Genomic DNA, 271,555 nt, shown 5'->3' on the forward strand with positions numbered 1-271,555 from the left:
AGTGTCGGAACTCGTTGCAATCACCGCTGATGTTCTCGACAACACCGTTGAGGCCTCGACTATATTCAATGGTTGCATAATGAACCCAAAAACCAAAAGCCGTGATCGATCCCAGAACCATCGACACCCATCAGATGGAAAGAAAGGCTCAGCTTACAGCTCAAGACAGGGCTCTATACGTTCTAAAAAAGGATTGACAGCCCTGTCACATTGAATAAAGAAAAGAAAACCAAATTGCTTTTCTTTTGTGGCAAGTTTTGTTTCGTTTCAATTTTGTCTTGGAATTACTTCTCTCAATTGTGACACCCACAACCACCATCCCAATAGCAACGCCCCGACCACTCAGCCTCATCTGTCATAACAACGCCAAATGCAGAAAAATCACTTACCTCACCGCCAAGAAAAGCTGCCTAGAACACGGCTCTTTGAGCGACACCTTTTGCTGCAACTACTTCTTTCCTCCGTCATAACCTTGCAAAAAGGAAATGCCACCATATCTTGAAAGTTTCGTTCCATTGTTGGCCCAGGCAAGTAGTCCCGTGCTTACAACTCATCCGAGGTAGACTCGGTTCCGTTGTAGGTGGCGCTCAGGGGGCCTCGCTTGACCATGATGCTCATGATCTCATACAGAGCGTCGGCGGCGGCCATGGTGGTGTGCTCGGCATTCGTGTCGTAGGCAGGCTGTTTTCCACTTTGTTAGCCGATGTACCCATAGCATGGAAACCTGTAAGGTTGTGGACTCACAGCAACCTCGACAATGTCGGCAGCAATAAGGTTAAGGCTCTCGAGACCACGAAGGATAGTGCGGAGCTCACGCGTGGACCAGCCACCAGTCTCAGGGGTACCGGTAGCGGGGGCGACTACGGTACCGTTAGTTGACCTACGCCACAAAACATAAACTTCACCCAAACTTACAAGCAGGGTCGAGGGTGTCAATGTCCAGAGACAGGTACACGGGGTTCTTGGTGCCGACACGCTTGATAATTCTCTCGATAATGCCGTCGGTGCCAATCTTGTCAATCTCGCGCGCCTCGACAATTTCAAAGCCGCAGTAGCCGTCGTTTTCGTAGTCGCTGGGTCCGCTGAGTGTGGTGCGGATACCGGCGTGGATGTTGGAGTCGTTACGCAGCAGACCCTCCTGGGCGGCGTGGTAGAAGTATGTGCCGTGGTTTATGCTGGCGACCTCAGAAGGCGAGCCGCCGAAGACCTTGGGCCGCCCTAGTGCCTGTCAGTAATGAGGTTCGATTACCTTGGTTGAAGCAACTCACAGGTATCGAGATGGCTGTCGAAATGGATGACAGAAACGGGGCCGTATGCGCGGTTGATGGATCTCAGCAGGGGAAGGGTGATGGTGTGGTCGCCACCCAAAGTGATGACACGGGGGAGGGTCCGTTCGTTCTTCGCAGGGCCCTTCTTGTGTGCGTCCGTCTGCGGCTTGCGGGACAGGATGTTGAAGTGGCCCTCCTCAATTTGGTGGAGAGCCCAGGTGTTGTCGTAGCTATTGGAGTTTAGCGATAGTAGTAAGAGATCCGATAAAGAAGTCTTACGAAGTCACCGGGATGTCACCGCAGTCAAGGACGGTAGCCCAGCTGTTGAAAGGGTTCGTGGCCAAGGGCACGTTGTAACCTCCGCTAAATATCCGTTAGTGAATTCCAATTGAGAGATAGAAATCAAATCAAGACTCACTAGAGATTCAAACGGCGCGAACCCTGGCGGATACCCGAGGGTCCGAAACGGGCACCAGGGCGGTACGACGTGCCGGTGTCGAAGGGGGCACCTTATACCAGGTCAGCTGTAGTCCGAGCCAGATTATTTTTTCATTTCTTTTTGAAGATGCTCACCAATGAAGGCAATATCGTATTGAACATTCTGTTGTGCCAGGCACGGCTGGTACGGTAGACGACCGAATGTAGAGATGCCAGAGAACACGGAGTCGGCCTGGAGCCTATTAGAGACATATCCAGACAAGCCTCACGCCATACGAACCTGAGTGCCTCCATCACCCGGAAGGGTGTTGTACCAGAGAGACTGGTGAGGCCCAGACATGGACTTTTGGTGGTCGTCGTGGTCACCATGACCATAAACGGTTGCCGCAAGGCAGAGGGCGAGGATACTCCGAGATACCATTGTGCCGACACTTTGATGAAGAAAGAGTCTGTATGAAGTTGGCTGTTGAGGATTTAATGTCTCTCTATCTCTCTTCTCTGGAGGGAGGAAGACGTTGCTTTTAAAATAAGAATCCCTGGTCTTGAAAGACCTCATAGACTTTACGAAGGATTGGCCGACTTTCCAACTCCGCATGGGAATTGATTACAGCGTTGGACATGGACCAGGACGTTACTCGACGCTTATCAGCCACGAATTAGCGACATCGGGAAGATTGCCGGGACGGTACTGGTCAATGGAAACTTCAAACGCATCTACATGCACGAGTATTGACGTGTTCATGTTAGGTAAAGGCCAGACCCTTCATAGAGTTGCCAGTGAAATGCGGGGCAGAGATAAAGGTCTCAACCTCTAAAGCATTATGATGCTGGCAAGATCAGCACAGATTCTTGGTTCAAGGTTCCGATTGGGCTTTCTGAGCCAGTTCTGCAGTCCGGACGGAGATCCAAGGTTTGACATTCAATTGAGCTTATGCTAGGGTTGCGTCCACAAGACGAGCCGTCGGCGAGGTTCATGCTGCGAAGAACAGGCTCCCCTGGACGATCTAGACGGCATGAGTAAGGCGGGGTTATTTTGGAGTCCTGTCGATGTTATGATGCAAACTATGATAGAGATAAGCCGGAATGGGGTGCAGAGATGCATGTTCTGCAGGGTCGGCAGCTCCGTTTTGGAGAGCCATGGAGAGCTGTTACAGCACAATCTTAGCTTCGCGGGGGAGCGCCCGTTCGACCGGTAGAGACATGCATGGGGTAGCCAATGAAGGTGGTTTCAAGTTGTCAATGAGTCGTTGAATGTGCAAACAATCGATTGTTTAGTGTGTCTATTGAGGGAGATGCATTGTCGAAGCTCCTCAAACAACGTCCTCCTCGATGACGTGGGGTGAAGCCCGCGTGGGGCTGATAAGATAAAGGACGTCTCGTCGCGCTAGCACATGCAAGCTGTGTTGAACGCTTACCCAAATAGGGAAACGGGGAGCAACCGTCACTTCGGAGCAGCCTAAGCTGTCTGGTTTGCAAAGCAGCTAGCCATGATAAAGGAGGCGAATGTTTTGGTGTTAGAATTTTTTGATACTGGAGCATAGATAAGACGGCAGCTCCCTAGGTTATGATCAGTAACCTAACGCCTCATACGCAGCTCTTCTTTTTACGAATGTTTCGCACTTTCAACAACCACGGACCAGCATTCCATGCTATGTCCAAAATCACGCTCTTTTCGTTCAGCAGTCCATCGTAACTTGGCACGTGAGAGTAGCCTTGGCGTAAACGACTCACTGGAAATATTTGCCTGTGAAACCGTACGGACATACGGACAGGTTGCTCAACAGAAAAGGAAACTTTCCCAATGCTACGGACCGAGGTGGCCGAGTTTGTCGGGGAACTGGGCGCCCGGGCCGGCGAGTGCTCCGCTCCGCTGGTGTGGATAGCAACGGAGTCTATCACGGCTGAAACCAGAGGTATTGGGCTGCTGAGCTAATACAAAGAAAAAGTGCAAAAGCAAACTGTTGGCATGGGCTGATGAGAGAGAGCGACTCAAGAAAACTCACATCCTGCAAGGGAACGAAACCTTGAACACAAACCTTGGAGCAGTCTTGATCATTGACTGAGTCGGCGCTTGGTCAAGGAATAGAACTCGCCTTTTGCTGGTTACCGGAACGGATTCCGGATGCCGACGCGGTCTGGCCGTGTTGACCAGCAGATCCCGCCTTGCCTCCATTGTCACTGTGCATCGACTGGCACTGCAGTGGCTCGGTTTCTGAATCTGTAGGTCGTTTCATGCAGCAAGCCAGAGGAGGACTCTGATTGCTCCAGGCCTGTAGAGGATGCAGGTCTGAGAATGGGCGCCGACTGCTATGAGCTGTTCAGCAATTGTGATTTGTCTCGGATGGAAGCGACCTCATGGAGCCCTGCGGGCATGAAGCCGTCAGGCGCATTTACGGGATGGATATCACAGACAGGCGACAGATACGTGGACACCGTCAGCTGGATTTACCAATCTTCTGCCGCCAGGGGGATTGAGAGTAAATGTCAGAAACTCCACAACGGTGCCAGGTCTCGAACAGAGGAGCCGCGCTGAACTTGAAAGGGCAGCAAACAAGCCAAAGCAATGCTATGCAAGAGCATTTAGACCCTTCATTCCCTGGTACATATTTCGGCATCGACAGGATCTATGTACTTGCCCATTCCTCCACCTCCATCAGCGGCAGGCAACACCCAAGGCAAAATGTCTACCGATAGCTCAGGGCAGGCGCGTGTGGCTGGGCCGGTCGGAGAAGGGCAGGCATGGTGAGTGGGGATGAGAAACACAGCGGTCAGGTGACCGTCCGGCCTCCGAACCAGTCGGAGGCAGGTAAGGTGAGCAAGCAAAGCACCGAGAAAGAAGGGGTGAACAGTAAAAAGACGTGGGAGAGAAAAGAAGCCGGGCCTTCTATTTCTTAGAAGCGGAAAAGTTGGCACCACTTTGCAGATGAAGGAAACTACGGCTGCAGCGCGATGCAACCACTAACAGGTCCAGCCTATGAGAACCTGTCGTGACTCGGAGCTGCTGGTGGATGAAAAGCGATTGCCCCGCTTTGCCCGGCCTCCTTCAGCGAACGCAGTGCGCCACGCCGTAGTCGAGGTGGTGTTGGAGTTCCTCATTTGGTCTCCCCTGGCGGAGCTACTGCTGCTGGCAACACGTATCTTCCCTGCAAGAATTGCGTACCACAGGACGAATTTTACCTTCACAGTAGAAGGAGCAGGAAATCAGGGGGGTAACTGAAAATTTTGAAGGAAAAAAAAATCTGTGCAAGTAGGTGTACATACACTATCTATAGTCGTAGGATAATGGAACGTCTGGGAGGGGGACCTGACCTGAAAGGCAATGGGAAGTGTGGAGAGGCCCTATGATGCCCTTCCCTGCCACCTGCTTTTTTCGTTTTTTCGTTTTTTGGCTTGCTTCCTTTTACGTTCCTTTTTTCCCCTTCGGATTTATTTTGATTTGTATTATCTTCCCCTTTGCTCTTGGCCTTCGAGTCCATAACTGTCTAGGTAGTCTCACATCTTGACCCAGACTAGGGGATTCTCAGACTAAAGATGCTCAGCAGGTCATGGTCATTCACTATTCGTCAGTGGTGTCAGGCCTTTTGGCGTGCGACGCCAAGCTGGGAAGCAGCCCCACGTTCCCACGCAGAGATCGAGGTAGGAAGGTAGGGAAGAGAGATATAAGGATAGGTAGGCATGTATACCTTACGTAGCTGTGCCTGACCTCACCTTGTCGTATTTTCCCACTGGCTTGGATGTGCTCTGTACCTACTACCGGAGCGCCCCTCATCCCTCCCACCTATCATCAGCTTGGTTCCCTACCTCTGCCACGTTCTTGCCTTTTGCCTTCCCTTGTCCCTTTTACCCAGGCGCATCTTCTGCCAGTTCTTTTTTTGCGCCAGACCCTTTCCCGCCCTGCCAATCATCCTTCCCGTCCTTCCCTCTCAACCGTCATCCGTCTCCATCGTCTCAACCTTTTGAAGCCGTCTACTGCACCAAAACTAGCCACAGCGTCCGTTCGCAACGCAGGAGTTCTGGTTTGCTATTGTTTTTCCTCCTTTCTTAATGCCGTCGCTAGACCTGCTGGTCTTCAGCTTTAATCTCACCTTTCGTCCCGTCTCGTCTCCCTACGTCGGTCTGTGCGAGCTCAACCCCATCGAATCGCATCGCTCATCTTCATCCTCCCCCGACCAGGTCCTTGCCCTCTCACAGCCCAGACCTACATCGTGACCGGCATACTGAGACCACCTTTCATTCTCCTCAAACGCTCGCCCTTTCTGCATCTTCATCCACCACAGCTGTGCCTACTGCAATCCGCCCTATTCTTGGGGGGCTTGTATACCGTCTCATCCTTTCGCTTGTCGTCAGTCACCGCTGCGACTTGTACCCGGGTTGCGGTACTGAACCCTGACGCCATTCGCCAACAGTGTCGTTCCGTTTCAATGTCTCATACGTACCCTTGAGACTCTTTCGCCTCACTTCGGTATTTCTCTCCACTACACCTTGCGTACTTTACTCGGTGGTTGTCGCTGTTTATTGAGCTGCTCGCCTCCCGCCACTTCTCTTACGCACCCCAAACTCGACCTCATCCATGACCCTCACTCTACCCAGTATGCAAACGGTCTTTGTCTACTCACAGCCTCGCACTACATTATAACCTGGGATAGGTTTATATGTATGCATTTGGCATGCATCGCCAGCCCCTAGGCCATCTTTCGAAAGGATCTCCATAAAATGACTGCAGCTGCGAGCCTGGAGCTCTCGCGCACTATGCCGGCGCGAACAGCGACCTACGCATTCAACCCGCCCGAGGGCAGCCCAGCAGGCCAGCGCTTATTCAAAAAGCACAAAGTGCTCCCACACCCCAATAGGCAAAGGGTCGAAAATGCGCAAACTCACAACATCCGGCCAGCTCCTAGAAATTATGACCTGGCCACCGGCAGCCCTGCAACGCAGCGAGAAGCACCGCAGCGCTCCGGTTCCCAAACCTTGAGACACCAGCCAAGATCGATAGCCAGCGGTCCGGATCTTCCTCCAACACCGCCTTCCCACTCACGAACCTCCTCCAGCAGTCACTCAATATCGCCTCTGACCCCGACTCCCGATGAGGCTGTGTCGCAAACTCCCTCGACACCGGCGCGTACCCCCGCCACTCCTACGAACCAGAAAAGCCCACCAACTCCGGACGTAACACCTCCACAGCCTGTAACACGACCCAAGCCGGTGCGGCCGATCCAAATTGATCGTACAGTTTCGAAAGCCACCACTGTCGAGTCGCGAACCGAGTCGTTCAGGACTGCCAGAGAGGACCCATATTCCTCAGAGGACGATGTGCAATCAACTGTTGGACCGAGAGCGTTGTCTACGCGAACTTCTCAAAATACCGTCCGTCGTGTTTCCCAACCTCAGGCTCAGGCGAAAACATCAACCGCAGTTGGCCTTGGCTTGGGTCTAGAATCGCCTCAACAGGAGGAGGTTCCGACACCGAAAGCGAAGGGCGACTTTGGCACTTTTGATGGAGAATGGGCTTCTAATAGTGATGTGGAACAAGAATGGGACGATAATCTGGGTAGGAACGTTACAGTAAGGAAAAGGCGCCACCAGCCGATGAAGGAACCCATGCGCGAGCCACGTCGCGGGCCACCCCGCGAAAGGCGCAAAGTTGAAATTCTCGAGGATCGTGTCGTAACCCCGACAAACGCCGCAAAGGCGGTGCGAGCTATGTCTCACCGTGACAGAGCTGCGTTTTATGCCCCGAGTGAAATTGCTTGGTCGAAACCCTCAGCCTCAGGATCTTCTGTCAACGTGGACGCTCGCAGGCTCTCGGGCATGTCTACAAAGTCAACAAAATCGAATGCATCGACAGTGGTGGAAGCTATTTTGGTAGACGCCCCTTCCATCCCTCAGAGGCGGCAAACATTGAGGCACGTCCGAAAGCAAGTGGGCTTAAGAGATTCGGGATCCGACCAGTCTCCCTCCAGCTCTGCCGCAAACTCGGCATTGCATTTTGAGGAGTCTCCGAGGCGTTCCAGACCGTTGACTCGCCCCACGGAGAACCGCAACAACAGCTACGCATCAAACACGACTTTCAACTCGATCTCAAGCGGCAAAGCAAGGAGAGAAATTTGGAAGAATGGCGGTATCCCTGTGATCGTCGTCCCGGATCGCCGATCATCTGTCAAGTCCAAGTCGAGCAGGGAGCCTTCACTCAGATCCACAAGCAGTCGCCGATCCAAACGAAGTGCCAGCTTGGGCTCAGCAACTCGTGCAAATGGGACAAGAACGACACATGATTTACCAACGCCCATCTTTGACCGGCCGGGCCGGAGGAGTCGCACCATGTCAGAATCTGATGGTTCGGACCAACGCACGATAGACTATCCTCCAGTCATTCCTAAGCGTTCTTCTTCCCTGTCGGCGCCAACCAGTCGCAATACATCCCGCGCAGGCTCCCTTACTGCGGAGAGTTTAAAGGCTCAGAGCGCTTTGTTCAATCAAGCATCTAGACATGAAACAACAGCACCCGCCCTGACCCTTCAAAGGGCTACGTCCTCAGAGACAGACAACGGCCATCATCATCGGGACCACAAACTCAATGTTGACAATCATGGTGACCCGTTTTTCGGGAAGCGACTGGACGCACACAATACGCCTTTTTCTGCAGCTTCCGTGGAGACTAATGGGACCGCCCCTGAGGTATCGGAAGCGAAGGCCGTCAGCCTTTATCCTCACCAGAATTCATCTGTGCTTGTTGTAAACCACTCAAATAAGCCCTCAGAAAGCTCTGAAGCGTCTCAGACGGAGGGAGACTTTTCGAAAACGCCCCAGCGACCGACGATTACTACCACCGGGCCAGACGGGGAAGGGCCTATGACGCCCCCTCAGGGACAGCATTCTATGGACGACGTTGATTCCCCGTTGCGCAACCCCCGGGCCGCACCACCGGTACCTCCCGTCATCCCTCCCGCTATTCAGTTTATTCCTGCAACACCATCCGGATTGACGCCTCACCATGAGAGACAGCGCAATATGGGCAATTACTTCGAGGCTATGGCAGATGAACAACCTCAACGAAGTGGCTCCATTTTGCGGCGGGCATTGTTACGGCGACGGAATTCGGAGGCTTATCCACCAAAGAGCACTCGGCCAGGGCTGATTAAGAGAACCTTGTCCTTGACACGGAGAGGTTCACTTTCCAGATCATCAAGCAAAGACCGGTCTTTCATGGAAGCACCATGCTTGTGCCCTGAGTGTCAAGAATGTCCTCCCGAGGGTGACCGTCTTCACCCTCACTGGCGCCCAGCCTTCTCAGACCCGGAAGAGGACGTGTGGGGGAGAGAGATGGAAGACGAACCTATCAGTCAGGTTTATCGCTACCCGCCCGTGGACAACCGCCCGTCGCTTCCACGAAGAAGAATCAGCGAACGTGTGAAGAAGACTTTTGCAATTCTTCCCAGTCGTGGCGATGGAGACTTTGATTCTTCACCAGCATCGAATGAACCGGAGCGACGCACTATTAGACGAACCGACAGTGGCAACTTACGTGTTATGAGACGCAGAGGCAGCCTAGACTCACTTCGTGACCAGTCATATTCCTCACGGCCATACATGGGTGGGGATGGTGAGGAACGGAGCTGGCTCAAGGATGAAGCAGGACCGAAGAGGAGAAGGCGTTTCTCGATCTCAGGCACGTTGGAAGGGTTGCAAAACATCCCACGGCAACTTAATGAGCGCAAGCGAGAGAAGAGGACTCAAGAGCTGCGACAAAAGATCAGTGGCCCACGCGAAGTCAGAGACGGTGTGGGGGACGTCATTCGACGCAACACCTATCGTGAAGCCCAAAGACATTCGCCCGCGACCAACTTTTGATTGACCGAATAAACAATCTTAGCCGCTAAGAGTTTTACACTCAGCAGCTACACACGTAATAATACTATGAGAGCGTCAGACAGGCGCTGGGGGGGCACAGAAGGAGTTTATGACCGCTATGAACGATTATATTATGACGACAGGAATTTTATGACCAAAGACCATCCTCTTCACGGACCTCGGATCACGGTTTTGGAATGGAGTTGTCTGCGGGACCTCGCAATGACCATGATGATCACCTGGCTGGGAATTCGTTTTTGGGGGCCCCAAGGCACGCATGATTTGTTACGAGAACGCTGGAACTACTTTTTCGTTGTATCACATAGAGATTGGCCAAGAAGATACCATTTTGCGAGGGCGACGTACCCTTTTGGGCGCTCATGTACAATTTTTTACAAGCGTACTGCAGTGAGAATCTGATGTGATTTGGTATGAATCTTTCATCTACCGTGCCATGCCCTGAATTTTGCCCCCTTGAAATTTGACGCCTGAACACCAGCCTCTACCATTACAAGAACACCCAAACCCATCCGCGAGGAGATGGTACCCATCCAATTACCGCTGCTCTTGCCCCGGAGGTGCGCTACCAGGTGGGAACGCACCGGGAGGCGGCGCTCCAGGGGGGAAGCCGCCAGGGCCCGGCGGTGGCATGCCGGGGAACTGGAAGTTGGGCGGGGGAAGGGAGCCTGGCGCTCCGGGAGGTGGGAAGGGGAGACCTCCTGGAGGGGGGAAAGGCAGGCCACCGGGCGGCATGGGCGAGCCGTTGGGACCGGGAGGAAAGGGGGGCATGGATGGCATTCCGCGACCACCTGGACCAGGAGCTGTTGCGGTCATGTTAGTTGTGCGGGCGACGACGAGCATGAGATCGACGGGACTTACGAGGAATCATGCCTTGAGGGAAAGGGGGCGCGCCTGCGGGCATGCCGGGAAAGGGAGGTGGTACACCTGTTTGGGTTTGCGTCAGCATTACAGCTCTACATAACGTGTATGGGGGGGGGGGGGGGGGGGGGGGGGCGGCACGGGCACTCGATGTGATATCGGAGTCGAGACCCGACGAGACGAACGTACCTCCAGGGAAGGGGAACGGCGGCGGGAAGGCCTGGCCCGGTTGGTTCTGGGGCAGCATGGGGTTGTTGTGCGCTTGGCCTTCGGCGGCATAGGAGGAGGTGATGGAATCGATGACAGACTGGGCCTTTTCGTGACCGATTTCTGCGAAGGGGGAGCTTATGTTAGTCGGTGCCTTCGCCAAGCGAAAACCAGGGACGTACGTTGATAGTAGTCGACAACGTTGCGCAAATGGTTACGACCGCTGTTGTGGGCCTTCCGCACGCTCATGGAATCGTGCGTCAGGTAGACATCGCAATAGTCGCCTAGGTATCATTAGTCGACGAAGCTTCGGTAATCGCGAGAATGGTTGGGGGAGGGACCTACAAAAGACTTGAGAACCTGTTAGCTTCTATCTCGGGCAATTGAAGGGGAGGAGAGACTTACACTTGGGCATCTTCGCGGTTATTTCTTGAAATGAGTGACGTGACTCGACAACGGTGATGCTGAAAGAACAAAACTATTGTCTCTCGAACGAGCGCGTGTGTCGTCGCAATCGCTGGTTAGCTAGAGAAAGGATGCCCAGGCAAATGCGGCGGCGGCGCGCCGCCCACCCGCGCTAGCGCCACACTTTGCTGTGAAAAAAAGGGTGCGAGGCTGGCCAATAGCACGTGAGAACTAAGGTAGCAAGGCTGCCCCTCCTTCCTCACTCTCATTGGTCACAATAATAACCTATCCCATGGACAGGGTCATTGAGTGGCCCAGGCTTTCGAACGCGACAGATTGCCAAAAAATCCCCAAAGGTGGTTCCTTGGGGTGTGTGTGGCCTAGCTTCTCCTATCGCCAGCGCTGTCCACTAGGGAGCTCTCACCATCTTAACAATTCAACGCTCGTCCGTTCCCCTCCACCAATTTCACCACCCCCGGCCGACCGAAAGCGAGCGACCGATCGAGCAAAGCACGGGATTCTCATAGGTTTTTCGAAAAGATGGCGCCCACGAGATCATTGCTGCACTATGTATGCGGCCTCGTCCTCCTCGCCTGCTGCGCCCAGGCGCTGAGGTTCGATCTCCACGCTACTAGCACCCACGAGGGCAAGAAGGAGCGCTGCATCCGCAACTTTGTTGCCAAGGATACGCTGGTTGTTGTCACGGCCACCGTGGACGGTCACAAGGGTGACGGCATGGTCGTCAACATGCACGTACGTGGTTTTCGAAACCCCCTGGACGACCTTGAAGAGCTCGGAGGAGGAGGCAGTACTGGAACTGGAGGAAGCTGACATGAATTGTTTGTCCAGATCAGAGATGCCGTTGGCAACGACTACGGAAAGCCCAGGGATATTGCTGGTGGTGAGAAGCGTGTCGTCTTCACCTCTCACGCCGACGCTGCCTTTGATGTCTGCTTTGAGAACATCCTGTCCGGTTGTACGTGGCCCCTCCTTGTTACGAGATACCCTTTTTCTTGAGCGAAGCTAGCGTCTTGTCGCTGTAGCGACATTCCGCAATACCTTAACAAGACAGCTGAAGCTAACACGTTTCTCGCCTCATTAGCCAGCCGTAGTGGCTCCACGAGCCGCCACATTGAGCTCGATATCGACATCGGCGCGGACGCCAAGGACTGGAACGCCATTCAGGCAACGGAGAAGCTGAAGCCTGTCGAGGCTGAGCTTAGACGCATCGAGGAGCTTGTTTCTGAGATCAACACCGAGATGGACTACCTGCGCGCGCGTGAGCACAAGCTGCGCGACACCAACGAGAGCACCAACACCCGTGTCAAGTGGTTCGGTATCGGCACCACCATGATCCTCGTCGGTCTTTGGGGCTGGCAAATCATGTACCTGCGGGCTTACTTCAGGTTCGTCACCGTTCTTGCAAATGATGGCGGTATCGGTACGCTGACGAGTGAAACTACAGATCCAAGCATCTTATCTAGATTTAACGGTATTGGAGTCGCATGCAAGCCATTGAGTTGCAACAAATCACGAGTTTACAGAACAAAAATCTGTTTTTTTTTTTTTGGCGCGGATGGTGATTATGAAGTCTCTGCGATGCCACGGAAAGGCATCTACCACCTCGGGGTTTTCGAGCGTGTTGTAGTGTATACATACATACCACGGTCACCGTTTCAAAAGTCATGAATGATTACGGACATCACATACCTAGATCAGCGTTCAAGCTTGCACACCGTATGATATGACTTTACTGCAGTGTATGTTGTGATATCTCAGGCTGTGCCAATTGGCCAACAAATAGTTATTTATTGGAAAAAGTCCGTGCAAGTCGCTCAGGGTCCGGTCCTGGAGCACATGTGTCAATCCGGACCGGCTGCCGGCCCCCGATTCCCCGTCCGGCCCAACCCGACACGGTCTCCACCTCGGGGGGCATGAACTTAGGTCCAGACGAGTCGTCTGCTTTGACGTCGGACCTCGGTAGTGTAATTGTTAGTTTTGACGGTTCGTCTACGTCAATGATTATTCATAAATATCACGCGAGACCAGATTTCGCACGGCCTTGCGTATAGTGCAACTTGCTGTAGCATCTTGTAATTACTGCTTTCATTCCAGAAAAGAAGCACGATGAAACGGCATACGGTCAAATAAATCTAGTGACTCTATTCAAATTGTCAAATACTTTAGTAACTGTTCAGGTCGTCGCTGCTGTGTTGGCCAGTGCACAGTGCTGAGGGCTACGTACAGTGTCATTTACACAGTATCAAGAATTCGCCTTTCCGACCACGAAGGGAAGATATTCTAGCTCCCCGCAAGGGTCCAATCCTGTCGAGACCATTACACACCCAAGACGCCTCTCTTCTACAGCGATACCACTCGAACCCCAGTCTATTCTCTATCGAGAAAGGACCGTCCAATTTGATATTTCACACACGTTGTGAGAATCATAACACCAGATCGAAGAGAACAAGGAAGAGAAGAAGAAGAAAAAAAAAAAAGAGTAAAGAGAGCAGAATGTCGCATCTAACCCGCATCGTCCGTCCGGCAGCACGCCGTTTGGGTTCCTCGCCCGTCGCCAGAGCTCCCCTCGCCACCCGCAGAACCTTCGCCGACAAGAAGACGACGCCCGTATACAGCGAGAAGGCCGTCAACAAGGAGCTGGGCGTCGGCGAGCTCGAGGGAATCAAGTTCCGCGTCGAGCCTCTCAGGCGTACAGGCGAGGACGAGCGAACCATGCGCGCCCGTCTGCTCTGTAAGACTTCTCCCCCGGTCCCTCCCTTGCCAGAGCAGCAAAACTAACGTGAGATTCGGGAAACAGACCAGTCTCGCAAGCGCGGCACTCTCGAATCCGACCTCCTCCTCTCGACCTTTGCCAACGAGAACCTCCCCGTCATGACCAAGGCCCAGATGCAGCAGTACGACCTCTTCCTCGACGAGAACGACTGGGACATTTACTACTGGGCAACACAGGAGGAGGCGCCCTCCAACTCGGCCACCACCGCCGGCCACTCTGAGAGTCTTTCTTCCTCAACAGCCGAGGCCGCGGAGTCCTACCGGGGCATTGACCCCGGCGCGACGGCGACCGTCGATGCCGGCAAGAAGCGCGAGGACCTCCGCACGCAGCCCCCGCGCGCCGGCGAGTGGTCCAACACCATCGGCACCTTCAAGGCCGCATACAGACCCGTCCCCGTGCGCTGGCAGAACACGGAGATCCTGGACATGCTGAGGAAGCACGTGCGTAGCCGCCGCGCCGACGGAACCGTGGGCGTCCATCGCGATGTTCAAGAGCGTAAGGAGGGCGGCCTGGGTTTCATGCCGCCTCTGTTTGACGTCGACAGGGCCGGCAAGAAATGAGTTTGGACAAGATCCTCAAGTTCCACGTATTAGAAAAGGAAGCTGAAGTAGGGGGTGAGAGATGTGTTATAGATGTACAAGTTGTATCATATTTTGTCGGGGGAAAAAAAAGAACTGAAGAGCATCTTATGAGAGAGACAGATAGCATGGGGACTTCTATTCTAGCTCCCATCAGTACGCTTCCACTCCATGCGGGAGCAGGGGAAGTAACTGGCATAGGTAGCCCGGCTTCATCGGAGGCTATCCCTGCGCGGCCCCGAACGCAAGGACGCGATTGTACAATATCCTGTAATATGACAGCGAAAGAACAGCTGCAAAGTAGGTCGACGAAGGTGGGGGGGGTTTTGGACGAAATGTGAATCCAATCCTGATGGGCAATGTCATGTGAAAAGACTCGGAGTACTGGGTAATACATTTATGATGTCCAACTCACTTCACATTATTCTGTTCTTCTCCCTTCTCATGGGCCGGCCATATAAATCATGTTGAAAGCATCCCGGCTGAGGTACTCAACAGTCACATATGGGTGAGTAAGGCAAAGTAAGTATGCTGAGCTCAGAAGCCAACAGCAGAGAAAAATAGGGTATTGTTTAACTGCAAACTCCTTGTCCAGATGCAATATCTCTCTTCTCCTCTCCTCCCTTTGTTAATATCCTTCCGTTGCCAAGAGGCCTTTCCATCCAGCGCCCATCCATGCATCAATAAGCGGGACACATCGGAAGTAATCCATCTGCCAAATCTAGCCGCCCTGAGAAGTTTCGTGAATAAATAAAACAACAAAAAAGAGGGACAGGACGGTCCCTTTACTCCGGCCACACAGCCCTTCGTACTAATCATTATCTCGTAAAAAGAGAAAGAGGTCGAGGACACGCCAAAAAAAAATAATAACTTGGTCGATCGTGTTTACATTATATTTCTTTTCAGCCGCCGTCTTCCGGTAGTATTCTTCCCAGACTGCGGAGTACCTCCATGACAGGCATTTCCTTGGTACCGGCACTGGCCTTCTCTCGCATTTCTCGTTCTTTCAGCCGGGCGGCACTCAGAGAGAGCACCTTGTCCGCCTCTCGACCCGCAATGTCGACCCGCTGCAACAGCTTATGTATGCCGTCCGCGAGTTGGTCCACTCTAAACTCCAGCGTCGACTGGGTATTCTGGAGGCGCGAGAGGGCCTTGGCGCGCATGGAGTCGAATGATGAGGCCGGGTCCGTAAGCCAACTGAGCATCTGCGCTTCGTTGGGTTCGAGCACGGATGCATCAGCCATTGCTGTTTGCGCTGATTCTGCTTCTGGAAATATTGGCGGGGCTTCCGTGCGGGACTTCTTCAGCGCCAACCACTTTTTCTTTTCTTCTTTCAATCTACGCCAAGTCAGTAAATGCTTACAAAAACTCTTTGAAGAATGCAAGTATACCTTTTGACTTTTTCCTCTAGCTGTTCAATCTTCTGCTGATGCTCAATATTGCGTGGGTTGGGCTTGTACACCACTGGTACCTTTGGCCCCTCTTCTCGACTGAACCAGTCTGAAAACTCTGACTTGGTCGAGAAGTCCTTTAAAAGCTGTTCTTGTATATACCGCGCTATTGAATCTTAGTGATACACATTCACATCAGGCCATTGCTCAAACTTACCACCTAAGACCGTGTTGGAATCTGTTTTGCCGTGAGGGGGCTTCTCGGATAACGCTCGCTCGCCGCACCACGTCAACAGCTGCTTCATCCGCCGTGGCTCCATGAGACCCTCAGATTCGATGTGTTTGTAAAACTCAGATGTCTCAACCTCCCGGTGAGGAATCGCATTGTGACCGCTCTCAATCAGTGAACTTGCTCTCCGGCCTCGCATGCCCGTACTACTCCTTCGGTTGCCTCCTCCTTTTTTCCGCATCTCCTTGTTGCGATTAATCACCGGTGTGTCGCTGACGGGAAGCGCGATTTTCGCAGATTCAACTGAATCATTTGCGACGCGCGGGGTTGATTGCCTTTCGACGTCCATGGGCTCTGAGCTTTCTGCTTCCTCACGTATCTCTTCCGGGACCGGTGCTGGTCTGGACGCTCGCCTGGGCACTGGTTTCTCGTTCACAGTTTTTTCTGTCGAGTTTATCGAATTGCGCGTACTTCGGCGCGTCGTCCGCTTGGGCGCGGGGGCAACCAATTGCGGCTCATCATCATTCGTGGCCTCTAAGCTCGCTGTTCGTCGCGTTCTTGGCTTTGGTTTTGATGAGTTTGCTGCTTTCTTGGCCGCTGGCTCTGGCGCTGGTGCGGATGCCGGTGCTGCCGCAGAAGTACGATCTTTTGGCGGTCTGCCTCTCCCAGACTTTTTCGGGGGCAGTGGCACGGGCTCGGGTTCCGGGTCGCTCTCCACGTTCTTAACTCGTTTTGTTTTCGACCCGCGCGTGAAGTGGAAGTCGCCATCATGCTCGTCAAAAGTCGCTGCGCGAGTTTTTAGCACATTTACCTGTCTTGCTTCTGTGCCCTCTTCCAACTCACCCGCAAGGCGCTTGCTTTTCCTTCTTTCGGGATGCTCGTTGCTCATGCTAATTACTTGTAGCGGTTGACGGGTTCGGATGACGGTCGTCATGGATGGCGCGTCTGAAAGAGCATATGGTCGAGACGTATTTGCTGGCGCTCAGGAGTCAATCAAGGTCGCGTTATCGAGACGACAAAAATCGCGTCAATCGGCGCCAAAGACGCGATGTCTGATGGAGGTATTTTAAATCTCGTGGATGACCGATGTGTAGACGGATCGATTGGTGGGGTTGTTGTCGTCTGTGTCGCGTGGGTTGGGCTGGTGTTTGCGGCGCGAATGTAATGGGGTGCAGCTTCCTCTACGGATGTTGTTTACATGAGGGACGATTTACCCGAGTATCCGCGCTAAGCCGCTTTCGGAAGTTCCCATCAACCACCGACCACGACCGCCTCACTGACATCACTTAACCCCTAATTGAACGACCGACGTCCACTGCCTTGCATGCTCTCAAGTTCGTATTTTCAACTGTTCTCATGCTACCATGTGGTCACATTGTATCTAGAGTCATTTGATGGTGGAAGCTTATGAAATCGTACAGAATAGTCATAACAAATCCACACGATTAGGGTGAAATTTTACTTGATTTGAAGGCATTGCCGTTCATGCAGCTCTTGTTACCATTGCTACGTCAGAAGAAGAAAAAAACCAATTCAAAATCAACCAGTCCGACAGAAAACGGCGTGTGCCCGTCATCTGCCCCTCGACGCCTACCGCCATTCAATGAACTCGCCAAACCGGAACTCCTTTTGATGTTATATGTCTCGCATCCTATACCTTTCAGTGAAGGAAATATGCGACTTCGACAAGCCAATGACGCCTGCTAGCCTCCCACCTTCAGCCCAAGGAGGGCTGCCCCTATTATTGTACAGCCCATTCCTCAGCAAACCCCCCATGATCGAATGGTAGAAGCGAAGTGGTGATGTTGGAGCAGGATTGTCGGAAAAAATGATGATACAGTCGAACCACAAATCAAGGCTGGGCAGAATAGAAGAAGTTGCGCATATACTTTAGTTTCGACGCTAGCTGCAAGCAGGTCGATACAATCAGCGCTGTAAATATTCGTTGAGCAGCCGATTTTGCTCCTATTCCCATCAAAGACGGATCCTGTGTAGACTTGGATCCTATGAGAAGCGTCGTTGCACGCCCTGTCCAGCTGCAAGAACCTGCTGGTTAGGGATAGGCGCCGCCATGCCGTAGGGGTTCATTTGGGGGTTGAACGGCTCCATGGCTTGCTGCATAAAAGCGCCGTGCAGTCCTTGCTGCTGTGTGACGGGGCAGTCCTTGTGTGCAAGAAGGAGCGTCTTGAGGTTGACAACCTCCTCTCTCAACTGAGTGATCTGAGCGGTGAGAGCATCGTTCTCGCTACTGAACAACTCAACCTTGGATTGCAGATTAGCCAGCCACTGCTTCTTGCGTTGGCGACACTTCAATGCGGCAACTCTGCAACGTTTGTTAGCTCCGTTCGTACCAGAAACTATTTAATGGGGTTTACCTGTTGCGTTCCAAAAAGTTCTTTCGCTTCTCCTCGTCAGTCATCTTTGACTTGGAGTTACCGTCCTTGTCCTCATGCTTGAACTTCATGTCGTCGTCGTCATCCGAATGGCTATCATCGCCGTTCATCTCAGGCGCAGGTGACGTGCTTGTCTTAACCTTCTTATTAGGGGGGGCCTTGGCCGGAGCGTCCTCAGCCTTTCTCCGGCCGTTTGTAGTGGCACCTCCAGTAGAGTTGCGCTTGCCCTTACCCCTTGTGTTGGGTCGAGCCTGTTCACTTTCATCTGACGCTGCGCTACCACCCTCACTAACACCTCTGACAGAAGACCCAGCACCGACAGAGCCAGCACCGTTGACACTTGCCATCTGTGGAGAGGTGTCGATCCCCTGCGTGGGGGCAGGTGCAGGCTGTGCGCGAGACTGAGGTTGCGTTGTCGCCGGGTATCCCTGGGGTTGGGCGCCGTTTCGACCCTGGGCGAGCATAAACAAACCGTTGGCCGCGTCGTTGTCGTGCGGATCAAAAGGACCTGGCTGCTTAGCTTCTGTCTTCACAGCCGCGACGCCGTTAGGCATGTCCTGAGGCTGGGAAGTGACTGAAGGTTGCTGCTGGGGGTTCTGGGATTGAGATTGATTCTGGTTCTCACGCTTTGCCGCAGCGCTCAACGCCGTACGATGAAAATCAATAGTGCTGGGTGTAGCACCTCCACTAGCAAGCTGTGCAAACAACTGTTGAGAATTGGGGCTAGGGGCAGGGAACATGGAACCACTGCCACCCGGAGTCAAGCCTGTCCTTAGCGAAGACTCGTTAGGGGTCGGGAATCCGCCTCGAAGGTGATGCGTATCACTAAAGTAATCGCTTGTAGGACCGGACAACATCGCTGGACTCAATGGGCCGGTCCGCAAGGAACCTCCTCCCCAGTTGAAAGGTGTAGCGCCGCTGCCGGGAAGGAGAGAAGATGGGGAAGTCAGAGCCGCAACAGATGGCAATTTCGTACCACCGGGCGTCTCTGGCGCGCCGCCGCCGAAGGACTGTTCAAAAGGATTGGGCTCCAGACTGAGAGATGCAGCGGCAGCGCCACCGAAGTAATCGGGAGTATTTCCTGTAGCTTGTCCGGGTCGAGGGGGAGGTCCAAGAGGTTTCGCGCCGTCGGCATCAGGCTTCAGACTCGGATCGGGTTGCTTCACTTCGGGCAGAGAATCTGGATATTGGTGAGCGAATGCAAGGCAACGACAACAATGTTTTGGTGGACAAGTATCACATCACAAATGATGTTGCGGAGATGTTCATCATACCTTGACGAGGCGGAGTGGCATTGTTTGATTGTTTGGGTGATTTGGTGTCACCCCTGGTCGAGGCGTTGGTCGGTGAAGCCCCCATGATGACGACGATGATGTATTATATTGGGGAAAAGAGGGTTGTTGACGTTTGTGGGGTGGGCGCCGATGGCAAAAAAAGTGACGGCGGCAGGGGGAAGAATGATGTGTGGTGGTGGTTGAAAAAGCCAGATGAGGTCAGAGGACGGTTGCACGCAGGAAGGATAGGCTTAGAAGAGAGTTAGGGTGGAAGCGAAGTAGGGAGACAGAAATCCCAAGGCGTGCGGTGCTGGAGAGAGACGATGCGTGCGAAAGAGGACAGCAACAGCAGAACGGGAGAGAAAGGTTAATCGTCAGAGGCAGCTGCTACGCTATTGCAGCGCTCCTCTGAATTGGAAGCGGCACAGGCAGGAATGGAGAAGCTTTCGACGATCGACGACGACGTGTATGGGAATGGGGGAAAGTTCGACAGTTCTGTGGCCGGCAACAGTTGAAAGATTGCGTAGTTTGGGCCTCAGTGTCAGTAGTACTGCGTATGCGATGCGTACCCGCGGGAGCGTGCTAGGTTGGGGGTGCAGAACGAGTCGTTTGCGAGAATAGGTTGTTGGGAAAAAAACGGCAGACGTCACAGGTCAAGTATGACGTTGCGGAGGACGATTTTAAAAAAAGGCGAAGGCGCACGAGAGAAAAGAAAATGGGTGGGCGGCGGCGCACACTCTGACACCAGGACGCCCACGTCCACAGGTCCATGTCCTTGCCCACGCCCACCCTTCCTTTTCCAACAACGCCCCCCCATCCACCCCCATCCTGGGTCGTACCTTCCTGCTCACTTTTTTTGTGCGCGCCTGCTGGTCTTGTCTTGTTGTTCCTTCCTGCTAAGTAGCTCCTGCTTCCCCGTCCTGCGAGAAACGCTGGGTCAAAAGCGGGTCTTTGTTTCTCGCACTGTGTGCTGGATGACCTGGGACACCCGTGGACGGCCTACGAATGAGGAAAGGTTCCACCACACCTGCCTAACCAGTTGCCAATTAGAAACGTACAATCCTTTCGATAGTGGTGCTTTCTGGCACTCCGTCCACTTTTGGCGTGTCCTCAGTTTTTTGGTCCGTCATCGAAATCAGGTCAACATGTCTTGTCTGTCCATCTTGCCCCGTGACTCGATCGGTTTGTCTCGCTGTCTCCATGCCCTCTACTACTGCCCTTTTCCCTTCATATCTCTTTCCATCTTATCTATGCCGATGTTGACACTAGAGTCAAGATGTCCTCACTCGGTACAATCCATCCACTAAACCTCCGTCCCATCCCGTCTTTCCTGTATCAAGCGACGACGGCTTGGACGGTAGACCGTCTGCCGAAGCCGCGCACCACTCCTTCCCCTACTAGATCATCCCTCCACATCTCGCAGATGCTTTTTTTGCCTTTTGCCTTTTGCCTCTGTGCCCTATCTTTTGATTTATCAGCTAAAGAAAATTTAGCACCGTTGCATTGCCTCGGCCAGAAGCTAGCCTAAGCGAGGGTTCCCTCTTTTCCAATCTCTGCCGAATGCTTCAATGTATACTTGGAGGTACGCAAATCGCAAGGCAGTGATTCACCTTGCGTCTCGGGCTTCTGGACCATCTTCCACCGTGCCATCGTTCTTGCTGTCAAATCGCGTTCCGACACACTGTATGATGTGAACTTGACCGTTGACTTGCAGGAGCATGTTGACCGGGAAGTGGTGTCGCACTGTATATTTACGGGGCCATTTGCCGGTTCGCGCCCTGCTTCGACGTATAGGCATGGCTAGGAATGCAAGTTCAAGGGGGTCTGTACACCCCGTAATGCAACATCCAACACCCAACCAGTGTGTGCATCCAACGTTTTATACTGTGGGTATATATCTCCACTAGTGGCTCCACTCCAAAGTCCAACACCCCTGCATTGATTGCATCACTTTCCTCCCAGTCGCAATCATCGCAATCCGCTCGCTTCTCTCTCAATTAGCCTTTTTTTTGGTTTTTTTTTCCCTTGTCCCTTGCGCTGTCCGAATGTGGAGGCGGCTGCCAAAGCTCTCGTGATAATCCACTGTCCGGCCCTTCATATTGCCTGCCGAGCCGCCCTCCTCCTCTCATACATTTACCCAGTCTCGCCCACGACGGCGATAGACAGCCCAGTGTATCGTCTTCTTCATACAGCAATCCGCACCGCCCTGCCTTGTCTCATGAGTCTAGACCAGTCAACGCCATCGAACCACTCGCACCGTATATGCCCTGTCAGGTGTCTAAGGATGCGGCCGCCAGTCGCCTGGAGGAATCTGGCCATCGAAAAAGCGTTACGGTGAACTGATCGGCATGGGCAATTGCTCTTTCCGAGCAAAGAACACCCCCCCTCCCCATCACGATCTGGACTCTTCGACTTGGACAGTGTGCAGCTACCGCAGCTACCGACTACACGGAATACTCTATCGTCTCGACTGCATTCGACAAGACGGATACGCAAAACCTGGCCGTGTCAGACTGCGTTGCTCCATCTGGACGGTAAGCGGATCATTGCAGCCGCATTCACGCCGATTTATAATCTGTATGTATCTGACCTAGTCGGCTGTCAGGAGCGAGGGATGGCTGGTAAACATCTAGAACTCAGAGCGGCTGCCAGTGAGAGTGGCAAATTGCTGACCTCGGCCTCCAATGGGGAGGCGCGATGACAAGGATCTGGTCAGGGAGGCCCGGTATCGAGTCCCCGCCCTCTAAATGGGCGACTGCTAATTCCAACAAATTGCGTCACAGCACTAGCACCGGTCGGGCCACGTTCATCAAGTCCTCGGAAAGAGCCCAGACACAGAGGCTCATCCACGCGATGCTCTCTCACACCGTTTCCCACCCTTTTCCGCCCTGATTTTTTTTCAACAGACCCGCTGCAACTCGAAATTACTCTGCGGTAGGGAAGGCAAAAGGTATTACGGTAGCCAGAATCAGTACAATTGACTCCGAAGCGACCGTACCTTTTGCTGTCAATAACGCGCGACAGTCGATATAGATATTCTTTCAGACACACATTACGTCATGGTTTTACCAACTTGGTCTGTTTTTCGTTTGGGACGAATAATTGATAGAGTTCTCGAAAACGGCACCAGTGCATGCTCGAGGGCAACTGTTTTGCTCGTGTCAGTACACATAGGGGCGCACTGTCCTGTTACTTTTCGTCCCTTTTCATCGCATTGGTGGCGTCACTGAACATGACGTAATTGTGTCTCGTTAAGTTGCCGACGAATGGGATACCTGTGTGGATAGGCAGCCAAGCACGACGATACCAAAGGTGCCAGCGACTAGTCGCCCGGCACGGTCGGGGATGCATCTCAAGGTTTGTATGGCAAAGAATGGCATAGCCAGGCAGTAGACAAACCCAAATGCTCAATGGTCCTCCTCAGTCTCCAGTCACCGGACGGGCTTGTCTTGGTCTTGATCCATCGACGATGGTTTGCGAATTTGACAAAACCCGTCTAGCGACAGTGTCCAAATTTTCTGCAGGAAGTCTCTGCACCGTTAACGACCCACCGGTTCGCTCAAACATGACGGCTGTTTCCCGTTCAAGGCCTCTTGGTTTGGTGCTGATTCTGCTCTGTGCTTCGCGTCCGGGTTTCTCGAGGTAAACATGAACGCAGCGGAGACACTTCAAGAAAAGGTACGTAACTCCGGAGCAGAGCGACCTGGTAAGTTACCATCTTATGACGCACTAGGCTCGGAGAACTACCCCTGCAATCTGTAGCGCCTCCCCTCTAGTCCCGCGCCAGGGCGGCACACTGTGCTCAAAGTTTGCATTTCGCGACCGCGTCGCAACACACTGTATGGGCAGCCTATCTGCCTCATCCCTGATTGGATGCACTCAAAACCCCCAAGACCCCCCAGAACACGCCCCCGACGGCACGATACGGTGATATAGCCTGTACGGACTCGTGTTCTGAGCAACCAATCTTTTCGAACAACATACTGACGGAATAATGACGGATCGACCTTTTTTCATATGTTGGGTGCGACGGCACGTTTGCTGTGCGTTCACGCATATGGATTCACTTCATGTCATTTGTCATCTATCGCTCAGTATGCGGCTCTAATGCCGTCTGTGTTGGCCTAGAACGCAGAGTCGAGACTCAGATTCCAGAGACGCCCACGTCACGCGTTGGACGAGCCCACGCCTAGTCATAGCGGGAAAACTCTAGGATCTCGTTTTGGCATACGGATATTGTTCCACCCTTTTACATACTACTGTGTTGTCCATTCCCTTGGGTCAGCGCCACAAGTGCCTGCTTAAGCCTCATCTCCCCGTGGCCCAACAGACAATCTCGTCTGATCATTCAGGAGCCTCGACGGCCTGCTCATTCAAAATTGGATTTTTTCTACTATCGGATTGAATCCCATTGCGCCTTCGCCCAGTTTTCACCTGGCCAATATCATTCTACTACACCACACAGGACATCCTGATCCCGCACTTCTGGTATATCCGATGACAAACATGTGGCAATCTCACCCCCAGCCCGTCTCTGCGCTCCTAACCATCTCATTCACGGCAGTTGGTGACCCGCGCTGGCAAGTAGGCGACATCCTTGCCATCCCATTACGTCGTTTCCGGATCTTACATCGGTCTCCATGCCGGACTGGCGTCAAAGACCAGAAACTTCACCGCGTGGCATTACCGCTGTGTATAATACCCCAGCAAGGCATTTGTTTCCCCATTAGTCCCAGTTGTGATGTTTCAGTCGACGCCTTGGGTAAAGCACGCCGGGACTTAGGTTACAGCCAGCCACTGAATCTGCTACGTGCAGGAAGTTCTCAGTGACATACAAGTTTCCAGCTGGGCTGTTTATATGGACGACGCTATTACTAGGCCGCAAACGGTTCAACGTCGGGTGCCAAGACAATTGTAGTTGGCATGAGACCCTAAAAAAAAGTCAGCGTCTCACAGGCCGTTGCCATATCTTTCCACAAGCTCTCTCGTGGATACGGCTGGTTTCGCGTCTAATGCAATCAAGACATGGATGATCACATTCCTAAGCCGTCCGCCAATTTGAGATGGGCTTCGAATTCTTCGATGGAGAATGATCAAGGATCTACCATGATATTATTACAAGTGTTGACCGAGTTCTATCGGTATGCTCTCAATCTGACGTCCACACATCACAGCATCACTGAAGAATTTCGCTGGTCTCGCTCAATCCCAAACTTCGGAATGAGGCGTTGGGCGCTATCGCATGTTACGCAACTTACGTACCGTAGAGACGGCCCGGGGGGCTCACAGCTTGGTGGACCTTCTGCGTTCCTTGAACCTCTCTAGCTTCTCCACCCGAAAGCCATGTCTCGGCGCATGAACTCTGACAGATCCCTTCTCTCCATTGACTTCAATCACCACTTCGTCTCCGTTGATGCTCACAAGCTTCCCTGAATCCTTGTGCGATGCACCCGTGTCGGTAGGCCAGACGACAACCACATCATCTGACTTCAAGCCCTCAGCAGCCACAAGCGCATCTTGGGGGTCAACATGTTCCTGGGGTTCGTTATACGGCGACGAAATGATGATTTCCGCGGCCTCGTCCCCGGATACTGTTTTCACTTTTGGCGCCGCCTTCTTCGCAGTCGACAGGGCTTTCTGAAATCGCACGATCCATGCAAAGACCTTGGGGAACTTTTCAGCCGAAATATGCTCCTTGGGCAACGCGCCAGGAATGCCCGAAAGCCAGTGGACCAACCAAACGGCTTCAATGTCCGCGAGGCCGGGGCCGTCTGTCTTAAGAACCCAGTCACGCCCATCGGCCAGCAGCGTCGTCTCGAGGAACTCCATGTGGCGTCGCACCTCGTTGACAGCCTGCGGCTTGTTGCGCTCCATAACCTCAGCTGAGAGCTTGACGCCAGCGTAGCCGCTGCGGTCTTTGAACCAAGCCGGGTCGCGCAGCATGGGCAAGCTGGTGGGAAGTAGGTTGATTGCGTTGCTAAAGACGCCGCCGTCGATGGTGAGGGCTTCGAGCAGGCGCTCGAGGGCGGCTTGATCCGGCTTGGATGCGCCGAGACGCGGGCGCGACGGGTAAATAGATTCTAGTTTGCGGAGCATCAGACGTGTGTCAAGGTAGACATCACGGCCGATAGATAGGATCGGAATGCGCCGATGGGCAACGCCGAGTTTTGCAACATCTGGCCGGGGCATCACCGGTGGTTGCATCTGATATTGTATTAGTGCTGTGTTCCTAGTGATAAGATGAAAGAGTATGAATATACTTACACATTGGGCGTAAGGGATGCCTCTGAGTGCCAGATACCACGCGATCCGCCTCGCATATGGCGAGGTGGAATAGTGGTACAGCACAATAGCTTTTTCCTCGTCGGGTGAAGCCATTGTCGATACACTGCGACCAACGCCGTCCCGTAAGTTGCAGTGGTTTGGGAGATGAGTAAGCAGATTTGTGAGTGAAATGACAAGCGAGATGTTACATTTGTGACCTTCCGGACCTTTATATATGAATTTCCCAGTCCGGTAGTTGATTTACGACGAGGGTGCAATAAATTTATGTGCCGCTTCTGGTCAGGTTGCCAACATGGGAGGAAAGAGAAAGGAGACCAGGATCAGTTGCCGAGGCACCTTGAGACGGCACCGAGCTTAGTGGCAGGCTTGACGCGGGGTTCAGGCCTAGACCCCAACCAATGAGACCAACTTAGAGCAACCTTCACCTCGGTGGGGTGGCCAATCAGGTGTTATACTTTTGTACTTGCGGTCCTTGCTCACACCTTCACCAAACCACATCCAACCAACACCAAAGACGCAGCCGCAATTGTTCACTAAATGTGATACCCATTATGAGCTAAAGAATATGCAGATGTCCATTTCGGTTCGAGGCTGACAGGTGAAGTAGGAACCTACATGTCAGCCTTTCTGCCTGGGCTTCCAAACCAATCAGCTTGGGACACGTCATTCGAGCTTTTTCACGGCTGAACATGCCCAATTCGACAAGTTGAAGCTCACGAGACTGACGTTATCAGACGACATACCAAGATTCGCAAAAGGCTGTCCCGGCCCACCGGTGCAGTTTATTTTCAACCTCCTTACCCCATTCGCATCGCCAAACCCAATCATGTCACACGAAAAGGCCAAGCAGGCCCCATCAACAGAATGGAGCGACCTCTTCTCTATAAACCGGTCATATGAACCGACTTCGTACAAGGCTCTCGACAACCTTGACCGCAAACCCACTCTCGCGTTCCTGCATCGGCTGTTTTGGGATGAGATCCGAGCATGGACGCAGAACGACGCGACGGAGATGTCCCGGATCACCCACCCTGACCTGAACAGCCCAGGGAAGATTTACATTGGGGGTATGAACCATGCGCTGAACGAGGAGATTCTTATCGAGCACGACATACGAGCCGTCATCACAATACACCCCAAGGACTCACTGGCGTGGGACAAGACGGATCCGCGAGGCGGCTTACGTAGGTTTTTCGCAAAAGGCGCGAGCGTGGTTGAGTGGCCGCTCATTATCCCGCTTGAGGATAATGCCAACTCAAACTTGATCGACCACTTTGATGAGACGAACGAATTCATCAAACGGCACTCTGCGGAGGGCAGAAACATTCTAATCCATTGCAAGTCGGGCAGGTCGCGTTCCGTCGCGGTGTTGATCGCGTACCTGCAACGCAAATTCTACGACGAGACGCTCAAGTCCGTCGGCAGCATTGACGAGGCGAGGAGCAGAATGCGGAAGTACCGCGAGGCTGCCACGGAGTCTATCCGCAGCCAGAGGTTGCCTGTCGTCGTCATCATGGAGCGTTTCCAGGACCTGCTGGCGCTCTACGACCTCCAGCTCATCGGGCATCCAGACTACGAGATGGAGAAGAAAGCACTGTTCCCGGCTCCCATGTCCGCCGTGCGGATGATGCCGTCGCGGGTGGACTCCATTCTCAAGGACCCCACGGAGGGCAAGTCGCCCCTCACAACAACAATCACGAATCCCAAGGTCGTGCAGACCAAGGGCGGCGCCGCGGTGCTCAAGATCTGCGTCGCGTGGGTGTTCTTCACGAACAACCAGAAGCCGACGGAGGCGGTAATCCACCAGTTCTTCGAGATCAACGAGGCGTACTTTTACGAGCTCGAGGGGCTGGAGTACAAGGGGCGGTCGTACGTGGGTTCCAAGCACGCTTGTCCCGGGCTGGTGAAGTTCTGTTTGGAATATGCTAGGGGTGAACACAAGCTTACGCTACCGAGGCACACGGAAGAACATGCCGATTTGGTGGTTTCAAAGGCGCAGTGAAGACGGTGAGGTTGTTTGCAATTCGGGCCAAGGGTAGACAGCACTAGATGGCATTGATAAGACAAAATATAACAAAGTTTTCGATTGCGACGTTGCGGATAGATGAGTTTTAACCCTAACGCATCATGAGCTTCGTTGGAATTGAAAAGAGTACCGTGGAGTGTTCAAAGCGGCGATTTCCTTAGTCAACTTGACTTTAGCTGGCGAACGTTACAAACCGTTATCGGGGAACGCTATAGAGACGGAATCCCAAGGGCAAGGGGTTTGCCCTGGAGAACAGGGGGGCCTAGAACGCGCAGCTCTGTGGGTGTCATGTTCCCCGCGACTCTACTAAGATGCCACTTACCCCTTACATCAATATTGGGGGCCGGGGATCTGAGACCCGTTCCTGGTGACATTGACGTAAGCGTTGTGAAGCTGTCTTGTTCTGGAGACGTTCCGTCTCATTTTTCGCACAGTACGTTCTGGAGGGTGTCCGTCTTGGAGCTCATGGTTATCCATGTGCATTTGGGATTCACAGCTGACAGCCCCTTGTCAACCAGTAGAGGGGTTTGAGTAAGCCCAACATTCCAAGGGAGGAATCAATGACGGGAGACTCTTCCGAGTCCTATGGGAAAGTGTGCTTTGGTCGTCATGTTGCATCCCCAAATGCCATCGATTCAAGGGAGAAAGCACTAGGCGATACCTGGTTTGTGTTCCAGCGACCGAATCGCGCTGCCAGGCATGATCATATTTGTGCTGGACGCTGTGTAATGCTCGGCAACAACACCGCGTCGTGTTCTGGGATGTCCAGCTCCAACGTCGAAGGACTTCATGTCTCATCTGGGCCTTGTCAAAATGAACGTCTACAGTTTCCACAGACGTCTTGGTTCGTGTACCAAAATTCCGCCTTCTCATCATGTTCATGAAACGGGCAGCTTCCAAATCAACAAAAATTTCCTCTCGATTTTCCTTGATAGCCTGCCGAGTTGAGGACACCTGGATGTTATGTCGTAAAGACTATTGGAAATCTAGAAGATAAGTTCAACGTAATGCCTGAGACATAACGGGATTTCAAACTTGTTTTGCTCTCAACCATCTTTATTTTGTGTTCGGCGCGTGCGGAGTGGCCCGGCCCGAAACTCATCCCTTCCAACGACCGAAGCATGGCAGTGCCTTAACCAACATACGTTCAAAACCAGTACATGGTGTTAACGACTATGATGTCAAAACGCTGTGAAGCTTAGTCACTTCAGACATGGTATATGTCTCCTATTCCCTTCGATAACCCCTGACCCAGAACTCCGACTGCGCATGAATACCGCAGTTGAAAGTATACCATGGCTTAGTGGGATAGCAAACGGTCATATCGAACCGTCGTAACAGCTGCAAGCACTTCACATCAGCTCTCTCGTTCTGCCGCACTCTAAGAAATGCTGTCGACGATGAACGTACCTCGAAAAATATCTTACTCAACTCCATCCACGCCACCGGCTTTCCAAGGCATTGATATCGCCCGTAGCTGAATATGATCTCAATAACAGACTCCATTTCGTGCAGCTTTTCTGCAGAAACACAGCTGCCCCCGTCTTCCGTCAAGATCCAGCGTTCAGGGAGGAACTCTCCCGAGTCCTTGCCCCACGTGTCTTCCCTCCGGAACATGGCCAGAGCAGACCATCCAATGCGCGTGCCGCCGGGGATGAACCTCCCCTTCCAAACATCTCCCTCGGGTGGCGTTTCCTTGGCCATCAGGCCTGAGACGGGCGGGAATATGCGCAAACCTTCTTTGATCACAGCTTGGAGGTAAGGTAGGTTGCGGGCCTCGACTTCGGAGATGACAGGGCGGGTCGCGGTAGCCGCCGCGGCGGTGATTTCGGTCAGGAGACGGGTGAGAACGCGAGGGTTGGTTATGATGTGGAGGATCGTAGCTCGGATTGCCGTTGCCGTTGTATCGGACCCAGCGATACTGGCGGACTGTAAGTGAATGACTTTCTCCTATGCCGTGTTATGTCGTGTTGAAGGGCGGGAATCTTACATTTGGAGCAGAATCTCGGACTCTGCTTCTTCCTGGGTTAGACCGTGGGCCACAAATGAGCCGAGCATGTCCCTCTGGACTTTCTTATGCGGTCCAAAACGCTCGGCAGAGAATTTCTTGGCGATTCTTGCCACTGGTTAGGTTACTCTGTCACATTCTATTTCCTCTGAAAAGGGACACTCACCCCATGACTTTCCCAAATCCCACCTTGTCTTTCTCCGAGGGCAACACAGACCGAAAGAGGGGAGATGCGAAGAGCTTAACCAGCCATGGAATGACGGTCGTCACCATAAAGAACGGCAGAGTTTCCTCGGTCGTCTTAATGTAATCATACATGTCAGAGTCTGTCGCCATGAAACCCAAAGGTTCTCCGAAGGCGAGGTCTGATATCACGTCCAGGGTGAAGAACTGCGCCTTCCGCGCGAAGTCGAAAGGCCTGCCGGCGTCAACATAGCCTTCCAGCAGGCGTACAAGTTGCAGGATGTTGTCGTCAATCTTCTTTTCTAGGCCCTGGACCTCTCTGCCGGAATACTGGAAATTGTGAGCAGACCCTCTTGTTTGGGCTGAAATGTTAGGACTCATCCACGGGGGCTTACACCTGCTGCCATCTTGGATCGAAGCTTAAAATGCTCATTCTCGTCTCTCCACGACAATACATTGTTCTTTGACGGGTGGAAGCGCATGCCATCGTACCAATCGGAGCGACGATAGTCGCTTCGCACGCCGAGGATGCGCTTCATCAACTCCGGGTCGTCATTGAGGAGATCATTTGGCCCGATTCGAGCAAGAGGGCCTACGTTACATACAATGTACGTCCATGTGAGAAAAGGTTCATTGTAGTTCGCCTGCCGTCAATGGCCATGGACTTTAACACCGTACCAGCTCGGCCTCAAGATTGAGCGATCTCGGCAGGGGCGAAGACAGTAGGAAGAAGAACAACTAGATCGATTGGCTCACCGTATTTTCGAGTCACCTCATGAAAATCAAAACACGCCGTCTTCCCACCGACGGTCTTGAGCAGCCACAGTTTGGAGACAGCTGCCAGCGACGGACCCTCGAAGTGCCGAAGGCGTCGGTACTGTCTCACCGTGGCCAAAAGCCACGACACGGCCAGGAGCCCTAACACGAAGCATGCCGCGGCGAGTGGGGGGTTCTGATTCAAACGGTGGCTTGAGAGGACACTTCGGGTGGCTTGAGAGGACACTTCGGGTGGCTTGAGAGGACACTTCGGGTGGCCTGTTTGAGATCTGAGAGCGAAGCCATATGTGCTTCTTTCGGGGTTTCCCTCGAACGGATGCGGAAGCACACGATCAGATGTGCCTTCGAAACGACCTCAACCAATCAACTGTTCAATCAGGTTGAGGCTATCAGTTGCGTGGCGTGTATCAAAGGTCTTCAATCACAGGAACTAAGACAGGTGTATAAATGTCTGAAGAAAAGCCAATTATCTTGTGTCTTTGCTTGGGTGGGATGCGCGGGGTAATATCCATGTCATAATTCTGGATACGGCCTCGATTACGAAACCACACCGCTTGCTTTTTTCTCTGTCGGATTTTGAATCCCCAATGCTTTTGTGGTCTATGGGGCACCGGGCGATGCTGCAACAAGGTGGAGAGTTGCGTCTTGTTGCAGTGTTTGAATCCTTCGCTTTTGGAGGCGCAGTATTAGCGTCAATCTCATTGAGTATGGATACTGCTTATCATGCTACTACACTCCAACCACAGAAAGACTAGGGAGTCAACGATGCCTCGTTGCGACAAGACGCTTGCCCTATCCGAAGTTTCCCTGAACTTGAGTTTAAGACCAATTACAAGAGGTTGAGTGGAAATCACTGCCGATTCTGAGGCATTGGTTCAAGGCTTCGAGTTAGGGGTTCCGGGCCAAGAACACCCCCGGATAAACCCCAGGACAGCGGTTTGGAAGCGATCGTTGTTTCCAATATTCCAAGGTGTCATCAGAGAGACGACGGGATCGTGTAATGACTCAATTGGCTCTCATGTTGGAAGGAATAACCGTCGTTTCGAGGCTAATCAGACCGTCATTCTCTTGCCGCCTGACAAGCAGATGGACCTAAACAACTCCCGGGCCTACAGTTGCTCGCTGACAAGGATAATACCAAAATGGCAGCTCGATTCGATAGTTAAAGCCAAGTTGAACTTGTTTGGGATAATCGCCCAATGAAATGACTGTAATCCTGCAAGAAAATCTTCGACACAGCTTTTAATTCGGGTAGCCAAGATCGGCAGCATCCGCTGAGAGTCTTACCATGTTCAAGAGTTAAAAATTTCTTCGTCGAGCCCAATCGGCCCGGGTTCTGGCACACGTCCGGAGTAGGTCTTGGGGCCGCGTGGACTCATCTCAAGAGTGAGCTATACCGGAAGTATGCAACACAAACCATCCAATGTACCAGCCTCTCTAGATGCTTCATCCGGTAAGGTTAATAAGTGTAGACTATTTTAGACAGTCAAGCCTAAAGACAGCCTGGAGCGAGTCTCAAAAGTTGGAGTTATTGTACATGGCGGCAGTTCTCGATAATAGATAGACTTCTTTTGTCAAAAGTAGTAGCATGTGTTGAACAACTTCAAAGCCAAAAACTTCGCCCGAGGCTGATTGGTCGGATTGTGTTGCAGACGAGAATATCTCGCAGCTTATCGCCAAAGCCGTCTGATCTGGATCATCAAAGACATCGATAGTACTTTCTTACCAGCACTCCCCTATCAAGTCCCCCCACCTACCTGAGACACTTAGAGCCACGATTAACACTATTTGAAGGAGTTGATGATTTTATCTCCAGGTTATGGGTATTCAAGGACCACTAAAGCAACTTCAGACCAGACTGCCAACTCGTATGATTTCAAATCCCACTGCTGATAGTCTTACAACTGGTCTCTCTCCTCGAAAAACCCTTTGAGACAGATTTAGACCACCAAATTGAAACACTCGGGAGAGAATATGAGCCCTATGTCTTTGGCTTTTTGATGTTGGGCCATAAAATGACAGGGCAGGGCTCATGTCACTGCTTCAATTTATGATTCTGCAAAATGCGTGAATGCTCTGTCGTTTAATATCATAACCTAGACAACTGACCAAGAGCCTGTACCCGTCTGACATAAGGGTTGAAACCTGGACGTGGAAAAAGCGGTACCTCAACGACTCCAGCCAACCTGGTGGAGCTAGTCACAGTGACATCCGCAGGGAGCGACTGACGGCGCTCTTCTTGTCAAAATTGAAGGGCTTCGATAAGAGTGCCTGTGCGTCTGATTGGTAGTCTCAACCAGGCGTATGGTAGGGCTGGCACGGCCGAGGACTGATGTAGATGTGTCCAATTTCGGCCGAACTCCCTGCCAGCTTTGATCGCGAGCAGCTACGAGCCAGGCTTGGAATGTATGTCATGAGATTCCCGTATCTGCGCCCGGGCTTCGTCGATTCAAGATAGTTGCGGGACGGCGAAGTCAGCCGAGACCCAAGATAGGGAGATGCTCTGTGACGCAGCGATAGCGTGACAGAACGAGCTGAGAGAAACAGATGCAAAGCGCACGCAGCCGTCAAGCGAGTTGGAATGGGGGACCGGGGCGGCACGCCATGTGCAAAGTGGGAACGCGGGGAAAAGGACGAGGCAAGGTGTCAGCTCACATCGACCAAGCCAATATCGGTTCGATGATGGGCAGCCGAAATCCGGAAGTGTGTGCCTATCACAGGGTGCTACAAGCTACGCACTCCAGTCTGGGTGCCAGCACTTCTCCAAAAGGTGGCATTGAGGCGCTGGATGGCTGCCGAGCCGCAACCATAATGGAAATGGGGCGGCCAGTCAGTTCTAAAAGACTAGGGAGGAGACGCACACCGCAACTCCGGCTCTGTGGACAGTCGTCTCCGAGAGGTCATGAAGCCTGCAACAAGTACGACAGGCTGCAATAAAAGTGTAATGACGAAGTATGAGCTGGTTTAATGGGAAGACCAACGTACCGGAACTAGTCGACCAAGACCGGTAGGCTAAAGCAGTCTGTTATATGAGCGCGAATCCCTTCCAGTGGCATAGTTTAGCTGAGAAAATGGCGACTGTCAAGCTAATACCCCTGCTGCATCGGCTTGGGCTTCCCAATAAAAGTCAGGATATGTGGTGCAGCCGTAACTGTGGCATGGTGATGAAATGAGGTCTCCGTGTTTTGTTAGGCCTTGTTCAAGTATGGACTGCGTCGTGACGCTAACGGGCAGGGTCATCCGTTACGGAAAGGAGACGGATACTAGTAAGTGGTTGTATCCCCTTGTCTTGGACACAATGGAAACGCCCCGACAATTTTGGAACCACCGGACGGTTAAGGAAACGTGGCGGAATGAAAATGAAGTGGGTGGGCCACTGTATCCGAAAAGCATCAGTGCAAGAGATGTAATTTCAGCCGAAGTCGCGAGCAAGGCCTGAAGAAAGCTCACAATGACTTGCCGAATTCTCTGTGCCACAGAAGCGCGGCCATCAGTCGTAGAGTGTCTAGTATTGCTTGTAAAGGCTGGAGGGAGGAGGTAGGATGCCACGTCTTGCTTTGTTTTGATCTGTCTGATGACGCTGCCTATCATGGCCAGCCTTCCAACTGAAAGGAAGAATGCACCGTAATCACGTCCTGTCTTAAAGAGACCGACTTCATTGTTGAGAGGATTGCCAGTTTACCTCGTGGCCGGTATGTGTTTCCGGCTTGGAAAGCAGTAGAGAGGACAACAGTGTCTCCATCCCCGGAATCTTGGGAATGTATGACATTGGGGGTTCCTTACAACTGGCGGCCTTCTCCGCAAACTGTAAATGTGAGGTGCCACCCACCTCGAAGTCGAACCCCACATTCCCCTTGCGTAACTGTCAGTGGAGCTCAGAGAGGGAAGTTCCTTCCAAAAATTTTGTGTGCTGGTGTACTAGTAGGTACCTATCCTTCCCGTTTTTTTCCAGGGAGGGTGGAAGTGGCAGTTCTACGTACCAAGCGGAAACCATCTGATGTACGTACCGGAAAGTCACAGTTAGGGCAGGGATCAAATGTGTGAAGGTGTTACCATTCACAAAGGAGCACACCAGGTGGAGGATGTGAGTTTGATACTTAAGTCGCGGAGTCAATGTGTATGACGAACAGGGCTTGACAATTGGGGCTTCTTTCCCCCTATTTTGTGGTTTCTGCCGGTTCCTGAATATACTGGCTGTGTGGCCCTGTTGCTTTTCATTCTGCTTCTGCAATCAGACAGGGATGGCTGAAACTAGCCGGTTCTGGATCTGCTGTGCCTTTTCGGCGGTAGCTTCCCTGTTACATAGTACTGGTCTGGGGATAAGGTCGATGATCCCCAGATGCATTCTCAACAATGAAAGGGGCGAGAAGGTTTAGATAGGCATCCGACAAGTGCCATGTCAGATGAGATGGATTGCATTCTGTACCAAGGCAGTGAGCTGTAGCTTTTTAGGCACTCTCGATCTCGATACCTGCTGCCTTGTTGCCTGCCTACCTTACAGCATAGTAAAGTAAGGCGATTGAACCTGGCATTAGGAACGTGTTCCGACTTCCGGCGGATGGGACGACCTTGTGCGAATGGGGTCTTTCCTCTTACGCCTTACTTTTCGTCCTCTCAATCCGTTTGGTTCGAAACTCACCCTAGAACAAGACCCAGGCTGACGTGGAGTTATTTTTTTATTTTAATTTTTCCCGCGTCGGCATAAGCAAACATGACTGCCGTGGCTGCCTCGGTCGTAAGGTAGCAGACGAGAGGAAGGACGGGCCCACGGGGAACAATTCAAGGTGAATGGCGGTAAAGAAAAAGCGTGCGGTGCTTAGAACCAGGGAATCCCTCTCTGCGTCTTCAGTTTGCTCGTACCCTACGTAGTATGTCATGCTGGGTTCCGTCCCATCGTCATATTCAACCGCCGATTGCATTCGCAATGGACAACCGATGCAGCTACAAAGTTGAGCTGAAGCAGAATACTCCGAATATACGCAGTCTACTTCCTCTACCCTTTCTATCCACTTCTATTGTTCGTGTCGTATCGCCAGGATAATTTACCCCCATTTTCCCGACGCTCCTTCTCTTATACACCGAACACCCGAACGGTCAGCCCATCCGGTCCCCGACCTGCCCTGATCCTAGTCAAGGTACATATCCACCCTTGACCCCCAGCTGTCATGGAACATTCCTCCCTTCTACCTTCCCCCCATCAAAGCCGGGGGATCATCTTGGAGCTTGTTTGGGGCTAGCCAACACAGCAAGCAGCACAACACAACCAAAATAAATAAAAATAAAACAAGACGCGGCACAACATGAAGCCTGGGCCCTTTCCGTCTGCTGGCCGAGAACCCCGACGAAGGTATCACTCTGCCCTGCTGCACGTAAGGTACTTGGTGAAAGTCTAGGTATCGAGGTAGTCCGGGTACGTTGGACAAGACGGTGGCTCAAAATCATAAATAAGTCCGGCCATCTACTGAGACATTGCTTGCGCATTCGTCCCAGTGCCAGTCCACAGTCATCCATCCAGTCAGCTCCTCACTCATTACGGATAGCTCTTATTAGATTGCGACATTGCACATTGCCAAAGTTTCTGCGTGCCAGCTCCGCACTCCTCGCCCTCTTTTTGTTTGACTTGTCTCTGACCCTCTTCTTTCCTCCCCCAGTCTTGCTCATCTCCCATTTCAACCCCTGATTCTCTTCCCCACGCTTCTGTTGGACTTCTCTCCCGGCTACTGCAACCTTACCCGCCTCGCGTCGATTCGCTCTGCTCATAGCCCGCCTTTCGACCATTCGGTTGGGTCTCTCAGCCCAAGCATTCCACCCCCCTTGCCGTGTTTGCGCACCGACTTGCTTAGCCCTGAGGATAACGATACAAGGAAGGAATTGTGAAATCTCTGTTACGGATCGCGCACAAACACCCTGTCGCACCCTTTTTTTCTTCTGTTTTGCTCTTTGCCCCATCAGCCGTTTCTCTCCAGACCATCCAGCTTAAATATTCTGCCATCTGCACTTCCCTCCACACCTGGCACGCTCCGTTTACAACACCACACGCTTCCCACCAAGGTCAACGCTCCACACTCCATCTGACTGTTTCGGCATCAACCCAGTCTTTTCAAGGCCTATCGGACAATAATATCCACACAAATCTTCATAAAGACCCATCTGTTCCCCGGACTTGGCCACCTTGACCCATCCTCTTCGGTACGTGGATTCTAGATCGAAGCGTCAACTAGTTGTGTCTCTCTTTTAACACTGCTTGATAGGTGTTCAAACCTCCTCTACCAAGATGCCCGCCAGCCAGATTGCTTCACCTCTCCCCATTCCTCCTCAGCGGAGGAACCTTCGTCTGATGACAGGCCAGGACCTTTTTACCAGCTTGAACGCTACTCTGACTTCAACCACACACCGCCCAGCGACGCCCGTTCACATGATTCAGGAACAGGACTACAGCGTGCCTGCGCCGCCACCACCAAGTCCCGTCTCGTTTGCTGCGGAGCACTGGCAGTCATCGATTCGTCACTAGACAACCCAAGATTGGACCAAAATCAAGCGGTTCGAGCAACACCTGGTTCCTGTTCGATACAGGGTTACCATCAACATGTACAATCAGCATATGGATGATCACGGGAGTCTTAGGCGAACAAGGCATGGAAAAGTGATTTGATTTACATTGAGGGTTTATACAAAAGAAAGGCTGGCACAACAATAGGAATGTATTAGTCTGCATTGTATGGTAATGGCAACAAAAAGGGCGTTAGCTGAAGTAGAAGGCTACCCTAGGACTGCTAATAATTGCGTGGTTGTACTCACGTATATCAAAATTTTGTCTTATGATGGAAATCGACGCTTACAACTTAGATGACTAAGATAACTTTGTGCGTTTCTGGGGTTCGACCCTTTTGGAAGGTGTGACTCCGCCCGACCGCAGGTTTCTCGAGTAAGATATCTGCTGAGTCTGTGCCTACAAGGCCAAACGAAATAAAAGCTCGAGTTTGGAAGGTTGATTTATAAGTTGCGGCGCGTGGAGAAAAGCACTCGATGCAAGCATCCCTCGATTAGTGGTTGCCAAAAATGGCGATTATGACATCCTTCATGTGAAAGGACAGTTGCCAAGATACAAACTTATTAATCTTTTTTTTTTTTTTTTCCTAAATCAATCTATGCGTTCACCAGGCCCTTGGGAAGGATGTCGCCCACGTTGCCCAGTCACGGGAGCACGGACCAGGACAGCAGCGCGCCCCACCACTTAACGCGCCTTGCATCGTGAAAAAAGCTCCTAAAACGCGTCAGTCGCGTCCGTAGCCCCTGACCTGGCGCGTACCTGCGATCCATGCTCCATCGTTTTTACCTCCCCACTCTCCTTCCAATATACAAAACCTCTTCACATTCGTCGGTACTTCCTGGGCAGCTTAACGTTCCAACTTCTTCCTAATTAAGAACTTCTATCATACCTTCCAGTCCCCAGACTTAGCCCACGCTCTCCACATACTATCGACGGCACGGTCGACTGAATTAAACCTTCCTCAATACCTCTCAACAAGACGGCAGCTGCACGTCTCGTCGCCATGGCTCGCGCCGCTCCACGCAGACAGGTCAAGCCTGCCGCGCCGCCAGCTTCCAACTGCATGAGCAAGTACACCCGTGTCTCCAAGGTTGAGGCCCTTCCAGTAGACGACACCGTGAAGAAGGCCTTTGTCATTGAGCTGCCCAGCTCTCGTACAATTTCGACCGCGGAAGTCTCAATCAAGACTGAGGACTCTCCCAGCAAACCCCTCCCCACGCCATCCACGCCATCTTCTAGGAAGCGTAAGGCAGGACCTGTCGAAGACACAAGCTTGCCTGTTAGAAATTCCAGACGCATTGCACCATTGCCTGAGTCGTTAAAGCGTCAGCGGATCTCTAAAGATGGCTGGAAGGACGAGCCCGTCTCCGTCAAGAAGGAACTCGAGTCTACTCCGACCACCTCTTCTACCCCCAAGAACACCAAGTCCACGATTGCCGACGCCCACCAAAAGACTCGCAAGTCAACCATCATTTCTCAAGCAAAGACCGAAGGACGTAAGGCCAACACAAAAGTTGCACGGTCGAAGAGGCGCAACGCCCCTACCGAATCAGGTGTAAAAGAAGAACCGGCAACCAAACAACTACCAGCCGAGCTAGTAGAGCTTTTGGACCTGCAGCGCGCCATTCTAAAGACTGTTTCGCTTCAGATTACACACCAGAACAGCAATGCTCCCCTCGACATCAGTGCCATCACCCCTCATGTTTCTCGGACGTGGGGAAAGAGAAAGGTTACCACGGACGATATCCGGAGGTGTATTGCCATCCAAGACATGAAGCCTGCTGGACGGGAACTGGAGATGCTTGGCTCTCCTTTCATTGTCACTGACTACGGTCGTGGCAAGCTCTGCCTTGAGATTGACTTCACCAAGGGCTCTGGGCGTATCGACGCGCAAAAGCTGTGCCAGCAGTTTGAGGAGAAGCTGCACATTCTCTGTGATGAGCGGGCCACAGATGAGATGTCAGACCTGGATGTCTGCTTTGAAAACCTAAGCTTCAACGATCTGCCCATGTCAGAGATCACTCGTCGCCACAACATTATCAGCCAAAATCCAGCGCTGGCCAAGGGACAGCGCGCCCTGACCGAGCTTAAGAACGGGATCGTCATTAAGCAGCAAGAAAAGGAGGCCAAAGCCCAGGTTGCCAAAACTGCGACGATCAACCCAAAGATGAGTCTGCTCGACAGGCTGCGAGCAAAGGAGATAGCCAACTCCAAGATCGAGCTTCCCACTGGTCCTGAAATGGCAAGAAAGCGAGCACTGCATCGTGTTGGCGACATCGCAGCCATTATCTCCATGCTTGTTGCTTCGTCAAATTCGGCCGGTCAGCCTGTCATGTCCTTCACCATGCAGGTTCTACAGCAGAAGCTGAAGGATTCTGTGAGAGTACCTATGCCCATGGAAGAGGGCATCGACACGGTTCGTATACTAGCCAACGAAATTGCACCGGAGTGGCTCAAGCTTGCCAGCGTGGGTGGCAAGGAGCATGTTGTGATCCAGACGCGACGCAAGCCATACGATGCTGAGCTCGCTGCCAGAGTCAAGAGGGTTTCTGTGTAGATGAGATACCCAGTTGCGTGAAGTTGTTAGCCACAAGGGGATGATTCTGATTCAGACCAAGATGCATGGCAGAGCGTGTTTGGTTGTTGTTTTTTCTGAATTCGGAGTTTGGATGATACCACGGAGGGAGAAGGTTGTTAAGAAACCATTTTGCAAGCATTGCGAGTCACGACATTTAGAGAGTTGCGAATAATAGAATAAAGTGTAATCGTCGGCTTTGAGCGCCAACTCATCTATTGTGCTGTAAAAACGTCTAGGAACCGTAACCTTCATAAAGAGCCAGCCTCAAGACATTTAGTTTCAGTCTTGTGTTCATGCTATGCAACCAGCCGGGTCGTGAAAAAAGACCAAATTTCTTTTCGCCTTCCAAAGACCAGACTCCCGAGCGGAAGCGGAAGCGAGGGCCGCATGCATCCCCCGCTCTATTTCGCCTCCGCGCATAATCCGCCGCTCCATCCCAATTCATGCGTTCCACCCAAAGAAACCCATCGAGAGAGCGAGCGAGCTCTACACACCTATCGTGGATGAGTAGCTTATTTCTTCTTAGCAAAGCGAGGGGCGCCAATGTCGCTACCCCTCAGCTTGACGTTGAGGACACGCTCCATGGCGGAGAGAACCTTCTGGTCAGGGGCGGCGGCGCCACGCTCGAACTCGGCAACGACGGACTGGGTGGTGTTGCACTTGGTAGCGAGGTCCTTCTGGGTCATCTTGGGCTCCATCTTCTGGCGCGCCTGGGAGATGGCATCGCCGACCTCCTTACCGACGGTGTTGGGCTTGATGATGTCGTCGGAGCGGTCAACCTTTGTCAGGCGCTGGCCCTCGACACCAGGTCTAGAGGACTATTTGAAAACTATGTTAGCATTCAATTCTCTAGATGCGCGTGGGCTGAAGCTGTTTCCGATGCGATCATAAAGAGTGGGGAATGGAGGGGCGGGTTCATGATGTCAAGCGCGTGAATTTCAGGAATAGGCAGAAGAGAGTGAGGGGAGAGCACATACAGCATTGCCTGCGGCGTACTTCTTCTCGGTGCCAATAACGGAACCGCTGCGCTGGGCAGCGTTGAGAGCACTCTTTCCCTTGATGACGGTCTCTCTCTGCGACGCTCCGCTACGGGCCTTGGAGCCGATCTTAGTGACGTTGTCCCAGTCATCCATTTTGGCGGTGTCGTGTGTGTGGTTGTGTGAAGATGTGTTGATTCTGCTTGTGCGGGCGAATAAAAAAAAAGAACAAGTGATTTTGTTCTTTTGCTTTGGTCGGTGTTTTGTGGTGGAGTTACGGTTTTGAGGTTTGTTTGAGTCGAAGTTCAGGACCCTTGGGTTTTTTGTTGCGTCAGTTTTTGGAAGGTCCTGGTTCGGCGGGCTGAAGTGGACAATGGGACGGAATAAATATGGTGGTGGAAGACGATGGACGGGGATGGATGGCAAAATCGGTGGACCTGAGTCAACCGGCGGAGGGAAGAGGGGCGGCAATCCCTGCATACGCAAGTGCACCTAGGCGAAGGGGGGCAGGAGGGAATTTGGCGGGGTGAGGCGCACCCATGCCTGTCATCAGTCTGTCGTCGGCAAGGCTGCTTTGCTTCAGCTTACCTGTCTTTTTTTTCTTCTTGTCTCTAATTTTGCTATTTGCCCTGCTACGCCACGCGGCGATAGCGATGTGGCTGGGGTTAGGTTCTAGACGCTCGGCCATAAAGGTTGCTGGTTGGATAACCCCCCCTAAAATCCGAAAGCGGCCTCCTGGAAGGAAGCGCTGACGGCCAAGTGATTCTCACTGCTGACATGCTTTCGGTGTTGCATCGCCGTTGTGTTGCCACAGTTGGTTTTCCTTCCATTCTTAGTCATCTGTAATTATTGTCAACTTTTTGGCTTCCGTTACACCCACATAGTCTCTCAGTATCAATTCAAGTTCATGTCAAACCTGCCCAGTACAAAGATACATGACTTTTGAGATGACTAGCCAAGGGATAAAGACTTCCACGATGCGCTAATTGTTACAGGCGCGTCCGGCGGGCTAGCTGGAGTCATCTCATGGATTACTAAAAGGCGGTCGGACTCTTACTCTCTAACACGTCCAAAGTGTCTTGATCCCGTCGAACGAACATGTGCATCGGCCCACATAACCCGACCTCCTCCACAGAACCAGAGCCAGATCTGGTAAAAAGGAACCCGATCAAGCTTCATCGCACTCCACTATCCACGATAGCGAATCCCTTTGATGCAACTTGTTTATGTACCGTGCACTTTCCCCCCAATGTGAGACTATGACTCTTTTCTTATCTTAAACTCTCAGGCCCCATTGAGGGCAACATTCAAGTCCTGCGCGTATTTGTCGGCCCGGCCCACCATCGCATCCAGCCCGTCCCGCCCGGATCTTCCGCAAATATCCATAGAAGATGCGGACAACTGACACGGCGTCGTTCCGGCCGTTCGTCCTCTTGGCGGGCCTCAGCTACTATGCGCTCTTCGGAGGCTGGCTTGACACCGTCCTCCTACTCGCCTTCTCGGCATGGCGAAACAAGCATGCCGTTGCGGACCTGGTCGCGGATTATATAAACCCAAGAACCCTCCAGCAGCAAATCTTCCTCATTCCTGGCTTCGCCCTTGGGTTGATAGCTCTGCAGATTATACGCTTCATCATAAGCCTGACGGAGGATGGTGCAACTCAGTGGACAACGTCAATGAGGCCGCTATTGATACCAGCCAGAACGACTCATAGGAGGACTTTCCCAGAGAAACACGAGTTCGCGTACTCGTACCTTGTCGTCGGCATCCCGGTCGGCTGGAAAGGGAATTACGCGGGCATGGTCTCGAGCGGGACAGGGAAGCGCAGCTGGCTGTCGTGGATCTCGTTGGCGTCAGAGACTGAGCGAGGCTGGTTCGACGTCAACCCTGCTGACTATCTCGAGAGAGGGAATGGCCATCTCGGCCTGAGGGGAAAGTTGGACGCATATCTTAGGTCTCAGGTATATTGAAGTTATTACTCTGAAAGGCCACACTACTAACACAACGCAGGGCGCGGATCCAGCCGAGTATCCTTGCGCATATCTCGTCACGGCTGCCAAGTTCCTGGGCTACAGCTTCAATCCCGTCTCGTTCTGGTACCTCTATTCCAAAGACAAGGAACTGAGGGCCATGATTCTCGAAGTGAACAACACTTTTGATGAGCGAAGGATGTACTTCCTCCCCGCAGACACTATACCGCCCGAGCAACGCGTCAGCGGAGGTGCTGCGGAATCAAGTGAAGCCTTAAGTAATGGCGAGCAACCCGTCAACAAGTCGACCGCAAGAATGACCAAACAGTGGCCAAAAGACTTCCATGTCTCCCCCTTCAACTCTCGAAAAGGCTCTTACTCCCTCTCAGCCGTCGACTTCTTCAGCAATGGCCCCCACGGCCTCCCCAACCTCGACACTACAATCACTTTAAAGTCCTCCAAAGACCACACGAAACTGATCGCGCGCCTCTTCTCATCCGCCCCTGCGATCGACCCGGGTTCCATGTCTCCCTTTAAGAAACTTTTCTTCCTGTGTAGCTGGTGGTGGGTCGGCTTCGTGACTTTCCCCCGCATTGTCAAGGAGGCTGCCATACTCTTCTTCCGCCGCAGCCTGCACGTATGGTACCGCCCGGAGCCGCTGAAGCAAAGCATCGGTCGGCATGCAGACGCGGCGGAGCGGGGTCTCGAGCCCTTCTTCCGGGAATACCTTCGCCATCTTGTCGAGCAGTCCTCCGCTCCTATTGCCGTGAAGTACATACCCTCCGGCATTGAAGCTGATTTGGCCCCAGCCGAGGTGATGCTTTCGCCTGTGGCTCAAAGGCGGCCAAAGCAAGCTGAAGAGCTTGAGTTCAAGATCCTTACGCCCGCCTTTTACACCCGCTTTGTGCATTATGCTCATGATCTGGAGGCTGTTTGCTGCGAGTTCCAGGACAACTGCACAATCCACATCTCTCGTCCCGACCTCCTCCCCAAGCTCATTCTCAAAAAGCCGACGCCGCCCCTGCGTACGACAAGCTTGCTGGACTTTGTCTACTTCAGGGCCATTCGGTCCCTGCGGCAGAGACCGGAGCGGATTGAGCGGCCACTTACCTCGAGCGTCACCGCAGCCAGCTCCAAGACCCAACAGGGCGTGGAAAAAGTCGACATTCGCGACTTTCGCATATCCTCGATGGACGGCTTCGTCCTCGCCAGCAAGGACCCCGGGAAGAGGAGCGCATACAGGTCCATCGTTCTGCAAGCGTTCCTAGCCGACCGCTTCGCATTGGGAAGCGTCGAGCTGCTGGGCCTGCAGCACTTTATCCTACGCGCGGGGTTGGCCTGGGTCTTGTCTTCTGCTGTTGCCCCGCTGCTCATGGCCTTTTGAAACCGCGCAAAAAGCCAAAAATAATTATATCCACTCAGTAAGCGCCACGCATGATCACATCTTTTCACAGGTTTAGATGAACTCTTCCCCCTGGACAAGACGGGGAAGACCATGTACACGTAGATCAGAACAAGAGAAGAGGAGAGGTTGAGTTGAGAGAGACAGGGAGAGAGGGCGGCGGGAAAAATAAAGGGGCTACCAAAATAAAATAAAATAAAATAAGAAAAGATTTCAGACCGTTTCGAAACAGCTGCTTGGAGAAACATGCAGCATCTCCAGTCAATCTTAGACTTCACGTACGTCGACGGTGATCAAACATGCGACTGACGTGCCGGGATTTGCATCTCCCAGCGTTTACTAATCTCGAAGATGCCTCCGTGGCTCGTCACCATTGGGGGAAGCTTCTGCCAGAAAAGATAAGACAGGGCGAGCCCAAAAAAAAAAAAAAAAAATCAAAAAAAAAATCAACTTGACAGGTCGCCCGCAGATTCCTATATTGGTGTTTTCCCTGTGACAGATTGCGCACCTCCCGGTCACGGTACAGTCCAGCTGCGCTTGCTTTAGTGCGCCAACCAGAAACAGTTCAATTACAAGTGTGGAGCGCTCTACAGTTGCATTTCGTTAGTTACAGGCAGTATTTGAGATATTTGATATTCGCGTTGGTCCTCCGGCGGGAGCAATTCCGGTGGGATTCTCGTTGGATCGCCGAGTGGGAGGGGGGAGCGGTGACGCCGAATCACAGAGTGGTTGGCCAAGATGCCTGCCCTCACCTGAATGGGGGTCCCCTTACCTTACCTTCCCTGGTCTGACAAGCTGTCTTTTTTTTTTTTTTTTTTTTGGCAAGAAAGGAAAAGAGGCAGCTCAGATTAGTGTAGTCTTACACCCTGCCATGTCCGTGTCCTGACTCATCGTGCTTTCGATCTGAACTCTTCGTCTCTCAAAAGAATTTGTCAATTCGGAGAGTTTGTCTGACCAGTCGGTTAAACAGCAGTCATCCAATGACCTCGCGTGTCCGCCCGCGGATATCAAATTGAATTGCAGTTTTTCCTGAGAATGAAGCTTGCCCAGCTTGCCCAGCGTGCCCGCTTCCCCGCCCGTGCTTGGTTCCCCGACTCCCGGGAGGCCGGGGGGATGTTCACTGGAGAAGGGAGAAGCTGCTAGATGGGGATCTAGAGAGCTTGGGCAACGTCACACGCCCCTCAAACGCAGCTTGGCAGCTTGCCAACAGCGCCTCGTACCGCATCGAGTAGCTCCAGTTCCTCCATTGCGAGCAGTTTGCGAAACTCTCGCGAATGCACTTGGGTCAGCGAGCAGCTCCCAATCAGCCTGGCTTGACCTCGACTCGAGGTGCCGTACGCTAGCGCCTTACTGCACTGGAGTGGTGGGTGCTTACTATACTAAGGTACCGGGGAAGCTGCTGCAGCGCTAAGGCGGGCCCCGCATCGAATTCCAAATCGTCCCGTCATCAGGGCGGGGCTGTTGCTCGTGGGAATGCCTACAGCCTTTTTCGAAGCTGGATTCCTGTCTTCTCAGCAAAACAGACGTGAAAGTAAACGAGCCATGCCACAAATCCTCCACTTTCATGGGACAAGAAATACTAAACAGATGACAAATAAATAAATGAAAAAAGGGCTGAGTGGGAGAGCTTGGCAGAGAGATTTGTCCGCCGATATTCCAAAACCCAACAGTTTGATCTCCTTCTGATCCGAGCTCCGTGTCCTTGCGCGGGGTTGTCTGTACAAGTTCGAGACATAAGCGTACTATGCTTGACTGACTGAATAGGAATAGCAGCGCCATGAGGGCTTCCCAACGTGCTGCAGCTGCCCTTGGAATGTCCCCTCAAAGGGGCCGGTTGAGCAAGCTTGCCTCCCGCCCTGTCTGGCTGCCGTGAACAAGGATGTGTTATCCTATGGCCGAATAGGATAGGACAGGATTCCAAGATCGCCGCAGCCTGCAGCGCTGACAGAAACGTTTCCTGTATCTGGTGGACCCTTCTCCTCATCGCTCCCCGAAGCTGTTCAAGCCAATTTCTTCTTTCCACGTCGAGAGTTGTGGCTGAGACCTAGGTACAGGCACGTAGACAAGACGTGCTTATCCTTGAAGCTTCTCAGAGGATCAGACGCGTGTATATAAGGGTGCTTGATAGCCCGTTGGTTGCATCGCTTCGTTTGCTACTTCTTTCAACAAACGAAACGCCATCGCAAGAAGTCCTTGATCGATATCGGTAGCTCAAGTTGTGTGTTTGTAGTCAACTCGCCATCGGTAACTTCCAGCTCACGGTTCCGGCCACTCCATCCGCTCATCCGATTTGACTCCAGGGTATCTCTCGATACGGTAAGTGACGTCGTCATAAAGAGGTCAACGCGCAAGGTAGCGTCGGGGAGCCACCTGCTAAAACCTGCAACGGCATCAGATCAGTTACCCCGCCCCCTCCATTGAAAGACAAAAAGGGCTCGTCCCCGTCTGTAATCAACTTGCAGCATTGCCCGTGTCGAAGCTCGCTGCGTTGCGTTACCTGCCAACATCTTAGGATCGCTCTTCTCGAAGCCAAAAACAAAGTTTTCTCAAGCTCAAAACTCACCATTCAAAATGCCTCTGTCTGGACACTGCCTCTGCAAGGCCGTCACCTACAAGGTCGACGTTGACGCTCCTCTCATCACTGGTTATGACCACTGCGATGACTGCCAGCGCCAAAGCGGCTCCACCTACTGTGAGTGATACCTGGAAACCCCACGAACGCTTCGTGACCCAGATCTGGTTGCGAATGAACCAATTGATCCGCCCGAAATGTTTTGCGGTAAATTGTCGCTGACTCTCGGCAGCCCTTGTCGTTGTTGTTCCCAAGGACAAGCTGACCATCAACGGCCCCACCAAGAGCTGGGCTGGAAAGGGCTCCTCAGGCAAGGCCGTCCACCGCATCTTCTGCTCTGAGTGCGGCTCTCCTATTGCCCATGATCCCGATGCCGCTCCTGAAATCATTGCTCTGAAGGGTGGTACTCTCGACTCTGAGATCAAGAAGAACTTGAAGCCCGTAAGTCGCACCCGGCCCCTCGCCTTCGACTCTTGTGTGCTCGCGCGTTCTCCAGAGAGATATAATCTCGACTCATCCGAGCGGAGACATTATGCTTGAAGGACGTGGCTAATCTCGAGTTCGTAGGACACTGAAATCTGGACGGTCGGCAAGCTGCCCTTCTGCCAGGAGCACCTGGAGAAGCCCTTCGAACACATGCCCCAGTAAAAACCCATGTACGGAAATCGACGTAAAAAAGGCATTCGTAGGTAGAAAAGAGGGACTGCCTGAGTAGCAAGGAGGACTGGAGTTTAACTTATATGCGATGATTCGGCTCGACTAGGATGAGCGTTGGCGGGGGTGTCCCAGGTCTGGTGCTGGTATCAAGTGGGTTGGCGTGAGAACCTGGAGGGCTAAGATGGAAACGATCCGAGCCAACCAATGGACCTACATAGCTCCGTCATGACTCTCGAAATAGCAAGAGAGCTCCCTTAAGAACAAAATGTTTCCAGTAATCCAAGCAGTTCTCTTCTATTGGCTGCTTCTCCCCCGAGTGCATCCTAATGATACTACATTGGAAGAGTGTCTATTCCAAGAAAAGGTGGGGGACAACATTGGCGTGCTATTGGGCACAGTATCCAAAGCACGAAGAACAGGACTAGCAGTCTCGACACAAAGCTCAATCAGAGTGAACCACTGCAATTCTCATTACTACTTGAATCATTAATAAGCCTCGATGGTAATCATTAATCCCACCCATCAGAACCGCATGCCAACAGCAACCCCTTTTCAACATCATCGCTCATCCGTTATAGACCCGCCATGACGACCAAGCCAGCTGCACCGGCGACAAGTCCACCAGCAACAAAGGTCGGCATAGCACCACTACCAGAGGTAGAAGTTGTTGCAGCCTGGCCAGAAGCAGTGCCGGTTGATCTGGAAGTAGTCGTGGAACCGCTTCCATTGCTGGTAACTGCGCGGGTAGTTGTGGGTGCCGAAGTACTGCCGCCGGTATTGGTTGCACTCGCAGCAGCTCCTGAGATACTACCGGGGCCCTGGGGACCGCTTGCAGTGTAGTACAGGGAGATGGCCGTGTTGCTGACGGCTTGGTCACTAGTAACAGTGTTGCCCGTCGTCACGGGTGTGGCGGCCACTTCAATGCTCGAGTAGATAGCGGCGTAGGCGGCAGTGGGCGTGCCGGTGCAAAGGGCATTGGAAGCCGATGACAGAACACCACTGTAAAAGGCCAGGTCTCTTTCACTGCGTAAGCCGTGAACAAACAGGCAGCGTTCGCAGGCAAGTTTCTCGGCGAAGAACGAGCCACCACACATGCACTGAGCGTGTGCCTCGTAGTAGATGGAGCTAGTGCCGTTCGGCTTGCAAGCAACCTCAATGTTCTCAATCTGAACACAAGGTGGCAGTTGGCCGCTGGTCTCGGGCTTGCACACTACATCCTGGTAAGGGGGCTTGTTGTTCTGGCGAGCGTCCAGTATGTTCGGGGTGGAATAGGCAACGGCTGCCGAGGGAAGAAGGACGGCAAGGCCAGAAAGAATAGTTGTGTGTCTCATTTTCGTAGTCTGGTGTAGGGCGTGTAGGTAAAAAGTCCTTGGACAAGAAAGCAGTCCGAATTGTTTTATGTTTCTAAGATGGGTATCAAAAGTGGGCGGTCCGTAAGACGTTGTTGATGTAAGTCGTGATGATGTGGTGTGTAGAGAAGTGAAGAGTTGAGAGGAAAACAGTCGGACGGCAGAAAAGTGGGAAGACGAAGAAGACGAGCCATGATGGCCTCGACGCCAAGGAAAGCAGTTACTGCATGGTCTCTGTTCCTGCCTTGTGCCTACATATCCGAAGTGTGCACCTTACCTACTTTGTGTAATATCAAATGGGTGGGCGCATGGGTATGGTCAAACGGGAAGGAGTCGCGGGTTAACTTTTGGATCTTTTGTACTGAGCTATGCCCTTTTTGCGTATTTCTGATCGGCTAGGGTTATCTCTTGCCGTCATGACTGGGAAAAATCGCTATCGTGGGGAAGATATGTTGGTTGAAAACACAGGCTAGTCCACCGGCTTTTGTGACGGAAATGAGTTTTGCGGCACAGCAAATCTAATGGCTCGATTTGCTGCGAGCCGGCTCGTCGCCGGAGGAGGACCTTATACCACCTAGTTGATCCGCCAAGAATATCCTTCCCAATACAGATTAGATTGACAAGGATCATAACATCTCTCATCAACTGACTGATAGAGCTATAAAGCTCGGGCGACAAGCGGGGAGCTTGGGCCCATGTCCAGCAGACAGACGTGACTAGTGACTTCCTATTGCAGGACAGCAAAGGCATGTTTCTTCCCATCCCTTCCTTCTCCGATCCCACTATTCAACGCGTCTTTGTTGCAGGCGCGAAAGCCTTCGTGCAGATTGGGTACATCAACCCAGTGATGGGGCCACTCAGGCTCTTGGAACTCTTGGTGTTTGCTACATCGGCTACTTCTTGCTGTTGGTACTTCACCCAACGCAAACGGCCAAGGTGTCCAGTGAGACGGGCATTTCCCCTTGCAGGCCCATTGATGTGATGTTGGCTCCAAGGCAGTTGCTGCGACAATGAGTTTGTTGAACTCAAATTCTTTGCGCGCCGGTCTTTCCCTACTATTTGGATGGGATGCTGCTACCTTCTACCTGTATTCAAGACATGTATTCATTCGTACAAACTCCAGCATTCCGCCAATAGCATCATTTCCATTCTTCTTTCATCTACCCGACGAACACTTGACCATGGCCCACCTCACTTACCGACTCAAATTCGTGTCACAGGCTTTCGATGTTTGTTCCAGACACCAATGTATCCAAGCCAACAGGTTGGATTGTTGTTACTTGCCAACTCCAGGATTTTTGAACGGCGACTCCTATTTCAACTGAAAGTCTGTCTCGGCTGCTGAACTATCTGCATAAACTGTCTCTCTCGGAGTTGAGCCGGCCAACGCTGGGATAAGGTTACTTCGTGAGGCATGGTCTGGTTTCCTAGTCGATGTGGATATTCCCAAAATGGTAGATGCTGCGCCGATCTGACCAACGACACAGCTTTAATCCTTTGTGTATGAAAGTTTGCTATAATTTAACATGCAAAAGTAGATGAGGCTGAATGTGCCTACTTAAAGCCACTTGGGCAAGCAAGTCTACTGCAGGGCTCTATGGCGTTCTCGCTCGCTATTTCAGGCAGCAAATCTGGCACAACCCTCTGGAGTGCAGCCAAACAAAGAAGAGCTAGCGAATGTACCCCATGAGGTGTCGAGTCCAGACTGATGGTAGACTTTACGGGATTCGACGCCACTAGTAAGCCAGCTAACCAAGTCCAATATTGCCCTTTGGTTTCCCCGCAGCCAACCTGACATACTCACCCTATCATCGTGGTTCTTGTCTGCATGCCTCCAGCTGAAGGAATACCCGAAGGAAGTTACCTACATATAGAGATGCCGTTCTCTCAGCCGTAAGCACGTCTCACCCTCCTACTGAGACTCCGTTTCTTCCTTGAAAGCCACAAGCCAAGTGGCTTCATGTCCGACATGGTAGTTGGCTGGCCTTCCCAGGTAACACCACACAAGCTCGCCTTGGCCTCATGGTCTCTAACCTGCTCTGGTTTGGCGTGGTACGTGTTATAGACAATGTGCAAACAACGTACTTGAAGTAAGCTTTTGGGTCGCGGAGAAACCATCAGCTAGATAGCAGTAGCTCAGCCATGAATATTTGTAGAGCCTTGCGGCTGATAAACTTCTTCGATGGCAGCTTTCACAGCTTATAAGTTATGCTTCCCCATCCTGTCCGTTCTCCCACGACCGTCGTCTCACAGGGCTGTCTCCAACCACCCACTCATACCAAACTCACAATCAATCTTGACAGCCATGCATTTCCTTCAAGTCTGGTTGTTGGCCGTGGCCAGCTCTATAGTTCCCACCGTATCGGGGGCAATTGGGCAATCAAAGCCAGTAGAGCGCCAGATCTCCAGCCAAAGCCTTGTAGACGCGCTCTCAAAATATCCCGCCCTCTCGAGCTTTCAGCAGCTCTTAAAGGACTCGCCAGGAATCATCAACGTTAATGCCAAGAATGTTGCTACTGTCCTGGTTCCGGACAATGAAGCTCTCTCCGCGTTCGTGAAGTTGAACAACGCCACCAGCATCTCTCAGCTGTCCACCGAGCGACTACGAAGCATCTTTCAGTACCATACTTTAGCTGCAGCCCTGAATACAACGGATTTCAGCGCCTCGAGGGGTCTCACTGTTCCGACGAAGCTCGTGGACACCCTCTATAACCTGCGAAGCCCAGGCCCCGCCCTTATTAAGCAATTTGGCGAGGAAGCTAACGGTCAAGTGCTATACATATCAAAAGACACTTTGAACTCACCCAAGTTCCGTGTGAGGCAGACAGGTTCTACCGGCGACAAGGCGAGCCTGCGCGCTGGATTGGGTCAGACGGCAGAGCTTACCGGCGTTGACGGCGTGTGGGATGGTGGCTATTTTCAGGTCATCAACACGTGAGTCTCATGATCCGTATCAGGGGGAAGATCCCGAGTCTGACGAGAATGAAAGTGTCCTCGAGCCGCCAAGAATATGCTCCACCACGATCAGGAAGCTTTCGAGCTCTCTGTCTTCCCTCGACGATGCGTTAAAGAAGGTCAAGTTGTGGCAGGAGCTTGACAAGAAGCCCAACATCACCTGCCTGGGCCCCAGCACCGAGGCCTTCGCCGCCGCCGGCAATCCGGAGAGGAACCTCAACAGCGACCAGCTGAAGAACGCTCTGCTGTGAGTTTCTAATCTATCCACCAGCCGCTGGCTGTAGTGCTCACACGTGAAAAAAGGCTCCACACCCTGCCTCAGGTGACATACAGCAACTACCTGACCGATGGCCAGGAGTTCGTGTCTTTAAGCAATATCACGGTCAAGGTCACGGTTCAGGGTGACCAGATCTGGTTCAACGATGCCAAGGTCATCAATCCCAACGTCTTGTAAGTTGTGATCATCCCTCAAAGACAAGGCACCTCGAAATTCTGACTGCTGCTTGATCCCAATCAGGACCAACAACGGCCTCATTCACATCTTGGACCGTGTCATGTCCGCCAACGGGAAGCCTGACCTCTCCGTGTCGCCTTCGTCGTCGCCCACGACGCCGTCAGGCACTGCGAGCCCCAGCTCGACAGGCACACCGCCCAACTCTGCAGGCACATTCTCTGAAGATCTTCGTGTGGCTGGTGCCATTGCGTTTGCTGCCGTCATGCTGTTGATTTAATCTCGGTCCTCTGTCACCAAAAAATCATGTCTGGCTTCCGTGACGAATATGCTTCTGCAAAGCCCCAGTAGAATAGCTTTTAAAATGAGTGTAATGAGAAACACGATTCTCGCCATGATTTTCACGTTCCACAGTGTATTGTGTTTTTGATGGTGGGATGAAGCAGGCAGAGCAGCCACGTCCAGATCGCTTAAATCACCCAAGTCGCCTGTCAGATGATGAGGTGATGGACTTGCTGGAAAAGATAGGCATAAAGCGTAGCCTCCAAGTGAACAGCTTTCATTACTAGGGTATCTCTCTTCCAAGGAGGACTGTCATTCGTGAATCATGAACTGATGCAATTCGTTTACAAGCCAAACGACGCGTGTAAATCTCGATTGTGAGAATTCTTTCGACTCACGCATGCTTCGTCATTCAATACATTTCTTTAACGCCGCCCAATGCATCCTATTCATGCTCAAACCAATGCAAAAATAGCCGAGATGGCTACGAGTGCAAGGGATGCTGTCATCTTCGGCCCAGAATTGGGGAAGTGCTTCTGTATCTCGCCCGTCCTAGTCGCTGAGACGGTGGTGCAACTCGCGGTACCACACGCATATCCACTCGGACAGCACCCGGGAACAGGTCCCCCCTCCTCCCCACACAAGAACCATCCGTTCGCACATGTATCCGTAGTCCGCGGTTCCGGCACATCGCTGACGGGAACCACCACAGTCGCGCCATTAGAGATGATAGTGGTAGAAGGCGTGGGAGGACATGAGGTAGTGGCGCAGTCGCGACCTGTCTGGCAGCAGCCACCGCCCGCGCGAGCTACACAGGCGTAGAAACCTGTCGGGCAGAAAGAAGGTGTGTATGTCGGGTTACCGTTGCCATCGCCTGAGGCGGTGGACGTGGGCCGGAAAGGAGGCACTGCGCCTGTGTTGCCTGAGGTCGTTGTCGGGGTGGTCGTGGTGGTTGTAGTCCTGGCCGTGGTAACAGTACCTGGGTTCTCTGTTACAGTGACTGTAATGATTACAGTCCTGGTATTTCCATCTGCAAGTGTTGTCGTTGACGTTGTGACGATGGTCTGTACAGGTGAAGTGACTCCACCTCCACCAGCACCGCCTCCACCATTTGCGGTCGTCCTTGTTGATGTAGTAGAGGGAGCAGGAGGAGGACTGGGAACGCCTGAAGAAATCAGCTTTTGCCATGTTCTAAAACTCACGAATGACTTACAGCCAACACCCTGACAGATGTATCCCGGGATGCAACAGCCACCGCCAAGGTCGGCAGCGCAGCTCTCCGAACCGCTTGGGCAAGTCCCAACCGGCGCGTTACAAGAAGCGCCGTCTGGACAGCAAGCAACGTTTCCGACTTTCTCATCCTCTACCTTAACGCACACCTCGTTGCTCATACAACATTTATTGGGGGAACCAATGTTCTCACAGCTTTTCATGTTTGTAGGGCAGGCTTGCCTGCTTTCTAGGATATGAAGTGCTTCGGCTGCACGACGGAAGTGCTCCCAGCTTGAACTGGCACTGGAACCGTGTTGTGCGAAAGGCGGGCGAAAGGGGTAGGAAGCGTTGTAAAATAACGGATCATCAGCCATTCGGGCGGCTAAGAGTTGCTCGCGGGGTGTAAGAGAAGGTGCGAAAACATCGTTGGCGAAGGCTAGGTCCTCAGGGAGCAACTTCTCGCCGGGGCTGGGTGGCATTTTGCGGATAGCCATTAGGTCGTTTGCGTTGACATGGGCTGCTATGAGAAGCAAGAGAGAGGACGGAAGTCGGAGAAGTGAAAGTGAATGCATTGTGACAACCTCCAGAAAGAGCCTTGGCCCCAATCACCCGTCGTGGATTTCCTAGAAGACTCAAAGGTTCAATGCTAGAGGTATGTGGGAGGCCGGCCTGAGCTCCGAGTACCAGGTGCAAGTGATTGTTCGTGGTCACGTCAGTCGATGTTCACTGACAATATGAGGACTGAGGTAGGTTGAAAATTTGGTGGGAGCGTCAGTCTGCAACTGAAAGAGCCTACCGTCACTCAAACTGAAATAGTTTGGATCCGTGGTCGAGAAGTTGCAGAGGTGTCGGCGCCTGTGAGGTTTCGTGGGATTAGTTGGTGCGGGAAATCGGTGGCTGGGTGACTGGGCAACGTGCAACATGATGGAGCTTGCTCGGGCGCTTGACATCTCACCGCCCTCTGTGTACCTGATATGGGCCCCATGTCTGTGACCCTGCAGTGAGAAACATAAAGCATGCTATCTGATCGCGACAAAGCAATTGTCGCCGTTTAACAAAAACTCCATTCTTCTAATACTTACTTGACTAAACTTATTTCCATTCAGCTTGTAGGGACTTCATTCCAGCACGGTACTTTGTATTTTTATTTCTTTGAGGAAGCTGGGGCCTTGGTGACAGGTTGAAGATACGTCATGTTCTAGGGGCCCCAAAATGTCAAGCTTCAGTGGAATGGGCGGCAGTGTCAGGGGTCCATGTAAGGTTTGCAGGGGTGGCCGGGCTGACGTGCCAGCGAGGCAGCCCAGGTCGTAAAGGACTGGAAAAATTCGGATCGTGCCGTGCGGCCGACAAGCATGTGCAGCTATTGAATGTACAATAAGTTACAGCCGTGGAAAGAGAACGTCGCTTTTGCGCTGGGATAGTTGTGTTCTAACTAGTTTTACATGTGATGTACATATGATACATGATGGTACATTTTTGTCTTCGCATTGGCATTTATATCAGTCCTCAAAACAGGCCCTCGCCGCCGTCTGCTTTGCGGGCGTCTACCTGCAACTTCTCTGTAAGAGTCAAAGGATGCCTTTGCCTAACACCTCTAAAGAAAGAGTTGCAGAGTAGCGCCGCAGCCACGCTCACATTCAAGCTGTCTACCGAGCTTGTCGTAAGCATTCGTGGGATCGTCACTTCGTGGGTAGCTTTTCTTCTAATCTCGTGGGGAAGACCGCTGCCTTCATTTCCGAGCACAAGGATGCAAGGTTCCTTGTTGAGAGGCTTAGAGTCTTCAATCGCATCCGGTGTCCACTGACGAGTTTCACCACGGGATCCAAAAGTTGGCGCAACGGCAGCAAAGGAGGCCCATCCAGCTTTTTGAGAAGCGTCCAAGAACGACACAGGGTCCTCAACAGTAAAGAGCCGGAGCTCCTCCGCAGCGCCCGCGGCCGCCTTGAGCACTGTAGATGTTATTGTGGATGACGTTCGCTGAGTAATGGCAACGGCTGAGACGCCGAGGAAACGAGCTGTACGGAGAATGGCACCCAAGTTACCAGGATCCAAGATCTCGTTCAAAAGAAGTACGAGCGGGCGGGCCAAACCTGGCTTACAGGGTATAAAGCCCTCTGCACCGTTGATATCGGCTGCCTCCTTCGACTGGTGTGCCACGGAGACAGTATAGCCGTTGGACTCGCTCGATTCTGCACCGAGACTTGTGAGTGGCAGCTGGGGCAAAGGCGATGCTTCAAGGACAATGCCGTTGTGCGGCCGACCTTTGCTCATTTTGTCCAACAATCTCTGATCCGCTTCGTATATGCGGTTGATCTTGACTTTTTTCTTTTGGGCCAGAGATACAATCCACTCGTCATCCTTGGTATCTTTCTTGTTACTACCTTGGTAGATATACAAGTTGTAGAGCTTGCGTCGAGAGTTTCTCAACGCTGCTTTTACGACTGACCGACCAAACAGAAACTGTGACGCCGCCGTTGTGTATTGTATGGAGATGGGAAATTCTGTCGACTTCTTTGTGGATGAATCATCTTCTGACCGATAGGAGGACCGTTTCCGAGGTCCCGCGCCTCCTCCTTCGAGCTCCTTCCGAGCTCCATCTCTCATGGATCTCATAGAATCTTGTCCTTCTTCTCTTCTAGGCCTCATTGAGTCCCGTCCAAAGTTTTGCCTCCAGGCAGAGCCAGGTCGTGGCGAGGCAGGGTGTTTTTCACCAGTTCCATCCTTGTCTAGTAGCCTTGACACCTTGTCTTTCAACTCCCCTCGATTGAGCTGGTAAACCAGACTCTTCTTTCCAAAAGTGAACTCGGGATCGTTAAAGCGCTTGCTCCGTGATTTCCTTCCACCTTCTTCTTCTTGCTCTTGCATTTTCTGAAGTGCCTTCTTTGGCTTGAAATGACGCTCACGACCGCGAGGTCCACCAATTGCGCCCTTAAATCGATCGGCAAATGCATCTGGCTTGGATTCGAAATCATTTCGGGTTCGATTCCTTCCGCGCGATTCGGTCATGCGAGATTTAGAGTCCGGCCTCTTTGCGCGGTCGGTCCGAGAGTTGACTCTCTCTGAGCGTCGAAGGCCACGGTGTATAGCAGAAAGCGACGCATAGCGTAGCTGCCCAGGGTTTCGATAGAGCTGCAAGGCTCTATTAGGCGTTTTGTATGGGCGAATAGCGCTCCACTTCAAAAGGAGACTCATTGAAATTTTTATATGGGATTGGCCCAGCTGTTGATGGTGATATGTACTACAACATGGCGAAGAGCTCGAGGGGCGAGGAAGACAATTGTTCCTACGACCCAGGGGACTTTTTTTCTGCCGCGATCTCGACAGGGTTTAGGGCGGTGAGAAGCATGACAGGGACCCTAGAACAGTCCAGCCATTAAGCGACCTGCTAGCTAATCCACATTGAGCCGCTAGTTACGTGGGGCACGTACCTTCCATTCACGAAGTCCCATGGTAGTTTAATTGCAACGCGGTTCTGCAGGCGCGTCGAATATTCGACAAGTCCACTTTGAAGCAAGCTTCTCCTTCTTGTGCCTACCCGCAATCGAACGTCTGCTTTGGTAGGAAACTTTCCTGCTTCTTCTTGATTCCGGTTTTCCCCCTTCTTTTTTGGTTCAATACCCCTTTTTCTTTTCTTTTTTGCTTCGCGCCTCCTTCTGGCTGTTGGATTCGACGTGCAGCCGAACACATCTACCTTCATATGCCTCCCAAATCGCCACGAGTTGAAGCATGGAGGGGCTATCCGACGCCGGATCGCCAAGCGATGCGCTGATCGGACTTGATCAAGTAGACAATTTCTTCAACGATGCACCGACCGAACCCCCCCTGCTCGACAACGAGCCTGCCGATAGAGCCATGACGCACCTTGGTGACGATACATTCCTTGCCGACATCTCAGAGAGCAGCTATCCCCCAGAACACCAGACAGTTCATGGCTACGGCGTACTTGAGCCAGATGAGCAAACGACTTCGGCTGAGGTACATGCTATTGCTGCGCTCGCAGCCACTTTGTCGGACTCAAAGATTGATAAACCGGAAGTTGACTTGGAAGAAGTTATGATGAATGACCGTCCGAATCAAGACCTAGAGGAAGAAAGGGTACCAGAACAAATGCGCCCAGCCAAGTTTGAAGTCGTTCTACACTCCATGCCACTTGTGGAAAGTGAAAAGTACATGTCGATTCGAAGTGACGTTGTGGATGAAGTCCTTAACGAAGTGAATCTGGATGGAGAACGCGGGTACAATGTTGAATTTACCGACGGTCGACGGGAAATTGTAAGTCAGCAACTCTGTCCGTTTCGTTTTGAGCACCTCTCCTCCCTCTAATTAACGTTCTTTCCTTAATTATTCTCATACCTTGTGAGCCGCTCTTTCCTCCGACTTCCTTCTACTTCCCAGTCTTGTTGATATTATATCTATCAAACCTATCTTCACTATGCTCATACTTCTCCTACCCACAACACCTTTCCTTATAACCTACCACGAAACTTCGATACCCAAAACACTCGCACACCAGCTTGCCCCTGAAACCACTGTCGATACTGGAAGGTACCGGCGGCGAGCAGTAGAGCTGTTCAGGAAATCCGGAAATCCAGCTTCTCGGCACCTCCCTTTCCAGCTAACAGTACTCTTGCCGAAATTCACAAACATTCCAGGCCTATTTCAAATAGCAACTGACATTTCTAAGATACTACTTGAAGACCTTCTGGATTGTGAAGGTGGTGAAGCTGCACTCCGGAAACTACAACGCACCATGGATATAGATAACAGTGGCGACGTTTTCAAGAAGCGTGAGAGGAAGAGGTCCTGGTTGGAGAGCTACGGAAACTCCGATGCTGGGTCTAACGTGGACCTCATGGAGCTTGACGAAGAAGAGACTCCAGCTCGCTCCAGCCGTAAGAGAAGCATGCGTCGCCGTCAAACCCGTCTCACTTCTACCCTTGATTCCGACGACGATGACGATGGCGACACGGAAACTGATTCTCGTTCCTTGCGGCAGCAACACGGTACCTCCAGGCAAAACGCACGTCAGGAGTATCCTGGCGTTTTTGATGACAATAACGAAAACAGCCTTCGTTCAACAAGGCGCAAGTTCTTCGCGCCTCATCGACAACTTAGGGAGCGTACACAGAAACAGCTTACACTCACTAGTATGGCCTTTAGTAACACCAGCCTAACCCGCGATGAAGATTTGGATGAGCTATCCCAGGAACCTTATTTGCAGCAATCTGATGAAGACGATGATAACTTCATGTTAGTAACGTCAGATCTTATCTCCAAACCTTCGCAGTCGAGGCGGAAGAAATCGACACGGTCCAAGGCTAGGGCTAGGCCTGCAGTGCGATCCAGATCACGTGGCTCATCGATTGAGTTTGAGGATCGACGTCGTTCTGGAAGATCAACCAGAAATAAGGCCAGTATGATTGACGTCGCCCTGATGGACGAGGACTCCTTCTACGTCGAAGACACAGCACCTGTAGGCACACCCAAAGTCATCAACATCAAGGAAGTCTTCAAGCAACTTCCACACGATTCAACATTTACTTTATTCCACTCTGAGATTTGCGGCACTTGCAATACTGGACCAATCGCTGGCAAAGGTTCACTGATCGGCTGTCAAGGCTGTTCCCTGTCTTTCCACAGAAGTTGTTTAGGATACAGATCAGCCAGAGAACACATAGTCACTAAAGTCGGGGTAGATGACTTCGTTCTTCAGTGCAAGTACTGCATCGGCTTCTATAACAAAAAGGACAAACGTGCCCCAAGACATCACCGGTGTCAAAAATGTGAAGAATCAGGACGCTCATGCGAGGCATTTTCGCCCAGAAGGACCCCAAGACAGGAAGAGAAGATCAGAGTCGAGAACGGTGGTGAAGATCCAATCACTCCTGTTGATTCCTCTCTCATCAACAATGCTGACAACGTTCTGTTCCGTTGTGTTACTTGTAAACGTGGCTGGCATTACGAGCATCTTCCTTCATCTCAGATGGACTCGGACGTATCAGACATTCGTGATCAACGGCTTTCGGAATATTCCGTGGATTGGAAGTGCCACGACTGTGGCACGATATCACACAAAATTCATACCTTGGTTGCATGGCGGCCTGCAAACAGGGAATCCTACACGGAGGGAATGACCTACACCGACTTTTTTGAAGATGAGAAAGAATACCTTATAAAATGGCAGGAATGCTCTTACTTCCATTGCAGCTGGATGCCTGGCGCCTGGGTTTATCACATCGCAGCAGGAATCATGCGCAGCTCATTCGCCAAGAAGGATGCGGATCAAAATCTAGCCCTGAAAATGACAAAAGATGACGCTATTCCTGAGGAGTACCTTCTCCCAGATGTTATCTTCTCTGCCAAGGTGAAATCTGGACGAGGCCGGACTCTGGAGGAGGACATGGAACGCATCGAGAGCGTCGACAAAATTTACGTCAAATTCCAAGGTCTTGGCTATGACGAGGCCGTGTGGGATAAACCACCGAAACCAGATGCTGGTGAAATCTACAACGCATTCAAGGCCGCGTACTACGAATACCTAACGGGCAAATACTTCGGCAGCTCGTCAAACGTCAAAATGAGGGAGCGGGTGAGCCGATGGAAAGAAGAAAAATTTACCGCGTTAAAGGAGCAGCCGCAAGGGATTCGCCGGGGCAACTTAATGGCTTACCAACTTGAAGGCGTCAACTGGTTATTATATAACTATCACGAGGACAAGAATGTTATTCTTGCAGACGAGATGGGACTAGGAAAGACAGTCCAAGTAGTTAGCTTGATCTCGGCTCTGGTTCACGGTGAGCCAAAGGTATGTATTCCCTTACTATATTATGGGACTATAAGCAGCTAACTTGTTAAGTGCTGGCCCTTTCTGGTCGTCGTTCCGAACTCCACTTGTCCGAACTGGCGTCGTGAAATAAAGCAGTGGGCACCAGATCTTCGGGTCGTAACTTACCATGGCGGAAAGCAACCTCAGGAGCTAGCCTACAACTACGAGCTTTTCCCGAATGGCTCGTCAGATATTAAAGCCCACGTTGTGGTCATGTCTTACGACTCTGCCCAGGATGACCGGACAAGGAGTCTCTTCCGCTCGGTTCAGTGGGCTGGGTTGGTAGTTGACGAGGGTCAGCGGTTAAAGAACGACAAGAGCCTGTTGTATTTGGCTTTGCGGGCAATGAAATTCCCCTTTCGACTCCTTCTTACTGGAACACCGTTGCAAAACAACAAACGAGAGCTGTTCAACCTTCTGCAGTTTATTGATCCAACTCAAAACGCTGAGAAGTTAGATGAAGAGTATCAAGAACTGAATGCGCAGAATCTGCCTGAGCTTCACGGTCGGATCAAGCAGTATTTCCTCCGAAGAACCAAAGCCCAGGTTCTTAAGTTTTTACCCCCAATGGCTCAGATTATTGTACCGGTCTCCATGTCGATTCTGCAGGAGAAGCTATGCAAATCGATTATGTCGAAAAATCCTGACCTTATCAAAGCAATCTTTGCTGACGATAAAATAAACAAGAAGGAGCGTGGGAGTCTGAACAATATTCTGATGCAGCTCAGAAAGTGTCTTTGCCATCCGTTCATGTATAGCGAGGCGATCGAAGAGAGGACGGCGGATCAAATCAAGATGCAAGAGAACCTAGTATCCGCATCCGGAAAACTGATGTTGCTTAACATCATGCTACCCAAGCTCAAGGAGCGTGGCCATCGCGTCTTAATCTTCAGTCAGTTCCTGAACCAATTGGACATCATTGAGGATTTCCTTAATGGCCTTGGCTTCCAACACAGACGTCTTGATGGCAAGATCAATAGCCATGAAAAACAAAAGCATATTGATGCTTTCAATGCCCCGGACTCGCCAATTTTTGCCTTTCTTCTGTCGACGAGAGCTGGAGGAGTAGGTATCAATCTCGCTACAGCAGATACTGTTATAATCCTAGATCCAGACTTCAACCCCCATCAGGATATTCAAGCCATATCCCGCGCACATCGAATCGGTCAAAAACACAAAGTTCTCTGCTTCCAGCTCATGACGAAGAATTCAGCTGAAGAGAAGATTATGCAGATTGGCCGGAAGAAGATGGCTCTTGATCATGTCCTGATTGAGGCTATGGACGAAGAGGGTGAGCCAGACGATCTAGAGTCAATCCTCAAGTTTGGAGCTTCTGCATTGTTCAGCGAAGATCAAGACAAGAAAGATATCATACGCTATGATGAAGCCAGCATCGAAAAGCTCCTTGATCGATCTCAGATAGAACAGGCAGAGATGGGACAAGACGAATCAGCCGAATCGACGTTCTCGTTTGCCCGCGTGTGGGCTAACGATAAGGGCGGGTTTGAAGATAACCTAGCCGAGGAAAACGAGCCGATTGTGAACCCGAACGTCTGGGAGGAAATTCTTGCAGAACGCGAAGCTGAAGCAAAGCGAATTGCAGAGCTAAACAAAGAAGTCCTCGGTCGTGGCGGTCGTCGACGTCAGGTAAGCCCAGGCCAGTCAGGTTCATTACAGTCGTCACATACTAACAAGTGGTACCCAGGCTGTAAACTACAAAACAAACGCTCCTATGGACCTCGCGGCCGGTCTCCCTGGTGATCATAGCGCTAGTTCCGATAATGACGAGGACTTTGTTGGTGAGGATGAGGAGCAAGATACTGACGCGGAGAACAGCGCTATAGTGAAGAGAACTAAAGGTAAAGCTAGAAATTTTGCTTCTCCTTATTCGACTCCCAAAAAAGCATCTAGCAACAAGAAACAGCAGGTTAACTCGTCGACCCCACAGAAGAAGACGCTCTCACGCAAGTCACCCAAGATCAGCACCGCGACAACCTCCAGAGTTACCAAGGCAAGTCCAAACAAACCAGCCAAGTCAACTCCTCGAAAGCAAAACCCCAAAAGGACGCCCAAGTCTTCGCAAGCCAAGGGGTTCAGCTTAAGTGGCAACTTCATACCGCAGCAAACTCTAGACCTAACCAGTTCGGAAGAGAAGCCGGACCAGAAATCTCCTCTGTTCACCCCACCTCTCACTTCTCCTCGACAGGGCTCAATAAGCGACTCTACTCCTCTGCCAACGCCGGACAAGATTTCCAAGTAAAGAGAGCTGATCCTCCAGTAAACTACGATATGGCTTGGAATAATAATGAAAGGAAGGACTTGATGATGCAACAAGAAAAAAATACACAAGGGGGTAATAGTCGCAAACACCATCAGCCAACCGCAAGTTCAGAACCATACCAACTACTATCGACTATCAATATGCCCGATAGAGCTCGCAGATCCTCATCTGGTTTATCCCTGATAAATGCTAATGCAGCTACCTGTGCTAAATGCAGCTTTCGACATCTCTCAACCCATTGCCCAAAGTTTACCTCTGAGATTCAGTTGCGACTTGCTCTTGACAGCATCAAGAACTGGCCATCTAATGCAAGAAACACCGGGACAGAACGTGCCTTGAGAGAGAAGCTACACGTTGTAGCCACAAATAAAATTCGCCGACAGCCTTGATGATGAGCACAAATTTGCTTTGCAGAAAATCCTCTTTTGGTTTGGAGGGCCAGGGCAGGAATTTTCTGTAGAGGATAATAGGAAACATCCTTACCGCAACATCCTCCATACACTGAAACGCTTGCTTAGAATAGACTTGCACATAGGCAAATAAAGAAAACATAAGCTTTAAGGCCATCTGCCTCCACTGCAGCCCACTCCTGGACTTGTTAAACAGTGAAGGCGCGATTGTTTGTCACGTGGCAAGGTACAAACCGAGAATGCAGCTAACCGGTTGAATACAGCGGACCTTATCTTAGTCGAGCAAACGGCGATGGCAACACATCTTCTTTGCTGTCCAAATGACTGTTTCGATGAAAGATTTCGCGATCAAGGCATCAGGCTTCCGTGTCTCAGCCTTTGGCAGCTTAATCCAAACTTGCTTCCGTTCTGCATACTGCAAAGAACATCAAAGTCGTCTTTGAGGGTGTGCCTGGGTACTCCAGAATTGCTACGGTCGACGGCATAATGAAAAAGTTGTGTTGGCTTCTTCCCCGTTTGTACGTTACCAGATTAGACACCTCCTTCCGTGCCCTATTCTGAATTATCTTCGTCTCGTTTTTCCCTCCTCATTACTTCTGCCTACTTCTTTACTCACACCCAAAATGGACTCGATCTTGAACAACTCGTCCTCCGATAAGTCGTGTTCGCCCCCGGGATCGAAGGCCTCCACGCGCGGTACCACGCCCGATTTTGACCTATTAACATCGGCTACGAGTGGAAACAGTGGAATACCGATTTGTAGCATGGAGACCCCAAACCTGCTCCAAGCAAAGGGCTACCGGTACCCCGGCGAGTTGCCTACCACAGCCTTTAGTCGATTCAATCAGTATCAGCATCACCAACAGCAACAACTCCCAATGAGACATATGCTCCTTAATGCCGGAGCACAACGCAACCAAAACACGCCGAACTGGCGGATGAGTATGAACATTGACACGGGTCAGAGCCAGAGCCATGGTCACTACCATACACTCAGCTCGACGAGCGGCAATGAAAGCATGGTTTTGGTATCTTCGGCAGCGCAATCTCGTCCTACAGATCCAGGTCGAGACAGAATGGGCATCGACACGACTGGATTCTTTGCCTACTGCCTTGATCGTGGAAATGGAAACTATACTAGGCTCGTTCCTGCCGATTCACTGCCACCCTTGGTGGGTATTCCGGCTGTGCAGCATGGGGCTGAGGGCATGCTTGTCCTGCCTGCACCCTGTGGACTAGAACACCAGAATCTAACTCGCGGCATCGTACAGCCAGTTGCTTTCAAGGTATGGTGATCCATTTCTTTCGTCACCAATCAAGCACCAGACCTTTGGCGCTGAACGTCTCAGACCCCCTCTTCATCACCGTCACCGGTATCTGATGCTCTTCAGGTAATGATACTCCGCCTTCCCCCTAGTTTATGTCTTCCACCCTACTATAACAACCATCGATGGCGATTCGAAAGCTAAGACCAAGTATCACAGAAGAGAATCGATCAAATCATAGCCGATTCCCCCGCTCCGCACAAGAAGCCCAAGATATACTGCGACAAGTGGGTTCATGAAGGCGTTTGCGCCTTCACGCAGCAAGGATGCAAATACAAGCACGAGATGCCTCTGGACAAGGCCACCCAACACTCTTTAGGACTGTTTCATGGGTTACCAACTTGGTGGAAGAAGCAGCAAGCTGAGCTGCAACGACAGCCACAACAACAGCAGCAAGAAGGAAGCAGTCTTGATACATTCCACGACAATAGGCTGCCACAGCGAGGAGTCTTGGCGTCACCGGTGAGCCCGGCGAGGGCATCTCAGTCTTGGAGACGGCTTGAGGACGTGAAGAAGCAAGGCAGGATGAACGCCACATCACCTGAAAGACATAATGGAGGTGGATATGGGACCTCTGCTGGTGAGTTTTTCGGCACATTGGTTCCGCAAGAGCCTTGACTGATGGATGTGATAGAGCAGATGACGTCTTATCAGCAGATCATAGACCCCCCCATCTCGCCGTGCGTCTGGGGCCCTATCGGTCCCCCGTCAAAGCAGACATCTGAACATGCACAGATGTACCACCGTGATCTGGATACCTTCAGCGCTGAGAGTCATTTTGTTTTGCAGAGCTCTACAGAGGACAGCACAAATGGAAGAGGTGCTGGCCCGCGATTCGACTCTGCCTGATGAAAAGATTGTTGAAGACGGTTAGATAGAAACGGGAGACGGTCAACAGGCAATGAGATATGAAGTATGATGGTAGAATGCGATGTTTGGCAAAGACACTGCTTTTTGTTGATTTGAGATACTGTATGCATTATAAGACACATGCACTAGCAATAAAGATTGCAATATCCTGGACGACATGTCCCCCTATATCTCCCGCTACCTCCGAGCTATCATCTTAATTCATCTACAACCAAGTGAGGCTCCAGGTGTCCTTGCCAGCACGGAAGGGAACAACCTGGATGCCCTCACCCTCAAATACCTGGTTGACGATGGCGCCGCCACGGGTAAGGCGGATGCGCTCCTTCTTTTGGTCCTCGAAGCCGCCGTAGAACTTGCGACCGTAGTGAGCAACGAAGCCCTCAAGGGCCTCTTGGGTGACCTCCTCATCCTTGATCTCGCCGCGGGCAACAGCCTCATCGAGGGCAGCGAGGAGGTACTGAACGGCATAGGGCTGGGTGAAGACACCGGCCGCGGCCTTGGAGGGACCCGACTTGGAAGTGATGGGATGGGGGGCAGAGTCCGTGCCAAGGAAGAACTTGCCCTTGCTGTTGACGACGGCGTTGAGAAGGGCCCGACGGTCATGGGGGAGCTGAGTGAGTGTCAAACGGTGTTATCTACGAGGCGGGAGGAACAAACGAACCTTGGCCACAGGTTTGCAGAAGTTCATCTATGCACGGTACTGTCAGTTTGGCCCGAATTGACAAGAGGCTTTGGAAAAAAACATACCGCGTCACCAACGACGTCATCGATAGTAATGAAGAGGTGGTGGCTATCGTCGTTAGTCTTCTTGATTCTTCAGAGGGGACTTGTAGTAGGTTTACCAGGTGATGGTGCCGGAAACATTAGGGCCACTCGAATGTTGTTAGTACAGTGATGAAGCTTTGATATACCCAAACTCACCAAGCCTTGACAGCCTCAACAGCCTCAGCGGTCGTGCAATGCTCGAGGACTAGAACGTTAGCGAATATTCTCCCTGCGCCATATCTAGCCTCACTTACTGATCCTCAGCTTAGGGTACTTGGCGTGGAGAGCCTTGAGGGTAGGGAGGAACTGAAAGAGTGTCATCATGTTTGATCCATGTCGGCACCGATCTAGGTCTTGTTTATACCTTTGACTCAGCGTTGAGGGTGGTGATGTCGCTTCCTGCGTGGGAGGGGCACTCCCCGTGAAGGCAAAGAATCAAGTCGACCTCTTCCATCGCCTTGAAGACCTCGTGGAAGGCATCGTAGTCCACAACACCAGCCGAGCTGTTGGTTGTGACACCGGCAGGGTAGCTTAACAAGTCTAATGTTAGTCGATGGCATCGTAGCATGCACTATAGGATTATTCACCTTTTCACTGCTGCAACTCCCGCCTTCTTGGCTTCCCTGATGACATCAGGAGTGATATCAGGATGGAGATACAGAGTCATCAGCAGCTTCACCTCATCGGGCCCCAAAGCTTCCTTGATGCGCGCAGAGTAGTCTTGTACCATTTGTACAGACGTCTGAGGAGGTACAGTGTTCGGCATGACCAGGGTGGAGTTTACACCACCGGACCGAATTGTAGGAGCGACAATCTGAACAATCAATCTCGTTGGCGCGTATGATCAAATGTCAAGGTTATTACGCTCACACACCTTCAACATGGCGCCATCACGCACATGGACGTGAGCGTCAAACGCCGCAGGAAGCTCAACGGTATCGGGGAGAACCATTTTACAATATTGATGTTTGCGTAGTCTGGTATATTGTTAGGGAATTGCAGGATAATATAGAGGAGAGGAGAGCCACGAGAAGAGTCTCGTGGTTCACACGAAGTCTCTAACTCTGTGGAGGTTGTTAGCTGAGTAGGATGAACTTCAATTGGCAATAAGTATATACTTAGTAAAGTTGGCGGCTGGTATTGGTATGATGCGGTTCCGCAATTCCTCTCGGTGTGTTTCTGCTCTGTGGGATACAGACAGATGAAAACAGAATTAGGCCTTGCAGCTCTCAAAATGTTTTTTGTTGGAGCATGGTGGGGGCGGGGTAACAGACCAGGTTCCCCAAGATTGGGATTCTACAATGAACGATGCTACAAGTCAACAGTGAAAATCTTAGTAATTTTTTACTCACTTTGAAGAGTTTTTCTGTAGCCTTGTAAAATCAAATAGAATGACTACATCAACTAGCCTATAGCAGACTTATAGAAGTCAACCTGCTAGATTTCCAACACACTAAGCTCGGTGTAGGAGGGGGAAGCGTCCCATAATTGCCCGGTAAGTGGGGCCTCACCTTGAGCAACCCACCTTTTCTCCCTTTACTGTGTTCACCGAATAGTGTAGGCAAATAACAAGGGAACTGGAGACACGATTCACCAGCTTATCCTTCAGTTTCGAGCAAAGGTGCTTGGCAATATTACAGTCAAATATGCAAAAAAGGATGCGAAAAGAGAAACGCTGGGAAGGTGATGACATACAGTAGATTAGCTAACTCTACCCCCCCAAAGCGGACGAGTGAACCCGATAACGCTGAGGGCCACCAATTATCCGATAACAAGGCGATTTGGAAAGCGCCGCCGCCGGATACGCCTCGCACGGACCACCATACCCCACTACAAGTGGCTCACCCAGCTACCTCATTGCTGTTGTGGGTGCCTTCAAGCTTCAGCGCAAGGCTGCCTACAGGTACGACGCTCTACATTGTAGTCACCTCGAACTGACAACCTCTTTGAAGCCACACGACACACGCCTTGCGACTTCCTGCCTCTCGTTCTCGAGAGAACAACCGTCTCAATAGCCGGTTTCTCTCGGCTGCTGCTCTCCGATTCGTGACAGCACGATCTCATTGCTTTCTCGTAGCATCTCGGATCTCGGTTTCGACAGGCGCTCAACACGAAGGCAAAATGGACGCCACTTTCCTCTCGTTTGAACACGAGCAATATGCGACGGACGAGATTTACGACAAGGCTGTCAAGAATCACATCGCAAAGATCTCAAGACTCTTTAAAGATCAAGGTTCTGCTGTCGTGGCCAATGCGCCGCAGCTTCTAGAGGTGCGATGGCACGTTCCCCGCCGTTGGTTGCTTGTTGTTGCTGAATGATGCCACAGATTGTCCACCCAACCAACCACTCGATCTCGCACCTGGCGATTCTTAACACATTGAAGCACTACGACGAAACTGCGCGTCCCATATCTCCCGATGCCTTCCGAGAGTACATACTCCGATTTCTATTGTCATTCGACCAAAGGCAAATACGCTACATCGGTGATGTCTTTTACGACTTGGTGAAGGATGTCGTGGAGTGCAAGTACTTTCCGGTATGGCCAAATCTTGTATTTTCTCTGGTTATAATGCTAATATTCGTTCTTCAGGCCCGTCAGGCAATTGAGATTGTTGCCATCGTACTGAGACGACTTGACCCCGATTCTGCCGTGCTCACTAGCATCCACACTGCTGTGATCAAACTGGCCTACGAGACCGATAATATTGACCAGGCGCTGCCCATTATCGAGAAGCCCTGGGTTTTTCTTCCCGGAATGAAGAACCAAAGCCAGCCAGCATACCTATGCGATAGGTCAGCTTCTCCCGCTGCCTACATTAATTCATCCACACACCTCACCCACCAACTCAACCGGGAGGATGTGATGCAGCACGAATATCTCACCGCTCAAATTTTCACTGCCAAGCTGAGATGGCTCGACGCATTCAAAGCATATCAAAGGATTATCACATGGCCAGCACGAGACGGGGCAACGAGCAAGATCATGACCGAGGCTCACAAGCGGTGGATTCTCACCGGACTTTTGAGCCTCGGCCAAACGCCAACACTGCCGAACCACATCAGCCCGGCTGCCACGAAGTCCTTTACGTCCCTTTCCAAGCCGTACGCGGACGTCGCCGCGCTGTTTTCGACCACCAACGCAGAACAGTTCAAAGCTGAGATTGACAAGGGCATCGAGACGTGGAACGCTGACCAAACTACGACCCTGCTCAAAGAGGTCGTGAAAGCGTACCAGCAGTGGCAAATTCTTGGTCTCGCTGATGTCTATCACAAGATCAGCGTTTCAGAAATACGTCAGAACACGCTCAGCGCCGAGACGGCTAGCAATCTCGAGACGGACCAGCAGGTTGAGGAACTCCTCCTAGAGATGATAAACAGCGGTATGCTCCAGGGAGTGCTAGAGACGAGTCTCGAAGGCGCCAAATGCCTCACATTCCTTCCCCGCGACCAAGAGATTGAGTACAATGAGTACCAGAGAAAGATTAAGGACGACGCTCGCATCCATACGCTCAACAAGTGGACGCAGACGAGCGACGCTCGCCTCGCCGCCTCAAAAGATTATGCCAAGCACATCATACGGGAACAGAAGCGACAGGACAAGGACGGCCAGTCTCAGAACGCGGAGCTCGGCTTCGACGCGTCGATTGAAGATGAGGATCTCATGACTGGGATCCAGCACCCTTAGATTAATGTTGGCCAGACTAAGCAGAAGATGGCCAAGACTATGGGCCTTTGAGATGTTTCGAGGCCATCAAGCGATGCATCCGCGCGCCTTTTTAACGAAGTAATGAAGGCATGGGAGTGAAATAAAGTTCTACATGAGTCGAGAGACCAGAGAGGGGTCGAGGGAGACAAAGCTAGCATGATGTTTGTTCTCGCTAGGGATTCAAGGGGCCATCACTTGAGAATAGTAGGCATTAGGCCGGCGTTACGAGAACAGGTTCACTTGGGGATTACATTGCTGCCGACAAGAGGCACCGCTCTACCACTTGCATCATACCAGGGCGGGCTCGGGTTTTCACAACTCGGAGGTTACAGAAAAGATAGTACAAATGGTATTCTCGTCCGCCATTAACTCTTCTTTTTCTTCTTGCTGTGCAAAACAATATTGTACTAACAAATGGGACCGCCGGGTCTCTTGCCTCGTAGCTCATCAAATTTCTATTCCCACGTTCTTTAAATCCCCATTTTCCCAGGCATTTTGGACTATTGACTACCACGCAATAACTCCTTCCATAACTTACACCAACAAAACTCTGCTCAGGAGCTGATGCTGAACTGCTTAATGAGCTCGGCAAGCTTGGCGCCCTCGGCCTTGAAGTCGATAGGGCTGGCGCTCATGACCTGGTAGCGTACTCTGCAAGAAGGTTAGCGTCGTGACATGTCGCAGTTGGTGAACAATCACATACCTCTGAGACTCGCCAAAGGTGTCCATTTTTGCGCGGCAGCGGAAATTCAGCTTACGGCAATTCGCCTCCTCGAACGCTTGAGCCGCTTTGGTCTCATCTTCTTCACGCAGAGCCATGAGTTCGTCGGCAGTCATTCCCATAACGATCCGACCAACATCGTCAAAACAGCTGAGCCACAGTTGGTTGGTGTGGTCGCAGACGTTGACAGACATGATGTAGCGGTATTCAGGCTTGGGGTGCGACACGTCACACTTCTCGCAGCGCCATGTGCCGTCGTTCATGTCGGTAACCTTCTTGTTGCAGCCTTCGTTCATACAAGCAGGGTAGGCAAAGTTGTCCTGCTTGATATAGACAATAGTAGCCTTCAAGTTGAAGTAGTCCTGTTGCTCCATGCCTAGGTTCTCCTCCTTTACTTGCAGGATAGATTTATCCTGGTCCTTACGGCCAGTGGCGTTGCCCATGCTGGCCATGTTGTTGTGAGTGTTGAAGGAGTCGTTGCGACCAGAAGAGTCGTACCATCCCTTCAGGCGGTGGGCCTCAGGAATATCGGGATCAACAGACATTGTGCCGGACGAGAGCAAGCTCAAGCTACGGCCACCAAAATCAGACACCTTGACACCCTTAAAGGCCACAACAGACTCTGGCCTGGCATCAAAGCTCGTCGCACTCTTACCCCAGATGGTGACACGAACGGAATAGTTAGTGTCGTCAACTAGGGTAAGCTCCCGCTTCTCATAAGGCTTGCCGGTTGACTTGGAAACGATTTGCGACACCTCTGCAACGTCCTTCAGAACGCCAATGACATCCACAGTTGCATCCTTCTCAACTTCTTGCAGCTCTTGGATGTTACAGAAGTTAAAACGCACCTGCGGCACGTTACTCTGGTCTTCGGCCTTCTCGATGAGGGTATCACGCTCAAAGGTGAGCTCATAGTCGTTCGGCAGGTTTGTGAACTGCTTCTTGGCAAGTTGGACCTTGCAGGGGCTGGAAATATAGTAAACGCTTCCCTGCTGAAGCAAGTCGTAGTATTGGTCAACCTGCTCGTTGAAGCCTGTGGCCTTGATCTCGCCACTCTCATCGAGAAGGTTCACACTAAAAAGCTTTCCCTCTCCACTAGGCTTATGCCATGTCCGAATATCCGACTTCTGGGTCACGCGAGCCTTTATAGTCCACTTGTGAGCGTAGGGAGAGATGGCTTCGATGGGGTAAATGTTGTTGCTTCCGTGCTGGCCGCTGGCTCCTCCAGCAGAGCGGGAGGGAATAGATTGCTGAGGCTTAGGCTTCGTCTCCTCTTGCTTGACGCCGTAGAAGTTCTGGCCACCAATTGTGGTATTGGCTGCTGGTGCTGCCTTGGCCTCAAAGGCTTGGGGCTCGCCAATCTTTTCGGGTGTGCCAAGGTTCTCGATGACCTCAAGGCCCAGGATAAGAAGGATACTGAGGACGGTCAGTCAAAATAATGACAAAACAGAGGAGATTAGAAGGGCAATGCGTACTTCTTTCCCTTGACAGAACTTGCCTGGTATTGTGTGATCCTCACAATACAGTTCCTGACTAGCTTGTTGTCGTGAACGACATGATTCACTTGGGTAGCCAGCATGCACTGGACATAGTTATGGACGTCGCTCAAGACGATGCGATATCTCTCAGCGCCGCCGCCTGCTTGCGCAGCTAAGGGCTTTATCTGCAGACACTGAAGGACAGGAACGGGGTATTTTGTACTGGCATTGTCGGGATCGTTGAAGATGACACTGCAAACACTCCGTTAGTATAGCGTCGACAGTCAGAAACAACAAACGCGAAGAAACGGGAAAAGAAGGGTAATTACTCCAAGGCGCCTTTCGTAATCTTAGATTCAGCATCCATTGTGAAGTTCAGTCGAAGTCGAGTGGTCTTGGACAGGTCTGTCGGCTGAAGTTGGGTTTGATTCTGAAGGTTGCTGCAAGTTTCTTCGCGAGATGCGGGAGGCAAAGACGCGTCGACGCGTTCACTTTAATGACCTTTCCACGCCCTGGGTTGATGGCGGGGTTCGTGCCTTAGGTAAGCTGGTCCCTGCACTTTTACACATGCCTGCGGGCGGCCCGTGTTGAGCTATGGGGAAGCAAATCCTAGGTACGTACTGCACCAGGCAGCTCTTCGCGGGGCAGCTCAGTGTACTCCGTACCAGCATCAAACTGAGACGTCATCCCTGGTGGGATACCAGCTACCTGTACACGTACGCTCCAGCGTTTCTTACCGCCCCAAAACGCTGTCCAAAGGGAGACAATTCGCTAGGTCGCCAATGTTTATCGCATCCTTTAGCTAGCCCTACTCTCCTGAACCGTCGTTCGCTCAACTTTCAATCTTTCCTCATTTTCTTGCAGCTCCACACCCTCTACCGTGCGAAGCACAGTTACCCCGAAGCCCCGCGCAACAAAATGACCCAGGTAGACGTCGCAACCAAAGCTCCCGAGAGCGATGCCGCTGAGACAGCTGGCGAGACTATCACCGAGCCCGTGACGGAGTCCACCTCCGCGGCCGACACCCCAGCTCAGTCCACCACCAGCCCGACTACTGCCACAGCAGGAGCAGGAGAGCACAGCGAGCACTGCGTGACTGACAGACCGACTCGTGAGTGCGCACAAGGTTTACTTGCGGTTCCATGTGCAATACTAACTTCTACCATTAGCTGCTGGCCAGTCCTCGAGCGGCGAGATCATTAAGATCAACGATGTTGACGTGAGTGGTTTCCTATCACTGTTACTGATATAGAGCGTTCTGGATCACAGGCTGACCTTGCGTAGGTCTACATCTCCAAGCCCGCCGATTACCCCCATGCGCCCGCTAGACTTCTTCTCCTTTTGACCGGCGGTACAGGCCTGAAGTCAACGAACAATCAAATTCAAGCCGACAAGTTCGCCAGTGAAGGCTTTTTGGTGGTCATGCCGGATCTTTTCAACGGCGACACGGCACCTAACTCGTCAACCATCGACAACAGCGAGGACACTGGCTCATTCCTGGACACTTTCAAACTCAAGATAGTCGAGACGGCTAAGAGCTTTCAGATTGACATGTGGCTGGCGCGACAGACGGAGGAAAAGGTCCTGCCTATTCTATACAGGGTCATTGACGGCTGCAAGGAGAAATTTAATGATGCCGTGAAGAACGGTGATGGCATCTACGCTGTTGGCTACTGTATCGGAGGACGATACATCTTGCACCTCGGATCTGAGAGGAGTGTGCCAGCAAGCGGTCAAGGATCTGCAGCTGATGCTGAAGCTGGTGAGATTAAGAAGGGCCCCTTAATCAAGGTCGGCGCGATAGCGCACGGCGCCTCGGTCATTCCAGACGATTTTCAGGGTATCAAGGTGCCAATATCGCTGGTCTGCGTTGAGAATGATCCCCTCTTCCCCGAGGAGGTTCGTACTCACGGCGAAGATGTCATGTCCAAGGCGAACTTGGAGCATGAGGTGCAAGTTTATCCCGGCGTGCCTCACGGTAAGACATTCCTTCTAATAACATATTGATGGTTTTAAAAACTGACAGGAACAGGCTTTGCTGTTGTTGGTGATTATCAGGACGCATCAATCAAGGATGCTCAGGCTACGGCATACGAACAAATGCTCAAGTGGATCAAGGAGCATTAAAGAGTTGATCCGGATAATTGTATTTTGAGTACTTTAGCCCATGCCTTTGTTATGACAGTTCAACTCGCTGCCTATGATGAACACAGTTTTCGGATGGACCTTTGCCAGTTTAATGGGGTATTTAACGCCAATACTACGTAGATTTCTAGCCCTACTCGGACCCTGAAATGTCAATCAAAATATACAAATCGCAAGCACCTTGGCTCGACCACCATCTACTAATCATACAGGTGTGCCCGCATCACTCGCAAAACTTGAATGTCCACGACTTGTGCAGGCTGTCGTAGAGCTGCCGCAACTCTTGTCGGCGAGAGCTGTTGTAGCGCCGGGGGAGTTGACGGCTACCCTCATTTCGAGGGAACGGTCGTCAAATATCCGCTGGGAAGCCGAGCCTCCACTGCCACTGCCGGCTCTCCTCGACATATTAGCTGTAACGCCCCTGATCTGGCGCGAACCCTGTCGCATGAGAGCCCACACGTTGGGCATACATGCCACCACGATACCAGTGCAGATTTCAATACACGACCAGATGATTGTTCCGCGCGCGTCAGCTATACAGAATTGTCAGCAGGCGTCATCTTGGCAATACCAGTTGTCGAATACGCACCGGTGGCATTTGAGGATGTCGCGAAGTACACTAAGCTGCGGACTCGTATAATGCTCACTGCCGTGAGGCTAGGGTTTTGGTTAGCATCTCAGTCACTGGAAAATAGAAATCTAATTTCAACCGGGATACTCACAAAATACCAACACCGAACATTGCCATAATGCCAATCTTTTTCCTGAATTCCAGTTTCAAACTGTACAATTGTGTCAAGGGAAGCAGAAGCATCGCGACGTCTAGAGCGATGTTCATTCCACCGTGCGTCAAACCCATCTTGTTGAGATCAAGGACGACACCGCGAGGTTCTTTATCACGCCAACCCTCCCAAATGAGCCATGTTGGATTTCTTTGGACGAAACTAAGGATAATGAAGATGAAACCAACGATGAGGTTGTAGGCTAGTGTCAGCCAGACCGTGATCCTAAAGGTGTGATCTGGGAATATCTTGAGGAAGAAAAAGAGGATAGAGGCCTTGACGATCGCGAGGACGAAGATATAGTCGGTCTGGACGATCAAGAGGTACTGTCCGAGGTCAGAATCAAATCCCCCACAACTACTCAAAGAGAGGGGAAGTGTGGTGCTTACCCTAAGAAAATGTGTGATTTGGGATTCGTTCAAGGCCCATATATCCAGTCCCAGTCCCTGCGGGATCACTAGAGCTACTCGTTAGACCCAACTCGCAGTTAGATAATATGTCGTTGTAAGGCTCACTGTATTGGACGAGAACCACAAACGGGATCAAAAAGGCCTAGTCTAAAGTTAGTAGCGCCTTATCGCCGTTGCAAATTCTTGTCCACGAACGTACATAGGCAATAACAAGTAAGGTATCATCAGTCCCCCATGGAGCGATTCTAAGGGTCTTGACGACGATTCGTAGCACGAAGAAGACAGTCGCTAATACAAACAAAGCAAGACTGGTCGCCCGCGCCTCATTGCGGTGGTCTGCCATGGGCATGCCGCATACTGTTCTTGTAATGTTAAGGAAATCTGGAAACCAAATAGTCAGTCGTTTGCAACGGACTTTTTGAACCTGAAGGGAAGCGAAGGTTAGAATGACAAAAGACCTACTCAAGGATTCTATTACAGTGCATGCTTGCTTGGCACACCCGCCAACCACATTGTTGAAGCCCTCATCGACACAAAGCTGTGCCTGTGTCTTGGCGGCATATTCAGGTTGCTGTAATGCTTGAGCAAAACAGATCATCTGCAAAGCTCACTGTTAGCCTTGCCCATTATCAAGGAGAGCAGTTCATTCTGCTTCTGACAACCACTAACACCGCATTGTGGAGCGTCTGCTAGGGATTGACCTGCCACAGGCCCTAACAGACACGATGCGCCAACGAAAACCAGCAGTCGGAAAGCCAACATTGCGTAGCTTCTCTGACGGCGGAAAAGAGCAACGCCAACAAAGAGGAGTGTGACCCCTTGGGAGGGCAGCGACGACGGGTCAGCTTGGTTTTATTTCCTCTCGAATGTATGACGGAATAGACCGCTCAGGAGAAGAAAGGGAGAACAATTCCCCTCCTTTCTCTTGCCCCCTTCTCTTGGACTTGAATTGACGACGGCAGTTGGTCTTCAGAAAACCACAAAGACAACGATAGGCTTAATCAGTCCTCCCAGGTCGCGGTCTAAGCTAGGCTGAACATTAGCGGGGTCGACCGTGCTCCCCATTCGTCACTTGTCACGCTCTGAAGCGCATAGCATCGTCTTCCACAGACTGACCAATCGTGCTTTGATAGTAATGACCAAACATAGTGCATTAATTCCCAGCTGTATAGGTGATGGCGAATGCAATAGAATACCTCGCCACGTCTTGGAATGTCTCACATCGTGCCAAATCTCGCCCGCAACCAGAACAATAGCCAGGCGAGACAGAGCATTCCAGGAGCTTTACAGATCGGGGGATTGGATCTGCCTTGAACAGTCACACACGCGAGAAACAAAAGCCCGCGAGCGGACAGCCCCAAAACTCTAAAAAGCCTTCAGCCAAACTAAACCTCCACAGTCGGCCATAGACTCTCTGGTGACAGGCTAGAGGAGGAAATTGCCCAAACCAAGTCAGGTTACCTTTGCGGGAACTTTGTGTCCAATCACGGAAAAATTCAATTCCAATATGGGGATCGGTCAAACTTGCCTTTGTCCATGGTGATAAGAACTCAGGAGGCCAGGAGAAGTAGGGGCCGATGAGGAAGCCAGCTCGGAAAGCAACATTTTGTTCGGTGGCAATGAAGGCCGCTTAGCAACAAAACTTTGGCTCATAGGTGAGCGGGAGACGGTCAGCCTCTCAAGATATTGCTGGGAGGATACAACTATACGAAGCATCAACACTTAGATATGAGGATTCTTGGCGTGTCTCTTCAACAGCTGAACTAAGTCATCAGCCTCATCGGTTATTTAAGCGACTGTACAGATAATCTTGCCCGAGTTCTTGTTCGCTTCCAACAGCCCGTGTGCCTTCTGAATCTCCTCCCAAGGAAGTACCGTATCAATGACGACCTTCAGCTTGCCCGTCTTGAAGTGCGGTACGTATTCTTCCAGGCGGTCCCTCAGCTTGCCCTGATACTCCACGTCTCTGCTCCGTAGAGTGCTGCCCTCAAGCCTGATGCGCTTGTACAGCAACGGCCCAATGTTGGCGTTCTCAATCTGCGGTCCACCGAGTAGGCCAAGCAACACGATTCTGGCATCCCGTGCGGCAACGTCGAGGTTCTTCTGGAAGTATCCACCACCCACAAAGTCCACAATCAGGTCTACTCCCTTGCCGCCCGTCGCCTCCTTGATCTTCTCGGCCCAGTCCTCCTCCTTGTAGTTGAAGGCAGCCGTGGCGCCAATTTCATTAACAACTAGGTCGCACTTCTCCTTGGACCCCGCTGTTGCGTAAACGGCAGAAGCGCCCGCATCTTTAGAGAGTTGAATGCCTGCAATAGAAACACCAGAGGCGCCAGCGTGCCAGAGAACAGACTTGCCCTTTGAGAACTCGCCCACGAGGAAAAGAGCTTGCGTCGCCGTTATCCAGGTCTGAATTATGCATTAGTTCACCATACACATGCGCCGTGGCAGATGTTGCAGAGGGGGAGAACAAGAAAGGCACGGCGGTAGTCCACTCACCTCTGGGATGCCAGCAGCCTGCTCCCACGACAAGAAATCAGGCTTGTGCAGCAGCATCTTGCTGTTGACGGCAATATACTCGGCATATGCACCTCCATATGCAAGACCAAAGACCTCGTCGCCTTCCTTGAAGTTACCATGGTCGCTGCCGCCAAAGGACTCAATTGTCCCGCTGAACTCTACACCAAGCGTCTTAGGTGCCTGAGGTGGGAGCGGGTAATTGCCCAGACGTTGAATCTGGTCCATACGATTGATGCCAAAAGCCTTGATCTTGACGAGAGCCTCACCATTTCCAGGTGCCGGCTTCGGCGTATCAGCGTTGATGAAGAGGTTCTCCTTCGGGCCCTTGCCGTCTTTGATATCTGTTGGATTTGTAAGCTGATGAGCCATGAATTTGTGCTGAAATAGCCTACCAACTGCTCTCATTTTGTACGTATTTTTATTGCGTGCGAATAAAAGATTGTATGAGAACCCTGAAGGAGACAATCGGATGATTGTATGTTTCTGAGATTTTGAAAGCGAGTCTTCGTCATGTAGTCGCTATGACGCCGAAGTTACCGTTCCCCTCAATGACGTTCAGTTCCACTGACTAATCCACTCGGGCGCACCGCCAGGTGTGGTTCCGTATCGCACGGCGTCTGCCCCGATATTCCCGCGCCGTGCCCGCTCGCAAGCGGAAGACCCTCTGATCTAAAATGACCATGGACGATCGCCATTCAGCCCTATCCGAAATGCTCAACCAGGGGTTGATATGACAAAACACCCACAATTTATACACAGTTTAGAACGAACTTGGCAAGCTACGGTGCCGAAACGGATAGGATAGGCGTGCTGGCTCTGTGACGCTTTTGTTGATGTGTCCTTGTCGGTTGGCCCACAGCTGCCACTTTCCGGTCATCCAATCAATTTTTTTGACAGACTACAGAGACTATCAGGGCTAGCTTTGGCGAGTACCGATGCTTCGGTCGGTAAGCCATTGTGTTGGTGGATGTGGCCGGATAGACACTTTCCTGGCCAGACTGCCCAGTCTCATAAAATCTTAAATGGTATCCTCACACAGATGTTGGTTTTGCGTCTTCTCGGGTACGTCTCGAAGTTGTCTTCATTGGTGCGTTCCACTCTTTAATAGCAATAAATAGACTGAGCCCACAACGGATCGATCGCAGCACTTACTACGAAACTGCCCCGGCAGTGAACTTTCACAGAGCTTCGGGTCAGCCAAGCAGACTCCGGACAAGAGCAAACAGTTACCAAGATGCAGAATGTGACGCCAAGCTCGCTGCTTCTGTATGATTCTTGGAAACTGGACATAGCTCATCCTTGACATCGGTGTTCCGCATTATCACGTTGTTATCATCGCGACGGAATTCGAAATGTGGAAAGACTGCGGACATCAGTATGGCAGCTCACTATTCGGAAGCGGTTCTACGAATGAAGCAAGCAGTATCTGCGATTGCAGGTTTGACTCAAACTGTAACCTGGCATATGGCGTCTTCGCTCCCCGCTGCCTAATGAGTCGCCTCAAAAAACCATCACATTTATCAGCTCACTGTTGGACAGGGACGTGAACTCCGAAGGGGCGGGGTAACGATTGCCAGATCTTTCCATCTGCAGCAGAGTCTAGACCACGCGCGCTACGTGGCCGGCCCTGTAAACCGAGATATTGTCGGTTCTACCCCAGAGGTGGCTTGTTGCCAAGAGAGGCACCCGCAAACTGGGCTATCAGATAACAACCCGTCCGAATGGGGCAGATAATATTGACTGGAGATGTGGCCTATGGGGAAGGTCGTCATTATCAATTTCGGCATGCCGGAAAAGTGCAGAATCATTTCGGAGACTGGGCAACCAGTGGGGCCAAAAAAACGAGGCAAAAAGAATAACGAAAAAAAAAAAACGAGGATAACATCAATTTGGGGCGTCAATACTCGTAACAACAAAATATCAATGACGCGATACCTATGGATGACGGCGCGTCTTTATGCCTGGTCAACGAGATTACTCCAGGCTGTTGTCCTCATGGACATCCTAAAGCGGAAGGAACTAGCCAAGCATCTGCAGCTGCAGGTACAATCCCATCTCACATTTCGGCCCATATGCGAGGCGGCAAAGTCGAAGGAAGAGTGGAGGAGGGGTGGAAAGATGACAATCGGTCAATAGTTTCCCTGACTTGTCAAAGATCTGGGTACTGTGGAAATGAGATGATGACAAGGAGATGGTGCGACCCCTCCCCCTTCCGAGGGGGCTAAGTCGTCTTGCTGCACAGACCATCATCGCCATCATCAATACATGTCGCTAGGAGGCGACCCGTAACGGCCTTCTAGGCCGTCGGTGATGATGACTTGGTCAATAGCGCTTCTTTGGCTCGCTGTTCGGGAAAACCGGCCCTGTTTGTCTGTGTTGAAAGCTTTAAGCCGCGGCGCAGTACTAGCAACAGACATGTGGCTTTCTAAGCTTCCCTAAGATAGAGATGGACAACTGGGTAACGCTTCCATCTAACAGCTCATTCAGGCCATCGCCAATGGTCAACGCCTTGTTCTTCTCTAATCAGTTAACCGGACCCTATGTGTGCCGTCGTCAGGCATGTTCGTATGGGCTTTCAGAAGCGTTTTATTTAGCGTCCAGTGTTCCCTGGCATTTGTTTTGCAGGAGGGGGTTATGGCATTTCAGAAGAAGGTGACCAAGTTCACACAAGAGCAATCATTTGGCGCTGAGGTGGCCCGATATGGAAGCCCCGATGATGTCGTTGACCTACCTCATTTAGGGTCCGTGGACAGGTGCGTGCATGTTACCACTCGACAACGTGGCACTGGATCTCGATGCCGATGTTAGCAAGTTCGGTTGATCAACATGATTACCCCCGAGCGATAACCGTATACTGGTCTCCGCCTTTTGTATCCGCTGAATGCAAGGACGTTAATTCAAACTGTTGGCTACCAAAACTCTGGAATGGAATTAGGGCCCAGCAGGCAGCCCTCGACTCATGTTGAGTAGTAGGGAACTTGAAGCTGCGACAACGGTTGGCGTCAGGGCACCCGGTGCTGTTCGGCTGCTCCCCTGCGCTGACGAGACTCTGACATGTTCGCTCGTGGTAACAACCTGGAGTGACCCTGGTACAACAGCCCCTGGTTCATTGGAGTGGTGAGTGGCTGAATGCTTCATGGCACATGCAACGCCAGTCGCCCAATGTTCTGGCTCCGAGTCTGTCGTTCGTCCGATAGTTGGGCCTATCGTTCTCGAGTAAAAGGGTCTAGACACGGAAGGTTCATCCGAATACTGACGCATCCGGTATTCAATCCGACGCTTGGCCCTTTCCATTGGGACTTCTGGGGCCGCCGAGTATGAGTTAGGTTGGCGTTCGGTAGGGGGCATTTGTTAGGTTCAGAGAGAGCTGCCAAAGTCATCTAGAACAACAATCCGAACAGTGAGACGCGAAGAACGGCATTTTCCTTAAGAGAGGAGGGCGTCTCACTAACGACAGGCTTTAGGTTGAACGGACATAAATACTTGATAGGGAATGCTGAAGCCATTGTGGGATGTCGGGAAATTGACATAAGAGAAAGAACAGGCTTTAGGCAGACTTAGGTACGGATACGTATCGCTACAGATCCAGTTGGCGCATAATACTGCGTCGAGAGCAGGTGAAAGATGGGGTTCGAGCCCCCCTGACCTTGACTCGGCTGCGGCATATTTTTCCGGCCCAGGGGCCTGAGGCCAACCGTTCCTGGCCCAGCCTGCCACCTCGGATTAATAGCGGCTAGTTTTTTCTCCAAATCAGGCAAGAATCCATTCTGGGTCAGGACGTACACCCAATCAGAAGGTTTGATCGTATTTTCCCCTGAGTGATTACCCTGTCGCCGCCTTACTCTCCTATTGTCTCCATTGACTCCAGTTTCTTCTCCCCTCATTACCCTGAGCCCAGACTCGCCAATGGTAGCATTCGTAACTTGGAGTTACAATTGCAATTGCAACTATGCTGTGTCGTCAGCTAACCCCTCGTCTCTCTTCCGTGCACTTTAAGGCTTGTGAAGAGCGGAGCTGAGGTACAACACGAATAACAGCCCTACTTACTTACTTGGGAGCTGCATGGTTCAGGGACGATAGTCTCATCAACGGGTTTCACGCCATGCGAACGGACAAAGGTCGTGGCGCTTGTGGCTTGCCACTGTCCAGCCAATCTATGAGCATGTCTACCGGCCTTGTACCGTCTGGCGGCAGCCTCAAGTCTAATCTCGAATAGGTTCAGCATACAAGCCGCGGCTTTCGATAAGGTAGTTTCTAGCCGCCACGAGGTGTCTCTGCTTTGGGACTTGTTGCTGGCTAGGTTTTGTCTCGGCCTCTTTATTTTTGGCCTATTCAACCAGAACCATGCCATGGCATAGTGCACAGCTTGTTCAGTCGATGCCTGCACCCAGCGCTGGAATTTTGTTGACGGCTGCGCTGCGGTACCTGCATTAGTGTAATACCTGGTACCTGATTGACATGACGCAGTCCAGTCAGCAGCCAGTGGCGGTCGCAGCAAGTCAGAAATACAGCTGCAATCACTGGCTGGATGGGGATAGAAACCATGATAGGTGTGTCTGAGGCATCGTAGGCTACGAATAGCAAGACAGGGGATGCGGCAGCGCATCCTGCAGTCAAATCAAAGATACGAACGGCAAAGCTGACAGACAGAGAGCGGTCTGGATTCTCACATTATGGCTGCACGTCAAGCAAGCAACCCCCCCACAGCTGGATTGACAACGGAACCAGCATGTCAGGACGAGCATTGGCGTTGCGTACGTACGTCCATTGGCAGTCTGGATGTTTATTGACGACCGACCCCACCAAAATCATCCAAGCTTACCTCTGTTTCCTTGGGTGGACTCATATCAACTCATCTCGCTCGACCGACCTCCTTGCAGATTTGGGTTGGCTTCCATGGCCCGCGGGAACAGGTTGGATTAGAGACAGGAACCAGTTTCCAAATGGGAAATTTCTGGTTCTTTTGGTTACCGAAAGCTGACCGAAAGCAAAGGCGAATACGGTCAGCGAACTGAGGAACTACGATTCATGAGGCACAACAAGCATTTGAGAGAGCAGTTACTTCGCCTCTTACTCTGCTGAGTCTACTGTATGTCTCTGCTTCTGTTTGTCATACTAAGATTCCAAGTGGTCAATGGGGCCCAAGTGGAGAGGATGGGCAAATGATTCTTAGTCCATCTCTCCATGGTCTCTCCCCTTTCCAAGCATGTGTTCTACACCTGGTCGCGCACCCCCCTTGATCTTATCCTGAACCCCCCACAAGAGGAAATGGTACGTACCCCGCTCCTTTAAGCTAGCCTACCATGCTTAGCCGACTTCTCTTCTCTCTGCACAACCACGCACCAAAAAAGTCAACCACACCACCCACTCGCTCTATCACTCCCGGTTTCCGCACCCTTGGCTAAGGGGGCGCCAATCGCTCTAGTTTCGTCGGCCCAGTCCAGTCAAGCCAATTCCCCGTTGCCAAAGCCACAACCAAAGAAAAAAAAAATAGCAGCCAGGACGACGACAGAGAAGCCCGACCCACCCCCTTTCCCGTCCGTCCACCTAACATCCACCACCGCAGTCCTCCTTTCGTGTTCACTCCCCTGGCCGCCAAAGTTCGCTCGGATGGCTTGAATCTGATTTGCTCAAAGTAAAATAAGCTGGTCTGTGAAAAACAACAGAGAACAGGAAAACTGGGTCCCCTGTAAGTCTATGGGTAGCGCCTCTCTTAGCAGGGGACCAGGGGCCAGGCGGCGTGTGCCCTTCTCGCCCTCCCAGTCCAGCTCCTCTTCTCATCTCCAGAAGCAGGAGATCCAAAGTGAGATGCTCCACTCCCATCATGGCCGGGCAAAGGTACCACTGTACAGCGAAACGTTGCCGCGAGGAAAGGTAGCACACATGCTGGTGCCCATCCACAGTCCACACTAAGATAGCCTGCCACCCCAGTCCAGTCCCCATGTCGTGTTGCGTCCATCTCTGTATATAAGTCCATTTCCTCCAGGCCTTCCTGAGTCTTGTTCTCTTTCTCTCCTCACCCACACACTCACTCAACCATACCGACCCAGACTTTTTAGTCGCTTTCATTCGTTAACCAACTACCTAATCATCAACAACCCGCAACTACAACTCTTCGAGTTTTAATACCAAAAACCCCCAAACCGTCAAAATGAAGTTCTCCGCTGCTGCCCTTGTCCTCGCCGCCGGCGCCATGGCCTCCAAGAACGTCACCTACGTCACTGAGGTCGTCTCTTCCTACACCACCTACTGCCCTGGTCCCACTGTCATCACCCACGCTGACAAGACCTACACCATCACCAAGGTACGTCGAGAACCTCTAGAGGGACAGAGGGAGCTTGATCGGGATCCTCCGCCGGGAGAAGGGCCAGAACGCCCGCTTTCGGCTCCGGCAACCTCCTCTGCCCGAGAAAACAACCGGCTATAAGCAGCATCCAGCTAACAGACTTCGCAGGCTACCACCCTGACCATCACTGACTGCCCCTGCACTGTCACCAAGCCCGTCATCACCTCCTCCGTGGTCAAGTGCGATTCCTGGTTCGCTTTGTCTAAAACTATCACACGAGAATCTCATGGCTAACCACGTTGGCAGCGTCCCTACCAAGAACGCCACCATCCCCGTCGTTACTCCCTCCATCAGCAAGACCGCCACCGGTGGCCTCACCCCCACCAAGCCCATCTCGGTCCCCACCGCTGGTGCCGGCAAGGCGGCTGCCCTCTCCGGCGCCGGTCTGGCTGGTGTCCTCGGTCTTGCCGCTTTCGTCCTCTAAATCAACAACTGTCACGTCTCGCCATCCACGTCTCCCCCTACGCATGTACGATGATATCTTGATATCCGTGGGGAGCCTACGCCACTTAATGACTGGAGAGCGGTTGTGAAATCCATCAGTTGGATGGTTTTTTGTTTCTTTGGACGAAAGGAGTTTGGGAAATAGAGCTTGGGAGTCAAAAAGAGAGGAGCGAAAGACACACTCCACGCGACCACGGAAAAATACCCGGTACATTATTACAGCTGCAACTGCGCGCTTGGGGACTCTTTTGGCCAGGCTTTTTGCAGCAGTTTGTCAATACTGCCAGCTTCTTGTACTTGCTTTACCACCAACAAACGGTTTTGTCTCGGGTGTTTGAAGAGGCCCCGTTTTTCCACACTCATTGAGGATTTGTAACCAAATCTTTGTGTGTGCGGTCTATACCAGAAAAAGAGGCTTTTTCTTGGGGGGCTTAATGGGAATATAATACGATCACGATAGGTTTTCTGCTGTCCTCTCCTTCTCCCTCGCGGCGGAAATCTGTTGACACGTCTTTCTCAATATCGATTATATTCTTCTCCCGGAAAGGCATTCTTCGCTGCTCGCTGTGCTCGTCTGCCGTACCAAAAAAAAACCCAGTACCATATCTCTATTCGTGTATATCACTTGATCATGTCGATATCTTATACTGCAGACGAGCATAGAAAGACCAAGATCTTTTTTCAGTAGGAAAAAATTTGGCTGGATGTTTTATGGTCTCTTGACAAATCTTACCAATGTTTCCAGATACGTAGAATACAAACATTGCGGGGAGGCCAGTTTTGGTCCGGCACCTCTACAAACGTACCTGCGTCAATTTTTCCTGTCCAAAATGAAAATCGCGTTCCATTAGACTATTGCCTGTCTTGTCTGACGACATCGGAGATAGCACCACTTGTTTTCTATATTTAGTGAATGTTCTGGACTCATTTGTTTGCGTGTCGTCGTATAGCTGGCACTAAATGACTGACGTATGCCCACCTGTAGCTCACGATCGGCCGGACCCCGCGGGCATGTTGAGCAGCGTGCGCAGTGATTTTCAAAGTCAGAGCAAAATAGAAGCGATGAGCCATGGAAATCTTGGCTTTCCCGTTTCCTCCTTCCAAGTGTCTGTTCAGGGGGATATGTTTCTAGATTTAGAGCGAGATGTTTCCTTGTCGTCTAAAGGCGTGCAAAAGCATCGGACGAAAGGCGGATGGTGGTTTGAGACCAGACGCCACACAACGTGCGTGCCGTACATCGAACCGCGATGCTCTGAGCGCAGTCATGGTCACCGTAAGACACGAAAATACCAAACAAAACAGAGGGGTGGGAAGACGGGGTGTTCAAGCCATTGACGCCGACGCCTTGTGTGTGTGTATGTGTGTGTGTGTGTGTGTGTGTGTGTGTGTGTGTGTGTGTGCGCGATGCCATGTCTACAATTTCCAGAGGTTGCATCGATAAGAGGGGAAACCCAGTATTCGGCCGTCTCATTTCGCTTGCGCCGGGTGTTTCTCCAAGGGACGCAATCCCGTTCGTGCACTTTCTTCTCCCCCAGGGGCGCAGCGGACCTGCATGTCAACAGGCAGTGTAGATAGACAGACACGGCATGCGAGATGATATGAGATGAACAGCAGCACAACACAGCCTGTTCGGTTCGGGTGGCCTGAAAGCTGCAGCCGCCGTCGCCTCCCCTCCACCATGTCTGGCTGGACTGACCGCCAGTTCCAGGCAAGGTAAGCTGTCGTTGGAGTATTATTACCAGTTAAGGTTGTTTGTCCTGCTTGCTTAACTCTATCGATTACCCTTCCCTACATTACTACGTAGGTAGGGGGTGCTGCTGCTGTACCTGCATTTTGCAGCGCTGGGGCGGGTGTGCTGGAAAGTGGCCGAAAGCCTCGGATTGGTCGGGAAATCTCAGATGGGTGAGTGGGTACCACGGTATTAGGCGCTTGAGCCGGATGGTCGGCCACCCACTGAACAATGTAGAACAATGGGCTGGTTCGCTGAGCCAGCCGGAGACCCTTCTATCCAAGCATAATACCAAGAACGGGCTCCAAAGAAGGGTAGAGAGAGACATGGGCGCGATTCACGACAGTAGAGATAAGACAACGAGATTGCGTTCCCGCGGACAAGTGCTACAAACACGCCCACCCCTCCCCTTCTCCCACGTCGGCCTATCAGGTAATTATTCCTCACTTGTAACGGCGACGCCTTTTTCCTAATTCTCTCAATACCGGCAACATCCCCGCAGCACACTGGATGCAGCAAGATGCGAAGCGAGATTAGCAACCTGTCTAGGCCTCGTCACGCCGATCATCATTAATTTGGGGTTTACGAAAAGAGGTGATCAAACAATCGGATTGATCTGGGGTCACAGTGAACAAAAGGTGGGAATGGCCAGGCCAGTGAACCTGGCAGCCAAGGATAAGGGTGGATTGCCAAATTGCCTTGGCGCTGGGGGGGTCTTGGGCCCTTACAGTTGCAATTGAGTGGTTTTCTGGTAAGAGTTTACCACTGTTCTCGTTCGCGCCTTGTTATTTTCTAGGGGACCCCAGGCATTAGGTGGGCAGGCAGACAGCCCTGCGGAAGAGGATGGGGGCTGGAGCGGCCAGACCTGCGATGCTGGTCCGCCGCCGGACCCGGGTGTGGGCAATATTTGTGCCGGTAAGCCGCTGGCTGGAGTCATCCCTTGACAGCTCGACATCAGGTGGTTTTTGTTTTCTTCTGCTGTTTTCGGCCTCCTTCTACCATCCCGTGTCTCTCATCTGATGGCGCATGGGTCAATTGAGCTGTGGAGGCTGGAGGATGTTGGAGGAGTGGGTGACTGATCAGAGACGCTGAGGTTGTACAGACTGGTTCAAGGCAGATGTCGAGCCGGCCGTAAGTATCATTGAGGAAAGGGCAAAGCATCGTCAGATGAGGCCACCATGGATGGCGGTGTAGCCGTGGGTCACTCACAGGAGGATATGGCTTTGATCCCGGGCTTGCCTCGACTCATTGATTCTCAAGCATGCCGCCATAACTAGAGTATTACTTACGACACCGAGCAGAGAGATTCTATCTCACTCATGGAAATAGATGCTTCTGCCATTGCTTGGTCGAGCCTGACAGATGCCTTTGACGGCTTAATGCCGTTGCTACCTGTCAGAAACACAAAAAGCTCCGTGACAGGAGGGGAATGCGCGGGAAGATGGGTCTTGCGGGGAGCCAGTGGGACCTGAACGTAGACAGACCATATCAGATTCTGGGGTAAACTTGGCAGTCTGTCGCTTTGGCTTTGAGGTGCGTTGTTGATCGAATCGTCAATCAAGTGCGTTGAGCAATTGGGCTTGACGTCCTAGTATGGTTATTTCACTGGGTTTCGTCCTCCATGTTTCCGGACCGTATATTTTGGGATATCTGTCTCTCAATTTAGCGAGCACGCTTTAGCTTTAAGTGAGACTTTGGTTTACATGGCCAGATCCCGTCGCCGAATACGTCATCTTTACTGATGACAGACTTCACAACTTGCTACGCTAATCATCCTTCACTTTCAGCCAACAATCTTTCAACGACGTATCGGTGGGTGCAGTTGACCCGCATCTGACCCCGTGGGGTTCCCCGGCCGAGGGAAACCGCCCAGTTCGGTTGGAGACGTTGATACGGTTGGCAATGACGGTGAGTCCCCCTACCCCGGGGCAACGGAATGCGGGGAAGGAGCCTCCCAGCAGCTGCGTATTTCACTGAGAGCACGTCAGCAGCCGCATTGGATAGTTCATGTCTTTGATTTCGTGATACGCCGTCTCAGCACTCCCCAAACCTCCAGTTGTCCGGATTGTTCCAGAAAGCCGAGGCTCGTGTTGTGTCCAATGTCTGAGACTCCCATAGCGATGCACTTTTGAATCATTCTGGTAAATCCCAACGCTTTTGCTCTATTTTTTGACCGTTAGGCCCCAACCGCGCCCATCTATTTCTCTGGCTCACTCCATCACATCGTTAAACTCGCCGCTCATAATGGACGACAGCCTGCACCCTCAAGATGAAGTCCTACGTCATTCCCTAGAAGACCCCGAAGGCTTTTGGGCGCACCAGGCAGAGCACCTGCACTGGCACAAGAAGCCCTCGACGACATTGAAAGTGACAAAGAAAACGCTCAAGAGCGGTGTCACTCACGACTCATGGGAATGGTTTCCAGACGGCGAGATCTCGACGTGCTTTAACTGTGTCGACCGCCACGTCCACGATGGCAAGGGTGACGCGCCCGCTATCTTTTACGATAGCCCCATCACTGGCACAAAGCAGACGCTCACGTATAAGCAATTGCTGGACGAGGTTGAGGTGTTTGCCGGGGCACTGAGGGAAGAGGGCGTAAAAAAGGGCGATGTTGTTTTGATATACAGTGAGTTGACCCATCCTGCATGCTCGACGTACCAAAATGCGACGCTCATATTGATAACCAGTGCCAATGATCCCCGCGGCCTTAATAGGCATCCTCGCCGTCAGCCGCCTGGGTGCAATTCACGCCGTAGTTTTTGGTGGTTTTGCCCCTAATGCTCTCGCCCAGCGCATGGAAGCATCCCAGCCCGTTGCCATCCTGACAGCTTCCTGCGGCATTGATGGTAACAAGCCCCCCATGAGCTACAAGCCTCTCGTGGAAGAGGCATGCCAGATTTCCAGTCACAAGCCCGAGAAAGTGATTGTCTGGCAGCGCGAGCAGATCCGGTGGCACCCTATCAAGAGGAACGACGGCGAACGCAACTGGCAGAGCATCGTCAAGAGTTGTCGTGCAAGGGGGATCAGGGCTGAGTGTGTACCAGTCAAGTCGACAGATCCGATTTACATCATTCATACCTCGGGGACGACGGGGTCGCCGAAGGGAGTGTTGAGGGACGCTGCTGGGCATGCCGTCGGGTTGCATCTTTCTATCAGTTACTTATTCAATATTCATGGCCCGGGTTGCGTATCTTTTACAGCGTCTGATATCGGATGGGTAAGCGATAAACATCAATGCTCCGACAGCTCTTTATTGCTGACCATACGTGATGCAGGTTGTCGGACATAGCTACATTGCATATGCTCCCCTCTTTACAGGCGCAGCAACGGTTCTCTACGAGGGCAAGCCTGTTGGAACGCCAGATGCGTCAGCGTTCTGGCGAATCGTAGAGGAGTACAAGGTGAATACTATGTTCACCGCACCAACCGCTCTTCGCGCCATTAAGCGCGATGACCCGGAAAATAAATTCTTTAAGCAAGTAGGAGAACGCGGCGGCCTGCGAACTCTCAAGGCTCTCTTTCTGGCAGGAGAACGGTCCGAACCGGCCATCATTACCATGTACCAGGAGCTTCTGGAGAAATACGGCGCCATCGACGCCCACGTGGTGGACAACTGGTGGTCGACAGAAGCCGGTTCGCCAATCACGGGGAGAGCTCTAGTGCCACATGCCGGCAAGGACCGTAATACAGACGTCCGCGACCATCCTCCGCCTAAGATAAAGCCAGGCAGTGCTGGCAAGGCGATGCCCGGTTTCGATGTACGGATCGTGGATGACAGTGGCAATGAGGTACCTGGAGGGACGATGGGAAACATCGTCCTGGGGCTGCCGCTTGCACCTACGGCTTTTAGGACTCTGTGGCAAGATGAAGAGAGATTTTACAAGGGGTATCTGAAACGTTTTGATGGAAAGTGGCTAGACACAGGCGATGCAGGCTATGTCGATGCGGAAGGTTATGTCAACGTCATGTCTCGCAACGACGACGTCCTGAACGTCAGCGCTCACCGTCTCTCGAGCGGTAAGTTACTGTCCTTATCAAGCATCCGGCTTTTGCTGTACACGTGATTGACAAACGATAGGCGGGCTTGAACAAGCCATTACATCACACCCGCTCGTCGCGGAAGCCTGCGTGGTGGGCATCCCTGATGCCCTCAAGGGCCAGCTTCCCTTTGCCTTCATCACGCTCTCAACGCCTGAGCACCCATCGTCTGCTGTACCTGACAAGAAGCTCACCGACGAGATACAGACGCTCATAAGGTCGCAGGTCGGCGCCATCGCGACCCTGGGCGGGCTGATCCAGGGGAAGGGCATGATTCCCAAGACACGCAGCGGCAAGACTCTGCGGCGTGTGCTGAGAGAGCTACTGGAGAACGCGGTGCATGGCGATTTCGACAAAGAGGTACAGGTGCCAAGTACCGTTGAGGATGCCGGTGCTGTGGAGATTGCGAGGATCAAAATCAAGGAGTACTGGGAGGTTAAAGGGGACAGTCATAAGAGTACGGAGGCCAGGGCGAAGCTGTAGGGCCGAGGTGGGTAGACAAATGAAGAATGGCAGGCATTTAGATATTTTAGTGTTTATTGAACGATGATACGAACTTGATATGCTCTCATCCTTGATCTCGGATATGTACAGACTAGGGCATTTTCTACTTAGGTCTAGATGGATTTCACATATGTATCCAAGTATGCAAATCTATTGCATGAACTAATTTGGTTATATATGTTGTTTTAAAGCAACCTAGTGCTCACACTGTTGCTCACGTCTAGTCACTGCTAGGAATTCCATCATATCACAAAATTCTGCGTTCACGGCATAACGGCTGTAATATCCACCAAGTCGTGTAACACCCCGGGAAGATGGAACTGCTGAGCTGGCACCGCGTAGCCCATGACCAACCGGTGTACGGTGTGAGGTTCCGACAGTTTCCCGGCAGGGTGTGCGTGAGCAGACTATCCCAAGGGAAGACGCTACAAGATCAAGAAAATGTCAACCAGTACCCGTCGCCCTTTGCGGCCCGTTCAACTGTGTGCTCGATATTCACCCGTTCGAGAGACGATGCTACGGTCGATGACTATAGATTCCGCACCCTCGCATTATAGACATGCCCGAGAAAACACGGACGGTGCAACACCAAACCACTCTCGACGAGTACCGTGCACCCGCAGCAGGTATCACAGACCGCAAAAACGAAAAAAGAAAAGGAGAAAACCAGGCTTCGCCCTCGGTCCCGTTGCTCACTCCTCTGCTTCTGTTGGCAAATGTCGTGTAGCCAACGATGGCCCACGAGCTCCCGTCCTTCCCAACAACGAAGCGGCTTGCTGCCGGTACCAGGGACGACGAGGGACAAGGGACCATCTAGTTTTCGCCTCGCGCATATCGAGTCATGTCATCGTACCATTGTCGGACCTACGGGATGCATAGGCTGTGTAATTGTCTTCGTATTTGGGAGGGGGGCGAGACGAGGCGGCCTTCACGGCTCGTTGAGATCTGCATGGTCTTGTGTGCTGTACGGACAACAGAGCAATCATGGCGGGAACATGTGCTTTCCGGTAACTTGGAGTAACGGCCGAAGGACACAATGTAATGCACCGGCATAAGCGACTCATGGGACTCGAGTACCTCTTAGAAATGGGGCTAATCTGTGATCAATACGAGTTGATAGCCAACGCCTTGTGTGCTACAAACAATATGCCTTCCTGGTTATGCTCGGTATCTTTGTAACCCCAGACCAAATACTTGGTACCAAACGCCGCCAAAGCCATAAGCAAAACGAGTTACCCAACGTCATGTACACCATACATCAAGGCATGATCATTATTTCGGTGGTCCGATAGATCAGACTCTCGAGGACTGTCCACCAAACATTCCATAGACACTATTCTGCCCCTCTCTTGCGACTTTGAGAGTTGTGAAGCGTGCCTCGGGCAACCGAGTTCCTGCCTTCAGGCTCTCTAGAACCCTGCGAGCAAATGTCAGCCCATGTCAGCCGGGTCTCGAAAGAGGAGGAAGGCGGGATACTCACCACTCGACGCTGATGTACTTGATTCCACAGCCACCGATCTTTCGAATTTCCCTCTCCAACTTACCACCTGCAAGTCCACCACCAGCACCTGCGCCAACGCCCGCGGGCTTCCCTATGATGACATGCGTAACCTGTCTGCGGCCGAGATGGATGGACATGCGCGCACCGTTTTCTACTAGCACTCGCTTGAGTTTGTGGTCTGAGATGATGGGGTGCGTGCTACCGTTGACATAGACCACAATTCCCTCGAACAAGCCCCTCCCGGCGGCCGCTTTTTCTTTCTTCCTCTCGTCTTCTTTCCTGCGTGCTGCCATTATCTCTTCTTCGCTCTTTGGGTTACCTCCCGTGTTCGATATTGTTGACGTGGTAGATCCGGTGTCAGAGACAGATGAACCACTCCTCATCAGCCCTGGTCGGGCGAGCATATCGGCAACGCTCATCTTGGCCCGCGCTCTCACATCCTTGGGCACGACCATGCCCAGTTTCTCATCATAGTCTTCGCTTCCGGCACCGTAGGTATCGCTCATGCGGACCCCACCAGAGTGGCCAGCGGCGAACTGACCCGCAAGCTTGCGTGCTCGGCTGGCCCGCCATCCCAATCCAGCTCCGGGTGCCGTTTCCGGGCGTTGATGGCCCGTGGCGCTGGAGTTGTATGTATCGAAGTTGTTGCCGAAGCGCGGCTTCGCGGCAGGCGGCAGAGATGGCCTACCCGGGGCAGGCATCTTTTGGCCTGGTTGGTCGGATTCCGGTGCTTTCCTTTCTTTTTCTGCCGCTAAGATGTACTCGGGGATCGGACAATGTATGTACGCTACTGTGATATAGAATACATGCGCGTCAACCTGGTAATGTCTTTCTAGTCCATGGAACAATCTTTTGTGAATAATGGCCCAACAACGATTGTTTTGCCCCTAGTGCGTTCTTTGCACAACCAAACATGGACCGCCTCTGTCGTCAGCAAAACGCGGGTCACGCGGGAGCCACCAAACTAAGAGGCACAAAGCGTATCAACATCAGGGCCAATCCAGGCACGTACCTAGCGCGGTGTCACATGACCATCGGTTCCGGTGAGAGCTTCTTCCCATCCTTCCTGCGACAGTGTATATCTGGACTTCTACCTTCCCTCACCGGGGCCCGATGCGGCAGCGCACATACCCTCCAACATTTCCCCAATCCCAAAGGCCAGTTTCCGTCCCACAGGTATGTATGTGCACGTCAAAGTCTCTGGAAACCATTCTGTTCAACCCCCTCGAATGACAAGCCCAAGACCGAACGCTTCGACAGTAGGGGACCTTTCACCTCAGCTTCAGCATCTTTCAATCTCCTGCAGGTACACGACCATCAGCCTAAACACCGGACACACACCCCTTCCCCTTAAACAACCATTGTTTCTTCCCACGAGCCATACTCGCACATGCCCGCTCACACGAGCCCACGGAACTGGAACCGGAACTGTCAATGTGAACGGGGACGTGAGCAGCGAGAGAGGAGGTGTGGGAAAGAGCAGACGGACCCCTTCGTCTGTCTCGATTCGATTGTCCCCCGGACCACTGTGGCCGACATGCTTCAGATGCGAATGCGAAGCTTTCTTCGGTCGATTCAAATGTTAGTTCTTGATACTGGACCGACCCTGCTCTTTTCAGTGTGATACAGAATGCACACCTTGCTGTCGGCAACTCATTTCCAATACCCCAACACATCCGGCTCTCAACTGAAGGTTATTACTATTGGCCGTCAAACAATACAACTCTCATCGCAAAGGTGTTACAGTATACCTCATACCATAGTAAGAAAAGAGGGATAACAGAGTTCCATCTTGTATCGAGGTATCTGCGGAGCCCACGATGCACAAGCTTGCGGCAAAACAAAGCTATCCAATCGGTCTCCAACATCGTCCGCAGTGGCAAGCGCAATCCCCACAGACGCCAGTCATGCATATCACGTCCTCTCCATCGGCCGAAGCTTGCACCTAAAATTAAAAAAACAAAGGGAAAAAAGCTTGCACGGTCGTAAAAACTGGTTCGCTTCGCATCATCGCCGAAGCTTCGCCCCCTTCGCACCCCAAATTCATTCTCCAGAGAAGTGCCAGAGAAAAACCTTGGTAGAATCCAAGGTCTGTGAGGCAAGGTACACCCAGCTCCCGAGCAAGAATTGACTTGCATCGCAAAACCGGCCGCGCGGCGAATGGTGAGAAACAACAAACGAAAGACGCCATCTCGTCCGCCCTGGACCTGGTCTGGCACATTGCCAGGACTTTGGGACTCCCATGTCTGCCATGTTCGCCTCTTCCCGGACAACCTTACGCACACACGCATGCACGCCAAATGCAGCCTTCCTTGCCTGCGAACCTTCTTCTCTCCCTCGTCTTCTGCGTCTGGTCTTGATCTCCCCCCACCTGGTCGGTTTTTTGGAAACGCAACAGAGCAGGCGGTGCTCCGTCACATGTATAACACACACATCTTAATCATGCCGTACCAGGAGTTCATGCACGATGCCCGCTGCCCGCCGCCCGCCGCACCGCTGTCCACTGTCTAGTCATTCCCCTCTCTGCGGAATACTCGTTTTCCCGTTGCAGCACTTTTGCGGCTAGATTCAATGGGCAGGGAAGGAGCTGAAGGATGGCTCCAGGGGTTGCAAAACACTATCTAAAATGCCCTGTCACTCACACATCAAACCACCAACGTGCCATTTACTGCAAACTCTGAGAAATGATAAACGATCAAAATGGTGAGGAAAAAAGAAAGCTGCAATTACCAATGCACCAGGGCTTGCATATGCTGCGCGCCATAGCCGCCGCGCATTCTTCAACGAGGCACTGCGCGTTACTCCGTATGCTGCACCATTACCTCGACTATGTAATTCCACCTCCCGAGAAGGGCCTCATCCAACGGTTGACTTTATCAAGTCCGGATAAAGTCAAAGACAAGACAAAGACAAACTCATCTCACAAGAAGCAGGGTTCCAGGGTGGGAATACGGGAAGGAGACACACGGAGCGAAGTTGCCAGAAAACTCAATCTCCCGGCGCCGAGCCCCAAGCTCCCATCACCTTCTCATCACTGATGCCAGGGACCAGTGCAAGGGGGGAGTCAATGAGAAGGGGGGCGGGCCGTTTCAAGCGTTCAAGTTTTGGCCCCGACTCGACGATCCATCCGGTATCAACCTGAATACATACACTGACATGACAAAGCTGCTCGCAAGCGGCGGCAAGGAGTACTCCAGCTCGCGCGCCTGAGTTCCCACGTCACTTTCGCTTGACCCCGTCCCTGGAAGTTGCATGATCTGCCCAGCATGCGCTGTTTGTTGCGGTCCAGGTGCGCAGGAGCCATATCTCGATACCTGCTCTGTTTCCAAGGGCTCCGTGTCTGTGAGCAGTTGGCCCCCAGGGCTCCTCAGTGATCCGTGATCTCGCCGCCGCCACCCCATGTATGAGCAGCATGCATACCCGTCCGTACGCACATGCAGGCCATCGACCCTTCTGTTCCGGGGGGGGCAGCTGCCTGGCCTGGTAAGGAAGGAGCAGTTTGTCATTTCCCATCTGGCATCCACTTCGCAGCAGATGGATCGACCTGGTTGTCGTAGCCAGCGGACGCGAGGAGCGGGGGATTCGCACGCAAGTGGATATCTCGAAAAGGACCGGGACCGGTCCCGACCTCATCAATACTATTGTCATAGTAATTATCATTCCACCTTCGTAGCTCACACCGGTCGTGTCCCAGACAGAAAGGTTGTGTCTCGCCTCGGGAGCTAAATTCGGGACAATTCATAAAAGATACTGCTAGACGTACCTCTCACCCCCCTCCCGAAGGAGTAGAGAGGATGGGATAAAAAAGACGCACTGGAATGGGCGGTGCCAAATACGTACCGGTGACGACTGTGCGCATTGGAACAAAGAGGAGGGCGGCTGTCAGAAGTCAAAGTTCGCCGAGGTTATCAATGTGTAGCCTCTGAACCGATGACCAAAAGGGTACAGTGCAGCCGTCCCTATTGTTACCGACAGAGAGGAACAGGAACAAGACCAAGGCCAGAAAACGAAGCACACACAAAGAAAGACTGACCAAACAATGGGCCACAGCATAACTGGTGGCAACGGGAAGTCTTACAGCGGATAGCGGATAGCGGACAGCGGACAGCGGACAGCACCAGCACCAGCACCTAAAGTCAGGGCCGCTGCATTGCCTTACATGATAATCGCAGCAGCACTACTGCCGCGCGACCGGCACATATGCGAAGCATACTTGCATTGAGGACGCGATGTGGATGACTGGCCACATTGTTGCTGACTACCTATGAAGAAAGAGAAGGACGGCTCCTTCTTTGTTACCTATCTGCCCAGGTGTATCGTGGTATGTGATCTACCATCCCGTAAAGTACCTGTGGCCCCGTATGCTTAATGCCATGGGCGCTATTAGTGGCGGTGCCGTGTTTGTCGATGCCCCTCAATGTCGCCGCCGCCCGCTCTTCACTTCACGTTCAGCTGTTCAGCAGGACATACGCACTATTTTGTCATACTGCGCAACTCTGCATGTACGCTGTACTTGTTGACCTTTACCCCTCCCCTGCTCCTTCCAGGTGGCCTAGCGCTTGGGAAATCTGACATGTTACTCCCCGAGGCGCTGCGGCGATGGCGGCGGCGGCGACGGCGCATCTGCCCACAGACACATACACGCGCAGACAGGCAGGCAGGCAAGGTCAGAAAAAAGTTGGGGGGCAGGGTGGCAGGGAAGGAAGAAGAGAGGGGGGGTCCCACAAGTGGGAAAGGGTTGCGAATGTAACGCAGGCCCAACAGGCGAGATGTTCCGCCCATCGCCCGCCCGCCTCCTCGTGCAGCGACAGCAGCAGCAGCCGAAAGGAAATCTCACGCCGGGGGCAACTTGGCGATTTTGGGCCCAGACCAGAACCGTTGCTTTTTCTGCCTTCCCTTCTCACACAAAAACTTGACAACGCAGCGGCGCTGGCCGCTGGCTTGACCGAGGAGGGGGGGGGGGGGGAGCAGGGCTAATGAGGGGGCTGCCTGGGAAAATGTGTGCGTGTGTATAGAGAGATATGGTGTGCTTTCCCGCGGAGCGCGAAGTCCCCTGCGAGACAGCACAACAACTCCTATGTGGGTTACGAATGACCATCAAAGAACGTCTGTTGTCCCTTTTCCGCCGTTGTCTTGTTTGATGCTTTTCTTGCCTCTTTGCTCCTCGATGCAATCTAATCTGGCATCGTAGGATCGCATATTCATCTATATGTCTTTCTGCTGTCCTCGGGAGGGGTCTTGAACATCTGTAGTCTGTACAGGACCATGGCCGCATACATAATGCACGCCGTTTTCTCCGTTCCCGTATGGTTATCCCCATCCTCAAGCAAAGGCAAACGAGCAAACAAAATGCACATCGCTGCGCTGCGCTGCGAAGCACATGGCGGGACGGGACAGGGTTACCCGTACTGGTACGGCAGTAAGGCGCGGCGCGCCCGCGTGCGCGCGCGTGTGTGTTTATTGGGTGTGTGTGTGTGTGTGTGTATGTATGTGTTAGTGCACGCGTGTTTTTTATTACTTTTTATTTTTTATTTTTTTATGGATGTGCAAGTCTGCTGTGGACTAATGTAGGACGAGTCGATTTACATCAGATCTTTCCACGCATGCAAGGCTACTACCACCACTACTACTACGACCACCTACTTTCTCCGTACAGGACGCAGCTATCCCGATGCTGCCATGCACGAGACGGAAGGGGTAGTGTGAAGATGGGGGGTGGGGCAAGGGCCAGAACAGGATAAGCCAAGGTAAGTTGGGATAGGTGGTTCATTGCTCCACGTAGCTTAGGACAAGGTGCGGTGGAAGTCGTGTTAGACGTCCGTCATTTGGGAGGGGTGAAGAGGATTTGGCTGGGAGAGGTAAGCAAAGGGCGGGGTTCTTTGGAGTTGCCGTGACCAATGGACCTGAGGGAATAGGGAGTCCCGACGTGCTCGTATCATAGATGTGGTGACTAATCGAATGGCTGTGACAAGACGAGAAGAGAGAAAAAAAAAAAAAAAGGCGAATCACGTAGTCGTTCATCAACGGGCGATGTTAGTAGAAAGTGGGTCTCACAAGAGGATGAACAACAAGAGTGTTCTACCAGGCTTGGAAAGATGGAAGTCGAAATGTCTCACTCTCAGCCGAGCAGGAACGGCGGCTCGTAGCGGCCGACCGATGACCGGACGGGGCTCCCCCCCCGTGGGTGCCCACAACCGCAACTCAGACCAGATTGAGAGCCGCCTAAAAACGAGAATTGAGAGGCGTGACGAGACTCCCCCAGGTCCAGTTAAAAGTCGTGGCTGGATCAGCAACACACCGCGCACACAGAAGTTGATCAAGCAAGATGGTACGCCGCCCCACGCCGGTCTAACCCACCCCCTCTCGTTGAGGGCCGTAGTGTAGTCGAGATCCTGATCTTGTCATGGGTGTGCGGTTGCGCGATTTCCAAGGATGTTTTTGTGTGAGGAGGCAAGACTGACTGACCGAAAGACTGATTGATGGAGAAGAGAACGAGGAAGTATCCGTACATACAATAGTACAATCTGGAGAGACACAGCGAGAGGAGAAGACGACCGGGGGGCGTTAGTGGAGGAAAGTGATGAGGAGGGGGATGGGGAGAGAGGAGGGGGCGCGGCGATGGATGGCGTACACGCCCCTCCGTCCATCGCATCGTGCCATTCGCCTCCACGTGAAAGATGCACGCAAAAACTCGACGCTCAACAGCAGCGGCAGGAAAACATTACAAGGTAGCCCTGCCAGCGCAGCGTCGTGGTTCCAGAAGGGGGGGAGGTCAGCAAGCCAGCTCGTTTGGGCATAGGGCTATTGGCTCGCAGCGGGCGGAGAAGGCAGTGACGATGGAGTGGCCTACACAGTAGTGGACCGGGGGTCCAGGCCTGGGTGTTTTCTTCGCCCAGGATGAGCGTGCCATTATCACCACTCTTTTGTTTTTCTGTGTTCTTATCCCCCCAGCATCCCGGCAGCAGAGAGACGGCACCCAAGAGGGGTCGCTGTAAATAGACCGACCACAAGAGTAGCGGTGAGGAGGATGCTAAACCCAATCAGTAAAGCCATTATCACCTCCACCAACCTCACCCGAAGGGCGCCTCAACGCCACAGTGTCGAGGTGGACGTCAACTGTTGTGCTTCAAACCCCCCGAGGAACTGCTACAAGGACGAGTTTGTCTCGGTGGTCTCGCCTTTTTGTGCCATTGTCGGAGGAAGGCCCGTCGCGAAGCACACAGCAAATAATAGTATGCCTAGCCCGCCTTGGTTCTGAAGAAGACGCATATCTCTCGCACACGTGTAGGACAAGAAAGCTGCGGGCAAAGATCCGGGGTTGATCGCAACTGGTGTTTAAAAAAAATAAGAAAAAAAGGCAACCCTGCCCACAACGATTAATTTTTCAGGCGGTTCTGGGACTTCCAGCATTTTTCGAAAGTCTGACCGTCCTGTGTTGTGCCGAGCGCCCACCGGCCCGGTATACGCTCTATGTTCTGCTTGAGGTGTGAGAGATATCAGTTAGCACACCATGTCGCGCAGTCCCGTCGCCAGTCCCGGCCATCTTCTCATTGGGCCAGCGTGGCTATCGAAGCGGAACTGCCCATTGGAACAGCACCAACACTGTCAGACTTCAACCCGGCGCCGCGAGCCCGTCTGACTTAGCTCCCTTACGGTGGTGTGGTGCGGGAGGAACTCCTGGTGCTTTCATGTAAGGCGGAAAACGGTCCGCTCATGCATATCCATTGGCGAATGGGAGCAACAAGAAGCTGCTTCCAAACCCTATGATTTGCATAACACCTGCCTCTGTCTTCAAGGAACCTCCTGCCGGCAGCCTGAACTCTTGACAAGTGACAAGGAAGAGCGATTTGTAAAGTTGGGAAAGCAGAGAAATAGGCAACATAACTAAGCACAGCTTAGCTCGAGACAAGGCTGGGATGAGAGCGTTTGTCTCTCTGGGATCTGGCTGGTGAGGTCCGCCCCCCCGGACAGCTGAGCTGGGCTACTGCAACCGGGACACAAATCCTTGAGATTTTGCCCACTCCAAAAATGGACGGGCTCAGGCGTTGAAAAGAGCATGTTGAGGTCGATTCATTACAGACCCTGGTGGGCAACCACGTTTGTCAGATTTTATGTGACCTTGACCATTTCCCCAATACGACTGGCATCAGCGATTCGTGCAAAGAGTCTCTGTACTCGTACGCTACAGGACAGGCCGCGGCTTGTGGTGGTAGACGTAGAATGAAGTGTGTAGGTGGTGTGGCAGCCGACGACGTGGATTGCTGTGATTCGTCTGGCTGCGGGGCGGTTGGAAATGCTGGGGACTTTGCCAGAGTGAAGATGGCGTGGGACTGATAAGCCAAGTACTTTGTAGTACACCAGATTTGCCTGCAGGCCCCGGCCGGGGAAGGACTGGCCGCATACTAGATGTATCTGCTACATAGTCGCCCTTCACCTGTTTTAATGTCCTGTACGGAGCTGAGAGGACCGGCTGAGGTCGATTCTTCCCGTACGTCCGTATGTATGTAGATCGAGATAGAGTGCAAGGTATCTTGTACGGGATGATTCAGCATCCGGCGATCCAGCACCTCTGGCTTAGCAGACGTTGTCTGGCGGGTTCATTTCTGATTATCAATAGGGCATAGAAGTATGTAAAACCCACGGCTGAGGGTCTGGAGTAGCAGCACGATGACCTCTGAAGTCTCTAGGTCAATGCCAACTATCCAAGAGGCAGTTTCGTTAAGGCCGACTCTTAGCAGCTCTTTGGAAAGAAGATCATGCCCATGGCCATGCTTAAAATGCACTGTCTCTTGCCAGCGACAAAAAGGCCAAAGGAAATGCAAGTAAGGCCACCACAGGCAGCTCGACGGCTAGACTCACTGGCGGATACGTACCGAGTACCTTGCAAAGGAAGAACGATTCGAAAAAGAGTTGACGGGTAAGCTAATGTGGCTAGGAAAGCATGGGCTCTTCCGCCGAAACTGACACCGATATGCTAGCTTCCAAAGCGGCAAGTAGCTCGCAAATCGCAACAAGCGGAGCAAGATGTGGAGGCCTAGTTGAAGTGAGTTGTAGCAGACGTTACTATTGCTTCGTATTGTCTAGATGTCTGTGATTGCGTAGTTCAACTGAAAAGTTGCTGCTGGCCACACTTGATCATGTTGGTGGGTGATGGATGGTCTTTTGATTTTTCTTTTTTGGTGGCCAGCAGGGGGATAGCCAAATTTGGTGGTCGGGCCGGTTCGAAATTTCCCGTCAACGTATTCGGGCGGATGCTGCTTAGTACAGCGCTCTCACCATGGTAGTAGAACTGCCAGCCGCCATGAGCGGAGGTGGAGTCGTGTTGACGCAGATTTTGAGCTATGCGTAGTGCCTGTGGAAAAAGAGTGAAAGTGGAGACTCCAAGAGAGCCAAAAAAAAAAGGCAATGGTGATGCCTCAGGCCATAAAAAACCTGCCTGGTCAAAGCCAAGTAGTGAAAATATGAGTGGTGAGTTACGGATACCACCACAGCCTACATGTATCTAGGTACAAGTCATAAACGAAAGGCTGGGCAGCTGGGGTGGTCTTGGGGGAGGAGGGGGCAACTGAAACTTACCCCCTCTGTCCTTGCCGCCAGTCGGGAGCGCCCACTGGCTGTGTTTTAGAGCTGCTTAGCCGCCTTGCAGCTGGGTCATGCAAGTGCTCAAGCCAACATCATCATCACACCCTAACCCCTGTCGAATCTACCCTCTTATGGCAGCCCAAGATTTTAAGATGTCTGCAGGGTCTAGACGACGTGGGAACCGGGGGCAGGGGCGCCAGATGCGATGTTGATATGCTGTTGGATGCCCATGCCATGCCGTCGCGGATACTGTACTGCCCATTCGTGAAGATGCTGCCCGAAACATCCTCGTCCTGGCTCGCTGGCTTGCATATTTTGATTCGACAAGCTCGCTTTCTTGCGAGGGATGATGCTTCAAACAGCCAGATGCGTGATTGCTTTGCACAATAACCTCAGCACAAAAAAGCGGTGCCAAGCCGTGAGCTTGACGACCTTGCTGGCATCCATGGTTTGCTGTTGAAACACCGACAACCCTACTTTCTGGCTTCGATGATATAGTTTGTATTTCTCAATGAAAAAGAACACCGTCCCTATGGCATAGCCAGAGCTCAAAAATGAGCTTGTTTACCCACGCGAACAGGCTACAAAACCCCTAGAGCCTGTAAAACCTTCCTGCTGCGTTCAGTTCTTGTCGCCTAAGGCGTGAAAGTGGTAAAGGGAAAAGAAACGGGGCAAAAAAGGGATGATGAACGACTACTACGGGTGCCATCTCGAGATTCGGCTGATCCCAATACCCTGTCACAGTTTGTTTCGGCGGTTTGGATCCGATTGAGTAGGAATCGGCTATGCCTCTTGAACCTTTTCAACTCCCGTCCCACCCTGAACGCTGTCTCGCTCATCTTGACAACTCTCTGCCTTCGCCTCCTCGTTTCTACTTTTGAGACCACTGGGATTCATGTTTCGTACGCATTAACCCATCGGCATTCAGAATCAGCACGGGTGGTGACCATACGTCAAAATGTGCGGAGGCAATGTGGACATTTTTCATCGACCCGCTTCCTTCATGGTGCCTAGGTCAGCTAAGTGATGTATCACTTCACTGCCGTGCGATTTGTTGCCTGCGGATGCTTCTGTTTACGATTGTTCTACTGATATCACAGCTCGTGAAAGCCTTGGGAGAGAATGTCGAGTCGATGGAGTAACCGTTGGGAGATAAGCTATGATGGCTTGTGTTGCGGTATATCCGTGCTGTAGGGCTCAGATGTATAGGCCATGCGTACATTCCTCCCCCTAACGTTAATCGATGGGGACAGAGCAGGAGGCCGACATGGCGCAAGCTCAGCGCCTTACAAGTAAACGCAAGGGACGGGTGACGCTGTGGTATATGCCCTAAACGCCTTTCCGCGGCAACAGAGACACCAGTTGAGCACTAGGGAGGAGCTAGGCGACTCGGTGAGGAAGCCGGCCAATCGAATGTTTGGGATATGTTAGTGAGGACGTTGATGCTCGGCAGATGATCCAGCGCCCATGCGAAGGCGATGGAGTTGCTAATGCTCCGGCGCGAAGACGGCCGCCGCCACGCTCACACCCACCCCCTCCCTTGATGACTGAGATGCACGCATCAAGAGCGGGAGAAGAAACAAAGAGCCGTCTCTCAAAGAAGAGAAATCATAACAACCAACGGGAAACCAGCCAGTTGACGGCGTGGCTGGACATATGCTCCTTGAAATGTGAACAGGCTGGCATGGAGGGCTTGGATTGCTTAAGGAAAAAAAGGGGAGGGGAGGGAAAATGTCTCTCGGTTTGTACCGTTCGTCAACTCTTTCTTTTTTCCTTCCCCCCTTCATCTTGGACGATGTCCGGCAGTTCTAGCCAGTCCGGGTCGGCCACGAAACTAACAACTGACGAGGAATAGACCAGCCACGCTGTCAAGCCCCCCAACACGAAGAAGACGGCGCATCGGCTCTCTCAATGGCTGATCATACAGCAAGCTATGACGATGATCCCGTGCCTGATGATTGATCCTGTCATTTTCACCCTCGCGCCTTTTTATTTTTTATTTTTTTTTATCTTTTTTATTGATTTAAATTAATAATACACCCTCCCAATCAATTCGATGGTGCCAGAAATCGGGGATCACACAAGTTTCGCATCTTTTGTATTGATCCGAGTCGCATCGAGTCGAGTCAAGGCATCCGGGAACAGTCTGTCTCTCTCTGGGTATTGTGAATTCTTGACTACCGACCACGGCTCTTATTTTTGGCCTTTGGGAAGCCCTTGTGCTTCCGTTCCTCACGGCCCCCTCCTTCTGTGCGGGCACTTTCCTACTAAGCACCCATGTCTAGCTTGCCCGTGTGGGCAAGAACCGCTACTGGGGGTGGCCGGAGAAACAAAATGACACGAGGTTGGATGCTGGCTTTCAGTCCCCGGGTACGTACCAGCTTGACTGTTATGTACCAATACCTTTTCCCAAGCTGCTTAGTATCCATTCCCGCCAGATTACAAAGCGGTTTTTTTTTTTTTCTCTTTCGTAAATTTGTCGCCAAGTTATCTTTCACGTTCAAGTAAATATCTTCTGTTCTACATCTTGTTCATATCACGATCCCCTGCCTTGTATTAGAGAGAGAGGAAAAAGAAAACCGTCGCTGTGGCCCCTTGACTGCCGTTAGAACAAGGTGTTGTAAGAATTATTCTGGTCCTCCACATGTTTAGGGTCTCCAGAATCATGACGAACGTTTGTAGGTTAGTCATGGTGTATCAGAGTGAGGCGAACCTGACCGTCCAATCAAACCTATACGTTGCAATGATTCAGGTCCAATAGCTGGAGGATGTTCTTCTTGAGTCGTGCCCCTCCCTTGAAGCTCTTTGCAAAACTTTGGTGTCCTCCCCTGGCTTTCGAGTACAGTTGCTGCACGGCGTGCAGAACGGAATCTTGCATTGGGTTGTACATGCCCCCACACAAGCTTCTGCACCGCACCGAGCAGAGGCTACAAGACACCTCCACCGATGTCTCTAATGCGACCAGCCCCTCGCCCCAGCCTGTCCCATTGCTGTGCCTGCGTGCGTCGGTCTTCCTAATGTCTCTGCGGTATTGCCAGCCGCGTAGGCTGTGCCTTGAGTGGCCTAGACACTAGGCTAGACACTAGGGGTGATTTGGGTGGGAAAACTGAGACCGCAACTTTCAAAGTAGTGGCCGCAAGTCTGTATGGTGCATCGGCGGCGCACGGCAACGCACCGTATCTGACTTGACATTTTTGTGAGTATCATGTAAGGCTAGACACAACTTTGATCACCCCTGAAGCGGGATGAGCGTCCAGCATGCCCACATGGCCGCAGCTGCATGCATCGCCTCGGCTTGCGGGCCCTTTTGAGGGGGATGTACCTTAGGCAAAGGACTTGTCTCCATTTTGAGATTGCGACTGATTGTCTTCAAAGTCAAGCACACTCATACATGGGTTTTACAGATGTCTGTACAGGTATCTGTGGCCTTAGGTTAAACTCGTCACGGATACTTGAGAAATTTATCCTGCCTGTTTCAACGTTGCTGGGGGTATTCGACTGAGGAAGGAGAGGGGTGCAAGCCGGACAATAGTGAAGATTGCCGTGGAATTCGAACCGGCGCGGTCCTGATCCATGATCCCTGGGGTTGTAATACCTGGAACAATTCGACCATATACACATTCGGTTGATGGGTAGGTATTTCGTGGGTCATCACCTTCCTTCCACTGCAGGAAGCTAGAACTTTGTGTGACGTAACGGAGGTGTACCGCATTGTACGGTGCAGCTCTTCTTGTGTCCAGCAGTAGCCACTTGGGTCGCCCTCGTTGCACCAGTTCATAGATGCCAGCGAGTGCTGTGTCCAGGATGGCCATTGAGGTTGCCAATGGGTTATAGAAGTCTTCTTTGATGTGGAGGGGAAACACGTTGTTGAAAATAGCCATTAGGGCTTTTTTTTTTTTTTTGTCAAGCTGAGGAATTTGTACACAGCACACCCACACCATCCTTTCCTGAGGAATCCTGAGGTGCGGCAGACTACTGGACCGTCGGAAAGTTTCCTAGATAAGTCAAACAAGCAGAACCTTCTTTCCCATCGCCGTCAGCGAGCCGTCTGATGGTTAGTCTTGCATTTGCCCGATTAATAGCTCCGTAGCTGTTGTATAGAAGCGGCCTCGAGACAGAACAATTAAAACTTTGGGGGAAACAAGTCATGGATATACTGAACGCCCCAATACCTGGCATGTGTGGCGGCTGGTCTGCAAAAAACATATGCAACTGCGTCGAGAGTCTGTTATCCATCAGGTGTCATCGTATATTTGCGTCGAAAAACAGACGCTAGACGCCTCTCAAGGCACAACGGTGTGAACCCTCATTGCATGCTGACGGTGGATAGCTATCTAAGCCGTCAATACCATAGTACATGCAGATATGCAGCTTCAATCTGCAACTTTATACAAGTCGACCCCAACTGAACCTGCATGCGTTGGTTTCCGTCTTGACTGGGTTGGGCCAACTGACACTGCAGGTCCGGTCCCGACGAACTGAGCCAGATGCTTAGTAGGCTGGGAACTGGCCTGCGTTAACTGAACTCAATTGACGGGTTGGAGGGGTATAGAGCAAGACAGGCGCACATATATCGATCTCGGTACTGCAGATTCCAAAAACGTCTTATTTTTGCATACAGGAATCAAGACACTCTCCGTATCGCTTGTCATGAGACAGTGAACTGGAGATAGGACACAACCCGGGAATGGGCAACGGATTCCACTCCGACTCGGTTCCTCACACTGCATTCGGGTATGGTCCGGTGACTCGATATGGGAGATGGAGGTTATGGATTGTTGGGGTGTTGGCCCCCATGGCTTTAGACCAAAGTGGGACTTTTCAACCCTAGGCAGATCAAGGGCCAGGGTTGAAGATCATGGCAAGAAGTCAATATCGAAGGAAGTCAACCTCTTCGATTATTACTAACGGCACCGTAAGAATGGCGGGGTAAGAGGTGATTATGAGTGGGGCATTACGGAAGAGGGCGCCTGTCCTGCGAAAGCCGAGGGCATTGTGTGACAGAAGGCTCCAGTCGAGAGAGTGGAGAATTCATCGATTTGGTCGATTGACAGACGACAGCCAGGAAGAAGCTAATACCCACATGAGCGCCGATCTGCTTGGTTGGGGCAATGGCCACAGTGAGAGAGCAGACAGAAGGTGACGGTTTAGTAAACAGAATTGAGAATGGTTGTGTGATCCCAAAGGCCTGGCTAGACTTGAGTTGATAGGCAGCTGGCCAGTTGATTTTAGAAAAGAAAGTATCCTGCGTGCGCTAGAGAAGGCAGCAACTGTCCATGGAACCCTGTCGCGCTCCGAAATCAAAAGATTTCCCTCAAGATAGTGAATGTCCGTCGCCCACGATGCCCTGGTCTAGCACGGTGACTGAGGTCATTCGGTTTAGACGCTAAGCATCCTAACCTCGGATGGAAGAGCAAGGCATGGGGGGTGTGGGCAACAGGTTTATGTTATTTCTTTTTCCGACTCTTGGCAGCCGTTGGTCGTCGTCGGCGGCCGTTCGTCCAGTGGAGGAGTGGTGCGTGTTTTTTTTTTAGTCTGACAAGAACGTCTCGCCGACCGATGGCTAAACCAGGCGTCATACAGCACCTGTCGCCCACTAGCCATGGGGAGGAGGCACGGAGGATGGGCTGAAAAAAAGCTCGGGCTCGAGGAGGATCTGTGAGTTGGACTGGGGCTGGCGGAGCGATTAGGTCTAGGGTGAGGAGGTAGACGAGTGGTGTGGTCCGTGGTGTCAATGTTTGCTGAGGTGCTGAGAGGCTGGGTGAAGCACCCCGGCTCCGGAGCGTATTGAACACAGTCACCGGGACTCCAGCGGGGGCTACGGACAGCCTGCACACCTTGGAATTGCGAGAAGTAATCAAGGGCTTGAGTTCACGAGGCCGTAGTAGGCCAAGTCCAGATCATGGGCCGAGGTTCCAGTCCAGCATCGAAACAAGATTTTTATGATTCATCGGAGCCCTGGTCGAGGAACGTGCGACCCATTTTGTGCAAAGGTAACGAACAACCAGTGGATGGTTTCGATTGAAAGCCTTACGCTACAGCGGCAGCAGTTGTCGGCCAGTTGGTGTTTCGTAGCGCAGGTCAAGACCGCGCAATGAAGACGGATCCCGACATCGCTGGACCTTTGAGCTGGACCAGGTGGTGAGACCGAGCCGGACCAAGGGCTTGTCGAGAGCCCGGCATACCAGGTATGCAATAAATTAACGGGAAGGCTTGTGCAACGAAAACCCATTAGCTGGGATGTTGTGCGGGAAGGCCGGAAAATGGTTGAATTGAAATCTGTCAATTGTCAATGGGTTGATCACTATCAAAGTTACATCCTTGAACTTGAGCAGGCAAAGGTTTGATTGCCCCCAGTAACTTGCTTGCAAGGCGGCCGACCAGAATATTGTCTGTCTGCTTATTTTTCGCTCTCCCTTCACTGCATGCGTGTGCCGCACATGCCTGCCTGCTTGTTCTCTTCCTGGCTGACTTTCTCCCCGCCTGCTCCCCTGTATTCACTCGCCTGTTTCGGCTACTCTTTCGAATTGACAAGAGAAAGAGAAGAAAAGGTGGAAACGCCGGAAGTCAACATCATGGGTGGAAGGAACCCATGGGAGAAAGTAGGTGGAGTGGTGGCTGGCAGCTGCCTGACCCTGGCTTGGAATACCCTGAACGTGGTGGAGGTCGGAAGGAAGGAGGCAAGGAGCCTTTTCTCAGCAATGACCAACAGAAAGAAGGAAACCATGTCAAATTGTTCTTGCTCTTGTTGTCTTCTATGGAGTGTGGACGCACGATGCCTTGCTCTTTCTTGCTCACTACCATCGCGCACCAGTCAGGCGGCATTTATGGAGTACCTTCTACTTCTTGTTTTTCTTTTGGCCTAAGGTTCTTGCCTTGCCATGGGCTTGCCAACAATTTCGCTCAAGTTTCCTTTCGTATCTGACCCAGGTCATACCATAGTAAGTGTCCAGGCCCCAGCAGTTCGACAAATCTCCTCTTTCCATGGATATCACGGCCGATAACATCGAGGATGATGCTGCTTTACGACTAACACTCCCCAGATAACACACCTCGCCCAATGGCGCCCACGCCATGCCATGCTTTCCCTTGCCTCAGCTCAGTGCCCTGCTCATGCTCCCCAGACTCGAGGTACACACGCATTTTCTTGATCCTGTCCAGCTTTTGCCAGGACTCCCCGTCATGATATCGGTCGGCGCGGGACATGAAGCTGCCCAGACCAGCTGTTTAATCACCTTCGTTTCTTTTTGCTATTCCTTGTCGTTTCATTGTTACACACTGACAAGTCCTTGCAGCCTGCTCTTTGCACGCGACGGGGCACTTCACTAATCGAATTGTGGTCTCGCACGCCCACACAGCTGCCCTCTCACGGTACTATCACCCAATGAAGATGGGCCATGATCGCATATCATGCATCGCAGCCTCGGGTACGCATTCCTTAATCGACTGTGCGCCACTGATCTGGCATTGAGACAAACCCAACGAGGACACCAGAGGTTACCGGGACCACCAACCCGCGTTCTCCTACTCGGAACCCCAACTAGCTCTTCAACTGACCGCAACGAAACTGCCTTCCCTGTCTCCGAGACCCGCAACCCGGCCAGAGCGCCGAACTGGCTGGCTGTGGACGGGCGAATTCGAGGCGAGACAAGGCCAGCCAAGTTGAGGGTAGCGTTACAAGATCTGCCATTGACATGCGCATGGCCCTCTGCCGCACAGTGCAGCATGTCTGTGCTTCAGCGTCAATGTCGGGAGACCCAGCCAGCGCACTAAGATCAGAGATCCATTCACCTAAGGTGGCTAGCCAAGATACCTATCTCAATGGTAACGCGCCTAAAGCCTTACCAGTCAAGGTGGTCCGGAGTTAATGTCTAGGCTCGGCAATCGCCCACGAACGATCCTTTTGGTTCGTTGTACTAAGGCGATGGCGCTGTGCTTGGAGGCAGAAAAGAAGCGTCGAGAAGACAACGAAGCATTACAGGTGGGACTATCCGTTCGCTGAACCTGCATCCCCTCTCCCGTGATCTCTATCAATTACTGCCTTTAAACAATGCCTCAATCCAAACGTTTAGTCGCAGAGGCATGCAGTCGGGGATCCATCATTTAAAAAAAAAAAAAAAACCCCAATTGAAAATGACGAGATACTCGAAGGCCGGACGCTTTAAACTTTTCCTAATGATGTACGCCCGAACCACACATCGCCGACCGGATGACATAAAAACAATGGTTGGAAAGAGCAAAACTTGTGACGGAACACTCAGTCCCTAGAGTTGCGAACCCGAACATGTAGTTTATTCCCAGCACGCTCAATATCAACGATCTGACTGTCTTGAAACCAAATAACAAAGATCATAATAATAACAGACACGGGGAATAGCAGTTCCAAAGAGGAGCGGTGCCAAGCCGAGGCCGGGTCACGGTGCACGGCCTGGCGGTATAGCAGGTATCGAAGAGACTGAGGACCGGTGGTTGTGCCGTGCCCTGTCCTGCCTCGCTGTTTAATGGCGTCAACCGCAGCTGCCGCTGGGTCATTGTCTGCCGGACTGCTGGGACACTCTCAGTGCGCCTCGAGTGCAGGTACAGGATGATTTGGTCGAGCAGCTTGAGGTTAAGACCGGTCGCGCTGGTTGTTGACGAAATGGATTGCAAAAAAAGAAAGAAAAAAAAATAGCTCGAGACGAATGCTGGCCTGGTCAAACTGTAGGCGTAGTGTGTAGTGGAGCTACCGACGGCGGTTCGACATGGTTGCTTGCTGATAGCTGAGCGAGAGCTTCAGAAGGGCGTGGACTTGGCTACCCTTGAGGCGCTGTGCTGCCTGGCTTGAAGACAACCAGCCTCGGTGTGCCGTAGTAAGACAGTGACTGATCCTCAAAATCAAGTCTGGACAGGTCAAGTCAGGCCTAGGCTAAGGACATCGAACCGGCTACTAGGACTCTGAGATTGGAATTCGACCCTTCGCACAAGGGCTTTGCATGCTTTGAGTTGCCATACTCTGTGCCCTTCTAGGGAACCAACGCTGCTCAAGGTGCCCACAACCACTCAACTAACCAAACTGTAATGGCAGGAGAGAGATAGAGCAGGACAAGACATCTAATTAATACAAGGCTCTCGACCATCCAAACCACGTTCATAGGCGCATTACTGTTGGACCCTCGCTGGAGACATTGGACAGAGAAAGCTCGAATTCAGATCCATCGCACCTCTCTGATGCCACAGTCACAATCATGCCCATGTGTACATGCCCATGTCCTTTCGGGGTCCAGTGTCATGGCGTGGATGGGCATGCGTGTGTATCCGGATGAATGTGTGTGTGTGTCTGTTGCGAACAAGCCGCCCACCTCATTTTCACTGTCCATCCAGCGGCCCTGGCTCTCAGTTCGCCGGGGTTAAAGGTTGGTCATGGCAAGGTGTCTGGTATCATTGATCCGTAGCGTGGGAAGAGAAGGGTCGGTTGAGGTCGGGTGTGTTGGCCCATGGGTTGGGCCAGTCCAGTCCGGTCCAGTCCACAAGTCCATGTCCACGTCCATGTCCCCCGGTTCAGTCGCAGTTGCGGTCGGGTGAGGCAAGATGCTCTATCAGGTATCGGTACCTTGTCTCGTCAAAGTACTCCGTACTTGAGCAATTGATTGTGAGGGGACCAGGCCTGAGATGTCCCGTCCATTTTCTGGCTTCATGATATTCTGTCCTACTATTCTCTCTTCAGTTCTGCTTTGCGCTTGCTGGGCCCTGGGCCTTCTTGTCTTTTGCCCTGCCCTTTCGTCCCACACCAAAGCTCCTCCTCCACGTCGTCCGTCCGCTTTAATGTGCCCAGTCATTGCCTTGCCAGCGTCCCCTCTGAAAGGCCGACAGACCGACCGCAACTGACTGGGCTTGCCATCAGGCCATGGGTAACCCCAGTCGCAGCCAACGGACCCCTCTCCTTCTGGTGCAACGCTGCTCCAGCCACGCCCCTCATCCGAGGAGGAGAAAGGCCAACAACAACGGAGTCCAGTCCTGTGAGTGAGTGTAAGAGGCCCTTTACGCCATTTTCTCTAGTCACACACCCCTGCTTTGGGCTCGCCTCAAGACCGCTCTCTACCCACCGAACGGCGACGGTTAGCTTAGTACGCCGTACCACCCTTCAAGTGGCTCAGGTAGCTAGCTGAGAATTTACTCGACACCACGCCCCAGCCCGACGCAGTGGTCAAGACCGAAGAAGAGACGAAAGAGGACCAGACAGCGACAAGGAGATAGAGGCGAAGACCGACGGCAGGATCGTCTACCGACGCGTTGAAGCCGCTGCGGATAAGCTGAAGCAGCCGTCAAAATGCAATGGGGTTTAGGGAATGAGTGCAAGGACGATGAGAAACAGAACGTGTTGTTGCTAACTAAGGCAAGGTACGGCACAAGGCGGTGCTTTGAGAAGTTACACGCTCCTGGGGACTTGAGGTACCTGGCAGTTAGCGGGACACAAGACGATAAAATGGGAGGGGAAAAAAGGACACAGAAATTGCGATCATGACAAGCAAAGCCTCCACTTTTCTCAAAAGGCTTCTGTATCTCTCCATCCAAGCAAGAGCTGAGGATAAATCGGAAGGTAAAAGGTACAGTCTAGTTCCGTCCACACACAAGAAATAGTATCCACACGGGAGGAGACCAAAAAAAAAAAACCACCGATCACACAGCCGGCACCAAATGGCACATGGCCGAGTGCCTACCTAGCCGCGCAAAACAATACAAAAGATAGAGTCCAAGAGCAAGAGACAGCTATAGAAAGCAGGAGTAAGGACTAGGCGATGAAGCGGAGGCACGGTGGCTCCGGTCCTAAAAGCCCAAGTCAAATCCTCCCTAAGAAGCGAAGCACGGCGCATCGAGTGTGCGTGTGGTTCTGTGTGCGGTTCTTTCTCGAGTGCGAGGTGCTCTGTGGTGGGTGTATGGACTGTGTAAGGCAGGTAGGTAGGAGAGGTACCGACCCTGATGCTGATGCTTTGGCCAAGTGCCAAGATACCTTGACTTCGCTTCGTCCAGAGCTCTCCGGAGATACGTACCACTTGTCCGTTGCCCTTACCTCTTCCCGACTCACACACCCCTTCTGTCGCCTGCCCCCCCCTCTTCCTCCTCTTTCTCTTTCCATCCCATCCAGCCTGGTTCAACACCCCCTCCGGTACTAGGTACTTTGGCCCCTCGCTCTCACCCTCCCCCATGGATGGTGGCTCCTTCCACCCCGGTCGACGGACAGTCCACTCATCCAGCAGCAAAGAACGGCCAAACCCACCACTCTCTGGTCTCCCCGGGACAGGCCCTCGCCTGTGCCATTTTCAATCTAAACCAACCTTGTCGACCACCGTACCGCCGCACCGCTACCTCGCTGTATTATTCCCCCCTCCCCTTCCTTTGCGTTGTGTACCACAATACTCCGCTCTACCCTACCCTCTGGCCTCTTACCCCCGGCCTTGTGCTCGCTGTCCTGCCTCTACTCCGCTCGTCCTCAACCCGCCCACGGTGCTTGTGCTGGAGCTGTGGTCCCCGTACCGCAGTACCGCAACCCGCACCACTCTGCGGATACCGCAGTACCCCAGTCAAGTACCTCAACCTGCACTGCACCTACCTGTCCTTACCTTGTCTACATTGATCTTAGCTGCACCGGCTGGGGGTGTGCGTATGGACTGTATGGATGGTGGTCGTCGACCTGCCTCCTCTTCTTTTCTCACCACCAAAAACAAAACCTTCCCACGCCCGGCTTCTTTCTTTTCCTTCTACCTCTCACGACTCCACCAACCACCTTCAATATTCCATTAGGATAGCCCAAGAGGCGAGGACGGTAAGTCTGGACAAACTTCTTCTTTACCTCCAATGCCTCTTCATCCACCTTCTCGCTCCTCTCTATAAGCGCCATCTGCTTTTGGATTCTCTTCCTGCATCTCCTCTGCACCCTCCCCCCATCTTATACGCCAACTCTAGCTAATGTACCTGCATTAGAAGAGTTGGGTGAGCTCGACGAAGAGAACAGAAAGGAAAAAATTTCAGAACGACTCCGCAGCCGACGAAGCTTGTCTGGTCTTGAAAGTGTTTGTGTGCTGCGTCCGGTACCTGCCTGAATAGACCTTCATACAAACGGCCTCCACCGCCTGTTACTCAGCTCCCACAAGACAAGAGCATCCTCTCGCTTTTTAACCCTCACCATTCTCAGCGCCCTCGTGCTACACGCCAAGCAAGTAGAGAAACGGAAACTCGATTCGTTCTGTTCTCTTTAACTTGAACCCTCCACAAACGACTTCCAATTAGTCGGTGTTAGAGCTGACGACTTTCGACAAGAGACAGCACTCCCATCCTAGCTGCAACGATCCACCGTCAGATGCCACGATCATAGAAAGCTCCTGATTTTTTGTCACGACTGCTTACGACGCCCACGACCGTCCTGATCTGTTTTACGCCCAAAAGTTCCGTACCACGGCCCTCGTTCCAATCAACTCGTAGCATCCTCACCGCTCGAATCAACTTTGCAATCTTTTTGCGCTGTCATTTCTCCAACTGATTCCAATTGCGCTCACACCTGGACCGTTTGGACAAACCAATCTGGCAGGTCAACCATTCGACGCCTGTCAAGAATCGCGCAGCTCTTCCTACGTTTAATCTCTGCAGCTGTTGCAGTCTAGAGGCTCACTTGACGACTCGGACCGCACTGACCGTCTGCCCTTTGGTAGAAATCTCTGGTTAACACCGTGAAGCTGGATTTACCGTCGATTTCTCAAGTGCAAACCCGGGGACCGACCGACGTGTCGTATTACAACGCTCACACAGCTCAGAGACCCTTGTACATGAGCAGCGAGAGATTGCCGTCTCTGCCATTGCCAACTCCGTACCAGGCGTACTCGTCGGGTACCTCGTCACCCCGGGTCAGCTCCATTGGCTCTGCATCAAGCTCTCATACCGGCTCCCAGTCGTCTTTCACATCGGCCACATCCTCCAACGGCCCAAAGACTCCCTCTCCCACTTTCCACGTCACCGCCGCGATTCCTGGTTCCTCGAGCCAGCCCATCAGTGCTTACGATAATTACCCCGCCATGAATCAACCCGCAGCCGACATGTACTATTCGCAACACATGTCCGCCGGCCAGGCGCCGCCGCCCCAGACTGTCACCTCTGGCGCCATGTCTTACCACTCACAGCCCCCGCCGTTACAACCAAACCACCTGCCTCAGTACCAGCAGCCCCAGTATGGCCAGCCACCCTACGGATACGCTAATGGGTTGACCTCGCCTCAGAGCGCTCCTCCCGCCGTTTCCAACCAAATGGGTGGCCAAAATGTTCTTCCTCTGCCCGGCGTCGCTACTCAGGGCTTCCAGGGATTTGACACTACTGGTCAAGTCGCCCCACCTGGCATGAAGCCCAGAGTGACGGCCACTTTGTGGGAGGATGAAGGCAGCTTGTGTTTCCAGGTCGAAGCTCGCGGCATCTGTGTTGCGCGCCGAGAGGGTAAGTCCAATTTCGGACTGAATTTCACATTCCCTTGCTGACACGACTGCAGATAATCACATGATCAACGGCACCAAGCTTCTCAACGTAGCGGGAATGACCCGTGGCCGGAGAGACGGAATTCTCAAGAGCGAGAAAGTGAGACATGTCGTCAAGATTGGCCCAATGCACTTGAAGGGTGTCTGGTGAGTTTTACAGCCAAGCATTCTCCGTACTGAAGCTAATACGAGATAGGATTCCCTTTGAAAGGGCATTGGACTTTGCCAACAAGGAAAAGATTACGGAGCTTCTATACCCGTTGTTCGTCCACAACATCGGCGCCTTGCTGTACCACCCTACCAACCAGACCCGAACCAATCAGGTTATGGCCGCCGCCGAACGTCGTAAGCAGGAGCAGAGCCAGATGCGTGGTGCTCCTCAGACCGGCGGCCCAGGGCTACCCTCTATCCAACAACATCACCACCACATGGGTTTGTCGGGGCCTCAGCAGTCTCTGCCGTCCCACGCTCAGATGGGGCGTCCGACTCTTGACCGGGCACATACATTCCCTACGCCGCCCACTAGCGCTTCCAGCGTCATGGGTGGAAGTATGAACGCTTCTGACAACGGTTTTCAGTGGGCCCAAGGCCAGGCAATGGGCACTGCTCAAGGTACTAACCCCATGTCCATTGATACGGGTCTAAGCAACGCTCGCTCAATGCCCGCTACCCCAGCTTCCACACCTCCTGGAACAACCATTCAGAACATGCAGTCGTACCAGTCTGGCACGCAGCAATACGATAACTCGAGACCCATGTACAACGCCCCGACACAACAGTCCCCGTATCAGACAACCAACCCGGCGTCTCAAGACCGCTCCGTGTATGGCCAGAGTGACCCGTACGCGAAGAACGATATGGGCCCCCCTTCAGCGCGCCCCACGACTTCGGGCACTCAGGACCAGAAGCCCGCCAATGGCATTATGCACGCGGACCAAAACGGACAAGCTGTTGCCCAGCCTGCCGGCGATGAGGAAGCTGAGCATGAACACGACGCGGAGTACACCCATGATAGCGGTGCCTATGATGCCAGCCGTACTTCGTACAACTATTCCGCTCCTGCCGTTGGCAGCCTGCCCACTGACCACCAGCATCTGTCTCCTGAGATGACGGGATCGCCAAACCACCCGCCTGCCTCCGGCCGCGCCACCCCCCGCACAGCGGCTGCTCCCCAGCCCTATTATTCCCAGCAAACGGGCTACAGCACCCCACCTCGCGTACCTCAGCAACCATCAAGCAACTTGTATAATGTAATGAGCAGCGACCGCGGCTCTGCGCCAGGAAACAGCGGTAACGACGTTTATCAACCCCAAGCTGACATGGGTTCCATGTCCAACGGCTACGCCTCACAGATGAACGGTGGCGCCGGCGGTATTAAACGCGGGCGCGATGAGGATGACGACCTACAGCGACCATTGAGCGGCGGTGGCATGGACCTGAAGCGTAGAAAGACTCTTATGGACTCTTCTGTCCCCGCTACAGCATACGACGCCATGCCCCGAGCTCCTCCCGTTATGGCCCAGCAGCCGCGACGAAGGTAAAGGGAGTCTTGACCGGGTCGATTTTTTCACCCTTTGCCCTTGTCGCTTCATTGGAAGCGTTGTGGCTAAACTGGGGTACGAGGCATGATTGATGATCTAGAAGCACTATAAAGAGGCTTCTCGACACTCCTTGCACACCATTTCTTACTTGTCTTTGTATTCGCGAGACGACTTATCGGCATCAACGCTCCAAGAGACAACGCTGACGAGTTGACGATTTCTCATTCCCTGTTTTTAAACGCCCGTCATGGCTGTAAATGCTGATGAATGACGCTTTGCATGGAGGGGGACTTAATCTTAAAGACTCGGTCATCTGCTTTCATGTTTTTCTCATTTTATTCTTTTTTTTTTCCCCACGGACCTCCGAGGCAACATACACGAAAGAGTTGGAGGGGTTGGGTACGGCTTGCTATTGTCTATTATGAATCTGGGCAACATGGCCTGCAAACACCACCTCGGAGGATCGATCACCTACATTATCAAGTTTCATTTTCCTTTTCTATCTTCGAATACAAAGGGGGACTACTGGCATCAGTGCATGCCAGGGAGGGAAGGATGATGACCTTATGACGACTCTTATTCTTTCACAAAAAGTGTGAGACGTGTGTTGGAAACTGTCTCTTTTAGGTAACGACTTGACGAAACGGAAATAAAAAGCTATTGCTGCTTCAAAAAAATACAGACTTGAAGAGATACGAACTCCCTTCTCGCTGCTGAGTTGAGGCCTCTACCACATGCAGTGAAGTCAAGTGAAAAAAGCGGACCAATAGTCTTTGAAGATATGATCAATGGATACTGGCTGCTTGGGAACAACAGTCACCAATGCCAAGCGGGTGACTTTTGTCTACTTACCCATGGGCCACGCCGATGGATCAAGAGTGTTAGGTTTCTAATTCGTAGACTACTCGAGATTTTCCGCCTCAAAGTCCCATTAATCTGTGTCCCTACTTCAAGAACCCCCGCAGGTTGGTTGCTACAGGGCTCTCATAAACTACCAGGAAGAAAAGACCGAGGCATAGGCATATTTTGCGGTAAAGCAAATTTACAAACGCAATCGATTGTCCAAAGTGTCAACTATCAATCAAGCGACACAACTATTTCACTTACTCAATCGATGAGTGTATTGATATTTCTTTCGACTGTCATGGAAGGGCTTCCGCATTCCGTCTTAGGTCAAACGTGGGTTTTAAGAGAAGCCTCTCTGATTTTGGCGCCAGGATATGTTTTCAGGTCGATCAATGAAAGATTTCATACTGCAAATAATTTGGTTGTTGAAGAAATTTGAAATAGAGTTAGGTTATCTATACCGTTAAAGAACAGAAGTTTAGTGACGCATGATCAGGACTTCCAAGAAAATCAAGATAATGACTATTTCAGAGATCTTTAAGTGAAACCGTTCACCTTCCTTTTGTGCAATAGGTATCGTTCAGAGTGTGTACCGACCAAAGTTGAGGCTTGCATCGGCTAAACCCCGGTTAGCTCCACCCCACCTCTTGAGCCACGAGCAGAAGTGGTACTGGAAGGTGCCGTCCGTCCACCTACCCTTGCCAGTGTGGGACGCGATTTACTGCGACTCGACTCCAGACGAAGCTGTCGTCTCCCACTCTTCACTCTCATAGTTTGCTTCTTCATACCATTCGTGCTCCACTCGTCTTTCGCATTGGCACCAAAAAAAATAATTAATTAATTCATGATTACATAGCAATTGGCATAGTTCCACAGGGTGGTTGCATACATTCGCAGGTTGACGCAAGATCGCGCACGAACTCGACTTGTCCACTTCGACAATGGCGACACCGACTCAAATGAAGCATGCCGCCTCACAGCAAGGCAGAACACCCTCACAGCTTGCGGCAGCAACGCCTCCAGTTTCGACACCCTTCTCGGCATCTCAAGCACATGCAGCTTTCTCTCCTCGAGGACCTCGATCTTCCCCCCAGCAGTTTAAGAAATCGCCTGCAACCTCGACGACCCTCATGGGCCATCCCGCAAATGGAGCCTTGAACTTTGACAGTCCTTCCGCAGCGGCAGCGATGGGGGCCCTGGGTATCAGTGGCGGATTGGATATTGGGCTGGACCATGTTGGCGTTGGTGGTTTCGGCGGTCTGGGAGGACTCGGCAGCGAGGATGATAAGATCAAGAGACTCGATACGGTCATTGAGATTCTTGGAGTAAGCCCTAGAAGCCAAGATATGGTCGTGATGGAAGCTGACTGCTGTGTCTTTAGAAAGCAAAAGGACGAGTTAGCGAAGCTGGCCTGGAGCGACTGACGCTCCGAACAGGTCTTACTAGCATCTGGGACGAGCACCGGTCGCCGGACGGCAGAAAGACGAAGATGCTAGTTATTGCTGGTCAGGCTCTAACGGTGGATATTGTGTTGAACAACAACATCGTGGAGAATGTCTCGTTGACCTTTCCGGAGTCGGCTCCGATCGTAACCAGACATAAGGATCAGGCCGGAAAGATTCTACTCAAGGACCTACAGCTTCGTCCCGACCAAAGCCCCCTAACCAAAACTCTGGACAAGTTTTCTGCAAATCTGGAGCGCCTGGCGAACCTTGATAAGCTCAGTGTCATTCCCGGACTCGACTGTCAGGAGGCGCTGGCCGGCATATTTGAGAGTCTTGAGAGACTGTACAAGTGGGAGCTGTCTAAATTGCGGGAGGATCCAGCCATGAGCGGAAAGCCAGACCGGTTCCTTGAGACTACGGTCATGTGCACGAAAAGTGGTCGCCCGATGATGCATGCTAGGGACATGGTAGGCCTCAGCATCGAGTATTGGACAGAAAGGCGCCATGTCATACCCAAAACACCAGACACGGTGCGCTACTGCGAGAAGGTGGAGAAGGTCTGGTCCATTCTCATAGGATGCAAAGCTCTGGATGGTGAAATGTTCCAGCCAGTCCGAGTCTCAGAGAACTGGATTTCTCAGAAAGTAGTAGCCGAGCCCGGCCCTGACGACATTCTGGCTGGACAGTCAGGCCTAGCACTTGACTGGCAAGAACCAGAAGCTACAAACTTACCACAGACCGACGACAACAAGGACAAGGGTGTTGATGTGGTACACCCCGATGGCACAACACATAAGCTTCCGAACGTAAAGTTCGTAACGACGCTCACACCGTCTGTGATAGTTCCACAATCCGTATGGAACACGCTGCATGGGCTTACAGGCGCGGCAGCTCAGCCCATGCTACTGCCCACCTACACGTTCGACAGCATCTCCTTCCCTATACCTGAGGGAAGCAATCACGATGCAAGTGAACTACGAGTTATCTCCTGCAAGCGGACGGTGCAGATTCCTGGCGACGAAAACACGACGTCGTCGCGGAAGCACAAGAATACCTTGCTCATCTACAAGCCAGTTTACGGACAAACGGTAACGGAGCTCTCGTTCTCCCACCCCCGACAGCTCGTTGCAATGCTACCCATACTTCGTCAATATGCATTGATTTCAACGTTGCTGGAGAGAAGTTTTGGGTCTGATATTTCTGGGGACACACTGCCAGAAAAGGACGAATCGATCGTTAAGGTTGACACGACAACAACAACTAAGGCTGAGTATGAGAAGTTCATGTCTAAGGCGTACGATAGTGACGAGAAGGAGCTCACACTTGATGTGGTGCTTACCGTCCACCCATCCGCCGGGCTCCACGTTGTGTTCCCGTTCCGCAACGCAACGGCCAATGTCGATCTGCAAATCCAGCCGAATGGAGTAGTCCATATCGTTTCGCAGAACATTGTACCTGAGGCCGGCGAAGACGTTGCTGCCGCGGATAAGGGTAAGCACAAACAGCTTAAGCCGCAAGACCTGGGCAAGTTGCTCGAGGTGATGGAGGATCTCTGTTCCTGGGCAGAATGGATCCGACGAAACCTATCATAAATCATTTGGCTTGATAGCAAGGGGAGTAGCAGTGAGCTAGTAGAACTCGTGGATCTTAATATTGGCTGTACCTTAGTTCTTTGGTTGTTTCTTTCTTCTGTATAATTGATACCCAGCAGAATATATATATCCCGCCCCCCCCTTCTTCCCGAACAGCCACAGCATCCAGCCCGTTCCCGTTTCTTTTTGGCAGGCAAGGGAGGCTCATGATCCACGGGACACGGTTGTCGCAAGACGAGACGATCGATCTGACGCCAACAGTCTTCAATTCGTGGCGCTTGGTTTAGAATGAGGCGGCACGGTTGGCTTGCGGCTGCCCGACGTCATATCTGAGCCGAACAAAGAGTAGTTTTTCTCACGAACCGCTATGGTGTGTACCTTAGATCGCCCTCTTAGTCCGCGCTGCCCGCATTAACTGGGCTGAAGGAAGGGGTGAAGAAGTCTACGTATAAAATGACGTCTGGGATCTCTAGGAGAGAGACCTTAAAAAGGTTTTCCACATAATCGGATTTCCTGCCTTTGAGCGCCGATAGAACTCGCACCGTCGTACACATGGTAGCATCAAACGCCCATGATTGATGCGTTAGCGGTTGCGGCGGTGGGGTTCAACTTAGAGGGTTGGTCGGTTCAACCGGATGGATAACGGGACGAAGGAAACCATTCAGATAACACGGACCAGCCCACCAGCCTGCCTCGTTGTCTCTGATGGCAGAATAGAGAGACCTTTGTCGCACGGGGAGAGCGGAGGGTTGGGGGTTGAACAAGGTCTCAAATGCGGTCCGAGTCAAATCTCCATCGGATATACGTGTATGTAGTGCATGCGGCCGAAATTCATTGTCTATTCCTTCGGGACGGGACGGGAAACCTGACGGTAGGTAATATGGGAGGGGAGAAGGAGAGTGACAGAGAGGAGCGGGAATTGGGTTTAGAAAAAATAAAAATAAAAAGTGTCGCAGCGCCTCCCCAGGCCCAGATCATATACACACAAAATATAACACACATATACGCACAATGAGTGGCGGAAGAAGTGAAGAAGAAAGTTAGTGGTCCGGGAGGACCTCGGGTGGTGGCTGCGGCGGAAGCCCGGACGCACGGTTTGCGGCAAGAAAGGTTTTGGGACGAACGGCCAGGGTCCTCCGGGGATGGTGTCATCAGTTTCCTGTTTTTTCTTTCTTTCTTTCTTTCTTTCTTCCTATGGTCTGTCACTTTCCCTCCCCTTTTGTTCTGTAGTACAGAAAATAACCTTTTCTTTCCTCTTTTTCTTTTCCCCCCTCTTCCTTCGCTTTGAGATCCCGTGAGCAGTTCTTGTCTGAGACGCTATAGGCCAAGACACCTCATTGCTTTCTTTTTTCTTCCCTTCTTTTTTGTGTGATGACTTTTTTTTAAAAAAAAATTCTTCTTTTGCAGTTCCTTTTTTGTGGTCGGGCTCTCCCGCTACTGTATTTCTTCGACTCTCCTGTCTCGGAGACCGGGAGGGTGTGGTCAAGGCGACCATTGGGGGGGGGGGATAACCTGACCAATTACCCACTTATTTGTGATTTGTGGGGCTACCCTGAGATCAGCTGACCATGGTCAGCTAGTTAGCTATGGTCAGGTTGAAATTCCTTAGCGCGGTTTGAAACCTCACCCTTGACATACTTTTTGTAAGAACATACGACATTTAAACGCTTCCAAATCCGTTCCGAATCGATTTACAATGGCTCTTCAATCGATTGAAAATCTCTTCCCTCGCCTAGAGGGAATAAGTCCTCTATTAGAACCTACTAGTCTTGATGCAGAAGCTGAAGAAGACTTAAATCTTTACTATCAACTACCAGCCCAGGCCCAGTCTGGCTTACCAGTAAATGAGGAGGTAGGGATATATGAGAACGACTTTGGAATTAGTTCTAAATCGATTCAGGATCAACTCGAAACCGATTCAGAAATACCTCCAACACTTGTTTCATCAGAGGCAACCCGTTCTGGGCATAATAGCCTCAGGGATGTTCATGTACTTGCTCAAAAAGTAATCTTTCTACCTACATTTATAGAATATCCAGAAACAAGTGAGAATGGAGTCCTTTATGTTATTGATATAAGGACTTTAAATGAGGAGGATATTAAATCGCCTTGGAGAATGGTAAACGAACTACTTTTGAATCGATCCGGGATCGATCCCGAACTACTTCAGAACTAATTACATCACAGATTCAGTACAACCATGCCCGGCAATTCCCACCAAAACGGACGACTTCAGCATTCCTTCAAAATGCTGTTTGTTTACGTTCAACTTACACTTGTACAGGTGGAAAGGCATGCTCTTATTTCGATCAGAATCTTCCATGCTGGAAGCATCAGAAAGTTACCCCAGAAATCTTGCAAAGTATTGAAGCATTACGAACAGAGGTACTACAGTATGATCTCAAACGGAAAGCAGTTTCGTAAGCATTCAGAATCGATTCCGAACGGGTTCGGAACCCTTTTAGAAATAATATACTAATACTTATAAATAGATGGGCACAAGCACAGATAAAACGTTTCCAACAACATACCGCCTGCCGACCGTTTACAGAAAGATGTAGTCTTGAAGTAGTTAATACAGAGTATGGGGTAAGAAGCCTTTCTGAATGGATTGGGAATCATTTTGGAACTGATTCGGAATCACTTTAGTATATTCCAGGAACTTCCCAGATTACAGCCCGCTGCATCTGCTGGTCACAAAGTCTCCAAGGAGAAAACCATTATATTGGCTTTCCTCCAATCGAATTCCAGCTATATTTACCTCTAATCAAAACTATACTTCAAGGGGGAGTATAGAAGAAAGCTCCCCTACTGATAGCTGTTATCTTTTTGCTAGCAATAAGAGGAGAATTACACGATGCGGTAAGTAAATTAGTATCGAATCGATTCCAAATGGGTTCCCAACTGATTCTGAATCAATCTAGACGCTAATCATATCGTTCCTGAAACAATTCTTCAAATTACGTGTTCAGTAAAATGGAACTTCTGGGTCCCGCTTGATCTAGAAGCTACCCCAGTTATTCTTCTAACTTCTCATGGGGTCCATTTACATCCACCACCACCACCAGTTAGAGCCCCAGCTGGTATTATATCTGGGCTGCAACAGGTAGTCCAGAAGATCAATCAACCTAGAACGGGGTTAAGTGAGAATCCTTTTAGAATCGTTTCCGAACCGATTCAGAACTAATCCAGTATTGATTCTAGATGCATTCCTACAATCTCGCGAACTTCAGGAATTCTGTGATACTTATAATAGCCAGACTATTACAAGCGTTCATCAAAGTCTAGCAAATACAGACTTCTTACGCTCAATTATCCGTAAACAAGAAGCAATTAGCTTTCCAGCAGGCTGTTCACGTCTAGCGATTTGGTATGAATACCAGTATGCTCAAACTAGGCGTCAAATTCGGGTATGAAGTGATTCTGAATCGGTTCTGAGCGGGTTCAATACTAATTTACTTATAGTATATTCAGTACTTTAATGATGACGGCAATACATACCTATGTATTGTATTTCATGCAGAGCAAGCTGAATTATGGAAGAAAGAGGCTTTTAATACTTTCCAGGTAGATACAAACTATAAACATCTAGCTGGAAAGGAGGAAGTTGAGGTTATTTGGGGATGGTATAATTCGATATCTTCGAAAGGTGCGTAATCGCTTCTAAATCGATTTAGAACGGATTCTTAACAGATTCCTAACTATTTTAGCAATTCCACTTATCCGAGTTTTTACCAATTCTGAAAGTACAGAAATGTATCAGCAGATGTATACAATTGTGTTTAAACTACTTTATAAGAAATTTGGATATAAAGTCAAGTGGAAACACCTTCATGGTAGGGGTCTACTAGGTATTACAGTTGATCAAGACCATAAAAACCTTATTGGTATGGGTTCTTAATAGTTTCTAAACCGATTCAGAACCGATTTATAACTAATTATCTAGGGTTTGGGAAATATCTATCTCTGGAATGTGACCCAGAGCATAGACCATGGGCATGGCAGGTTGAACGCTCTGTACGCTTCTGTTTAATTCATTTCCAACGAGGGATTGAGGCATACTGTACAGAAGACCGTAGCCCTGACTCTCTATGGAATCAAATGCGCAGCCTACTATTCTGCCGTTCCTCAGAAGACTACTTCGCTTTATGTCAGGCATTTGAGAGTAAGGATCAATTCTATATCGCTTCCGAATCGCTTCAGAATCACTTGGGAACTAATTTACTTAGCTGAACCTCAAATAAAAGCATGGGCTCAACATAAAGCCCGAAAAACAATTGCAGCTGGACTTAATCAGAACTGCTCTAAAATCCCCTTATCAGATTGGAGTCAATTCATACCTAATACAAATACTGTTGAGGTTTTACATGAAGCCTCATATACTTGGAGTAATCGGTATTTACCATTACTTACATGTATCCAGAAGTAAGTTTGGAATCCCTTCTGAATTGATTCGGAATTGGTTTGGAATGCGTTGAGAACTAATTCAAAAGTACTTAGATGTGCAGAATACGATCGCCATCTTTTAGAGCAGGATACAGTGTTTACAACACTAGGAATCCGGCTTTCCTGGAAAGATGTTTCTATTATTAGCCGTTATAATACAGCTGCAAGCCGTTTACGTAAGTTAAAATACTTTAATATTTATTAATAATTATTTCTAAATTATTTTAGAACTTAAACGCCAACGCCAGAGGGAATCCCGTGAGCAACTAGATAATGAACGTGTTGAAAGGCTTTTATCAACCCGACTCTTTACGTCTAGTCCCTCAAGGGGTACTAATTCAAGAAGTCCATCCTCAATTCCGAATCGATCCCGAAGTCTTTCAGAAGCGATTCGGAATCGATCCCCTCGTCTTTCCCATGCTTCATCTTCTGGGGTTATTAGGTCAAATACTCTCCAAAGAACATCTATTTCTAACTTAAGAAACGAAATCAGACAGGGACAACAAGATGACTTTGACTTACAGAAGCAAAGTCTAGAATTAGAAGAAAAGCGATTAGAATTAGAAGCAAGAAAACTTCTAGTTGAAAAACAGAAGCTTGAACTACAAGAAAAGGAACTAGAGTTAGCAGAGCGGCGGAGAAGGTTAGGACTTTGATAGCATATAGGATAGGTAGAGAATCGATTCTAAATCATTTCTATATTGATTTAGAAATGCTTTTTTTAAAAAAAGCTTAAAAACCGAACGCCCCGGGTATCTATAAAGAATTGATTCTAAAGCGGTTCCAAATCGGTCCCGAAAGAAGTCCCAAACTGGTTCCAAACCGATCCTGAATTGATTCAGGCCTCATCTTCTTCATCATCCTCAAAGCGGGCCCAGACCTCACATTCCTGATCGCGAAGGGCGGGAGGACATTCTGAATCGATTCGTAATTAGTTCTGAACTGCTTCAAGACTGATTCTAAACTTACTAGCATTGCGGGCAGTGGTGCAGTAGGTGCACTTGCCCTTGGCAGGGAAGCCGGCGGCGCGACGCATTTCGGCGAAGTTGATCTGTTGCAGAATCGATTCAGAATGGGTTCCAAAAGGATTCCGGATCGATTGAGAATCACTTACCACAGTTTGGTTGCCCCGCTTGCGCGTGGGCACGGCAAGAAGGGGGGAGGGGTCTGCGCCTTCCGTTTCTTGGAAGGAGTCTGCAGCTCGCTGTCATCGCGAGCGCCGATGGCGATGCCGTGGATGCGGTCGTAGAATTCTATTCCTAATCAGTTTAGAACTAGTTCAGAATCGGTACAGAATCAGTTCAGAATCACTTACCAGCTGCATCATCGTTCTCCTCGACGGAGTTCGCGCCGGACTTGCGGCTCTTAACCTTGGCCGGGACCCCGTCGAGCTTGTGCTTCTTGATGTGGTTCTTGAGGTTCGACTCGCTCGAGAACCGCTCCGTCTAATCGATTCGAAATTAGTTCTGAACTGATCCGGAACTGATTCTGATTACCTTGGTGCACGTGATGCTGCTGGATCTACCACCCCAGCGGCAGTAGAGTTCGCCAGGGGCGAGCTTGACTTCGCCAGCCTGAATCGATTCAGAACTGTTTCTGAATCGTTGTGGAATCGCTTCTGAATCACTTACCTCGTTGAACTCGAAGGGAGGAAGATCCTCCATGCGGTGGTTCTTGCCGCCCTGGAGAAGACCTTCTTTGTAGGTCTTGTAATCGTCCTGATTCTGAATCAGTTCTGAATCGATCCTAAACCGATTCCATTGTACTTACAGAATCCTTGTATGAAGGCATGATGTCGGATTTCTGAACTGATTCGGAAGTAATTAGGAATCGGTGCGCCAGGGGGGGGGGGCGCATACGATTTGAAAGGGTTACGGAGGGAAAAGGAAGAGAATCAGAATGGAATAGGGATTTAAATATTAATATGGGGTATGCACCCCAATCAGTAGTGGGACGCAATCAGTAACTGGTCCGTGCACCTGACCGATTAAAAATTCCATGGTCAGGTGGACCCACTTCACCTCAATACAGCCAATCATAAAATTGGTCAGATAGACCCATAATTCATTTAAATAAGTGGGTAATTGGTCAGGTTATCCCCCCCCCAATGGTCGCCTTGACCATACCCTCGAGACCGGGAGTCTGTGCAGTGCCTGCCAGGGTGGGCGACAAGCTGATGGAACCGCGTAGCAAGAGCAAGGAAGAAGATGAGCTGGAGGGGGAGGGGGGAGGGGAATCGAGGGGCGCGACTGAATCCACCGGTGTCGATAGGCAATGGAGGAGAGAGGAGGGAGGAGTTCCGGATTTGTTGATTGTTTTGTCCATAAGTCAAAATCAACAATCAAACAAACAAAACATGGGCTTGAGAAATCCGATTTAATCTGGCAAGGCGGGGGGATAGGAAATTGGGGAATTGCTCATTTTAGACAGGTGCTATGTAGGAAAATATCTGGGCCGCACCGGGGTTTCGGGGGTTCGGTACCGGCGCAGATTGGGCTAAAGGAGGGGGAAGAACCTGGGACTGATCTGAGGAGGGGCCGCTCTACCCATAGTGCTTTGCTCCTTCCGCGGCATCTGGCAGGAGGCAGGGTAATCTGAACAGTCGCCGTGGCGCCGTCGTATACCTACCACCACATCTGAGGCTTTGTGGAATTTTTTTTTTCCACCCTTTGGCTTACACGTGCCAACATCTTGCATCGTATCAGAGATTTGACGGGGAAGGATGAGTGTCTCCACATCAGGTCATCCCATCTTCGCTTTTTCTAGGTGGCTTGAGGTTCAATACTTCCCGTATTGGTGTAACCTTGATGATACTTTACCTTGAGAGGGCATTGCGTCGACTTGCAGCCACTTCCCGTCCATCCCTTGCGAAGTGACGAGTCGCTTCCGTGTCTCTCTTCCGCTCTCTTCCGCGCTCTCTCTCTCTCTCTCTCTCTTTCTCTTTTTCTTTTTTTCCTCCTGTCCCTCTTTGTTGGGCTCTTCATCGCTTAGTGGGAGATGGAACGAATGAGGGTCAAAGAGTGTCCGAGCTTTTTATTTTAATGGAGGAGGCTTAACGGCGATCCAAGCTCCCCCTCCCCCCCGCCGTTGTGGGCCGAAACGGGAGCGCGGTGTTGTCGCAACTCGTTTATTTTTGACGCACCCGTTGAAGAGGAGCAACAGGTGAAAGTAGCGCGGCGAGGATCAGTGGGATGAGGCGAATGGTGAGTGCAAGAAGGAAACGGGGGAGCCACCGGTGCCGGTGGACACTGGACGAGAGACACTACGACGTAGTAATTCCTTTTTTTAGAGGAAACCTTGTAAGCCGCTGCCGCGCCTCCAAAGTGTTGGACCATTCACACCTTTCCCAATATTCCAAGACCTTCTTACACTTGTACCAGCTGAAGGACAGGGAATGGCTTAGGGAAGAGGGCCAGGGGGATTAGGAGATTTCAAGGAGGAGGGAAGCGGGACAGGAAGAATTCTCATGTCACAGGAGAGGAGACCGGTCGGTTGTCTAGTGTTGGCGGCTTTCTAGAAGTCAATGTGGAAAAGCTCAGATTATCTGTATAGAGCCCCTTCACACGATGGGAAGAGTGAAAAGTGGCGAGTGGTTCACGATTTTGCCCCGGATTAACAGCAGAAGCGAGATAACAGAGGTCGCGAGCATAAAGCTGTAATGTCGGGGGCAATTAATCGCAAACCTTGTCATTCCCCCGATTCAGATGGGAGCAATGAATAGTGAGACGGATGGAGAAAGTGATTGATGTGCGTAATGACAGGGTCTGGGCATCTGGGAGGTATGACACCTACTACGTAGTAGATGATGAGGGCAAGGTTGGCGGTTGTTGACGGTGAATGGTCATGACGGTGATGACGGTGTGGTAGTGACCTGAGCCAGCCGAAACTCAGCTAGGGGTTTTCTCAAAAAGGTTTAATAAATAAAAATAAAAAGTACCTCCAGGTCCTGAAGTAAAGTGGCAGGGCCAGGAAGGGGGGTATGTAGTGTGTATTGTTGTCGAAGCTGACTATTTGTTTTGGTGTTTTTGTTTTGTTTTGGTTCCCGCCTGTGGCTTGTCGCGTTTGTTTAGTGGTCTGGCTCCATCTTTCATGGATCATCTCCGCCTTACCATTTGGGATGATGAGCCCACCTTTTGCCGCTGCCCGAAAGTCGCAGACGACCACCTCTTTGCTGCAAGATGATGCTGAGGTGCAGATACAACACACAGGATGAACAGCTGGAGGGAGGAGACAAAAGAGTCAGAGTGTGAGATAGAACAGTCTCACTACGTCTGGATGGAGCGTCAAGCGGACAGGTGGCAGTCGAATCATGGCTTTGAGACCAGGGGCAAAGTTGACACTGCAGCGGCTACTGCACCGTGCAAGTGACCGATCAAGGCACCATCATACTCAGTAATACTACACGGGGAATCCAGGCAGCGGGGAAAAGGACAGAGATCAAGCAACAGGCAGGGCGAGAAAGGGGCCCTGTTCCATTTTCGATTGCCCCCAACGACGCACAAGCGCCGTTTCCCTCAGGTCAGTGTGTTGGGAAGTGCCCTGATGTAAAGCAAGCCTCACCTGTCGTCTGGTCTTTTGGCCAGGCTGGATGTAGATGGTGCGGACGCTTCTGCAAGTCGTGACGCACAGAACAGGAGAGAATGGGGCCCCGCTGAGGTTCCCGCATGCTCTTCTCCAACTGTCCTCAGTGCTATTGTTTTTTTTTTATTTTTTATAAATCCCTTTCTTTACTTATTTTGTTCTCGAGTACGGATAATCCGGTGAGAAAGTGTGTGTGTGTGTGGCCTAGTATTGCATGAGACCTCAGACGCGTGGGCGGGACCCTGCAGTGCTGCAATGCTGCAGGTAGGTAGAGAGAGTATGTGTGTGAGAAAGCAGATCTAGCCAATGGGTGGTGCTGGTAGAGGTCCGAAAAGGCATCCCCTGGGTTGTGCCTGGGGTGGGCCCCCCTGGCACTGCTTGGATGCCAGGCCGTTGGATTCGAATTTGCTAGTTTGTTAGTGATGTCAGGGCTGCCAAAGAGGCCGCAGGAAGTCGCGGGTCGTTTGTTGACTGGATGTCTGATAATGAGGAACAAACGAACAACAAGAAAGAAATAAGGTCGCAACACCACCACCTCAAGAGATTTTGGAACATTTGAATTCTTCATATGAGACGTCTGCATGTCTGAACCCTGGTGATGAAATTTGTTTTTCCTCAATCCGGGACCTGCATGTGCGACATGAACTTGAGTTCGTAGCCAAAGCAGCCTCAGTCGGCGCTGGGCTGGTCTTACCCTAACAGAGCCCCGCTTTAGAGTTCGGGAAGAGCGCGTCATCACGTGATACGCTAGCCTTTCCGGGCAAGAGTGTAAACAACACACGCCACGCGCGCTATCGCGAAAAAAGCACCACCAAACTCCCATATCCACACCTTTCTCCCCAGTCATACTATGTACTGCCAAAGGGCTCCATATTGACTACGATCCCCCCAGCTGTGTCTTTGGCCCTTTGCTGCCCGCCCGCCTTGTCTTCCTGCCCATCTATCCCATCCCATCTTTCCCACACGCCCACGCCCACCCACTTCCTGCGCGCGCGCAACTCACTTGTACTTGCGCATTCGCACCCGCCATTCGCACCTAAACCACCCACTCACACACACACACTTCATCGCGCATCCTCCTCCCACTCCTCCTCTTGCGCCAACTTCTCTCTCACCTGTCTTCGCCTCCCTCTCGTGTTTTGAGTACGTGCTTATCCTTGGTCTGCCCCCTTTACAACTTTTTGGCACCCCATCCAAGGCACAAGATACCCCCAAACCACTTCGCCACTCGCATCAGCCAACTCATAACCAACACGACACGACACGGGATAAAGTTACTCGCACCTACCCTTCTCTATTGCCATGACTTGAAAGAGTCGTCTGCCGATCACGAATCGCGACATCAGGGGAATGGAGATTGCGAAGTTCTACGCATGCCTACACGTTCCTGCTTGACATCCCCCCAAGACCTTAGCGCCATGCAGTAGATGCACTTGCGCTCCCGTCCCGTACCTTCTCTCTCTCTCTCTCTCTCGTCTCCTCTTCTGCCTAGGTCTTTCCCTCCTTTTTATCTTTTAGTCTTCTTTTCTGCGACACCGCGTCTCTAGCATCGCACCAAGAAAGAGGGCGCTTTTTCTGCCTATCCGGGCCTCATCGCCTCGTCCACGTGTAACCGCTCCCATCCTGGGTCCCCATCAGTCTCGTCCTATCACCAACCATCTTGGGATAGAACCACAAACATCGACGATACTCCGATACAACCTCGCGCCCCCAGGAAGCTGCGCCCTTGCTGTCAGCACTTCCTTCGGTTCGTTCCCATCTTGGCTCAGACTGTAGCCAAACATCACGCGCCATACCCATCGACACGACAGATCCTCGTCCGCATCGATCCCACCTTGCTCTAGCACCTACTTAGAGCATCTAGCGAATACAGTATACCGACGACAACGAATCCCAGCGGCACATTGGTTGTAACCAAGACTGATCAGTATCTCGCTGGGTTCACACCACAACAAGTGGCCCAGTCCTTTGTATCTCAACATCGAACGGCAAACCCCAACGGCAAAGAACTTCATTCACCAACCATGTCCTTCTCAAATAGCAGCGGAGGAACACTTACTGTTCCAAGCCCAACCCACGTCCACCATGTCGATGTGCTTGCATCTTCAGTGAGGGGCCTACGTCGGTCACTCTCCCGATCACCCTCCAAGTTCAGTCTGGCACGCACAAATTCCCAGAGCTCCGACAGCTCTCACAGCGGATCACACACTCCTATCCAGCAACAATCGCCTTGCCGACGATACACCCCAACACCGACACCACCTAGTAGCAGTGGCAGCAACAGCGGCTTCCAGGAACAACTCCCTCTCAGTTTTACTCCGGCGGGCCTTCCTCCCTCAATGACCTCTACCACCCCTCTCAGCTCACCTCCAAACCTTGCTACGCCCTTCCGCCCAAGTGTTCGCCTATCTCTACGCTCTGCCAAATCATCCAAGGTGACGGGCAGCCCATCGAGGCCAATCACTCGATTACGGACTTCGCCAAAATCTCCCCTCAAGCGCGCGCTCAACGCTGCCGCGGACTCTGGAAACTCAACGCCTTCCTGCCCCTCCTCTGCTTCAAGCTCCGATAGTCCTGGCCAGGAAAACAACCAAGCCAGCGATCAAGTTAGCCCACTTTCACGATCAAGCCTTCATAAATCATCGCGCCACAGTCTCCATCTCGACGTATCCGGCCACGGTCAACAATCAAATATCTTTAGGACGGTTGAGGGCCACGGGGACTCGCAGGCAATACCGGGATCAGGCGCCCTCAAACGTAGTGACGCAATCATGAATCTCGATCAGGCGTCGCTGGGCAGCCCTGTCGCAAAACGACGTAGTTTGCACGGAATCTCTGGTTTTAACCAGAACACGGCTGATTTCAACATTTTCGACAACACCGCGAGCAGTAACAGCAATTCTAGCACACCTGGCAAGACAAATTTCGATATTCACGATGAAGCCAACCGTGAGTACGAGCTTTTTGGATCGAGCGCTGCTCCCCACCGGGAGCCGCTCCCTTCGCCAACCCCGCCTCCCCAGGCCCCCCGTAGAACTGGGTCTTTGCGGAAGTCTACGCTCCAACAAAGGCAGCATGACAGGAGTTCTTGGGGACGTCGATCTGGTGCAACTCATCTGGCCCAGATGAGCGGAGACTTCTCGACTCCCAATGTCAAGAACCGGCCACGCTTGTCGATGGATCAGTTCCTTCCCCCACAAGTGCCTCGCGACAGCCCCTTTACGTCCAACTCGCCTTTGCCCAACCCATCTGCTCACCCTGTTGAGCGCCAATCTCATCAACCCCATCCGTTATCTAAGACGCTCGTGACATCGACATCGGGCAACAGTCTGGAGGAGCAGAACAACAGCATGCCTCCCCCCTACGTATTCGAGAGACCTCGAGCCCCCATCAACTTTGCCAAGTCGATGCCTTACGGCTCCTCCCGGCCTTCATTCATGCAGGAGGAGAATGAGAACGTCACGCCCTTCAAGGCAGCCAAGCCTTGGGCCGGAGCCTTCATGTCGACCGGTCTCGTCTCCAAGGTTAACCGCAACCCCGAGGAGTATGACAACAAGCTTACCATGCCTGACACTCCTTGCAAGAAGCCCACAAATGGCTTTGCTACTTTTCCACCGCCGCCTGGCAGCGTGATGAAAAAGGGCAATCGCTACTCCTTTGGTGGAATGCCATCCACCCCTTTTAACGCCTCGGGAGCACCCTCCCGTAGTACCTTTGGCAACCCAGGAAAAGGTCTGGGTATCTTCCAGCGAATCGGTTCCCGTCATTCCCGGAGAGGCAGTGTTTTGAGCTTGGACGACGATAAGAAATTCTCCCTCGACACAAACTTCAATGTCGGTTTGGGGACCGAGCCTGATGCCCCTCCGACACCTACAAAACAAGGCCTCACCCCTAGCTTGAGCAACTTGAGCGAGCAGAGCATCGAAAGTCCTAGCGCTAAGAAATCCCTTCCGCCCATGTCCGCTGTTCGGCCGATGATATCTAGAGAATCAACTGGTAAGTGTACCTCTCAGGAACAGTCTAACGATAGGACTGCCAGTGCTCCGCAGTCAGGCTCTTTGCTTGACTCCACTGGTCCTCTGAACTGCGGACTGTCTCCTACTTTGCGTCTTTCTTTGCCGTCGTTTGCTCATTCGAGATCCGGGCGGGGGCTCAACGCCCCCTCACCTTTGCGGACTCGTCTCTGCTCCTTGACGGTCGACCCTCAAAATGAGTTCCTGGCTAAGATTACCTCTCATGATACAGCTAGCCCGGTTGAACAACGCTCCCCACGAACTCCGTCAACTCACATGGTCATTCCCGACGCCAGCTGCCTCTCGATCTCAAACCCTACCGAGCCGAAAAACGTGGCCACCCCTGTCACACCCTCTGGACGTGATTCTATTCAGAGTACCACGACCCAGCTCATGACCCCGGTAAACGTACGTAGCGGCGCTGATGTCGATGACTCACTCTACTCCCGCTTCGACAAGGTCGAGATGATTGGAAAGGGTGAATTCTCCTCCGTTTACCGTGTGGTTAAGTCTGGCTACTCTCGCGCGTCGTTTCTCTCCGTCTTTAGTGGAACGCCAACGAAGAACTCCCGTGAGAGCCCTGAGCCTGATAGGGTTTACGCGGTCAAGAAGGCTCGTCGTCCATTCACAGGACCCAAAGATCGCCTGGCCAAATTAAGGGAGGTCCATGCGCTCCAGGCCTTGACACACGCAGACCACGTGGTCCACTACGTCGACAGCTGGGAGCAGAATCAGTACCTCTACATCCAAACTGAATACTGTGACGAGGGCACTCTGGATAAGTTTCTGAGCAATGTTGGCCGTAAGGGCAGGTTGGATGATTTCCGTATTTGGAAGGTCATCCACGACATCGGCTTGGTAAGTACATACTGTTTCACCTTCACCTACCAAGGTTGCTAACATGCAGCAGGGCCTTCAAAGCATTCACGAAGCTGGTTTCATTCACCTCGACTTGAAGCCTGCGAACATTCTCATCACCTTTGAGGGGACCCTCAAGATTGGTGATTTCGGCTTAGCCACCGAGTGGCCCGCCGCAAAAGGCGTCGATGCGGAAGGCGATAGAGAGTACATTGGCCCCGAGATTCTCCGTGGCGACTTCAACAAGCCCGCAGACATTTTCTCCCTCGGTCTGATCACGATTGAGATGGCAGCCAATGTCGTGCTTCCCGACAATGGCCCAACCTGGGTCGCTCTGCGTTCTGGTGACTTATCTGAAGTCCCTAGCTTGACCTTCAGCGCAACCACTACAACAAGTGCTCAGCGTGATGCCGCAGGCGTTCCGACTATGCCGTCTTTGGATGACCCTCTTCTTGCTCAAACCAGTGCTCCCAGCATTGGGCTCTCCGTGGGAGTTGCTCCAACCAGGGTCAACGTGGTGATGGACGATCAAGCTAGCCCCTTTATCACCCGCAAGCGCACCGAGTTGAGGTCGCCTCCTGACTTCATGAGCGATCCTTTCCATCCTAGCTCCCTCGACCAAATCGTTAGGTGGATGATCCGACCTGAACCGAGTGAGCGTCCTACTATTCAACAACTGCTCTCGACCCCTGCGATGACCTGGGTTGCTGAGCGCCGCAGGTCAGCTGCGACAGTCTTCGAAGGCGTATGGGGACCTAGCGAGTCGACCGCACTCCCCACCTTGATCGACGAGGCCTTGGTTGACGAAGATACTGAAATGATGGACGTCTAAGCATGTCCTCTTATATATCAAAGCCGCGCCAACGGCTTAATAATTGCCGACACCTCTGGATATCAGAAGAGAGTGTAGAGCATTGGCGAAATGTCTGGATTGTACGATTCTGGCCGGGTCGCTGTAGAAGTGGATACGGCGAATATCGAGTTGGGATCACAAGAGTTAGCATTGGAAGGCGAGCATGTGTCTCGCTGTCTTCAATAGCTGTCTAGGAGAGCCGTCTAGGAGTCCTTTATTTGCATCGGCGTTCGGCTTACGACATAACGATGCTACAGTTCAGCCTTATAATCAGCTTAATAAGGCCTGCTGCGGATGCTGCATTTGTGTCTTCTGATTGTACGCTTGGCGACATTTTATGATACGAACCTATTGGACTCGGCAAACAATTCTTTCAATAACGTTGTCGACATATCCTACCGATCGATATTGTTTACAAAGCATTACCAACGGAATTTGTTCCGAGGAAGAGAATTGAAAGTCCAAGGGCTTGAGAGCATTGCTTAGCAAATACTTGCCGAGCTTTTCTTCTGTCAAAGCTCCAGCCCGTGCAAGACTTTCGTGTATAGACTAGATCTGGGTTCTTTTGAGGTGTCTGAGATGGCACCGGCTCCACGGCAAACCAGGCGTCGAGAACAAAAAACGAAAACAAAATAAGAAAACGGGGACTATGAAAAGGCTTTTTTCTTCTTTTTTCTTTTAGAAGCTCGAGAGACTCGGATTGTCTCTTGGCATTATGCGCAATGACGGGTACTGGTTTATCACGAACAGTGGGTGTCTTCCTGAACAAGAACGACCGTACTGCATTGAACGCGATAACCATCATGTATATATGGGTAATCCTGTCAGAGTATTGGCTGGCGATCGGGGAGTGGAGGAAAGGGAAAAGGGCTTTTTTCTTTTTTTTTTGGTCTGCCCTGGTTTTATTTTTTTCTCTTTTCTTTTGTTCCTTCTCTCTGTGAGAATACTGCATGGAAACCGTATCAAGCGGTTTACCCTAAGATCAGATAGATCATCTCCTGGCCAGACTGCGCCAATTCCCTTTGTTTCAAGGAGGTTGCGATCTCTTTGGCTCATGATCCCATGACGAAATGGCATGATAGTTATGAATAGTCGATTCAAAATTTTGGTCTCGTCTTCACATTTTTCTTCTTCTGATTGTGTGGGAATGTGTTTTCGTAACTGTCATCATTTGGACATTTGTTGTAGGACTAGTCTTGGAGAATTGACAACACAGTTCAGTCACGATGCAAGATGTTCAATGTGGCATGATGGATGAAATCGTCGTCATTCATTGAATGGTAGTCTCCGTCTATATGCGGAAAAAGGCTTCGGCTATTGTTTTAATTTCCCTCTCCCCTTTCATGTCCTGTATGCAACGCCTGATTCCCATGTCCCAATGCCAGTCCTGTGGAATGTAAGCCCGTTCAAAACACGCTCAAAAGGGCGCATGTCTTGGGACAGCTTGAGCCCTCCGCTCGGCGACTCTTCTCAGTCTCAGCCAGCCATTACTGTTGGTGTTTGGTCCCTGCCCTCGCACCCAGTATCCCGGGCCACTCACGCTCTGGAAGTGTTGGCGGAGGCGCTGGATACGGTCTTGGACTTTCTTCGCGATGGCTGGTAGACGTCGTTAAAGTTCATCGCGACTCCGAGGAAACGCATATCAACGTCTGGCTGGTAGGCGAGGTCGCCCAGGAGGATTTGCAGACGTGAGCGGAACGTGGCGCCCAGTTGCCGCAGACGTTCTTGGAGAACCGGGAACTCAGACGCGACAGACGGGCTCTCGTCGTCGCCGTCAGGGCCTGGGGTTGAGGGCTTCTTTTGGTGGCGAGCCGCACGGGTCGAGATCCGCATGACATCAGCCTCTTGCCGCCGCGTGAAGTCGGAGACGCTCCAACTGTAGAGACCGTCAACAGAGTCGCGATAGCTAAGCATGGCGCGCAGGAGGTCGCCGAGCTGCGAAAGGTATGAGGTGCGGTCATCTTCGCCGGTAGCGACGTCAGCGTGGCGGACGCTGCGTCTTGCGCCGAGGAGACCCTTGTGAGTAATATCGTTAAGGTAGCGGGTGTGTGCCTTGATAAGGTCGTCAAGTGTGCAACCTTCGCGATGTATGCGTTTCTGAAGCTCATTCCAGGATGACTCGATGACTTCGAAGAGAATGTAGTACTGGAGCTGGCCGATGAAGTGTACCATCTCCGCAAGAACACCGCGTGTGGACTTCCAGGTTTGGACTACCATCGGATCGGAATTCTGCAGCACGCCACGAGAGCCGGTCATGCACTTTCGCCAGGTAGAAGCGAGTGCGAATTCGACACGCTTAATGCGCCAAAGGAAGTTGAAAACCTTCAGGTACTGGCGATTACCCCAGTCGGTAACGACAACGTCCACAGGAGCGTCGACCTTGTATTCGAGCGTGAAGCAATCCCAACCAATGTCACCATGCGACAGCTGAAGCATACGAGCGTCGAGGCGACGGAGTACTTCGGGGGAGTCGTACTGTGCATTTGATCCGCGGATGGCATGCTCAAGTTGAGCTGTCAAAGTATGCCGGTATTGCGCACCAGCAGGACGGTCCAGGTTCGCGGCAAGGGACTCCATGAGCAGAGCGATAAAGTCACCCTGCCCAAGAAGGATGTAATTCTTGAGGGCCTGAAGGTGCTCAAACAGATGGAATTTATTCGCCATTAAATCGATGAGGCGCTTCATCGTGGTTTTGTAGGCTTCGTCAATCCACGCTTCGAGCGTAGCAGTGTCTCCGTATCGCAGTTCTTTTGAAGCTGCTTTCGAGTAATCTTCGACCCATTGCGAGTCACCGCAACTGTGTCTGATGAAATTGAGAGACTTGCCAATGAGGAAGACTTTCTGAGCGAAGTCCTGGGTAATGATGCTGGGAACCATGTCTTTGTCAATCTCGTATTTATCTTCCCAGACGCTGCTGCCGCCCGTCTTAGGCTCATCTGTTTGCTCTTGCTCCTTGACAAAGAATTCGCAGTACGGGTCAAGAAGCTCGCCGTCGTAGATCCACCGACGCAGGATATCATAAAACGGACGTGTAACATGAACCAAGAGACGCTCAGCAAATGCTGCAACCATGGGATCACCGTGTGATGATGAGAAGCCGTGGATGAGCGAAATAACTTGGCCTCCTCGTTTGCTCTCGGATTCTTCAGCAATAAGGCTCATAAGCCTTAAGCCCATGGTAGCCTCCCGCGTCCACACCACACATCGTTTCAGAGTAACACCTGCCTTGCCTATACCACCCCTAGGCGCAGACTCGTCCAACGACGAAAGCGCTCTACGGATCTGTCCCTCGAGAGTCGCAACTAGACTGAGATACGATCGCAACTCACCGCCTATTGCTGCCCGAAGACTCTGTCGCAGGAGACCTTGGGCGGGTGATTTGACAAAGACATCTAGCCGTCGGTATAGCAATGAAGGCTCGGATACTGTATGTAGGAGAGAAATGATCGGAGATGGTAATGTTGGTGGTAATGTGACCGTGTCTGGTTTTGAGAGTGGGAGTGTGGTGGACGAGAGACCTTGAAGGGTAAATGGCAGGTCTCTCAGGAGGACTGTTTCCGACGGTTCAATCTCGACATAGTTGTCCGCCAACAGTGTCGACTTCAAAGCAACCCGCCTCTTGCTCTCCTCGTCATCATCAACTTCGACTTCCTTTTCTTCTAGTTTCTTCTCGTCAACTGACTTTGTTCTCGGGTGCTTGGGGGGGAACTTCTTCAGTCCCTCGGGAGCAAAAGCGTCATTGAATTGTTCCTCATCTTGTCTCGATATTGGTGTTGAAGTTTTTGAGGATAATTCCCTTTCGTGTTTCCTAAAGGGATCGCGCTGTGCCTGTGACGGTGGCTTCGGGGGTTCGAGGGGTAGCGGTTCATTGGGGTCTGGAGAGTCGGCAAGCTGGTAGAGGAGGTATAAGATGGCCCATTTTTGACCGAGAACTGGCAAAGATAGAAGACGCGTGTAGAGGTTTGAGAAGCGCAGGGCCTGGCTTGGATTGCTCTGAATGAGTTTCCGCTTGATCAAGTCTGAGGCGTGGTTGACATCTGAGGAAATGGCGGGGGACGCGGGGCTGCGTGACGGTCAGCAGAACTATACCAACTGTTATAGGATCCAAATCTGCATAGATCCGAAATTAAAGCGCCCTCACCCTTCCAAAATCGTCTTAACTAGCTCGAAGCAGTTGTCATGCCTTTCCTGGGCGGCTGCATCGTCTTCGCGGGGATCGTTGGGTATCAGGTGGGCAATTAGGCTGTCGACGGCGCCCGCAATACGATGCTCGCGGTTGGCCGACATAGTGGCATCGCCAGGAGCTGACTACCTCGATGACCAGCGAATGATCGGGATTTCGCGAGAGATGGGGTATTGGCGACGATTGAGCGTAAAGGAGAAAACCAAAAGAGCGACCCTCGTCGCCGTGTGCATCAATTCTGGTGTTGTATTTCCTGTAGTATGCCGCTGAACGACGCGCCGGACGCGACTTCACAGTGTTCCTGGTGCCAGTTGAGAGTAATCTACAGGGGGTAGAATTCAGGTGGTCAATGCGTCGCCTAAAGTACTAGAGACTCTTGGTGCTATGGGAATTCCGCACTCTACTCAGTACCAGTCACCTTTACCCCAGGCTCGGTCCTCCCCTGCGTTTGTCGTCAGACAGCGTCGGCAAAATTTCCTACGACAAAGCAGCGCTGCGACTCAATCGCATCTTCCTCCACTGGACGATACGAAATCGATCAACCTCATTCCGACCTTTTGCCATCACGCCCACACCCGCAACATGCCCCATTCATCAAGATAATACCTTTTTTACGATCGCATTCTCTCGGCCTTTTGATCTATGCTACTCATGATCATATTTTCCGCGTTGCGCCAAGTCCTGCCCGCCGCCGCTGTTGCTGCCGCACGCGACTGTCGCTCTGCTCCACTAATACGCCCGACAACGTGATCTGCCTGTCTGGCATCCCGTCGCAATGCCCGACATCGACCCCGCGGCCTTGAGCAGCCGCCCATCCGTAAATCTCTCGACACCAACACTATCTACCAAATCCATCACCGTTCAGCCCCCTGGCTCCCTTAAAACCTCCAAAACCAGCCAGATTATCCCCGCCCGCATTGACCTTGAGCCGCTCTATACCTCCTTGAAGCAGGCCATTGGCCCGGAGGCATGGGTCATTTACAAGGAGTCAACAACAGAGTTTCTCATCGGTACACAACCCCAAGGTATCGGCGCATCCAGGTTCTAAGTGCTAATTTGCAATCACAGGTCGTCTGAATCAAACTGAATACTCGGAACGAATCGATCCTATTCTAGCGTCCCCCAATGGCGAGAAAGAGCACCTACACAACCAGCTTATTGCTGCGATATACGGCAATGTCACAAGAGAGATGCCTGACCAGGGGCTTGCCCCGTGGGTTAGCGCCAATGACAAGCCTACGGCACCAGCCGGCAGCAAGCCTGTGTCTGGCGATGCTGCTGAGCGTCGACTGAAGGGCGAAGTCATGCAACTTCCGAGCAAAGATCGTCGACGCATCAAGGACCTGGCGTCCAATGATGTTAGTCCAAGTCTCTATACCACATGGCGAATTCACAGTCTAATCTATCCATCACAGTTCGATCCGCACGAGAACCTAGCCAATGCCTTCTTGGATAACCATAGACGGCAGACTAAGGCCGCCGAAGTACCACCTAGTGCGGGAGGCATAGGCGGTATCAACAAGATGAGTGCGTGGAAACTTGACCTTTTGTTGACATTCAAATATTAACTGGATGGATAGATTTTGACCTCGAGATTCGTAAACGCTTCGCCCAGCCCTTAGCTGTTGAGTCAGGCGAATTCCCAGACGCCCCCTTAATCGAAGGCCGAATGCTACCATTCTGCTACGAGGCAGGACTTACGAGCGGACATGTTCCAGATGCGGCACACTTCATGTCAGTGGCAACCGAGACGTTCATCAAAGAGGCGCTGGCCGCTATATTCTCCAAGACACGAAGCAACGGGCCTGGAGAAGGCGGCACAGCCGGCTTCGGTGCTGGCACACAATGGATTCAAACACACAAGTACCGCCATCAGCTTGTCAAAGAGGAGGATGCGGCCTTGCGAGGTGAGCTATCTCGTGACAAGAGCGGTCTATTGCCGATTGAGTCGAAAGCTGCTAGTGAGCGAGGCCCTCTTGGTATGGCAGATGTTAGAATTGCCCTGGAGATGGCGGATAGTGGCCTAGCACAATTTCCCATCATTAATACGTCAATATCGTACGGATACCGCGAAGGAGAACTCGAAAACTGGCACGACTACACTTGGCTTCCAGGCTTCGAAGAGTTGGCCAACGGTGGCAACAGTGGAAAGGTATCTGATGTTCGGCCTTCCGTTACACAGCTTCCTAACGGACACGTCGACGCAATGGAGGTTGATTCCGAACCTTGGTGGGAAGGTGCTGATCCTCAGGACATGGGCACTCTCGATTCAGTTCTGGACTCGTGTTTGGCGGTCGGGTCATAGTATGGATGGCGGCCAGCACCAAGGCCATGGGCTTCTCAGCGGGACAGGCTCTACTCTAAGCGTTTCTTTCGGGCCATAGCTCCGATCCACAAAGACTAGGCGTGCTTATGGGGTTGGGAAAAAGCACAACCCGGAGGCCATGACCAACGCCGACACGTGGATGGGTTAGAAGAACGGCGGCTTGATTCCTCTCAAAAGCCCGGATTGTTCAGCCGTCAGATCGCATCAGCATAGGCATTGGGCAAGGCGTCGAAGGTATTGCGTTTGACTTTTATTGTTTTATTCGTTGTGTCGCCTCATGCGCTTTTATCACTACAATCTACTGCCCAGGATATGGAGGAGGGGAGTCGAGCATGCTTATACATCAACACACTAGGAGGCGTTCACGGATCTTTAGCGAAGGAAGGGTTTTGTACAGTAAGGACGATACCCGATACGCTCGCACCATGTGAGCCTCAAGTATAGGAAGGTGGCGAACAGGGTAGGCCTAGTTAGCGGGTCTTAGAAGGCAACTTATGTAACACGTAAAGTTATTCATTTGCATGTGTGCTCAAGGTTGCTTGATTTATGTATCTCTTTACATTCGTACTGTTATCCCACTTGGAGTTACGTGTGCCACAAGCACTCGTACTTCTAAACGTGCGCTCAGAGTTGTTTATGTACAAGTCGTCCAAATACAAGCGCATCTGTTTCATTATAGCTTGGCATGTGGCTTTTCGCTTTCCATTTCCCTCTTGGCTTGTTCTCTGAGGTTCTTTCGCAAGATCTTACCGGACTGGCCAAACCGTTAGTATCGGACATCTGAAAAGGAATCAGGCAGTACAAAAAACTCACCGGGTTCTTGGGAATAACATCAGTAAATTTCACGCCCCCCTTAAGACGCTTGTGCTTGGCAACTCTCTCCTCTAACCACTTGGCAATTTCTTCGGCAGAAGCGTTGGTGTCCGGTGATCGAACGATGTAGGCCCGGGGGAATTCGTCGCCATCTATGGCAACACCAATTACGGCCACATCAGCTACATCTGGACGCTCGAGCAGAAGGGCCTCAAGCTCAGCGGGGGCGACCTGGTTGCCCTTGACCTTAATGAGTTCCTTCTTACGGTCGACAATGTAGAACAGACTGCCGGTCTTGTACTCGTCAAAATAGGCAATATCACCCGTTCGCAGCCACCGGTGGCCGGCTGAGTCGGTGAGTACAGTCTCCTGGGTTGCTTTGGGATTACGCCAATAGCCGCGCATCACTGTCGGAGCTGTGATCAAAAGCTCGCCAGGAACCTTAGGCTCTGTGATCTCCTTGCCGTTTTCATCAAGTAGCTTCGCCATGCAATTGGGCATGAGCTCGCCGACTGAGGCACTGCGTTCCAGCCGGGAGGGGTCCCATGTCAGGGCCGTACAAGTGAGCTCAGTCATGCCCCAACCCTGACGGACGATAAGATCAGGTTTGTTGAGGATGCGCTCCGTCTGACGAGCAATGTCGATAGCGAGTGGCGCGGCTCCAGAGCCGACAGATTCGAGACTGCTCAGGTCGAACTTTGCGGTGATGGGGTGCTTGGTCAGAGCGACAAGGATGGGGGGCACGCTCACGAGGTGGGTAACACGATAGCGCTGGATGTGGGTGAGCATCTTGACGAAGTCGAAGCTCGGCATAATGTACACAGGAATTCCCAGCTTGGCAAAGTTGGCAACAAAGTATGTCTGCGCGTAGGCATGGTACAGAGGCAGAAAGCAGAGGCCGACAGACCGTGCGATGTAAGCCTCATAGTCCTTCTCGAGTGCTTGAACTTTGACGACACCAACGCCGTTGGCGACATAACTGTAGTGTGAGATCTCGACGCCCTTGGGCACGCCCGTTGTGCCGGAGCTGTAGTTGAGACAACACGTTGTCATGCGAGCGTCGGCCGGTTCAATCCACTCAAACTTCTCCGCCTGGGCTTTCGGGGCAATGAGCTCCGTCCAGTGACGGGCGCCACCTCGTGGGGGCTTCTCTGGCTGGGTCGAGCCGATGACAGTAGTGTCAAAGACAAAGACGTTGCTTACTGGCATTTGGGCCTCTTTTGCGGCATCCAGAGCTACTTCAAGGCTACCCTCAGCGGCCACCATGAACGAGGCGCCGCTATCCTTAAGCTGATATGCGAGCTCGCGTGATACGAAGCCGGGATTAGCTCCAGTGAAGACGCCGCCGGCCATCAGGACGCCGAGGAAAAGGACGGGAAAGAAGAGATTGTTTCCCGAAAAGAGCAGTACGCGATCGCCAGGCTTGAGACCGGCATTCTGCAAGCCAATAGCGATCTGCTTGGCCACGAGCCGGTAGTCGGAAAAGGTCAGGTAGTGGGTATCTGGGCGGTCGGCATCATAAAAGGCCTTGCGGTCGGTGAGAGGCTCAAATGAGGAACCAAATATCCATTTCTGCAACGAGCAGTTCGGAATTGGTTCCGTCCATCGTGACTTGACCGGCATTTTCAGTGATTCCGAGTGGTTACTGGAGATAATTTTGTGGATAGCTAAAATCGTATGATGAACTTGAAGATTGCGACCTGTCGACGTGTTCGAAGAGTCAGTGAGGCTGTATGTGCGCCGCTGCGGGTGCCTCTAACTCAATGCTTGATGCGAGATGCAATGGGGTCTCCTTGCACTCGAGAAGGAAAACGTGTTCTTGTTTAGGATCGTAAAGTGTAACGACAGTCGCTGTTCAAAAGACTCTCTTATTTAAGGTTTGAAGCTTCTCAATGAGGCCCCTGTCTGAACCGAAACCGAGGTAACCGTAGTCTTAGAGTAAAAGATAAAGCTACCTGCACTTGAGTCAGCAAAAGTTCCTTGTCAAAAATTATATGAGAAAACATTACACACAACTTACCAGTTCGTCAGCTAGCCGGTTTATACACGGTAGAGTAGGCAATAAGCAGTTTCCAACTCTACCAATGTTAAGACCATTGAGGTAGGGGACTATGGAAGTTGCGAGGGGTTCGGCTCACTCATATAGCCAAGCAGCACCCGTCGAAACCCCAGATCCCCATACTAAGGCAGCCAATGGCCGGGGAAAGCCCACGAGACCAAGGCAACTTGTTGATACATCTAAACCTGGGGGAAACCATTTGTGACGCTAGTTCTCCGCATCCTACCCCTGTCGGTGCGGGGGTAAGTAGGGGAGCTCGCCAACTTACGAATGGGTGATGGCGCGTAGCTGAAGACAAGCCGAGGCACGGCTAACGGAAAGGCTGTGAGGGGGAACAACCACGCTGACGCCGCATGCCATGTCCAAAAGCGGTTTACATGTCGTTCATTGCCAACCCCCTTCCTGTCAGTCCTGCGGTTCGTTAGGCGCAAAGATGAGATGGAAGGAGGGGAATTTGTGGAATAGATGCGACCGAGTCCGGCTCCGAATTCGGTTATCTGTGACGCGAGACAGCAAGGAGCAGAAAGTCCGTTTTGTGGGTGCTGCCAGAGCCGCGTTTTTGCGTCGCAGACGCTGGGAAAAGAAACTTTCCGACTCAATGCAATTCATGACAGAGTAGCGTGCGCAAAAACAGAGCTATTTTATTGTGATTTCTCCTGTATGCCAGATCTGGCGTAAGTGTGCAGATAGAGCGTTCGTTTTACATCACTTGCTTTTGCCTGCTCGGCGGCTTGGGTGATGATTATGCAGGCCGCTATCCTAAATGTGATCTAGTATGTACAGTACCAAATATTCTTACAGGAGCTGAAACTCAAGCTAAGTCTACAGTTTACCTGCTGGGGACTGTAGAGGTCTTCCTGCCGTTTGCTGGCAGGCCTGGGATATTGGATTGAACAGATGTTGGAGGACAGCTATCAAAGTCAAAGCTCGGCGGTGTGATATGTCTTACCTGGCTTTCGAAAGCTATGCAACTTGAATGTCACAGATAACGACTTTGGGCTCTCGGGCTAGTTAGGTCAGTCGCCTTACCAAGCATTTTTATAGCCATCAATCCCATAACCAATCTCACTGATGACTGATAGATATTGTTGGTTAATGACACCTGAAAGATACGATTATTGCAAGATCGATGAGAAGAACGCTGGCAGACTTGGCAGAACATTAAGCAAGAGTGTTGACCAGGTGGTAGATACTCTATTTTCCTGAGCCAATGGATTATTTTAAACGCAGTTATTCTTTACATTATCATGAAAGAATGCATATAAGTAATTTCGCCGATCGGTCTTCTTCTCGTCAAAAGGGACTAATGTTTGAAGGCTTGGATTGTGGAAGGTACCAAATGTAATGTTAAACAGGACTGAAAGAGATGGTGAGGAGCGATGACCCATAATATAACATAACTTTATGCATGCACAATAACACCAGGACTCTGTGCACAAAAATGGTTCCCGTACATTAGCCGACCCGGCCAATCACCATTATTCATTATCCAAGCAGCTCACGACTTTTGAACCTCCCGGAATCCGAAGCGAACAGCCATCATCACCACGCCCTCCGCCATCGCCAATTGAGCAGCCACCATCCCTCGTCATGGCCTCCAGACTCACACCTCTTCTCTTCAGGTCAGCCCTCCGCTCGACGTGTCGAGCGGCGCGGCCCCAGATTCGCGCCCTTTCTGTCACAGCTGTTCGCCCCAGCGACACACTCCAAGTGGTAAGTCGCTCGCCTCCGGCCTCCCATCACAGCATTGCACCCCTTCGGCTGGCATCAATTGCCCTTCTAGCGACTTCTGCACCTTTGTATACTTGGACTAGAGAACAAATTGGACATTTGCCGGAGAGCAAGTTCGAACAACGCTAGAGAGACCTTCGCTGACCACTGCTCCCTAATAGCACCGCGACTCCCCCGAGAACAACACCAACATCCCCTTCAAGTTCAACAAGGAGAATGAGGCCGTCATCGCCGAGATCCTTAAGCGCTACCCGCCTCAGTACAAGAAGGCTGCTGTCATGCCCATTCTTGATCTCGGCCAACGCCAGCACGGCTTTACCAGCATTAGCGTCATGAACGAGGTCGCCCGTCTCCTCGAGATGCCTCCTTCCCGTGTCTACGAGGTCGCCTCTTTCTACACCATGTACAACCGCACGCCTGTTGGCAAGTACTTCATTCAGGCCTGCACAACTGTGAGTTATCCCCCGCTCTTCCGGGCTGTAATTCTTCAACTCGCTTTTCGCCAAAATAGCCGTTGGTCCGGTACAATAGCTTCGGGCTATAGACAAAGTTCCATATCGGATGAGCTGCGATGGACGGATTCAGGAACAGTTATTCACTAACGGTACTACTTCAGACCCCCTGCCAGCTCGGCGGTGTTGGCTCCGACGTCATCGTTAAGGCCATCATCGACCACTTGGGCATTAAGCAAGGCGAGACGACCAAGGACGGCCTTTTCACCCTTCTCGAGGTTGAGTGCCTTGGCGCCTGTGTGAACGCACCCATGATCCAGATCAACGACGATTACTACGAGGACCTTACTCCCGAGACCACCGTCCAGCTCCTCGATGCCCTCAAGGCTACCGCCAGCGCCACTGGCGGCGTCTCTGCCGCCAAGGTCCCCAAGCCCGGCCCGCTTAGCGGCCGTGATACCTGCGAGAACAGCAAGGGCCTGACGAACCTCACTGCTGAGCCGTGGGGCCCCGAGACGACGCGGAGCGATTTGTAAGAAAAGAAAAGATATTGGAGGGTGACGAGGGCGAGAGGGAGAGAAAAGCGCGTGCGCGGATGTTGGATGATACCGACGAAGGGCCGGGCAAATGGATTAGAGTCAGGGGTTCTGGCTTGTATATAAATCACACATGTGCAGTATTCGGAATGCATGGGAAGACGGTTAGAGATTCAGTCCTCCTTTCCGTGCTCGAGGCCGCGAGTACTTGTGCATTGCTCATTTTGTTTTGACGTCAAAAATAATCTGGTCAATTGCTATTGGATTGTCGCTACAAATTTGCTCTTTTTAAAATTGGGGAATACGGAACTGAAGCAGGTCTGTTCTTTCTGAGATGTTGTCTCACACTGGGAGTCTCAGTATCCATCCATCATGCAATCTCTTGTTCTCCGAGCTCAATCCACCCCAAATAACGACACCGCTCTCCTCCACATCCCCCATCGGTGCCGACGCGAACCAGCCACGTGGTGCTGGCTCACCATCATCATTGTCATCGTCGTAGGGCTCCGTAGTCAGTCGAGTCCACTTGCCCTCCCCCGTCTGCCAGCCGATGGTTTGCCACATAGCATCCCGGACGCTGGCGGCCGTCATGCCGAGAGGCGGTACTTGGAACGCCCACACGTCGTCCCACATGGCACCGGCGCCGGAGTGACCATCCGGGCTTGGCTCGCGTTCGCCCATGATAAGAAGCAAATACTCACGGCCGGCACCGACGGTCACAGCCTCAAGACCAGCTACACTACGATGTCCGGGCCATACCTGATCAGCAATGAGTTGTATCTCATCTTCTCCAGAATTGGCACCCTGAACAATGCTCTGCCATCCGCCGCGGCCATGGACGGCAATCTCGCCCTTGGAAACGCCGTCATCAAAGGTATCCATTTCAAGGTGGAGGAAGTCCAGTTGGCCTCCAAGTTCACCCTTGCCGTCGAAGCCGCCAAAACGAAACAGCCGGCTTTTGCTTACCGCGATCGCGGCGCCGCCGCGCGCGGGGCCAGGTGCGGAGGGAAGCTGGCTCCATACTCGGCTTCGGACATCAAAAGCCCAGAGATCGTTGGTGCGTTCGCCGCTGGCCAAGCAGCCGCCATGAACGAAGAAAGTACCATATCCTTCGTCCTCCTCATCAACGGCGTTAGCAGCAAGATGGCCAACAATTGGTGCCTGGGGAATGCCAACTTCAGCGCTGTCGCCTACAGCCCAAGCCTTCCAGCTCTGAGCGCGGCGCGTACGCTTAGGCGCAAAGTCGCGGGGACGGTCGGTGGCGGCGGCGGAGTGGTAGCTTCGCGCGGAAGGCATGGGCAAAATTGTCACACCCGGAGCAGGTGGAACAGGGTCAAGGTAGGTCCAGGTATTGGTGCGCGTGTCGAAGACCCAGACACGGCCGGCCTCTTCAAGAGGTGTCATATCGGCTCCTCCGCGACCGCCGAAGACGAAGATGCGGCTACCAATAACTGCGCTGGCATGGCCAACACGAGGAGCAGGAACGTCCCCTGGGACGGGGACATCAGGAGCAGCCAAACCCTTCCCCTTGTCCTTGACAGTCACCTCTGCGTTTTCCTCTTCATTCAAGCTTTCTTCGTCGGCTGGGCCAGCTGATGGGGACGCAAGAGATACATCGTCGAGAAGCTGCTCCTTCTGTTCCGCCTTCTCTTCAACGGTCGGCTGCTCAGTTGTCTCTACGGCCTCCTTCTTAAAAGGTTCGGGAACGGCGGGCGGAGTATACTGCTTCGGGGGAACAGATTTGATCTTGTAGTAATCGGCACCAGCGCTGTTGTACGGCAGCCTGATGATGTGGACATCGTTGTCTACAGGTTCGCGCGGGTTGATCTCGCCGCCAAAGACGTATGCAGAACCGTTGACGACGTTGATGGTGTGAGACGAACGGGCCAGAGGGGGAACATCGATTTTCTCCCAGGTGCCCTTCATCGGCTTGGGGCCGGAATTGCTCGAAAAAGATGGTTTCTTCACGTTGACACTAGGCATGGTGGGGAGATTTTGCGGGAGGGATTGGAGGACTTCGGTCGTCCGACGCTTAAGAGCAGCAAAGGACTCCATGGTTGCTTGCGTAATAAGGGTTTTGAATCGGTATCAATGAAGGAATGTGGAATTGGGAGGCAAGATTGAGTGGGTGAATTGCGTGAATATGAGGTCAAGTTTGTGTGCTGACAGTTGCTGCTGATGAGCAGGATAACCTTGATGATATGACGTAGCGAATTGCTTCTCACCTCAGACAGGATGAGAGTAAGCGGGCATTGAACGCAAGCGCCGGATGCGGAAGGATTACGCCGGAGTAGCAAAAGAAGGAGAACGTTGCACTCAAGGGGTTTTATGAAAAGCGAGGGGAAAAGGTTTCCTCTGCAAATTGCTTACTGCCTTTGCCTCGTATCGCCCTGCGACTGGCTTCAGCAAGCGCCTTTGTGTACTATATGCGATGATGGCTCAGCTTGCAGAGGGAGCGGGGGCGCAGGCTGCCAGAGCTCCTTGTCATCCTATCAAGGAGGTCGGTGCGCCCAGCGCAAAGGGCTCTTGTGGTACCTGTCGCCTCTGGTGTAGCGGTCGGCAGTGCCGTTGGTGGGGTAGTCGCCGGCTTTCGCACCCTTAGTTCGCTCCTCCCTGATGCCCAGTCGTTCTAGGTCCACTGGCCCGCCAAACAGCAGGACCCCAGAAAGGTTGTTTCTTCCCAGGTCGCAGGGTTAGTCACCGTGGTCACCTAGTGTAGTACATAGGTGCTATGTAGTGGGACGGCCCCGACGACGCAGTCAGCTCACCAGCCTCCGCCAACGGATCCATGACCCCTATCGCCTAGGAAACACCCTGATCACAGTGACCTCAGCAGCACTATGTCAGACTCAAAACAATCAATCAATTGTCCAAACAAGCCACCAGCTCAGCCAGACAAGCCACAAAACTGGCCTAGTCTGCAAGTCAAGATTCTGCCAGACGCAGGCATCAGCCCCCGGCGCGACTCAGCAGATGGGTGTCATCAGGTTATGATCCCACCGAGGCCCCTCAATTGCCATATATTGGGGACAGGCCAGCCCAATCACGGCTGATTTGCGAAACAAACTGTGGAAACAAAGTAACAGCGTGGAAACGCCCTTGCACCGAACTCTGCCCATGGCTCTGACTGTGTATAGCGTCCCGCGTCATCCATTCGGCACGCTTACTTATATTTAACCCTGCCTTTTTCTCGTCTTCCTCCTCGGCGGAGGAGATGCCATTCTCCGCAGCGGCCTTCGCGGCGGTATCCAGCCCGGAGATGGGGGCGGGGGCGGTATCATTTCAACTAAGACACCCGGAGCGGGCGGCGGGGGCGGCGGAGGCGGAGGTGGATTCAATGGCCACATATGCATGGTTATTAGCATGCCCGGCTCCAAGATATCCTCCCAAAGCTCCGGCAAAATCATGCTACTACAGGAGCCTGGCAGCGATGCTCCAGCTGCTGGTTTCGGCGGCGCTGTGTTCGTCGACGAGGATGGTGATGAGCTCTCGGCGGTTTGTGAAGCCATGTGTTGAAAGCTCATTAATGCTGGGTTCACCGCCGCGCTTTCTCCCGACACCCACACATTATGAACGAAGAGGTCATAATGGCCTGCCAAGACATGCGGACCCAACACGTCGACATTTGAGAAGATGCTCTTGATGAGGTTCCTGACACGCTAGTTTTCTTGCTTTTAGCTAACCGTCCATTGATGCTAGTAGTTGTGTTCAGTTCAGGAAGAGAGGCCTTACCGGCCAGGACTTGGCAACCCTCCAAGGAATCATCATGTTCCTCCCTACACAATCCTTGAAACGGATGGGCAGCTTCTGCGGTGGCCGGTCTGGTGTCTTCTCCCAGCCAGGCTGACCCATCACGGGTGGTTGATAGGGTTGGACAACTAGTGCTGGCGGCAGTTGGGCTACTTCCAGTTGTTCTCTCAGAGAGTTCTGCTGAGCTGTGGTGCCGTGGACAGCGGAAGACGTTTTATTCAACATAACTCCGGCAAGTTTCTGCTCCTTCACAGCCTGGCACTCATGATGTTCTCCAGGCAATTCACCCGCGCATTCTTCCAGACTTGACTCATGCGTGGCTGGTTTAAGCTGGCCATTTGAGCTGCTGGTATCAGTATCTGCTCCCAGCTTGATACTAGCAATTGAGCAGAGCTCTGCAGCATCTGATGTCTTCGGTGCTGCGTTGCCGTCTACTTCCACTAGTCCTTGGCCCGCACTGTCATCGTTCTTGGCCGAACCAGCTTCGTCACGTACTTGTTGTTCGTCTTTGGCCTGCGGCTCTTCTCGTCCAACCGAGGCCTCCATTAAAGAAAGAAAACGAAAAAAAAATTAAAGCTTAAACGTATCGGCAGCGGAAGGCTTAGTACGCAACAAATGCAAACAAGGCTACTATCAGCTCCGCCGATCACTGTTGATCCAGAAAAGAACCCCTTCGACGAGGAGAGATGAGGATGGGAAGAGGGTTGCGGCCGGTTTCCCCGCCCTTGGACACGAGGCAGATAGTACGTTGGTGCAACCGGTGTGTAATACCGGTACGCTGCACTTGTGATTGGGAGTTCCGTAATTGTCGACGCATCGAGTGTCATGCCGCCCTTCCCCTTCTGCTTGCCTACGTCTTCGGCGTCTCCTCGTGATCTGCTTTTATGCGCCGTTCTACAGACATTCTCGTTTCGCCCGCGGACCCGAGAGCGTGGTTGCTGAGGACCACATCACCCTAGACGTGACGACGATACGAATGTTTTGCACGTACATTGCGCATTCATGCAATTTGTTGGTTACTGCACTGCACGGCCACGAAGCATTGCATCTGTTCACCAACAGTATGATGCGCCTCACTCTTGGCTAACGTACCCTCTTGGCCTTCCAACCCTTTCTTTCCATCCTTCCATCCTTCCTTCTCTCCTTCCCTCCCTTCCGTTACCGACGGCGCATTCACGTCTGCGCAAGGTTTTCTTCTTTTTCCTAGGAAGTAGCGCCGATGTTACTCAGAAAAGCCCTGAACCAGATTAGAATGGTCTGTTGGGCGTCATGCAAGCTGTGTGGCTATGTCTCCACCCTCCCAATGGAAGGTCATCACTCTAACCCACCTCAGCCGCTGCAGGACCGACGGTATCAAACGTGTACTAGTGCTGACATGCTTAGTTCTCCTTGGCTCTCTTTTGCTCACCTTTCTGTCTGTACGTCTCTTGTTCTATCCGTATTTGTGCTCATGTAAAAGTCACACTAGAAAAGTGAAAGGGGGGAGGGGGCGGGGGGGGGCAGGATCTGTCTTGGTGTTCCGCCGGGCCTTTGGGGGCTGAAAAACGCCCACTTTGAGGTAGAGGATCAGGGAATGCATAATGGCGTCAGCACCCAGAATTAAAATGAGATGCTGACGGGACACACATTCGAGGCCCTAAACGGGGGTAGAGACCCGGGAAACCACCACTGCAGTATGCAGCCTTGAGGCGTTGTCAGTATGCCACTTGTCAGCAAACTTTGATAGCACACACCCAAAACCAGACCGCACGCCCATACCAAGGGATACACGCCCCCTCCCCCCCCCCCCCCCCCCCCCCCCCCCTTCTTACGGCGGTGGTGTGGTTTTGTTCGGCGGCTATCGAAGCAGTTGAGCCGCATTTGCTCAGGGTCCTAGGCTGCCCCTCCTCTCTCAATCCAGTCCAGACTGTCAGTGAGATTGACTTGGCCGTTAGGTGTAAGTGGATTTGTTGGTTTGGTGTGAGCCGGGCCCCCCTCCTCGCTGTGAGCCTCTCTATTGCAACGATTTGCCGCGAAGGTGTACGCCGTTCCCGCCAGCCTCGAACACAACGACGGTCAGTACAAAGCGACCTTAAGCGCGAACGTATAGAGCAACCATAATTGGCATTTGTCTTCCTGCAAGGCCTCTGGGGCGTCAAGTAACTACAGAAGATACCGGCATGGTAGTCAGGGGCTCACATGAGAGCTGCGCTCTGTATGCCAGCGAGCCAACTCCAAAGTTCATAGTAGTCACGAAACCATGACGTGGGAAGTACATAGAAGCTAAAGGAGAGTGATAAAAACGGTATCAATATTGCAGTTTCAATATTTAAAAGTCATGACAGTCATGAAACCTGGAGCCCCCGTTCCAGTTGTGCCTAGTCTATCTATCCCTAATGGAAATGACCCCTTTTACGTGCCCTATCACAGTCCGTCGTAGAAGCCATAACAGAATAATCAAAAACACCTTCTCATGGTAGTAGATGTAATCGTCCAGAGAGGGTCGAAGAAAGAGGTATCACAAACGATTAAGAAAGAAAGAAGAAGAAAAACAATGCCAAAGAGTACCTCGTAAACCACCGCTAGAAAAGCTTCTTTAATAAGAGGCAAAAACGTATGAGGTTGATTAGGAAATGTAAACGTTGAGAACAGAAGTTACTCCTCGTCCTCGCCCTCAGCGTCCTCGTCGGAGTAGCCGGCAACGACAATCTCCTTGAGAGGTGACGACGAAGGAAGAACGCTGCCGCTGCCACTTCCAGGCTTTCCATTCCCTGAAGATGGTCCAACTTCGCCCTTGAGCGGATTGATGAGCTCCCACCCCTGGGCGGTGTTTGTCCTGCGAACAACATAGACTTCTGCACTTGAGGCCCAATTGGAAAGGGTAGGGTCGACCTCGCCGCCAAATACGACAGGGGGCTCCTTGCCGTCCGCAGCGCGTTCGAGATGACGGGCGACGTGCTCCATGCGCTCATCCCAGGCCTGGGGACCATTGAATTCATGGCTGCAGTTGACGGCAGGGCATCTCATGTGCCGTGGAAGATCGCAGCGCGTCTTTTCGGCTTCTGTCTGGAGACTTTTGAGAAGCTCGTCCCAGTCAGGAGTCGGCTTCTTCTGCTTCTGTGCCTTGCGGACGTTGTGAGGTACATGCATGCGGCGGACGTGCTGGGTGTATAGGTCCTTTCGGTTGAAGATGGCGCCGTTAGGCAGGGCTGGAGGCGTCGGGGAGATAGGACTTGAAGAAGATGAACGCCGGGAAGTTGGGGGATTAGTGGTCTTGGAGCAGCCGTCTTGAGTGCAAAGCCAGTATTGCAGTGCTAGATGTTGCGAGCTCACGTGGCGCTTCCATTCATTCTTGCTGGCAAAGGTGGACGGACATCCAGCATAGTTGAAGACGCACACGAAGGGGCGAGTGTGGTGCTGCTTCATGTGCTTCTGGTAAGTGCTTTCGTCTGAGAAAGAAGTCTTGCACTCGGTGCAGGTGATTTTGGTCCTTCGAGACGAAGGGACTGGTGCGGTAAAGTTGGGGGTCTGTCCATTGTCGTTACTGTTGACCCTTGGCCGCTTCCTCTCGGGTGTCGAGCTGGAAAGGGATTTGACAGTAGGGTTTCTAGTACGCTTCCTCGAAGTTTTAGGCGCGAAATCCAAGGCCTTCTCTCCATCGTTGAACGAAGAGACTTCAGCCTTGATCGCCGACTCGGAGGGTTCTTGTTCGCTGGGCTCAGGGTCAGGGTAGACTGGCCCAAAGGGTTGCTCGGCGACGTGGATCTCGCTCTTGATAATAGGTTCGGGGGTAATCTGTCTTGACGGGTATGCCCCTGTATGCTGGGCGATACTCAGATCGTCGGACTCAGTGCAGAAGCTGAAGGTCCGGCTGGGGTTGAGGTTCGTCGAGATCACATCGTCATCGAACATGGCTTGGGAAAGGTTTACTTCATGAGGGTTGACGCAAGCGCTACCCTGCATACCCATGCCAAGCAACGTGTGAGTTCGATATTGCTGTTGTGCTTCCCAGTCGACGGAGTATTGTTTGTGTTGCATGAACGGAGAAGTGGCCGAGTAGTCTGGAGGGGTCGCCGGAAGTATGTCGCTCTCAGTGGGAGGGCTATGGGAGTCGCTGCTGGACAACGTCTGCTGGGAGCAAGGAGAGCCATGCCTCCTTTGCGAAGCCGGAGGAAGAGGGTTGCTTGTCTGGGCTGAGTAGCTTATATTCTGTGCCGTGTGAACCTGATCGGGTATGAAGAAGGATGTCCGCGGCCCTTCCATGTATTGTTGAAGCTGGTGGGTTTGATGCCCTGGCCATGTCACTTGGAACTGTACTTGGGAGTATGACTCGAGACTTGGGTCGACGGGAGTACAAGAGTCGGAGATCAGTGAAGCGTCAATGTAAGAAATAGGTATCTGGCCAAACCCCTGTTGGTCATAGTATAGCTGCTCGGGAGGAGCCTGCCCGTGCGCATTCTGGTAGAGGTAGTCCATGATGGTTGATTCTATGTAGCCGAGGAGGAAGAAGGTCCACGAAACAGCCGCAAGAGGGTGGTGATATTATGTATAAGTGTTTTCCAGGAGATTTTTTTCGAAAGGCTTGAGAGAGGAAAAAAAAAGAGGCAAGCGTTCCAAGAAAACGGTGTTAGTCTGGGTGGAATGGGACCAAGTCTTCAGCCTGATGTTGAGTTCCGTCCCCGATAAGGCTATAGGGCTGGAGTCGTAATGAGGACGGGGAGACACGCCCAACTTGAGACCTGGACAAAAAGACAGATGAATTATATAAACGAAAGTGGTCTAAGGTTTGTGAGAGCTCATAGCAGAACCTGTCTTCGCGCTTGGTATAAACAATAAGAGACTCTATGATGACATTGGAAAGCCAACCAGCGTGGCGGAGCTCAGGGTTATAAGTCGACAAGGTGGAATCGAGCGGCAGAGGGTTCAGCAGCATGCCAGGGCTGCCGGCCAGGCGTTTCCCACGACTAGAGGAGCCAGAAGGTGCTTGGGGAATTGCAATAACCCCCATCGCAGAGGGCAGGGTGACTGGGGGCTTGGTACGTACCTTTTCGCAGAGCCGCATGGTACCAGAAGAGGGCTCAAAAGACGGATGGAAGGGCGAAAGAGAGGTGGGAAGGTATGGAAGGAACGGCAAGGATTTGCAGTTGAGTGGCCCATCATCATCAGCCAGGCGCTCCGGCGTCTGCATATGCACACACACCCCTGAGCCCTAAGACTGTGGCAGGGAAGATGGGTGGTGTTGGCAACCTTAGCACACCATGCACATGAGGAGATGGCAGGACGCTGTTGGCTTGCATCTGTATGTACATAAAATTATACAACACCACTTTAAAGCCGGTTGGTGCATGGCATGGGGGCCTAGGAGCGCGAACCATCGCGACAACGGCTGGTGGTGGTGACGGTTGTGGAGGGTGGGAGGAGCCGCCAGGGCTGGCCGCTGCGCCTTGGTTTGACTGTCTGTCCCCACGGAAGGGGGCGTGCAGGTGCTAGGCTTGTTTCTGTTGAGTCGTCTCGGGCTCGAGGAGGGCAAGGCATGTGGCATGTCTCCCCTTGTTTTCCAGATCTAGGCAGAGACGGCTGGCCGGTTGCCTTTTTACAGTTGCCTCACGACCAGCGAATTGAAAGTGCCTCTCCGGACAGTCATGACCAACACTTGCCGTCACTAAGGCGCAGCATCGAAGCATGTCGACTCAACTGAGGTGGGTTCCAGGAGGGTTTCGATCCAGTTGAGCTCTTTCATCCAAGCCCTCTCTTGAATTTGACGGACAGCGGCGGCGGCGGCCCCAACCTCGTAAAGCGATACCAGGACGCAATAAAACGGGAGTGGCGTCGATGATCATTGTCGGAAGTGTCGGTCAGCTGGCGCTGCTAGTATTGGTAATTTTGAGTCCCATCACGGATACTGCTTTTTGAGCCCAGGAGTTGATCCATTTCAGCATCCCATGGCTAGGGTACGGATGTTCACTTCTCAGTCGGGTACCGCCTTTAGGGGTCTGGAGTGGAAGAGCGCGCGGCTGCTTTCTCCTTGTCTTGACCAAGATCCTGGATGGCGATGAGCGAACGAGCATCTGTAAATGACAACCGGGCCGGAGGGGTGGTTGATGGGCAAATCATCTTGAGACTGGCCAATGACATCTCAGCCGTCGTAAATGGGTAAATCTGCTAAGGAACATGGAATCGTCGATAAGGGTTGGTGTCGGGACAGATGGTTATCCCGACGCAACACCCCCCTCTAGTGTATACTTGACCGCGCCGCAACGTGCTATGCTAGGAAGCCCCTTGGCTAAAAACCACTGCCGACGACATGCTACGGGGTCTCAGAAACGACATTATTGTCTCGCGCGCTCGCCTGTTGCTGAAATGGAGCAGCAGGAGGCATGGCAGGGTATCCATGGGCTACTTGAAGAGAAGCAAGCAAAGATCGCCGTCGGGGTTTCGATGGGGGGGTGGGAAAGGGAGAAGGATAGGGCGTGTCAAGTGAATGTGAGATGGATACATACTATGTAGGAGTGGGTGAAAAAGGGTGAGGGAAAGAGAAGATTGCAAAGGGCTTGTCTACTTTGCATCCTCCACTCCGCACAGTAGCCAAGAGCCAAGTCCAAGTCCAGGTCCAGTTCCGGGTCCAGTTCCAGTTTGGGAGTTCCAGTTCCAGTGCAGCAGTTTCAATTGGCTCCCCGCAAGGCGGATTAAGGCAGCCAGAAAAGGCTTACTAGCCTGACAGCGTGGTCGCAATGAGTACGGAAGCACTTTCTCAACCTTACCCCAGTGTCCAGTGAGCGACTGCCAACATTGCGTGTTTGTGGAGTTGATGGATGGGGAGGCGCGGGTTGCGAGGCAAAAGTAGTCAAGAGCGGGTGGCCTGGCCAGAAATGCCCACTTGCCTGCCAGCAAGGCATCGATATAGCTACATAGTACTGCTGTACGGATACCTACCAGGCGCATTGGGAGCATCTACGCTTATTCACACGGAAAGTGTCTTCTACCCACCTTAGTCAATACCTTATCCATACCCACACCAGCAGTTGCAGGTGCCTTCGTTTCGCTACGGCCAATGTCGAATCTCTCCAGTACGAATTACGGACTCCCTTGGCCATCCCATCCCAGTGGGCAGAACCTACGGGTAGTAGCCAGCTACTGGGCAGTAAAACAGATTCAAACTTTCTTCGACAACCGATGCACCAATGCACTGACTTGTCTGTCACCTCCTTATTAGAAGTCCTCCACAATTTGAAGGTCCGTCCCGTCCTGCGCTCTCTGCTGTCCCGGTCCATGCCAGTCTTTTCATTCTCTTTCAGGCAACCTATTCGGCTGCTGGAGTAGATGGGGCCAGTGCAGGCCATCCCTGTTCCATGGCAGACCACACCGGACGAACACACAAGTCCGAGCATAGTCAATGGGCCCGACTGTACTAGTAGTGAGGGTGAAGGAAATCCACAATGCAGTTGGGAAACGCGCGGATGCTGGCAGCAAAAAAACAAAAAAAAAAAAAAAAAAGAGTGGTTCGAAACCCCGACGACCACCCGACGGTCCTCCAACAACGTTCCATTCTCAACTGCTGTTACATCTTAGCATCCTAAGCAGAATGAGATTACCCAAAACATCGCCCTGCACAATGGACACCACAATAATAGGTCTCGCTCCGACGCCTATCAGCACCTCTTCTGGCCGTCCAACATCCAGACGTCGTCGTGCCGATCTTGAGAGGGTTAGGGCCCGACGTGTATGTGGCCGCGACTACGGAGTACTATCTATGTCGAAAGTCGCGTTGCCCGGCTTCAGTGCCCCAATTCTCATGCACCCTTTCACTGCAATAATGGCGTGAATCCATTTCCAAATTAGCGAGTCTCTGCCCCATTCAGCAGTTGCAGTGCTTGGCACCATAAGTCGTAAAGTTCCGTTCTGCCCAGCGATCGCTCCTGACCACCCTGCCATGGCCCATTCCCCCTTTCGGCCTACTGGGCTCTTGGGTTGGCTGGGTACAGTACACGACCACACTGATTGTCCCAAGGTGTTCCGCCAAAGGACGCAAAGGAGACAGCGGCCCAAGAAATCAGGCAGACAGGTTTCTATGTAGCATTTTGGCGAGGCAATGTGCCGGTTCTGCTGTCTCGGGATCCAGCACCGCACTGCACTGGGCTTGCCACAGAACTTGATCTACTAGTATCGAGTGGCGGCTGTCACACTCACTGAGCAACAACTTATCACCGACAATCTCTTGCGCTGTGAGTGTCGACGTTGCATCCAAGAACTGATGCCATTCTGAGCGCGGAGTTTGGTCCGCACAGAGTGTGCGCTAGGAACAAAGTAGCCACTGGTTACTGGATTCAAGTTCCCACGTGCGATCGAGATCCACCGTCCCGCCTACTAGTAACTTGCCGTTTGCGTCCCAGGAAACGATGAGAATATGATACCGTCCTAGTACCTGTTCCGAACTTTGACAATACCTTCCTTCCACGGCCATGGCCATTTCTGCTGCGTTAAGCAGCCAATGATTTGCGCTCCAGCCAGATTTGGGTGGGTGCAAGGGAATGGCACAAGACCGGCTTGCCTGCCGGCCGGCCACCTACCCAATCACTGACACAACGGTCATTATTGGAGTATTTTACGGATACTCGCTGGCTTCAATCTCTACTATGTACGGAGCACCACCACCTGATGTTGATGCTGGAGAGCCCCCTCTTTCGGACCCCAACCTCTGAGCCAGGGTGACTGTATCCAGCAATCATTGGCCAGCCAAGTCAAGCTGAAAACATGTTCATTACACTATGGCACTCCTACTACAAAAATAGGCGGCTATTTTCTACCTCTCCTCTCCAGCACACTTCCAAACTGAGATCCAACGCCGTCTGAGCCCCAGGCATCTGATCCTTGCAGCTGGGTCCTAAATCAAAGACACTATATTTGCATCCACGCTGCATCCACGCAACTGCGATGCGAGCGGAAGCCAGCCCTCCATCATCGGCTGCAGGGGCGATGAGAGATGTTAGGATCTAGTGGAGTCTCGGAAGCCAAACAAGTTGGCACACTCCCAAAATGTACTCAACTGATGATCTTGGCCACCTGTCTCAGCTTCACCATCACGAGTGTTGTCGCGTGAGTGTCTTCAGCCCACGCGCAAGATGCGCGCCCACTTCTGGGTGACATAGGTGCGCGGCAATCCCAGCCTTAAAACGCACAAATGCGCACCCTCTACCCAACAACACAAACTGGCTCGTCGCCAATGGGGTCTAAACCCTCTGTTCTTGGTCGCTTCGCCATTCCACCTGGTGTTTTTGAGGCCCATCTATCTGTTCCATTCGCCTTAGCCTCCAGAATCGGCAGATCACTGGTAGACAGATCTTGGATATTCCAACGAGCTTCCGCCCAGTAAGGCGAAGGACTCGTATTATTGGGGCCACAAACTGGCCGCGCTTGAAACAACTCTTGCAGAAGGATTCGCCCAAAGGAGAAAACAACCCCGTGTATTGATTCCAGCATGTCGGTAGCGGATTCACGGCGATTGTGATTTTACCTCCGAGTTGGAACCCAGAGCCCCAATTCGTTTTTATTGCCTGCCCTTTTGATTGAAAGCAGGCCTGCCACACGGAGAGCCCGAATTGCACACTTCGACGATCCTTCATAACTACCCAGTAGAACCGCAATGCGCTCATGGTAGACGGGTATTGGCATCACTAGCAGGACTACGGATACCATGGAGGTGATCCTTTTCCGCATAACAACAGATGACAAATGACGACAACACGCGGTGTAGGGTATCCCTCTCGACTAAACAATCGGGAATGGGATCCCGGTACTACCCAGACCCGTCGATAACAGAACCGTGTGATCCATTGCGGGTTTCACGCCGCCGTGATTTGGCCAGCCCTCAAGGGTGGTCTTTTCTGAGACCCGCCTTCAAGAGCAACAGGCTGACGCCAAATGATCCTGCCCTGTCTCAACTTTTCATCGAGACATCTAGATGCGTTTCATTTAGTGACTGGCTGCTGTCCATCGAAGACACCTATAGTTTTTTTTTTTTTTCTATTTTCCCCAAATCCCGCTCGCCGAGTGAGCGGGCGAGCCCGAGGGCCTATTGTACTTGTAGTTGAATATTGGCCATCATGTCTCGTGACGGATTCAATTACAATATGCTGGGCGTCCTTTTGACCAACTCCATTATGAAAATTGACTCGGAGATTACGAGTCCACCTGCATCATATCATCATTCATCCGTGGCCTAAACTGCCGTCGCTCTTGGGCAATCTTTAGCCGCAACGAGCGTCTCGCACTTTGCTTTCTTCGCTCCACCCCCAACTCCTCCCCGCAACCCACTCTGAAGTAAGTGACCGCCCACGCCCCTCCATTGGAAACTTCTTAATAACGCCGGGCCGGGAGAAAGGGGGGGGGGGGGGGGGGGGGGGGGGGGCGGAACAATAAAAAATAAACCTGCATAGCCTCGCTGTTATCGAACGTATGTACCTTGCTGTGAAGCGTGTCCCATGTCTAAAATCTAGATACATTGCCTGCCGTTCCAGCCCTGCCACACACCCCCTTCTCCCCTCCGGCCCCCCGGCCCCCAAACGTAGGACGGCATGGCCACCTCATCCATGGAAATGGTTCGACTTCTCGGACATCGGGCCAATAAACAGCTTCATGGTCCCGCTTGGCTAGGCCCTTACCGGCCCCCGAACAACGGTCCAGGGGGTCAGAAAGGAACGATGGTCGATTTTGCTAAGGTGAGAGAACCTACCGCCTGGGGCTTTCGTGATAGGCTCGACTTGGCGACATGGCGCGGACAGATAGTTCCAGGGTTGTCGCCTACATGACCTGCAAGGACGAGGAGGGAATCCAATCCAGAACCCCAGGTCTCGGGACACTGCCGTCGAAGGGCTTTGCTTTCCCCCTTCGAGGACCGGTCCGTGGTTGGCTGGGTCCGGTCCCTCCTTCGGTGCTTCTTCTCCTTCGTGGCTCTTCTGCTTTCTCATGCCTCCTGTCTACATATGCGTGATGTCAGGGGGCTTGCTTACACATCTGCGTGGCATGGTGGAACGACTGTAACGGGAAGAAGGTTCCGCTGAAGTTTGGATAACAGCTTATGCTATACTTGAGATGCCTGTGGGTGTGTTGGTAGATGTTATATTGGGTCTTCTTGGTGATACGAGCAATGGCAAAATATTAATGGGCATCTGCCGGAGACGCCTCATCATCTATTGGGAGGAACTCCGATGAATGTCCTCATAACAGTCTGTGTTCAAAATAGTCCGTCCATCCAAGGAAGGGGGAATCATTGTTTGTTGTAATGTGAGCCGACCACTCCCTGCTATTCTCGACATGTTCCTCGTCATCGAATCGCACCAATCCTCAAACAGATAAAATATAAAATTCAAAGGATATCACCGCTATAAATCATGCTTTTTCAAATCCATCTCTTATAGTCGACTTTTTTCATCGTTAACCAAAACCTCTTCGACTTCGCAGTTGGAGCATCGTCTGTGTGAGCACTCAATGCACAGTTCATGCAACTTGGCGTCAGCGTACACTCTACACCCGCACTGCCCACAGTCCTCTGTTAGTACTGGTTGATGGGAGGTTGGAGATGATGGCGGGTGTTACTTACGCAAAGCCACATAAGCGCGATAGAGGCATTCTTCAAACGCTTTGGATCTCGTTGTTCGCTGGCATTGTTGTCGTCTTCTAAGCTCCTCTTTTTTGAATCGCTGCTGTTCATGACCCGTACAGGGGCAGCGGCTTTGCTGCGCAATATAGCAATCTCGTCCCCGGAATCCGCATCGCTCGAGTCGTATGACGAGCCGGCGAAGTCCATATCCTGGAGTTCGGGGTCGACATTCTTCCACTCAGAGATGTCCTTCTTCGGCGCGTTGTCACGACCCGCATAATGGTTATCAATGTGGTTGAAGCGCTCCGTCCACGCGTTGGCGCCCTTCTTGGTGATCTCGATAATGCTTACGCAGAAACCGCACCAGAAACGGGACTCACAGTTGCGCCCGACGCGACAATTCTCGAGCGCAGTGTCAATTCGGGCCGAGTCTTCCATCTTGTGCTCCTTTAGGAGGTGGTTACGAAAGGTTTCGCGGCGATGACAGACCTTGCCGCAGGTATCGCTGCTGCTGCTGTTGCCACCGTCATCTTCGGCCCGCTTCTCGTCACACTTCCAGACCTCAAGTTGGAAATGCTGACTATTCTCATGGCGTTTCCAGTCATTCTTGCTGCCAAACTTCTTCTTGCAGCCGGCGAAGGTGCAGCCGTATGGCTTGTCATGTCGCTTCATGTGCTTCCTATTTATAAGTTAGTCAAGCTTGCAAATGACTGAGAACGCTTCGTCGTACTTAAGTTCGCATTTGCGGGCAAATGCCTTGTTGCAGCCAGAGGCAGAACATTTGTGCCCAATCTCGGTGGTGTTAGGTGGGGTAGGGACGGCTTTCGCTGTGTTATCTGACTGGGTTTTCAGGTATTTTTCGATGAGGCTTTTTGGCAACTTGTCCAGAAGTTTGACAACGTCCTGTTCGTTAATCCCATCGGCCGAGGAGGCCAACAGAGAATGTTTAACTCGGTTGGTTTCACCGCCGCTCAAGTCATCTAGATCCATTTTCGGTTCGCAATCCATGTTGGTCGACATTGAATCCTTAGGGGAACCCTGGGTAATGGTATTCGGGCGAGAAGAGGCGTTTTGAGACCGGAGCCCTCGTGGCACATCAGAGCGAGCATCTGCTTGGCCCACCACTAGGGTTTTCGAAGCCGGCCTGGAAACCTCCCGTGGCTGAACGTACTCATGATGACTCTGCATCATCAGGTCTGGATCATGTTGGTCTTGAGCCTTGCAAACAACCAAACTTATGGCTTGGGGGCCAAGAAGCATGTTCGTTGATGTTTCTTCGACGCTCGATAAAGATGGATCAAGGACAAGGTCGTCCATACCCATGGATTGCTCGGCTGAAGGAAGCTGGACATCTTCTAGTGCTAATGAACGGCCATCCCAAGCCCCTACAGAGGGTACTGCACCAAAGGCAAAAGCGGAAAGATCCGAACCTACACCTTCGAGGTCTATAGCCTGCTCTTGAGGCTTCTGCGGTGGCCTATTCAACAATTAGTAGCATATCTAAAGAATAGAATGGGGAGAAGGGACGAGGCAAATGGCGACAGCAAGGGCATAGCAACGAGAGAAATAGATGGATACCACTCACTGATAGATGAAGTCGCTGAGGTCGTCATCAGGTTGCACAATCTTGTGATGTACGCGCTTCAGGTGCTGTCGGAAGTTGTCGGCTCTTGGCCAAATTTTATCCTTCGTCGAGCAAGAGCCCATGTTGCAACGATACCTTGCACCGCCATTGTGACGTTCAGGGTGTACGCTGCTTTTGTGACGTTCAAGGTCGTTCAAGGTACCGAAGCCTTCCCTGCGTGTGCATCCGTGAACGTCGCATTTATATGCCTTGCGATGTCTTTGGTGGTGTTTGCTGGGATAGGCATTAGTACGGACGAAGGTGCTCACAACTATTGCTTTGCTAGACTCACTTCAGTTCGGACTTGGTCTTGCAAAGAGTATTGCAATCGGGACAGATCAGCTGTTTTTCGGTAGTTCCACTCGCTACAGGTACTGGTGCTACCTGCTGCCAATGTGGTACAGGGGTGTCACGAGCGTAAGTGTTTCCCGACTGAAAAGGGTGATAGTCCATCAAATGCCCCGAAAGGCTCTGGGTGTCCTGGTTTTCATCATATACAGACCTGTCATCGATGCTGTGCTTCGCTCTGCTTTCGTAACCAGAGTCGGACGGCAAATAGCCATGCGGGACAGTTCCACTTTCCGAAGGCCCGCTACTCCTCCAACCAGCAAAGGCTGCTGGGTTCCCCCGTCGAACGCCCGTAGGGTTAACATGATTGCCTGGTTGCAATGTGCCTGCGGAGAGATTAAATCCTACCCAGGGCTGTTCGTCATTGGCGTAAAACGACATCAAACCCCATGGCTCCGGGTGGTTCAAACGACGACCCGGTGCACCCCTAGTGCCAGTCATCGCGTCTGACGGCAATCTCGATTTAGTGGTAAGGTGGTCCATCTCAATCGACCTGGCTGTGGTCTCAATAGGTGATAAGTCGATCGAACCGGAAGGTGATCGACTTGAGTTATCAGGTACCGTCGTTAACTATCACTCAAGGTTAGCCTCTTTCTTTAGTCGCTTGCTTCCTATCATGCTGGAAGGCATTCTGGGTAGGAACATACTGGGCCTCCCTGTCCACGATACATAATGATTCTTCTGGTAACAAGACGTCTAGTCAGCAATGCTATCTGAGGATGAATGGAGAGTACCAGGCGTCAGAAGGCCTGCGTGAGAATCCCGTCATAGTCATGGAGAAAGCAGACCCGCCGGAGCAGTAAATGTTACAGCAGGCACCCAGATGGAATGTTGGCATGGTCAACGGACACTGGCCCGAATTCACTGATGCATTATGTTTTAGCAAAGAAAGCGGAATACCAACTTGGGACAAATGTTGGTATGTGGTATCCGATGCGTATTGTGACTCTAGAATTGTCTCGGACCACTTCTCAATAGGGAGCGGCCGCTCTCTCTCAGGTAATGCCTGAAGTCGGCGGGACCGAGATCGACAGAGTTCGCGGACAATGTGGGCAGGCGAAACGAAAGCCGATCGATGGAGTAGAAGAGGAAGTTTGGTAGTTTAACTGCCGGTCCGTGGTGGGTCGTTCGGAGCCGAAAGAGCACGGGACGTTAGATTTAGGCACCAGCACGACAGGGATAGCTGGGCGAACAAAGGCGATGGAATCGTGAGATGAAAATCGCTGAAAGACGAAAAGCAAATGGAAGAAAAGAAACGGAATCAGTCGGGCGACATGGACGAGGAAAGTTGAGAGGTTGTAGACATTCAGGCTGGTGGAAGTCGCAATAAGCGAAGAACAAAATGGGCATTGGACTGGATGACGGAGAGGGCAGCACATTCATTCGGTTGTCCGCCTCACTTGGGCAAATCTTCGGTGAGAGCGTTAGGCAACCAACAAGGCAACACGCAAGGCAGCCAGCTTTATGACACACTTTGGGTGTGTTCGGGGAAATAGCGAGTCGCCGCCAGCCAAGGTAGGAAACGTGTGGGGCATGCGGATTTAGGATTTTCCGATATACCTAGATCATCAGTCTCCTTTGGCGTTTCTACTACAGGAAGCTACTTGCTGTGTACGTAGCTAGCTTCCTGTGTCCGATTTGCTCGGGAATATATTTTTTTCCTTATGTTATACTAGTTTGAAAGCATGCTGTACATCATCTGATAAAGCCTTAAGTCGCTACCTTAATGCAAACTAACAGCAGAGCGAGGAGCCAACAATAAATGAAAAAAGATCAGATCTAGAACCTAAACCAAGCCCTCCGATATTTTGGCATTGCACTTTCATTGATCCCAATAATGTAAGAAGAAAGCTCATACTTTCTCCAGCTATTTCTTCGCGCCCAAGCAATTAGGTCACGAATTATACTGGGTATAAAAGAATCTAGTACACACAAGGGACCTCATGTTGCTGGTTCTAGACCATCTACAACCCGATACTATCGTCGTGCGACGTGTATGAAGCTGAGGGCTAAGAAAGGTTCAGCATGTCACTTCTTCGAACTAACTGTAATTTCTCGAAGCCTTCTATTCATGCTCAGGGCGAGGGGGCAATGTGTATTCATCATGCCATCTAGCTAATCAAACTTGCAGGTGATAGAAGTCCAGGTTTTAGCATAGTTGCAAGTTAACCTTCCTACATGCAGGGCTGGAAACCAATTCCTTCTCCATACTAACTGTTTCCTCACGTGCAGTTGTGCAGCAGAACTGGATGATCGCTGGCCCGCATTCGTAACATCTTGTTCAAGTGCGCATTGTCCCTTCTCATCCACATCGGAATCGTGCATATCGACTCCACCGCAACGCGCACTCTTGAGCCAACAAACATGGTGATCCTGGCCAATCCATTGATGTACTGCTTTGCATATGGTGATTACGCTCGCGCGAGACTGCTTCTCGCTTGTCCAACTTTGTTATGCGGATTGTCTACTTTCCGTGGCGGGAATCCTGCATTGTATCCTCATTCTACCTCTTCCGGATCAGCAACGCTCGGGTGTTGACGTACGTTTGCCCCAGCAGATGGGTTTCTACTCACTTTGTGATTTATCACTTCCTACTGGGCTGTTGTCTCCCGGTGGTGTTGCCCCCTTACTTAGCACCATAACCGAACCGAACATTTACCCGCTTTCCAATGGCTTGCCCGAGAACACCAAGCCTACATTCTTGGTGCCCCCAAACTGTGAGGATACCTGCATGGTTTGAACCGTCTCGAGTAGTCCAGATAAGTAAATAAAAAGAAGACTTGTTTCCTGTTCCACCAGTTGGCGAATGCAGCTTCGTCATGACTATGCTTGCCCTACGATAAGTATGCAACCCAATCCATGCCAGACCATGTATGCACCCTACGTGCCCCCCACAGGATACCTCTCTCCGCATCTCTCAATTCACCACTGGGTTATTTGTTGCAAGGGCCATTATCCATCTTTCTGGCCGACACTCTAACCCCCTGCCATTAAATCTCTTGTTTGCTTCTTGGCAAGAGAGAACCAACATAAGAACCTTTCAGCTTCCGCAACCGCCCACCGGGCCGCTCCGCGAGGTGCGAGTGACTTGATCCCAACCGTCGAGTCTAACTGATTGGGTACTGCATGTTGCACGCTCCACCAAAGGACAAATTCTCAGCGTCTCCTGATGTCACACAGCATGCAAAACTAGACAAAGCCCGATACGAACGGTAAACCCGGTTCACGCACCCAAGTGTCGAATGCTTGATCGAATGCATCACTACTGGTCACCATCCTCAGCACTTTGCACTTGAAACGTTTATTCTCTCAAGGAATGTCAAGGACACCGCAGTGGCTTAAGCCTCATAACAAAGCCATCGATGGGCCGCTTGGTCAACCTTGAACAGCCACCGTGCATTACCTAAATAAGACGAGGCTCAGAAAAAGTGAGTGCTCGCCTTATTGATCGGAGTTACAGAAAGTAGAGAAGTATCTCACGATTTACAATTTAAGTACTGTGCTAATCCCAAACGATACGAGCGACCAGCTCGAGACTAACCTGGGCTAATTCCAAAATTGTACATACCCGGCAGGATAAACAACTCTTACCTTTACATCTCGTGCGTAAGGTCAATGACCGCGCAGCATCCTCCATACAACATGCATATTCAACAACCCGGCTTAGAAACTAATCTACGAAGGGTAGTTACTGGGGTCTGAAGAAGTGGCTATTGAACAACCTCGCTCACCCAACACGCCTATCATGCATGCCACCAGGATACCAGGTACGGAGACACACTGTGCCCGTCTGGCTGGTCATCACCAGATCTGCAGCTGGACGCAAACGGGCATTCAAAGCAGGTAAATTTTGAGTATGATGCTAAATCATAAACCTACGAGTGGGATTTTCAAGTATATAATGTTAACCTAATCGGACCTGAACGAGAGAGACTCCCTGGGCGTGGGATCAATCATCCACAGCGTAAAAGTTTGATTCAAATCTTGTATTGAGTCCCAAAAGTGACCATTATTTCCCCCCCTTTCTATTCTACAGTGCGTTAGAGCGCAGATTCTAGCGTCTTATTTAGACGGAACGAGAAGTCACGGTAAGCTATCTCCAGTCCAGACAAGATTGCAGCTGACATTCTGGAGTAGCTCGATAGCAGATATCGAGGAAATAACGAGGACTTGTAGTTTTCTTCCCTGGAACCAACTCATTTCTGTCAGAGATGTGTGACTTTGAGGAGTTTCTCTTCACTTGCGAGCATTCCACCGTTCGATTAAAGTCCTATTGTCATTTTGCCCGCAACGACCCCAACCACCAGTGTTTTGGCGTCAAAGTCCTTCGCAACTCGTGGCAACAAAGCACGCCATGTGATAATTGCGTCTCAAACTGGCAGCCTCGGCAGAGCCATGAAAATTTTGTGACCAGTCTCGGCCAGGAGCAGTGCGTTGGTGGCCAACATCATCATCGTTGAAACATCAGGCGCCAACACCACCTGGAGCGCACGTGGGGGGCAAGGAATATCTGGAGAGGAGGAATAGTTGAATATTGGTTAAGCCGTCGAACCAATTTGGGCCTATTTTCCACGCATGCCTTGCAAGGTCGATTGTCTTGAATACTGATGCACTAAATGGCCGGACAAGCTTATGCATACTTTCGCCCACAGCCGGCACGATGTTCAGACATAGATTCATTCAAGAGTATCGCACAAGGTCAGTTTACAGGATTGATTTGTATCGAGATAATAGTTTGCTTCGTCATACGACCCCGCATGTATTTAGTTCAACTGTCAGATACTTAACCTACGTTTGGGCTGTATGATATTTTCTATTTATCTTGAGAACTGGGAAGAGGTATATGTTGGATAGTTCAGTAATACAGTGGTACATGTATCTTGATTTTGTGTGAGAATCATCCAGCATACATGGATACAATGCATAGCGGCCGTGTCTTAGAGTGACATGAAGGGACATTCTGCACCGATGATGTTATGATGCTGCAAGAGATAGTCAGGGTCGTCTTGCTTTCTTCCATCTTCTGAAATTTGGTCAAGTCTGAGGACCCAAATTAGGAATGGCGCTAATGTAATAGTCGTGGGCGGTATTTCGTTCCATCTCTGGCTTCAGCTAAAGATAAGTATCGTCTTTTGACGAGCTCCTCGTGTGCTTCACCTGCTTCCGCTGTCATTGTCTCTCAATTTCCGGCAGAGTCTTCGAGAAAAGCTAACTGGGTTGGTTCCCTGATGAAGCCTCTGACCTAAAAATAAGCACCAATGGCCTCGATCTCTGAATTGGCTCTACTTCGAATTATACAAAGGTTTCATTAGCCTGTTGAAAGAGGAGTCAAATTGAAGGACGTACCTGAGCTTCAGGTGGGGGTGTACTTAGTTTCTCCAACCCAATACATGAGGTAGACAGACACTGAGACTTTCTCCTCCCGATTCTTTTAGGGGTTCATGCAGGAGGTGGAGGCACCTCGTCGTCTCGAAGCTGACGGGCGACACGGCCTCCTACAGCCGCTAGGAAACATGGTTGTATGGTCGTACGCTGGAGGGACAGGCTGGCCCCACTGGAACGGACTTCATTAGAAGAGGAATGGCATCTCGCAGTCGAGGAGGTGATGGTATAAGGTGCTTCAAAAGCTAAGATGTGGAATTGGGAGTTTGAAAGTCCGGTATGTAGGCTTCAAGCCCAAAACATAGCAACTCACCCTCCGCCCTAGAAATATTGCTCTCTAACTTGTTGCTCGCGGCGATAAACACCCATCAGGGAGCCCTAAATACTACTAGAGCAGGACTTCTACCAGAAGAGAATAGGAGAGAAATAAAAATTTGAAACCCTTGTTTGTTGGACAGGGGACCTCTAGTTTGAATTCGCGTGTGAGTGGGGGGTTATACAGTAATGGTGGCATTGCATATGAACGACAGCTGCGGTAATCAACCCAACATGTTGAGGCCCTGCACACCCCCGTCTGCAGGCGAACACCCCCCTTTTTCGTTTCTTAGAGTACTTGCAGTCAAAAGGGGTGTGTGAGTGTTTTGACGCTCAGCAACATCGATGGACAGAGAGATCAAGGTCAGTGTTACCAGACTAGACAAAGGGAAGTGAGGCAGGGGATCAATCGAAAGAAAAATAGAAAAATAAACTTGATTTCGAATGGTTTAATGAGTAATGCCATTGGAGTCTGATACGAATGGGGATGACTACGTCTACAGTCGTTCAAGCCAACGTCCCACACCTGGGCGAAGGATATCTTCGACTTCCCCACCATTTGCTCTCATCTCTAATGGGCCCTTCTTTCCACTTCCTCTCATCTCTCATTCCGTATTGGTGGCTCCCGCCACTCGACCAACCACGTTGTAACGCTTGGAGAAAAATGTGACCCAATCGTTCAAAACGCCCTTTTCCTTGTCGGGCAGATCTTGCCAGTCGGATCTGGCATCTTCGGGTTTTGTTGAGGTCATTCCCAGAGCACGGGAAGCGTCCTTTCCAGCAAAAACTTGGTAGGTATGAGTTTCGATGCTCTCTGAGACAACGGTGTGAGTTGAATACTTACCGTTATAAGATGCGCCTGGCTGGTACGCTTTGTTACCAGTAACGTCATAGACGATGCCCTGAATAAGAATCATGTCAGATATTTTTACCATAGCACGATGAAGATATTTACCTTAATGGCGACATAAGTCTTTCCATTAGGGTCAGAACCTATTGAAACCATTTGATTAGTACAGCGGACCAGATATCAAGTGAACGACAATGGTCTTAAACGTAAGCAGAAAGGACCCTAGAGTCATAATGAAGAGATTTAATGAGACTGGGAGTTTCGCAAGATTATCAAGGAATTTTAAAAGAAGATTTTGGCTTATTAGTGATCAGTATAACCTTCTCTGTGGGAACCCTTGTCAAAGGAGCGGTCTGTCCTCGACGGCCATACGAACCGGCCACAGGAGCAAGCATCCGACCTTAAGCCGTACTTTCAATAAGTTTCTTCAGAGAGAGGTACACTCAGGGTAAAAGTCAGAGGTTTCGTTAGGAATCACTCTCACTTACCATCAGCCTTGGCCAACTCCTCGAGGGTGATGGGATCGTCCTTGGGAGGGTCCAAGTTGACGGGGACCTTGGGTTCAAATTTTCCAGCCATTATATCGATCGTCAATCTTTAGAGAGAGAGAGAGAGTGAGATTTGAGTTCAATGAGCTGGTGAAAATGAGATATTGTATAAAGTGGTGAAAACGACTCGAATTCTCTGGCAGATGATGATGGGCGGGGGAAGAAGCTCGACATTTGCCCCTCTAATGCCAAAGAAAGCTTCCCCACGATCAAAGTGGGGGTTGCCTCGGAACAGATAAAAATCTATGATTGGCTACTGCAAAAGCTTCTTGATCCACAACAGCAAGAGCTCTGGAGCGTGCAACGACTTTGCGCTTGAGTAATCGATCTTTGGTTCAATACGTCACCCCAAATTTATTTTCAACATCAGGTCTTCCTCCTCTGTCAATCAGATACGCTCTATCCAAGGCCTGCGAGGGTTAAATATTGCTTACTAATATTCATCGGCGAGCGTCTCAATCATGGCGGCCGCGCGCATAACAGCGTCGCGCGCCATCGACAGCTTGTGCCTTCGTCACGCCATTAGGTCTTCTGCGATATCCACGGCGAGATTGCGAGCCAGCACCCCTTCAAGCGCAGTCAAAGCTCGCATGAATATCCCATTGAGATACAGCAGCACGGGAAGGACGCTTAGCGATGCGCCTAAGAAGACGAATCCTCCGCCTCCGCCACCTCCCTCGTTACGGCGAGCACTGTCCATTCGCAGCCTCTTAACTGCGATGACACCGCAAGGAATGAAGAGGATGTTCAGAGAAAGCCCTGAGGAGTTCACACTGGCGCTAGCGATGTAGGTGACCCGAGATACAGAATGATTGGAGCGCATTGCTGATGATTTTATTTTCCAGTTTGGCCGGCCTGGCTGGTGTCGCCGTTTACATTATCAAACTCTACTTCGATTATTTCCAAGCCCGCCAGTTCACCAAATACCCGGCACCGATTGCGAAGTCCCTCCGACGAGCACTTTACTACACAAACATTAGTCCCGACCCAAATCTAGCAAGAAAATATTACAAACAAGCACTGGAACAGTGCAACGAGCTCCAACTGGACCCGTTTTCCGACGATGTCCTGGGCATTAGGATACAGACTGCGGCCTGGTTAGAAAAGATTGGCAATTACCAAGGCGCCATAAAGGTTCTCAATTCCGTCCTCCAGGACTGTATTAAGTGGGTTGAGTGGATGGAGAAGTCAGTTGCAGACGGCACTGTAGACAAGTCGGGCAAGCCTCCCGCTGTTAAGCTTGTCTCAGGAGACCAACGTCCCATTATCCCAGAGGATGAAGAAGAGACGGCCCCTGAGAATCTGTGGCACAAACGCACGAGATTACTTGCAAAGGCTGTCGGCACCAGCACCAAGCTTGGGGCACTCTACTCTGATGAGCATGTCCTGGAACCTGAAAACGCTCAAGCTCGTTTGACGTGGGCCGTCGAGACTGCCTTGTCAGAATCAAGAAGACGCCATAAGGAGGGCGTCAAGGAAGATGAAGGACCTTGGATGAGCCCCGAGGAGATTGGTGGGGCCATGGAATGTCAGTCTGAATTCTTCCCGTCGCCTTGGGACAGTACATTGCTGAGAGCACGTTGCTAACCTTGTGTCATAGCCCTGGCTCAACATTATGAGTCCAAGTCTCAGTCTCACCTAGCAGTGCCTCTCTTCTTTCATGCCTTACGTCTTTGTGCTGACCCATGTCACCGAGTCACAATTAGTATGTTCCTCATTCTTGCGCTTGATATCACCGAGCGTGCTAAGAATATCACCACGTGGCTTACATGATCTTCAGTGAACAACCTGGCTGTGGCGTTTGCTCAGCACCCTACGCAAACCCCCCTTGGACCTATTCCTGGAGCTCCTTCAACCTCCAATGTGCTTGTCAACCCTGATATGCCAACGGATCGAGCTGGCTTCCTCGAAGCGGCCAAGAACTGGGCTCACAACGCTTACTCACACGCGAAGGACGTTAAGGGTAGTGAACGTACGGAGGAATGTGACGAGGCTTGCGCAGTTGCTCTGACCAACATGGGTGACATTGCCGCTATGTTAGGAAACAAGGAGAATGCACGAAAACGCTTTCAACAAGCCATCGATATGAGTAAGAGGATTGGCTTCGAGGCCGGTGTAACGCAGGCCGAGGCTGGGCTTCAGAAGCTTTGAGTAAAGTATCAAACATATCTGTCTCTCAAACGGGTCCCAGCATGCTGTCTTCTTTTTTTCCTCAATTCAGGTTTTAGGGACCCCAACTTTGAGACGAGATTAGCTCAATGATAATACCATGCGATGGTGTAGGATGGATCTCTCCGCTCACGCCGGCAAGGACCCTGCATAAGGCTAGAATAGACGAGCCCTACGAGGAGGTCGCCTTTTGCGAACGTACGCCCCCGAATACTCACTCTGCAATACAAGAGAAGTACAGCTGTGAAACTGAAAATAGGTGGTGGATTCCTCCTGCCTTCCACACTGGGACCAAAAAGGCGTTGGACAAGGGTCTTAGCGACGGAAGCAATTTGTTGCCGGGATCTACCGCGAGCCTGGTATCTCGCGAACAGCAGTATGCAAGCTGAACAGGAGATGTATAAACCATGATATTTGTTAGAGCCACCGCCAACCTAGACACATGACGGAGAACCAGCCGTGTTTGGGGGCGGGCTGCGGAGTCAACAGACCTCGCTTCAGTCCTTGCGACGCAGTATCACCACATTCGCATCAAACATGCAGAGAACGGGTTCCGGAACGGCTGTAGTTACCGACTTGAGGTGCCTATCTCGTCATAGGGCGCGCGCAGGGCTGCCGCAGGCGAGCAGAAGCCAGACAAGATGCCCCTGCCCCGCCTTCTCCACGACGGGTAGGTCGCTGGGAAACGCTGTGAAGGGAATAAGCACATCCAAGCCCATGACTCTGTAAATCTCAGAGAAAGCCCTCGTCACGATTCATCGTCTCGTCGAAAAGCCATGCGGGCCCCAAAATCTGTCGTCGCCAATCGCGTGGCCGGGTAATAGCGGCTCGGCGTGCCAGCAAATGCAAACAGCTCGATGGTTCTAGTCTCCTGCATGCACACCCCGGCACGCAGCTCTTTGAAAATTGCCATTTTTGGAAAATAGTATGGCTGCGGCGGGGTCGCAAGTCTGGCCAGCCCGAACCACACGAGCCAACCATCACCCGCCTAACTTGCTGGGGTGAGAAGGGGGAGGACGGGTAACGGAAGTCAATTGCTTCTGCCTGGAGGTAGGTGGGAACGAACCTATGTGGGCCCCGCCAAGTTGACACACCAGACTGGGTCCAGGACGGTGATGGTAACTGTCACCGTCAAGGTCTACGCTATGTGACAAAACAGGCCACTTGAACACCCCGGAGATTGCACGACTTGCATTCGTCGTCCCGCAACCTAACTTCGTGCTCTGCATGTAGGTCCTGTCCTAGGCAGCAGTATTTTCTATCTTCAGAAACTTGGAGACGGTCTATTCCAAATATGTCCCAGACGGATGGATGTCCAGTCCAGGGTATCGGCATTATCAGACCTAATGTCTAACCACCCATGAACCAGTCCCGCGCGTGTGGAGATATTCAGCACAACAAACGTGGACAGCTTCTGGCCCTCATTAAAGCTCTCGATGAATCGGCTAAATATTCTAGTTTCGTCTACAAACGCCATGGTCAATTGCTGACTGGAAGTGAATAGAGAAGATGTTCGCGTCAGGCTTAGTCCAGGGTTCCATGGCCGAGGGCGGCCATTATTGTTATTCCACAGCTGAGGATACTCTGCGGGAACCAGTGGCCATTACACACGAGAAATATTAGGGATCATGTCGGGACCGGTCCTGCTGTTTACGGGTGTTCTCTCTGACATTGCATCGTTGACACAGTCTTTTATCCCTGGGAAGCAGAAGTTCCGGGCATTTCGCGGCCATTCAGCATTTGAGGTGGGCCTCATAAACTGCACTGCGGGATCGCGGGAAGTCACCCCGGCTTCCGTCATGTACAATCAATCAATCAATCGGAACGCTGTGGTATACCGTTTGGTAGACAGTCAGCTGTATTCAACTCACAATCACAAGTACTCACAGTTTCTTATCTGGCCCTAACTGTCCATCTGTCCGCACGCGGTACGGTACATGCACGTCAGTGGAAGTGTGTGTTGAAGCTTAAATCCATGGTCTGTGGTCTGCCAGCTCGCTAAATCTCTTGGCTCACGACGGACCCGACATCAGTTGACCGTTTCCTACCGGGTGCTTTTCTCGGGATCACGTCGTTCTATCGGTTGAGACCAGGCCTCACGAAAATTCTTAGGATATCACCTAGCTTGCACTTTTTCAGGCGATGAACACTGCCTCTGTCTGGCCTTCCGCTATATGCATCGAAGGGTCACGAGTTCATAACAAAATATCTAAACATACCATTTGCTGCCCCCACGCACAAGTTCCTGCAGGAGGCCTGGATCCCTTGACAGGCCCGGCTCCGACGTTTCAAACGGAGTTCCACCCAGCCCAGCGGCGTCTAAACTTGTCCGGGGAAAACGTCCTTGATGCAAAAGGGCCTTCGACGGAGGTGCAGAAATTTCCCAGCAAAAGACACGCTCCAATCATTAGAAACCCCGAGAGACACCATTTTCAAACTGATCACACCCTGGCGGAGCAAAGTCCGGCTCTGGCGGTGGGATGGAAAGTCACAATCGCGCCCCCGATTCCTACAAGCTGAATTTACCACCGCTACGATACATCGCCCATTGCTTGAGTTTTACCACTTATGGCAAAAGGGTGGACCATGAGCATTAAAATAGAATTTAAATCGGCCGAATTCCAGTTTGACTGCTCCGATTGCGTACCAAGTGCCCGGACAGGGCCCAGCGCCCAGCATCAGAGATGGGGGATGTGCACATGCTGAGAGATTAGATCAGCAACCTGACAGGGCTGCGATACACCGACAGCAATAGCGCGTTATGGGGGCGAGATTTCCCCCCAGCCTTCTTCGTACAGCGGGGGCTACGATGTCCAAGACCCCACCTTGTGGTTATGGCCCCATACGATGAGGGGACGCTGGCAGCGCTAGCTAATGCAGTATGACAAAAAAGGGCGGTCGATGTGATTGGTGCGCTCGTACACCCTAGCCCGTCCTGTCTACTGACGAATTCGGAAAGTTGAAGAGTCGAAGATCAGGGCGACCAGGAACAGGACTCCGGTGTTCTCCACTGAAAATCAAACCTGAATGGAAATTCCAACGTCAGGTGCAGATAAACAAAACACAATAACGGTGGCTTGAAGGTTGAACGTGAACTGGCCGGGTCCAACTCATCAATCAGTCACACAGCGACGGCACTGACAAAGTTCAGATGTTGCCCGAGGGTGAGCAGGGAGTCTGGCTAATGTTTCTCCGTTCAGTTATTCCCGGGCGCCGCAAGCGCAGTGAAAGTGAGCCTTTTTGAGGGTGCCGTAGTGGAGTTCCGCCTCCGGATAGCGGGCTCCGACCGGCAGGATTCGGGGCCCGGAACGGAAGCGGAATGCTAGTCACCGGTTATGGTATCCGTATGTTAAGGTTAATTGTAGCCCACGACAATACGATCGACGAGACGAAGCTTTGCTCCTCGCATACGCGAACCCGCGGGTCAGGCCATTGTGGTAGCAATCTTGGTACGCCACTGAAACGGCGGTCATTTGGTCCATTGATAACAGTTTCCACACAAAAGAGCTCACGAAGGGGCATCGAAGGCTACACAGTGCCGTTTATGGTGAGGGCTGCGAGGCAAGGGAGGACTACAGATAAAACGGTGCGAAAGGCGAAAAAGAAAAACGGCGTAGCCAAGGGACGGTTCCCGATTGGCGGGAAACCCCGCCCTAGGTCTTAGCAAACGTTGCAACCCGATTTTTAGGGCCACTAGTGCGGCGGAATTCCACTATCTGGACCGGGCGCTATTATCCACGACGGTCTTCTCCTTCATTTTCCGTCTACTGCCTGCTAAAGCAATACACACCATCACAGAAATTTAAAAATTGAAATATGTGAACTGAGCCGAAGATATGGTCACCCGAGAACCTACCGCTTCGGACAGAAACGCCGTATCGCTGCTGCATAAAAGATCAAACATCAGTTTCGATCACGTCTGGAAGATCCGTTGGATGCGACTGAGGCACATACAACTGGCTGTCGGCAATGAACGGCATGTTGCCATTCCATCTTGGTTGCCGGCATGGACTTAATCACAAACATGGGCCCACCGCTTATCAGATGGAATTCCGAATCACCTGGCTTAAAGGCAGGGAAGACGAATTGGACGGCCGCATTGCCAATCACAGATGGACGGATAATAACATGAAAGTGTTGCCATGTGCACATCTCTCCAACCGATGCAGAGCCTAACCCCACGGCCTGGACTCATTTCGTCTGCGTGTCCACGCCAATCCTCCCCAGATTTGGAGGGCACTGGCACAGAAGACCTTGAAGGGGAGGGGTTAGGGGAGATGGCAATCCCTTGTTTTCTCTCTCCAATACTGACACCACCCCCTCACGAGCCATGGTAAGCTGAAAAGCCCTCAGAGCCAGGAGTACTGGCCTGCTACTCAGCGTCGCAGTTCTTGCAAAAAGTTCCTCGACAGTACTGTTGAGCGTTACGATCCGGCGAATCACGTCGCTGCTTTCGAATGACAATGATTAAAATTGAACTGGGGGCTCGCTTGCGGGATCCCACTTCAACCCTCATTATCCCGGCTTCTTAACATACGTCCGGCCTAAGGCCGAACTGAAGTCTATTCGGAAAACCTCCGACGACATTTGAGCCTAGTGCCCAAACTTCATAAAAGGAAGCCCTGACGTAAGGCACATACCTACCTTCCTCGAAGGACCACGTTGAGGATTCTATTGTTGGCACTGCGGAGTGCCTTAGCTTTGGGCCACAAGGCCAGGCCAGCCTGGCAAGGCAACGCTCCCCCTGTCATGCCCGCACCGGCGCATGGGTGGTGCCGCTGTCCTGCGTTCATCGAAGGTGCAGTTCGTAACGTAGTGCATACGAATTGAACCAAAGAAGCTGAAAGCTCCTTCGCTTGGGGGTAACATCCAGTGCCGTCACCAGGGCGCCGGAAAGCCCTGGAGTCGTGTGAGGATGGCTCAGCGCAGAGATCTGTGTCGTCATAGTTGCCTACATGCCTTTTTTGCTGGAAACCAACATCAACCCATTTTTTCGGACTCTGCCGTTTTTTTGTGTAATCAGTTCGGGATGCGCGAAGTGCAAATAGAATCATGGGGGCAAGCGTAACCGCGATTGTTACCTCCTTCTCATCACCCCAAAGCATGTCTCCATCCAATTTCGCCTTCACCTGTCCTGCTTTTCTCAGGGAAAAAAATCCCCCAATGAGGATATTGGACGCACCGAGCATCTCATCTTTAAACACAATCAAGGGTCGGAAAGAGAGAAAAAAAAAAGATGAGGAAAGACAACATGCAGACAAGGATTGTTGTTATGCACACTCCCATAGTGTGTTGCTGCACGCGCTCGGATCCCAATTGGGCTCCGCCCTTCTTTCACCAAAAGATTATCAGAATAAAGCTTGAGTGCTGGGAAACGAATCCAAAAAGGCGGGATTGAGACTGTCTCGCTCAGCAACATCACCCCCCTGCTGTGCACACCCCCTCCCTTGCCACGAACGACTTGTGAGTACAGAAAACAGGAGGCCGGTTTGGGGCAACTGACATTACTGTTGCATTCGCTCCCGACCTTCTTTTTCTTGACAGTTATCTCTGGACAACTAACGGTTGACAAAAATGACTGCGAAAACGGACGTCATTACCGCACAGTACCAGTCACGAGTCATCAACGTGAGCCCAACTGAATGGGATAATATAGAGAGAGACGGTTGGAAAAAGGAGGGGAAAAAATAAAACCAAGTCTATCGCATCTGCTACGCCGAAGATCCGAGCCCGCGAGACTTGAATTTTCAAAGACTTTTTTTTTTCCCTTTTTTTTTCTTTCGGGTTGCAATGGGCTGGGATGGCACAATCTACAACAAACGGAAAGCTTATTTGCTGTCTGTCGGCAATGTTTTCGTAAACCAACCATCTGATATCCTGACTGGCCAGAAATTGTGAATAGATTGATGGCTGTAGAGAATTATCCCATCTAGCCCTCAAGGCGACGTGGGCAAGAAGGCTCAGCTTCATGCGCCAGCGGCAACGCCAAACCTAACGGCATCGCGTCAACCCCTCACCACTCCGTCTTAGTACACCGTTCTCCGTCCTGTTCCGTTTTTAAAAAAATACCGTCTTGATGGAGCCCCTTGCAACATGGCAACCCGTTAACGGCGGGGACATTGCACAACATGCACCAGAGACAGCACCGCTCTCCGTTCCATAACAGCTGTCTACCCCTGCTACACCACCAATCCACGCTGCTAAAGGCTCTCGACCAGGCCCAAAATGGCGGAGGCGAGGATTCTTCTTTTACTTCTTCTCCCCCCATCACGCAACCTTGAACACCACCAGGGGTCTACCAGCCAGGAACAAGGGGGGGTGGGTGCCATGCACCCTAAGCAACGCAGCGGTGCGCTATCTGGGGTCCAATGGGTCCTCGACCGATTGGATCGTTGCGTTGCCGCTATGTATGTCGCGGCCCCAAGAAATGTCTGCGAGGAGGCTGCTTACCTACGTGGTTTACGAACCAGAACATCCAGCTTCTGCACATGTGCATGTGGATGCGGTCCCCTACCCTCCATACCTACCCTGTCCCGGCCTGACTGTCGGGTGGTGCGTCTTTCGCATGCGCCGCGCGCCTTATATAATTCCATTCAACCCGTTGCAAATCATCATGGCGTAGCTTGGGTTGCCTTACACATCACAACACCTTCCAGACGCACAGCCAGGTAACGCATTGCACGTTTGTTTCTATATATCTCTCCTTCCCAGTCCTCGCCAATTCAAACCCGGAGCTTCTCAGACCTCACAGACGACACCAAGCCAACCCACTCGCTACCCCTCCAAATACCCATCAACACCACCCGGGCACTCTCAGACACTCAATTGCTGTCATGGAGCACTCACTGCCACTCAACATGATGGACGACATTGATGCGTTTCTGGAACTCGAAGCACCCGCTTACGGATACGACGAGACCGAGCAATATCTCGACACTGCCAGCTCATCTGAGACCACAAGCCCTATCATGTCAAATGTGAGCCAACTTCCGCACAATTAATGATACAATTGACTGACACACACTTCTCCAGTTTGATATGACGTTTGTATCCGACTTCAATGGCACAGAAAACAGCATGTACCCCAGTCCAATGAGCTCAACGCGCGACACGGCGTCACCGCAACCGTCTTCGGATCCCAAAGCAGTTGCATCCGCCGCTAAGCCACCAGCCAAGAGGAAGCGCGAAAACAGATACAAGAATGCCCCCCCCTCAGTCCTTTCGGTAAGTCTTCTTTTTTTGGCATATGCCTCAGCCGGCTCTGTAGACTTCGCCATCTCGCGAGCATAGAGGATGATCAAGCTTGAAACGCAACTCGACTAACACATGGTTCCTCCTTCCAGCGCCGCCGGGCACAAAACAGAGCCTCACAGCGGGCATATCGTGAGCGCAAGGACCAGCGCATCAAGGACCTCGAGGTCATGCTCTCGGAGCAGAAGCAGAAGAATGACTCCCTCAGTCAGGCCTACTCGGCTCTCCATGCTGAGTACCTCAAGGTCCGGGGAGCTCAAGCAAGGGCACACCAGCAGATGCCGCGACACCACCCGGCCACCGCACCTCCGCCGCCGGTGGCTTACGATCCGTCCTCCCACATGGGCATGCCAGCGGCCCATCCCGGAGCCATGGAGTACGCCGATAACATGTACATGTATCAGAACATGCAGCCTTACGCCCTATGAGCGCCTAGTTTGCTCACGGATGAGGAATAAGTTATAATAGCGGTCGGGTAAACCAGCCGCAAGTTCCTTCTTTCGACTTGGGATAAAGGCGACTACTGATTTTACGGAAATACCATGAAGATTGGGCGCGGCGATTACCAAACATGAAGGACATGCAGAACATGGAAAACGACCGATAGGCTTTGGAGAAATGGTGGGGTTCAACTGATTTTTGTCTTTTCTTGCTTTCTTGGCCTTGGGGTCCAGGCGTGCGTGTGTGTGTGTGTGTGTTTTTTCCCCTCTGTCTCTCTCTCTCTGTCTATCTTTCTCTCTCCTTTGATTCTATTATTAGATGGCGAAAACGGGCTGGCAAGCCTTGAACACCTTTTTTTTTTTATTTACTCTGGCGTTTGCGGATATGGACTGGGTCTGGACTTGGGGAGGCAAACATCGAGAAGGCTAACTTTGCCGCAAATCAAATGGGACGATGCGGGTTTCGGAGGGTTAGGTCTTCTTGTTGCACACTCTTTGGTGGCTCGGCGAACGGGTAAAACTTTGGATAGTGGGAAAAACAAGTACATGAGAATCCCAATCTTTTTTAAACAACTCGTCTCTCCACAAATTGTCGTCTTTTTTTTTGGAAAAAACAAAAAAACACTGAAAAGTGTTGCTCAAGTCTAGAGTTTTGGCTACTGAAAGACGCCCCCGCACCGCAAGCCAGCTTCGTCTGCATGTCTAGGACCCTCCATCGATGGCGTAATGTGTTGGCCTGCACACTTTGATTAACTTTTTGTTTCTTGATCTTTCCACCCCCATCTCCCATTTCAGTGTGTTAAAAATATCTTCAGCTCGTCATGATTGAGCTTGATGGGAAGCATGCTGAATGGGAGGTGCAAGGGATATGGGAGATGGGGAGATGTGGGTGAAAGGCATGCCAGATTTCCCTTCTTTGGAAGATAGAGTGCTGGTGGTGGCACTTGGCAGTAGACAAGGGCAACCCAGCTTCGTCCCGACCTCTTGGGAAGGTCACTGGGACCCATAGGCTTGTCGTGCGCAAGTGCCCCCCTCCTTCACCCGTCTTCCATACCCCTACTTTTCTGCTCTGGGTTTGTGATGGTGACTCAGCGCCTCACGTCAGCACCCTATCGAATAAGCCCTCTAAGCGAGAGGAGAGCGCGCGCGGCCTTTCTCTTCTCATACCCTGGGCGGAGTTGTCCATGGGGGGAGGTTTTACCCACTGAGAGAGAGGGACGGGGGTTGACCGGGCATAGCTACAGCCCGGCCTTCACTCCTGACCTGTCAGAACAATGGGTCCTCCTTTCTTCTACCCTGTACGGGTAAATTGTTGAATTGTATGATGCTGCCTTCGGCTTGGGGGGGGGGGTGGAATGGTGAAGCATGTCCAAAGCTTTCAAAGAACTAATATGTCCAACTTGTTTCTTACTGCGGTGTATCGTACGAAGCTCTAAGCCTCCCCCAGTGACCTGAAATGCAAATATAAAGCTTCTGTCAACAAACATTTCACACTTGCTGGGCTGAGGAATGTGGCTGACGTTGTTTCATTGATCAGACGGAGCCAGCTCCGTGTGCCTAGTTTCGCCACGAACTCGTGGCACACTTTCGTCTAAGGCTTGCCGACAGAAGCTTGATTCACCGTGGGCCGCCTTGGGCCGTGTTTCAATGTCCCTTCTTTTCCTTCTTTCCGATTCTCTCCCTTGCGTGTGCTGACGTTGGCACCCTTGTGACATGGGCAAATCGTCACGGCGACAGTGCCACAGTTGTGCCGATTCCCAGCCATACTGCAACGTGAAAACTATGCTAGTTCGATGGCTTTCGCGGATAAGGGGTTGAAAGGGTGGGAGATCGAGCAGCTTGTGGGACAACAGCCGTTGGACAGAGTTGGGTATCGGAGATGAAAGCTTGGCCTGCAATGCGAGACTTGACAATGAACATGGCGGGGGGGAAGGGGTGTGTCTGTCGTATCTGATCTTGGCGGTACGTAACCATCGGAAAGGGGATTTCACATGTCGGATGTGGGAAATGCCTCCTCTGCACCATGGAAAACATTGGTCTGAGGTTGAATTGGGTCCCCCGTAGCTCTCCGCCCGACGCTGAGACGGTGCCGTAAACCGTCTAACCGACAAGTAGGAAGAACTGGGTATGTATGATACGGTAACTCCCGGTGACCGTTCCGTTTTATACCATGCATCCCGTTCGGCGTACCGGCATGTAGCGGTCTGTCGTGCTTACACAACTTCTGCTGGTGACAGATACCCCTGATTCAACCTGTTGCTCTCTGATATAGTACAAGCTTTAGGTCTGTGCCGCCGTCTCTATGTTTCGTTGGATCTGTAGTTTGAAGAGCTTGGTTCATATACTGGAGCGATGGTATTAAGTAAAAGAGTGAGTATTGTTAACGTACCAGCGTGGACTGATGCCCCTGAAAAACACATTACCGACATTAGCCCGCTATAAACTCCTGCTTATACTGAACTCATCGTGGCAAAGAACATATTCTTCAACAGCCCCCCCCCCCCTAATCTCGTTTTTGTCAACGAGAAGAAAATCTGCAAAGATGCCCATGCCTAGATGGGACGATGTAACGCAGTACTCAAGTTGATCCGCCATCCTTGTCGTCGCTATTCGATACACGCGGCCCCTCGGCACTAACTTCGACAACCATAGCTCTAAAGAGGCGCACACCATCAGTCGTCTGCACAGTGTCACTCACCCGCGTCCGTTTTAAATCCTTGCCAGAGAGACCTGCATGACGCTTCAACTGCAGACGATGCCAGCCACTCCGTAAGAGTTGTCCAGTCGTTCTTCCACGCGCCCACAGCCCCTGTGACGGTATTCCGCTCGTCATCCCGTGCATATGTTGGACGCCCATTGGTGCCACTCGTTTGCAGAATGTTGAAACGGTTGACTCTTGGTCCTACAGGCGTTGCTATGGGCCGAATACGGTCAGATCGGTGTGCCTAACCCTGAGAAGGCCGAGGGGCGTCCTCCGAACACGCCTCGAGGTCACCATGCCCGTAGAAGCTGAGAAGATGGGCACCATCCCAGGCATGAAGCCGAGCCGAGAGGATCCCGCACATAGGGTCCCATACCACATAGCCCTACCGAAATCTCTGTAGCTCGAGATGTTGGGGAGGAGCGGGAATCTTCGGCACAATCTTCTAAACAGGGGATTCGCCGGGAGACTTGCCAAGGTTCTTGGGTTTGAGTGTGCTGCAGCCCTCCACGGGAAGCTAATACTCCAGTACTAGTGAAGATTTGCCTTCCGCGAGGCTGTTGTTCTCTCTCTCATCTCGGGTAGCCTGGTACGCTAAAGGCCAAGTCTTGCTATTGGCGGTCGAAAACACGCCAATCGCGGCGAGAAGCGGTATTCGTCATGATTGAAGCCCCAGAATTCCTTGGAGTTCCAAACACATGTAAATTAGGCATGCTTGTTCCACAACACAAATCACCTGTCTATGTGAAATAAGGCATTGCTTTTGAGATTTGTCACTGTATGTCCGGCGTTCTCATCTCTATTACGGTCTTCAATTTACGACCGAGAGAGTTGAAAAGAATAAAGGCAGTTTTAGAGGGGAAGGGGGTGTGAATAGGGGTATGAGAAGTTAATATAGTAGTCATATCGGTTCCGTGTCCCGCCAAAGCGCCTAGCCGAGAAATATTTGAGAGCTACGGTCAAACTTCTGTGACTTATCTTCCAGACCTCTGCCTTATACTGTTACTCATCTCCCCCCAAGTACTCTGCGCTTCTTATTTCAGTCGTTGTTAGCCTAGTGCGCATATGAATCTTGATCTCAGGTACCTCCACTGTCAACATCACCCAATGTATCCGGTATGACGTCCCCACTGGACAGAAAGCCTGGCACGAGGCCGTAGAAGGCTATTTGAATAGGGGCTACATAACTCTTATCCATCTTATTTCCAAGATAAAACTCCTGAGACAAAGACACCGGAGGGATTTCGAGAGTATATCCCATAGAGCCCGGAGGTAGGCACACACACAGAGATGCCGGAGACAAATGAGTACCCTTTACCCACATACGATGACAATCTCTCACACCCTCTTCGCTCTTTGCCGACACTGACCCCTGAATACACATTAGGGCGTGTATCGTTGGATACATCTGGGACCAGGGGGGTGTGCAAGAGCAAATGTAGTACTGGCAAAATACAGCTACCAATGGCTGCTGTTTTTATCAGGCCCAATGCACCTTCCATCTTGCGCTAAGGACTACCGTAAGCCATCAACATGGCTGCATAGGTGTACACAGGCCAACCCCAGTTTGCAGTAGTGCCAATGAGGGATGTAGACCGGCACGTTGTCACGGTCGAAGCGGGAGACACCCGCAGGAAGACCCTCCCCCCATTTCTTGAAGCCAGCATATCTTCCCAGAAATTGTAAGACGAGGGGAATGTGCCTCGGTATAAGGGTGTCCGTACATTAACGGCCCGGCCCAAATGCAGCCGAAGTATCGACAGGCTCAATGTTTCATAGCTCAAAAACTCAACAGTATACTGGAGAAACCAGACATGCCATGAGATAGTATCATATCTTGAGGGATGCCCCAGCCGTCCCGTCTCAAGTTCAGTTTACTGACGTACAGCTCGTTTATTTGCCTATAGAGCCGAATTTCAGGGACGAATACTACAGGAACGTTTAGGCTGCACTGGTTTCCCACCAATCGTAGGACCTTTGCGTGAACCAATGACCGAATTTTTGCACGTCTTTAATCTGTCTTTACATGGTCTTATTTATTGTATTCTAAATGCGATATTCTACAAATTTGGCTACGAAAAGGCATGAATTACGCTGGGAGATAATAGCCTAGCGAGCTCCGCAAACTTTGGGTACTTCATGGTCAAGTAGTTCCGTTGCTGTTCCCAGTGTCTCCGATAACTTTCAAGTTTGCCATTAGTATCTTTATGGCAAGCCCAACTTTCAAGGGGTCCTTTTGCAACTCTCCTTTGCAATACTAGCACCAGACTTACCCTCCACTTGCCCTAAGAAAGGAATCTCAATGGTATTCGTTCCCATTACAGGACCTACTTAAAAAGGGCATACGTCATTATGTATGGTCGCTACCTGACCGAGTCGTAACAGAGTAGATTGCGCTCTTGCAGTTTACTTAAGATGCTGCAGTTGTCTCACAGGCTACTTAGGAGCCGAGCTATACCCCTGATCACTTGTTGTAACCATCCATGCTCAGACACTACTCTAGCATCGAAGGTGGACGAAGAGGAGACTGTATAACTAATAAGGTTACACGAAAATATCGATAACTTACATATTGAATTACTCACCGTTCCGCCGTATAACTTCTCATACTTGAACAGGAAGGCTCAACCCCTAAGAAAAGTATGAAGGCATGGGGTTTGGCTTAATCCCATCGTAGCAGCATCATTGTGTTTGTGGCGCCGTATTAAATGGCTGAAGCTACTTCAATCAAGGCCTGCCAGTGACTTCACAGAACTTAATGTTGCTTGGTTCTAATATAAGGCAAATGTGTGTTAGGTGGTTGAGTAGGGCTTAGAGGACTGGACTATTTGCCTCACCATTCTGCCCACGTAAACCGAGTCACATGTTAGTGGAAAAGGACAAGAAGGAAGAACCACTTCTATCTGGTCGGATACATAGCCTGAAGCCTTCATTCACGACGGGTAATATTCGATGTGACAATTTTCCAGTTATCTGTTGCTATCACAAGGCCGTGTCCACGTGATATTCAGCGATACCAATGCACTACAGAGGGCTAGCCTGCCAACACCCAAATAGGGAATGAATGAACTCTATTAAACGTGTCTATATAACGCACAGCTTGTGGAAGCTTCTGTCGGTTATGAGAGATGCAAGATCACCTGTTTTGATTTTTAGTCGTAGGTCATGGGGCTCTACCGAGGACCAAACGCCGCGCAGCTCATGCCCTCATATGATATGGGCGATCATTGGAGATGATACGTGGCCAAAAGGCCATACTAAGGTCAACATTGACTTGACTAGCTAATCGAACCTTCGAGATTCTCACCGCATTCTTGCGCAATATGTCGCACAAGCTCTCGGTCTCTGCCAGTCCAAGCTGAAGTTGAACAACACAGTGCCATCAAGAACAAGGATATGAACTGGTCACCAAAGTATCTCCTAGAGATGATATTGCGTGATATCGAACACAAATGGAGCGTATGGCAACGGACGTGAGCAAGTTTAAGTCCTAGGGCATCAATGCGTGGAACTTGAGCGAATATTCGATGACTCGGTCGCGGGACCAGCACTGTGACGTCGAAAGAGGACCCCTATTCCAGGACACGTTGATGTCTCGTGGCTAATCATCGTCATCACGAGCTCTTGACTCACAACTGGAGCCTGAGCACTAACGGGTCGAGACTGTTCGATGCGAGAAAGGGGGATGTGAAGTCAATTGGCAAAGGGGTCACGGGACCCGTGGGGAAACCGAGGCTCCGCTTCTCGCTCACTCCGCGTCTGTCGATATGGCAGCCCCACCGTCAACAAGGCAAGTTCATGACTGATAAGCCCCTGAGATGAGGTCTAATACCCAGCCTATTTTCGGAGCTCAAATCTTGGAAACGTCAATTCCGCAATCGCTGGCGTGACCAAGAACCTATCATTGCGAATGTCACATTGGGCCCGCTTCAGAGAATTATTGAATAGCAGATGTCACAGCAGATCGGGGCTACATAGAGTCAACATCTCCGGCCCTAAGCTTACGGCGGAACCAAAGGACGTGAAAAGTTATCGGGCACATTCCATTCTGCCAGCCGACATCCAAACTGACGAATAAGATGCTGACTCAGAGAGGAATGCGGCAGGTAAATGGGAAACACGTCAAGCGCGTCAAATCACCAAACCAGATGCTGCAGAGTAGATCAGAGGGTGCCACAGACGGGCGGGGTCCCGAGCGTGCGAGTCAGGGGCCTATGGCCCAGCGAGATCAAGCTATCGAGGTGGATGTCACGGCTCCTCCATGTTTTGGCCACTTCCGATCTCCGTGCCGCATCGAAGCAGGAAGAAAGTGGGCGGTAAGCTTGCTGGAGTAGTTGCGTGAGAAGCTGCGACTGGAATGGGGAGGAGCGGAGTCGGCTGAGAGGACTGAGATGGTTGCGATTTCGGGAACCGAGAAAGGAGGCGTACTTGCGAGGAAGCTCCAGAAAGCTCTCCGACGCAGCCGAGTGTGCCTATTGGTCAATTGGTGTTGTCTTGTCCAGGGGTTCTCGGAGGCCGGTACGCAAGATGGAAACGCGAAAGTCATATGGGCATTTTCCAGTCGATGCACCGACATTCCAGACTTGTTGGGGACAGGAATGAGCGGATCCAGGTGTCGAATGCCGTGGGACCTGATGATGGGAGACCCATAGAGAAGTCCCATGGCACTCCATCTGAAGCTGCTGCGGTTACGGAATTCGACGTGTTAGATAAGTTATGCCTTAGGTAACAAGCATACGTGGAGCCGAAGGACCGGCAGTCACTGATCATGAGCATGATCATGTGCGCTAACTTGCCGCGATGGAGCCATTGACAGGATACCAAGCTTAGGCCAGCACGGCGAAGCTACGCATAGCCATCTCTCCAGGGTCCTTCCGACATCGGAAATAGACACAAGGTCTGCAATATGACGATACGGTGGATGATGGCCGTGGAATCGGCTAGGAAAATGTGTAAATGGTTGAGTCAAAACAACAGTGGTTGTACCGTATCTAGGACAAAAAGAAACATGCTGGGATGAGACGACACTGACGATGGGCAGTTTTCGATCAGTTGCGGCCCTGAAATGGCTCGATGGGCAAGGGTTGCGGGGTACCGACAGCGTGCTGCTCCGGTACTTGCGCAGCCGCTGCGCCATAGTGGCGCTCGTATGTAACGGTCTAGCGAGGCATAGTACACTGGTATCCACTACCCCGCAATCTGGCCACCCTTCCTAGAGCACAGCTGGTACCTGAGACCCCGGATCGGAGTGGACCCTTTGCGTCACCGTGCTCCCGTGGTCAGGGACTGGACTGACTGCTGCTGCTGCTGCTGGTCGGACGGGAGAAAAGGAAAGGAAACAGCCAACAGGTCCTATGTTTATGGAAAACAGCGACAGGTCAATCGTCAGAGGCATCAGATGCAGAAAGAAGAAGGGAAGGGCAGCCACGCTTCCAGCAAGCACATTCACAGTTCTAGGGTAGAAAAACCGGTAAGGGGATGGCAAACATAGTAGGTGCATCAGTAGAAGAAAGGGAAGGCACGCAAACCAGCCGGGGACAAAAAGTGGCATAAGGAAAGTTTGGTCTGGCGTCAGTCCACGCCCGTCTCCACCACGGCCAGTTTACGCCGGCCGCCTCCCCGTCACAGTTCCCGTATGGACGGTGGCCCCTTCCCTTGCAAGCTGCAGCCCCCCATCTGCAGCAAGTCACGCGATCCAGCTTCTCATCAAGGATCCAGCCAACCCAGCCTTTCCGGACCTCCTGCGAAGATACCTCCCCCCTCCCCTTGCTCTACATCCCCCTATTGGGTGAGCTGTCTGATGATCGCGTGATCTGATAGGCCGCCATATCTCTCGAGCCTTCGTCCTTTAAAAGCATCCTGCGTAGCTCTCGCCGTCTACATAACCTTCCCCTCTCACCTCCTCACATCACCAATCCATCCATCTATCCAGCTACTTCTCTCAATTCATCGAAACAATTCATCAACGACGATCTCATCTGGCGAGCGTTGACAACCAACACTCCAATCACCACTACAAGCCAGTCTAGTTCTACCCTTTCCCGCTACACCTACACGAACACATCCAACCTTACGCCAGCAATCCTATTAAGAGTACGTTATACGTTCCTTATGTAGCTGCTCCTACCTGCCCCGCATCACAACCCCCCCTTTGGGTGACGTTTTCCCCCGTCACAATCACACCTCACTACCATATTCATCTTGGTCATGTTCATAAACGTCAAAGATCATCAACCTTCATCCGCAGTACCGTTTTGGGGTATATCAATCAGTGGGGGAGCTATGCAGCTGAAGATCTTGAGACTAACAACCATCTCGCAGTGACTCGTTCTCACAAGTACAACGACCGTGACCACGCCGGCTTGGCCGATGGCACTGCTTCACCTCAAGAACACCTGCCTCGCTATTTTGCGAAGCATGGCCACGAGGGCGTCGACCCAAAGAAGATTAAGAAGAATGGCGGTGGCAGAAGTAACTGGTATGTTCGGACCTCTCCTTACTCCTCTAACCCCACTTACACACGACCTCTCTTGGCGATGTTACAAAGCACCACCACTTGCATGCGACTCCTGCCCCCTATATATGCTGTGCATCCTCAGTCGCAGGTTCAATGGTTAACATGTACCACTTCCAGGGGCAACGCTGGCGAAGAAGTTGTCGATGAGGACTTCCGCTTCACTAATGCCCGCCGCCGCACCAACAGTAGCGGCTACGCCGACAACCTTCAGGCTTTCAAGACCAAGTTCGACGTCAACGAGACCGAGCCTGTCTTCGAGGAGTCTCTCCATGGCCCCAACGATGAAGACGGTGAGGATCTGACCAAGACCGAGACCTCCGAGAGTGGCGGTTCCTCTTACGGTGATGACAAGATCACCAAGCACTAATAACGTGACGTCCTTGATGTCTAATTTTGTGCTGCACCCTCTCTCATATCGCTGTTCCGCAAGGCAGTCATGTTTTCATCATCTTTATAAGCTTGCCCTCGAGGAATTTGTTATCAACAAAACGACACATAAGTATTATCGGCTTGGGGGATAGGATTCTTGCTCTTTTTTTTTTTTTTAGTTAACGGTAACGGACGCGGCGACATATGGCTCTGCTTCGAGAGATTGGATGGGGGACGATGGGAAGTAGGTGCCGTCGTCCACGATTGACTGCCTCGGTGGTGGATGAAAGCTTTGCATCACGAAGATTTATGACGGCGACGAATAGTATCGCCCCTGTATTATCAAACCAAACGGCCAATGATCTCAGCAATAGATCCATGCCTTGTATCATCTGTCGTTTCCAATAACATTGTGTGAAGTGCATGCTCATGTGTCCTTCAGCAGTATTTAGTTCATTGAGGATACCAGCGCCGATCTTCGACATGCAGTCGATGTTTGCAATCAAATTTTGCCTATAGCCTGATAGCAAGGTGGTTATGGCTTGCTTCGAGGACAGTCAAAGCTAACCAAAGTAACTATTGACTTACTCCATGACAGTGTAAAATCGAATCAGGTTTACCTAAGGAACCTATTGGATCTTGAATCCCTTTGCTCTGATCTCCTTGGATTAAGAGTCATTCGGTCAGTACATTTACTAACATTTGGAGATCGTCTTCTTCCTTTCGACCCCTCATCAACTGACAGCATCTTACACTACCCTGACGAAACAAAGCTGCAACCCCCGCTTTTGGCTCCATGATGACTGGCTTCACCACTCGACCCCAAGCACACACAGCCGCTCGACAAACGGAGACTAGCCGAAGGTCAAGGTAAGACGAGAGTATAACATCTGCTCTTCCAAGGTTCGCAGTCCATCCGCTCCCATGGACAATATCGCCGCCCATGAAGGCAATACAGAGGTATTGGAATGTGTAGCTTGATCTTCTACTTCTTTTAGCCCAGAAATTGGTACCGCTCTGTCTACGGTGGTGAAGAAGAAGAGATCTCCCCAAGCCTGCTCACCCCAAACTAGCTTTCCTTGCCCGATGCATCCTGTCTCGTCCGCCAGGATGCCCATGATTCGGGGGTTGGGAGCCAACGGCTTTACTTTCATGCATTTCTGACATACCGCAGACGGTTGATTCGAATATAGGGGTACTCCGCAACTGAGTAAGCGTTCATTAGTAAACATTTCCATGTTTCTTTAACCGCAGGATAGACTGCGTAAGCCATGGCACGCACCATTCAGTACAGCAGAGCATCCTCCTCCGGTGGAGGTCAAGCAGGCTCACTCCAAGAACCGTCAAATTCAACTTGCCAGTGAATTCCGTTGCTGGGTCTGTGCGAGCGAAGTCGTCTACTTCTGCAAGAGTAAATAGCGCTCTTGTGTGCCCGTGTATGGCTTCATCCACATTCCAGACGTCTTCAGGAAAGGGAAAGTGTATTCTCTCTTTCCTTGCCCTGGTTTTTGCCCACTGCCGAAGCCAATGACTGTCGGGGAAGTTGGGATCAACGTCGATGAGGGTGTTATAATTGAGGCCGATGCCGGCGGGCGACTGTGTTGATCTATTTTCTCTTGGTGCAACAAACTTTGGGTTCGTGAGGAGGAGGACAGTTTCATTGGGACTCCACAGTTTGGCCGAATTTGCTTTGTCTTCCTAGAGCGTCAGCACACAGCTGGCTGTATCGTCCCATACGTTCACTTCAAGAAGCTCTGTTTCCCTCGTACGGTCATGTGTCAAGATGTGTTTTCGGGCACCGATGCTCTTGATAGAGACAAGGATTCGGGCTCCGCAAGTATCGTGGCCTGTTTTGAGGTACTGGCCTAGGGTCATTAGACCTGGAAGAGGGCTTGAGTTTAGCTTATTAGGCTCACACTCCATGGGGGTCCGGCATAGACTCTGGGTTGCGGGAGTTTCAGAGACAAACTGGATGAACTGTTTTGTGCCAACGTCTGCTGGGTTAATAGGCGTATGCATCATCACAAATGGGATGCTCCCTTGATTCGAGGTCGCTTCAGTTCCTGCCCAGCTGGCCCATACGGTAACGAGCTGGCCTATGAGAATACAAGAAGCCGGAATTCCTATAGGCATGAGCTTAACCTGATAGAAATAAACACTCTCAGCCAAGCCCTTGGGAAAACAACGATGTTTGGGGCAGCACCAACCGCAACGGCGCCCGTGTCATCCTTGACAATTAACAAATGTGCCGGTCGACTGTATATGTTCTTTGAGTCCAGAAAAGATGGAGCATAGTTAATGATTCGACCCGTGAAGCGAATAAGCGCCGGCCCTGGCTGGATGTGGGCAATATCAAGTTCCTGATACTCTACTGACGGTGCCCAAGAACGGCCAAGTGGATTAGTCCTAGCCTCAATCTCAGCTTGGGTGAAGCCATTATCCTGTGGCTGTCTTATGCTCGGGGGTTCTGTAGAGGAGAGAGTAGCAACCTCCCTCTCGTAAAATGCCTGTATAGACAAGTCTGTCATAGCCGAGTAGGAAGCTCACGGGGGATTCACAAACACCAGAGATACTCAGGTATCGCAATGCTGCAAGTTGATGTATTGGAGCGACGTATCGGCTTAGATATATAATGTGACATGCTGATGGCGTTGTGGGAAGACCTTGACAGACTACATGGCTTTAGGGGAAAGTGTAACTTGGATTGTACTTGCTTGTGCCCGACAACTGCGCCTTCCCATGCAATGCCGTGCTATCCACCACGGGCTGTTTATAGCTGGTGCCGCTCCTGCTTTGATTGGGTCCATCAATATTTCAATTTACTTCTCTGAACTCACACACTCATCACATGGACATCCCAAAGAAAGTGAAAAAGGCATAAAATAGTCCAGACACTCGCCATGCAAGTCCAACATAACCCTATCATCTAGTCTGCTTTCCTGCAATATATTATCTGTTGCTTACCCCCTTGCTTTCTATCACACCTCGTTTCCTTACAAGAAATTTTTGACCAACATCACCCTGTTTTCGGATAAGATGCCGTCAAATAATATAATTTTTAATTCTTCATCAAAAAATCGCCTAAATACGAGACGTTCCTCATCTTATAAGGTGTTATGAGGTGTACAATTAAGCCGGCCTTGCTTAGCGACGTGAGCTATGCTCAAGATGGCAAGGCAAGCACCACACTTCATTCGCAAAACTCTCCTAACCGCCCAGGCTCAAAAGAAGGCCGCTAGAATCTTGATCGGCAAAGATCAAAAATGTCCTCTTGAAAAAAGCATTCTCGGCGCCGGATCAAGGATTTTGTCTCGGATACGGTATTTCCATAGTGAACGCTAAGCGAGGAATCACACCGCATGCATCTTTGGGGACGCAACCCGGAAATCCTTCATATAGTAGCCAATCCGGGCTGTTCAACGGATTCAGCTAGCCATTTTTCTGGTTTTGAATAAACTTCCGGAAGAAGATTGCGGTTGAATTCAATTACAAGTTCTATCGGAAATTATCAAGATCATTTACCGCCCCTGCCCCGGCTGCTTAGACCTGTTCTTAATGTCTCTTGTGATTCTCTATGACTTACGAAATATCCTCGATCGAGTGCTAGTCCAATGACTTCATCAAAGATACTCCTGGGTATGTGAAATATAATGAAATTTGCCCTTCAGTGACTCCTTACGCCGTATTTTCTGCTCTGTCGCTTTTTCCCACTTTTCGAGAAATGCCCATCATACACTTTCTCGCGTAGGAGATAAGGTGTGTCAAAAGCTCGATGAAGACCTACCTTATGATGGAGTTGACGAATGAAATTATGTCATGTTATTTACATTTATTGCATGTATAAAATGTAGTGCCATAGTTCATTTAGCTGAGGGACCCGATTGCTTTCGTGCGGGTCCGCCATAGTCTGACACGGCACTGGATGTATGCGAGATTGATGTCGATCTTTGACTTTGTGCCGCGATGCTGCCGTCAGCGCTCCCAGCCTCAAGGTCCTGCAAAGCATAGAGGCTTGATGTGTCATGGGTCTCGAGAGCAAACGCTTTGGTGCAGACGATACCTTTCCCATTCTTCATAGCTGCTTGCAGTTCGGTTGTTGATGACAGTTCGGTCCTGGGGCTCTGAGAAAGCTGATTGCGACTTCTGCTTAGGTGGTTCCCACTTGATGGGTTCATCGAGTACTTGTTTGAGTCGTAACGCTTTGTGAGCATACCAAACAGCTTGGGGAAAGCCTTGATGAGGATAAGACGTATGGAGGGCATGCAACAGCAGATGATGCCGGTGGGAACCTCCACAGTTGTCCAAAGGGCCATGCCGTACTGGTCCCATGATGGATTGAGAGACTTAGCGAACATGACCAGCGAACGTAGTCGTAAGATGCTAATGATAGTTACACTGAATAGTGTTAGGCTTCCGACTGCTCGAGTGTAGGAATCACAACTTACAAGGTACCAACGCAGAACATCATGCTAACGGCAAGCTTTTTCCACCAGTGTAGGTTGAGAGTCCTAATTCCCGAGAGGGGCAAGAGGAGCATCCACACGTCAAGAAGAATGCTAATAATAGCATTCGCCCAGGCGACAGCATTAATGTCGATGCATGTTCCACGCTGCTGGCCATCCCATCTTGTCCAGTAGAAAGAGATAGGCGTGCATTGAAAGATGCCAACCATTAGGAAGACGAAGGTGTTGACGGCGTTGAATATAACCGTTGCCCATAAGTAACGTTTGAGAACGGCACGGTCAAAGATGCGCATGAAGAAGAACAGGATGGCCATCTTCACCAGACCCATTTGTATGAAATACATTGGCTCCAGCAAGTAGAACCAAAACCCAAACTTCTCGATTTGCTCCGATGTAAGGGTCCAGATATCTTTACCAATGCCAGCTGGAATTAACCCCACGAGGTTGATGATAAATGAGGGTAGAACAGCGAGGTAGGCAAGGAAGGCAAACATGTCGTCCCATCCTGGTTCTGCCGACGAGAAAAACTTGAATGAAATTCGGGCAGTAATGGTGAAGGTCGAGATAACCAAGAGCGCCCAGTTCAATCGCACATATTCAGGACCATTATCCCTGATAGGTTTATCGCAAGTCGTCATAAAAACATTCTTAGCATCTAACAAAATGTGAGTCTATGGCATCATATCACTGGCGGGGCGAGATAACTGACGAAGAGCGTCTCTGATAGGACAGCTTCCCATGATGCACCCTTCCGTTTTTTGTTCAAATGTAGCATCGTTGCAAATGCACGTGGTATTTGTCAAGTTGCATGGCGAATCATCCATCGCCGAGAGGATGCAGGTGACCTATGGGGAGATGAGAAAACAACGAAGAAGATGACTGGGTACAAACACTTACAGCGCATTGTGGAAGCTGGGACGCGGCCTCCATGATGTTCTTGACTTTCTGAGCCGCGGTGAAGGGCACCGCGACGGCCAGGAGCAAGGCCAGCAGAAAAGTGAGTGACAATGAGGACCTCATGTTGTCGTCGGACCTCATGTTGTCGTCGGACCTGAGTCTCTGCGTAGTCCACTGACAAGCGTTTTGTGCCCTGTCCTAGGAGAAAGACCCAGGCCTTGTGTCCAAAATAATGGGCTGCACGGTTCTTTAAGAAAGGCTGAAGGAGAAATACCTGAGCCGTTGATCCCGCAGACTGTCACAACCGCCAGAAAAGTCAACATGAGAAAGAGGGCGCCGGCTAGCCATTACTATGACCAGCGTGTCCACGGGTAGCAATAGCCCCAGGTAGGCTCATCTTTGATGAGTCGCGGCATGACCTCCTTTGCACAGTTGGGAAGGCGGAGTGCATATGCCGGATGCGATAGTTCAGCTCATGAGGGCGCCACTCAAAAGCCACACGTTCGGCCGAGACCTGTCGAACTCCTCATAAGGTGACGATCAACGCTATCGCGACCAGAGCGCGGACAACCCTCTGCTTTTGGTAAGGCCGGGAGACGGCTTTTTTTCCCCTCCCCCCTCCGTATTTCGACTGGGCCAATGCACGCATGTAAGACGGGCTCAAGTAGTTGGCTGTAGTTGGATCAGTGACAGGCAGAAGACGCCTCGCCTCACCTTACTGCCTTGGGTCACTTCAAGCCTTCGGGGAACCCAAGAGCTGCATCCCGGAACGTAACCGTGATCGGTTCCTGCGCAGGACGCTAATCACCGAAATAGGAGAATCGCTGACAAAAGTTAGCCAGGGGGATTCGACGTAGCATGAAGGATCATGTTGGCATTAGCGGACTTGAACTTGAAGCGAGCTACTCTTGTGCTTTGATCATCACCGTAGCATGTGGTGGCATGGAATACAACGGTGACACAATATTTTTTCCACGTTTTGTGGAGGCTCATTCTCACTGACATTTCGGGAACAAAGTCATCTCCGAGGGCTAATTAGTGAGGATAAATGCAGAAATTCTCAAGGTGGAAATTGTCTAGAAGGGACAATATGAGCTATGCAGAACCGCCCAATGGTTCGATTTGTGTCCTACTGGACTCTCGGCAAGCCCAGGTGTCAAAGAAACACAGGTTTTATCAAACAAGTGAAGGTTTTAGTGCTTGCGAAAGTGTGAAGCATGGCACTAATTTTGATGGTTGCAACTAAAAACAATTGAAGGGAGAAAGTTCTAGTGGGGCATGGGATGAAGCCGTCGTCAGCTAGCGTCAACATTCAACCTGCACATTGACTTATAATTGATCGCATTCAAGGGTGCCATTGTTCAGTTCCTTGACTGCCTGGCACGGCACACATGGCGGCTAGGTAACATTTCTTAAGTTGGCACTCGGGGTGCAAAGTAAATGGCTGCTTGATCATTGGCAATTTTTTCCCCAATAAGCCTTCTTCCGCAAGAAAACACTTTTAAAAACAGAAAGATATTCATAAAATACTTCAGACTACTTATTCATTGGCTCATGAATTTTTTCTGATGCTTTGCCCTCATAACTGTGGTGTTCTTGATGGAAAAACTAAGGACAGTTCTGAAAAGCGGCCATTTACTTTGCGCCCCGAGTGGTTGGCTAGCGAGTAGCGAGTTAGGTGTAGTGGAAGGATGGTTTGCATGGCTTTGGAGCATGTATGTGTGTGTGGACCAACACCCCAGACCATTGATCGACCTGGAGTGGTCCGTGCTCGAAGAGCCGCTCTGGACTGGCTCCAGTTCCTTGTAGCCGACTTATCTTCTTATCGGGCGGGTACGTGCATTAAGGCTCCAAATTTCTGAACTTCAGATCGCGGCCGCCTCATGAACCAGGAAGACACCAGCGGGCTGAAATACCACGCTACGCCACCACTTCTAGAGCAATCTTGTGGCAACCAAAACGGTCAATTTAACCCCAGGATTTAAGCCAACAACGAAGTACGTGTTGTCCGTCACAATGACCACATTGAACGCCTTCCACGAATCTCTCCCGTGTACGTTGTTGTTTTGTCCTCTGCTACCCCCTACGCCATCAACTAACCCAACCCCCGCAGATATCGACGATGAGCCCACATCAGCCGAGCGCGAAGCCGCCGAGTCTTTGATCCGGGCCGAGTTGGCCATCTCTTCCCCGGCACCTGCGCCAATTCACAAAGAACCTTCATTCTCACCCTTCATGGTACAGGAGCTTGAACGCGTCGCCTCAAAAGAACCCCTTAAGGTCATTGACCTCGACCGCTACCAGACCCAAGAACCATTTCCTGAATCGGGACAACCGGAGACAGCAGAGGATAGAGAGCGCTTGGCCGACGCACTTCGCAAGGCCTACACATCCTTTTCATACCTCCAAATCCGGGCCCAGAACCTCGCGCTTCTGGACAAATGGGGCAAGAATGCCTGGCTTATTGGGAACTGGGGCCTCGAGAACGAGCTTAAAACTCTTGAGCGTGATCTCTCCGAGACTAAGCGTCAGATCGATGTTCTGACAGTCGCCAGGAGACGACAACAGGAGGAGGTGGCCGCTGAGATGAAGGGCTTGGAAGAGAACTGGAAGAAGGGAGTCGGAAGGACTTTGGAGACAGAAATTGCTGTTGAGCAGCTGAGAAGGGAGGTGCTAGAAGAAATGAGGGCAAGAGAAGGCTGATACGGAATGCCATGATTGGCGTTCAACTTGCCTTATGATTAATGTCTTTTTTACTTGATTGTAACAACAGAAAGATTCACTTAGTTCAATGATACCACGGGACAGTATACCCCTCACAAATGATGGAGCAGTGTCGTGATGAAATACTCTTTACTAACAGGTATCTGGACGTTACTAGCCATGTCTCTTAGGAAGCGAAGGTGAGGGTTCCGCTAACGCCGTCGTGGACCTTAACATTTACTGTCAGCCTTCCCAAAGCCGCCATCCATTCTTCAATAAAACGCGACCCAAACACCCCTGCACCTCTCTAGGCCGCTTGAAGCGGATCCATCTCCTCGACGCCGGTCTTTACACCTTCGTACTTTGTCCGTCTCATGATACCCTCAACAGGGCCGAGAAGTCTCTGGAAGGCTGACTTGCCAAGACTTGCCACCTTGATCTCTGTGGTTGCAACAATGCTAGCGGCACGAGGAGCATCATTCAAGAGGGCAAGCTCGCCGAAGAAATCTCCCTTGCTGTAGTGCTTCACAGCTTCCTCGGTGTCCCCCTTGTAAGCATCAGCCTCGCCGCTCTCAAGCAGATAGAAAGAATGACCGGGGTCGCCTTCCTTGATGACTGTTTCTCCTGGGGCATATTTTTGAGTCTCCAGCGCGTCGGCAATTTTTGATCGCTCATATGGCGTGAGGGTCTGCAACAACGGCACCTCCTCTAGGAAACTTTCGTACATCCGGCGGCGGGCAAATGTTGACTCCATCAGGATCCGGCGGAATGTGAGCCTGTCGAGCGCCCAAAGAGTGCAACCGGGCTCGGCAGAAATGACGGTCGCAGCTCGAGGGGCATTGTACATCAGTGCAAGTTCACCAAACGAGCCTCCAGCCTGGATGGTCCCAACTTTTTGGCCCATACCGTCGGGGCCAGGTTGCAAAGCACCACTGCTATTGACATATACGTCGAAAGATCCCTTCTCGACAACGTAAAAGAAGTCACCGGCATCACCTTGGCTAATTACCTGTTGTAGAACGTCAGATCTCGTCTATGGAACCAATCGGTAGTGGTGGCCTGCTTACCTTGATGCCCTTGGCTGGAATGGGTTTCTCGTTCAGGGCGCCCAGAATTTGAGCACTTTGCTCCTCGTCTAGGTGGCTGAACAAGAAGTTGCCCGCAATGGCGGCCTGAAGACGGCCCAGCTGGTCCTTGCTTTTCTCGTGAACGGGGGGGGACCAGTTGTCGTAGGTGTCAGCACTGGGTTTGAGCGACTCAGCAGAGACAGAGGTTCGGCGACCAAAGTTATACTGAGCAGGATAGCTCTCGGGGTTTGGTGGGCTTCTAAGGGCAGAGAGTGGACCATCGTCCGTGGCATCGCCTCCAAACGGCCCGCTGAACGTCGTACCAGCGTTCATTCCAAAGTTGGGTGATGTGGGGGAGGTCACGGTATCGGTTTCCTCCTCTTCAATAACACGATGGATGGCATTGCCTCCAGCAGGCGCTCCATCACTAGCTCCGCCAAATGGATTGGCGTTTGCACCGAAAGGACTCTTAAACATATCGGGCAACTGTTGGGCGACTGGAGTCGTGAGGGTGTCGGTTCGTTTCGGTTCGTTTCGATTCGCAGTAATCAAGGGTTGTCTCGTAAAGGGCTATTGCAAGCAGGTAGGGCAACTCGGCGCAAAGCTCGATTGCTACTGAATGACCGTACTTTGTAAATCGGTACTGATGGAAGACTGTGGAATATGTTCAGCTTTTGATTATTAGATATGTACTATAGCAAGAGGAATGGCGAACGGTTGCCCCGTTGTCTGAGATCATCAGGGTGATGGACAAAGAATGTTGTAAAATTGGTGGGGTTGTTGAGCAAGGTGAAAGTGTAGCATCGGTGTACCCGGTGCTTCGTACCCTGCTGTTAGGCTCTAGCAATCTGGCAGATCATAGCCCCCGACCGCTAAGTCTTGGGAGGGGTCGAAGATGCAGTGACACAGATTGATAGAGAGATACAATTGACTGTGAGGGATGACGCAAAGCAGTGGCAAGATACCTGAACGCGATGCCATACGGCTGACATGAAGTGCAGCGGACTATACATATCAGGAGCAAGGAGAACAGGGGCGGCGACATGGCGAGCACGGCGATCTTGCGATGCAATGCTGCTGAAGGAGACAAGATGACAAGCAAAAAGAGAACGAGGTTACGGATATCGAAGCCATGCTGAACAACGCAGGGTGCTTGAAGAGAGCTTCTACTTACAGGAGGAACAGCAGATGGAGCTAGCTCGTGGAAAACGGTGAGTTAAGGCGCAAGGTCAACTGCAGTCATCATATAGCCCACTGGTGCTGAGGCGGGCAGCTATCGTCAACAGGCTGATGGGCGGAGGGCAGACAATGACGAACAAGAGGAGCTGTCAAGGAGCAAAGTGAATACGAAGAGAGGAGGGGAATAGTAAGAGGGAGGACGAAGAGAGGAAGAGGTCACGTCGTGGGTCCAGTAACTGCTGCCGGAGATGGGGGGACGCGGCTAGTATGTAAACGTGCTAGGTACCGAAGGTTGGGGAGGTGTGGCAAGCAGCTGCTTTCTGTTCCTGCTGGTTTGTGCTGGTATAGTGATCTGGGTGCGAGACGAGGGGAGGTCACAAGAATACCTTGTAGGCTTGTCTTGTCTTGTCTTGAACGTGGGAATGCGGCAGAGGAGGGAAGAAGGGACGAGAAGACGGATGGGAGCACGAAATGGGGGAAGTGCAGGAGGCAGAGGGCCAAGGGAAGGGAAGCTTTTTGGGTTCAGTTTAGGGATTGCACTGAGATGGGGGGAGGTGGGGGCTCCTTTGACGCATCCACGTCGCTGCTTCCAGTCAAACCAAGCACAGGCGCGGCATAGCAAAAAAAGAGAAGCGGAAGGTGCTCCTTTCCCCTCCCTCCCTTCCCCTCCACTCTCTTTCTCTGTGAGGAGACAGACACAAGGTGACGCTGGTGTCCTAGCTTTTTGAGGGGCCTTGCTGCCCCGGCCGGCCACTCACGGGCGTCGAACAATTCTAGAAGGTGCACAGATCAGCTTGTGGCCCGCTACTACTTCCGTTCCCTGCAGCCCGAAGTGTCCGGGCTTCAGCTTCCAAGCCGCTTCGGTTGCGATTCTGTGCAGCTCTCAGCAGCGCTTCTGACTGGCCACCCTAGGTCCCTGGTTTCGGCCATGTAATCATGGGGCATCCCGTGGAATTTCAGGGCGCTTTCAGTGGGCCTTCCCCGTCTGCCCGCAATTGCCCCTCACTACAACTCGGCTGTCAGTGGCTCGTTCATTCGATAGCCCGCTGATCGAAGCCGGTACAACCATTAGGGTGTGGCCAAGAAGTAACCGATCCATTTCCTAGCACCTATTCCGCCTGAGCAGTCTTAGGATTCCTGTCTGGAAAATACCCCAGCTCGCTGCTTTCACCGACTGCCATGCCTCACATTTGATTTCATCTCAGACAGTCAGAGTCCCTTGTGCCTCCTGAGATAAACATGAAAGAGCCTGTGGCTGCCCCCAGGCACCCCGTTTCAAATTGCGGGCATCGGGCTTCTGAGATGTCGGTTTTCAATCATCATTTTAGGCCCTGGTACTCTTCCAGCTCCTTCCCTCCTTCCCTCTTCTTGTTCATTATTATGCAGTAGTTGACGATTGGATTAACATATTTCCATTCCAGATGACTAGGCGCGTTGCACAAGCATCTACGGATAAAGTTGCGGAACCATGCCGCCCTTCAGACGCTAAAAGTTATGTCATTGTCTGACATCCTGTAAATATGCTCTTTCAGCATCGATTGCCCAGTGTTTCCAGTTAGTAAGACGAGATATTATATGTAAATGCCTTGAGCTGCCCCTGACTCTAAGAAGCTTATGTCAGACTATGACAGCGTGCGAAATATGGTCGCCAGGCTGGTTGCACGGATTCTGATTCATACCGTGCTACAGCTTGGGTTGTCTATTTTGAACAAGGGTGGTCTATGACATACTTTTTGCTCTGCAGTGAGACCACACGTTGCACAATCGGGCGTGGTGCCAAAATCTGGATCTGATGCTCCGGAGGATTGGAAAGCTACAAACAACTTCAATACGGCGTGGTACGGCGTGGTGGCCGACTTGATATTTTCTCACTAACCTGAGAGGCAAGGCATAGCCCCAAGTTCGATTCTCAGTTTCGGAACATTGTTTTCGTTTTCTCTCACCATGTCCCACTCCAAACCCCTTCCCCTTTCCACAACATGAACCCCCCTAAAATTTGTCATTTCGCCATGCAGAGATGAGATGGGATTCTGGATTGCGGCTGTGGGGTCCTATGGAAACGCGTCTGTAGTGGACGAATATTAATAGTATTGACAGGGATGAATGCAGTGCTTAATCATCCGTCTTCAACGATCTTTTAGGTACTTGTTTTCATAGCAGTTTCCGTATAAGGAAAGATGATATCTTCCTTCTAAGTAATTAATGCACTGTCTTCTAACTACGTCTAAGCGTCTTGTAACGTCTGATCTTGAAAGCCTATAGTCAGTAAATGTCGCTGAACAGCATCCATTCACTCAACTGCAAGGGAGTCTACATGTGCTCCGTGTGTTGATGAGGAGTGGATTGCTCAGCCACGGCGCTAAACCGGATTTGTGTGATGAATGCCAAGCCACACGGGCTGACTTCAACTCTCCTGGGACAAGCAGCGCATCCTGTACCGTCCGCCCCGACATCCATCGACCAACATCTCTCCCAGCCGACACTGAAATCAATCGCGCGCGCCGAATGCACGATTGCCCACAATGCCCGAACCATCTCCCGGCGTAAACCACGCTGATTCCATCGAATCGCAACATGACTCGGGAAAGAAGGATGAGAAGAAGAAGAGCCGCAGGCCGGCAAGTACGTGGAAGCCCCGGAACAACGCCAACCAGCCCCCCTTCGGCGAACGCGGAAGTGTTGGACTTGCCATTCCAATAGCCAAGATGCTGACTAGTTGAATCGATAGATACGGCATTTCGGCAGCAACGTCTGAAGGCATGGCAGTGAGTGTTCTGACGACTTTGCAACGGCAAATCGTTGCGACGGACCTGAATGTTAACTAATGGTCCAAGGCCGATTTTGACGCCCAAAACGGTTCTTCCTCTGTTCTTCACGATAGGAATTATCTTCGCCCCAATCGGTGGATTGCTTCTTTACGCAAGTGCAAAGGTACGTTGGGCAATTACCTCCCTTGGCCGGATGCTCGCTCACGCTCAAACACAATAGGTCAAGGAAATCCGAATCGATTACACCCACTGCCGGGATGCGAAGGATGTATTGGAACCGATGGACTCCAAGTACATTTCAAGCTCATTCAAGGACCAGACGAAGAATGCTCTGTGGGCTTCGACCAATGTCAGCATTACGACACCAGGCGGTATTACGTATGAAACGCAGCAGTGCAGAATTCAATTCAACATTCCTGAGGATATGGGACCGCCTGTGCTGTTTTACTATCACCTTACGAACTTCTATCAAAACCACAGACGATACGTAGCTTCATTCTCCGATAAACAGCTGAAGGGCGAGGCGTTGAGTGCTAGCAAGATTTCAAGTTCAAGCTGCGATCCACTGAGAACTGAGACTGTCAACGGCACCGAAAAGCCATACTATCCCTGTGGTGAGACTTAAGTTCTATCGTTTCCATAAGCAACGTACTGGTTGACTAAGTATCGGACAGGGCTAATCGCAAACTCAATGTTTAACGACACCTTCACCTCGCCTCGTTGGTTGCAAGACGACACTCTATATCAGATGTCTAATAACTCCAACATCGCATGGGCATCTGATGCATCCTTGTACGGAAAAACACAATACAAACCTGATGAGGTTCTCCCTCCGCCAAATTGGAGGGTTCAGTACCCCAGTTATACTGAACAGAACCCTCCACCAAACCTGGAGGAATGGCAGGCTTTCCAAGTCTGGATGAGGACTGCTGGTCTACCAACTTTCAGCAAGCTCTACCAACGAAACGATAACGATGTGATGAAAGTGGGTACCTACGAGGTCAACATTACGGACAGTAAGTATTTCGCAAGTCTTTGTCTAAGATGGGCTGACCAAATTTAGACTTCAACACCACGGAGTACAGAGGCACAAAGTCTATTGTGCTTTCGACACGCACCATCATGGGCGGCCGGAACCCCTTCCTTGGTATTGCCTATATTGTCGTGGGTGGCATCTGCATCCTTCTTGGAGCATTATTCACCATTACACATCTCATTAGGCCGAGGTAGGCAATCTCCTTTCCATTAGCTGTGAGCGTCTAGGATAATAAGTCCCTTACTAACCCCTTTTTTCAGGAAACTGGGTGATCATACGTACCTGTCATGGAACAACGCACCAGGCTCCAAGTCCGGTCCCAGCACGGCGATGGCTTCTGGCCGCGACGCGCGACCCGGTGAAGCCTAGAAAGCTTGCAATGTGTCGCAGTGCCCTCTTTGCTTGGCGTCTAACGTCACCTCTCCCTCGGCAATGGCATCAATGGCACTCAGCGTCACTGCATCGTCGGTTGGGCAGCAACGCATGGCGTCTCCCATGTCGTATTTGGGACCTCGATAGACAGATTGAGTTGCAGGAATGGCAGGCTGGCGTGCTGCATTTGTATGGAATGATATGAATATGTATGAGTAAAGGGGAGGGAGGACTGCAATATTTTCGACACGAACCCCCCCTTAACGCCTCTAACTACAAGGAGAGGCTCTGGCATTGTTACTTTGACATTTCTTTTCAACGTTCACTCTCGCTCTCATTGTCTTCGGCTGGCTCGCGCGTTGTTGTCTTTTACATGCCACGTTTTGTTTGTTTCTGCCCTAGGTCAGGTTTTGTTTTTGGGCTTGTTCTATTCTTTTGACGAGGGCGAGGTAAGCAACCCAGAAAAACATCCCGTCATTTGCCTACCGCAGGGATTCTGGAGTTTGGGCAAGGGTTCGATGTTAGACCAGCAAACAATTACTACTTCGGGAAAGCCTCTGACTTCCTGTTCGTGTGAAGTGCGTCTGTTCTGTGAGAGAAAATCTCATCCGTCGTGCAGCCTAAACAACACCCACAGACTTCAGGACGTTGGGCGACCTTCTGTTGCTAACTATAGCCATTTAATAGTGGCAGGAGTGAGCATCAGTAATACGTTATCCATAAATCCTTGATTAATAAGAAAGCTATCTGCCCGATATCCTGTAGCTTGCAGGCGGCGGGTCCGTCCTCACCAAAGACCTCTGCGAACCAAGACGCCTGCACGATTTTGATACATTGATTGATAATAAAAACACTGCTCTCAGATGTAGACCACGTCCATCAGTACCTGCGGTTCACCATCGGTGATGTTATGCGTGGGAATGAACCAAAGCATTTTAGTGCTTCCTCTTTTTGCGGCCACGGCTTTCTTCGTCATCAAGATTGCTCTCCCGATCGCGCTTCTTCGCCTTGGCCTCAAGCTCATCCCAGTCCTCACCCTCATCTTCGTCACTCATCTCGGCTTCATCTTCCTCATCTGACACATTAGAGCCAAAATCAGAGTCTTCCTCGCTTGACTCCGATGCCTCATCGAGCTCGTCGTCGTCGATTTCGAAGTTGCTCTCCTCGTCCTCTTCGTTTGCTGCGTCCTCGTCGTCGGACTCGGCTTGGAGGAAAGACCATCCTCCGTCGATAAAGAACTGGTGGGTGTCGGCGGTGACCGTCTTCATGATGGTCGGCCAGTTTAGGTTCAGAGGACCCTCGGAATAGGCAATATCTGACGAGTCCAAGAATTCCTTGACGTGGTCAAGGAACTCGACAGGAATAGTGTTGACATGGTATGGTGGCCGGGTGAAGTCTTTGAAAACAAAGACAAGATCGAAGTTTTTGAGTCCGAATTGAACACGCTCCAAGTGGGCTACCTCGATGTCTTCCAATGTGACGACCATGAATGGCGGCTCAACGACCTGGATCAAGCACTCGGTCGTAGGTTGGATAAAGACGTTGCTTCGGAATGGCACACCGTGGAAGCCCAGGTCTCTGATGGGCACATCCACCTCGATACCCTCGTTTTTACCGGCCTCAGCAATCTTCTGAGCGAAGCCCTGGAACAATCGGTCGAGCTCAGCGCGACGCCGACGCTCCTCTTGCTCCTGTTCGAACTCGTCTTCATCGCCATACCTGTACTTCCTCTTGCGATTTCCGGTCTCGTCGAACTGGATGTCCGTTGCCTCGCGGTAGAACTGAACATCCTTGGTTTTCTTCTTGTTGGCAACCATGATAGGATCCTTCAGGTGAATGTGGATGATGACGATCAACTCATGCTGGCAAGGTTGGAAAAACAGGTGGCGAACGTTGGAGAAGAGAATGTCGACTCGCTGTTGAGTGCTCAGGGGCGACTGGTAGCGGATACCATTCTGGTGGATTTCCACCTTACCAGGCACTCGCTTACCCTCCATCGCCGGGCGAATAAAGACGTTATCAAGAACGGCCGGGCGACGATCTATAATACCATGTCAGAATATCATGAACTCCATCCAATGCTAGTTTTTTTTGACTTACTTCGGATCTCAACAAGCTTATCCTGCTCAACGACGTCCTCCAATTCTTTCTTCTCCTGCTCCTTCTTGTTCACGTCTCTCTTCATGTTCGAGATCTGGGTGGCGATTTCTTGGTAACGGTCGCCATCCGTTGACCTGAAGGTCAAGCTCCTAACGAAATGAGCTGAAGCGTCTTCGAAAGGTTGGTCATCCTTTCGTCCAACACCCTGGCCAGGTGACAAGAAGTTGACACGCAGGAACGACCATTCGCCTTCATCGCTCTTGCTGGCGTTCTTGATTGTGTTAATGTGGAAGGGTACGGGACGGCCCATAACAGGCAGGACAACCGTGTCATTCCTGGCGTCAACCACGATCTGCAGATCGCGAACCTTGGGAGGGAATTGATTGTCACGCTTGTATGAATCAAAACGCTTGAATTTCTTCACCTCCGTGCCGTTCTTGCCGCTAGTCGACTCGGAGAATCGTGCCAGACCTTCCTTTTGCTTCTTGGCCGCCAGCTCCTTTTGATGCTCACGCCGCTTCTTGTCAGCATCCTCATCGACTTGCGTAGATCGCTCGGATCTCAACCTCGTGGAAGTGATGTTCTTCGTAGCAACAGCACCAACTCGGGAGTCCTTCTTCTCCTTCTTCGGCGTCGGTTGAGCCTCTTCCTCGTCCTTGAAGAAAAAGGAATTCGAGTCGGCGTCGATAGGAGTCTCGCCAGTGAAAACAACAGCATCGCTGGAGGTAACACGGATCGTGTCGGTGATAACAAGTGAGTAGATCTTGCTGTTTTTATCCTGTGGCTGGGGATTCTCAATGTCGCTAAAACCAGTGGTGATGACGAGCGTCATGCCGTCCTTCAGAGTTCGAGAGTTTTTCGCGTTGAGAATCAAAGTTGGGTCTCTGTTCTCTAAGCCAACGCCCCAACCGACGTTCTTCAAGAAGTGCTTCTCCAAGTCCGGCTTCTTGGCCTTGATCATAGCGAGAGCCTTGCTATAGACATCCTTGATGACGACGCCATCGCGGACCTCCTTGAGAATCATGTTGTGAATATTGAAAAGAAGTTTGTAGTTGCTTTCCTGGGACTTATTCGGATCAACGAGGTACGTACGGGCGATCGCTGAACAGTACGACTTGTAGCGCAAGCCCATTGCGGCGACAATGGTGCCAGGATGCAAGATTTCGTCGTTGCTCTCCGAATTCATTTTGAGATCGTACTTGCCACCGCTCTGAACCAAGGGGCCCAGTACCCAGTCCAGCTGAGCAGGATCTAAGTCTGCGGGTAGCTTGGTCTTATTGGGTAGCTCGACAGTTTTCCAAAACTTGGTATCATCGAGCTTCTTGTCAACCTTGTCCGCCAGAGCGCTGTGCTTGACCTTCTTTTCCTTATCGAGAATGTCCGACATTTCCTCAAGGAAAAAGGGGGTCATCAAGGCAACGCAGGCTTTGGAGGCGGTTCGCATAGCTCGCAGTTCGGTCTCGTCCTTGATCGAAAAGGCATGCTGCGAAAGGGCTTGAGAGATGTCGACTTCCTCTACACCCTTGCATTGGTCGGCGAAGACCTTCTTCCACTCCTCGACGAAGGGTCCCTTGGACGTGTCCCTGGCAATAGTACCAACCTTGTCCTACAGGAATACTAGTTAGTGGCAATTGGCGCGGGACGGAATTAAGAGCGACTCACGCCCGCGGATTTGATGGCATCTGCCAGCTTGGCGAACAATTTCTCATTTTCGGCTGCGTCCTTTCCTCGGACGAGGACTTCGAGGGGGAATCGGCCGCCTTTTAGTTGATCGAGATGTTTCGCTACAGACAGGTCAGGGTCAGTCGGAGCCCGTAGCACGCGCGTGGACATGTTGAACGAATCTCCTTACCCTTCTTTGCCGTCGTCAGAATGTAGATCGTGTCGACCGTCAGCAGCATCATAGTCGTGGGAAATTCGTAGCCAAGTAGCCAAAACTGCGCCAGAAAGTGTCAGTTATCTGCGTAGGCATCTTTCGGTAGGCGCAATAGACCGCATCGCATCATCCTGATCGATTTCGCCGTGGTTTTTGAGCAAGGGAGGGAGGCGACTCACATGCATGGCGTTGTTCTTGTGCAGCTCGGGTACTTCCTCCACCTTGCCCATCATGACGATAATGGACGAGGCGCCGTTGAAGACGCCATCCTTGGTGCGCAAGTCATTCTTCCAGGCGCCCGTGAATCGCGAGAGGCGATCGTGGAAGGCCTTGCTGTCGATCTTGATATCCCCCATCGTCGCTGCGTGATCGAGTGACGGACGTGTAGGCAGAGAGAAGGGGGTTGGAGACGGAGAAGTTCCAGGTTGCTGCCGGGTCGACGCGCAGAGGAAAAAAGCTACGAATACGCTCGCGTTAATTGTCTCCACTTTTAGGAGGTGCTTTCCCAGCATGCTTTCCCACCTCAGGTAGCACGCCAAGACTGGTGCACGTGACGCGTCGCAGTGACCAAGCATGCTTGGTTGCTGCAGGTCGCGCTTCAGGCTTTGTTCAGGGGACAACCCCCCTAATCGTGCTGAAGAAATTGAGCTGGGCAGACAACACTGGCAGTTTCGCATCAGCGTCAGAGCTCCTGTCGCTTCGGAACTGGTGACGACAGTGGGTACTAACTGACCTAAACTTTCCCTAGCTGTAATGCAGAAGAGGAAGACTGTGTTGTTTCTTTGGATGCGGATATTCTCGTGGAAAGGCAGGAATTAGGCTGAGCAGGTGTTATTGCTTAAAGAAAGGAGAGTCTCAAGCACGTCGTCTTCCTCTCCCACCCTTCCTTCTTACCCTGGGTTTTTCGCGCGTTTGTGCCAGCCATTCGTTCTCTCTCTTTCCAAGAATCCCTTCGCCCTCTTTTTGGTAGTTTCCAAGCCATTTGGCCACACAGTTAGTTCAGTCGCATCCAATTAACTTAAGCCAGCAGCCGTTAACTACAAGGACAGAATGAAAACAATACCCAACCCTCTACATGCCCTCGTCTATGATTATTGATGTATATACTTGACGCTTTTCATTATTGGACTTAGATCCAAAGCAGTATCCCAGTTTCTCTTCTAAAGAGAAAAAACCCCCAGACCAAAAATTCAATGTTTACAGGCCATTGCTGTTTGGAGTGATCAATCATTTCTAGTACTCATCAGGAAATCTGTACGATTGCGTTTAATTTTCACATGGGGAAACAATAGCTTTGCTGGTGCAAAACCGCAGCTCTAGCATTTCCTTATGCAAGTCATTCCCCAGCGCTCTCCACACAAAATCGACATTCCCACCGCTACCGGACCTCGCGACACCGCCCGGGACAGCATTCAACCGGAGTGTGAGGGGGAAGAAAGGCCATCGGCCCGCCCGATTTTCGGGAAGTGGAGACGGGACTTACACTCGACAACGCCTCGGACGCCTCAACCCCGCCCCCTCCGAACATTTAAGCTGATGAAAGTCACCTTTTGACATTGGCACTTTCATCAGTCCCGCTCAATTCCGCGTTATTTGATGATATCAACAAGATTCGTACGGATCTTGAACCTCTTCAAACCAAAACCCTTTACCCCTCCCCCACAAGCTCAAGCATCTAACCCCTCGGCAATCGGCAAGATGCGTCTCCCCTACGTCGCCAACCCACCCACCACCACCTCGGAAGAGGACGCAGCCATCGTCTCCCGGATTCAAGCCCGTCGCGCGCCCCGGCCCCTCCAGCCCTTGGACTTGACACTCTTGCATGCCCCCCCCGTCGCCGACGGCTGGAACTCCTTCCTGGGCGCCGTCCGCACGCAGACCACCATAGGCGCCGACATCCGCGAGCTCGCCATCTCTCGTGTTGCCGTCGTAAACAAGGCATGGTATGAGTGGGGCCACCACGCACCTTTGGCCGTTCAGGCAGGTGTGTCTGCCGAGGGCATGGATGCCATCAAGAGCGAGGCCCCCCTGGAGCTGGGTGCTCGGCCTGCGTTGTATTTGAGTGAGAAGCAGTGGGCTGTGCTGGTGTACACGGACGAGATGACCCGCAACGTGAGGGTCAAGAATGAGACTTTTGAGAAGCTCAAGGGCCTGTTCAGTGAGCGGGAGGTGGTGGAGATTACCACAACGGTAAGTTTAAGATGACTAGTATGATGTGAAGCGTTGGGGGCTGATGCGATGAATAGGTTGCGTGCTACAACTGCGTGAGCCGGTTCCTGGTGGCTCTTGATGGTAAGTAGACATTCCCCAGTAGTCTCAGCCTGGTCTAATAAGTGAACAGTCGGGGAGAGGAACAGCACCGGGCCTGATGATGTAAATTTGTCCAAACATTAAATCCGGTATCAGCAGCAGAGCATCAGGTAATATCACAAGCAAAACGTATGTACTAGGTCAAACAAGTCATATTCAAGTAAACGTTTTAAGAGAAGACAAAGCTAACTCTCACGGCGAAGTGAAAGTAGAGAATTATGGTCCAAGGGGGGTTTTAATAGACGTGAAAGGGGGTATCTCATCTAAATGAAGTGATGTATGAATTATCCTGGGAAAATGGCTGAAAACCACAACAACCTCACGTCCTGTTCCTTATCCCACCCCGTTTCTCCCATAGCCTCCTTGCGCCAATATCACCTGAAATCCTCCATGATACTCGTCAAATATTTTATATAGCCTGAATCGAAGTACGCAGAATGTGAAAGCGCGCTGTGTCAAAGAAAAGAAAAGAAAATGCTGGTTAGATCTATGCTGCCATCTTCAAACACGCCGTGCTTGGCCTGGTGTTGAGTAGGGCCAGATAGTTTTGTCTGTCGCAATTGCATATGCAATGAATCATAGAGTCGTAAAACACTAATAACCTGAAGTAGTCGTAAGCCGGTGAATCTTTTCAACTTAGTTCGCGTGTCCGTAATATTAAGTCCAAGCCGTGGCTAGCCAAGTACACCACACTGGCGACGACTCGGGGTATCAATCAGAGACTCAGCCTAGAATTAGCCAGCTCCTGTTCGATGGACCTCTCAATAGAGGCATGTCGCTTGTGCATCTTTGGGCTCTTCTGTAATTCCTGAACAACACCCGCCCATCCCAACTTGTGGCCAGGTACCGTATCCTCCCGGTGACCGAGCGCCTGGGTGGTAAGTCTCCTCAGTGGTGGCTTCTGCCGAATCTCCTCGGTCAGCGCACGCGTCAAGCTTGCCTTTATCGGGTTCATCGGGGGCGTGAAGCCTAGCGGCGATTTTTCCAGGTCTCTCGGAGGCGTCACCGGCACAGCCGCCTGCCTCTCTGCCGTAGCGCTCGCCCTCTCTGCAACGACGCCCATAAACACGACAAGAAAACGCATGCGTACGAGGTCGAGCCTGCGGACGCGCTCCTCGAGATCGCGGCGCCTGTTCGCCCAGAGTATGCGGGCAGGAGTGCGTAGTGTGGTCGTGTCGTCGGAGAGAAGCATCGAGTTAATCTGTTCGCGCAAGTCGTCGCCACCCTTCTGGATCTCGCGGAGCAAGCGGCCCAGGCGCAGTTTATCCTCGAGGCGTTGGACCTTGGCGACATCGCGGTCGTAGCTCTCATTCTCCTCGATAGAGAAATCAACCGCATCAAGGAAAGAGACGACCTCGGCTGGAGCAACTCGGTAGGCGGTGATGTACGTTGCCAGGGTCTGGGAGAGGACGATGAGGGAAAGCAACAGAGCGGTCAGAACCAGGACGATTGTCCACTGGCGTGCCTCAGTTTCAGCCATGTTGAAATCGTGTATATGACGCGCAACAGTAGAGACTACTACAGCATGATGCGACAGGATACGAGACGATCAAGAGAATGGTCTATGTATGTGAGGACGCAAGTTGCAATGGCCGAGTTAAAGGCAGCGCGGCAAGATGAAGTTATGGGGCACAGAAACGAAGCCGAAATGAGGAGATATCATCGATGACGATGTTAGTGTGTAAACAAAATTGAAGAGGGAGGGAAAGGAGGGCTTCAAGGGCCTCTCAATGGTAAGGTGGTGAATCAAGAGGTGCTGTGTGTGCGCCAGTGCTAGGGTCTGTAATACACGGGATACATACAGACAATTAGGTGCATGAGCCCAAGAGTCCAGGCGCTACGCAATTTCATAATGCCTCCTCTTTCTTGCTTCTTCTTGCCCCTCTTCGCTGAGGACTCCCTTGCATCTCTTCTCACGACATGCAGCCACTAGGCGGCATTAGCCAATGAATGGCACCGAGGTCCCTCCAGACGGGTACCGTTCGTAGACGTGGATGCGACGCTCTCACGGTTGGCGCAATCCCCTGCACCTACATGATGGAGAGTCAGCTGTCACTGGACAGACCACGGCCAACTTCTGTATCCAGTATGGCTTCACTGTGGCCCCAACGTGGCTCGAGACACGATCCGACGGGGCCGACCCTCTTCCTGGGAAGAGGGCTGAACGTGTGACTAGCAGTAGTACCGTTATCGCGGCCCTTTTTTGCGGTGTTTGCGTTCTGTGGGCAGCGAACCGTATCCACTGAGATGCATACCAATATAGTATTTGAGACGGGGTGTCTTCAGGTGAGGGAGAAACTTCGGGTGAGGGGTTGCTTCTTCAGTAGTGGGACAAAACTCGAAGTTAAGGGGAGGGCTGGAAACCTGGAACCCGGCATATCATCCGGCGGTGCGCGAAGACGAGAGGTTGACCGTGCTAGGAAGGCGAAATTATTGCTGGAGGGTGGTCAACGTAACGGCATGATGAGGGCGGGTTGGCCATGCGATCTGTTGGTTAAAACCACGATGAAGAGAGAGGATGCGCGCAGCGAGAAAAAATCATCTGAGCTGTACAGTCGACAGGCAATTTGCTCGGCTCTTTCCAGCCCACTCAGTGCCTTGCTGTTAGTTCCAGGTACCTGACAGTATGTCAGCACCTGCATCTGCCATCCAAACGTTTGCGGTAAGCCAGCTATGTCAACCTGCATATTCCAGCGTAAAGACTTTTGTGCGCCGCTGCAACCCGAGGTCAGCGGGTGAGATTTAGCTTCATTTTGATCACCGCTAGGTGCAGAATGTTAGCCAAAACCTTAGGGGCCAGCCCTTGTTACCGCGATCACCACAATGTTGGCTTGAGGATAACTCCAGCGCATCAATGAGGGGCCTTATCCTGGATTGTTTGCCGGGTTCTCCTCACTCACATTACAGGCAACGTGGGGTTCCATTTCAGCGGGGACACTGAACAGTCCGCACCAACCCACTTGCCCAATTAGGACGCCATCGACATTATGCCTGGAGACCTGCTCCTACACGTCTGCAGGGCGACAACATAATTAATTAATCACCAGATTGATAAAATTGTAACAACCAAGCAGTGAAGAGGGACGATTTAGTTTCTTCCTACTTCTAGGGCTATTGGATCATAATCATTCTCATGTGCAGGGGTATCAAACTCCGTCGTGCGCCTCGCACTCGCCAACCGTTACTAACAACCATTGAGTTAAGTGTGTGTGTATCCTTTACTGTCTCGCCTCGGCTTGCTTCTGGATATCATGCTCAGCACCGCGCTGCTGGGTCTTTCCTGTGTCATGAAGATTCTGGTAATGTTCCTGGCCAGCCTTGTCACCAGTCAGGCCTGCGACAGCGCCACCGACAGTCCCCTGAAGGCGGTTTCCAATGCCGGAAGTGTAGTCGTTGAGCTGGCCCTTGGCCTCCTGTTGCTGACCCTCAAGGTTCTGCTGGCGACCTTGCTGCTTCAGATTCTACGGAATTTTGTCAAATGGCTGTCAATTGGTGCATCATCGCATTGGGTGCTTACCTCGGAACCAACAAGTCCTCCGACAGTCTCCTTAGCAGAGCCGACGGTCTGGTTCCAGGCGCCGCCAGAGCGGTTGGGGTCGTCCTTGGTCACGCCGGAGGCGGTAGCAGTGAAACCGGGGAGCTTAGCAGTAGCGTGAGAAGCATCATGCTCGGCCTCGGCCTTGTGCTGCTTGGCCTCTCCCTGATTTTGGTCACTGGCGTTGCCAGTGAGGGAGCCGACCAGATTCTGGGCAGCGCCGGTGGCAGAATCGATGTAGGACTTGAGGGTGGAAGTGTTGTTGTTGTTGGCAGACATGATGACTAAGGTGGAAGTTTGATTTCAGAAAAAAGTGGTTAATGGTATAGGTTTTCCGTGTATTCTTGGGGCTGCGAAGAGTTGATGTTGTTGTGATGTGCCAGAAAAAAAATGACAGAGCCGGGGAAGAAACGGTATTTATCCTTGGATCTTCAGGGTCCCAACTCCTGAAAATCCTCAGACAAGCAACATGTGAATCTGATTATTTTGGCAATCACGATCGCCTTTGCCTGGCACCATGGAAAGTGTGATGTCATATCCGGGGAGGCTGTACTAGATGCATGTGCATCTGGAAAGGCCTGGTGTGGAGGGGAAGCGTAAGGAGGGGCAGCTCTGCATGTTTCGGGCCTTGCATGATGTCATGGCGCACTTTCAGCCCTTCCTCACCTCCAGCAACACAATTCTTCCCTCTTCCCGAACCCTTTCCATACCTTGCCAAAAACTGAGACGTGTTGCGATGGCCATGTGAGCCCACCAAAGACGTAATGCAGTGCTGCAATCACGAAAACTCACTGCAAGCTTGTTGTCCGTTGGGGTAGGGGCCGATGATGCGCCTTCTTCTGCCTTGGCAATATGATTTCCGGGCAATCAAGCCATCAAACAAAATCATGGCCCAATAACTTAGGTACCGTTCCATCACACGAGCTGCCTGGCACATGTTATTTCGAACCACTCTCAAGTACCAATAGACTGCAGGATTACCATGGCAAGCTCGTCGAATTTGCAGAACTGGGGCTACGGATTCATCTGTCAAGCTGGAATGGTCCTTTTGTCGGTTATTCACTGCTTAAATGGAACGTAACAGTTTCAATCAATCATCTCAATGGACTTATTGTCCAAAGGGCATCCCAGTTGCTGTTCATGACGTCTAGGTAGCTATGGTAGTGTACAGGCCAGATTCGTTGAGTGCCACCCAGTTTGACTCCTGCCGGCCAGTGAACGTTCCGGCCAAACATCTGACTTTGTTGATTCGCCCCAATCCTAACTCCAATATCCCTGAGCACAAAAACGAAAGGCTAGCTGTTTAGGTATCTCAAATGTGGTTTTAATACAGGCAATCCCAGGTTGGAGGGATGCGGCGTGGGGTGATGGTCTGTCCAGTCCAACTGTAGTACTGGCCAGCCTCCGAACTTAGAGCGGAGAGTAAGTGCACGTTGTTCGTAAAGTGCATGAGTCCGTCTCTTAATGCTGGCTCCATTGAATGGTGTTGAGGTCGACACCTTCCTGTACAAGTTCCCAAAGGGGACTGAGCTCACGTAAAAAGTCAACTCTCTCCTTGACCGCCTTCAGCACGTAATCAATCTCCTGCTCAGTCGTAAAGCGACCGATTCCGAAACGAATACTGCTGTGGGCGCTTTCATCACTGTTGCCCAAGGCGCGGAGGACATAGCTGGGTTCTAGTGAAGCTGATGTACAAGCACTGCCAGACGATAGCGCAATATCTTTCAAAGCCATAAGCAAGGACTCGCCCTCGACATAGGCGAACGAAACATTGACGCAACCGGGGTAGAAATGCTCGGGATCGCCATTTTGTGTGGTATGCTCCAAAGACAAAAGACCGTTGAGAAGCCGGTCGGAAAGCGCCTTGATACGCTTGGAGTCGTACTGTCGTAATTGTCAGCCACTGTTTTGCAAACAACGATGCAAACAATAAGGTTTAAAATGTAGGGTCAGATAGGTTGCTGTGAATCAACACGGACGTCCTTGTCACGGGACATTCAGAAAGCCATGCATGTGTAAAGCGAATCATCATCCAAACTGTTTGGGATAGAGAAAAATGGGACTGTAGAATAGGAAATTTTTTTTCAAACGTACCTCCATCTCCTCATGCGCGATGCGGCACGCTTCGCCAAAGCCAGCAATTAGAGGCGGGGCAAGAGTGCCGCTTCGTAATCCTCTCTCCTGCCCACCGCCACTGATGATAGGGTCGAGCCTGACTCTGGGGCGACGGCGGACATAGCAAGCTCCAATGCCCTTAGGGCCATAGATTTTGTGAGATGAGATAGACATCAAGTCAATGTTCATGGCATTGACGTCCAGTGGGATCTTGCCAACGGCTTGGGCAGCGTCGGTATGGAAGAAAGTCTTCCTCTCCCGACAAAGCTTTCCAATCTGTTCCAAGGGCTGGATAACTCCAATCTCGTTGTTCACGGACATGATACTAACGAGAGCAGTATCAGGGCGAATGGCAGCTGCCAGTTCTTCCATGTCAATCAAGCCAGAACTCTTCACAGGGAGATATGTGACTTCGAAACCCTCATCTTGGAGATGCCGGCAGCTGTCAAGAACGCACTTGTGTTCAGTTTGGGTTGTTACAATGTGCTTCTTCTTTCCAGATCTGCCAAAAAATCTCGCGACACCCTTGATGCTCATGTTGTTGCTCTCCGTAGCACCGCTCGTAAAGATGATCTCTTTAGAGTCGGCACCGATGAGCTTCGCAATGTGCGATCGGGCTGTCTCAACCGCCTCCTCACTCTCCCATCCGTACGCATGTGTTCTCGAGTGCGGATTGCCGTAGATACCAGTGTAGAAGGGAAGCATAGAGTCAAGGACGCGAGGGTCCACGGGTGTTGTGGCTTGCATGTCGAGATAGATGGGCCTTTGGCCGTCTTCCATCGTGGTAACTTGCTTCAGGACCTCAGCCATGGGGCTAACCATGACATTTGAGGAATCGGGAGATTGAGGGACAACATCGATGAAGTCCTTCTTGTCGAGCTTGATAGCGGTCTCGACATTGACCTGTGCATGATCACGCTTCGTTTCCGACACGTATCTGCGCTGCTGAGATAATCTCTGGGCTGAAGCTGTTGCCACCCTTGACAACGAGGAAATGCCTCGCGAAGGGGCAGCGGTCGCTGTTGTGTGTCGACACAGGCGACCAGCTTGCCTCAAAGCGGAAGATGTGATACTAGCCATGATGAGGTTGATGGAGATGGCGTAGGGAAGTAGGGAGAATCAAGCTTCGGGGGAAGGAAGAAGAAGAGAGAGAAAAAAAAGAGAGGGAGGTTTTTTAGAAGAGGAGCTGCCACTTTCGCTATGAAATTTTGACAAATTCCCATCGGGTCGGGGTACCGCCTCGGGGGTCGGGGATAAACATCGACGTTGTGATTGGCCAAAAAATAGACCCCACCTAATGGATGACGTTCCCCAGTGTGGGCCCCCTCAGCAGTCGTATTCAGATACTGTCAGGTAAACCTTCCAAAGAAAGCGAGCGAAAGCCCAAAGGGGGGCCATGCTCCTCAGAAAGATGCCGAGCACGGTGGCAGGGTGGGTAACCAGAAGGATGGTACGGTACGGCAACACGGATACCAAAACTGCCCTACCTCAGAAGGATTACCTAAACCTAACGTACACAGACAGGCCTCCAAGGGTGAGCCTGTCTGAATTGGGCGCTGGAAACAGGATTTCATTGGGCCGTTAGGTCTTGGAGACGGACTCTCGGGGTCGTCTTTAATTTTTCTACCGCGACAGACCAAAACACTGTAGGGCAAAGTACCTGTAGTAACTGCAGCAAGGTACAGAGTGCGCCGCAACAACTGCATCCCACTTGGTTTCTCACTTTGCATTGAATAATTTCCCGCGGTGACGCTTCGCATACGGCGAGGCATCCTAAATCTCTTTGTATTGTATTCGCGCAGCGGCTCATTTTTCTTCTTTTCCTTCACCCGGTCTCTCCGATATATTTGAACTCCAAGTTTGGGCGACCGTCTGTCATTGTTACCAGCCTTGAGTACTTCGCTGCAGTTGATCCCACTCAGGCACTTACCGGTCCCGAAGCTCCTTCAGGACCCCAGTCAGGTGCCTTAGCTCCTGCCTTTCGGCACCCCCATGCGCCACAGCCAAGCGGCCTTGCGCAGGAGCTGACGGACACAGCCACGCCTACGTCGTCACCAGCGACAATCAGGTTGCGAAAGCCCACTCCTCATAAGGTTGGACGTGGAATACCCTCAAACAGCGGACACCCTCGTCATAACCTTATCCCACGATACCACCGCCGACACCCGCCATTGGCACAACTTTCCTCCTCCCTAATCCGATACATCACCACTTCAATTCCACCCCGTCATGAGCTTCCGGGGTTTTCAGAAAAGCGTCATTCGGGTATGTGTGTTTCCATAAAATGAGGGGTCTTTCCGTCCCTTCCGCCCCCGTGACGTGAAGGGGACAGTAATTTTGCTGACTTTTGAACCTTGTGGTTCTTTCACCCTACAGGCGCCGCAACAAATCAAGGCCCGCTTCAACATCGGCGAGCATACCAAGGATCCCGTTTACATCGATTCCGAGCGCAGGTTCCAGGAGCTTGAGACCGAAACGAAGCGATTACACGATGAGTCCAAGAAATACTTCGAAGCCATCAACGGCATGCTTAGCCACCAGATTGAGTTTAGCAAGGCTATGAGCGAGCTTTACAAGCCCATATCCGGTCGCATGTCCGATCCCATGAGCTTAGAAGTCCAAGGTAATCCCGACGGGATCCGCGCTTGCGAGGAGTATGAGGCCATTGTCAAGGACCTGCAGGAGACACTTGCGCCCGAGCTCGAGATGATCGAAAGCAGAGTGATTCGTCCTGCGAACGAGCTGCTTGATGTTGTCAAGGTCATCCGTAAGACAGCTTTGAAGCGCGAGCACAAGAAACTTGACTACGACCGCCATCGCCAGACCCTCAAGAAGCTGCAGGATAAGAAAGAGCGAAGCGCCAAGGATGAGAAGGCGCTGTGGAAGGCTGAGAATGACGTGGAGCAGGCGACCCAGGAGTTCAACTACTTCAATGACCTCCTCAAGGAAGAACTGCCCCGCCTCTTTGCCCTCGAGCAGGAGTTTATTCGACCGCTCTTCCAGTCCTTCTACTATATGCAGCTCAACATCTTCTACACGTTGCACGAGAAGATGCAGCACTGCGATATCGGTTACTTCGACCTGACTCTCGACGTATTAGAAGCGTTTCACAAGAAACGTGGTGACATCCAGGAGCAGGCTGAGAAGTTGACCATCGTGAAGTTTAAGACGACCGGCCAGAAGCGCCCACCGATAAAGTACGGCAGCCGTCCCGCACTCGAGGGAAACAAGCCCCCTGCGCTGATCACCGCTGGTCCCTCGTCATCTGCGGCATCCACAACAACAACAACCTCGAAGTTTGGCGGCTACAACAAGCAGGCAGAAGCCGGTGAGGCCCACCCACCTCCGCCGTACTCCCCTCCTGCCACCAACGGAACCGCCAGTCCTGGTCTCGCCGCTATTGCCGCCGCGAAAGCGAAGCCCCCTCCACCGAAACCTAAGCCCAGTCGACTCAGTGGCGCTCCTGCCTCCGAAACCGTCACTGCTCTGTACGATTACGCTGCGCAAGCAGAGGGTGACTTGAGCTTCCGGACTGGCGATGTTATTGACATTGTCAGCCGCACTAAGAATGAGAATGAGTGGTGGACTGGTAGACTGAACGGAAAGACTGGTCAATTCCCTGGTAAGTTTTCTCCCTTACTTACATGGATATCTTATGTTGTCTAGATTAAAGATTGACGAGTTCTTTGCAGGCAATTACGTTAAGCTGAACAGTTAATGAGACTCCCATTCACCACTCATGATCGAGATTTCTTGACATCGCCCGAATACACACGTGCCGCCAAAGGCACATTAATAAACGACGGTTAGGACATTAAAGGGAGCGCGAAATAACTTGTATTTGGGGTCTTCGGCGTATGCAGAAGGGACTGCCCGTCATTTCGAGCTGGAAAACTTGAGCGAAACTACGTGAGGGAGGAAAAGGGGGGATGTGTCGTAAGGAGAGTCTCTAGATGAATGAAATTCCGAATGATGGAGGAGTGGAGTCTTGTGAGCACGCGTGACGCAAATTCAGGAGCCTCACCCGTGAGAGGTTTTGGTGTAAGGCGGCACGGTAACATGCAACGGGAAGGGAACGGTGCGGGGGGGAAGGCTACTGATCATACCTCCTTTTTTCACACTTTATTCTTGATCACAACTCTCTTTTCTTTCTCAAAGACTATTTATGAAATGTTTCTATGAGTAAAGTATGCAGTTACTTGGTTTGTTTTTTGTCTTGCTGCGGCACGTGGAACCAGGAGAGATGCCCCCCCGGTGTGCATGCGTACCATGAACAATGTCTAGAAGTGGGAGGACTGCAGAAGCTCCGTACGAGGACGAGTATTATTCCCTGCATGGCGCTGCAGGTAGTTTATCAAAAACCCAGTCGAGATGCATATGCGAGACTGATGTTTTGCGAGCTCCCCTCCCTGATGGCTTCAGGCCAAGGCTAACTAACCCCTGGCTAGGTGTCATCGGGTGTTCGTGACAGCATCACGACATGCAAAGGTTTTGATGCCTCCATGTGCATCCTTCCAGTAATGGTGCATCCTGACATAACGCCCGCATTTTCCTTTACACCCGACACTGCCCGCTGCAAGCAGGCTCTGGGCAATTTGATGCATTTTGCCAGTTTGAGGCGGTTTCTGTTCGTCGGCCTTCATGTGACCGAAAGCCCTTCACAGGATGGCGGCATTTGACCCCCGGGCCCCCATCAATTGATCCCAAGGGGTTCTGACCGGCTCCCGCTTTAGTCTGCACCGCCCCCAACGATTAAAGGCGAGAGAATGTCCATCTCTAAGATCTCTAAGACAAACGATGATAGATTTGGCCAGGGGGGTACGCGGTTACTCGCTTAATGCAGCAATCCCTTCATCTGAGCCGGGGTACTATGTAAGACAAGTAGTCTGAAGACTAAGGCAAAGCGAACAGTATCATGCGAACCACACCTTCGAGCGGGGGCAGTATCAATGTCTGAAAATAAGGCAACCTCATCCCCCCTGTCACAACGAATGTGCGAAGAAACTGGGCAGCACCACCGAATGGTGTCAAGCCAAGTTGCCTGCATCGACTAGTGAGGAGATGTGCAGAAACTCAAGGCCACCCATGTTTCCGTGCGTCCCTCTGTCCACGCCCTTCTCATGTTGAACGTTGGGGATGAGGCTGCCGGAGAAGTACGGTACTTTTCAGGGGCTAGCACTCTCGCTTTGGCAGCCCGATCGAAGCTGCTGGGGTAAGGGCTGGCCCCGTGGTAAGTGCGGTTGGAGTGTCTAGACCTTCTGACCATATGTCGAGAACGCAACCGTCGGCTGTCTGATCAGCAACACCGGCAAGGCCCCCCCAACGGTCTCCGCAATATGCAAAATTAAATCCAATAGGCGTCCCAATAGTACGTAGGGTTTCCAGGTACGTCGCTGAGGTTACCCTTCCCCAAACCAGAGCCTCAGGTTCGGGTTCTGTTGTTTGTTGTACTGGTTCAGGGACGCACCCCTCACTGAAAGAGCGGTTTCTCGAGGCTGGTGCTGAGGGCGACATGGACTGCGGGGTGGGATAGGGGCCTATCTTTTTCGATTCCCCAGGGAAGTGTTTTGCTTTACTGAAGGATGCTGTTGGTCCGCCAGGCCAGGATCTAAGTCCCTCAAGCCTGATAGCAGGGTCGAACGAGATGAAAACTAGGGGACGTTTGCTAGGAGAACTCTGCTGTCCAACAGCGTAGACCATGGAGCGGTCGTCCATTACCCCCGAGATGCTACCGTAGTGGTTTTTGCCCATAGGGTTAAGGATGTTGTCTAGTATATCGAGGTGCTCGTTGCGCTGGTTTCCATCAGTTTCCGGTAGCCACCAAAAGGTTTTGTTAGTGCCATGAGGCTGACTGTTTCCCTGGTTCTGGTCATCAGGTAGGTGCTCTCGACGCCCAGAAGGCCCAGCTAGGCGAGGTCGGGATATTGACCGGAGCTGTGGCCTCTGAGTCATCAAATCTGTAGCTGCAGGTTCATTGACTAGGTCAATGAATGTTTCGCAAGACTGTTGATAGGAACGCATAAAGCAGTGGGTAAGAGTGATTGCTGGGACGGTTGAACCACTATCACCTCTATGGACCTGCAGTGGATCGCGTCGGTGCTTCGTTGGAGATAGCCTGGTCGCTAGGCAATCAGGGTCTAACGAGGGCTCCATATCATCCAACTCACTTTCAAAGTCCGAAGTGGCATCAACAACTTCGTCTTTATTGAGAAATTTGAGTTCCGTTCGATAACTAGTTCGCGTACTCGAGGAATCGTCGACAAGCCATTCTCGTCGGCATTCCACAACCATAAGCCTTCCATTTGCTGCATTCTTTTCGAGATTTAGTGTGCTCCATCTGTCGTCGATGGGACCCTCTTCATGTTGACGACGCCACATACTGTGCTTCGACGTCGTCTGCATGTCTCGTGAATGTAAGCTCCCGAGTGGAAGACGGAAGCCATAGTAGTGTGAAGTCCAGTCAGTCTCATAAACCTCGAAGCTTGTCAAACTAGACAGAGCGTAAAAATAATCGTCGATTATTTCAAAACAGACGGTAGCCCCCATATCGGAGCCAACCAGATGTTCAAGATCTAAGCGACTAGCCCCCCATTGCCTGTCTCGAATATTGAACTGTTTCAAAGCCCATCTTTTAAAGCCATCATCGCCCGTCGTAGAATGAGTTCCATAGTAGAGATAGTGCTGGTTATTACGTACGAATAGCTTGTGGGATGACTCGAGACGATAACAAGTCAGAAGTTCTTTATTTTCCACATCCACTACGACAAGCCGACTACGGCCTTCGATTTTTGGAGGAATATAGACGCAAGATACAATCCCATTGGCGTAGTATACTGGCCGAAACTTATATTTGCTTTGCCCAAGGTTTTCTTCTGGGACGGACTGGAGCAAAGCGCGTGTATCGATAACAACTTCTGCAGCAGCGGACCTATGTAGGTCGAGGAGGCGGAGCGACTCATAACCATCGGTATAGCATAGCATGCCGTTGCAGTAAATAAAGTCATCGGCGCAGGCTACAAGCGCTGCAGTGTAGGGCGAGGCTGTGGCGATAGCGTCTCGAATTTTCACTAGTCGGCGCAAGCAGCGGGCATATTGTCTGGTTGAACATGCGGCTTGGAGCTCAGCTGAGTATGAAGCATGAGCCTAAGCCAATAGGTCAGCACAGTATACTCAGGTCGGGGTCTTTCTTGTTCACCTCAAGTGCCGTTCTGCATATGTCCTCATTTGTGGTGAGATACAGGAACTGGCGACATGTTGTACCTAAATTGAAAATGTCATGCAAATCTAAAGAGTTGGCAATATAAGTCATGATCTCTATGGGCAGTCGTTGCATTCTTGCGAAATTGACGACTGCCGCAGTTCCTTTCGGCGATCATCCGACCAAGTTTATTGACAGAATAAGATTAGAAGATGTAACTGGTCGCAGTTCACACCCGACAGAAACATAGAACAAAGGAACTGTAAGAAAAAAGAAGAAAAAAAAAGACTGGTCAGGTGTTGCTGTGCTGTAGGGGTGGGAAGGATTCCGGTGCAAGGCGACTCGAATCCGGCAAGGCAGCCAAAACGGTATGCATGCTGAAGTGCATGAGGGTATGCCGACAGATGTTTTATACTGCGGGTAAAGGGAGAAGAAGGTAGGGCATCTCCTTTCTCGCAGAGCCGCTTTGTCCCAGAGCCTCGTGGGTGATTGGAGAATCGGATACCAGGAAAAGGTGGATATGTATAAAGAGTGCCACTTTTGGGGAGATACGGGCATGATCCTCTTGGCTTAAAGCAAATGAGACATTACTCAAGGCACAGCCTGGTCTCCTGCAACATAGTGTTTTACTACCATCGGCCAAATGATTGAGCATGCCATTACACCATGGTGTGTGGTGCGATAATATACAAGCGATATCGATCGGGCTGTCGACATGGGAAGAGAATGGCCTGCAAGCTGAGCTGTTCCCCTGAACAAACAAACCCACAACCCATGGGTTAGAAGCGCCCAACCGACAAGCAGAGCCGCACTTGCAAAGACGCAAGCGGCGCAACAATAGGTGCGTATGGGTACTTCGTATTTCAAGGCTGCTGAAAACTAATGCGGGGCTGGCTAGCTGCAAGCTAGTTGAAAACATCAGGGTGTGATCAGGGGCTTGGCGGGCAGAATGCAGGCAACTGAGGCTCTGCTCCAATTCCTTCTACTTCACGCTAGACATTTGCCAGTGTCTAAATTACACAAGCACGACAAGCAGGCTGTGTGATCGGGATTATATTACTGCAAAGTAATCAACGTCTTAGCACTTTGATCTCCACACGCTTGTCTTGTGCTTGTGCTGGGCTACCCATGCCTATTTGTGGGGCAAATGTATGTCTAACCAATGAAAATAGTCTTCGCCGTGAAATTGAGGCTCATCAAAAGCCTATCCGCGGTAAGCCGGTAGGCCTCTCTGCGTTCAGGCTCTTCTACCTTCCTCACAACCCACTAGTGTTACTGTGTCGCTTTTGTTGGGAGGCCATCTGCGTGCTCAGGCATTTCATCCATGTCAGAAACATTGAGGCTCTTCCCCGGTCTCCACACATCGCACTCCCTAACCAGGTCATTATTGCTCCTTCATGGTCATCCTTCCGCCCAGCTATCTAAATCTCTGGGCTTTCTGCTTGCCGACTGAACCTGAAGCGCCTTTGATGAGAAGATGCCTCGGAAGTTGTCTCGATCCCATTTCATTAGTACTACCTAGACCTATTGCTACTCACATTACACCGAATTACGTTGGGACCACGGGATTAATGGAAGCATTGTACCAAAACGCACTTCCTTGTATTCTCTATTGCAGTCATGCGCCATTGAAAGGAGGCGTACAAGCTCAGCGTGCCCTTGTTAGCTCCAGTCAGGGAGCCGAGCCGAGCGTCGCTCGAATTCGTATCTACGTGGCAGAGGTTGCAGTTTCGTTCGTTCGAGACTAATGGTGTGGAATTTCAGCGGGCTCGGGCAGCAGTGTGCAAAACGTCTATAGATCTGGTATCTGAGTTAGTGCCCAATTAGATAGAACGACTTTGAGCTGGAAACCCTGATTTTTATTTTCTGACATGCTAATTAGATTCAAGGCAAGTATAGATACCATCGTCGAATGCCACAGGCTTAAATGTACGGGAAGCCAGTGGTACCTCTACAAACAGCAATGTACTCTTTGGAGCATTTCGACCGAATAACGAAGTGGACCAGCTAGGCCTAGGGTTGTATGTTTCGGGAAAGCACGAAAATGTCATAGTGATGAGTATTGCCCATTCTCAACTATGATTTCGTTGGTATCAAATGCGCCTGGCAAGTCTTTGACGAGTGCCTGCCAAAACATGCAATCTCGACAGCTCCCTTCGTTCATTCGACCTCTAGACTCAAATTTCAATACATAGAGTATCCAACTAGCTGCGTTATCTAACCACACATTTGTCGAACAGCCTGAGAACTATTAGCTATATGTTCGCTCACCCGTGTGATTATGATTATGTAAATTGATCTCTCAAATTGTATCTTGCTGGCAGAGCCTGATTATTACATGAGGTCAAAATTGTTACTTACCGCCTTGCAAATATGAACCCCCATCGGGACCGAGGCTCCGCACGGTGGTCCGGCCGCCGCTGTGGGGCAATCACTTAGACTTAGGTAGGTTGATAGCCAGACAGCCCAATCCTCTTTAGGAAGCTGCCTTTCTGCATACAACACAGAGCACGAACTCGTCACATGAGATGTGAGCACAGTGTCTTCTCGGAAACTAGAACTTTCTGTGGCTCGGCTACATAGTAGCACAGTTTTGCATCGGTTGCATGCTACTGCGGCCAGAAACCAAAACTTGTATTGAAAAACTATACGCGCCAGGCTAAGAACTCTACAGAACCAAAGAGGAGAAAGCCCTAACATAGGCCGCGCTGTTGACATTGGACGTGTGGACTTCTGTTGCCCTGTCTTATGTGTACCAGCTCGCGGCACAGATAGTGACCCCATCCTTCGTGGGTAATAGTTTCCTTCTTTTTTTGGTTTTGTGTTGAGGATACCAAAAGCTCATCGGGATTTGAAACCAGCACCCGCCTCAGCTATACAGATGCCGAGTCTCTCGCTGGGCTCGTTAAGTTATAACCCCGCAATTACTCTAACAATGAAGTTTTGAGAAAGCGAATCCTGCCAGGTCGCAGCTCGAATTGCCACGTGCGGATGGGGTCCCACATGGTATGCTGACAGGCTGCTTTCGATGTTCTTGTGCAGGACACAAGTTAGGTCCAAACTTCAATCCTTCACCACCAATTTGTTACATTCCGTGAAAGCCCTTGTGTTTTCGAATTGCATGCCACACCCAATCCAACTGCTTTCCGATCTCAATTCGCATCATGGACGACTCGCAAGATGTTGATCTCTGGGCACCATTCACCAAGGACACTCTATTGGAGGTCCGGACAAGCACTATGAAAAAAATGCCAGGTTTGGAGATTGAATCAGGCATAGATAAGAGCTTGCGGGATGGGCCCATTCGTGTGTCATTTCTTGGACTCGAGGATGACGAACATGACCCAACATTTCATGGTGGTGTAGACAAAGCAATTCACGGGTGTGAGTAATACTTTTATGCACCGACGGAAGACAACACTGACGGTAACCCCAGACTGTTCATCACATTATCCTGGATGGCGGAAAGAGTTTCCTGCTGCAGCAGATCGCTTTACGCCGGGCGGCTTCGGGGAAAACTTCGTCACCAAGTACATGAATGAGCGCAACGTCTGTATTGGTGATGTTATTGCCGTCGGCGATGAAGCCGTACTTCAGGTCAGCCTGCCCCGGCAGCCATGCTTCAAGTTGAATCACCGTTTTCAGCTTAAGAATTTCGCACCGAACACATACAAGACTAGTAGGACTGGCTGGTATTACCGGGTTCTTAAAGAAGGCACTGTCAAAGCTGGCGACGAAATCAGGCTTGTCGAACGTAAGTGGCCAGATTGGACCATAGAGAGGGTGCAAGAGTTTTTGCATAGAAACCAAAACGACCTGGCAATGAACGAAGAGCTTGCTGGGATTGAGGAACTGGGAAAAGAAAGCCGAGGCGCATTTCAGCGTCGTGTGGCAAAGGCGAAGATACAAGAGAAAACGACCAAGGAGAAAGGAGATGTGTGGCGCGACTACAAGATAGTCAAGAAGACGAAGCAGACGCACCGAATCATCTCTTTTGTTCTTGAAGCAGTGGCCGCGCAAGCAGACTCGGAGGTTGCCATGGAAGGCGCTCATACAAAAGTCCGACTCCCCAGTGGACTGGTGCGGTCCTACTCCATCGTCTCTGGCGAACCCAACAAATTTGAGCTCGGCATTGCTCTCGAAGATAAGAGCCGCGGGGGTTCACGCTGGTTTCATGAATCAGCCAAGGTTGGCGACGTAGTTCAGGTTGGCCGAATCACCACAGACGTAAAAGTTGCCAGCGCGTCGAGCAACCACGTCTTCATTGTCGGCGGTATCGGCATTACTGCATTTCTCGCCCTTCTCGAAGGCTACCACGAGGTTCATTACAACTTTGAGCTGCATTATGCCGTGCGCTCTTCCTCCGACCTGCCGTTTCACTCGCGCCTTGAGCCTTTTGGCAAAAGTCTCCGACTATACGACAGTTCTAAGCATGAAAGAATGAACATCAGAGAAATAATGCAGAATCTTAAGTGGAATAGTCACGTCTACGTCTGCGGGCCGTTGCGGATGATGGAGGAAGCGAAGAAGGCGGCGATGGAGTGTGGCCTTGACGATAACGATGTTCACTATGAGGCATTCTCCGCGGAAACGACAGGCGACCCATTCGAAGTGGAAGTTTCGAATCGGGACGGCATAGTAATCAAGGTTAGTGAAGAGGAGACGCTTTTGGAGGTGCTCAAAAGGGAGTTTGGGGACATGGAGAGTAGTTGTGAAGTTGGTAACTGTGGGACTTGCAAGGTCGCGTTGAAGGATGGCCGGGTTGATCACAGGGGCACAGCGTTAGCTCAAGAAGAAAAAGCTGGATCGATGTTGAGTTGTGTAAGTCGCGGTGTTGGAAGAATATCTATCGAGATATAAGTAGTATACGACATAAATCTAAGTGCTATCGCGACACTATCGTCAAAACCATTCGGAAATTGCTACATGCCGGGGATGAAATAGATTCACCATGTTTTGCTGTGACCTTGACCGAGTTGCTTCAAGGTGTGCGCCTGGAAGCTAACAGCACGGGCCAGAAGTCCTGGCCAGTCAAGATGTAATACTTTATCGATAAGAAAATCCGGCCCCGCTGATCTTTTTTCTGGATGAGATTTTTGGTAGCTTCTTTATTCACCTTCAGACAACGAAAAGTCAATTCTTGGTGTTTGGTACCGCGTGTCTTTGCTACACTACCGCCAAAATGTCTCCGGTCGAGTCGCAGGGAGATGGCTTCGTCACACTCCCTGTCAAAATTCCAGCGCTTCCATCTTGCCCTGTCAACGCCCTTCACGAGATTCGCGTCCGACGTAATGCACCCAAGATTCCTACTGAGATTGACGACCGGAGTCTCTTCTTGAAAAATGTCCCCGTCGACAGCACCGAGGCTCATTTTCGCCAAATTTTCGCGGCTCTCGTAGGTCCTGGCCGCTTCGAGGGTATCGCATTCGAGGATGAACGCAAAGCCGCCGCCGCCATCGACCCGGCCCAGGCCGTCAAGGTCTCGAATTTCGGCAAGAAGCGCAAGCGCGACGAGCAGGAGGCCGAGGACCGAGCCAAAGAGGAAGAGATGGCACAACTTCCGGATGTATGGACGAGGAGGCTCCGTAAAAGCGGCAGCAGCGCTATCGTCTTGCTAGCCGACGACAAAAGTGTTGAGCTTGTGCTGAAGGCTATCAAGAAGGCCAACAAGTCGAAGAAATACCCTGTTTGGGGCCAGGGCGTCTCTGAAGACCTGCCCGAGCTCGGATCGCAATGGATCTCAGCCCACCTGCAATTGTCACGCTGCGACAAGACAGCAACGCAGAAGTCTGTTCACGCCTTCTTCAATGTCTTCAACCGTAAAGAGAAGGAGGCGCAAGAGATGGCTAAGAGGCTGCGCAACGAGCCAGACGAAGATGGGTTTGTTACCGTCACCCGCGGCGGCCGTGCCGCGCCAGCCAGCAAAAACGAGGCCGAAGAGGCCCGGCAGAAGATGGTGGACAAGGCGGCGAAGAAGAAATCCGAGACGACGGATTTCTACCGTTTCCAGCTGCGCGAGCGTCGCAAGGCGGAGCAGGCAGCTTTGATGAGGAGATTCGACGAAGACCGAAAGAAGGTTGACGCAATGAAGGAAAAACGCGGAAAATTCAGACCGGAAACATGATGCTGCAGGAGACATTCCTGCACTCTACAATACCAAGATACCCATGCTTCAAGCACCATTCTATTGTAGGTCGCCTAATTTCTACTATACGCCCTCATCACTTGACCAGGATGACGCACGCGGGGCCAGCGAAGCACTGTAGAAGAGAAGGGTTCGTCCCAGATCTGGTGGTGCAGTGCCGACAAACACCGCGTTATTAAATCTTCTCAAATTTGTCTGAAATTCAAGAACAGAATCCATGTATTATGAATAACTTCTGATTGAATAAGGCTAATCGCTATTAGACTCCAGAGGCCAGACCACCCAGCGAAACAGCCCCAATAGGTATTGTGCATTCACACATTAACCTTCATCGAGGCCAGATATTCTCACGACACACTCGCCTCCGCCGCGCCGCGGCTAGTCCGCAAAAACTCCACGCAAGTGTGACCAATGTTAAATCCATATGGGCAGGAAAGAATGAGGAGACAGCCTTGTATCCAGTCCAATCGGAGAATAGTATCGCCAGGAACAAATAGTTACAGGCCGAGAAAGTTTTCGTAACCGCTACCTTAAGTGCCTTTTGGTAGAAACATATCAAAGTCACGTGTTTGCCGGCAGATCAGCTTTATCGTCCAAAACTGCCATTAAGCTTGATGTTGCCAAGCTGACCAAACAAATGGTTTAGCTCCTGTAACCACTTTTCTAGGTCGCCAAATGTCAACCGAACTCCTGAATGGTAGTATATGCGTGGGTGTCCCCTCTATACTGTCTCTGTATTAGTGTTTAGCCATGTTCCTGGGCTTCGGGTTTCGAAAAACATCCCTTTTTTTAGCGCCAGGGCACTAGTATTCCCTTCCTCCATCGGTTCTTGAACACAGTCTATTAAAGATAATGGTAGCTCGCTTCCATATGATCGGTTCCGTACACTACAACGTGTGGCACATTCAAGCCAGGGCATGAATGCCTCCCAAATGCATTAAAGCCCCGCCGACTTTTGTTACCTGCCTGCGTGGAGACCCGCCTGGAAGGGCCCTAAAGGTACTATTTCAAACTATTTATTTTTTTCGACGCCACACGACAACGCAGAAATGACATACCAAGCCTAGCATGATGGTAACTTCTGACTCTGGCGTTCAGGGGTTTATGAGTAGTCACCAATTTGGTAACGAATTCAATTAGGTATGGTTTGGGAAGAACCAAACTAACGAGTATCTCTGATTTCTCGCAAGCCAACCTATCAGATCCTCTCCTCCCTTATTGCACACCTGTTTTACAAAAGCTTTTGCCTCCGAGCCCTGAGACCGTGCCAATGACAGCCGTCCTGACGCTTCAATCACTTGTCTACTTCACCTCTGTCCCGAAATAGCTGTCAGGTGAAGCCTTCAAGAGTTTTTTTTTTTAGTTTTTTTCCCCTTTCAGCTCACCTGAAGTCCGGTGTAATATTTCCATTCGCAGAGAGAAAATCCATTACTGACACGGACCTCACGGCCTGAAGATGGAGATTCCGGCCAAGCTATAGTTCTAAGTGAAAACCTTGCGTTGAAAGGGCTCAGCGATGATTAATGATACAGTTCTCCTTGTTGCTGAGGGAAATTTTCTGCTTTCTTTCTCTTTCTAGCACAGCTCCATATATTGACTATGGCACACGAAACTGCATCCTCCTTGCTGTTGTTACGGCTACAGTAGATGTCACGCCAACCGGACCAATCAGCCTGGCAACGTGAGAAAAGTGCATGAGAAAGGGGATAGGGGCAGGCTTAAAGTCATGGTAACATTCAAGTATCCGGGACACCATCAGGTGCGGCTGTTCTGGTGGGCTTGCGGCTGGCACCAGATTCGAATAGTACCGAGGCTACGGTTCCCCTAGGCCCTATTGAAGCTAGAACCTCGACCGACGTAGTCTGAACCTGCCATATTTCCACAGCCTCCTGACAGCCCTCGCGGAAACCCTCCAATCGGTGTCAATCGTTGTCATTCTCGTAATTTCGGGGCCCCTTGGCCGCACCTGGTCCCGACCCAACAAGAAGTCCCCGCCCACTTGTGCCCGGGCCTCACGATGCTCGGCCCCGTGCCGCCGTTGTGGGACCCTCGCCTACAGCTAGCATCGGGAGGCCTTGCTTGACTTATACTTTTCCACTTCGGGACCAACAACTGCACCACCATGCAAGCCCAGTCGAAATTCACGAAGCAATCGCTTAAGGAACCATCGGAGAGCTACTCCAAGTAGAAATCCGGCGCTCACTAGCTTGGTTTGATGTGATGTTGCCGCTTTCCTCTCCCAAGTGTAAGTGGCCAAGCTGCTAGCCAGATGAGATAGGAGACAGGGCACTCATGGTGAGTGAATGGGAGAATCATAAGAGGCCACAATGTCCGCACGAGTTGGCAGTTTTCCTTCCCTCTTCCCGCAGCACTCCTGACAACTCCTGTGCCGTTCAGCAACCTCTCAGAGCCGTTTCGCTCGTCCAACGACGTATCTTTCGTCAACACATTCTTTTTTCAAGGCGCGATAATAATACTCTCGTTTCAATAATCCTAATACTGCCCACATGGCTCCTTCTCTCCTTACCATCGGCACTGCCGCCTTGGCCCTGGCCGGCGAAGCCACCGCCAAGAAATTCTCCCTCGAAGACACCTACGATTCGAACAACTTCTTCAGCAAATTTACTTTCTTTGAGAGTAAATACGGAACCGGCAACTACAATGACGTCGACCTGACTTCGGGTTACATCAACTACCGTAACCAGGTTGACGCCGAGCAGTTGGGCCTCATCAATACCAACAACGGTGAGGTCTTCCTCGGCGTTGACAGCAAAAACGTCACTCAGTTCCCCGGTGTCGGACGTTCTAGCGTGCGCCTTGAGAGCAAGACCGTCTACAACAAGGCCCTCATTGTCGCTCGGTTCTCTCACTTGCCCAAGGCCGTTTGTGGCTCTTGGCCCGCTTTGTAAGCACTCCAACAACACATTAAATGCAATATTGGACTAATTATGTGGAAAAGCTGGTCTTACGGTTCCCCCTGGCCCACAAAGGGGGAGTTGGATATATATGAGGGCTGGAACAATAACGTAAGAGTGGGCTGTTCCTGATATTGATGCCAATAACTAACAAACAACTAAAGGCTGCCAACAAGCCTGCAGTCCACACTGACCAGTCTGCATTGAGAGGACAGTGCCTGCTTAGCCAAGCTAGCCAGACAGCAAAGATCGAGACGCCCAACTGCGATAATGCGGCTCCTGGACAATACACCAACCAAGGATGTGCGTCTACGGCCACTTCGGGCGACCCTTACGCCTCCAACGAAGGTGGAATTTGTAAGTGCAATTACAATATATCCTGAACATCAGATCTAACGCAACATTAGACGCGGTTGAGTGGACGGATGACTACATCAAGTTCTTCTGTAAGCATAAAACTACCGACTCATGAGTAATTGCTCGGGAAGCAACTAACAATGAAACCCAGCCTGGCGTTACGGAGCTGCTCCTGCGGACATTGACTCCAGCAACCCCGATACGTCCACCTGGGGCACTCCCAGTGTGCTGATTGCGAATGACCTTTGCAACATTGACACTCACTTCAAGGACCAGCGTCTTGTCATCAACATCGACTTCTGCGGTGTCCTTGCTGGAAACGCTGACGTTTGGAATGCTCAGTGCGCCAAGGCCACAAACCACGCCGTGTGCTCCAGCTATGTCGCCCAGAACCCTCAGGCTTTTGCGGATACCTACTTCAAGGTGAAGGATATCCGCATCTTCAAGGAGGATGGCAAGCCCAGCACAACCGCCGTTTCTACCAACACCACCGCTACTGCTCCTGTCTCCGGCTCTCCATTCAGCAACACCACCACCATCGGTTCTTCCGGCTCTTCTTCCGGCTCTTCTTCTGGATCTGCCTCTGGATCTGCCTCTGGATCTTCCTCTGGATCTTCCTCCGACTCTAGCTCCAGCTCCAGCTCCGGCTCCGGCTCCGGCTCCGTCATCAGCACCCCCTTCACCAACTCTACTTCCTCCAGCTCTAGCTCTAGCGGCAACTCCGCCTCTGGAGCTGGCTCAGATGCTGTCTCTGGCTCGTCCAACACTACTGTAACTAGCTCTGGCTCCGGTTCTGGCTCTGGTTCTATCGTCAATTCTGGTTCCACCAACTCCACTGCTTCCAGCTCAGACTCTGCTTCCGGTTCTGGTTCTGGTTCTGGCTCCGGCTCCGGCTCTGTCGTAAACTCTGGTTCCACCAACTCCACTGCTTCTGGCTCCGGCTCTGGCTCTGGCTCTGGCTCCGGCTCTGGCTCCGGCTCCGGCATTGGTGCGTCTTCCAGTGTCCAGATGACCACGTCAACTGTTTTCACCACCAAGATCTCCACTGTTACGGCATGCCCCGCGACTGTCACCAACTGCCCCGTGGGCAAGGTTGTCACTCAGACGATTGCACTGTACACTACAGTCTGCCCGGTCACCGCCGTGCCCAAGACAACTCCTGCCACTGGCAAATCCACCAAGAAGAACTCTTCCACCAAGGTCAACAAGAACACCTCTACCCAGAAGACTACCAAGCCCGCTACTGCCACTGGCCCCAAGACAACCGTCCTGACTAAGGTGTACACCATCTCCAAGTGCCCTTCTTCCGTCCCCAACTGCCCTATTGGCAGCGTGACCACCAAGGTCATCACCAAGGTCAGCACTCCTGGCGTCCCAGCCACGCCCAAGACTACCACACCCACCGCAAAGGGTAACACCACCCCTGTGACCAAGGTTGTCACCATCAGCACCACTCCTGCCAAGCCCACTGGCGGCAACACCAACAACAACGGTAACACCGCCAACAACAACAACAACAACAACAACAACACCAACAAGAGCACTGGCAACAGCACTTCTGCTGCTTGTTCTGGCTCCGGCTGCCCGGCCACGACGAAGCCGGTTACCACTAACGGCGCCGTCCAGGTCGGTGTCAGCTTCGCCCTCATGGCTGTTGGTGCGATTGCCGTCTTTGTCCTGTAGATTTCTTGCACTTAAGGACGTCTAGGGCATCCTCAATATACATATGATACATACGAGTCAAATTATCTACATATAATGTATAGTCTTTGGACATAATAACTACGTATACACGGGGAGGACTATCTTATTTCTTTTGTTTGAAATATAGATCTTCTTCACTTACAAACTTGGCTTACCCCATTTGTGTTCAGGAGTATCCCCTTCTGGTGAGAACTGTTTGTTACATAATACGATTGGAGATTGTGATCAAGCTTCCTTTGCTATTGTTCCCCCAAGTCCAATGTGAAGCCGAAAAACAAGTATACCATTTGCATTGGCCATCTTTTCTAAATTGTTAGTGTGTCTGATCTTGTGACTTTAGTCTGCACGTTTTCAATTACGTGACTCTGGCCAAATAAGCCAGCTCAGGAGGTTGGGTTGTTGCCTGTCATGATCCATCCGCCTTCATCACTCATTTCCTCTGCAGTTAACTTCTAGTCCTATCTGAAACTGCCTTCTGACCTTCCTGGTCTTCTCCAAGTTTAACTGTGCTACATCCGTTGTTCGAGTTCATGTACCAATAGAATATATGGTCCAAAGATGTCATATGTATCTCCAAGCGTCGTGATTGAGTCCAATTTTTTTTTATCTATGGTCCTGAGCCCTCTGAGCTTTTAGTTAATACTTTACATGAATGCTGCTTGATCTTCCGCTCGTTCCCCCTTTCCTTCTGACATGACGTAACTGGGATGATCCCAGGAGAACCCCGAATAAACAACTAGCCGCTTCGTAGCCAGATAACGGCATCTCCCTCCGATTGTTGTGGATTTTTTCTGATTATCAACCCATCCATCTCTCCTCCCCTCGGGCTCAATAATAACTACAGACACGGGTGAGCCCGTGGCGGGAACCCTGTGCGTCGGATGCGCAATCCTATCTACCACCCTTCTGCATCTTAGTGATTTCAGTTTGGTACCGAATCTTGAAGCCATTGCAAAGTGCTCTCATATCTGGATAAGCCTGCTTCAGCAGCTCGAAACCGCCAGGGATGACCCGAACCGGCCAGGAGTTGACCCGCGAGGAACGACTGGCCTTGAAGCATAGCCAGAAGTAGCCGGGATGCTTGGTATCGATGCAGAAGGCGTAGGCGGATCGGTTGGGATTGGCGTCAATGTACGTTGTGAGCCATTTCTCTGTGGTCATGTTAGTTCAGCACTTTGAAATGTCAAGGTTTTGCGGAAGCACTTACCAAGATCGGGCTTGGATCGCTTCTCAAACTTCTCGTGTTGCATCATCTCGTCCACCTTTCTAGACATGGCCTCGATATGCTCATGGATAAGTTCGTCGAGATCCTTATAGGTAAACTTCCCGCCCACTCTAAGTAGTTTGCCAACGGAGAACTCGTTATCCTTCTGGAGTTCCAGGACGTCGACATGTTGGTAAACTCCATCGGCTACCTTCCAGGTAATAGCCAAGTGGTCGTTACCCTTTGATGAGGGACGGATAATAACCTCTCCGGCGGGTTGAGTGCCCAGCCATTGCTCAGCCTCCAAGCCATTGAAAGGCTTGAACATGGGATGCTTGATGACTCTTTGAGTACGGCCCGTAGTCTTATCCTTCTCCCGAAGCTCTTCCTTATCAGCTGCCTCTAGTCTCTCATCCCACTGCCCATGGCCATGATACAGTTGGCGTTTATACGGGCGCTTAACCTCCGCATCTCGAGCCGAAAGCTTGGCAACAAAGTCCTTGTAATTTACATCAAGGACCTTGGCCTGCACTGTCTGCCCGCTTGACAAAAGACCCCTGACTCGGACGCCATCGGGGCCATCGTGCGATTCGATGCGCCCTTCGATACCACAATCAAGTTTTACAATTGCAAATTCATCCTTCACAACCCGAACATTGACAGGGATGATCATGCCTTGAGCCAGGGTATCCTTCGTCTCGCCAGTGAACATGGTAAAGATCTCAAGTGCACCAAGGGTTGCGAAATTCCGTCGGAGTTCTTCATACGGAGCTTGAAGTTCAGCTCGAATGGTCTCAAGAGTGGCACGCTTTCTCTGGCTGTAGTTTCGCTCAAGCTGCTCAGCGTACTCCTCCAGGATAAGCTCATTGACCTTTTCTTGTTCGTCCTCCTTGAAGAGCTTGCGAACAATGGCACCCGGACCGTTATGATCTGTCTCCGCCTTAACGTCTTCTTCGTCAAGCTCCAGGGCATCAGCTGCCATTTTGCGGCCCAATTCGTAGTCCTCTGGGTGAACACGTGTATTGTCAAGTGGGTCGGAAGTAGGATTTGTGGCGTCGTAATCAATGAACAGAAAACTGGCGCAGTTGTTCCAGACCCGAGGGCCTACAACTGGCAACTTCCCGCTATCAGGATCACCAACGAGCTCATCTCTGCTGCTCACAGCTCCACCATTGGCGTTGATAGCCTTGATGACGCTTGTAGCTTTTCGAGGACCGAGACCTGCAACATAAGGCAGTAGGTTGGCTGTGTATGAATCACCCACAGCCTCATTGATGTTAACACCGCAAAGATTGACCATATCAACCATTGCTGACTCAAGGTGCTTGAGAAGCTTCTCTTGAGGCAGAAGGTTTTGGCAGGGGTGGAAAGCCAACGATGCAATATCCTTGCCAAGAGCGGCATACTCCTTCAGCGGATTCTGCATATAATGAGCCAGAGCAATACAGTACCTTGTAAGAGGACTGAGTGTAGGATGCTCTGCTACTGCTCGAGGACTGTCTTTGTATAGGCGGGCAACCTCGTCATTGACGACGATGACTTCTAGCGGCTCGGTTCTGTATTCACCGAGTTCAGGATCATCAAACTCTGGACCCATTAAACCCTTATCGCTGATTAAGCTTTCCAGGTCTCTAACGAGTTTTTGAGTGTCCGCTGACCATCCGCTCACACCAATTGCGTCAGGACGACGTCTGTTGACAATATCAACAAACTCAGCGCGAGCATTCTCATCCCGCGCCAAGTTTCCAAGCTTGCCCTGCTCGATAACACGGCCGTCTTCCTCAACTGAAACCCATGAGGTAGCGTCGCGGGCGGGGTCTCCCATACCGTTTGAAAGAGTGATAATGCGAGGGACGGTTCCGAGAATCATGCCCTTTGGCTTGTATGGTGCCTGGTCAAGCCTCTTAGAATACTCCTCACGGCAAGCCTTGAGCACCTCTTCTTGACATGCCGTACGAAGTGACTCCTTGACGCCTTTCGCAATGACTTTAGAAAGACGGGGAACAAGAAGATCGAGGACTTTTTGTCGCTCATCGTTCCAACGATCAGCGAGCTCGCTGTAGTTATCCGAGATAAATTCCTGGCGTAGATGGCGTTTAAATCCGTCCTCGTTCTCCAAAGTCAGCTTGACTTCGATGAGGCCTTCCTCTTCTGCCTTCATCATCTTGAGGTAAAGTTCCGGCTGACGAGCGACGTCTGCGATGGTTTGGTTGATTAGGTACTTGACTTCATAGAACGGATGTGACTCGTCGATCTTCTTCAATCCCTTTTCTGTTCGGCGACAGCTGATCTCGCCCATCTGGTAAAAGTTCACCCTGAAATGTTTACGCATACGAGGGTTGACGAAAAGTTCCTCGGCATACATTTGTCGAGCGGCGTACATAACTGAATCACCTGTCTGAAACTCTTCATCGGTGAGAGAATCAGCAAGGTCATCAGGAAGTTGACTAGGGTCGTCGGCAATGACCTTGTTGCCCTCACGAAGTGTGTTTTGCGCAAACCGATCCGGTGTGATACCGTACGCGCGAACAAAACCGGCCGCTTTGCTCCTGCGAATGCGGTCAAACAGGTTCGATTTTGAGCCCGGACGCTTCATCTGGTTACTGCTTCCGTTGATCGAAGACAGGTCTTTCAACTCGGCAGTGTATTGGAAGTGAAGGTAGTCCTGGAGGTCCTGTAGCTCCTCCATAGTCGCTGCTTGGGAGGTCATGTCAGTCAGAACATCGTCGTCGATGCTTGCCGAAGACTTGAGGTTCTCAAATGTTTTCTCCAAAGCATTCCGCTTCTCGATAAGCGAGCGAAACTTGATGTCCAGCTCGAGGATACGCCACAAATCGTCTTGTGTGAGTAGTTTATCAGCACTGACGATGTACTCAGGAGCATCGGGGTCGTCTCGGTGATCAGGGTTCTTCGTCTTTTTCGCATGGATCAAATAATCCTTACGATGCTGGAACACATACGGTACCTCAACATCGTCAACGACGAAGAACTCCAAGACCTTCCCAATAGCCTTGGTGAAGGGACTGTGCAGTTCTGACTGGAGTAACTTTTTGGGCCACATCAAAGCTGCAATCCACCGACCCTCTTCCTTGAACTGTTCAGCAGTGATTTGCAGGTGCTTGAAGGGTTTCCGGTCTAGCTGGAATCGCTCGGGCTCATCGGTGAATCGGATTTGGTTGTCTTCATCAGTCAGCAGCTTCTCCTTCAGCTGCGATGGCTCGAAGACGTCCTTGAGCTCAATAGCTTGCTCCTCGCGCTCCCGATCCTCCTCTTCGTCCTCCATTTGCAGGGCCCAGTCGTAATCCTCTCCGTTTCCGAATATAGCCTCCATATCCTCCAGAGCATCTTTGTCAAGGCCAGCGGTGTCTACAACACCTCCAACACCCTTGTCACGCGGTCGCGCGACTTCTGCATCTTCAAGTTGGCGCGCTCGCTCATCCTCATCTTCAGGGAAATCCTCTTCAATAAAGTCATCGAATTCGTCAGCCTGGGAGCGGTAATTCGCTCGACCGTAGTGTCGTTGTTCATTGGCTTCTTCGTCTTCGTCTGAAAACATATCTTCCAAGCCGCGTCGTTCAGTACCGCGGTCATCCTCGTCTCGATGTCCTCGTTTCAATCGCTTGAACTTTGGCTGTGTAGCTTGTCAGTAAGAAGGAGGAAGGGGGGTAGGGGGGTTGGCTAGCAGCTAGAAACCGTACCTGTGTAGGTGCTCGGCGTTCGAGTTGCTCTCCAATCAGCTCCAGATCGTCCTCATCTAGCTGTTCCTCCTCTTCCCTGTCACGGTGCTTTCTCTTAACAACTCGCTCTTGGGCATCTGAGTCTTCGCCTTCCTCTTCTTCTTCATCTTCGTCAACGATGAATCCCTCACGAATCTGCAGCAGTTGTGTGAGTGGTTTATTGAGCAGCAGAATCATATGTGTGTGCCTACCTTGCGAGCCTCTTCCTCATCATCATCGTCCTCTTCCTCCTCAGAAGAATCCTCAGGGGCAACGTTTCTTCTACGGGCGACGGGCTCGCCATCTTCGTCCATAGACTCCTCTTCTTCATCGTCATCAAGTTCGGCCTCGCCGTCAACGAAATCACGCATCGAGTTGCTCATTTTGAAGTTGCCAAAAATGGAAGTCGCGGCGCGTTTAAGGTCACGTCCTGGTTGCTGGGTGATTCGGCAGTGCGCTCTAGCAGTGGATGCAAGTTTTCCGACTTAACATCAAGATGGAAAAACCTCGAAGTCTATGGTAGTTGAAAGACGTCGAGACGAAAGATTGAGATGAGTGTTCGTAGAAAATCGTCAAAGGCTGAAGAAATGCGCCTTTGGCCAGGCAAATTTCGGTCGCCGCTGCACTTGGAATAATTGAAAGCTTGGACCTCCTGCTTCCGCGCCTCGTTCAGTTTACCTCTCAGCCTCGCGTCAGCTGGGCTAGTTTTTTTTCCGACATCCGAGAGATATCCCTTTTTATCTTATCAGTTTATCCGATCTTGTCAGACATCTTATGTCATGCCTGACCCTACCCAATCCGCTATTCAACCCAGGTTTCAAAAAAAGATCTGCTACCCCAGCAAAACTGCTCAGTTACCATTGGTTCATGATATTTAATGAATATCGTGCTCAGGAATAGGGCTGCCGTGAGATTACTCTCCCTCCCGAAGGGCTCATATATCATGCGGTTTCGAGTTCATGATTGAAAGGGACCAGCCAAAATGGTGTTTAACAAGACCCTTGGGCCCCGTTGGTAGAGTCTATCAACATGACACAGACAGCCCTGTCACAGGGAAGCGCTTACAACCCACAGCAAATAGTGAGCCACGGATCCATTCCGTAGCACTTGTTTCGCGCTGGGCAGCCATATTGAGCCTGTCGAGAAGCAGAAGAGGCACACAGATGCATAGGTTGTTGGGGTGGAAGGGGCCAATAAGGGTGGGCGGCAAGACACTGAGACACCATTTTGCGACTAAAAACCCCAGTGAGGAAGACGTGGAATTTCTTCACCATCGTTGGCTTAAGTCGATTCATCAAACCGTCCCAGCCTACATTGTGCAGGCGACCGTATCCTGGCCTAGAGTCATGAGACTGGCGTGATAGGTTGAAAGGATTATGGGGACTTGGACTGTGTTGGACTGGGAAAAGTGCAAATGGGGGAAATAGGGGCGATCAAAGCTAGCTAATCTGATGTGTGGAGGAGGAAGACACAATTTAGATGAGATGGGAGGGATGTCTTCGTTTATGCCATGGTTTGTTGCCTTATAGCCTTTCTCTGTTGTTCTCCGTCGACATCTTCGTCATGTTTCTACCTAATACGAACAGCATAATTGACGGTGTCAATGGAAAGAGATATGGTTGGCGTTTGTTCGGTGCCGCTGGTCGTGTTTTTCGGATGTCTCAACTCAAAGCGAGGCAAGCTGACTAGCTGGATGAGTGTGCGACCGTTAGTTCATAGCCGGCTTGGCCAAAGAAATTGTGAATGGGCATGCTGAAGACTTGGAACCTCATCCATAGAAGGCCGGAGCAGGTACTTCCTTGGACACCAAAGAAGCAAGAATGCCAGGTCCACCTCTGTCGCGAGTGCTCGATGGCAACAGCTAAACGCCCGAGTCCCTAGGGAGCCTTGCAGACCCGTGGAGCCACTGTGGCCCTAAAACGTGCGTCAAGTCTCCTCTATCCCGTACTCCGGGGCTGGGTCTCGACGTCTTTAAAACACTGGCCCGGTCTAGTGCTGGGCTGTGGCCCGTCGGATCTGGTACTAAGCTACCCTAGTTGGAACATCCATCAAATCCGCCGTCGCCGCAGAGAAAGATGAGCGATAGTCGAGACACTCGTCCAGGACTTGAAAGACAAGAAGCTGGATTTTCTCGCTTCAAGAAGTAGCAAGGCATATTGCTTAACACCCGCATCGCCAAAGGTTCGAAAGGTTGGGTCGGGGTCGTTCGTTGCTGGGTCCATCCACTTCGCGGATTGGGCTTTGGAAAACCCAGCCCCAGATGCCCAGGTTCAGGTCTTAAACATATACAGCAGCCGCCTGTTGATCCGAAACCAGTTCTGGGCGTTGATTCGTCAGCTGGGTCTGCTGGAGACCAGTGTCCCGACATTACCTTAGACTAAGTGGACGGGACCGGACTGGACCGTGACTCTGGTGGGCTGCATCTGCACTGCATGCACCTGGTCCTACACCAGCACTCAGCACCCAACCAGCACCTGGGCCTGCGCCTGTACTTCCACATGCACCTGCACTTGCACTGGCACACTCTAAACTGACTGGATGTTTGTGTGTCAACCAAACCAAACCTGGAACCTTTGGTCTGGCCTGAACACACTCCAGTCCCGTCTTTCTTGTCCCCTTCGCGTCAACCTCTGTTTCCGTTGTCTGTTTCTGCTCGACTTCTTTTTTTTTTCCCCCTTCTCTCATCCCCTCCCCCTCCTATCCCCTCTTCACCAACCAGCCCGACCCACGTACCGCCTATTTTCCCATCCAGAGCAACCTCATTTGCTTCTAAGAGGGCTCTCATTTACTCCTTTTCAGCAACACGGAGCAGTTTGCCTATTTCTTGCTCGCCCACCCCTCCCGCCTCGCTCTTTCTCGGAGTCGCCTCCCTACCTTACCTTTCAATCCCCCCACCTTGGCCGAAACGGGACGGGACACCATCGACAACAACTACACCGACAAATTTCGAGCCATTATACGCCCCTCTTCCCCCCTTTCCTGCAGGCAGTCATCGACCTCGGATACTCTCCATCGCTCCGGTCCACCAGTCGATACTAAAACCCACCCAGTGGCCACTGCGAGTCTGCGACTGCAACACCATCTCTCACTTAGCTCCCACGCTCTCATCCCCCCTACCCGACCTTCAACCGATCGCCGCGATCTCTCTGCCGCCGCAAAGAAGCTCTTGAACTACACAGGACACTCGGGTGTTCTGGCGTCGTCCTTCCCCTGTCAGCTTGTTCTCATCCGCCAGTCTCTTGCGCAACTTGGCGGCAGCGTATGTTCACACGACTTCCGAAGGCCCCCGAGCTAATAGCCAACAATAGCACACATCCAATAGACCTGTCACCTGACGGCGCTCACATATCCACACCAACGCCGAAAGGGCATGACCGAGCCTTTTTCGTTGTCACATCCGCTGGACTAATTCAGCATTACTCCCAATCATTTGCGACTTAAATACACGAGCGCAAGATATCACAGCCCAACATGGCCGACCCTTTTGCGCCCCGGTCTATGAAGCGCAAGAACGTCAAGGGCCTCGCATTGACGCCCGCTGCCCCGAAGCCCCCGCCGACCGCCGAAACCAGCAGACATGGCTTCGATCCTCGCGATAAGGACAGTGGTGAGCAGTCAGCACAGTTGGAGATTGGGATCGAGTACAAGTTAGACTTGCGACCAGAGGACTTAGAGATCCTAAAGGAGCTTGGATCCGGAAATGGAGGCACTGTCAGTAAGGTCAGACACGTTCTGACGGGAACTGTTATGGCTCGCAAGGTCAGTACTTCGTATTCATTACCTGTGCAGGATACGTTGGAGGCGAAGCTAGAAAAGGTATTGATCGATGTCTTCAGGTTATACACGTGGAAGCAAAGAAGGAGATGCGCAAGCGCATTGTCCGCGAACTGCAAATCATGCACGGTTGCTCGTCTGAGTATATCGTTAATTTCTACGGCGCTTTCTTGAACCCCCACAACGATGTCATCATGTGCATGGAGTACATGGACGTTGGGTAAGTTCGAGCACTAGACGTGATCTAGATTCTGGGCTAACTCAGTCATAGTGCTCTGGACCGTGTATCCAAAGTTTTTGGACCGGTTCGAGTCGACGTGTTGGGCAAGATTGCTGTGGCCACTCTGGGCGGCTTAACATACCTCTACTCGAAGCATCACATCATGCATCGAGACATTAAGCCATCTAACATTTTGGTCAATTCCAGAGGAAGCATCAAGCTGTGCGATTTTGGCGTGTCCGGAGAACTCATCAACTCTGTCGCAGATACATTTGTGGGAACCTCAACTTACATGGCTCCCGAGCGAATTCAGGGCGAGAAGTATACTGTTAAGTCAGATGTTTGGAGTTTTGGTCTGAGCATTATGGAGTTGGCCATCGGCAAATTTCCATTTAATGCGAGCGAGCAGCTTTCCGACGGCGAGTGCGCACCCGCTGGTATTTTGGATCTGTTGCAGCAGATCGTACACGAACCTGCCCCTAAGTTGCCGAAGAGTGATGCCTTCCCTTCCATTTTGGAAGATATGATCCAGAAATGCCTATACAAGAACCCTGATGAGCGGCCGACACCTCAGGAGCTTTTTGTAAGTTTGATCTAATGGAGGCATGAGTTTCTGTACTGACTACTAGTATTAGGACCGAGACCCGTTCGTTCAGGCTGCCAAGAGAACACCTGTAGACTTGAGAGAGTGGGCTGTTGGTTTGATGGAGAGAGATAACCGAAAGTCTCACCTTGCACCTCAGCTGTCTCCTGCAACCCGCGACCTTCTGAATTCTAGCGACTCCCCGACATACCAGGGTGGATCTGCGAACGACCGCTCACTAGATACACCTACGTCAGGGGAAATTCCCATTGGAGGAGCTGGCATCATTTCACCTCGAGAACCGGCCACCCACTCGAACCGTTCTCCCACTAGAAACGGTATCAACAACATTAGCGGTCGACAGCCGGCTGCTGGTCACCCTGGCATGGGGCAGAGAATTGTTACAACCAACTCGATCCCTAAGTCTGGCGAATATCCAAACAGCGCTGGGCCCGTAAGTGCCAATGCTGCTTCTTTCAGCCTGCCTGTCCGCCCGGCTCCTGGCGGCCCTTTGCCGCCAGCTCCACCTAGGAAGGGCACTCCGGACGAGGCAAGAAGAGAGAACAGGAGGCAAGCAACTTTCGGCATGCCTCCTGCACCTAGAAGCTATGCGAGTGATGTCTATAATGGCACTTCCAATTAGGCGCAGGAAGACTTCAACTACACTCATAGCACACCGCATCGAGCATCCCAACCCCTACCAAGGCATAATAGAGCGCCAGATTGCGCTGTCTTGCTGCCCCAGTTAGAATCTTTTGCACAAGGTCCGAGATCCTGCAGCGTGTCTATGCAGACAGCTTTGCGGCCAGCATCTGATGACCAGGTAGAACGAGCCATCAACTCAGCTCCAACCTATACATCTCAACGTTTGTTGGAGCCTGGTCTTCGAAAACGCAGAAAACCGTGTACAGGCAATGTCACTGGCCTGGAAGACCCATTCATCTAAAGTTACCGACAAACAACCAACCTTTTTTTTTTTATTTTTTTTTACACCGGCCCTTGAGCTTGGCAGTCGATCCAATCACACCAGAAAACCGAATGTTCCAGCCCCCTTTCTCTGCATCACTCGGCGCATGCATTGGTATCGCTCTCTTACCAACTTGGTCATCTCTTATGAGACTGCCCGTCTCTTAAACCTCTAGAAAGCTTGGACAAAGTAGCGTCAATCAACCGTGAACAGGAGGAAAGGTGTTTGTCAGGCTCCACGATGGGATCATGTATCTAGCGAGCTTGGAGGGCGAGTTTTATTGTAGGCGTACATGCTATCTAGACAAAGTGATGGATGCTTGAGTGGCTCATTGTATGGCCTGGATCTATATGAATTGCTGCCACCCCCGGTAATGTTTGTGACAACCTTGCAGCCCTGAAGTATATACCCTGTTAGTAAGTGTCGATGGAGGCCTGCCCCCGATTATATCTCTATACTGGATCGGGCTGTCGGCTGCAGAAACCATCTTCGAGGATCGGGATCAACTCATCCAGCCGGTGAATTACAAGGTCGGTATGCTCATGATCCACCAAATGGACATTGACATCATTTGCAAGAAGCACCGTCGCTGCGCCAGCCCTGCGACCGGCTGTCATATCGTCTATAGAGTCTCCAACCATGATGAGCCCGCTCGCATCCCCCTGCTCTCCGCTTACTTCACCATCTGTTATGGCTTCTGATGACTTGCTGACCAGTCCCCAGCTCTTAGCGATGTGCATAATACCAGCTGGGTCAGGCTTCGGTGGACGAAAGTCGCGAGTGACGATAGGTTCGAATAGAGAACCTTCCAAAAACTTGCCTAGAAGATGGGCTACAGGGGCGTCGAAGTTGCGAGTGCAGATACCCTTGCGAACGCCGCGGCTGTCGAGATAGGACATGAGCTCGATGAGTCCCGGCTGAGCAACCTGCGCAGCCATAGCGGTGCGCTCGATCTCCCGAATAGATTCCATCGCCGTCTCCTGGGCTTCAGTGGTTGGCAAGGCATAAATGTGATCCAGGATGTCGACGGATTTCGTGATTTTGAGAGCATCGCGCATCTCCTTGAACATGTATGTTTGAGGCTCACTAGAACTTGTTAGTCAGAAATCACTTTGTTGAGTAGCATTTAATAAGAATGGTGGTGATAATATTTTTTTTTTGGCTCGCAGGGTCAACAAGGCAGAGACTCGTCTTCTGCCTCAGAGAAGAAAAGTAAGAAACCCTTGCTGTGCCTCGACTATTGGCCAAAAGCTGCCACTTGACCATGGCTTCTAAGTAGCACAGAAGCCACTACGATAAATAGGAGTGTTCACGAGACACATACCATAGCGTTCCGTCAACGTCAAAGACGATGCCTTTCAACTGAGGGGCGTTTGAGTTGACCCCTCCTTCCTTCAACGGGGCAAACCGGCGGGGAGCGATGGCAGCCATTTTAGAGATGAACCTTTTCATAGGGAATTTGTGTGTCACCGACAGTTCAAAAGGATCATGTTCAGGTTGATCAGATGTAAGATACTGAAGACATCCACTCGTGACGCTCCAATACTTCGCAGTGTGTATGAGTCCTTTACCTAGTCCGGATGTCCACACAACTTAAACGAGTAAGTACGTACTACCTCCGTCAGTAAACACGACTCAAGACAAAAGAGCCTTCGATTACGCAAGACCCCACACTATAAGACGGCAAGATAGATAGATAACAGTGGGAACACAGTGTAAAGTGGATACGTCTTCGCACACGGTAGAGCCCTGTCTGGGCAGGTGACATGGGTTTTTAGGATCTGAATGGTTGACGCGAACTTCCAGCCTTAAAGGTCACGGCCTGGAAGAAGCTGCTGCTTTCCTCTAGGTTCCAGACCAGACCAACGCTGCGGATGCTCGGCAGTTGAGTTATTGAGTAGTCGCCTTTGCAGTTGGCAATTGGTTAGAGCTGATAGCGACTTTGGTGAAAGCAGCTTCCTGTATCTCTCTCTTTTTTTTTTTTTGCTCGCGCCTTACGTACGAATAGACCGCCTGGCAGCGCCACCTTTGTTTATCCTCTTATCATTCCAAAGAATAGTATCAGCCTCCCTATTGTACAGCTCCAGCAGAGCTGCCCTGCGGAGCTTCCCCAAGCTCAATTCACGACTGCTTCCATAAGGCTGGGCATTTGGGTGGTGCGCAACACCCAACCGTGATGAGCTCGTCGACTAGCAACCAATGGCCTCCTAGGCGGCCTTCCAAGCGGAGTGTGAGTATGATCTGCTTTCCTCGATCCTCCATAGAGTCTATGCTGTCCGAAGCTAACGATGCGACGCGACTCCAGAAACTCCGAAATGGCACATTCATCGTCCCAGGCACCGGAGAACGCAGTCGCCGCCAGTTTTCCCTCCGGGGATCGAGCATCGAGATTCCTTCTCCCGAAATAGACGGGTACCGATCGCTTTTATCTGCCGAGACGACCAGCGAGTCCTTCGATGTTTTAAAGCATAACATAAAAACCAGCGCTCTCCACTTCTGGGACTGGCTGCTCTCACCAGCTGGTAAAGGCGTCCTAAAATGCACGGTCGCATATCTCCTTGGTAGTATGGCGACATTCCTTGCGCCCATCTCAGGCTTCCTGGGCAAGCCTGACGGAAAGCACGTTGTCGCGACTTTGACGGTTTATTTTCACGCAAGTCGAACGTGGGGTTCCATGGTTGAGGCTGTCGCCATAGCGACCATCGCCGTCTTATACGCTGAGATTATCTCCGTTCTATCTATGGCCTTTTCCGTCGTTGTTGGTGGAAAGCTCGGTCTTATTCCCTTGTCACACGTCCTTATCCTCATTTTCTGTATTGGTGGCGGTCTTGGCTTTATTGGTTGGGTGAAGCAGAGACTTAACAATCCTTTAGTCAACGTAGGTTGTACCCTCGCATCGATTGCCATCATTGCCGTCGTCACCAGAGAGGAAGCGATCCACGAAGGACACTTTTCAGAGGCGAAGATCGTGCAAGTTTTGAAGATGTTGGTGATGGGCATTACCATTACTATGACAGTCAACTTGTTGATATGGCGGGTGTCCGCAAGAGCAATTCTGCGTACCTCCATGAACGCCGCTGCTGTGTCTCTTGCAGACATGCTTTCTATGATAACTCGCGGCTTTTTGAACGGTTCCGAGAACGAAATCATGTCGGGGGACTTCGCCCATGTTGTCGGGCAGTACAAAGCTACATATGGTAAGATGACTAAGAGTTTAAGAGAATCGAAGCTCGAGCATTGGGTTTTGGGACGCGAAAAGATTTATGTTTTAGAAAAAGCTTTGGTCAAGTCGCTTGAATCTCTTTCCCAGGCCATCGGAGGCTTGAGAAGTGCGGCGAACACGCAGTTCACTCTCCTGAAAGAGCTGCCCCAGGATCCGATGGCCGGACAGCTGTCTCCTGGCAGCACAGTTTTTTCTCCAACACTATCCCGGGCCATGTCCCAGTATCTCAAGGGCTCGCGAGATCGGTTTGCGACATTGGCATCTATTGAGGAGGATGACGAATTTGAGGATGACTTTGATAGTCATACAAGCCCCGAAGCGACGCCCGATGGACCTCCACCAACGCTTCCCACGTTTCGCTCTCCAAGTGAGATTTTTGAGCTTTTTATAGCCTTGCTGGGCCCATCAATGAAGTCATTGGCTTATACACTTTCCGAGATCTTAAGAGAACAGGCCTTTGCTGCTGGTCCAGATTCCAAGATTACGGTTAACCCGCATTTTAAGCACAGTCTGCAGGATGCCATGTCGCTGTACAACCACGCAAGGACCAATGCACTCCAAGAACTCTACAACAGCATTGAACTTGGGCGGTCGAGATCGGAGAAGATCCAAGCAGATATCGAAGAAGTTGCAGCCGCATGCGGTCACTTTAGTTTCAGTTTGCAACACGTTGCGGAGGATATTGATGCCTACCTAACAGCTCTGGAGGAGCTCAAATACGCTCGGGAGATGGGCTCTCACAGCTGGGACTGGCTCAAGCCCTGGAAATATGGCAGGTCAACTGCCCAGCCAAAGGAGCCAGACCCAGTTAACCTGGACACCGAAAGTTTGTTGCAACAACCCATGGAACCTGATGAGCAACCTGTCCGGCCCATCAGAAAATCTGCTGTTCCTCGAGGTATACCGGACACCATGATCAACCGCAGAGACACCTTTAGTTGGGACGCCGCACCAAATGCGAGCACAATTCTGCGGATGCTCTCACAATATATCCTAAAGTGCTTGAGGGTTTTAGCTCGCGATGATAGTAAGTTATCCGGATGAAGTAATGATAGCTTCTACCTTGCTGACTAATGCCGTTCAGTTCGATTTGGTGTCAAAGTCGGCGTCGGTGCTATGATATGGGCTGCCTGTGCATTTCTTCCAGCGACGAAAGACACTTACAGATATTGGCGAGGTGAATGGGGTCTGTTATCCTTCATGATCGTCGCTTCCATGACGGTGGGTGCTGCCAACACCACGGGTACCGCAAGATTCATCGGAACCATTGCTGGGGTTACTTTCGCTATGGTGGCTTGGGCCCTCAGTCAAGGTAACGGAGTTGTTCTCGCATTACTCGGTTGGATGGTGAGCTTCTTCAGCTTCTACATGATGTTGGTCAAGAACAATGCCCCTTTTGGAAGAATCACGCTATTGGCTTGGAACGTGACGGTTCTTTATGCCTATTCGCTGTCACAAAAGGTAGACGATGACGATGATGATGAGGGTGGCGCCACCCCTCTAATGTTCGAGATTTGCTATCATCGGTTCATCGCTGTCACTCTCGGTATCTTGTACGGTATCATTGTGTGTCGAGCGATTTGGCCTATTTCTGGCAGAAAGAAGTTCAAGGAAGGTCTCTCTGTACTCTACTTGCAACTTGGACTCATCTGGAAGCGAGGACCCCTGGCAATCTTGCTTCGAAGTGACAACACAAGGTCTTACATGAGAGCCGGGGAGGAGCAAGCTTTACAGAGATATGGTAAGAAGCACGTGTCCTGAAAAAAAAGCCGAACACCGTTAACCGTATTTGCAGCCTTCAAGCTCGAAGCATTGCGTAGCGCCGCAAAGAGCGAGTTTGAACTTCGAGGTCCTTTCCCCGATGCAGCATATGGCCGCATCATGCAATCAACCAGCAAAATTCTCGACGGCTTTCACGCCATGAGACTGGTGACTTCAAGACGTGGCCAGCTGTCCGAAGGCGAACGAGCGTTGCTTGAATATACAGCGCCGGAGCGCGCTCAGCTATGTGATCGCATATGCCATGTATTTCAGGTCTTAGCTAGCTCAATTATGCTAGAATACCCGCTCACTGACGCAATTCCGTCGGTGGTTGGCAACAAAGACCGGCTGTTGGGCAAGATTTACCAGTTCCGAAAGGATCACCACCCGTCCACACAGCCGTCTACTCCCGGGGAGGAGTCCAACGGAAATGGACATAGTAATGTTACAAAGAATACTAACATCATTGCTGAGGAGAAGGATTACGCGTTGCTGTACGCGTACACTCTTGTCACGGCCCAGGTTGCTCAGGAGTTGTTATATGTTCAGCGGGAGGTTGAAAACCTGTTTGGAGTGTTGAATACTGAGGCACTTCTGCTGCAGTAGATAAGGACAGAAAGAGGGTGAGAGATACAACTGGTTGATCGAATACACAACATGCAGTAGACGAGGAGCAATGTTGAAAAAGGGGGCTTGATACACAAGGCATGGCTTGGTTGGCGTCGGGTCTACACAATTATCACTATTATGAATACCTTCATACCGTCTGAATGACTTTCACATTGGGCAAAGCGACAAGAACATGGATAAGGCATTATATATAAAGTAGTCAACGAGCATCATTATACCCTTTTCATATTATGAGATCCGAAATCTGACATTGACTTCGTCGAGATACCAAAGGCTGCTGTGTGCCTTGACACATGACTTACCCCACGCCCCAAAGGGAACGATTGGGAAGACAAATGAGCTTCCTTGAAGTTACCTGAAATTGGTGCATTCAATCGGGATATTTTTTTTTCCGTCTCCTGTATTTGCTGTATTTGCATCAGTCATTATGTTCACGAAACCAAGCCATGTTAAAACATCCTCTTCCTCCCTGCACAGAACAACACGCCGCAAATATTTGATACCCTTCAAAACGCCGTCTCCCTCAACTTCCCGATCTTGCCAATCTCGTACTCTATCCAGCGGCCAACCCGGTTGCGCCCAGGTACCAAGATACTACCGGGATTCATAACGTGGCAACCTTCATATGTGATACAGAAGGGTGGCGCCGTCGTGTCCACCAACACCATGGATGTCGGCAGCGGATACAGATGAAGTGCCGTAGCGTAGTCCCAGTGCACAGGGCGGATGGCTTGGCGGAAGGGCGCGAGGTATCCCTGGTCCAAAATTGTCTTGACGAGCTTCCGCGCCGTGTGAATGTCCTGATGAAGGCCCGAGTTAACCTGCTTCACTGCTGGCTTGTCACTCGGGGTGTCAACCTCCATAGCGCCGCCCTCTTCCTCGCCAGGGTCATTTCCTTCCATGACAACATCATCAGCTGCGAGATTCATATCATCTTCGTCTTCCCTTTCTTCTTGATTCTGTTGTGACGTCTTGAGTCGGACGGCTGTGCGGCGGAAACGGGCCGATATGTCGTCGCGGAATACAACGACTTCATGGTTGGGGCCGAAGAGTGTCAAGCGGCTTGGGTTGGAGGTCCATATGGCCTCACCGTCACCCTTGGCGCCCAGCTCAGCATTGGCGGTAGCGAAGGTGCGGCGGATTCGCGAGGTGAAGACGTCCGGTGCGGCTTTCCGGGGTAATGGGGTCGCAGCTCCGGCAGTGAAGGAGGAGACCCAGCCGTCATTGTCTCCTGGTACGAAGACAAACGTGGAAGATTGAAGGAGGGTAGGGAAGTCGGAGAGGGTCGAGGCTAAGGCGTCAAAGTATTCCTTATATTCTATACTGCCGCCACTGCCTCCTCTTGCAAGAACGGCGTGCTGTGTGAAGTTTCCGGTGATGATGAACGTCATGGGGTTTGAGCCCTCAGGCTCAGCGGCATAGAGAGCCAGAATCTTGCGCATGGCTTGCAGGGTCCGTGGCTGGTCAAGATTCACCTCGCCAAGGATGACCATTCGGGCCCGACTGGCTACGTCGTCCGCGGAGTGACGTGGGAGTAAACGTTGTTCAAGCTTTCGCATGCGAGGTCCAACTGCCCTCTCGCTCCCAACACCGAGAAAGTCGATCCAACCAAATCCGCCTCCTATAGTATGGTCTTGACCGCCATCTGGGCCGCTGACGCCCAGTGTCGCCTTTCTTTTCTCGCAAGGTGGTTGACCGATGAAGAAGCCTTGAAATCTGCCTCCTAGCGTTCCGCCGACACCACTGCTACCGCTCAATCCCTTGCCGACGGATTCATCTTCCTCTTCGTAGACGCCATCTACTAACACGATCATGCCTGGGGTGAACCAAGCCGAGTCCTCGGGAATGGCAACGGCTTGTGAAAGATCCAAGGCAATGGTAGCCGTCAAGTCACTAATAGCAAGGCCTCCTGCCGGTAGGATGTTCAACATGCCAAGAAGCATATGATGGCTGCCATGTCGGCCTAGCAAGTTTGCTATCGGGGTGATCTTATGGTTCTGTTGGTTCGATAACGAGCGCTTAAGTGAGGGGGCTCTGGCACTAGCGACGGCTGATGTTTGGAATGACTCGTTTCTAAGTAGTCTTTGATGTATAACGTTATATCTGTTTCGAAAGAGTGCAGTTTTATGTGATGCCGATGGTAACAGGGACGGTTTCGAGGTCTCTCTGTGGACGAAGTCAGTCAGCCAGTTCTTGCTGCAAGGTCATGCCAGTGCTCACCGTTCAAAATGCTTCTTGGAAACATTGTAAAAGAACCTTGGTTGCTCATATGCGTCGATAACCCTAAGCCATCTCCTTGCATCCTTTATATTCTCTTCATCCTCTTCTTCCTCAACATCCAAATTGGACATTCCCAGACTCTGTTGGCTATCTTCCCGCGCTAGTGAGGAGTGCGCTGGACGGATGCCTAGCCTTGTACTAGAAAAGGCTGCATCTTGCCCTGGCTCGAGAAGAAGGCTATTCTGCCGGGCCAGGCCTCTTGCACCGGTCACAATCTTACCCCCACTCATGTTCCCCTCCAACGTCTTCAATATGTCCTTGAGCTCCGGGCTTGCGCCGTCGACGATGACACCACCATTTCGACCCTTCCAACATTTGGCCACCTCTTCCAATACTTTTTCAGCTAAGCCCTCTTCTCGCCATGCGGAGCCACAATGACGACCTATGAAAGTGGCGAGTTCTTGTAGCGCCGTTGACGTAAGGGTCAAACTGTGCTTCTTCGTAAATGTTCGAAAGGCCAAGGGTCTGAGGGTGGCCGGTGGCAGGATGATGGGGAGAATCGCATGTTTCGATGGCGCTGATACCTTGAAAGGTTTTAGAGGGTGCACTGGAGTGCCGAATGCGGGAGAGGATGAGGGTATCGCGGAGGAGAGAGGGGCACGTGTCTTGGTGCCGAAGATATTGGCCATAGGCACTTGTTTGCGCTTTGGAGAGATTGATGGCGGTGAATCCATGATAAAAATGACATCCGAGGACCTTTGACTGTCCAAGCAATGAACACGTCGGAGAATCACTCAAGATGCGATCAATCTTGCAAGGTCGTCAAAATGGCTCGTGGGGTTTACTGTTCGTCGTCAGTCAGGGTCCGGGATAGTCACTAAACTGTTTAATTGAGACGCGTTGATAACCGCGTTTTGACAGGGCAAGCGCGTTCCACCGCGGTTTGCGCCGCACTGTCACCAATTAAAACTGGGTTTCAGTGGCTTGGATTTGTGGCTGCAGCTCTGGCCGATCAGACTCTGTCATGCCGTCATCAGTCACTTTGATGGAAGACAGGAAGCTGTTACCTCGACGAAAAAGCTGCAGAGCACAGTTTAACAGTCGCTTGTCCTGCACTGCACAAAATGTTGGCACCTACAGCACGTTTCCTTCCGAGGTACAAGAATACTTTTCTTCGATCTATTTCCAGCTTGTCATCCAATCCATCCATTGTAAGTAATCATTCATCGGCGCGACCCGTTATAGCTCTTAGCTGATTCCATTCTGTAGAAAGTATTTCCTGCAGATGGATCACGAGCGTCGTTCCTCCTATCCTACCTTGAGGATGAGCCACCCAATCAAAGAATAGCTATTGGATTTTCCACAAGGGACCCTCCTACACCGCAGTCCTTTATCGAGAACCAAACCTTTACCAAAATTCTCTACGAAGTCCTCGCCGAGCACGCGCATAAGGATAAGGAACTTATCGCCCAGGCGCAAGCCTTCGCTGGCCCCGGCGGAGGCAACCTGGGCTCTGGGGGCATCTTTTTTGCACAGCGAAACAAGAAGGGCTCTTCGGCCAAAGTGGGCGGCGGTGGTGGTGCTGGTGGAAGTGGTGCCGGAGGTGCGAGCGGCCAGGGCGGCGCTGGAGGAGGCGGACATAGCGGTTATGTCCACCTCAGCGACTCAAGGAACCCGCCAGACTTTGGCCGGATTGCCTGGCCTGAAGACATTCTGGGCAGTGTTGAAGTTGACCAGGGCGGGAACATTATTGGCAACCTTCAGCCTAGTGGGACGTACCGAATCATCACCAATGAGGGAATGTAAGTTTGACACCATGTTAACCCAGATTGCTATCAGCATAACTAAAAACATGCAGTCTCGGTCTCAGTCCTTTCCTAACAGAAAAGCTCATCGAAAGGCTTCGTTCAGAGGACAAGAAGGACAGGTCAAAATAAGACACCGTTCGTTGGCATACAACGCCGCATGGTCGCCTAGAGAGCCAAACCCAGGACACCATTATACGTCCACTTGTAACTTTAACTATCTTGGACATTCATGACTGGTTATTCAAGGCCTTATACCTCATCTGCCGTCAATTGGCAAATGATTCTTCAGTTCCACCCGTATTGCCAGATCGTACTGATTTGGAGATTGTCGGTAGCTTGAGAAGAAGGGATTGGGCAATGGCAGTGCGGATTAAAGTATCCACCCATCTCCACTTGGCTTGCTTTTAGGGCAAGGAATAAGCACCCGGAGGGGCATCGTGAGTTCCTTTCATAACCTCGGAACTGGATTCGCTGCAGATTCTTCTGTCCTGCAGATACAGTTACCCCCACAACCCCGTATTCAACTCCCGCTGTACTTGGACAAAAGGAGCTCAGAACAGAAGCGGACATATGCGCAAACCCCTCTAGGTTCAGACACCCTTACCGACACAGTCCTGGAAGATTGATGTGTCGTGAAGATTCTAAATCAACGTCTCAACAGTTGAAAGAGATGGCGGCACCAGACCTTCTGAGGAGTTAGGGGGCTGCAGTTTCTGGTAACATTCAGGGTCACTTTAGCCGATGCAGAAGTACTGCAACGATTAATCCCAGGGTAATCTGAGTTGCAAGGGCCGCCTACAAGATGGCATGCAGGCAGGCGACGATCCGTTGGGCTCTTTCTCCTTGAGTCAAGAGGACTGGGGGTTCTTACGGCGTCCAAGAAGGCTGGCGCATCGAAGGGCTGCACCGGAAATTCTCTCACGTCTGAGAAATAAAACGTTTTCTCAGGATTTACTGTGACATCAGCTGCAGAGGGCAGCCCGTACCATGTAGTACTTTTTGGAAACTTTGTCAGATACTGACCGACCTGCGTGAGCAAAATCCTGAAAAAATTAAAGAGAACGAGATTGCAGCTAATAAGGAAAAATTCCCCATCGACATCTCCGGTCAGAATTGTTTGATCACTGTCCTTACATGCTACAGAGATTTTGGTGATGTCAAGGCGGTAGCGCCAGCAACTCTTACAAGGCACTAAAGAATCCGGCTCACTCAGCATCGTTTGTGATATGTCAGTTCTCAATCACGCTCACCCACACCATGGTCGCGGGAATTTGTGTGTAAGATAAGGCTGCTATTGTGCTTACACGTCAACTTTATCTTCTTGATAGACTGATTTTCAATGCGCGCCGAGCCCAACATGAGGTGGTGTCGGGTCATGATTCGGAGCTGCAACTTTCAGGACAAATTGGTATGGTCCAATGGTAGTCCAGCCGACTCGCCCCGAATCTGACCATTTAAACTGCAACAATGGTCCCACCAATTATAGCACCCTTCGCCCGCTGTGGATGAGAGCGTTGTCCACTGAGAGGTGTTGTATGCCCTGTAAACATGTTGAATTGCCCCTCAATCCCCCATTCGAAAAGCCCAAAATGACAGCGAATGCACAGACCGGCTCACCTCCCCCACCATAGTGGGCAAGGCACCTTGTCTGGCCTGCCCAAAGTGCTTGTCCGCCAGGAAAAAAGGTCTGGCACGAACCAGGGAGCTTCTTGGCAGCCCTCCACCCTTTGATGTTCCCCTCCACAATTCAACTTCGTCATGCCCACTTGTGTGGTCCAAGGCTTGCTCCGGCCACAGCCCATTTAAACAAAAACGACTCGAGCCCCCCTCCCCCGACTGACAACATGGCTTCCGGCTTTGATGAGGAGGAGCTCCATATCAGCCTCTCACCCTCCCAGATCCGTCGACGCTCCCAGCAGCACGGTGCTGCTGCCGATACCGCTGCCGCCGGCCGTCACGACCACCTTCAACCACCCGACGCCGTCAACATGGCTCCTCCCGCCGACACGACCGTCCCGCTGCGGGACAAAATCAAGACGGAGCAGCGTATCGGCGCGTACAAGGTTATCAAAACCCTTGGCGAGGGTTCATTCGGAAAGGTGAAGCTGGCAATCCATAATGGCACCGGCCAGCAGGTCGCCCTCAAGATTATCGCCAGGAAAAAGCTCATCAGCAGAGACATGGCTGGCCGCGTAGAACGCGAGATCGAATATTTACAACTCTTGCGACACCCTCACATCATCAAGTTGTGCGTCACATATCCACCCAACAAGTTTGATCACCGGAACCCCCTTCTAACTCGCAGGACTCAGGTACACCGTTATCAAGACGCCTAATGAAATTATCATGGTCCTCGAATACGCCGGCGGTGAACTCTTCGACTACATCGTGCAGAACGGACGAATGAAGGAACCCGAGGCCCGCAGATTCTTCCAACAGATGCTTTGTGCCGTCGAGTACTGTCACAGACATAAGATTGTGCACCGAGATTTGAAACCCGAGAACCTCCTGCTGGATGATAACCTCAACGTCAAGATTGCCGATTTTGGTCTAAGTAACATTATGACGGACGGAAACTTCCTTAAAACGAGTTGCGGAAGCCCAAACTACGCGGCCCCTGAAGTCATCGGTGGAAAGCTCTACGCTGGCCCTGAGGTAGATGTTTGGAGTTGCGGCGTGATCCTCTATGTTCTACTTGTGGGGAGGCTACCGTTTGACGATGAGCACATCCCCAGCCTATTCGCAAAGATTGCTCGCGGCACCTACAGTATACCGCAATGGATGAATGCCGGCGCAGCGAATCTCATTAAGAAGATGCTTGTTGTGAACCCTGTGCAACGTGCCACGATTGAGGATATCCGACAAGACCCGTGGTTCATGACAGACCTACCGCCATACTTGGCACCACCTGTCGAGGAGTTCTACAACACGGGCGTAGACCCTAACAAGGCCATCGAGAAGAGCGACATAGCCCCTAACGCCCCTCCCAAGGTTCAAGAGAAGCTACACAACGAGGTTACGGAGAAGATCAGTAAGACGATGGGCTACGGAAAACAGGACGTTGAGGAGGCCTTGCAAGCGGCGGAGCCATCAGCGATCAAGGATGCTTACATGATCGTTCGTGAGAACAAGCTCATGCAAGTAAATGGTAAGTCATGGTTATCGCGCGATGCGTATCCTATACTAATTTTATCAACAGAGGCTATGGCATCACTCTCGGTCGATCAGGACTCAAATAGCCCCCTTCCAAGTGCATCATCTGCAAGATCAGGTGTATCTGCCGCCAGCACACAGCGTCCCTACATTAGCAAGATTGGTATTCTACCAAGCAGTTTGCCGACTTACCACAAGGAGTACGTGGAGCGCGAAAAGGCAGGCATCGAGGATCATCCAACCCCTACGATCGTAGTTGATGAGCCGTCATCGGCACGTACAGATGCTGAGAGGGAGGAGACTGCCCGACACTTGAAACCTCACTCCCGCAGCCAGGTTCGCCTCGATGATTCCAAATCGCGGCCACAGGGCATGACACCAGTGACCACGGCCAAGAAAACAAAACCAGTCAGGTGGCAGTTTGGCATCCGGTCACGTAACGCGCCGTGGGAGGCCCTTCTCTGTATCCATAAAGCCCTCAACAAGCTGGGAGCAACGTACGTGCCAGATGAAGACTATGAAAAAATGCACGGCACGGAGACAGATCAGCCCAGTAACGATGGTAGCTTTGTCGATGACTATACCTCTCAAGGGGGTAACGACTCCACGACCAGTATCGACCCGCTGAAGAGGTACAAGCTTCCAGCCGACCCATGGCATATTAAAGTCCGGTGGGAAACACAGAGTAAGTCAGACGGCATTAAAGGCGTAGAAGTGTGTTACTAAGCATTTAATAGCCTTGCGCAAGAGTTCAGCGACTCCTACCGAGGGATCCAAGACTCCAGACAGCTACCATGTCGTTGGAGATGACAAGGTCAAGCGGGATTTTGTGGCTCTACACATGGACATACAAATATACGAGATGGAGCACGGCGTCTACCTTGTGGACTTCAAGTGTTCGGGATATGAGACAGCTGACAGAAGATTGCTTGAGGAGAAGGACGTTACAAGTCCATTCCCGTTCCTGGATATGGCAGCCAGGTTGATCATGCAGTTAGCCGAGGCGGACTAATGCCTCGTCATGGTTTTTTTTTTTTTTTCTTTTTTTTTCTTCGCTTGGGCGTCTCTTTCATCTCCGTCTTGGAAACGGAGGGCTTTGCAAATATTTCTAAAACGGCAGGCTCTGCCATAGACATGGGAAGGTAGACTGATCAACCGGCCAAATCACACAGCGTCAGGTCATGCAAACATGGGAGTTTGGGTGCGAGGGTGACGAATGGGCGTGAGAATTTTGAGTATATCCACCGCAAGGGGTGTATAGCCTCGCCAATGCCAACCAGGCTTGGATACCCGGTTGCGTATTGTGATCTCGATCGTTAAGTTGGAATCTACATGACAGCGGGTTGAGCTCAAACAGGGGTAATGGCATATCAGGCATGTTTTGTCAGCATTTTAGTGCGGTAGTCGTCAGACCAAGCAAGCATCATTATTGTTGAGCACGGAGAAATTCCGGCGATATTATGGCCATGCTCTTCGGGAAATAGCATGATCCCGATGCCTTTCGATCCGGCAAGTACGGAAGCAGTGCAGAGCCTCACAATATCAAGAAACCCCCAATGCACAAACCATAAAAGCTGGATTTTCGGGATGTAAAGGCGGCGAGACTCTTGACCTAAATGAGAAGCCATCTCCGTGGTGTGTGTAAGGGAAAGGGGACCGTCTCACCTACACGCACGAACACACACACGCCAACACTCTACCCCTCGGGCGTGTTATAGCAGAGCCTCATGGAAACAAGTGCCAAGAAACGAAGGAAGTATAATATTTGGACCCTCCTCGAGACCGAGACAGCGGATGAGGTCGAGGCTTCTGCTATAGCTCGAAGCAGAAGCCAACTCCGTCCATGCGGTATGACCGGGAAGTCAAAAGCAGACGCGCAGGGAGACAGGCGACGGCAATGGACCCTGAACGGGGTAGTGGCAGTTTCAACGAACCATGACGGGAGAGAAAGCCGTCTTTGCAGCTGAGTAACCATACGACCCCGGCACGGGCTCGGATTTTGGGACGTCTCGGAGTACATCAGACGATACACTCAAGGCTCGGGACGGAGTCCAGACGAGACGCGCAAAGTGGGAGAGGATTGATTACGTACTTGCCGCGCCCGGAGCAGAAGGCACGGTGGGTACCCCCGACCGTCCGGCATCCCCCCAGTGGGGTGGAGGAGGGCTCAGGCTTATCGGCACGGACAAGCGTCTCCGGAATAGCCCGGCTTACTGCCCGCCGTGTGGGTGAGATTGGGGCCCGTAACTCTTGTTAGTCCTTCTTCTACCCTCATCTGCCGAACTGAAAGTGTCAAACCCGGGATGTGGGATCTTGGCACAGCTTCAGCCAGTCTGGGGAAAATCACGGTCCTTGATCCGATATCTTGTGGTCAAGGCGATGCTTTAGTGCGATGCGTGGACAAGTCCTCGGGGGCCGCGTAGTGCGGTCGCAGGCCTCCTTTGGTCATCCATCTACTAGTATGTCGATCGATAAACTTTATCATTATTAGATTCAGGGGTTGTAGGAGAGTCTACACTTAAATTCTCATAACTTGCGACTTTGGAGTGCTAAAAATGAATAGAGGGCTCAGCCTGGGAACGGGAGAGACAACATCGGATGCTAGTTAGTCACCGAGGACCAGAACAGGGCCAAAGGGACTACCACACCGACCGCACGACGAAACATGCTCCTCTGGATACCAAGCATCTGGTTGGCCCCCCCTTTTTTTTCCCTTTTTTTTTTTCTTTTTTCCCCTTGGCCTTACTGTAACTTGCTCGCGCCTTCGCTCCTTTGTGTCAACTGCGAGGTTTAAGCCTTCCAAACTTTCTTTTCATCCTTTTTTTTATAGAATGCAAAAAAATATGTAAAAAGTTGTGTCATTTTCTTCCCCAAGTGAAATAGAGTTCTGGTTCATCCCACACCATCCACGCCTCGAAACGCATGACAATTACATGTGGCTGTGGCGGTGACGGGAAAGAAAGTTGACACTTTCGATAGTAGAGTTGTAAGCCGCGTGAATCACAATCTCCTCTTTTTCCTGTTTCTGTGTCACTTGGTCTTTCCCCGCCGCCCTCCTATTGTTTTGCCCGTGCAGTGCGTTGTCTGATTACCGATGGTTGGCTGCACCAAATCAATATAAATTCAGTTGACTTTCGGGGCTGAAATCGCTTTAGAGTTGCCCACGCCCTCTAAACCCCCCCCCCCATTTAACCCCCTCACACCCTCTGGTCCCCTTTTTCCCCTCTTCTCCAAACTTCAACGGACTTTGTCCGTATTGCCTGCCGGATGATTGGACTCAGAGCAGGCCGGAGCGTGGGGTGTGTGTGCGTGTGTGGCGTGGCAGCCGAGGAAATCCAGGCTACCACCTCCCTCTCTCCAACCGCAGCAAGAAAAGAAGGTTTAGATGTTGGCAGGAGGAGATAATTTTTAGTCATAAGGTTCTGCGCACCGAATAGCGTACTAAATACCCATGATGCATATCGCTAGACGTATTAGTCACTGACGACATACGATCCGACACTCTCTGTTTTTTTTTTTTTTTTTCCCAACTTGCAACGCAAAAGAAACCCTGTACGGATCGAAGACCGATGTCAGCATACCCTGGAAACCTTAGAAACCCTGGAAAGCATATTCGCACAGGCAACATAGACATGTCCTTCTTTCTTCCTTTTTCATCGGGCTTTTTCTTTTCTTTTTCTCTCTCATGGGACGGAATGATACACAGACAGATGCGAGACATAAGAGGGGCACCTTTAGTCTAACAAACCAGCAAACTTTAAAAGTGAGGTTTTGAAGGAGGGTAAAAAGTCAAAAGGAGAAGTAGAGTGAAGGGGAGGGGAAGAGAGAGGGAAAAAAAAAAAAAAAAAAAAAAAAAAAACCAGAAAGGGAACGAACGAAGAAGCTTTGACGGTTGCCGGTCGGACGGGACGAACATGGCATCGGCATATGTCATGCATCGCGACGCCCGCTCTGCCTTGCCAGAAACCACGCGTACAAAAAAAACCCTCCCCCAATCTTGAGCCGATAGACACATAGATGGGCGAACCCGAATCTGGATAGTTGGCACTTGCTGGTGTGCAAAGTCAAAAAGATGGCTTGCGTGCCGTGTCCTTGCTAGTGTCGTTTCCTTACTTCTTTGGAGCATATACTGCGAAACATTAGACCATCCACCGTCAACGCGGGCAAATTGAACTCTAAATTCACTTGTCTTGGTTCTCTCTCACTTTCTCTGTCTCTCTCTTTTTTTTTTTCCATTTTAATTTCATTTTTTGGTCGTTTTATTTTTTTTCTCGTTTAACCCCCTCATCAGAAGCAATGGTGAGGGAGCATGGGGGCGAGTCTAAAGCTCGTATCAAAGCAGCTGTATTTGGAAAGAGCCAGAGTAATAACAATGAGATGACACAAAATGGAAAATGGTGGCTTGAACTGTTCAATGTGTCAAAGTTTGTCGTGGTAGATGACACAATTCTCACTACCAAAAGACCATAACATACATGTCTTGGCCTAGACACACACACACACACACACACACACACGTTCGCTTGCTGCGTTGATGTACTTTGCATACGGATACGCGTACCCCATCTTGGTAAACGACAAAAGATTTAAGGTTTCTTGGCCCGTTCCCATCCCCACACCCCCCCCCTCCCTTGCCATCTGTTTCCAGCCACCAATCCAAAGCAAACACCCCCCCCCCCCCCCCCCCCCCCAAATCAATCACCTTGTCTCTTGACGCCCCCGTCTCATAGCACCAGCGGAGCGTCGCACTATCCAGCCGTCTTTGTGATCTACAACTTCTTATTCTAGTGTCTGCATCTTTTTGATTGCAATGACAGCACAGATACACTGGTAAATGCCTTTTGTCACTATTGCACGCCATCCTGTCCCTCCCCCCCCCTTTTTTTTTTCTTTTCCCCTCAACGGCTGAATTACATCGCATCCGCATCGCATCCGCATACCGCAGATCGTCACTAGCTTCACTGCAGCCTGCACAACTGACACCTAGATATGGTCACGCCCCCTTTCCTCATAGGTGGCTGACCGGCTGGCTGATATTATTACTACTGCGCCATGTCCTCACTGCAGCTGGACAAAAACCTAGACAATTTACATAGGCTTTGTGCACCACGCGAGCGCGATTCTCTTACGCTGCGATTGCTATCAATTAGAGGCTAAGAAGGCAGGGGGGAAGGTAGATGGGTGACATGGACGAGGTATATTGCCCCTCTCCCATCCTTCCAAGAGAGGCGTAAGTAGCTCTTGTGAGCCATGGTGGGTTAAAAAAAAAAAAAAGTAAAAAAAAAAAAAAGAGAGAGAAACCTCATTGCATGGCATGTGAACGTAAAAGGGGGAAGGGGGAAAGGCACATGGCCAACCCGGGCCTAAGGCAGCCTCCAGGTCCGCCTCAACTACTTGAGCCTTTGCCATTCAGCTTCGGCTCGAAGAAATCTTCTAGAAAACGATGCCCGTGGCAGCGCAACTGAGGGTAGTTGAAGGAAAGCGGGTAAGCTGCCTTGCGTGCCGTATCCACCACCGACACCGGCACCGACGCCGGCACCGACGCCGACACCGACACCAACAACATCCCACCACCTTCGCTTATTAAATTTCTTGGGGTCGGCCGCCCTATGTTCACCAGCCACATAGCCCTTGTTTTTTACCCTCTCGTCGGGCGGTGCTGGCTCTACCTTGCTCATTTGACGTCCCTGTGTCCCGTGCTGCTGCTGATAGGCTTCATTCATGTGCAGGCGATAGGATCTGTATATGAAATGCGAGTTGAGCGCCCCCTCCTCTCGCTCCCCGTATCCGAAGAACCGGGATTCGGTACGATGGATGGGCGTGTTCCTTTGCCCCCCTGACTCCGCTGGTCTCCGCGCTGTCGCGGTTCCCGTGCGCGCATGTGCGTGCGTGCCATGCGTCTCTCTAGGCCCCCAACCTGCACCCACAGCGGCTCTAAACCTTGTTTTCACGCTCCATGAAGGGGGGGTTCGTCCAGGCAGCCAGTCAGCAAGGATGACATGAAGGATCGAAGAAGTGAAGCGAGGGGGTGAAAGGAAGGGATCACCAAGCCCGTCTGCTCCTCCAATCACCACCCCCGGTTCGCCTCGTATGTCGCCAGATTTGGTATACAGAACGTTGGTCATTAAACCAAATAATGTGAATAACCAGAGGGCGTTCGAAGGTCTGCAGCTAGCAATTTATTAAAGCGTATGCGCCAAGGAAGGAGCGAGAAACGAAAAAAATGTAAGGGGAATAACAGAAAGCTTGGCATAATACGAGGTTGTCGTATTGAGCGAAGTGATGAAATGGGCAGACTGCCAAGGTCCTATTAACTTTCTCTGGCGGGACAGAAGCGAATCACACGAAATAAGCGCTTCGTCGCTGCAACGACGACAAAATCTTTCAGACAGAACACCTACAGCGGTACCGCAGACAGACGCCCATCACGTTCGTGATGTGACCGTCCCCGTTCCAGACCAGCGCGCGGCCGCTCCTAGCGTAGTATTGGCTGAAGATGGATCGTCGGGGCCGTGTCGATGACGGAGAAAAGGAGGACTAGAGATGGCGAAATGACATGTCCAAAGCTTATCTGCGACGGGTTGGATATCTGACTGCCATAGAGTTTTCTAAGGAGAAAGGAGGGGAGGCAAAAAAAAAAAAAAAACATACACAGGGAGGGTGTGGAGGCAACGGAATGTTAAGGTTTGTGTTTCTGCTCCCACCCTATCAACGATCGACGTGTGAGTGGTCCTTAGATCGCACCCCTTACTTTTTTTTCTCTATTTTTTGCTTTCTCCCCCGTCCAATTGTGGCTTGAAGACGGGAGGGAAGGATGGAGGGGGCTTTCTATCCTTCTTGTCAACCGACCAAGTGTGTGCGTGAATACAAGTATGCGATAGGTTGTGCTATGCCCAGCCTGCCGGGCTTCATGTGATATATGAGGGCTGACAACAACAACAATTTAAGCTTCACTAACGCGTTTGCTGATAGGAGGCTGGTGCGCCGTCAGTCTCCCTGAATGCTGCTGCTGAGTAACCCCGCGGGTTAGTCACTGTTATGGCAAGGCATAGTCTGTCTCGTTTTGAAAAGAGAGTGCCCCCTTGTGCCTTGGCTGGGATATGTCGATAAGGGATGATGAAGGGAATGATGGGATGGTACGGTGCCAGGTGGAGCAGAGTGTCCGGAAAGGGCTTTTTCTTCCAAGACCATGGAATTTGTGATTTGCCGTGGGAGGGACGTTTAGAGTTCGACAGTGCATCTCACCCTCAAGCATGCATACTACTATTATGTAGCAAAGGCCCTCAATCCCGTATTTTGCATGGTACGAGAAAATAAAAATATCGTGCCATGAGTGCTAGCTCAGCTGAGCCTTCATCGACTCAAACAGTAATAACTGTCACCATTCTGACCATCCAAAGGAGTAACATACGTTGGTGGTTTCGATGCCCATATTGGCGGTTCCCCTGATTCACCTGTGCTCTCTGCTTTGCCTCGCCACAACGTAACTCAACCTTAAGTGCGGATGCCCAGAGCTGAAGAGCTGTGCTATTAGATCGCTGCCTGCAGGGAATAAGAGCGAGAGGTAATGAGGAGGCGCGCCGTAAAGCTTAGTGTTCGAGGAAGGGATCCATGTAGCATCGCGGTTGTGCTAGCGCCTTCTTTTTTTGTCCTTTTTTTTTTTTTTCTTTTTCGGAACTCATCCCCTCTTACCCTGCTTTGCCCAGGGTGTGGCTCATGAACCTCGGTAGTAGACACCGAGAGTGTTTGATTGGTTGATCGACTGGCAGATGGGGCATTTATTTGACCGCTTGCTTCTAACCCCGAAAGTTTAAAAGCAAATCCCGATTCAACTGTCCTTCGCCAACGGCAGTCCAAGATGAGACACTCTCGCCAGGCTAAGGGTTCTAGGGCACTTGGACCATTCGATAGACCTTGTCCGTCTAAACCCCAGCGCCGTATTCAGCTGCTCGGTCCAACTCGGACTCCGATAATGTGTATTTGTCCACAGATATCTTGAAACTTGGGAACTCACACTTGCGATTCTGTGACAGGCCCCCCTTCCAACCAGTCTTAATTGCTCTCCACCAATGTGCTTCGGATGGTCACAACCCTCGGCTGTCCATCGGCAGACTTTTCTTCATCAGACAATACCGTGTTGTTGGTAGCTTTTACCTTGCGAGAGTATAGCTCCACGTCACGTGCCTCGTCTCGGAGACCACCACTGAACTGAAAGACCTGGCGGGTTGTGCCACTCGCTGAACTACTCTTCATGTCTGCCGGCATGTTGAACGAAGCGGTGCCATTACGGAACGTTGAGAGTTTGGATACCTTGTACTGGCCCTGTTCCCCCTGTCTGGTGCCGTTTGGGTTGTTGTAAACTTCAAGCCCAGTTGGGTAAACGCCAGCGCCTTCGACCTCTAGCTTCAACTCTTGATATAGTGTTGCTTCGAGTGTCAAGTCACCGGCTGCTGTCATATTTGAGGTTTGATCAACAATTAGTGGGAAAGAGTATGTCGTGCGATATGATCCTTGCCCACTAAGCTCGTCAGTTCCGGTGATTATGAAGTTATTGAATCCATTGCGACCAAACTCGGTCACAGTTGCCTGGTTGCTGTACGACAGCTTCTGACTCCAAACAGGCTTCTGGGTTCCCTTCTTAGAGACAACTTCACCAGTGACTGAGATCGAACGCGTCACCTCCAAATTAAATGCAACACTCTCGTTTGCACCGGTCGAGTTTTGTTTCAGAACATGACCCGTCAACTTAATGTCGGGGTCGGGAATGTCGACAGTAGGCGGGTTTCCGGTTGTAACGGATCCTTCCTCGTCAAGCCACAAAAAGACCTTGCCCGAGACCACCCAGAAATTACCGACGGTTGTGTTCAAGACAACCCGGTCCTGCTGATCTGCGAGACCAGCAATCTTGATTTTGAACGTGTGCTCCTTACCGTCGCTCAGAACCGGGAGCCAGGGAGAAATATCAATTTCATGCTCTCGTAAATCGAACGCGTCAAGCCCGACAATGGGCCGATGAAAGCTGGGCACGACTCCTCCAGTGAAAATGACAGGGAATGGCCACTGCACGCCTGCGAGCTTGTCGTCGATGAGGACCTGGACCTCACGCCAGGGGCTCCCGGCAGGGGCCATGCCAATGGTGGCATTGAAAGCTGCGGCATCGCTTTGGAGTAAATTGCTCCACCAGAATTCCTCGGTTCCTTGGCCATTGGCCGAGACGGAGAAGACTGCTCGATTGGCATTACGCGGAAATTTGACGGTACTCACGGCTTCACGCTCTGGCACTTGCCAGGCACTGCCGGTGTTGGATGAGGCGTTCCTCGATGAGATGGGGATGATGAGGTCAGCAGGTGGCGCATTGTCTGTCACCGCATCGCTTTTGAAGAAGGTTGCGGTCAAGGTGCAATTGAATGGCCCCGTATATCTGTCGTCTTGGCGGCGTTAGCCGTTTTGGCCCCCACCCCAAGATCGCCGATACCAAAAAGGGAAACAGATGCTCAATACATACCGATGAGGTTGGGGAGGTCGAAAATGATCTTTTGAGGAGACTTCCATAGGCTAAGGTATGGGGTCATGTCCTTCCAATAGGTCCAGATGATTCCGGGCGGCAGCCTAGGCTCCGCAGTGGAGGTCCTCCACACCTCCGTGTCGCCGAAATACAACAGGGCCAGTCGGTCAAGTTGACGGCCTGCAGAAGTGGCAGTAAAGTTTACAATGACGCGGTTGAAATCACAGCCAGGAGGCGTGTAGTCGCCTATCAGAACCAAGTCAGGACATCTATTTCCGGTTTCCCCACAACACGCAACACCGGTGCCGGTTGAGCCCCGTCGCCGTGGTATTGCGACAAGACGAGACTTGACTTACCGACGAAAGGCTTGCCAAAGCTGTTGCCAAACGAGTGCTCCATCAACCGCACCGTACATGAGCCCTTGGGATCAGACTGCGATTTCCCCTGGTCATCGCTGCGGCCCAGTTCCTGGTAGACGGGACCTTTGGGACCCAGGACTGGCTGGGCGATCTGAAAGCAGTCAAGTGGCCGCTGGCTCCGAGCAGCGTCGTCTCCTTCGAGAAGAGGGCCTATTAGCGGCGGGGTGTCGGCAATGACCCCCTGGTGACGGATGGCATAGTCCGTCAAAGCAACCTCGGGAAGTAGATTACGTGAAGCCACGTAGCCCGAATTTAGAAGGAGGACAAAGAGAGACAAGGCAAGCGCCCGAAAGAGCGGCCAAGAGACCATCGCGGGCCTCTGGACTATGGGCGCGACGCCTCAGTCTGCAGCCTTAAGGCCTGTCTGCCCTATGTCTCGGTCGTGTGTCTGGTGGCTGGCGTCAGAAACCGCGTGACGAAAGAGGCAGGCCAAAAAAGAAAAGAAAGGTGTGGGCAAAACGGCGCATGTAGCAAAGCCACGGGATCCCAGACGGACGGTCAGGAATGGGCGTAGAAGGATTCAGAACCCGGCTGGCGCCACCAAGGCAATCAATTCAAGCAAGCGCCAGTGCAGGTTAGTTGAACGAGGATGGAGATGGGAAACTAGGCTAGCAGCTACTAGTAAGGCAGGCGGCGCCATGCGCCTAAGGAGGGGGAGTGGAGGGGCGCGGACAGTCGGTCAACGCGAGGAGGGGGATACAAGACGTGGATCTGTGTCTACTGGAAGTATAACGGCGTGGGCGGCGGCGGGCAAGGGAGCGGGGAGGCGGAAGCCGAACCACAATAGGCCTGGTTCAGGTCTGCCTTACCTGCTTGGTGGGAGTATGATACTGGTTTGAAAACAGTCTGTTGAGCCGTTTGTTGACCTCGATGCCTTACCGTACTTAGGTAACGTTAGAGTCCGTCAGCCCGCGCGGTCGAGGTAAACGCCGCAAAATCTCCAACAAGACGGACTTGGTGAGCCAAACCACGCCGTCTAAAGGTTAAAAAAAAAAAAAATTGTATTATAAAAATATAAAGGTATGAAGAGAGAAGAATGCAAGTGACGCACGACTAGAGAGCAGAGACGTGCTATGATGATGACGGACTAGGTTGAGTGAGGGAGCGGTGACGGAGTCATTTGGATCAGCCCGAAATTTCTTGTGTCAGGCGGCTGGGAAGTGAGAGGATGAGCGGAGCTGGTTGAAGTAAAATGGAAGGTAATCTCTGCTGTATCCGGAGGAAGCGGCACTAGGGCGGCGAGCTAAAACATCAGGTAGAGGGAGATATTGAGTTATGGTTTTGACGAGGCTGTTTCGTGGGGTCAACCGGCTGGCAAAGGAAGATCACTAAGAATGTAAGAATGAAAACGATTTCACTCTGAGTGTTCAGTGGAAAGTGAAAATGGAAACAGTCAGAAAGCCAAATTGATGGTATGGGCCCCCTATTGCCCCCTTCCTGCCCAGCTCTAGCTCTGGCTCCCTTCCTCAGTGTCCCTTCCGTAGTCATGCCCGCATCGTTCTTGTTCCGAGGAGCAAAACCATGCGCGCGTGTGTGCTTGTACTAGTATGTGCAGGAAGGAAACAGCCATCCTCAAACAAGTGCAGTGGCTCTTCTGCGACAGGACTGCATCTCTTACAGGTGGTCCCTTGCCTGCCTTTCCTTTTCGGTGACTAAAATGGCAAGTTGCGCACCTGCCATTCTATGCAAACGAGTAGGCA

General features: G+C 51.5%; 72 protein-coding genes across 72 annotated transcripts; 36 read left to right on the forward strand and 36 right to left on the reverse strand.

Moving 5' to 3' along the window:
• Positions 1–543: 543 nt before the first annotated feature.
• On the reverse strand, positions 544–2,127 carry CTRU02_200349 (agmatinase 1; the record flags this gene model as incomplete). Its single annotated transcript, XM_036718352.2, has 8 exons — positions 544–681; positions 745–860; positions 916–1,218; positions 1,269–1,498; positions 1,548–1,631; positions 1,687–1,777; positions 1,842–1,938; positions 1,987–2,127. The coding sequence occupies 8 exons, from the start codon at positions 2,125–2,127 to the stop codon at positions 544–546; spliced, it is 1,200 nt and encodes a 399-aa protein (XP_036589352.2).
• Positions 2,128–6,419: 4,292 nt separating this feature from the next.
• On the forward strand, positions 6,420–9,554 carry CTRU02_200351 (uncharacterized protein; the record flags this gene model as incomplete). Its single annotated transcript, XM_036718354.1, has 1 exon — positions 6,420–9,554. The coding sequence occupies one exon, from the start codon at positions 6,420–6,422 to the stop codon at positions 9,552–9,554; it is 3,135 nt and encodes a 1,044-aa protein (XP_036589353.1).
• A 555-nt stretch (positions 9,555–10,109) lies between these two features.
• Positions 10,110–11,055, reverse strand: CTRU02_200350 (U1 zinc finger; the record flags this gene model as incomplete). Its single annotated transcript, XM_070203673.1, has 5 exons — positions 10,110–10,375; positions 10,434–10,499; positions 10,623–10,763; positions 10,823–10,930; positions 11,046–11,055. The coding sequence occupies 5 exons, from the start codon at positions 11,053–11,055 to the stop codon at positions 10,110–10,112; spliced, it is 591 nt and encodes a 196-aa protein (XP_070062255.1).
• A 530-nt stretch (positions 11,056–11,585) lies between these two features.
• On the forward strand, positions 11,586–12,529 carry CTRU02_200352 (endoplasmic reticulum vesicle protein 25; the record flags this gene model as incomplete). Its single annotated transcript, XM_070203674.1, has 4 exons — positions 11,586–11,798; positions 11,895–12,021; positions 12,148–12,451; positions 12,511–12,529. 4 exons carry the CDS (start codon positions 11,586–11,588, stop codon positions 12,527–12,529), a joined length of 663 nt encoding a protein of 220 aa, XP_070062256.1.
• Positions 12,530–13,559: 1,030 nt separating this feature from the next.
• Positions 13,560–14,399, forward strand: CTRU02_200353 (tpr repeat protein; the record flags this gene model as incomplete). Its single annotated transcript, XM_070203675.1, has 2 exons — positions 13,560–13,797; positions 13,864–14,399. The coding sequence occupies 2 exons, from the start codon at positions 13,560–13,562 to the stop codon at positions 14,397–14,399; spliced, it is 774 nt and encodes a 257-aa protein (XP_070062257.1).
• Positions 14,400–15,319: 920 nt separating this feature from the next.
• Positions 15,320–16,926, reverse strand: CTRU02_200354 (mis12-mtw1 family protein; the record flags this gene model as incomplete). The annotated part of the gene is made up of 3 exons (XM_070203676.1): positions 15,320–15,755; positions 15,809–15,974; positions 16,026–16,926. 3 exons carry the CDS (start codon positions 16,924–16,926, stop codon positions 15,320–15,322), a joined length of 1,503 nt encoding a protein of 500 aa, XP_070062258.1.
• A 1,115-nt stretch (positions 16,927–18,041) lies between these two features.
• CTRU02_200355 (bZIP transcription factor) lies at positions 18,042–19,789 on the reverse strand (the record flags this gene model as incomplete). The annotated part of the gene is made up of 3 exons (XM_036718357.1): positions 18,042–18,360; positions 18,413–19,610; positions 19,705–19,789. 3 exons carry the CDS (start codon positions 19,787–19,789, stop codon positions 18,042–18,044), a joined length of 1,602 nt encoding a protein of 533 aa, XP_036589357.1.
• A 5,198-nt stretch (positions 19,790–24,987) lies between these two features.
• Positions 24,988–26,082, reverse strand: CTRU02_200356 (glutathione s-transferase; the record flags this gene model as incomplete). Its single annotated transcript, XM_036718359.1, has 2 exons — positions 24,988–25,908; positions 25,969–26,082. The coding sequence occupies 2 exons, from the start codon at positions 26,080–26,082 to the stop codon at positions 24,988–24,990; spliced, it is 1,035 nt and encodes a 344-aa protein (XP_036589359.1).
• Positions 26,083–26,815: 733 nt separating this feature from the next.
• On the forward strand, positions 26,816–27,991 carry CTRU02_200357 (dual specificity catalytic domain containing protein; the record flags this gene model as incomplete). The annotated part of the gene is made up of 1 exon (XM_036718360.1): positions 26,816–27,991. The coding sequence occupies one exon, from the start codon at positions 26,816–26,818 to the stop codon at positions 27,989–27,991; it is 1,176 nt and encodes a 391-aa protein (XP_036589360.1).
• Positions 27,992–29,242: 1,251 nt separating this feature from the next.
• Positions 29,243–30,745, reverse strand: CTRU02_200358 (pisatin demethylase; the record flags this gene model as incomplete). The annotated part of the gene is made up of 4 exons (XM_070203677.1): positions 29,243–29,936; positions 30,006–30,131; positions 30,190–30,536; positions 30,602–30,745. 4 exons carry the CDS (start codon positions 30,743–30,745, stop codon positions 29,243–29,245), a joined length of 1,311 nt encoding a protein of 436 aa, XP_070062259.1.
• A 6,512-nt stretch (positions 30,746–37,257) lies between these two features.
• Positions 37,258–37,494, forward strand: CTRU02_200359 (uncharacterized protein; the record flags this gene model as incomplete). Its single annotated transcript, XM_036718362.1, has 1 exon — positions 37,258–37,494. The coding sequence occupies one exon, from the start codon at positions 37,258–37,260 to the stop codon at positions 37,492–37,494; it is 237 nt and encodes a 78-aa protein (XP_036589362.1).
• Positions 37,495–38,536: 1,042 nt separating this feature from the next.
• Positions 38,537–40,090, forward strand: CTRU02_200360 (uncharacterized protein; the record flags this gene model as incomplete). The annotated part of the gene is made up of 1 exon (XM_036718363.1): positions 38,537–40,090. One exon carries the CDS (start codon positions 38,537–38,539, stop codon positions 40,088–40,090), a length of 1,554 nt encoding a protein of 517 aa, XP_036589363.1.
• Positions 40,091–40,623: 533 nt separating this feature from the next.
• Positions 40,624–41,244, reverse strand: CTRU02_200361 (Multiprotein-bridging factor 1; the record flags this gene model as incomplete). Its single annotated transcript, XM_036718364.2, has 2 exons — positions 40,624–40,929; positions 41,089–41,244. 2 exons carry the CDS (start codon positions 41,242–41,244, stop codon positions 40,624–40,626), a joined length of 462 nt encoding a protein of 153 aa, XP_036589364.2.
• A 1,235-nt stretch (positions 41,245–42,479) lies between these two features.
• CTRU02_200362 (uncharacterized protein) lies at positions 42,480–44,442 on the forward strand (the record flags this gene model as incomplete). Its single annotated transcript, XM_036718365.1, has 2 exons — positions 42,480–43,049; positions 43,099–44,442. 2 exons carry the CDS (start codon positions 42,480–42,482, stop codon positions 44,440–44,442), a joined length of 1,914 nt encoding a protein of 637 aa, XP_036589365.1.
• A 2,589-nt stretch (positions 44,443–47,031) lies between these two features.
• Positions 47,032–47,680, forward strand: CTRU02_200363 (DUF636 domain protein; the record flags this gene model as incomplete). Its single annotated transcript, XM_036718366.1, has 3 exons — positions 47,032–47,152; positions 47,265–47,473; positions 47,600–47,680. The coding sequence occupies 3 exons, from the start codon at positions 47,032–47,034 to the stop codon at positions 47,678–47,680; spliced, it is 411 nt and encodes a 136-aa protein (XP_036589366.1).
• Positions 47,681–48,261: 581 nt separating this feature from the next.
• On the reverse strand, positions 48,262–49,020 carry CTRU02_200364 (uncharacterized protein; the record flags this gene model as incomplete). Its single annotated transcript, XM_036718367.1, has 1 exon — positions 48,262–49,020. The coding sequence occupies one exon, from the start codon at positions 49,018–49,020 to the stop codon at positions 48,262–48,264; it is 759 nt and encodes a 252-aa protein (XP_036589367.1).
• Positions 49,021–51,343: 2,323 nt separating this feature from the next.
• CTRU02_200366 (beta-ig-h3 fasciclin) lies at positions 51,344–52,724 on the forward strand (the record flags this gene model as incomplete). The annotated part of the gene is made up of 4 exons (XM_036718369.1): positions 51,344–51,972; positions 52,028–52,240; positions 52,297–52,443; positions 52,511–52,724. 4 exons carry the CDS (start codon positions 51,344–51,346, stop codon positions 52,722–52,724), a joined length of 1,203 nt encoding a protein of 400 aa, XP_036589368.1.
• A 457-nt stretch (positions 52,725–53,181) lies between these two features.
• On the reverse strand, positions 53,182–54,510 carry CTRU02_200365 (uncharacterized protein; the record flags this gene model as incomplete). The annotated part of the gene is made up of 2 exons (XM_036718368.1): positions 53,182–53,891; positions 53,940–54,510. 2 exons carry the CDS (start codon positions 54,508–54,510, stop codon positions 53,182–53,184), a joined length of 1,281 nt encoding a protein of 426 aa, XP_036589369.1.
• A 934-nt stretch (positions 54,511–55,444) lies between these two features.
• CTRU02_200367 (SpoU rRNA methylase) lies at positions 55,445–57,130 on the reverse strand (the record flags this gene model as incomplete). The annotated part of the gene is made up of 1 exon (XM_036718370.1): positions 55,445–57,130. The coding sequence occupies one exon, from the start codon at positions 57,128–57,130 to the stop codon at positions 55,445–55,447; it is 1,686 nt and encodes a 561-aa protein (XP_036589370.1).
• A 534-nt stretch (positions 57,131–57,664) lies between these two features.
• Positions 57,665–63,024, forward strand: CTRU02_200368 (chromatin remodeling complex subunit; the record flags this gene model as incomplete). The annotated part of the gene is made up of 4 exons (XM_070203678.1): positions 57,665–58,210; positions 58,623–60,743; positions 60,795–62,411; positions 62,470–63,024. 4 exons carry the CDS (start codon positions 57,665–57,667, stop codon positions 63,022–63,024), a joined length of 4,839 nt encoding a protein of 1,612 aa, XP_070062260.1.
• A 1,054-nt stretch (positions 63,025–64,078) lies between these two features.
• CTRU02_200369 (chromatin remodeling complex subunit) lies at positions 64,079–65,629 on the forward strand (the record flags this gene model as incomplete). The annotated part of the gene is made up of 4 exons (XM_036718372.1): positions 64,079–64,741; positions 64,805–64,846; positions 64,940–65,360; positions 65,415–65,629. The coding sequence occupies 4 exons, from the start codon at positions 64,079–64,081 to the stop codon at positions 65,627–65,629; spliced, it is 1,341 nt and encodes a 446-aa protein (XP_036589372.1).
• A 226-nt stretch (positions 65,630–65,855) lies between these two features.
• CTRU02_200370 (dihydroorotase) lies at positions 65,856–67,367 on the reverse strand (the record flags this gene model as incomplete). Its single annotated transcript, XM_070203679.1, has 7 exons — positions 65,856–66,260; positions 66,312–66,338; positions 66,398–66,440; positions 66,690–66,721; positions 66,780–66,945; positions 67,003–67,229; positions 67,290–67,367. The coding sequence occupies 7 exons, from the start codon at positions 67,365–67,367 to the stop codon at positions 65,856–65,858; spliced, it is 978 nt and encodes a 325-aa protein (XP_070062261.1).
• Positions 67,368–68,536: 1,169 nt separating this feature from the next.
• CTRU02_200371 (putative COP9 signalosome complex subunit 3) lies at positions 68,537–70,101 on the forward strand (the record flags this gene model as incomplete). Its single annotated transcript, XM_036718374.1, has 3 exons — positions 68,537–68,686; positions 68,743–68,952; positions 69,007–70,101. The coding sequence occupies 3 exons, from the start codon at positions 68,537–68,539 to the stop codon at positions 70,099–70,101; spliced, it is 1,455 nt and encodes a 484-aa protein (XP_036589374.1).
• A 575-nt stretch (positions 70,102–70,676) lies between these two features.
• Positions 70,677–72,688, reverse strand: CTRU02_200372 (putative replication factor-a protein 1; the record flags this gene model as incomplete). The annotated part of the gene is made up of 4 exons (XM_036718375.1): positions 70,677–70,773; positions 70,826–72,259; positions 72,319–72,573; positions 72,651–72,688. The coding sequence occupies 4 exons, from the start codon at positions 72,686–72,688 to the stop codon at positions 70,677–70,679; spliced, it is 1,824 nt and encodes a 607-aa protein (XP_036589375.1).
• A 551-nt stretch (positions 72,689–73,239) lies between these two features.
• On the forward strand, positions 73,240–74,448 carry CTRU02_200373 (dienelactone hydrolase family protein; the record flags this gene model as incomplete). Its single annotated transcript, XM_036718376.1, has 4 exons — positions 73,240–73,432; positions 73,491–73,540; positions 73,606–74,299; positions 74,354–74,448. 4 exons carry the CDS (start codon positions 73,240–73,242, stop codon positions 74,446–74,448), a joined length of 1,032 nt encoding a protein of 343 aa, XP_036589376.1.
• A 222-nt stretch (positions 74,449–74,670) lies between these two features.
• On the reverse strand, positions 74,671–76,420 carry CTRU02_200374 (CFEM domain-containing protein; the record flags this gene model as incomplete). The annotated part of the gene is made up of 8 exons (XM_070203680.1): positions 74,671–74,999; positions 75,056–75,123; positions 75,189–75,574; positions 75,638–75,705; positions 75,764–75,800; positions 75,858–76,039; positions 76,121–76,256; positions 76,328–76,420. The coding sequence occupies 8 exons, from the start codon at positions 76,418–76,420 to the stop codon at positions 74,671–74,673; spliced, it is 1,299 nt and encodes a 432-aa protein (XP_070062262.1).
• A 1,026-nt stretch (positions 76,421–77,446) lies between these two features.
• Positions 77,447–78,583, reverse strand: CTRU02_200375 (quinone oxidoreductase; the record flags this gene model as incomplete). Its single annotated transcript, XM_036718378.1, has 3 exons — positions 77,447–78,067; positions 78,158–78,519; positions 78,571–78,583. The coding sequence occupies 3 exons, from the start codon at positions 78,581–78,583 to the stop codon at positions 77,447–77,449; spliced, it is 996 nt and encodes a 331-aa protein (XP_036589378.1).
• Positions 78,584–84,329: 5,746 nt separating this feature from the next.
• Positions 84,330–84,948, forward strand: CTRU02_200376 (mmc protein; the record flags this gene model as incomplete). The annotated part of the gene is made up of 3 exons (XM_036718379.1): positions 84,330–84,482; positions 84,633–84,715; positions 84,768–84,948. The coding sequence occupies 3 exons, from the start codon at positions 84,330–84,332 to the stop codon at positions 84,946–84,948; spliced, it is 417 nt and encodes a 138-aa protein (XP_036589379.1).
• Positions 84,949–88,941: 3,993 nt separating this feature from the next.
• On the forward strand, positions 88,942–91,221 carry CTRU02_200377 (AMP-binding enzyme; the record flags this gene model as incomplete). Its single annotated transcript, XM_036718380.1, has 4 exons — positions 88,942–89,326; positions 89,388–89,917; positions 89,976–90,717; positions 90,779–91,221. 4 exons carry the CDS (start codon positions 88,942–88,944, stop codon positions 91,219–91,221), a joined length of 2,100 nt encoding a protein of 699 aa, XP_036589380.1.
• A 1,314-nt stretch (positions 91,222–92,535) lies between these two features.
• CTRU02_200378 (BRCA1 C Terminus domain-containing protein) lies at positions 92,536–93,444 on the reverse strand (the record flags this gene model as incomplete). Its single annotated transcript, XM_036718381.1, has 2 exons — positions 92,536–92,659; positions 92,723–93,444. The coding sequence occupies 2 exons, from the start codon at positions 93,442–93,444 to the stop codon at positions 92,536–92,538; spliced, it is 846 nt and encodes a 281-aa protein (XP_036589381.1).
• Positions 93,445–97,944: 4,500 nt separating this feature from the next.
• Positions 97,945–98,100, reverse strand: CTRU02_200379 (uncharacterized protein; the record flags this gene model as incomplete). Its single annotated transcript, XM_070203681.1, has 1 exon — positions 97,945–98,100. The coding sequence occupies one exon, from the start codon at positions 98,098–98,100 to the stop codon at positions 97,945–97,947; it is 156 nt and encodes a 51-aa protein (XP_070062263.1).
• Positions 98,101–115,008: 16,908 nt separating this feature from the next.
• CTRU02_200380 (KilA-N domain-containing protein) lies at positions 115,009–117,359 on the forward strand (the record flags this gene model as incomplete). Its single annotated transcript, XM_036718383.2, has 3 exons — positions 115,009–115,780; positions 115,833–115,965; positions 116,015–117,359. Coding segments are annotated over 3 exons (2,250 nt in total), but the record flags the coding sequence as incomplete, so codon positions are not given.
• Positions 117,360–119,146: 1,787 nt separating this feature from the next.
• CTRU02_200381 (uncharacterized protein) lies at positions 119,147–121,242 on the forward strand (the record flags this gene model as incomplete). Its single annotated transcript, XM_036718384.1, has 2 exons — positions 119,147–119,530; positions 119,587–121,242. 2 exons carry the CDS (start codon positions 119,147–119,149, stop codon positions 121,240–121,242), a joined length of 2,040 nt encoding a protein of 679 aa, XP_036589384.1.
• A 5,906-nt stretch (positions 121,243–127,148) lies between these two features.
• CTRU02_200382 (uncharacterized protein) lies at positions 127,149–127,479 on the reverse strand (the record flags this gene model as incomplete). Its single annotated transcript, XM_070203682.1, has 3 exons — positions 127,149–127,262; positions 127,320–127,406; positions 127,459–127,479. 3 exons carry the CDS (start codon positions 127,477–127,479, stop codon positions 127,149–127,151), a joined length of 222 nt encoding a protein of 73 aa, XP_070062264.1.
• Positions 127,480–132,293: 4,814 nt separating this feature from the next.
• CTRU02_200383 (protein kinase) lies at positions 132,294–135,972 on the forward strand (the record flags this gene model as incomplete). Its single annotated transcript, XM_036718387.1, has 2 exons — positions 132,294–135,140; positions 135,193–135,972. The coding sequence occupies 2 exons, from the start codon at positions 132,294–132,296 to the stop codon at positions 135,970–135,972; spliced, it is 3,627 nt and encodes a 1,208-aa protein (XP_036589387.1).
• A 1,557-nt stretch (positions 135,973–137,529) lies between these two features.
• Positions 137,530–140,280, reverse strand: CTRU02_200384 (Spc97/Spc98 family protein; the record flags this gene model as incomplete). Its single annotated transcript, XM_036718388.1, has 2 exons — positions 137,530–140,056; positions 140,135–140,280. 2 exons carry the CDS (start codon positions 140,278–140,280, stop codon positions 137,530–137,532), a joined length of 2,673 nt encoding a protein of 890 aa, XP_036589388.1.
• Positions 140,281–140,951: 671 nt separating this feature from the next.
• Positions 140,952–142,481, forward strand: CTRU02_200385 (uncharacterized protein; the record flags this gene model as incomplete). Its single annotated transcript, XM_036718389.1, has 3 exons — positions 140,952–141,186; positions 141,245–141,703; positions 141,757–142,481. 3 exons carry the CDS (start codon positions 140,952–140,954, stop codon positions 142,479–142,481), a joined length of 1,419 nt encoding a protein of 472 aa, XP_036589389.1.
• A 694-nt stretch (positions 142,482–143,175) lies between these two features.
• Positions 143,176–144,938, reverse strand: CTRU02_200386 (4-coumarate- ligase; the record flags this gene model as incomplete). The annotated part of the gene is made up of 2 exons (XM_036718390.1): positions 143,176–143,256; positions 143,316–144,938. The coding sequence occupies 2 exons, from the start codon at positions 144,936–144,938 to the stop codon at positions 143,176–143,178; spliced, it is 1,704 nt and encodes a 567-aa protein (XP_036589390.1).
• Positions 144,939–146,964: 2,026 nt separating this feature from the next.
• Positions 146,965–148,093, forward strand: CTRU02_200387 (NADH-ubiquinone oxidoreductase 24 kDa subunit, mitochondrial; the record flags this gene model as incomplete). The annotated part of the gene is made up of 3 exons (XM_036718391.1): positions 146,965–147,087; positions 147,267–147,557; positions 147,722–148,093. The coding sequence occupies 3 exons, from the start codon at positions 146,965–146,967 to the stop codon at positions 148,091–148,093; spliced, it is 786 nt and encodes a 261-aa protein (XP_036589391.1).
• A 342-nt stretch (positions 148,094–148,435) lies between these two features.
• On the reverse strand, positions 148,436–150,148 carry CTRU02_200388 (kelch domain-containing protein; the record flags this gene model as incomplete). The annotated part of the gene is made up of 1 exon (XM_036718392.1): positions 148,436–150,148. The coding sequence occupies one exon, from the start codon at positions 150,146–150,148 to the stop codon at positions 148,436–148,438; it is 1,713 nt and encodes a 570-aa protein (XP_036589392.1).
• A 1,118-nt stretch (positions 150,149–151,266) lies between these two features.
• Positions 151,267–152,389, reverse strand: CTRU02_200389 (uncharacterized protein; the record flags this gene model as incomplete). The annotated part of the gene is made up of 2 exons (XM_036718394.1): positions 151,267–151,752; positions 151,826–152,389. 2 exons carry the CDS (start codon positions 152,387–152,389, stop codon positions 151,267–151,269), a joined length of 1,050 nt encoding a protein of 349 aa, XP_036589394.1.
• A 2,088-nt stretch (positions 152,390–154,477) lies between these two features.
• On the reverse strand, positions 154,478–156,298 carry CTRU02_200390 (C2H2 finger domain-containing protein; the record flags this gene model as incomplete). Its single annotated transcript, XM_036718395.1, has 1 exon — positions 154,478–156,298. The coding sequence occupies one exon, from the start codon at positions 156,296–156,298 to the stop codon at positions 154,478–154,480; it is 1,821 nt and encodes a 606-aa protein (XP_036589395.1).
• A 6,932-nt stretch (positions 156,299–163,230) lies between these two features.
• Positions 163,231–165,831, reverse strand: CTRU02_200391 (C2H2 type zinc finger domain protein; the record flags this gene model as incomplete). Its single annotated transcript, XM_036718396.2, has 5 exons — positions 163,231–163,353; positions 163,419–164,097; positions 164,149–164,895; positions 165,004–165,276; positions 165,335–165,831. The coding sequence occupies 5 exons, from the start codon at positions 165,829–165,831 to the stop codon at positions 163,231–163,233; spliced, it is 2,319 nt and encodes a 772-aa protein (XP_036589396.2).
• A 3,770-nt stretch (positions 165,832–169,601) lies between these two features.
• Positions 169,602–169,850, forward strand: CTRU02_200392 (uncharacterized protein; the record flags this gene model as incomplete). The annotated part of the gene is made up of 1 exon (XM_036718397.1): positions 169,602–169,850. One exon carries the CDS (start codon positions 169,602–169,604, stop codon positions 169,848–169,850), a length of 249 nt encoding a protein of 82 aa, XP_036589397.1.
• Positions 169,851–171,692: 1,842 nt separating this feature from the next.
• CTRU02_200393 (progesterone binding protein) lies at positions 171,693–172,516 on the reverse strand (the record flags this gene model as incomplete). The annotated part of the gene is made up of 4 exons (XM_070203683.1): positions 171,693–171,874; positions 171,932–171,989; positions 172,043–172,080; positions 172,426–172,516. 4 exons carry the CDS (start codon positions 172,514–172,516, stop codon positions 171,693–171,695), a joined length of 369 nt encoding a protein of 122 aa, XP_070062265.1.
• A 430-nt stretch (positions 172,517–172,946) lies between these two features.
• Positions 172,947–174,636, forward strand: CTRU02_200394 (TPR domain-containing protein; the record flags this gene model as incomplete). Its single annotated transcript, XM_036718399.2, has 4 exons — positions 172,947–173,272; positions 173,331–174,013; positions 174,086–174,190; positions 174,266–174,636. 4 exons carry the CDS (start codon positions 172,947–172,949, stop codon positions 174,634–174,636), a joined length of 1,485 nt encoding a protein of 494 aa, XP_036589399.2.
• A 6,243-nt stretch (positions 174,637–180,879) lies between these two features.
• Positions 180,880–181,326, forward strand: CTRU02_200395 (uncharacterized protein; the record flags this gene model as incomplete). The annotated part of the gene is made up of 1 exon (XM_036718400.1): positions 180,880–181,326. The coding sequence occupies one exon, from the start codon at positions 180,880–180,882 to the stop codon at positions 181,324–181,326; it is 447 nt and encodes a 148-aa protein (XP_036589400.1).
• A 161-nt stretch (positions 181,327–181,487) lies between these two features.
• Positions 181,488–182,333, forward strand: CTRU02_200396 (bZIP transcription factor; the record flags this gene model as incomplete). Its single annotated transcript, XM_036718401.1, has 3 exons — positions 181,488–181,631; positions 181,687–181,878; positions 181,998–182,333. The coding sequence occupies 3 exons, from the start codon at positions 181,488–181,490 to the stop codon at positions 182,331–182,333; spliced, it is 672 nt and encodes a 223-aa protein (XP_036589401.1).
• Positions 182,334–190,079: 7,746 nt separating this feature from the next.
• Positions 190,080–190,262, forward strand: CTRU02_200397 (uncharacterized protein; the record flags this gene model as incomplete). The annotated part of the gene is made up of 1 exon (XM_036718402.1): positions 190,080–190,262. One exon carries the CDS (start codon positions 190,080–190,082, stop codon positions 190,260–190,262), a length of 183 nt encoding a protein of 60 aa, XP_036589402.1.
• A 991-nt stretch (positions 190,263–191,253) lies between these two features.
• Positions 191,254–191,930, forward strand: CTRU02_200398 (stf2-like protein; the record flags this gene model as incomplete). The annotated part of the gene is made up of 3 exons (XM_036718403.1): positions 191,254–191,305; positions 191,368–191,524; positions 191,681–191,930. The coding sequence occupies 3 exons, from the start codon at positions 191,254–191,256 to the stop codon at positions 191,928–191,930; spliced, it is 459 nt and encodes a 152-aa protein (XP_036589403.1).
• An 856-nt stretch (positions 191,931–192,786) lies between these two features.
• Positions 192,787–194,460, reverse strand: CTRU02_200399 (uncharacterized protein; the record flags this gene model as incomplete). The annotated part of the gene is made up of 4 exons (XM_036718404.1): positions 192,787–193,138; positions 193,215–193,630; positions 193,670–194,074; positions 194,140–194,460. 4 exons carry the CDS (start codon positions 194,458–194,460, stop codon positions 192,787–192,789), a joined length of 1,494 nt encoding a protein of 497 aa, XP_036589404.1.
• Positions 194,461–195,792: 1,332 nt separating this feature from the next.
• On the reverse strand, positions 195,793–197,415 carry CTRU02_200400 (CFEM domain-containing protein; the record flags this gene model as incomplete). Its single annotated transcript, XM_070203684.1, has 4 exons — positions 195,793–196,327; positions 196,378–197,050; positions 197,105–197,240; positions 197,293–197,415. 4 exons carry the CDS (start codon positions 197,413–197,415, stop codon positions 195,793–195,795), a joined length of 1,467 nt encoding a protein of 488 aa, XP_070062266.1.
• Positions 197,416–199,308: 1,893 nt separating this feature from the next.
• Positions 199,309–199,995, forward strand: CTRU02_200401 (bcas2 family protein; the record flags this gene model as incomplete). The annotated part of the gene is made up of 2 exons (XM_036718406.1): positions 199,309–199,345; positions 199,406–199,995. 2 exons carry the CDS (start codon positions 199,309–199,311, stop codon positions 199,993–199,995), a joined length of 627 nt encoding a protein of 208 aa, XP_036589406.1.
• A 307-nt stretch (positions 199,996–200,302) lies between these two features.
• On the reverse strand, positions 200,303–201,539 carry CTRU02_200402 (cAMP-dependent protein kinase regulatory subunit; the record flags this gene model as incomplete). Its single annotated transcript, XM_036718407.1, has 2 exons — positions 200,303–201,004; positions 201,063–201,539. The coding sequence occupies 2 exons, from the start codon at positions 201,537–201,539 to the stop codon at positions 200,303–200,305; spliced, it is 1,179 nt and encodes a 392-aa protein (XP_036589407.1).
• A 3,224-nt stretch (positions 201,540–204,763) lies between these two features.
• Positions 204,764–206,414, forward strand: CTRU02_200403 (lem3 cdc50 family protein; the record flags this gene model as incomplete). The annotated part of the gene is made up of 7 exons (XM_036718409.1): positions 204,764–204,863; positions 204,970–205,006; positions 205,076–205,172; positions 205,230–205,623; positions 205,684–206,025; positions 206,073–206,235; positions 206,306–206,414. The coding sequence occupies 7 exons, from the start codon at positions 204,764–204,766 to the stop codon at positions 206,412–206,414; spliced, it is 1,242 nt and encodes a 413-aa protein (XP_036589409.1).
• Positions 206,415–207,352: 938 nt separating this feature from the next.
• On the reverse strand, positions 207,353–210,749 carry CTRU02_200404 (transcription elongation complex subunit; the record flags this gene model as incomplete). Its single annotated transcript, XM_036718410.1, has 5 exons — positions 207,353–208,458; positions 208,518–210,123; positions 210,180–210,301; positions 210,370–210,454; positions 210,573–210,749. The coding sequence occupies 5 exons, from the start codon at positions 210,747–210,749 to the stop codon at positions 207,353–207,355; spliced, it is 3,096 nt and encodes a 1,031-aa protein (XP_036589410.1).
• Positions 210,750–212,091: 1,342 nt separating this feature from the next.
• On the forward strand, positions 212,092–212,787 carry CTRU02_200405 (carboxymuconolactone decarboxylase; the record flags this gene model as incomplete). The annotated part of the gene is made up of 3 exons (XM_036718411.2): positions 212,092–212,583; positions 212,640–212,685; positions 212,735–212,787. 3 exons carry the CDS (start codon positions 212,092–212,094, stop codon positions 212,785–212,787), a joined length of 591 nt encoding a protein of 196 aa, XP_036589411.2.
• A 631-nt stretch (positions 212,788–213,418) lies between these two features.
• CTRU02_200406 (uncharacterized protein) lies at positions 213,419–214,183 on the reverse strand (the record flags this gene model as incomplete). The annotated part of the gene is made up of 1 exon (XM_036718412.1): positions 213,419–214,183. The coding sequence occupies one exon, from the start codon at positions 214,181–214,183 to the stop codon at positions 213,419–213,421; it is 765 nt and encodes a 254-aa protein (XP_036589412.1).
• Positions 214,184–215,921: 1,738 nt separating this feature from the next.
• On the reverse strand, positions 215,922–216,517 carry CTRU02_200407 (mismatched base pair and cruciform dna recognition; the record flags this gene model as incomplete). The annotated part of the gene is made up of 2 exons (XM_036718413.1): positions 215,922–216,164; positions 216,221–216,517. The coding sequence occupies 2 exons, from the start codon at positions 216,515–216,517 to the stop codon at positions 215,922–215,924; spliced, it is 540 nt and encodes a 179-aa protein (XP_036589413.1).
• A 1,182-nt stretch (positions 216,518–217,699) lies between these two features.
• Positions 217,700–219,433, reverse strand: CTRU02_200408 (cysteine desulfurase; the record flags this gene model as incomplete). Its single annotated transcript, XM_036718414.1, has 2 exons — positions 217,700–218,122; positions 218,333–219,433. The coding sequence occupies 2 exons, from the start codon at positions 219,431–219,433 to the stop codon at positions 217,700–217,702; spliced, it is 1,524 nt and encodes a 507-aa protein (XP_036589414.1).
• Positions 219,434–220,582: 1,149 nt separating this feature from the next.
• Positions 220,583–222,071, forward strand: CTRU02_200409 (bar adaptor protein; the record flags this gene model as incomplete). Its single annotated transcript, XM_036718415.1, has 3 exons — positions 220,583–220,618; positions 220,730–221,975; positions 222,046–222,071. The coding sequence occupies 3 exons, from the start codon at positions 220,583–220,585 to the stop codon at positions 222,069–222,071; spliced, it is 1,308 nt and encodes a 435-aa protein (XP_036589415.1).
• A 1,454-nt stretch (positions 222,072–223,525) lies between these two features.
• CTRU02_200410 (F-box domain-containing protein) lies at positions 223,526–225,686 on the reverse strand (the record flags this gene model as incomplete). The annotated part of the gene is made up of 2 exons (XM_036718416.1): positions 223,526–225,496; positions 225,549–225,686. 2 exons carry the CDS (start codon positions 225,684–225,686, stop codon positions 223,526–223,528), a joined length of 2,109 nt encoding a protein of 702 aa, XP_036589416.1.
• A 3,029-nt stretch (positions 225,687–228,715) lies between these two features.
• Positions 228,716–231,675, forward strand: CTRU02_200411 (vanillate o-demethylase; the record flags this gene model as incomplete). The annotated part of the gene is made up of 3 exons (XM_070203685.1): positions 228,716–228,935; positions 228,988–230,198; positions 230,674–231,675. The coding sequence occupies 3 exons, from the start codon at positions 228,716–228,718 to the stop codon at positions 231,673–231,675; spliced, it is 2,433 nt and encodes an 810-aa protein (XP_070062267.1).
• Positions 231,676–234,203: 2,528 nt separating this feature from the next.
• CTRU02_200412 (beta-1,3-endoglucanase) lies at positions 234,204–236,651 on the forward strand (the record flags this gene model as incomplete). Its single annotated transcript, XM_036718418.2, has 5 exons — positions 234,204–234,601; positions 234,656–234,722; positions 234,776–234,968; positions 235,019–235,057; positions 235,120–236,651. 5 exons carry the CDS (start codon positions 234,204–234,206, stop codon positions 236,649–236,651), a joined length of 2,229 nt encoding a protein of 742 aa, XP_036589418.2.
• A 912-nt stretch (positions 236,652–237,563) lies between these two features.
• Positions 237,564–241,975, reverse strand: CTRU02_200413 (transcription elongation factor spt6; the record flags this gene model as incomplete). Its single annotated transcript, XM_036718419.1, has 4 exons — positions 237,564–237,823; positions 237,880–241,507; positions 241,575–241,748; positions 241,805–241,975. 4 exons carry the CDS (start codon positions 241,973–241,975, stop codon positions 237,564–237,566), a joined length of 4,233 nt encoding a protein of 1,410 aa, XP_036589419.1.
• Positions 241,976–245,063: 3,088 nt separating this feature from the next.
• Positions 245,064–246,812, forward strand: CTRU02_200414 (protein kinase byr1; the record flags this gene model as incomplete). The annotated part of the gene is made up of 4 exons (XM_036718420.1): positions 245,064–245,351; positions 245,429–245,586; positions 245,638–246,169; positions 246,222–246,812. The coding sequence occupies 4 exons, from the start codon at positions 245,064–245,066 to the stop codon at positions 246,810–246,812; spliced, it is 1,569 nt and encodes a 522-aa protein (XP_036589420.1).
• A 776-nt stretch (positions 246,813–247,588) lies between these two features.
• Positions 247,589–248,588, reverse strand: CTRU02_200415 (had superfamily; the record flags this gene model as incomplete). The annotated part of the gene is made up of 2 exons (XM_036718421.1): positions 247,589–248,222; positions 248,461–248,588. 2 exons carry the CDS (start codon positions 248,586–248,588, stop codon positions 247,589–247,591), a joined length of 762 nt encoding a protein of 253 aa, XP_036589421.1.
• A 724-nt stretch (positions 248,589–249,312) lies between these two features.
• On the forward strand, positions 249,313–252,726 carry CTRU02_200416 (60s ribosomal protein l19; the record flags this gene model as incomplete). The annotated part of the gene is made up of 4 exons (XM_036718422.1): positions 249,313–249,366; positions 249,442–251,386; positions 251,444–252,100; positions 252,155–252,726. The coding sequence occupies 4 exons, from the start codon at positions 249,313–249,315 to the stop codon at positions 252,724–252,726; spliced, it is 3,228 nt and encodes a 1,075-aa protein (XP_036589422.1).
• Positions 252,727–253,256: 530 nt separating this feature from the next.
• CTRU02_200417 (DNA polymerase epsilon subunit) lies at positions 253,257–255,704 on the reverse strand (the record flags this gene model as incomplete). Its single annotated transcript, XM_036718423.1, has 2 exons — positions 253,257–254,916; positions 254,971–255,704. 2 exons carry the CDS (start codon positions 255,702–255,704, stop codon positions 253,257–253,259), a joined length of 2,394 nt encoding a protein of 797 aa, XP_036589423.1.
• Positions 255,705–256,094: 390 nt separating this feature from the next.
• CTRU02_200418 (uncharacterized protein) lies at positions 256,095–256,776 on the forward strand (the record flags this gene model as incomplete). The annotated part of the gene is made up of 2 exons (XM_036718424.2): positions 256,095–256,181; positions 256,240–256,776. 2 exons carry the CDS (start codon positions 256,095–256,097, stop codon positions 256,774–256,776), a joined length of 624 nt encoding a protein of 207 aa, XP_036589424.2.
• A 1,846-nt stretch (positions 256,777–258,622) lies between these two features.
• Positions 258,623–260,943, forward strand: CTRU02_200419 (Carbon catabolite-derepressing protein kinase; the record flags this gene model as incomplete). The annotated part of the gene is made up of 3 exons (XM_036718425.2): positions 258,623–259,026; positions 259,091–260,616; positions 260,669–260,943. 3 exons carry the CDS (start codon positions 258,623–258,625, stop codon positions 260,941–260,943), a joined length of 2,205 nt encoding a protein of 734 aa, XP_036589425.2.
• Positions 260,944–267,983: 7,040 nt separating this feature from the next.
• CTRU02_200420 (peptide-n4-(n-acetyl-beta-glucosaminyl)asparagine amidase a) lies at positions 267,984–270,165 on the reverse strand (the record flags this gene model as incomplete). Its single annotated transcript, XM_070203686.1, has 5 exons — positions 267,984–268,262; positions 268,284–269,359; positions 269,437–269,682; positions 269,793–269,991; positions 270,034–270,165. The coding sequence occupies 5 exons, from the start codon at positions 270,163–270,165 to the stop codon at positions 267,984–267,986; spliced, it is 1,932 nt and encodes a 643-aa protein (XP_070062268.1).
• Positions 270,166–271,555: the final 1,390 nt, after the last annotated feature.

This window comes from Colletotrichum truncatum, assembly GCF_014235925.2.
Source record: "Colletotrichum truncatum strain CMES1059 chromosome Unknown Contig_0001, whole genome shotgun sequence".
Classification (NCBI taxonomy): Eukaryota; Fungi; Ascomycota; class Sordariomycetes; order Glomerellales; family Glomerellaceae; genus Colletotrichum; species Colletotrichum truncatum.